The sequence below is a fragment of the Eretmochelys imbricata genome, chromosome 8 (assembly GCF_965152235.1).
Source record: "Eretmochelys imbricata isolate rEreImb1 chromosome 8, rEreImb1.hap1, whole genome shotgun sequence".
NCBI lineage: Eukaryota > Metazoa > Chordata > Testudines > Cheloniidae > Eretmochelys > Eretmochelys imbricata.
In genome coordinates this window covers 941,657-1,156,391 of record NC_135579.1, presented here as the reverse complement: position 1 = coordinate 1,156,391, position 214,735 = coordinate 941,657, and the positions used below count along the sequence as shown (strand labels likewise).

The 214,735-nt window shown below is 54.3% G+C and overlaps 4 protein-coding genes across 7 annotated transcripts; 2 read left to right on the top strand and 2 right to left on the bottom strand.

Moving 5' to 3' along the window:
- The first annotated feature begins 26,012 nt into the window (after nucleotides 1-26,012).
- On the top strand, nucleotides 26,013-156,317 carry NSD1 (nuclear receptor binding SET domain protein 1). Its single transcript, XM_077824645.1, has 26 exons — nucleotides 26,013-26,067; nucleotides 27,009-27,495; nucleotides 27,664-28,022; nucleotides 28,238-29,025; nucleotides 62,444-62,579; nucleotides 72,661-72,833; nucleotides 75,291-77,862; nucleotides 101,865-101,945; nucleotides 104,244-104,365; nucleotides 104,517-104,835; nucleotides 109,770-109,879; nucleotides 112,119-112,194; nucleotides 113,672-113,790; nucleotides 119,929-120,072; nucleotides 120,578-120,701; nucleotides 120,970-121,170; nucleotides 122,378-122,557; nucleotides 124,915-125,071; nucleotides 125,446-125,651; nucleotides 126,557-126,669; nucleotides 127,906-128,175; nucleotides 129,589-129,705; nucleotides 133,621-133,762; nucleotides 134,730-134,836; nucleotides 148,116-148,320; nucleotides 152,277-156,317. The coding sequence occupies exons 1-26, from the start codon at nucleotides 26,013-26,015 to the stop codon at nucleotides 153,875-153,877; spliced, it is 8,964 nt and encodes a 2,987-aa protein (XP_077680771.1). The 3' UTR covers nucleotides 153,878-156,317.
- A 12,215-nt stretch (nucleotides 156,318-168,532) lies between these two features.
- On the bottom strand, nucleotides 168,533-176,679 carry RAB24 (RAB24, member RAS oncogene family). Of its 4 annotated transcripts, none has more exons than XM_077824711.1 (10): nucleotides 176,575-176,679; nucleotides 174,582-174,868; nucleotides 174,328-174,438; nucleotides 173,939-174,007; nucleotides 173,529-173,607; nucleotides 172,913-172,980; nucleotides 172,319-172,418; nucleotides 170,952-171,002; nucleotides 170,253-170,315; nucleotides 168,533-169,019 (listed from the first exon to the last, which is right to left on the bottom strand). In XM_077824711.1, the coding sequence occupies exons 2-10, from the start codon at nucleotides 174,696-174,698 to the stop codon at nucleotides 168,955-168,957; spliced, it is 723 nt and encodes a 240-aa protein (XP_077680837.1). In that variant the 5' UTR covers nucleotides 174,699-174,868; nucleotides 176,575-176,679; the 3' UTR covers nucleotides 168,533-168,954. The 4 variants fall into 4 exon arrangements, with proteins under 4 accessions (XP_077680837.1, XP_077680838.1, XP_077680839.1 ...); XM_077824712.1 differs by lacking the exon at nucleotides 176,575-176,679 and adding an exon at nucleotides 175,030-175,218; XM_077824713.1 differs by lacking the exon at nucleotides 174,328-174,438.
- A 38-nt stretch (nucleotides 176,680-176,717) lies between these two features.
- Nucleotides 176,718-186,292, top strand: PRELID1 (PRELI domain containing 1). The gene is given in 6 exon segments (XM_077824826.1): nucleotides 176,718-176,905; nucleotides 184,527-184,536; nucleotides 184,538-184,753; nucleotides 184,905-185,018; nucleotides 185,195-185,273; nucleotides 185,966-186,292. Coding segments are annotated over 6 exon segments (651 nt in total). The 5' UTR covers nucleotides 176,718-176,813; the 3' UTR covers nucleotides 186,106-186,292.
- Nucleotides 186,293-189,282: 2,990 nt separating this feature from the next.
- On the bottom strand, nucleotides 189,283-206,729 carry LOC144269145 (lateral signaling target protein 2 homolog). Its single transcript, XM_077824644.1, has 14 exons — nucleotides 206,657-206,729; nucleotides 199,226-199,366; nucleotides 198,800-198,937; nucleotides 198,152-198,354; nucleotides 197,698-197,787; nucleotides 197,076-197,165; nucleotides 196,415-196,516; nucleotides 195,100-195,792; nucleotides 194,663-194,799; nucleotides 193,579-193,692; nucleotides 192,942-193,031; nucleotides 192,134-192,262; nucleotides 191,596-191,708; nucleotides 189,283-191,254 (listed from the first exon to the last, which is right to left on the bottom strand). Exons 1-14 carry the CDS (start codon nucleotides 206,696-206,698, stop codon nucleotides 191,123-191,125), a joined length of 2,214 nt encoding a protein of 737 aa, XP_077680770.1. The 5' UTR covers nucleotides 206,699-206,729; the 3' UTR covers nucleotides 189,283-191,122.
- Between the last annotated feature and the right edge of the window lie 8,006 nt (nucleotides 206,730-214,735).

The window sequence follows — 214,735 nt, the reverse complement described above, 5'->3', positions numbered from 1 at the left end:
GGGCACCATCTCTGGGGTCAGGGACTCGTCCTGGCTCGTCGGCCCCGGGCCTGCTCTCGTCCTCGGCTTGTCTGAAAGCGGGCTCAGCCAGAGGGGCGTGGGGGCAATGCTGCCTGGGGCCGGGCGGCGCCTTGCTCAGTGGGGTGGGGGAGGCACGCCCCCCCCCCCCCCCGGGACACCACTGGAACCTGCGGCAGGGAGGGACGGAAACCTTCGCCCTCAGCGGCTGTGTCGTGTCCCTGGGGGCCGGGGCACAGATCCTGGCAGGCAGGAGTGTAGGGCGCAGGCAGGGCTGCGATGGGAACGGGAGGCCAAAGGCTCCCTGGTCAGAGGTGGCCAGTTCTGCCCCTTGGGGAGCCTGGCTGCTGGGAACCCCCCTGGCTCCGTGCGCCCTGGCGACTCCAGGGCAGAGCAACGCTGGGCGCTGCCAGCTCCCCCGATGCCAGAACTGCCTGGGGTGGACGGCTGCAGCCGGCTGTCTGAGAGGCGCATGCTCCCGCAGTGGGGCAGAGCGCCCTGCCCTGAGACGGGCTAGCCGAGCCCGGGGGTGCAACGCTGCCCCGAACGCGGCTGGGCCTCCTGTGGGCCGCTCTGCTTAAATACCAGGCAAGCGCAGCAGAGGGGGCAGGGCTGGGGCTGGCCAGTCGCTGCCCCCGGGAGTGCTCCTGGCCCACAGGACGGGAGGGAAGGAGCTCCAGCCGGTGGGGTGCCCTCCTGCCCAGCATGCTGCCCTCTCCGCACGTGGCCAGCCCTGAAGAGCTGCCAGGCCCGAATCGCTGCAGCGCCCAGAGTCAATGGCCGCCATGGGCCGGGAGCCCCTGTGCTGCCTCGAGGGGTGGCTGCCGGGAGCCCTGGGCTGGGCGCACGCTGTCTGTACGGGCTCTGGGTGCCCCGGGGCACGGCAGGAGGTGGGGGTGGCCTGGGGCCCGCTCGTGCACAAGGAGCAGCTGCATCTGTTCTGCCTTAGCCGCTGTTGCGTTAAGCCACCGTGAGCTCCACAGCCCGCGTCCCCCTGACCCTGACCCAGCAGCTGCCAGCTTGCTCCCAGGCTGGGGAGAATGTCCCGGCTCCGCACCAGCAGCCTGGAGTGTCTCTGCGCCTCCCCCCCGGCCCGCCCTCTCTGAGTGGCCTTCCTGTACCCCCCCAGCACCCTGCGGGGGAGGGGAGGGGGCGGGACGTGCTGCCGGGGGGGCGGGGGCAGCTCCGGCGCTGGGGGTGAATTCCAGCTTCGGCCTGTGTCACGCTGGCTCCTTCCCCCCAAGCTCAGCCCAGAGCCCGGGCACCTGGCACCAGGAGGGGCTGCAGCTGTCCCTTGCCCCGAGCCCTGCTGCGCTCCGGGTTTAGGTTTCACCGGGGTCTCCAAGGACTTGCCTCTCCTCCGCTCCGGCTGGATTGGGTTTCGCTGGGCCGTTAGCCTCAGGATCCTCTTTCGTCCTCCCACCCCCAGCTGCGGCTGCAGCCTGCCCTTTCCCTCCAGCTGAGGGAGGCAGGGTGGGGACACCCCCCCCCCAGACAGGCTAGAGGATGGGGGTTGGCTTTGGGCAAGCGGTGCTGCCAGCCTGGGCTGGTACTGCCCGCTCGGCCAGCTCAGCCCTGCAGGCCGCTGGCCTGTTCATAGGCAGCTGTAACTAATTCCCCAGGGGCCCTGCTAGAAGCAGCCTGGAGCGGGCCTGGGCTGCCCCGCTGCTGCGGGGAGCAGAGCCTGCTGCTTCAGCCACTTGATTCCAGCTTTTTGTGCATCACGGGGCTTTGATCAGCCCCCTCCCCCCAATACAGTGACTGGAAATCACAGAGCCCCTGGCTGCCCGGGGCTGAGCCGCATAGCACAGAGCAGCCTAGCCCTGCCCCTCATTCCCATGACCCCAGCTGGGGGGCTTGCTCTAAACAACCAGCTCCAGGCCTGCCCCCTGCAGATGATGCCAGTGCAGGTGAGAGCTCAAGGCAGAGGGATGGGGGACCCCATGCCCTCATGGCCAGCTGCCCTGGGGTCATAGGGACAGGCGCTGGGGGGAGGGGGGGTGAAGGACACGGGAGGCCCCTTGTTGCAGCTGAGGGGCTGGGGAGTGCCCAGGCGGGTGTGAAGTGGGGCAGCCCCACGCCTCGCGAGATGCTTGCCCAGCACTAAGGGAAGTGGCGCTAATTCTGCTCTCGTGGGGCTGGGGCAGAGGGGTGCTTGGCACAGGCAGCCCTGGGCGAGCTCTTGGTGCAGTGCTGCTAACCCAGCATCTCCTCTGCGGTCCAGGGGCTGCTCAGCTCTTAGCTCAATTCTCTTAACTCGCCCGTCGCCGCCTCGTCACACCCCCAGCTCGGGCAGGACGCTGGCACCCGGGTGTCCCCGAGAGCAGAGGCTGGTGCACTAGGCTGCAGGTGAGCCCCGGGGGGGGCGTGTCCTGGGGCTGCATGTCACCAACTGCTCCTCAAACACACCTCACCACTTCCAGGATTGGCCACCTGCGCTGTGATTGGTCACCCGTGTGGCATGGCATCACTATTGCTCCCTGGCGGGGGCATCCGCAGCCAGCCTGCCCGTGCTCCAGCCCTTTGTCCCCAAGGGTTTGCAAAGGAAGCCTCTCCTCCGCCTGCCCTGCCAGGGACCTTGGGCTTCACACATGTCCACTGCTGGTGGCTGCCCAGATACAATCACTTCTGTGTGTGCTGCAGGGCACAGCGGGCTGGGTGGTGGCAGTGAGCTGGACCGGGCACAGGTGGTTGGCACTGGGCCGGGCGCAGGTGGTTGGCACTGGGCCGGGTGCAGGTGGTTGGCAGCGGGTCAGGTGTGGGAGGTTCGGGCTGGGCATGGGCGGTTGGGGCCGGGCGCGGGAAGTTGGGGCAGGGCCAAGCTGGGCATGGGTGATTGGCAGGTGGGCCGGGCCAGGGGCTGGTAACTCTCTAGTCCCAGCAAAGACTGGCTCCTTTTGTGTACAGGCTGCACCGGGGGAGAAAGGGCTCCCAGCAGTGGCGGGAACCCTGTCCCCTCCCTGCCCCCCAGGAGTGTAGATTGGAGGGGGCAGGGCAGGCATTTCTCCCCCAAACTCCTTGGGCAGGCATGGAAGTTGCCCCCCAAATCCAGATGTCAAACTGCACCAGTGCCTCTGGACACTGACCTGCTAGAGGCTGGCGGGACTCGTCTAGGCCAGCACCTCCGCCCCACTGGGGAAGGCGCCCTCCCTGCCCTCCCCCACTCACAATCCCTACTCCTGGCCCCCTCCCCAGCCCACGGCAAGAGGCAGACAGACCACCAGCAGGTGTGAAACCTGCCCTGGCCCAGCGTGGAGAAGAAACCCAGCTGTCCGCTAATGTGGCAGAACCGATGCATTCGTCACAGCCCGTGAATGAGGGCATTGAGCCAGGGCCCGCTGCCCCGGCAGCCAGCAGGGCCTTTCTTGTCCCACCCTGAGCAGCTCCCACCCTCCGCGGCTCGGCGAGGGGGAGGGGTGTTTAGCTGGGAATGGCTGGGGGGATGCAGCATCTGGGCAGCATTGGCCCCCTGCACCGCCAGCGCCCACCTGCGCCTTTGGCTAGCCAGCTCAGTCCGCTTCCTTCCGCAGCAGCCCCCAAGGCCTGCTGCGTGCTCAGCCGCCCCACAGTGCTGGCCTGTCCCTGCCGCCAGGGAGCTGCGGCTCGAGGGAAGGGGACGGATGTGGTTTCCCAGTCACTCGCTCTTCAGTCCCTGGGTCCTGGCCTACCAAGGGCCCTGGCAAACGGACCTGGGGCCAGTTGCCAACGCAGGCAGGAGGAGGTGAATTAATGAATGTTTAACACTAGCGCTGGGCCAGGTGGAGGGAGACAAGGGGGAGACTGTGTGCAAGGAGCTCGCAGGCCCCACAGCAAATGCGCTGCTCACGTTCCCGCTCCCCATGCAGGCTGCTGGGTATGGGCAGCAAACAGGCGCGTCTCCTCCCCGCGTGGCAGCTGGCCCTGGCCAGAGGCTGGTGTGCCAGGGAACAAGGCCTGGCTGCTCCCAGGCAGGCCCACACGTGCTGGTTTGTGTTAAGTGTTCCCCGCTTTGTTCCCACCCATTTAGCTGAACCCCCTTAGCGCTGTGTGAGCGCAAGCGGGCAACTGGTGGCAAGCCAGGCCCAAGCGGCTGCTCTGGAAGCGGAGGGCTGAGCTAAGAAGAGGGGCCGAGCGGAGGAGTCTGCCTATCTGAACCCCTCCTATTAGTGTCTGGTGCGTGCATGAGCTGGCGGGCCCCTCCCCAGCACGCTGGCTGTCAGCACACGCAGCGAGCTGAACGCCACCTTTCCAGGACACAAGCTCTGGCCCCCCAAGTCGCTCTCGGGGGCTTATGCTCCCGCCCCCAGCCCAAGCGGCCCTAGCCCGCACACTGTCGTTCCCAGCAGCGGAGGGGTGCCCCGTCCCCAGCTCTGCAGCCACCAGCCCATTGCAGGCCATTCCCCGTGCCCTGCCCATCGTCTCAGCCCCAGAGACAGAGCGCAGCTCCCCCGGGCCTGTGCCCGGAGAGCCCTCCCTCACCTTCCCAGGAGCCACGCTGGACGCACTGCTGTGCGCTCAGCACCCTGACCAGCGGGAGCTGGCCTGGGCTCGGGTAGCCGGGAGGGATGCTGCAGAGAGGAGTCACGGAGCAGGGGTTTGAGCGAGTTGGCCATTCCCCCCTTGTGCTGGTTCCCTGCTCCCGCTGGGCTGAGCGACGGTGGGCTCACAGGTCCCCCAGGGAGTGCGAAGCACCAGCCAGGGTCCCGCAGAGCTGCTCCGGGCAGGGCTGGCCTGGGAGCTGGGCTGCGTGGGGAGCTGTGCGCTGAGAAGTGCTGTCCAGGGGCATGAGACTCCACCAGACCCTCTACCAACCACTGGTGATGGGAAAAGGCACAAAAAGGAACCAGGATTCGTCTAAACCAAAAGGCCCCTGGACCCAGCTCAAGGCCTGGGCTGAGACCCTGCTTGGTAAAAACAAGCCCTGGAAGGAGAAATTAATGAACCAAATGGGGTGCGCTGGAAACGAGGCCTAATTGGTGGACATATAACAAGGGGTGGGGCTACTCCACCCACCGCTCCTTTCCTGGGTCCTTAAGGTAAGAGACTTTGGGAAGAGCAGATAGAGGCTCCTGGGGTGAGACTCCCCATCATGGCACCTCCGCCGTCCAGCTCCTGGGACTTGGAGCCACCTTTGTCCTGATCCTGAGAGCGGGACCCATGTGACTGCCCCAGCTGCAGCTGGATCCTGACCCCCTTCCCCACGGGTGAAACAGGCTCAGACTGTAACAACCCCAGCTCGAGCCCAGCTCAGCCAACCCATCTCTCGCCCCCAGAGGCCAGTAATCACCATCTTTGGTGCCAGCTAAGAGCCTGGCCCCAGGGGTTTCCTTCGCAAACTCTCTCCAGCTACAGGCCACAGCAAGGGCTGGGTCACAGTGGAAGCCAGCCTCAGAGGCTGTAACTGCTTTCCCTTCGGGTTGGTCTCCTTACCGACAGGTGACAGGCGGGTGAAGGGTGTGTTTGCCATGGCAGTAACATCTTAGGCCCTCGGAATTAGTGCAGCAGGGCACTCAGGTGGCACCCCCGGTCATGCAGCCGTCTGGGAAAGCCGGGGCCGTAAATCCATCAGCCAGTCAGCGCAGAAATACCCCGCGGGGCTGGGGTGGGCAGGCCCAGCCCACAGAGTGCATCTCACCGACACAGCCCCTGCCTTGCCCCCACAAAGCATGTGGAGAACTCCAGCCAGCCAGCGAGCTGGCGAGAGCCCAGCTGTGGGTGAGGAGCGGGGCCCGACAGGACGCACGCTGGGTCCCCCTGTGCTGCAGCGCTGGGCACGCGGGGGGGCTGTGGCAATCGGGGAGCCTGGGGCAGAGCCCGGAGGGCAGAGCCCAGCACAGGGCGGGAGCCCTGACGTCCAGCACTACTTGTCAGATGCTTTAGTAACCGGGATTTAGCCCTGATCTCAGCCTGTTTGGGCTGGTTTTCTGTGAAGTAGAATAAAGAGCCCAGGTCCCTGCACAGCACCTCCCCGCCTGCCTACCCCGGCTGGGCGGGTGCCTCCCCTCCAGGGCCTGCTGCTGGGGCCAGCGGGCTGCCGAATGGTGAGGCCCACCCCAGCCCACCGTGTTCCTGGCAGAGGCAGTGCAGGGCCTGTGCTAGTGGGATGCCCCGTGCCCCCCGCACAGTGGGGCTGTCTGCAGCCGGCAAAGCCAGGAGCCGCCACGAGTGGCAGAGTCCAGGGCAGAGCGACAAACGTGCCAAAGGGTTGGAAACAAGGCCCGGTTAGACCGACGGGGCGTTTAATCTGGCCAGGGGGCGGCTGCGGGGGGCCCTGCGGCCAGGCTGCCCATAGCACAGGGCTGGTCCAAGAGGCTGGGGCTCGGGGGGCTCCATGGACACAGGCAGTGTAAGGCCATTACTCTGGAGCCGGGGAGACTGTGAGTAGATATTAGGGAAAACTTCCTAACCCTGAGGCAGCTAACCTGGGGCCTGGGCGTCTGGGGAGGCTGGGGGGCCCCTCGCTGGAGGGCTGGACAAACCCCTGCCGGGTTTGTCCAGGTCTACGAGGCCCTGCTGCAGCGCCGGGGCTGGACATGCTCTGCTCTTGCCGTCCCTCCCCGCTGGCGTTTCTCAGTCTGTGCCTGGGCTTTGCTCCTTAGCTGGTGGCTCTGCCGACAGCCCTGGCAGGCATCCTGCACCCGCAGGGGCCAGGGAGGTAGGGCAGAGCCTGGGGGTGCGTGGGAGCAGCGCGTGGGCTCCGGCTGAGCGGACGGGGGAGCCCCGCGCCCAGAACAACTGGAGGCAGTTTTATTGTTTAACATTCCTGCTCTCTGCTGTCACGGCTGAACCAATTCTCCTTAATCCACCCGGCGCGGCTGGCAGAGCGAGCATGGAACCGCCAGCGTCCTGCGCCGGGAACAGGGGGCTTTTGTGCGGGAGGATTTACAGCACAGCCAGTAAATCCCGCTCGCTTCCTGAGCCGAGTTCCCACACGCCCTCTTCCAGCGCCTGCCATGCCCACACCCCGGCTGCCCCTGGGACACTGGCGAGCCTGGCCCCCCAGCCACCCCAAGCCCCTGCCGCGGGCTCCTGCATGTCCAGTGCACTCACCAGAGTGTACAGGTCACCCTGCTCCCATGGGCCACTCTTCCCTTCAATCCACCTCCCTCCCTGGCCCCTCCTCGCACCAGGGGAATTCCTCACAGCCAGGGAAAAAGCTGGGCCCTCTGCCCACCCAGGGAGCCACAGCAGGACTGCCTGAGCCTTCCCCATGGGGGGCTAGCCAGCTCTGCACCACCCCACCCCCCGCCTGCCCCGTGCAGCTGGACACACTTTGGAGCAGGGCAGAGGCTGCAGGAAAAACTGGGCGCTACACGGCACTCACCACCTGGGGCACAGAAATGGGGATGGGCCAGCCCCCTGGGAGGACAGCAGCAGGCATGGGGCTCGGGCAGGAGGGGCGGGGCAGGCCCAGGCAGCCCCCAGGCTGGGACGCACACAGCAAAGGGAGGGAACTGGCCAGCTTACTGTTCTTGGAAGCTGTTTAATTTTGCAAAGCTCCTCCTGCAAGCCCCAGTGCGAAGGGGCAGTGGGGGAGGGCCTGGGACACCTCACTCTGCCTCCCTCTCCCCTGATTTCAGCTCCTCTCCCGGCTCCTGGCGCCCTGGGAAGGCAGCACCCGCCCCACCTGCAAACTGCACCCAGGACTGGCAGCCTTCCCCAGCAGTGCCTGGGAGCGCAGGCTGGACAGGGTTAACCCAGGAGCGCACTCCCTGTCTCAGGGAGCTGGTGAGTGGCCAGAGCAGCTGGGACAATGGCCCCATTCAGGGCCAGGGGAGCTGTGTGGTGTTTGCACAGCTCCCTCCTGAGACAGGCACCTTTGCCCCAACCACCGCACCCCTCCCAGCCTGGGCCACGCTGGGTCGCCCGCTCCTGTCTCAGGCCTGGCCACGGAGCTGCCCCACCAGCCCAGAGCTTGTGGCAGGACTGTGTTGGCAGCAGCCGAGCGCGGCAGGGCCCTGGGTTCTGCAGGCCGCAGCGCAAGGGACAGGTCAAGCAGAGAGATGGGTGCTGGCAGCCGGGGCTCTGCCGGCTCATAGCCCCCAGGCCGGTGTTGGGCCATGCTGGAATTATTGGGGTCACTGCTGACCCCATTGCCTCAGTGCAGGGCTCAGGGGGCCCCGCTCCCCGCGGAGCCAGCGCTGGCGGCTGAGCCTGGGGCCAAGGATCCTGCCCACTGGCCCCTCCAGAGCCCCGGATGCTTCCTGCCGCAGCTGAGCTGAGCTGTGGTTTCCTGCCCAGCTCCCAACACGGGTGATACTGTTCTTCTTCCCAGGCTTCCCCGACCATACTCACTGGGCTTCCCGGCCTGTCTGCTCAGGTTGCTGGTGGAGGCAGGGCAGGGCTGCGAGAGGCCTTTGCTATCCAGTGCTCTGCTGTGCTGTGCATCCAGCCCCAAGGCCCATGCCCAGTCCTGGGGGGGCTGAGGGTGCCCCACACTTTGCAGTGTGCTCTAGGCTCCTTTGCCAAAAGCTGCTGCAGAGACCTAAGGTGCGCGCAGAGCCCTGGGCCCTGCTCAGTGGGGCCAGCAGCTGGCTGTGCCCAGGGAGAGGACACTGGCTTCTCACTGGGGTAAGATGCTGAGACCCCTTTCGGGCTGGGCCTCCATTCACAGCCACGTGGCCTCGTGCACCTGCCTTCGCTTCTCAGCACAGCTGGTGAGCACCAGCCCCATCTGCCTGGACGCCCCGTCTGTGCAGGAGCAGCCCTGCTTGTTGGAGGGGGCCCCTCGGCACTGGTGACCCGGCACTGCAGCGTGGCACTCGGGGCATCAGGGCCAGGAAAGCGTTCCCGTCAGCCCTTCTCGGGGAGCTGGCTCCAATCAGTGGGACCAGCTGCTACACAGCCAAGCCTCACATCCGAGCCTTCCCACTCCCCGTCCCTGGCCAACAGCCTCGGCCTCCCTGCACTACCCCTCCTGCCCATGCCCATGCCCCTGCCCCGCCCTTTCTGCCCCGCCCCTCCTACCCGAGCCCCTGACCTGCCCAAGCCCCTCCTACCTGAGCCCCTGACCTGCCCTTCCTACTCGAGCCCCTGCCCCCCACACCTCCTGCACGAGCCCCTGGCACTGGAAGCAGGGGCAGGACAAGCCGCATTGCATTGCTCACCCCAGACTCCTCCCCGGGCCTGTCAGGGGCCATGACTTTCTTTCTGCAGGGGGTCTCTGGGCTGGCAGGGGCAGCTCCCTTCTTCCCAGTTCCCCACCTCCTCTCCAGAATGTGTCACGGCTCAGCCAGAGCAGTGAGACTGGCCCTGATCCCGCGAGCAGCTCCCGTCTCTGGCTCCTGTCCCAGGGCTGCTCAGAATGTCACTGAGGGGGTCCAAATGACAAACTACTTCTTGGGTCTTGCCAAGTGATGCCCCCTGCGCCCCAGCCTTGTTCTGGAGCAGCTGGCCCACGGGGGAAGAATGCCAGTCCTGGCCACTCTGCCCCAGCCCTTCCCAGAGGGGGAAGTGTGGGGTGTGGGGTGGTGAGGGGTCGTGTCAGGCTTACAGAGCAGACACTTCTTGGGGAGAGGCCGGAGAGGCTGGCAGCAGCAAATCACGCATGAATTCTAGGCCAGGCAGACCCGCCCCATCTGTGCAGAGCAGGGCGCTCACACGTAAACCCTCAGGAACCCTTATCCGGAGCAGTCACCAGCCACTGGAGCTGCTCCCGTCCCCGGTCTCAGACCAAGGCTCTGCTCTGCCCGGGGCCCAATCTCAGCCTGAACAAGGGCGAAGCGGTTCAGCAACGGAGGAAATACCATTTTGCTGAGGGGCGCTGTGCGTCTTACTCCTCGGCTCCCAGGGAAATCCCGCCCCAGAGAAAGGGCAGCTGTGATCCTGGTGCACGGCGAAGGCCTGGGGCATGCCCCCGCATGGCCAGGCATGGCATTGCGCTCACCCTGACTCAGTTTCCCTCTTGGGTTTTCCAGTAACTCATAGCCAAGAGTATTTACAAATGACGTTGCCCTTCCTGGGGGTCTGATTCCTCTAGCCAGTGTTCCTGGCCCAACCAGCCTCGGCCTCTTTCTGCCTGGGCTCCCCACGCCCACGTTGGGTCCCACTTCCTGCCAAGCAGGGCAGCTCTGTTGGCCCCTCGCCAGCCCCATAGGCTCCCAGGAGGGTCCTTCCTGCCTTGCCTCCCAGGTCTTTGCCCAGCCGCAATCCTGGGCTCAAATGTCTTCCCTCACCAGCCCTGAACATCAGTCGTTGGTCCCGCTCCCAAGTTGGCTGAACAAACCGAATGCTCGCAGTGTTTGGAGGCCGTTGCTCTCATGTCTGTGACAATGCTGCAGCTGGCTTTGCACAGTGGGCTGACTAGGGGCTGGGTTTGGCGTTTCACGCGTTCACTCACAAAGCAAATGGAAGGGGGGGCTATTGGGCAGGGTTCCCCAGAATGGCACCTCCGGGCCCAGGCCTGGCAGCTCCCCGTCTGCTGGCCGCAGGGGAGCACCGCTCCTTCACAGCCGGGGGCAGCCCGTTTCGTGTTCCTGGGCCGCTTGGTGTGTGCTCCTGCAAAGTGCAGCCTCTGGCCCATGGGGCAGTGCGGGCTGACGGGCAGCAATTGCGGGGAGAGGCGGCTCCCAGGAGCTGCCTTCCCAAAACACCCTGCACCAGACTCCTCCACGCTCCTCGCCGTGCACTTGACATGCTCTGCCAGCGGCTGTCCGAGGGCCCCCCTTGTCCCCCGAGCCTTCGTTTGAGCCTGTCCATGTCCCAGCGGGGAGGGGGGGCCAGGAGCTTGTGTGTTTGCAGCAGCTTTTCATTCCCAGTTGTCCGGTGTCCCTGTCCCCCCCGCTCTGCACTGCACCGCTTGTGTCTTCCCTTCACCTGGGGCCAGCGGGCCGCGTCCAGCCCCGCTGGCTGCCCCGTGCAGAGCCTGGGAAGTACCCTGCAGTGCCTCTACATGTGAGCCACCCGCCCTCCAGCTCCCCTTCCCACCCCACTTCGGGGGCTCCCAGGGCCCCCCAGCCTGCCCTGCCCCCTGACAGAGCTGGGCACTCACAGGCTCCGGGCCCGTCTCCCGAACACAGGTGGTGCCTGGTGCTCCGCATCCGGCAAGGCCAAGGAAAGGAAACCCTCCGTCTGCCAGGGGCGAGTGAACCGACGCCGGGAGTCCGGGTGGCGGGGGCAGCAGGGGGAGCTAATCCAAGGAAAGGGGTCACCGTGTTCTCTGTGGAGCAATCGGAACTCGGGCAGCACCTGGGACCCTGTCACTGCCCCAGCCATTGCTCCCCCCCATCCCGTGCACCCACACGCCCCCAGCCACAGGCGTGCCCAGACACACGTGCACCCCGCACACCCCACAGCCACGTGCGTGCAGACACACCCACTTGGGCTCTCCCTGGCTGCGCAGCTCGCGGGGGGGGGCTCCGGCGCTCACTGGGGTCGGTGTGCTGCTCTGTTAAATGCCAAGCATCGCCAGCCCTGCTGGGCCTGCGGGGGGCAGGGGAAGTGGCCCCGGATGGCTCCAGCGCCTGGCAGCAGGTAGAGACCCAACCTTCCTGGCATTGCCAGTCTCTGGCATTGGGCCTGATTGCTGGCATAGGTGAGCCAGGGCTTGGCAAGGCTGAATGTGACCCAGCCCCCTCCTGCACTCCAGGAACAGGAACCCCCGGGGAGGAAGAGCCTCATTGTTCCAGGGGGCTGGCACAGGACCCGCCAGCAGCAGCCTGGCCAAGAGGGGCTGCTCCTGTGTGCTCGCCCCTTCTTCCCCACCCAGCTCTCGGTGCCTCTGGCTCCGAGGAGGGGCAGTGAGGTCTGCCGTGGACCTGGGAGCCAGCCAGCTGGTGTGCTTCCCGCCAGCGCCCAGGCTGTCATCCGAGCCCCAGCTCTCAGCCTCCCCATCCCAACCCGAGCACCGTGGGAAGGCCTGGGACACCAGCATGACAGAGAGGGCACCACAGACTGCCCGTGATCTGAGCTTCCCAGATGGGCACAGGCTCCCCATCCAACCCAGCTCCAGGACACAGGGAGGCGAGAGTGACCCTGACCAGCCTCTGGCTCCATGGAATGAGGGGGCGACAGCAGCCAGCGCCCCAGGAATGTAGCGAATCTCCCCTCTGGGCCACTGAGACGCACCAAGCCCTGTGGCCAGGGCACCCACCGGGAGCACTTTGCAGCCATCGCCCAATGCCCCCTCGCTGCCTGCTGGGGGAAGGGACTCGCCAAGGCACATGGGCAGAGAAGGGAGCAGAGGCCCCCTTTGAGCTGGAGGCCCAGGCCAAATGGCCCTCCTGCCCCCCCATCCCCCTGACTGGCCCTGCACCCTGCCATCCTGCCCCCAGGGGGAAGAGGGTCTGCGGGCAGGCAGTGAGCGAGGGCCGGCCTGGCCACGGGCCAAGCCAGGTGAGGGAACTGCCCGCCTGCCGGGGATGCACCCCGCGCCTGGCTTGTCACTCAGGGGTTGCTGTGGAGTTGGCTAAGGTGGCTGTGGGAGAGCTGCCGGGTAGAAGCGGGAGGCCGTCAGGCGGAGAGGGGCAGGAGGAGCAGGGCTGTGTCAGCCACCGGACACGTTCCCACTGCTGGTTTCACTGCGCACACCCTGGCTGGCGCATCCCAGGGTCGGAGAAGAGCTGCCGGCACCCTGCTGCAGTGCTCGTCACCAGCCCCCCAGGAAGGGCTTGGCCACCACACACTGCAAGGGCTGCAGGGATCACAGCTGTCCGCACCTGCCTGTGTGCTCACCAGCTGGTCTCCAGGCCCCCTCCGAACAGACGCTGCCGCGCCCCCCGCCCACAGGTGACTCGCCCAGGCTCCCAGAGCCCTGCCCGGCACCGGGGTGGTGCACGGGCGCTGAGATGGGGTGTGACAGGATTGCAGTCATGTCCAGCTCTATCTTCATCACACTGTCTGGTAAGGGGATGTGAGATGGGTCTGCTCGTTCGGGTGCATGTGTGACCCGGCCCAGTCCCGTGGTCCTTGCTGTGTCTTGGCAGGTTTCCCAGCTGGGTGGGCTCTGGACTGGCAGGGCCCTGTGTGGCAGCTGCTGCCCACCTGATCAAGGCGCTTGTGCTCCATGTCTTCTTGCAGCCCCTCACCTTGAGCTCGGGGCTGTTCTCCCAAACAGGCAGGCCGTGCCCAGGAGGTCTCAGGCGTTGCGGGAGGAATAGCCATGGGCTGGCTGGGACCCCAGTCCAGTGCCCGTCCCAGAGGGAGCAGGCAGAGCCCCCCGGGCTAACCCACCACAGGCTCCTCTTAGTATTTTACATGCGCCCTTGAGGGTCCCAAAGCCTCGGTGATTTCACGCTCAGCTTGCCCTGGGAATTGCTCAAGCTGAGAGCACCATCTGCTGGCGAAAGGGAGATCTGGCCCCACTGACAGCGAAGCCAGCTACCGGTGGGACGCGGAAGGAGATGCAGGCCCCGGGGTGCTGCCCATTCGCCCAGACAGCTCTTGGGAGTTTCTTCTTTTTCCATCAGTGGCACATTGTCAGCCTCCTCAGGGTGCTGCAGGCTGAGTCCAGGGCTCCTCAGGCCTGGTCTTCGCTGCTTGTCCCACAAGGAGCCGTCCTTTCTCTGGCTTCTCAATGGCCAGGCTGGGCTATTGTCTGCAGCAAACGCTGCAGATCGGGCTACAGTCATGGCCGGGTGATGCCAGTGATCTGTCACTCTCAAGTCATGTGAGGCCATAGGGAATGTTGTGGGGGCCGGGTGCACGAATGCTGGGGCTGGGGCCTCCTGTGCTCGGGGCTGGGTGCATGGATCTTGGTCTGGCTGCACTGGGGGCCGGGTGTGCGAATACCGGGGCTCACTGCACTCAGGGCTGGGTGCATGGATCTTGGTCTGGCTGCACTGGGGGCCGGGTGTGTGAATGGCGGGGCTCACTGCGCTCAGGGCTGGGTGCATGGATCCTGGTCCAGCTGCATGAGGGGCTGGGTGTGCAAATACCGGGGCTGGGGCCTGCTGCGCGCAGATCTCTCCGTGTGGGGTTGCCCTGTCTTTGTTCAGACTCATTGCACTATTCTTGGTGAAGCTGTGAGCTTGCATTCTGCCAAGCAGTTTTGCCTGCCCCCCCGCTGCAGAGACATTTTTCCTGCCTCATCCTCCCCCGGGGATGGGCAGGGTGACAGCCCGTGATGGCTTCACCCTTGGTAACATCCCAAGGGCAACAGAAATAAATCCAAGCTGTGAACTTGGTGCTTGGGGTCAGGGCTGCAAACAATCACTTCCTTCTCCCAGCCCGCAGCCAGGGAAGGGTCCCGCCAGCACACAGACTGGGAACTGAGCCTTTGTGTCCACCTCTGCACAGACCTGGGTCATGGACAAATTAAGCCAGTTCCCCGCCCCTTGGGAGCACAGCCCTTCCCCCCTTCATCGGACTGGGACCCCACCATCGGCCATTGAGAATTCCAGCTGGGTCTCAGGTGCTGCCCCAAGCCAAGGATGCCTAGAGCTGCCCAGCCCCCAGTATCTGCATGGATAATCCCAGCATGGGCAACGGACCCCACTCTGGGCTGCAAACCCACTGGGCGGCCCAAGCAATCACCCCAGCGGAGCTGCTCTCAGGCTGACTTTGCCAGAGATCCCCCGGGATAAGGTGTTGGAACCCAGGTGCCGCGCTCACCTGACGCCAGCTGGGGCCCTCTCCCACCCCACCCGCTCCTGCCACTGTGGACCAAGGCACCTCTATTTCTGTGCCGCAGCCCCCCGAGCTGTTGGCCAGGTCACCACGCACACCGCTCCGCTTTGGTGCACAGGGGCTAAAACTCTGGCTGAGCCAGCAAAAGCGCCTCCCAGTGAGCGTCACCGGCTGGCGAGACAGCTTCCCACACGGACAGAGCACACAGAGCCTGGCTGCACCAAGAGGGGAAGTCCTACAGGGGCTCACGGACACGGAGTTGTTGGTCCCCTCCCATGCCCTTGTTGGGCTCCATGGAGTCCCACAGCAGTGATGTCTCCGAAAGAACCTTTGGGGCATGTCCTTGTATCACATCCCCAGGTCCTCAGCAGGGTGTGGATCCAGAGCCTTCAGCACCCCAGCACTTGAGCCAGAGAAGTAACTCAGATAGCTGGTAGCAGTCGTAGGCTGTTATCCTCTAGTGGATGAGCCACCAGCACCATAGCACCCAGCACTGGGCTTTCAGGTCACTTCCACAGTAGCTGCTTCACCCCGTCCTGCGGAGAAGGACTCTGAGTTCTGTGTGCAATACCTCCCAGAATTCCCCAGGCCCAGCGGCGTGTTTGCCAGGGGCCACCCCTGCCCCAGAAGAGCCCTACGGGCAGCCCTTTGTGCAGGAGAATGGAAGTGTGGGAGGGTTCAGAGGCAGGTGGATTTGTGAGGAGACTTGGTGGTGGGATTGTATTCATGAGAGAGAGACGTACCCGCACTGTGGGGAGCCCTTGCCCCATGTGTCTGCAGCACAGCTGTGGAGTGGCTGGCCCTGATGCGTTAGCAAACCAGGCCAGCTCTCCTCCCCCTGCAGGATGGGGAAACCACTGCAGAGGAGCCCACGTGGCGTGGGCTGCAGTAGGGGCCAGGGTGGGCTGGGAGAGAGGCCATGGGAGCAGCCTGGCGAGGTGCCCACAGGAATCCTGGGAGTGCCCTACTCTGGGGCTGGGGATCCAGGTGGGGGCACTTTGGGGACTGATGGGTCTAGTCCATAGCCACGGTGCTCATTGGCTGTTCCACGGTGACACTGCTTGGCCTGTGCAGAGTGCACGGGGCTGTAGCTGTGCTGCAATACCCTAACCCTAACCCTAACCCTAGGCCTGCTTCCCAGGGGCTGCAGGAGGCTCCGTGTGGACAGGGCTCCATAGGAGAGTGCCCCACAGCCTGCCATGGGCCGAGGGGCCTGAGACTTGCTTTCTGATCAGTTGTGAGGCAGGACCCACTTAGGGAGAAGCCCCTGGAGACAGCCCTGGCTCATCCCACTGGGAACTAGGACCAGGACTTCCCACACGTCAGTGCAAGTCAGGCTGGTGAGTCGCCAGCTGCTGCAGGAGAGGTAACAGGTTGTACAGGCCGTGGGGGCTGCAGGCTCAGGAGACCAAGGGGAGGACAGGGCAATGTCTCGGAGTCCACGGGTGGGAGGCAGAGGTTCCCCTAAGAAGCTAAGAATTGGCCAAATCAAATCTCAGAGTGCCCCCCCCCCCCCCCCGGCAGGGCTGGCTGAGAATCATAGAATCATAGAATATCAGGGTTGGAAGGGACCTCAGGAGGTCATCTAGTCCAACCCCCTGCTCAAAGCAGGACCGATCCCCAATTAAATCATCCCAGCCAGGACTTTGTCAACCCTGACCTTAAAACTTCTAAGGAAGGAGATTCCACCACCTCCCTAGGTAACGCATTCCAGTGTTTCACCACCCTCCTAGTAAAAAATTTTTTCCTAATATCCAACCTAAACCTCCCCCACTGCAACTTGAGACCATTACTCCTCGTTCTGTCATCTGCTACCACTGAGAACTGTCTAGAGCCATCCTCTTTGGAACCCCCTTTCAGGTAGTTGAAGGCTGCTATCAAATCCCCCCTCATTCTTCTCTTCTGCAGACTAAACAATCCCAGTTCCCTCAGCCTCTCCTCATAAGTCATGTGTTCCAGCCCCCTAATCATTTTTGTTGCCCTCCGCTGGACGCTTTCCAATTTTCCACATCCTTCCTGTAGTGTGGGGCCCAAAACTGGACACAGTACTCCAGATGAGGCCTCACCAATGTTGAATAGAGGGGAACGATCACGTCCCTTGATCTGCTGGCAATGCCCCTACTTATACATCCTAAAATGCCATTGGCCTTCTTGGCAACAAGGGCACACTGCTGACTCATATCCAGCTTCTCGTCCACTGTCACCCCTAGGTCCTTTTCTGCAGAACTGCTGCCGAGCCATTCGGTCCCTAGTCTGTAGCGGTGCATTGGATTCTTCCGTCCTAAGTGCAGGACTCTGCACTTGTTCTTGTTGAACCTCATCAGATTTCTTTTGGCCCAATCCTCTAATTTGTCTAGGTCCCTCTGCATCCTATCCCTAACCTCCAGCGTATCTACCTCTCCTCCCAGTTTAGTGTCATCTGCAAACTTGCTGAGAGTGCAATCCACACCATCCTCCAGATCATTTATGAAGATATTGAACAAAACCGGCCCCAGGACCAACCCCTGGGGCACCCCACTTGATACCTGCTGCCAACTAGACATGGAGCCATTGATCACTATCCGTTGAGCCCGACAATCTAGCCAGCTTTCTATCCACTTTATCGTCCATTCATCCAGCCCATACTTCTTTAACTTGCTGGCAAGAATACTGTGGGAAACAGTGTCAAAAGCTTTGCTAAAGTCAAGGAACAACACGTCCACCGCTTTCCCCTCATCCACAGAGCCAGTTATCTCATCATAGAAGGCAATTAGGTTAGTCAGGCATGACTTGCCCTTGGTGAATCCATGCTGACTGTTCCTGATCACTTTCCTCTCCTCTAAGTGCTTCAGAATGGATTCCTTGAGGACCTGCTCCATGATTTTTCCAGGGTATCTGGAGCTCCAGCCCTGCTCCCCACCATAGCCCAGGAGAGCTCTGCAGGGGTGGCGGGGTACCTGCCCCTCTTGCAGGGCTCCCCCATTTTGACAAGGCACTAGCAGCAGCTGACAGGCTGGGGGATGTTTTCCTTCCATGGCCCAGAAGTGGCACAACAGGAGGCTGCTGTGTTGGGCCCAGAGAGGGGGAGTCGCATAGCCCCAGGGGCAGCAGGATGCCCTGGGTCCTGGAGGGGGCCGATCTGGCAGCTGCTGGAGCCGATAGACCTCGTCTCCTGGCGAGCAGCCAGCTGTGCAGCTGGGTGTTTACGCTGCAGCATTGGATTGGTTGTAGGGCCAAGGGGGGGGGCCCTGGATTTGAGCTAAACCCTCCATGTCTTTGCACAGCCGCAGGGAGCTGAGCAGAGCAGCTCAGCTCGGGGAGGGGCCATTACGGGGACCATGCAGAGCTGTTTCTGAAGCTATGCGGGAAGTTTCCCTTAAGGCCCAGGACAAGGCGTCCGGCAGGTCCCGTACGCTGACCATAAGCGAGCTGAGCCAATCGCAGCTTGCGGGAGGGGCAGCTGGAGACTGGGCGATGGTGGGCGTGAGTGTGCGTGAGTGGGCGTGGCGGGGACGGCTGTGGCGGGAGCCCAGTGGAGCCCTGCCTTGGCGCTTGGTTTAAGACACCATTTTGAACCATTCCCCTGCTGCTCGCCAGCGTGGGCGGGGGAAACCTCTGGTCACCAGAAATTGTCTGGCTCCCGGGGGCCGACTGGCAGCTGCTGTTAGCACCTCCTGCCGGGGCTCAGCCAGCTGCTCTGGGGCTAGTGTGTGGTGGTGCAGCCGACCAGACAGGGCGCTGGCCTGAGCTGGAGCACGTGGGAGGCCAAGGAACAGGCGCACTGGGACTGCCCCACAGCCCCGCACCGCAGCCCGTGCCCCTGGAGGTTAGCGTGGCCCAGCCCACTCGTTTCCACAGAACGGCTTTGGCTGTTTCTGCCCAGGATTGTAGTGGTGGGGGGAACAGAATGACCCCACCAGTGTCACATGACAGGCTAGATGAGGGCAAACCCCCACAGGTTGGAGCTAGGGCCCTGGGGAAGGGCTCTCGTGACGCTGCAGGCTGGGACTGAGAAGTGGGGTGCAGCAGCCCATCTGAAGGTCACAATCATGTGCTGGAGTCTAGGATCCTCAGCTGGCAGGTCAGGGAAGGCGGCCTGGGTCCTCTGCAGCTTGTTGCTGTTCTTGGTGGCAGAACAGTGCTCCCTGCTGTCACGGGGTCCCCAGGCGATGCTCTGGAACTGCTCCTCATGAAGCCAGGCAGGACTCTGGGGAAGTCTCCTCTCTGGGAGCAGCCTGTCTGCAGGACACACAGCTCACCCGGCTTCCACCTTCCTGGGTCTGACCTCGGAGCATTCAGCCTCCTCTGCCCCTCCGTGCGCTTCCCACAGCGAGTCCGCTCAGGCGGGGCTCCTGGGGAAGCCAGAGGGTCCTGCCCCCCAACTCCACAGTCAGACGGGACTCTCAGCCAGCCAGTGAAACAGAAAGTTTATTAGATGACAGGGATATGGTCTAACACAGAGCTTGTAGGTGCAGAGAACAGGACCCCTCAGCCGGGTCCATTTTGGGGGGCAGGGAGCCAGACAACACCATCTGCCCTTCACTCCATGTCTCCAGCCAGCCCCAAACTGAAACTCCCTCCAGCCCCTCCTCCTCTGGGCTTTCCCCTTTCCTCGGGGCCAGGAGGTCACCTGATTCCTTTGTTCTCCAACCCTTTAGCTCTCACCTTGCAGGGGGGAAGGGCCCCGGCCATCAGTTGCCAGGAGACAGAGTGTCAGCCATTTATGTACCCTGGCCCTTTGCTCTGCAACAATTACACCCCCTGCCTTATCCCACCACCTAGAGACTTAAGAACTGCCTATGGGAAACTGAGGCACCCCTACAGTATTCAGAGGAAACATTAAGAACAGTCCCACTTCATCACACCTGCTACCTACGGCAGGTGTGGGCAGGGCCTTGTGCTCTCTCCACACAGGTGACCCTGAGGAGGAGACTGGCTGCACCTGGCCACACGGCAAACTTGAGCCCCGTCCGGGACCAGCCGGGCGTGAGACAGGCATGCCTTGGTTGGGGGTAGGAGTGGCTGGTCTGAACCCCAGAGTGGCCAGTGCACTTCATGAAGAGTTGCCTGGAGAGGCCCAGTGTCACCTGCAATGCCCCCACCATTGATCCAAGGGCTTCCTGCTTTCCAAGGGGGGCCCGGCACATGGGTAGCTGCAGCTAGGATAGTTTTCCCCCAGAGGCCTCACTTGAGTTACTCCAGCCTGATCTGCGTTTGTCATTGATCCGGCTAGTCCTGCCTTGTGCATTATAACTCTGCTCACTGATCTTTGTGCCACCCCACTGCCCCCAGTTTGGCCATTAACAGCCTACTGACCCCTGCCCAACCCCTCCCAAATAGGGTGATCAAGGCCAGGTTTAACACCTGACTGCCTGCCTGCCTGCCTGCCTGCCAGATGGATGGTGTCATTCGTTTCCCTGGATTTGAGCAGCTGGCTCAAGGTATCTGTCACACCAAGAGGACGTTATTTTGTACGGGAAACACAATGCTGGCTTGAACCCAACATCCTTCTCTGCCAACTTCCAGACAGACCTGCATGAATGGCTTAACACAAGCCATTTCAGCAAGTGAAACCAACTGCCCCTCTCCTTGTGCCCTGCCACTCACTGCACAGTGACTGCAGGGCCCTGCACACGGGACGGGACCTGCTGGCGCCAGAGGGAATGGCTGGGAAGGATCTAGCCCAACACACAGATTAGCTGCATTGCATGGCTGCAGGAATATACCCAGATCAGCCTGACCTCGGAATGGAGACACAGTATTAACCTCACCCCTACCACAGCGCATGGACGCACAGCCAAGGGCATGGGTCTTGGAGAAGGCCAAGAGAAGCCGTGTGTGTGCTAAAGAGCCTCCTGGGGAGGAAAAGCTTTTAAAAAACGTTCAGAGACCCGTGCTTCCGGCAAGGAAAATCTCACAAGCCCCAGTGAGTTACACTCCCTGCCTGGAGAGCAGCCACTTGAGAGACCAGACAGAGGCCCGTAGTCCTCCATGCAGTGTGTCAGCACAGAGCAGAGGGCAGCACTGCTAATAACCCCCCTCTCGGTGAGGAGGGAGTCTGGCCAGCAGTACCGGTGACCACCCACTTGTGTAATGTACCAGAGGGGGAGACTGGAGATGGTCCAAAGGCTGCACTCTGGGCACGGACTTTCTCAGGCCCATCTCAGCAGAGGGCAACGGGGGGAAGATATGGTGCACCTGACACGTCCGACCAACCCCACCATTAGGTTACGGCCTGAATGCTGTTTAACATTTCGACATCTGTGGCCACAGAGGCCAAGCAGGTTGGGCCCCATCATGCCTGGTGCGGTGTGTCCGTCCCTGCCCAGAAAGCGCCAGTCTAAGCAGCCTGTGGGTGGGCTGTTAATGATATAGAGATTTAGGGGGTGACTAGGAAGGCGTCGGTCTGGCATGCAAGGAGCAGCTTGTTCACTTGTTTCAGAGTAACAGCCGTGTTAGTCTGTATTCGCAAAAAGAAAAGGAGTACTTGTGGCACCTTAGAGACTAACCAGTTTATTTGAGCATGAGCTTTCGTGAGCTACAGCTCACTTCATCAGATACATACCGTGGAAACTGCAGCAGACTTTATATATACACAGAGAATATGAAACAATACCTCCTCCCACCCCACTGTCCTGCTGGTAATAGCTTATCTAAAGTAATCGTCAGGTTAGGCCATTTCCAGCACAAATCCAGGTTTTCTCACCCTCCACCCCCTCACACAAATTCACTCTCCTGCTGGTGATAGCCCATCCAAAGTGACAACTCTTTACACAATGTGCATGATAATGAAGTTAGGCCATTTCCTGCACAAATCCAGGTTCTCTCACTCCCTCACTCCCCTCCAAAAACCCACCCCCATACACACACAGACTCACTCTCCTGCTGGTAATAGCTCGTCCAAACTGACCACTCTCCAAGTTTAAATCCAAGTTAAACCAGAACATCTGGGGGGAGGGGGGGGAGGAAAAAACAAGAGGAAATAGGCTACCTTGCATAATGACTTAGCCACTCCCAGTCTCTATTTAAGCCTAAATTAATAGTATCCAATTTGCAAATGAATTCCAATTCAGCAGTTTCTCGCTGGAGTCTGGATTTGAAGTTTTTTTGTTTTAAGATAGCGACCTTCATGTCTGTGATTGCGTGACCAGAGAGATTGAAGTGTTCTCCGACTGGTTTATGAATGTTATAATTCTTGACATCTGATTTGTGTCCATTTATTCTTTTATGTAGAGACTGTCCAGTTTGACCAATGTACATGGCAGAGGGGCATTGCTGGCACATGATGGCATAAATCACATTGGTGGATGTGCAGGTGAACGAGCCTCTGATAGTGTGGCTGATGTTATTAGGCCCTGTGATGGTGTCCCCTGAATAGATATGTGGGCACAATTGGCAACGGGCTTTGTTGCAAGGATAAGTTCCTGGGTTAGTGGTTCTGTTGTGTGGTATGTGGTTGTTGGTGAGTATTTGCTTCAGGTTGCGGGGCTGTCTGTAGGCAAGGACTGGCCTGTCTCCCAAGATTTGTGAGAGTGTTGGGTCATCCTTTAGGATAGGTTGTAGATCCTTAATAATGCGTTGGAGGGGTTTTAGTTGGGGGCTGAAGGTGACGGCTAGTGGCGTTCTGTTATTTTCTTTGTTAGGCCTGTCCTGTAGTAGGTAACTTCTGGGAACTCTTCTGGCTCTATCAATCTGTTTCTTTACTTCCGCAGGTGGGTATTGTAGTTGTAAGAAAGCTTGACAGAGATCTTGTAGGTGTTTGTCTCTGTCTGAGGGGTTGGAGCAAATGCGGTTGTATCGCAGAGCTTGGCTGTAGACGATGGATCGTGTGGTGTGGTCAGGGTGAAAGCTGGAGGCATGCAGGTAGGAATAGCGGTCAGTAGGTTTCCGGTATAGGGTGGTGTTTATGTGACCATTGTTTATTAGCACTGTAGTGTCCAGGAAGTGGATCACTTGTGTGGACTGGACCAGGCTGAGGTTGATGGTGGGATGGAAATTGTTGAAATCATGGTGGAATTCTTCAAGGGCTTCTTTTCCATGGGTCCAGATGATGAAGATGTCATCAATATAGCGCAAGTAGAGTAGGGGCTTTAGGGGACGAGAGCTGAGGAAGCGTTGTTCTAAATCAGCCATAAAAATGTTGGCATACTGTGGGGCCATGCGGGTACCCATAGCAGTGCCGCTGATCTGAAGGTATACATTGTCCCCAAATGTGAAATAGTTATGGGTAAGGACAAAGTCACAAAGTTCAGCCACCAGGTTAGCCGTGACATTATCGGGGATAGTGTTCCTGACGGCTTGTAGTCCATCTTTGTGTTCACTTGTGTTTGTCAGGCAGCTGTTGGACGGGCCGCCAGAGGGCACCAATACCAGGGATTGCCAGGGAGCTGCAGCCAGCCCAGCGAGTAGCAAACCGTGACTAGCAATGAAAACACAGAGCAGGGCGGGGTCACAGGAGCTGCTGCTGCCAAGAACTGGAGCATGAGTCACGGTTATGTGCAGTGGCAGCTTTTAAACCAGGTTTCAGCCTGGGCTGACTCCAGAATCCCAGGAAATAGAGGGGGATTTCAGGGATCACCCGATGAAAATAACAGGCAGCAGGTTTAAAAGACACGTAGGAAAGCACTGCTTCAGACATCACACGCTCAGTCGGTGGAACTCACTGCCAGGGGATGCTGTGAAGGCCAAAACTATAACTGGGCTAAAAAAAGAATTAGATAAGTTCACCAATGGCTATTAGCCAAGATGGTCAGAGACACAACCCCATGCTCTGGGAGTCCCTAAACCTCTGACTGCCAGAATCTGCGACTGGACGACAGGGGAGGGATCACGCAATAACTGCCCTGTTCTGTTCATCTCCTCTGAAGCATCTGGCACTGGCCGCTGTCGGAAGACAGGACCCTGGGCTAGATGGACCCTTGGTCTGACCCAGTATGGCTGTTTTTAAGTTTTTATAGTGAGAACTACAAAAGGAATGAAGGAAATGCATTTCTAGGGCCCAGAGACTCTAGTCTGCCCCGCTAAACATTACACTGTAGGCCCTGTCCTGTGAACAGATAGGGACATGCTCCGCTTTCAACAGGTGAGTAACCTCATTGACTACAAGCAGCACCTGGGGCTGAGTGTGTTTGCAGGACCGCGGCCTTGGGGGGTGAGCCCTTTGTGGTGGCGACCAGGGCTGAAATGATCCATTCTCGGCACCTAAATAAAAGCAGCCTAGCTGTCGGACAAGCTGAGCACTTGCAGCCACTGGGAGCTGGGGGTGCCAGCACCTCTCAAAATCACTTTCCTTTAGGTGGCTAAAGCTGGACACAGGTAGCTTGCTTTGAAAATGTTGCTCCACATCTCTGCTCTGTCCTAGCACACGGCTGAGCTCTGTCAGTGCTTAATAAACAGGCAGCAGGTTAAAAACAAGCTGAGAAATAACCCAGGGCTAATCTATTTAGTTGGGGGCTTTTAGTGGCTGTAGGGAATGAAGCTGGGGGCGCTTTGTTAGAAACTTACAGGGTTTTTGGTTTTTGTTGTCTTTATTTTGCTGTGTTATTTCTTCAACAAAAGTATTACAGAAGGAAAGAGGAAAACCACAATTCTCCACCAATGCACTGGTTTTTTACAGAGCCCTGAGTGCCTTTTGGGGCATTTACAAATACATTTTTTTGCTTTATCATGGGGATAAGTTTTTAGAAATGCAAGTGACAGATTACCCAAAAAGCAAAAGAAAAGTCAACTCCAGGCTCAAGCATAACAGAAAACAAAGTGCTAGCAGAAGTGGCGTATGCGTCCTTTGAGTCCGAGCCCCGGTCTACATTGCCAGCTTATGTCAGCATACACCCCTCAGCAAAGTAGTGATGCTGACCTAACCCCCAACGTAAACAGCGGGGTGTCAGGAGGGCTGCTACCACCTCCCGGGGAGCTGGAGTACCTATGCAACAGAAGAAGCTCTCCCATCAGCATAGGCAGTGTCTTCACTACCTGCTATAGCACTGTAAGTATAGAATCAGTGCTGAGAACAGTAAGGCTGGAGAGGTCACAAGAGGAGGAGGAGATGGACTGTAAAGAGATCAGAGTGCTATGTTCTGACAACCAGGGTCAATCCTGGAGCTAGAATCCTCAAAGAGAATAAGAAGATGACAGAAACAGTGGTGAGTAGCTGTTGTGGGACTATGCAATCCATTGTCATATGCAGTGTTGTTGTACCCATGTCAGTCCCAGGATATTAGAGAGACAAGGTGGGTGAGGTAGTATGTTTTATTGGGCCAACTTCTGTTGGTGAGAGGGACAAGCTTTTGAGCCACCCAGAGCTCTTCTTCAGGTCTGGAAAAGGTACTCCCAGGGTCACAGCTAAATGCAAGGTGGAACAGATTGTTTAACACAAGTAGTTGGCACATATTGTAAGAAACCATTCAAGGTATAGTGGTGTACCTCATCGAGTGCACTAAATGCCCCATTAACTATGTGGATGCAAACAATCACTACACTCTTTAATGAACTCATACAGGAAAATGATAAATGACAAACACCCCATCGCCTCACAAAGCAATCACTCCATGTCTGACCTCTCAGTCCTTGTCCTCTAAGGAAACCTGCACAACACCTTCAAAAGACAAGCCTGGGAGCTTAAACTGAGAACTTTGCTAGACACTAAAACTCATGGACTGAACAGAGACACTGGATTTATGGCTTATTACAACAATCTGTAACCAAAGAACCCCCTCTTTTTGTCCTATGACTGCAGAGCAGTTAACGGGCCACTCTACCTTGAATGGTCCCTTACCTATGTGCTAACTAACTACTCATGCTAAACAACCTGTTCCACCTTGCATTTTGCTGTGACGCTGGGAGTGTGGTCCCCACATGTGAAGAGCAGCTCTGATAAGCTCGAAAGCTTGCCTCTGTCACCAACAGACGCTGGCCCAATACAAGATACTACCTCCCTCACCTTGTCTCTCATGCAAACCATGACAGAGGTGTGGATGTTAGGAGAAGTAGTAACGTGTGTGACAGAAGCACTACCTGGTGAATGAAGGGTTAACCTCTGCTTGTACTGGAGGGGGACAATACATGGTCTTCTCCCAATGTCCATGGGAAGGTTGGGCCTCACCCCTAGACTTGTGGGCTATGGCAGTCTCCCAAGTTGGGGACTCTTGAGGAAAAGCCCTCGGGGACCGCAGTACATGCCTTCTGCCAAGTCATCCGCCCCCCCGTGTACAGCAGTGCGAGGTAGAAGCCATGTGAATAGAACCAGTGAGGTGGTTTCCCCGGCTCCTGAGAGAGAGAAAGCCATCCACTTTGGTGAGGGGGAGCAGGACACTTCTCCAGTCCTCTGCTGTTCAGCATGTTCCAGGTGATGCTCCTTTAAGAGAAGGGGGGCACCGTTGGGGCCTATAGAGTCCATGGCCCAGTGTGTAGTGACAGCAGTCCCCCTCTCCTCTCAGCCGAGACAGCGACCTGGCAGTAAGGAACTGGCTGACATGGCAGGACAGAACCATGCCATAGCCAGGAGTGAGGAGAACAAAGGAGAAACCCGTAAGTTATGGAGCCTGTGAGAGGGGAGCATGAGCAGAGATCCCCTGGCAGCAAAGGGGCCGAAGGCCTTGGTGCCATATGGAAACCACACATAGAGAGCTGGCAATGGGGCCCAGAAATGGTGGAGCAAGCTCTACAATTCCTCAGGCCCTACACCGAACTCCAGCCTGCTCTGCCACTAGCAGAAGCCAAGGGTCCAACTAGGCAGAAGATCTAGGAAGGATGGAGACACATGAACTTCCAGGGTTTAAATCAGGACCACCAAACATCTGGCCTGCTGTCCAGATCCTGCCCACTTTATGTATTTCTATATGTGGCATGTTCATATTTTCTAAAATCTCATCTTTAAATTCACAAAAGAGCAAGTTCCTGGCTGCAGGGCCACAACCTAAATGTGAGCGGTGTAATCCGTGAAGTGATGTCTGCCTGAGTGTGCACAGAGCCTGCAACCTGACTCAGCACAAAAGCAAAGTCCGCTGTCCCCTACTAATCTAACTGGACTATCAGTTTTAAAGGCTAGTGATGACACTTCTGTGTCAGCATTAAGTATGTAATCACTGATGGTTTGAGCGGCAGAAGGGGATGGGAATTTGGAGTTGCTGCAAGGAAGGAAATGCAGAGAAAAGAACAGACACACACACACTGGGAAGAGGGAGAGAGAAACAGAGAAGGAAGAGAAACAAAGGGCAGAGACAGCCTTGGGCAAAGATTGTTCATGGAGTGAGGAGTGTGACAATAGGCACTGAGGATATAACTAGCTCCAGGTTTAATTCAAAGGCGATATTCTCCCCTTGATCTCTGCGCAGACCTGGCTCCTGCTGCCACTCCCCTGTGCCCTGAAGGGACAACATGCTCCTGAATTCGCCCCCGGCCCATAAAGTATAATGGCACCTAGCATTCAGCCCTTTCCTCCGAGGGAGCTGGACGCCCCTGGCCTAAAGGCGTTGAGGAGCGAGGCTGCCATACACCCCCAGCGCTGGAGAAGATCCCAGCTGTCGGTGCAGAAGTACCGGCAGCCCTCGGGAACACAATCACACCTCCGAAGAGGGGCACGCTGCTGCCAGAGTCATTGTACCAAGCGCCGAGCCAGCAGCACCGTGGCCATCCGCCGGGCGGGCCGAACCCCACCCCCCGCGCGTCCTGGCGGGTGACCCCCGCCCCGAGCCGGGACTCGTGCGGGGTGAGCGCCTTGCACGCCAGCGCGGCCTCCCGCACGCCCGCCCGCCCGCCCCGCGCGCGGCCCGGGCGAGCCCGGCTCCCGGGGCAGCAGGACCCGCGGCCGGCTCCAGGCAAGGATCGCGGGCAGCCGCCGGGCCCCGGGCCAGCGGGTCCCGCCCGCCGGCCGCGCGCCGCGGGGCAAGTGAGGACGCGGGCCGGGGCCGGGGCCGAGGCCGGGGCCGGCGGGGCAGGCCGGGCCCGCGCGCCCAGGCCGGGGCGGCCCGTGGGGCCGGGCCGGGCCGGGCCGGGGCGGCCCGTGGGGCCGGGCCGGGCCGGGCCTGGCCTGGGGGCCGGGCCGGGGGCGCGGGGGCCGCGCGGGGGGGCAGGCGGGGGCGCGGGGCCGGCCGCGGCCTCCATTTTGTTGGCGCCGCTCGGCAGCCGCGTGCGGGCCGGGCCCCGGGTGAGGCGCGGGCGAGGAGGCGGAGGCCGCGGAGGGAGGGGGCGGGCGGGGCCGGGGTCCCGGGCCCGGGGGAGCCGCCGCGGGGAGGCAGCAGCGAGCCCCGGCGGGGGCCCCGGGCACGAGGCGCTGGAGGGGCCGCGCGGCGCTGATTGGCCGGCGCTGAACCCCGAGAGTCGGGGGGGAGGGGCCGGCGGGCGCGCGCACTGGCGCGGGCGGGATGGCGGCCGGCGGGCGCGCGCACTGGCGCGGGGGAGGGGGAGGGAGGCGGCGGAGCTGCGGGGCCGGGCCGGGCCTGCTGGTTCTGGGCCCGCGCGGGGGCCGGGCGCGGGAGGGGCAGGTAGGGCCACGCGCGCGCGCGGGCCGAGGGGGCGCGGAGCGGGGGGGAGGGGCGCAGGGCGGGGGGGCGAGCGAGCGGGCGGGGGGGCGGAGGGGGGCCGCGGAGCGCGGCGGTCCGGCCGCCCGCCCGCCCGCCCGCCCGGCGGGGGGAGGGGCGCGGGCTGCCATCTTGGAGCGCAGGCCCGGCCTGACCATTGTGCTCTGCTCGCTCCGCAGGTCGATGCCCGCGGCGCGGGATGGAGCCGGCCTGCGACGGGAGCCGGCGGGGCGGCCTGGCCCCCTTCGCCGGCCCGCGGGCCCTGCCCGAGCGCGCGGGCAGCCCCGGGGCTGAGCCGCCCCATGGCCGCCCGGGGCCGCTCCCCGCCAAGGCGGCCTGCGGCCAGGACCCGGCCTCCTGCTACATCCCGCTGCGCCGGCTGCAGGACCTCGCCTCCATGATCAGCGCCGAGGGTCTGCACGGCGCCGCCGCCGAGCCCGGGCCCGGCCCCGGCTCCCCGCCGCCCGCCCCCGAGCCGCCGGCCGCGGCCAGCCCGCCCCCGAGCCCGCCCCCGCCCCTGCCCCCGCCGCCGCCGCCCGGCCTCGGGGCCCCGGACGGCCCGGCGCGGCCCGGCGCGGCCGCGGAGGGAAGCCCCGAGGCCGCGCTGCGGAGGAGCCTCGCGGGAGCCCCCTGCCGCCCGCCGCCGCCCGAGCCGGGGGCCGGGGCCGGAGCCGGGCCGGGCGGCGGCTCGGCGGCTCGCCGGCACCACGAGCCCATCTCGGCCCTCCTCTGCTCCCCCGCGCCGCCGGCCGAGGCGCCGGGCCCGGGCGGCCGGGAGCCCGGCCTGGGGGCGCGGCCCGAGCGGGTCGAGCTGCGCCCGGTGCCCGGGCCCCCGGGGCCGACACGTGGGAGAGCGGAGCAGCCCTGCAGCGCCGCGGACGGGGCCGCCCAGGAGGATCCCGACCCGAGCCCCGGCGGCCCGCGAAGCGCCGTGGGGACCCCGGAGCCCGCCGCGCGGAGACAGTCTGTAAGCAGCCCGTGGTCCCGATCCACCGCGCCCGGGGGGAGCGTGCCGGCGGGGCGGGGCGGGGCGGGGCGTCAGGTGCGCGTCCGCGTGCGGGTTCCCACCGCCGCCTCCCCTTCTCCCCGCGGAGTGGCGGATGGAGGTCGGGGCCCGTACAGGTAACGCGGAGCTGCTGCCATTTTGCATGGCGCAAAGTCCTGGAGGCTGGCAAAGGAGAACCCCTGGGCTCCCCCGAGGCGCCGGGGGACGTTCCTGCCTCCTGCAGGAGCCGGCGTCTCCCAGCTGCCTGTGTCCGCAGCAGAGTTTTCAACGAAGGCCTCGCTGCAGAATGCTTATCGGTCGTGATGCGTGAGCCGGGACGAGCCCAGTTGGCCTCTTAGGGCTTAGGCTTGGTTTGCAGGTCCTGACCGTTTTTTGGGAACAGATTGTTTTACTTGTAAACTGAGTGGATTTGATCTGGCAGTCCTGGAGGTCATAGATACTGGAACCCGGTGGTGCCATTTTTAGTCTCTCTCCAGTGTGGAAGGGTTCTTAAAGCCTTCAAGTTTTTTGAGATGTTAAACTAGTATAAAAGCAGGATTGATATAGTCGCTGGCCTCTGGGGTTGTTTCTCCCTGTATGACATTTTAAAGATTGGAAATGCCATTTGCAGTGACAAACTTTATTTTCAGATACAGTTTTTTTGACATTGCCAGTAGAGTTATCTCCTTATAAAACCTGAGAAGCTGGAGATGGAAAAGAGCAATTGGACCAGCTAGTCCACCCCTTACAAGTGCAAAATTGTTCCCTACAGTACATTTTCTAGTGCTTTGTCCAGTCTAGTTTTAATTAACCCAAGCCATTGGATTTTCCTACTTCATGGCTTAATAGAGCTCTCTGCCAGGAAGTCTCTAGCTATTCAGGCTACATTTTTCCTTTCTAATTTCATAGACTCCAAGGCCAGAAGTGACTACTGTGATAATTTAGTCTGACATTCTCTATAACACAGGCCAGAGAACTTCCCCCAAAATAATTCCTAGAGCAAATCTTTCAGAAAAAGATTCCATTATTTTTGGTTACGTCTCCTTGATTTTCAGAGCTCCCTAGAAGCAAAACTGCTTTAAACCTTCCTTTTAAGTTCCATAACTAGTTGGATGTGTGTAACTTCGTTGTTGTATTTTACATGTGCCACCTATAATTTGTAGGTCACTTTCCTTCATTTCTAAGTGTGTGTTTTATAAATAATTGCTGCAGTACTAAAATGTATTATTCAAATTGCACATGCCACTCTTTTAATTTTTTTTAAGAACATTTGGCTAAAACTTCCCCTTGCTTTAAGCATGTCTTGTGTCTGAGTTTTAAATATTTTCTGACACTTGTGCTGGTGAGATTACTTAATACAACATCCACCCCTTAAGACTTTTTTTTATTTAATTACAGATACTATAGTGTGACATGCTATGCGTGTACACAGTACTCTTGAAAATTGATTCATGTTTAGGTCTGTGTTCTTTGCTATAGGAAGTGGAGCTATAAATTCAGAAACCTGCAGAGGGTTCTCCTAAGATGTGTTCAAAGGTGGGGGAGTAGGCTTTCGAAAAGTCTCTGTGTCCATAGAAAGGGATGATCTTGGAAAATCCAGAATGTCAGTTTAAACTATTTATGCTGCTGTTTTAGGCCCAAATCTTGCAATGAGCTCTGGGTGAAGAAAGCTTTCAGGGAAGGTAGTGCATGGGACCACTATCCTTCTAGGTCTTTGGGGAGATCCTGTTGCTGCTTTGTCTCTTTTCTATTTACTGCAACTTCCTTTGTTTTGAAAAGCAAAGGAGTTCCCTACAGCAGATGTGTTCAGTGATGCAGCAATGGGAGGGGTCCCGCTTTGTAAACAGAAGCTGTGTGGAGGAGTTTTCACAACAGCACTTGGCGCTCAGGCACTCAAGTTGTAGATCGGTGATTTCATAGGTGCTGCAGAAGTTGGAAAGGCACAGAAATAAAATCAATTTATTTTTGTATTGGAGTTGTAATATTTTTTTATGTACAAACAGGAGGCTCAAAGGCTTGGCTTTCTAATAAAATAAATCCTGTTTGCTGTATTGTGGCTGAGTCCTTAAGATAATTCAGTGGAGCTAAAGAGTAGTTTGTATTTGGAAAAAATGCTTTTTTTTAAAAAAAGCACCTTTTAACCAACAGATCATCTTCCTCTGCGCACTGTGGAGGTCTTATCTGCTTTCTTTATTTGTGAAAGTAAATTTTTGTGAGTTTACATTTGCTAGTCCTGCAGCTCTGGGAGAGGGAGCTAGATTTTAGTCTGCATCGCATTCCAAACAGAATAGTTAACTGCAGTCCAACTGCAGAATCTTTATTACTACAGATGGTATTAGATAGAAATAACCAAGCTTGATTCTCAGATCCCAAGCTGCGTTGGTGGTGCTAGCATTTAACTCCTTACTCCACCTATTTACACGTAATTTGAGCCCATTTTCTTTGGAGTTGCTGAAAGATTTAAAAATCAGGAGCTCGCATGGCTATATTTAGAGTTGCTTTTCAGAGATGGACTCCTCTGTAAGCCCTTTCAACCCTGCCCCCAAGGACAGAGCTCTCAGGGAGCTTTTGTTCATGATGCTAACCGCTTTGAGCATGCCCACAGCTTGTCAAACTTCCTGTTTTGTTAAGAATAAAGCCTGTTTGAAGATAGGGCCTCTTGTTTGTGCCTGTGTTCAGCTGTTTTTTAAATGAAGCATTGGGCACTCACTTTCAAAGGGATGACCGTTTCCAAGATGACAGTAGCTCCCCCAAAGAAATTGATGGGAAAATAGGTGGATTTTTTGGTTGGTGACAAAAAGTCACATTTAAAAATAGGCACTTCGGTGCATGCTAAATTCCTTTATTTATATAGGTGAGATTAGAAAGCTTTAACTACGTGGTCACGTGGTATATTTTCCACATGACTCTGCTGGGGTCAGGGTACAGGATGCCCAGTGCTCAGGGAATGATGCCTCTGTTCAGTGTTCCTTATCATTCAATGTGTGGCCTTATGTCTTATTTACCGCATGTCATCCAAACCCTACGCTAAATACAGGATTATTGATTTCCTCATAGGCTCTTCTGTGGTTCTTGTTACTGTAATATCTGGTCCTCACAAACATTAATGAATGTATTGTCACACTGCTCAGCGAGAGACAATAGTAGTTAGTCCCGTTTTACTGATGAGGAGCTAATGCAGTGGGAGACCCGAGGCCAAATTTGTAAAAGTCACCACTAACTGAAGGAAGACTTGTGGCACCTTAGTCTCTAAGGTGCCACAAGTACTCCTTTTCTTTTTGCTGACTGAAGGTTATTCAGTGATTATTCTCCACTTGAGACATCTCGGATGCATATGCAGGGCTAGCGGAACACTGCAGGGGAGGGGTGTGTTGCCAGAAAACAGCTGTGTTGTGTGAAACATGGACAAGCAATGGCAGTTTTCATCTGCTTGTAACATGGCCAAATTTGAAAGGATTTCCACGAGGCCAGCAAAAAGCACCTCTGACCTCCAGAACTAATCCCTACTAAACTTCAAAATCCCGCTGCAAACCGTGGAGGAGTGAGACCTCTTCTGAAAAAAACGACCGCAGTGTTCACAATAAAAAGTGTTAGGCACCCTAAATATAGTAGCTGCTGCTGCTGCATAGTGAATGGGTTCTGCCCCCTGACTTTCCCTGCCTCCTTTTGAATTCCTTTTGCCTTGTTAAGCACTCTGCTGTTGGAGAGCTCTCTAGAAGAACCTTCTCATATGAAACCCTCACTATAGCATGAGCAACTAAGATTACATGTTGATTTAAATTTTAAATGTTTATGGTAGCACACTGTCCCTTAGATGCAAGTGTTTGTGTGTATTCAGAGTATAAGTCCCCTTTGTCAGCCCTGGTTTCCCCCAGTGCAGTAATCAGATCGGTTTGGCTTTCCATATTGAAAACAAGCAACAAGCTCCGCATGCACATACCCTCTGAAAACTAGAGGCTGTCCGCCGGCCACTATCCTTGTTCTGTCTCTTTCAAAGACCTCTTCTTAACACTGAAATTTGTCTGGGTTGGAAGATCTGGTTCTTTCTTGGAAATCGCTGTGTGATTGGATCTTATGCTTACTGTGAAGTAGAATGCCATGGAAGTTGCCAGGGTACCACGCTTGTGAAGTGACTACACTGTACCTTTTAAAAACGCATTATTGTTTTAAATGCTGTTTAAATTTCATGCAAAAATCTTCAAATGTGATGACTGTACAGAAGGAATGGTGGTCCAGTCTTTAAAACGTTAGCCTGAGCCTTGGGAGAGACAGGTTTAGCTCCTGCCCATCCACAATCATCCTGTGTGACCCTAGGTATGTCACTTAGCATCTCTGTCTCTCCGTTCCCATCTGTACAATGGGGATAATCGCAGTGCTTTACCTTGTAAGGATAGACACCTTGTAAGGGCTTTTGTGAGGATAAATACATAGATCCTATATGTGGGGCAGATAAGTACGATAGAGGCTGCTGTAATGGTACAATTTTATTTTCAGTCTCTGCGGGCTTTTGAATAGTTATTCAGGAAATAGAGATTTCCATTGCAATGGATTGGATTTTGGCAGTATTGCACTCTTTAGCAGTAATCTTCTTTATTCCAGTTTCACCTCTACTTGTTTCCACCTGATAACTTGTGGTGCTCAGGAAATTAGGTGTCAGCTACAGGTTTTCCTTTGCATTGTGGCCGTAAGCAATGCGTTATCACTTGGTATGTATATTTATACTACACATAATGCACCTCAAAAAGCGTATGATTAGTGATCTTCTGGTCATACAGGGTCATGCAACTGTTTGTTTGCACCTGAACAGATGCTACAGCTGTGAATAGCAAAACCTCAGGTGTTGTCTTGCAAATTGCTAGAAATGGGTCACAAAAGACATTGGCATTAAATTCTTCAGTCTCCTGAAAGTGTTGTGTTTCTGTCTCAGAACTTTATTTTGAGGTCAAACTTTGTCAAAACCTTCACATGAATTTCTGTTTACTGTTTGAGTAACAGAAACTTTGTTTAAACAAAATACTACTTTGTCTATTCTTCCTACCTGTATCTCATTCTTAACCATGTGTTTGGACTTAGCTTCTTTTAGTACCGTGTTTATTATTTAGCTATTTGATTTTTCTTCTAGAAAATCTCTTCCAAAACTGTGCCTATTACAAATTTATATAACTGAACATGACTGTAGTTCTGTTCTTATTAACTCATAAATTTTAGCCAAGGGTTGAGATTAATGTTTCAGTTTGATTATGGAACAATAATTTTAAAGACGGAGTGCAAAAAACAAATTTTTTTGACCCAAAAAGTCACATGAATTTGCTAATTTCTTGCTACAGTGTAACAGCTGCCTTTGAAACCCTTTGTGGATTATTTCCAAAGGTAGGTTAGAACTTGTAGTTTTCTTTTAAGACAGTTAATTGTATGAGCGGGAGTTCTGTGATCTCTTGTTTTTCTTTCTTCCGCTGTATAAACTGGACATTCTTTAAAGTACCAATAAAGCAAATACAATCAGAAATACACACAGATCTGTAGGGTCAATGGAGAGATGTAGCCTTTTGGTTTGTTTTATACCTAATGAGTTCTGAATTTTAACTAATGAACAGAGGCACAAGAAGAACCCAAGTGGCATTTTCTTGAAGTGACTGTAAGTAGTTTATGGTGTTCCTTAAAGGAATACCATCAACTTAGAAATCAGACTTCTGTATTGTTATAAATCAGCGGTTCTCCACCAGGGGTCTGTGAACCAGTTTCTGGTTCCACGGGCTCTTCTGCTGAAGCCCCAAGTCCCTGCACCCCTGTGGGGTTGAAGCCCAGAGCTCTGAGCCTTGGCACCCCCACAGGGCTAAAGCCTTGGGCCCCAGTGCCCCCCATGGGGCTGAAGCCCAGAGCCGTGGGGCTGAATCTCAGAGCCCTGGGCCACGAGTCCCCTACCCCTTGAGCCACAAGCCCCGGCACCCTGCGGGACAGAAGCCCTGAGCCCTGCAGAGCTGCCCACTCCACGGCCCTGGAGTTTTTATAGTGTGTTGAGGGAACCTCCGAAAGAAAAAGGGTGAGAATCCCTGTTCTGAATAACACTGAAGATTACGATCACTGAAAGATTAGGAGAAAAAAATCTTGTTCCTTGATGCGTTTGATAGCACTTTGCATACAATAAGTTTTATTGTTTCTCCTGTATAGTCCTTCAGTAAATTCTTTTTGTTCTTTGTGCTGGTCGTGAACACAGGAATGAGGGGCAGATGTTAAAAAATATGATTGTAAAACCACAAAAAGGGCAGAAGGGCTCAGAGATGGCGTGGGACCTGGAACTATTTATTTTAAACTCATTTAAAAAAAAAAAAAATTGAAAATTGATGGTATCACTTTAATACTGGAAAGGTGATTTGTGTTTGGTCCTGTCTGTACTGATCCATCTGTCCTGTCCTATACAGTCTTGGCTAGGGGAGATGCGGGTTAAGTCGTTTGACAGTGGGGAGGTAGCACTACCATCATTAAGGTTATGTCAGGATTCCCATTTTAATGAAAAGTATGTCTTGAGTTAGAGGATCAATTGCAAATATTTGTAGTTTCTGAACTGCTAGAATTTCCTGTAGTAGTTTGTAGTGAATAAAATGTTAATTGTGACTTTTTAAAAGTGCCACGTAACTAAAATGTTTCTAGTGTTCGAGATTTTCTTTGGATCCCTTTGAAGATATCCTAGAGCAGCCAGTTATGCAATTAAATGTGTGATTCTTTGCTAGGAGCACAGTGCAAGAATATTTGATAAGTTACATGTTTTGATTAATTATTTAAAGTTTAAAAAGTTACTTCTTTGAATGTTGACACTGATACAATATAAGGCTCACGTTTGACATTATTATTATTATTGATGACTCCAGGTAGAGGACAGCATAGGAGTTACTCAGCGCAAGGACAGAGGGCTTAGGAGGACACAATGTCTCAGACATATTGCACCCTGCCAGGCAGCAGGATTTCAGGAGATGGCAGCTGTAATCCACCCTAGCCCAGTGGGACTGTGTGTCCTCCTGGAGAGGCTGGACCACAGATAATGGTTTGAATTGGGTCCTGACACTATCCTGATCCCTTAGCTCAGTGGTTCTCAGACTTTTGTCCTGGTGACCCCTTTCACACAGCAAGCCTCTGAGTGCGACCCCCCCATATCAATTAAAAATACTTTTTAAAATATTTAACACCGTTATAAATGCTGGAGGCAAAGCAGGGCTTGCACTGGAGAATGACAGCTCGTGACCCCCCCCCCCCTGTAATAACCTCCCCACCCCCTGCGGGGTCCTGACCCCCAGTTTGAGAATCCCTGCTTTCGCTCAAGCAGCAGAGCCCTCATGCTTTTCAATCCAGATGTCCTAGGTTCAGTCCCCACAGATGTGTCTGGGGGTTTACACTGCTATATACTCCTGAAGCTCAGACAATCTTCCCCAGTCAGGATGAGTGTGACCCATGCTAAAAATGTGGCTCTGTCACCCTCTAGCGGCTAGATGATGTGTAATGATGCCCCCCGTTGGGTCACTTACTGGAGAATGAACCCTGTACTTGTGGTTTTGAACTGGTGCTGTTTTGAGCTAAAGGACCAGAGCTCTAGGTCAAAGGCAGGAGCAGACTCGGAAACCTCAATATGTGGTGTAGCCCCTACAGAGAGAGACAGCCCCATGCTGTGTTCGAATGGGATGCAGATGCTTCAAGGAAAGGAGGAGGTTTGGGGCATTTTGAAATAACCATTGCCACCTACGGTCAGTATATTAAACATCAATGATCAGTGTCATCTCTGTGGTTGTCACTCCTGGCTCTGGCTGTCAGGCCTCAGGGAAGTGAGAGGCTCAGTCACACCTGTGGTAGCCCTTCTATGTGTCCTCCCCCAAGATGACACGTCCACCAAATGCCAATTCTGACCCCTTTCATCTGACTCCTGCTTCCTTTTGCAGACTGGCAAGCCTTGTGGTGCTGGTGACCTAGATGTTAGCAGAAGTATTGTGTTTGGGGTTGGGAGGTGTCAGTCAGGACTTCCACAAGGTACCGTCATATTGTTTCCACACACAGCTGGCAAGGTCAGAAGGAAAGTGTGTTGCGTTTCAGGTGTTTGAAATGCTGAAAGTTGGATCATGATGGCAGGTTGGAAGGGGGAGAACTCTGCTTTATGCTGGCTGAGAGAGGGAGTCTGGGGCGTGTGTGTGGAGTAGATAGCCAGTTGGATGAAGCTGGGATACATATTGTGTTTGGTATGCACTGGAGACGGAAGTGAATGCCTCTTGGAGCATGTCCTCCACAATGCTGTAGGCACTGGAAAGGTGGCAAGGAATGTTGGAGCCTTTTCCCTTGTCATTTTGCATCCTTTCAGGATTTGGGTGCGTTGAATATGTCCTGACGTGATCTCTGCTGTCGCAAAACAAAATTGTGCGGTTTTGTTTTTTGTTAATTCGTAATAGTATAGTAACCCTTTCCGGTGGCTTTAAAAGAGCATGATGCTGGACACTTACGAGCTCCATTTGAGATTGGGCATTGACATTATTTTGATGGGACTTCAGTAACGTAACCTAACGTAATGTAAAAGTCAAGAACTTTCCTGCTCTTGGTAGTGATGGCTGTAATTAACATAGCAAAGTAGCTTCCATTAGTAACTTTGCCCTAGTCTCATAGGCTCATAATTTTCCGAAATACTGATTTGAGGGCTTAAATTTTCCATTTTTGTTCTGTCTGATTTTTGCATGTGTACGTTTTGGGTTGTGTGAGAAGGGGGAAGTAGCACTTTAAAATGTTACCAGAAACTTAGTAGCCAGAGTTTGATACAAGAGACTGGAATGGGGAACTCCTGCTCATTCTGTCCTTGGGCAGTGTTCTGGTGAAAAATCTAGCTATCCTCGAACTGCTGCAAGACTGAGGTGGTAGGATATCTAGCAGGGTGCTATCCTTGGGCCCTTCATGGAGCTTCCATCATTTAAATTCGATGCTCTGCTCAGCTCTGGCTGTTAGAAGGAGGAAGGAAACTTGTCTGCCCTCTGTAGCAGCAGGAGGTCCGGGAGCGCCTTTGCTACTCTGCTTCTGCCCCAGAGCCTCCTAGCTGCTGCAGAAAGGGACAGGAAAGGATTTTTATGATGTTACTGATCGTCTTTCTCTGTCGATAATTAATGCCTGCCCTTGCCCCAATGCTGTTTCTTGCTTTCCCAGGCAGCTGCTTGAACTTTACATTATTCTGGATGAGTGTCTCAGCTGTCTACAGATTTCTGAATAGCAGCAGTGAAAGAGACTGGAGTCTTGTTAATTTCACTCTGCTGTCCTTCTCCTCTGCAGGGGCACCAGAGTTCTCTGTACATTCATTGTCTATTTATGAAGTTACCTTCACAACCATAAGGCCTAGGAGATTCATCTTTTTTAATTAAATCTTAAATTTGTAGAAACTGATGGCTGTGGCCCTGTCGTTCTCCAGGGCACATTGCTTACTGGTTTGTTCTAGAAGTAAAACAACGGGGGTGAGTTTGTACGGGTCATATAAAGAATTCTGACTTCTGTTGTATCCCAAAGAAAGTGAAGTAGCTGAAGTTTTAAACTTAAAATTTGGCATGAACATAATCCTCATTAAGAACTAATAATGCCTTTGCTTGGTTTGGAAAAAAGCTTGGCTTCACAAATATAAGACTTTTTGAAAATGTCATGCTACACATGCACGTTGAAAACCTTTCCGAAATCTAGAGGGGCACACTCTACTTCCTAGGTTGCCTTTTTTTATGCCAGAAGCTGCACTGATTGGGTGATTTTGACTGTGGAACTGTACAATTACAAGTCCTGGAATGCAGAAGTCAAGGTTTCAGCAGCAATGCTTGCTTTGCTACATTGTACCTGTATTTTCTATTCCTGTTTTTCTGGTTAAATGTGTAGCTTAATAATGTTACTTTTTAGGTCATAAAATTTGTCCTGTGTGTGTGTGTGTGTGTGATACTTATAGGAAGTGCAACACAGCCAAGTTAATCTTACTATCTGAATGTTTTCCATTTTCTGACTTTTCACACTTAACTGTGCAACCTTAATGTTGGATCTATGCACATTTTTGGTTTTGAAAAAAGTGTGTATTTTTCTTAACGTCAAGGAAGATGGAAGAAAAACTTAGAGCTTAATGCGCTCAAATCAGGAGACTGGAGAGAGAACTGGCACATGAGATTGCTTGTCCAGTAGCAAGGATTTGTAATAAAACCATCTATTTGGGGGTAGTATCTTAAGACTTGAGAAAAGCTAGTGTCATGTTTATGTGTAAGAATGGGAAAGAAAGTGATCTGGGCAATTACTGACCTGTTAGTCTGATCTCAGCAGTATGCAAGGCTTTAGAACAAATTGTGAAAGAAAGAATAATTACATTAATGGGGGTAAATGGTAAAAGGGATGTACTGCAACATGGGTTTACCAAAGGTAGATCATGCCAGTCTAACCTGATTAGCTTCTTTGAGAAAGTAACTGATTTTTTTAGAATAAGGGAAGCACAGTAGATCTAATCTACTTTGACTTCAGTAACATGGTACCACATGGGAAATTATTAGCTAAATTGGGGAAGATGGGAATCAGTACAAGCAAAGTAAAGTGGATAAGGTTACTAAAGGGGAAAAGGCAACAGGTTGTGTTGAAGGGTGGATTATCGGACTGGAGGGAGGTTACTAGTGGAGTTCCTCAAGGATTGATTTTGGGACAAATTTTACTCAGTATTTTTATTAAGACCTTGGCACAAAAATTAGGAGTGTGCCAATGAAACTGGCTGATGATATATAGGTAGGAGGCATCATCAATACAGAGAAGGATCAGAACATAATACAGGAAGATCTGGATGATCTTGAAGGCTGGAGTAGTAGAAACGGGATGAAATTCTATTGCACGAAGTGCAAGGTCATGCATTTAGGGTCAGCTAATAAGCATTTCTGCTGCAAGCTGGGGACTTGTCAGTTGGAAGTGACAGAGAAGGAAAAAGAGACCTAGATGTGTGGGTCGATCACTGGATGACTATAAGCCACCAGTGTGATTGGGATGTGAAAAAGGCAAATATGGTCCTAGGCTGTATTAGGCAAGACACTTCTAGTAGAGATAGAGAAGTATTAATGCCATTGAACAAGACATAGCTGTAATCCTGTGTACAGTTCTAGTCACCTATTTAAGAAAGATGAATTTAAACAGGAACAGGTGCAGAGAAGAGCTACTAGGGCGATCAGGGAAATCGAGGGCCTGTCTTCTGAGAGGAGACCGGAAGAGCGTGGCTTGTTGGGTCTAGCCAAAAGAAGGCTGAGAGGGGATCTGATTGCTCTCTGTAAATACATTGGGAGCGTAAACACTAGGGAGGGTGAAGGGCAGTGACAGTGGGGATTTTTCCCTTTCCCCTGCAGCATGTGAGTGCAGATCACTTGCCAGGATTCTTTGGGTATAGCTCACTTAATAATTTCACTGCTTGGTCTGGTGGTCCCTTCTGGTCTTCAGCTCTGACTATAACCCTATGAATAAAGGGAAGGGGGAAGATGAGCAGGTCTGTGACCTATTTTTATGAGTTCTCTAATACTGGAACGTGTTTAGTGAGAAGACTGTTCTGTAAGGCATTTATGCAAAATGCAGGAAATGTTGTATGCTGTTTCTCTAATTTTTGAAGTAATTTATTTGTAATAAAGGTGCTAGAGCAGGAAAGTGAAGTCATCTTTATCCTGAAAACATGCAGTTTCAGCAACAGCAAGTGTAAGCATCCCCACATTCATCCACGGCTACTCTCTTATCTCTAACCTGGAGGGACTACATCCTATGGATCAGTCTTCCTGTACATTCAGCTCTTGGCTCTGCCGCTGAGGCTGCTAATAAAAATGCCACTTGCAGGAGTGCCTTTTGTGGTGTGGACTGCCGTCCACTAGGAAACTGGACTGAGAACCTCCAACTCCTGCAGTTAAGTGGTGTCAGTTTGGATTTCTGGTTACTCTGGTGGTGTTGAGGTGCAGACTTCAGTGTCCCTTTGGTAAGACTTGATCCAGAATATGTAAGTAAACTTAAAGTCACCACTGGTAAAATAGTGATGCAATTAACCCAAACCCCTTTGTGTCAAAGAACTCTCATCTATTAGCATCTCCTTCATACCTAAATGAGAATATTTTTATTCTAGAATTTTGAAGCTCTCTTGGAACATATAATTTCAGGTTATTATAAATAACCCAGTCATCTGGTTTTTGTCTTTTCTATATATATATATATATATATATACTCTCTCTCTTTGCCCCTTGGTGTCTGGGTGCTGCCCACTAATTAAAAATATATATACCAAAAATACTAAAAATTGGCCTCAGATAAAAGAATAAATATAAGATTATAATCTGCTAGTATAAAATGAATAAAATCCAGGTATGTTATTTATTGTGCTCTTTGTTTTGTCACAGAACTGTGTGAGCTATCCAGGATTCGATGCCACTTCTTTGTAAATTGTGAGATGTGCTGTAGCTTTTCAGACATTAATGCAAAGCAGTTACATGTTAACTTTTTACTGCTACAGTTACCACCACGATGAACAGAGATTAATGCAGGTTGCTTGGCTTTTATAGAAGGGTGAAAACCCTGAGCCATCCACTCTGGCATGATGGGTAGAATAGGCAAACTCCTGTCCAGTTGTTAGTGCACATTTGGGTTCTTTAGCTTAGAACTTCAGACCATCAGTCACTAAGGGCCTCATTCTGACATGCTGGGCAGCTCTGAACTCCCACTGACCTCAGGAGCCCAAGCTAATGGCAAAAATCCCACTGATTTTAGTTCTTCAGGATAAGGCCCTGAGGCTAGAGAAGGGAGTCATTTAAGGTTCTTTGGGCTTCTGTAATGTCCATGTTTTGTTCTAGGCATGCTCGACACACAGATTTCATGCCTATATCACTGTTTTGATTAGGGGCAATGAGATGTTTTTAAATTGGAGTACTTACAGCAGTATAACTGGGGTAGTGTGGCTGCAGGTACAACGATAGAAAAGTGCTTATACTGGTATAGCGTACTCCTCTTCTCCTGTGGCAATAAGCTGCAGTGCTGTGAGCACGTCTCTGGTGGTGTAATTGTGAGCACACTAGGGCGGTTGTATCGCTTTCTCTGTACTGGTATATTAAACCAATACAAACTGTGCGGATAGTCAAGGCCTTAGTATTAATGTGCTTTGTGTTACTTCCTGCACAGAAACTTCAATAGAAGCGCTCTTTTTGCTTGGATTCAAACACTTCTTTACCTGTTACGTAATAATTTACTTTTCTTCCCTTTGCATGTGTTTTGGCTGGTAGATTCAATTTCACTGAAAGAGATTTCAGAATGCTTATTTAAAACAGAAAATTCACTAAAGAAAAAGCAAGTCATACCAAACAAATATTTTCGTGATCCTGTCTTTTTTTCTTCTCTGTTCTATTGTTTCCCCATACTGAAAGAAATAATGATCCATGGAGTCACGTCTTCTTTTGTACTCCAAGAGAGGTGATTAACAACATTCGGATAACCAAGTCCAGGTCAGTGAGCTACAGTAGAACCTCAGAGTTACGAACACCTTGGGAATGGAGGTTGTTTGTAACTCTGAAATGTTCGTAACTCTGAACAAAATGCTGGGGGCGGGGGGGTTCTTTTAAAATTTACAACTGAACATTGACTTAATACAGCTTTGAAACTTTACGATGCAGAAGAAAAACTCTGCTTTCCCTTTATTTTTTTTTTTAGGTAGTTCACGTTTAACACTGTACTATTTGCATTTTTTTTTTTTTTTTTTTTTGGTCTCTGCTACTGCCTGATTCTATGCTTCTGGTTCCAAATGAGGCATGTGGTTAATTGGTCACTTCGTAACTCCGGCATTCATAACTCCGGCGTTCGTAACTCCGAGGTTCTATTGTAATAGGTAGCTTCAGGAAGAGCTTGGTGTAACGCTGAGATGCCACCAGCAAATGATCAATGCGAGCACCGATTTACGTTGTGGTCCATAGTTTGTGATTGCTGTCCACAGTCATGTTGTGGATTGTGTTTCATCTTCCAAAATTGTAAGAGATGACCGCATCTGTCATGCAGTATTCTAAACAGTTCACTGTGAGCCATTGTTTCTGGGGTTTGTTGAAGCATGGAAGTTCTTTTGTGGAGCCAGCGATTCGGTGTTTGTTTGGGACATTAGCATTGTCCCAGACTTCTTTCCAGTGTGCCTCAGGATTAAGTGAGGACCCCTTAAGAGCTTCAGCCTGCTCCCAAAGAAGCTTGAATGATTTCAGACATGTCTTTGAAAGGTTGTGGGGGTCCTCGTGAATTGGTAACTTCAGGTTGGCCATGGTTCAGTTGTATTTCTCTGGATTTTAGGTGGGGGTATGTGTGCCACCTACATGGGGCAGCCATTTTTCATGTAAACGAAAGCTGCTGGTCTCGCTGAACCTAGCAGTCTGAGCTCCCATGAGCCTGGACTACGTTAGGGCTTTTTCTGCAGAAGTTATCTACCGCAGCAAGTGCCTCTTTGTCTTTGCTAGCTCTAGCAACACTGGACCCCAGGGTGGATAGGCAGCTGACATTCTATGACACATGCAGCCACTAAGGTTAGATATTTCAAAGTCAGCTGGTCCAGATAACTTGCATCCAAGAGCCTTCAGAGTCAGGGAACAAATATTTAATAATGGACTCTTCAGTCTAGCAGAGAAAGGTGTAACATGAATACACAATCATGTACATTCAAAATGAAGTAGTGGAAGCTTTCAACTTAGTGCTAATAGTGACTACCTTTCTGAACCCATGACACTTATTTATGAGTTGGCTTTACCGGGCTTCATTAAGTGGCATGTATGAGTCTGATGACTAAGCTTGCTAGCCAGATGGAGATACCTGTGCCACTACGGTCTCATGCCACCTCTTCTTGCGGTTTAGAGAAATAAACAGTTGCATACTGTTAGTTGCCTATTCATTGGAAACATGCTTTCAATCACCTTTCTATTCAGTGCACATTTCTATGTAGCTTTTATAGCATCTAAGGCCAGAAGGGATCACGGTGATCATCTTATCCCCTGCAGAACATAGGCCATAGGATTTCCCCAAAATAATTCCTGTCCTTTGCTTTTTACCTTTTCCATCCTGTCTTCATTCCATGTTTTATTTTCATTCCTACAGTAGATCAGAGCTGTATCTTTTCCTGCATTAGTCTCCATGTCTGTGGTTTCCTTTTTCTCTGCCTTTAGACTCTCTATTTTTGATCCCAGCATCATTTTATTTTCCTCCTCCGCCCATTACCATTTGTCTGTTCCACTTACTCTTTCCTCCCCCAAATTTCTCAATACCCTGCTTCTCTTTTCAGTTTAACCCGCCGGTGTCTCTTCCCCACATGCACCCACACACTAACACATTCCTTCATCCCATCAACACCTTCACACAAATTGAAAAATTAATCAAACAACTAATAGCCAGAGGCGTAAATACCCAACATGAGGGGTAGCGGCCAAATAAGAAGCCACAACCCCTGTAATTTGATGCTTGGATGCCTTTGTGGCTGTTCTCTCTGCATCTCATTCAGGGTGTAACCTTACGTTTTGTAACCGTATTGCCATTGGGTGGGCGCTGGCTTTCAAGGCTTCTAACCCCTCTGTCTGCTGGAAGGAAGGAGCATTCTTTGTCTCCCCTCGGGCCCCAGAACATCCTGGCTGCAGCAAGGCAGTGGTGGAGCTTTCTGCTGATCTGTCCTGATCCTGAGTGCCTTGTGTTTATTATCTAAGTCCAGTTTCTCAGTGAATAACTCCTGGGTTTGTCACTGCCTGTAATTTTCCTGGACACCAGTAGCCTGCCTGATGCTTGACAATTTCCCTGCTACCTGGCTGGTTTTAAGTAGCCACTGTAAAGCTAATCAGTCTTGTTAACTTTTCTCCACTGCCGTGGAACAGACATTGAAGCTGACTATTTGCAGACTTAGGAAGGTGCTTTTGCATCAGTTTACACTCAGGGCTAGTCTTCACTAAGGAGAGATCCATGCTGCTGCATTCGATGCAGCAGGGATCTATTTAGCGGGTCTAATGAAGACCCGCTAAATTGATGGCAGAGTGCTCTCCGGTTGACCCTGGGACTCCAGCTCTCCGAAAATCGTAAAGTAAGTCAACTGGGCAGCGTCTTCTGTCGACGCAGTGCAGTGAACACACCAGGGTAGGTCAGCCTAAGCTACGTTGACTTCAGCTATGCTATTTACATAGCTAGAGTTATTTTTCCTCCCTTGGTATCCTGCTGTTAAGTGAATTGTCTGATTAGACACTTGGTAAGGCAACTCCCATCCTTTCATGTATTTTCCACTCCATGCATCTGATGAAGTGGGTTCTAGCCCACGAAAGCTTATGCCCAAATAAATGTGTTAGTCCTTGTGGCATCTTAGAGACTCCTCATTGTTATAGCTGGAGTAGCGTAACTTAGTTCGACTTACCCCAGTATTGAAGACAAGCCCTCAGTTCATGTTTGGATAGTTATCGGCACCAACTTGAGGGTGAGAATCTTACTTTTTTTTAAACTGAAAGCTTAAAATCTGCAGAAGTTGGTGGTGCCTGTGTAGGAAAGATTCATACCTGCCCTGCATAAATAGAATTTTTTTTCAGATCCTGTTTATGTGTAGCACCTTTTACAAGCATCAAGACGCTCTTCAGAGTTGCAAACAACCCATACAGGGATCACTTGACTTTCCACTATTTTGGAATTACCTCTCATGTGGGAAGCAGCAAATGTCATGGAATCAGCAAAGCTTGTCCAGGAAGTGAAGATGCCATGGGGCAGGGTGGATAAAAATCAATGATTTTTTTAGTCAGATTTTTTTATTTAAATTGGATTTTTTTGATAAAATGCTTTTTGAGGAAAAACCTATCTAAAGATAGTTTTAATTAAAATGCATTATATCTCAAAGATATCTCATCATGGAATAGGGATTATAAATTCTAATTCTATAGAATGAGACAATAGCTTCATGTAATGTTTAAGAAAAGTTTTGTAAATGAGTTCCAATCGTTCATGGATTAGGGACCCAATCTTATGGGATTCCAGGCGCTTCTGTATAGATTATTTAGGTTAATCTTTCTATCTACATAATGGGACTCAGTGTTCAGTCTAGAAGCTACCATCAGAGATGCTTAGTTTTGCAGTTCTCAGACTGTGGATTTGTCTTCCCAGAAGTAACATGCTTGTTAACAGCAAAAATGTTTTTAAATAAATAATATATAGAGGTGAGAAATAACAGACCTCAACTCTGTTGTCCCTCTGCAAATTTGTGTACATAGAGTCAATCCCTTACCTCTCTCTAAAAGTGCAGAGTTTCAAAAAGTTTAGTGAATAGAAGATTGTTGGGGGTGGAATAGGTCTGGAGATGAATCTGAGAAGCAAGGGACATATGCTTGTTTTGTTAAAATATTATATGTTTGCTGTTGAAGAAAAAAACCCAGACTCCATAACATAGTTGTTTCTTGTTGAATTGGCGATAGTTCACCTCCCAATGACTTCATAAATATCTGCTTTGATTACCTTTGGTAAATGAAATAACCAAACAATCATTCATTTTCTGATATAGCAGTAAAACTAATCTGAGAAGTTTTCAAAATAAATCACTGTTTAAAAATGTATAGTGTGTACCTTCTAAAAATGACACCTACCTCTCTCTCGGAGTGGTGAAGAATAGGTATTAAGGTTATAACAACCAACAAGAATGCACGTTTATGTAGAAAACCATGATTAAATCAAGTCTTCCTGACTAGTGAGTTAAATCAAATCTACCCTGCCACTGGGAAATTTAGGCAGGCAGAATGGTACCAGTGATCTGGAGCACAACATAAGTGTGTGTTTCACTCCTGTAGTCATAAATGTTAATGTATAAATAAACTATTTTAGAGCATTGTAACCATAAAATAATTTCTTCATTGCACCATAATTAAAGCATAGAGACTTCCTGGCCAAGATGTTCTAAAATGGTGCTTAGAGTTCAGCACCTCGAGAGGTCTCCTGACCTTTCAGAAGTGTCTGTCACTTTAACTGGAGTTGCTTGGTGCTCAACGCTTTGGGAAAACAGGTGACTTGTTCAAGCACCTAGATGAGGATTTAGGAGGCTAACTATAGTGCCTAGTTTTGGAACAGCTTGGCCTGTTACCTTACGTTCAGCTGCTACTTGGCTTGCAGTCTTTCACTGTTGCTTCTTTAGCAAGAGAGTCACTGCCTGTAATAGTCTGAAAAAAACCAATAAAATACTAGGGATATCTGATCTTGCCATGCTGTGTTAATGATCTGAGCGCGCTGCAGTTGTCAGAGTGAGAGGGTAATGGCTGCAGAAATGACGCACCCGATAGCCGTCAGCATGTGCATTAGTTTGTATGGATTTGTGGTTTATCCTCCTTCCAGCAGGACTAATAGAGATGAACAGCAATGCTATGAAGGGTGGTTACGGGACATGCACAGTAGTTACCACTGCTTAATAAATTGTCCGTTTTAAAAGGAAGATTAGCAAGACTCACGGGGTTTTCCTTTGTTTGTGTCATTCTGATAAAATCCTTTAGATGTATGACGTTTCTTTGTTCACTATTTATTTCACACCCGATTTATGAGAACTGCAGGTCTGGGGAGTTACCTAGTTCATACACGTTTATATAACATTATTGCTATAGTGTCTGTAAGAGCCTCCTCAAAACTTTATTGTGATGTCCCACAGTGATACTCAATGAATTACAACAGCTCTTTCGTCTCCCAAAACACTAGTGTGCAGGGATTGCATTTATTCAGGGTGGAAGCATACACTTGTCATGCAAGGCTGTGCTTCCGGGACAGTGACCCTCTCTCCACAGTTTAGTTTTGGGTCCGTGCTTTGACAGATGTAGACCACTTAAAACCACCAAAAAGTCATTCTTGCTTCATTCAAAAATAGTGTGAAAAAATTACTTGTAATTTTATATATAATCCAGGATTTATGCCCAGTCTCAACACAAATCAATTTAATATGTTCCAAATGATTGAATATACAGCAGGCAGTGCTAACCCAACTTGAAAGAGGATGTCAGACTTAATACACAATGTTCATTGTGATGTTTTTCAAAGAGAGCTAGGTAATATCATTTCCCTCCCCATGTACTCTGTTTCCAATCACTGCGTGACTTCTGTCCATCACTGGCAGAGATAAAATGTACGATCTACCTTGTATGGGGCAGGTAACCAGCTTTATTATTTAAAAGTTCATGTCCTCTCCCATGCTAATAGGTGATAGAATGGGCTTCATTGCTAGATTACCAGGAATGGGAATTACATCTAGAAGTTGTGTTTTGGGCTCCCCTATGTCCCTTAAAAAAATCAATTTAACTGGCATTTAAAAAAATAATCAGCCCTCTCTGAAGTCTTGCAGTTCCAGGCACTAATATATTCTATCAATTTTAACCTAAAACTGTATGTTGTAATTATATTGTACTAGGAATAAAAATTATGGCAATCTGACCCAGAAAAATCCTGTACTTTTGGGGACCATAAGTATGGCTTTGTATGGCACAATTTAACAGAAGAGCCATCTCTGTTTCTGTAAGTGCCTAATCACTGCTATTTAATCAGCAACATTAATTCTTTGTCATTACTACTCTGGACATTGTCTAACAGGAAATATGCTTTTTGAAAATATAGAGGAGTCTTATTGCTTCTTCTTTATTTTGGTTTTGTGGGAATTGGCAGGAAAGAGGCAGTGCCTAGAGGCAGCCGGTTTTGGGACAGCTGGCTCTGATGTTTGTCATGAAGGCACTGTACCAGTTTGCATTAGCTCAATTTCCCTTCATGAGAGCATTGATGGAGCCTTGATGATGCTTAATTATAAGACCAACATCGGACTCCTGGTGCTGAAAAAATAAGAACGTAAATTGGTGAAGAATTAAAATAATTGTGGAGTGGACTGAAGGTTGCTGAAAGGCTTCTAGAGTGTAGTGAAACAGAGTTAGCTATTTTGTAGCTGCCTAAAACCTGGATAATTTCTTTAAGGGTGTTTTCACTAGAGAAGTTCGGTCACACTAGAACGTGCCTTTGAGGGGTTGTACTAAGGGCCCGTCTCTAGGAGGGATTTTTGCCCTGGCGTAGGTACCTTGTTGTAGCTATGCTGGTGCAGTTCGCCCTGCTCAGACCAGAGCTGTGAGCTGTGTGTGTGTGTGTGTGTGTGTGTGTGTGGATTATACACGTCCTGTCTGCATTTAAAATGGTTTTGTAAATACTGCATACATATCTGCGCTCTTGAGAGAGAAATCTCACTTAACCATAACGAAAGTTTGCTCATCTGAGACTAATCACTTATAAAAAGAATAGGAGTACTTGTGGCACCTTAGAGACTAACAAATTAGTCTCTAAGGTGCCACAAGTACTCCTGTTCTTTTGCGGATACACACTAGCACAGCGGCTACTCTGAAACTAATCACTAATAGAATTTCATTATTATTTAAACAACCTGAAGTACCTAAAATAGGGTTGTAATGTGAACAGTCAGATGCATGTGTTTTTGTATCTGTACAAACATTCATTTATATTATGGTAGCCCCTACAGGCCCACAAGGGTGGGACCCCATCCTGGTGGGTGCTGCACATACACAGTGAGAGGCCAGCCCTGCTCCAAAGAACTCACAGTACAACAGACCAGACAAATAGAAGGCAGGAGGGGAAGTGACTGCCCTGCGAGGGGAAAGGATTTGCCCGAGATCACACAACAGGCCAGTGGCAGATCTCCTGTCTCCCAGTCCAGTGTTCTATCGACTAGGCTGTGCCACCTCTCTGGATGAGTTATCTGAGCTCTTAAACTTTGCTCGTTATTGTGGTATCTGGGTGGCTGAGTTATAAGATTCTGAGCAATGTGGTCTGTAATGTAATTACTGGTGGAACTTTCCCTACAGCTGTAATATAGAATCATAGAATATCATGGTTGGAAGAGACCTCAGGAGGTCATCTAGTCCATGCCCCTGCTCAAAGCAGGACCAATCTCCAACTAAATCATCCCAGCCAGGGCTTTGTCAAGCCTGACCTTAAAAACCTCAAAGGAAGGAGATTCCACCACCTCCCTAGGTAACGCATTCCAGTGCTTCACCACCCTCCTAGTGAAAAAGTTTTTCCTAATATCCAGCCTAAACCTCCCCCACGGCAACTTGAAACCATTACTCCTTGTTCTGTCATCTGCTACCACTGAGAACAGTCTAGCTCCATCCTCTTTGGAACCCCCTTTCAGGTAGTTGAAAGCAGCTATCAAATCCCCCCTCATTCTTCTCTTCTGCAGACTAAACAATCCCAGTTCCCTCAGCCTCTCCTCATAAGTCATGTGTTCCAGCCCCCTAATCATTTTTGTTGCCCTCCGCTGGACGTTTTCCAATTTTTCCACATCCTTCTTGTAGTGTGGGGCCCAAAACTGGACACAGTACTTCAGATGAGGCCTCATCATTGTCGAATAGAGGGGAGGAACAATCACATCCCTCGATCTGCTGGCAATGCCCCTACTTATACAGCCCAAAATGCTGTTAGTCTTCTTGGCAACAAGGGCACACTGTTGACTCATATCCAGCTTCTTGTCCACTGTCACCCCTAGGTCCTTTTCCGCAGAACTGCTGCCTAGCCATTCGGTTCCTAGTCTGTAGCGGTGCATGGGATTCTTCCATCCTAAGTGCAGGACTCTGCACTTGTCGTTGTTGAACCTCATCAGATTTCTTTTGGCCCAATCCTCTAATATGTCTAGGTCCCTCTGTATCCTATCCCTACCCTCTAGCGTATCTACCTCTCCTCCCAGTTTAGTGTCATCTGCAAATTTGCTGAGGGTGCAGTCCACCAGATCATTAATGAAGATATTGAACAAAACCAACCCCAGGACCGACCCTTGGGGCACTCCTCTTGATGCTGGCTGCCAACTAGACATGGAGCCATTGATCACTACCCGTTGAGCCCAACAATCTAGCCAGCTTTCTATCCACCTTATAGTCCATTCTTCCAGCCCATACTTCTTTAACTTGTTGGCAAGAATACTGTGGGAGACTGTATCAAAAGCTTTGCTAAAGTCAAGGAATAACATGTCCACTGCTTTCCCCTCATCCACAGAGCCAGTTATCTCGTCATAGAAGGCAGTTAGGTTAGTCAGGCATGACTTGCCCTTGGTGAATCCATACTGACTGTTCCTGATCATTTTCCTCTCCTCTAAGTGCTTCAGAATTGATTCCTTGAGGACCTGCTCCATGATTTTTCTAGGGACTGAGGTGAGGCTGACTGGCCTGTAGTTCCCCGGATCCTCCTCCTTCCCTTTTTTAGAGATGGGCACTACATTAGCCTTTTCCAGTCGTCCGGGACTTCCCCCGATCACCATGAGTTTTCAAAGATAATGGCCAATGGCTCTGCAATCACATCCGCCAACTCCTTTAGCGCTCTCGGATGCAGCGCATCCAGCCCCATGGACTTGTGCATGTCCAGCTTTTCTAAATAGTCCCGAACCACTTCTTTCTCCACAGAGGGCTGGTCACCTCCTCCCCATGCTGTGCTGCCCAGTGCAGTAGTCTGGGAGCTGACCTTGTTCGTGAAGACAGAGGCAAAAAAAGCATTGAGTACATTAGCTTTTTCCACATCCTCTGTCACTAGGTTGCCTCCCTCATTCAGTAAGGGGCCCACACTTTCCTTGACTTTCTTCTTGTTGCTAACATACCTGAAGAAACCCTTCTTGTTACTCTTAACATCTCTTGCTAGTTGCAACTCCCAAGTGTGATTTGGCCTTCCTGATTTCACTCCTGCATGCCTGAGCAATATTTTTATACTCCTCCCTGGGCATTTGTCCAATCTTCCACTTCTTGTAAGCTTCTTTTTTGTGTTTAAGATCAGCAAGGATTTCACTCTTAAGTGAAGCTGGTCGCCTGCCATATTTACTATTCTTTCTACGCATCGGAATGGTTTGTTCCTGCAACCTCAATAAGGATTCTTTAAATACACCCAGCTCTCCTGGACTCCTTTCCCACTCATGTTATTCTCGCAGGGGATCCTGCCCATCAGTTTCCTGAGGGAGTCAAAGTCTGCTTTTCTGAAGTCCAGGGTCCATATTCTGCAGCTCTCCTTTCTTCCTTGTGTCAGGATCCTGAACTCGACCATCTCATGGTCACTGCCTCCCAGGTTCCCATCCACTTTAACTTCCCCTACAAATTCTTCCTAACATGAATTCCTAACATGGACTAACATGAAGGGGAAAGGCGTCCAGGAGAGATGGCTGTATTTCAAGGAATCCCTGTTGAGGTTACAGGGACAAACCATCCCGATGTGTCGAAAGAATAGTAAATATGGCAGGCGACCAGCTTGGCTTAACGGTGAAATCCTAGCAGATCTTAAGCATAAAAAAGAAGCTTACAAGAAGTGGAAGGTTGGACATATGACCAGGGAAGAGTATAAAAATATTGCTCGGGCATGTAGGAATGAAATTAGGAGGGCCAAATCGCACCTGGAGCTGCAGCTAGCGAGAGATGTTAAGAGTAACAAGAAGGGTTTCTTCAGGTATGTTGGCAACAAGAAGAAAGCCAAGGAAAGTGTGGGCCCCTTACTGAATGAGGGAGGCAACCTAGTGACGGAGGATGTGGAAAAAGCTAATGTACTCAATGCTTTTTTTGCCTCTGTCTTCACGAACAAGGTCAGCTCCCAGACTGCTGTGCTGGGCATCACAACATGGGGAATAGATGGCCAGCCCTCTGTGGAGAAAGAGGTGGTTAGGAACTATTTAGAAAAACTGGACGTGCACAAGTCCATGGGGCCGGACGAGTTGCATCCGAGAGTGCTAAAGGAACTGGCGGCTGTGATTGCAGAGCCATTGGCCATTATCTTTGAAAACTCGTGGCGAACGGGGGAAGTCCCGGATGACTGGAAAAAGGCTAATGTAGTGCCAATCTTTAAAAAGGGAAGAAGGAGGATCCTGGGAACTACAGGCCAGTAAGCCTCACTTCAGTCCCCGGAAAAATCATGGAGCAGGTCCTCAAAGAATCAATCCTGAAGCACTTACATGAGAGGAAAGTGATCAGGAACAGTCAGCATGGATTCACGAAGGGAAGGTCATGCCTGACTAATCTAATCGCCTTCTATGATGAGATTACTGGTTCTGTGGATGAAGGGAAAGGAGTGGATGTATTGTATCTTGACTTTAGCAAAGCTTTTGACACGGTCTCCCACAGTATTCTTGTCAGCAAGTTAAGGAAGTATGGGCTGGATGAATGCACCATAAGGTGGTAGAAAGTTGGCTAGATTGTCGGGCTCAACGGGTAGTGATCAATGGCTCCATGTCTAGTTGGCAGCCGGTGTCAAGTGGAGTGCCCCAAGGGTCGGTCCTGGGGCCGGTTTTGTTCAATATCTTCATAAATGATCTGGAGGATGGTGTGGATTGCACTCTCAGCAAATTTGCAGATGATACTAAACTGGGAGGAGTGGTAGATACGCTGGAGGGCAGGGATAGGATACAGAGGGACCTGGACAAATTGGAGGATTGGGCCAAAAGAAATCTGATGAGGTTCAATAAGGATAAGTGCAGGGTCCTGCACTTAGGACGGAAGAACCCAATGCACAGCTACAGACTAGGGACCGAATGGCTAGGCAGCAGTTCTGCGGAAAAGGACCTAGGGGTGACAGTGGACGAGAAGCTGGGTATGAGCCAGCAATGTGCCCTTGTTGCCAAGAAGGCCAATGGCATTTTGGGATGTATAAGTAGGGGCATTGCCAGCAGATCGAGGGACGTGATCGTCCCCCTCTATTTGACATTGGTGAGGCCTCATCTGAAGTACTGTGTCCAGTTTTGGGCCCCACACTACAAGAAGGATGTGGATATATTGGAGAGAGTCCAGCGAAGGGCAACAAAAATGATTAGGGGACTGGAACACATGACTTATGAGGAGAGGCTGAGGGAACTGGGATTGTTTAGTCTGCAGAAGAGAAGAATGAGGGGGGATTTGATAGCTGCTTTCAACTACCTGGAAGGGGGTTCCAAAGAGGATGGCTCTAGACTGTTCTCAGTGGTAGCAGATGACAGAACAAGGAGTAATGGTCTCAAGTTGCAGTGGGGGAGGTTTAGGTTGGATATTAGGAAAAACTTTTTCCCTAGGAGGGTGGTGAAACACTGGAATGTGTTGCCTAGGGAGGTGGTGGAATCTCCTTCCTTAGAAGTTTTTAAGGTCAGGCTTGACAAAGCCCTGGCTGGGATGATTTAATTGGGTATGGGTCCTGCTTTTGAGCAGGGGGTTGGACTAGATGACCTCCTGAGGTCCCTTCCAACCCTGATATTCTATGATTCTTCCCGGTTTGTGAGCAGCAGGTCAAGAAGAGCTCTGTCCCTAGTTGGTTCCTCCAGCACTTGCACCAGGAAGTTGTCCCCTACACTTTCCAAAATCTTCCTGGATTGTCTGTGCACTGCTGTATTTCTCTCCCAGCGGATAACCGGGTGATTGAAGTTTCCCATGAGAACCAGGGCCTGCAATCTATTCACTTCTGTTAGTTGCTGGAAGAAAGCCTCGTCCACCTCATCCCCCTGGTCCGGTGGTCTATAGCAGACTCCCACCACGACATCACCATTGTTGCTCACACTTTTAAACTTAATCCAGAGACTCAGGTTCTTCTGCAGTTTCATGCCGGAGCTCTGAGCAGTCTTACTGCTCTCTTACATACAGTGCAACTCCCCCACCTTTTCTGCCCTTCCTGTCCTTCCTGAACAGTTTATATCCATCCATGACAGTACTCCAGTCATGTGAGTTATCCCACCAAGTCTCTGTTATTCCAATCACATCATAATTCCTTGACTGTGCCAGGACTTCCAGTTCTCCCTGCTTGTTTCCCAGGCTTCTTGCCTTTGTGTATAGGCACTTGAGATAACTCGCTGATCGACCGGCTTTCTCAATATGAGGCAGGAGCCCTCCCCTCTTGCGCTCTCCTGCTTGTGCTTCCTCCCAGTATCCCACTTCCCCACTTACCTCAGGGCTTTGGTCTCCTTCCCCCAGTGAACCTAGTTTAAAGCCCTCCTCACTAGGTTAGCCAGCCTGCTTGCGAAGATGCTCTTCCCTCTCTTCATTAGGTGGAGCCCGTCTCTGCCTAGCACTCCTCCTTCTTGGAACACCATCCCATGGTCAGAGAATCCAAAGCCTTCTCTTTGACACCACCTGCGTAGTCATTTGTTGACTTCCACAATTCAACGGTCTCTACCCGGGCCTTTTCCGTCCACAGGGAGGATGGACGAGAACACCACTTGCGCCTCAAACTCCTTTATCCTTCTTCCCAGAGCCATGTAGTCTGCAGTGATCTGCTCAAGGTCATTCTTGGCAGTATCATTGGTGCCCACATGGAGAAGCAGGAAGGGGTAGCGATCCGAGGGCTTGATGAGTCTTGGCAGTCTCTCCGTCACATCGTGAATCCTGGCAAGCAGCAGACTTCTCGGTTTTCCCGGTTGGGGTGGGAGATAGATAACTCAGTCCCCCTGAGGAGGGAGTCCCCAACCACCACCACCCGCCTCCTTCTCTTGGGAGCAGTGGTCGTGGAACTCCCTTTCCTAAGACAGTGCATCTCATGCCTTCCAGTTGGTGGAGTCTCCTGCTCCCTTCCCTCAGATGTATCATCTAGTCCATTCTCCGCATTAGTACCTGTGGATAGAACATGAAAATGGTTGCTTACCTGTATCTGCATTGCTGGTACATGGATGCTCCCCTTTCTTCTGGAGGTAACATGTTGCCAAATTTCTTCATCGTCCTTCTGTCCCTGCTGCGCAGCCTGCTCTGAATCTTCAGTATGTTGTGCTCGTAGAAGCATATCCTGAGGTGTGTCCAGGAAATCTTCAGTTTCTCTTATGTAACGCAGGGTCGATACTTGTTTCTCCAGACCTTGAACTGTTTCTTCCAATATGGAGACCAGCTTGTACTTTGTAGACAAAGTCACTTCTGTCCTGTGGAAGAAAGACAAACATGGCACATCCTGTGCAGGTAACAACAGCTGAACGCTCATCATACATATTACCTTCCTTCTATAGCTTCCTCAGCTGTTACAGTAACTACTCAGAGAAGCCTGCAAGATGAAAGCCTCAGTGGGCTTACCCCAGGCAAACTCGCTCTGTTAACCTCTCTGCTGTTAGCTGCAAAACGCCTTTCTGCTTTGAATTCTGTTCTTTAACAATGCAAATGAAACCTGGACAATTATTTCCAAAAGTATAATGCATTTTCTTCAGTTAGAGAGAGGGAGGGAGGGAGAGAGAGAAAACTAACATTTTGGTCAGTAAAATCTTGACCTATAAATAGTTGGAACTGGGTCCATATATTCCAGCCCAAACAGTTGTCATCTTACTGTTAAATTAACAATTTAGTTGCAGGACTTAAAAGTGTGAAGGGAGAGGCTTAGCGTAGGACTCTATGCATCTGTGTTCTGCCTGGAACCCCAGGGCAATGCTCTTGGAAGCCACTCTGTGTGTTTTGCTGTTGCAGCCCTAGAGGTTCATGTACAGTGTATCGCATCTGGAATGTTTTAGAGCTGTTGGACTGCTGAAGTGACATGAGGCAGGTCACTGGTGAGGCCTGTAGGCAGGGGCAGATAGCTAGCACATTGGGGCTAATGGTAACACCTGTATTATGTGAAAGCCTGTTGTACCCACCTTTACCTGGAGCATGTCTACACTTAAACTGCTACAGCGACAGCTGCTGCTGCATTGCAGCTGCACCACTGTAGCACTGGGAGGGAGTTTGGGTGCGGGGTGTGGGCTCTGGGCTGGGGCAGGGGTTTGGGGTACAGGAGGGGGTGTGGGCTCTGGCTGGGCGACGCTTACGTTGGGTGGCTCCCAAAAGTGACCGGCATGTCTCTCTGGCAGTGGCTCCTAGGTGGGTGGGGTCAGGGAGGCTCCGTGCACTGCCCCTGCCTGCAGGTTCCGCCGCAGCTCCCACTGGCCGCAGTTCCTGGAGACCCCTCCCTCTTTCGCCTGGGGCCACTGGGATGTGCTGGTCGCTTCCGGGAGTGGCGCAGGGCCAGGGCAGGCAGGGAGCCTGCCTTAGCCCCGCTGTGCTGATGGACTTTTAGTGCCTAAAATCTCCTGGTTTGGCTTCAGTAGCCTCCGGGAGATAGAGAGAGGGGGAGGAGTTGAGGGAGGATGGGGGAGAGTTGATCAGCGGGGCCTGGGGACCCCCAGGGGTCCCCCAGGGGTTTGCAGACGCCAGTTTGAGAAATGCTGGTGTAACCACTACTTATGACAATGGGAGGGGTTCTCCCAACAGCATATTAATTCACCTCCCCAGGAGGTGGGAGGTAGGTTGATTGACAGAAGCATTTTAGCACTGTCTAGCCTGGGGGTTAGGTCATTTTAACTACATTGCTATGGGGTGTGGATGTTTCACATCCCCTGAGCAACATAGTTGGTCAACCTAATTTTTTAGTGTAGACCAGGCCTAACTCTAACACCATTTAATACCATTACTACTTCACAGTAAGAGAGCAGAGGGAAGATTTAGATTTGCCAGAAACATACACTTCCTTCAAAAAGATGAAGTCAGTTAGCCACAGTGTCACTGGCACATATTGGTCAGAATTCCAGAGAGTCTAGGGGCTGGTCTACACTGAAAACTTACCTCTGCATAGCTCTGTTAAGCAGACCTAGCCCCGATGTAGACAGTGCGGGGTGACAGAATAACTCTTCTGTCAATCTAGCTGCCTCCTCTCAGGGAGGTGGATTACCTCTGCCAACAGGAGAAACCTTCCCATCGGATGCGTGTTCCATGCCTAGACCAGCCCTCTGGGGATGTCTGTGGTACAGCGGCTGCAGCGCCATGGTGTCCGCGCTTCCTGCACTGACGTAGGGGTTTTTCCGTCAACGTAATCTAAGTACAGCAGATTATTCAGGGCGTGTCTACGCTTACAGCACTGTAGGGGCGCAGCTGTAGTGCTGATTGGAGACGCGACCTGTGCCGACAGGAGAAGCTCTCCCATAGGCGTCGTGCTCCACCTCCTTGAGAGGCAGTAGCTGGGTTAACCGGAGAAGCCCTCCCATCAACACCAAGCGTTGGGTGGGTCAGTGTTACTGTGTTGCTCAGAATGGAGGATGTTTCCACGCCGCGGGCGACACAAGTTTGTAGTATAGACCAGGGCACAGAAGATGCTGAAAGTGTTTTGAAAAGAAAATAAGCTACACATGAAATCGCTGTTTGGGGGGAGGGTGATTAGAGGTGGAAGAGTAGTTGGGAATGGGGGAGAGGTGTCTGGGGATCAGGTGATGGGGACTAGGTGCAGTGGCAGGAAGGGAAGAGGGTCATGAAGGTGAATGACAGGGAGTCAGAGGGAAAGTAAGAGCAGGGGTGCCTGTCAGTCCCACATACCCCTCCCACATATGTGCTGTGCCCTGGGGATGAGACTCCCCTCATGTGAGCCAGGTTCGCGGGGGTGGGAGGGAGAGGCCTTGCTTTTTCTCCCTATGTGAGTTAGGATTTGGGATTCCCTGCCCCCCCGAAGTGGAGCCTGAGCCCTGGTCTCTGCCCCCTTGTATGCACTAGGCTCTGGGGGGCTCCTGTCCATCCACTGGAGTCTGACCCCTTCATGTGAACCAGGTTGTTTTTCCAGGGTATCTGAGCCCTCTCCCTGCCCCTATGTGAGATGAGGAAGCTCTGCCCCTCTGGGGAGCTGAGAACAGGCATGCTCAGAGCATGCATCAAGAACATACTGCTGAGACTGGGTTGAGGAGCTGAGAACAGGTATGCTTGACTCATGTCAGAAACTCTCCTGCACCCAGGGGGAGGGGGGAGAAGAGATGGGCACACCCACTGACATGTGTGGAACAATCCACAGGTCTCTTAGCTATTGTTTCAGGCTATAGTCATCTCCATCAGGTGCTTTCCTTCAGCTGAAAACGTCTCCGTAAGGTGAATGGGCCACTTCACACCTCTCCGAGTCTGCAACTCTGAACCCATCCTGGGAGGAAATCTGAGAACGAACTGTACACATGTGGGAAAAATCTGCCCCTGTCAAGTTTGATTTATTAATTTAGGAGAAATTTAATCTGAGCACAGCCGAATATTCAGAAGGCTCTGAAACTATTTTTGAAAATCATTTCCATGTGTGAATGCTCACTGGGAGAGGAGGGGTGATTTGGCGGTGAGGGTTTAGGTGTGCAGTGGGAGATGGGGGTAATATGGAGAGGGGTATACATGGGAACGGGTGGTAGGGGAGCTTAGGCAAGGGGGGGATTGGGGGAAAACGAGGGGTTGGAGAATCAGGGCTAGCCAAGGAAGTTGGGGGGCTAGGAGTGGGGGATGTCATTCCTGAATTCTCACCTTCATGTGCATGTGGGATCTCAGGGAGGTCTACCCCCCTGAAAGGGTCTAAGCCCCTCCTCCTGCTCCTCCATGTGAACCTGGATCTCATGGGGGACAGGGCCTTAGTGTAACAGATTTAAACATCTGAAATCCAAAAAGTGAATAGTTAAGATATCCCCCCTTTGTGTGTGGGGTGACTTGCGGGAGGGGTGGACGGGATGGGTCTGGGGCATGGCGGAAGTTTAGCTGAGCAACTCGGGATGGGGAGTGGGAATGAGGGGCTGGGCTCAGTGTGGAGCTCTGGCTGGCAGGCGGCCCTCTAGTGAGCGGCAGCCTGTGATACATGTATGTAGCAGCACAGGGCAAGAGACCGCAGGGAGCAGCTTCTGACATGTGATTGGCCTCTGCAGTGCAGCGAGTGGCACCGTGGGACGGGGTGGGAAGGGGGAGCTGGAGACGTTGGCAGGGTGGGACGATCCATGTTCAGGAGAATGGTGGGAGGGGTGGAGAGAGACCCCAGTCTTCTCATGTGCTTAATGTTACTCTAACATCCGTGTGATAAAACTGGCAAGGTTTGGGGACCGAGATCAGGGGTGAGGTTTCTCTCGCTGGCTCTGACCCACCATTGTCCCCATTGCACACTAACAACATGTACTGGGGTGGGGCGAAGGAGCACTATGTAACCACACAGCAGCTGTATGGCCCAATGGAAAGACCACTGAACTGGGACTATTCCTAGCTCTGTCACAGCCTGGTGGGCGACCTTGGGTAAGTCATGTCACTTCTGTGACTCAGTTTCTCATTTAAAGGGGAAAGTTCCTTGAAATCTGCTTATGAAAAGCACTGTGTGAAAGCGAGTTACTTATTACCTAGCCACAGGAGCCTATCAGCTGCAAATCTAGGTGAGAACTGAAACTGTCTCAATGACCACTAACTCCTACCAACAGACATTTCTTTAACAAAACCTAAGAAATTAAATGGCCAAAACACTGACAGAGTTAAGGCTGCCTGGTGTGAGCTTGTGCCCTTCTAGAACATCAAGTTCACCAGAACTCAGACTTCTGAAAACCAGGACATACAGACTTCAGGTAAATGTCCACACAACCTTAACTCTGCCCCTCTTGGAGCGATACCCCAACAGATCCATCACACCTGCACTCCCACTCTGCCTTGTCTCGGTAATGAACAGGCGCTTCCTTCACTTGCCCTGTGCTCAAACACTGCATCTGCTTTCTCCTCCTCTCCCCCACCTTCCCCCGAATAGCACACTTGTCACATTTAACTGTTTTTGTACCTTTTATGGCCCCTTCACTCTTGCACACAGCAGCCCAGCTAAACCTACACTTTCCCCTACCCATCATTAAATCTGGACTGCTCCCACCTCACTACTGACGGTACCCATGGCAAGAGTGCCCCAGTGCCCGCTGCTGACACAATTCACGCAACTTGATTGACATGATGCAGACTGGAACCTCAAGATAGATATGTTCCTCCTTTGATTCAGACCCAGATCTCCTCATATCACAGGCACAGCTCTTCCAAGCTACTCCAACATATTCCTCCACCATTCAGTACAGCTATCCCTAACAGACTGAGTGCAGCTGGAGAGCATGCAGGTAATTCCCAGTGGCTGTTGCCAGCTCCAGGGGGGGCAGAGTTAAGGTTGCACGGGCTTTTACTGTAACTCTATTTCCTGGTTTTCAGGAGTTGGAGTTTTGCTGAACTCAACGTTCCAGAAGGGCATAAGATACCACAGGGCTACCTGCAGGTCTTTTGCTATTTCATTTGATGAAAGGCTGAACAGACAGGCAAGCAAGTCTCCATCCCAGTGGTCTAACTGGGGCCGGGGGCGAATTAATATTAGTCTGTTTTCCCCACCTGAGTCCCTCCATCTCCTTCATCCAGGCTGTTCACCAGTAAGGCCCTCTTGACCCGGGACCCTCTTCTGGAGTCAGGCTCCTGCCATCACCTAGGGAAGGGTTCTTTCTCTGGACTGAGGGCCCCGCAGAGATCAAACTGCTGCAGCTCTTCTCTGGAGCTGTGCGTAGTTCCCCAGCAATCTGGACGTTTTGCTGCCTGGTAAGGTCCTTTTGCTGCGACCAGGCCTCCCTAGGGCTTTGCCCCTTGTAGCACTTTTGGAACCTGCTCCCTCCATGAGCCCCTTTCCTAGGTCCCCTTTTCTGGTGCGTTCTCTAACCAGCTCCCCTGAGAAGCCCCTTTCCTCAAGACCTGCCTCTTTGTGTTCTGGTGTCCCCCTGCCTCAGCTCTTATAATCTTTATAAGGCCTGTGTGTTCCTTAATTACTTAACTGCTGCCTAGCCACATTGGTAATTAACAACTCAGAGGTGGATCTGGGTTGGCTCATTCTCATTAGTGGAGCTGGCCCCTGACTCCCCTGAAATAGCTCGCCCACCTGCCTATGTGTAGACTTGTGATATCATGTGGATTTGGGCATTCAATTTCCTAACCAGTAACAGAAATTCAGGTGTGGCTTCTGGAGGCAGGTGTGGCGCCTGTCTTGATGCCCCTCCCAGTGAGCCATGTCTCCGCCAGTCACACTCGGATTTTATAGTTTGGTTCCTTTCATAAAGGCGACAGACTGACAATGCAGGCTTGCCTGCTCTCTCACTCCCGTGGATTTTGGGAGGGGGAGCAGCGGTGGTTCTGCATGCATAAACCAAACTGCCAGAGAAATGGCAAAGATATCATGACCATACATGCATTCAGTGTAGTATAAAGTGTTTTATCAGCAAACTCCGTTTCCTGCATTTGTCTGAGAAGCAGAATAATATTAGCTTGTATGTGCCCAGCACTTTTCCTTTACTCAGTGGCAGATATTGTGCATCTGTTGTTCTGATCGCCACCTTCCAGACAGAACTGCCTCAGGATATTCTGCTTCCTTGTCTGTGAACTAAGACATCTGACTGAACTGGATAGTAATTGGTGTTGGCTATGAGCTGAAAGCTTTTACTGCTGAACGGTGTGATGTCTGGCTACAGTGGATTGGGAAGGAGTGGGGGGAGGAAATTGTTGGCGTCCTGTGAAAGATGTCCGAACAAGAAATATTAGCTTTTTTTAAAAATAGAAATCACCACTGGTGATTGTCCGATGATGTTCCAATGAGATGTGAGACTTTCTTCAAAGGTGTCTGTCACTTACTTGATTCCTCATGTTCTGATTTCTGTCCAAAGAATCGAGCCAAGAAGAAACCTGCTCCAGTGAAGTATGACGTTGGAGATCTAGTCTGGGCTAAGTTCAACAGACGACCGTGGTGGCCCTGCACAATCTGTCATGATCCAGTACTCGACTGTCACTCAAAAATGAAAGGTACTGTACCCACCTGAACGACACAGTTAAGGACACCTAGTGCCAGAGTTGCTGCGGTTCTTTGTTACTAATAAGCATTTGGGCAGCCCTTTAACCGCACGGCAGTGCATAGAGGTCAAAAATGATGGTCCCTGCCACGGGAACCTACGGTATAGATTAGACAAATACTGATATGAAGTTAGCAAAGGAAGTATAGGGATGGGGAGATGAAGGTTAAGACAGATGAGAATGATGGGGGTCAGATAGCAGTTGGATCGTGTAGATTCCGGCATTTTAAATTGGGGAGTAGATTGTACCACTGAGCTCCATTCTTGTGCTAAGCAAGAGATGCATGTTCTGAGGAGCAGAGCAGTGGTGCCTGGCGCAGACCAAGAGGGATGGCATTGCAGGCATAGGGAGCAGCATGAAAAGGGAAAGAAGGGACAAGGGTGGGAGGAGAGAGGGTGGAGCGAGATGAGAGGGTTGGGCAGAGTGCCAGGGAAAACTGCAGGAGTAGGGAGTGGGATGGGGCCAGGCACAGCTGTACAGAGCCTGACAAGTGAGGGTGAGGAATTTGAACTGTACGTGGAAAGAAACGGGGAGGCAGTGAATGGACTCAAGGAGGCTGGTGGTGGGAAGAGGAACAGAGCAGTGGGAAAGGGAGATCGTTTTAGCTGCTGGATGCAAGGGAGAGGTCTACAGACCAGTAGATCACAGTTTTCCTGGTACAAAGGCTTGGGAGGAAGATGAGGAGAAGTTTAGTTTTTGCCTCATTTCATATAAGGAGGTGAACTCCCCACAGATGTCTCTTATTGGAGAGGCCTCGGGAGAGCTGGAGATTGAGTGGTAGATCTGAGGGCCATTGGCCCCAGGGGTAATGCACCAGGGGAGCAGAGAAGGGGTGAGTGAGAAGGAGGAGGAGAATAAAGGGGACCAAGGACAGATCCCTGAGGCACATGCACCAGGGGGAGGAAAGAGGAAGAGGATTCTCCTTGGGTAACAGTCAGAAAGAGGAGAGGGCCAGGAAACGACAGAGTCCTGTGAGCCCAAGACGGGGTAGGGGGTGGTGGTGGTATCAACGTGAGTGGTCAGTGGTGACAGAGGTAGAAGAGAGGTCAGGTAAACAGAGGAGAAGAGACTCTTTGATTTGGAAACTGACCTTGCACTTCACTCAGATGTATTTAAACTGCTGGCCATGTAAAGTTAGCTACAGCAGGGGACTATTTTATTCCAGCATATCATGAATGGGGGGACCTGTATATTTCTGGGTATTTCTTTCTCCTTGTTTTCCCTCCAGCCTCTCTCTCTCTCTCTCTCCACATTCCCTTGGTAACTGAACACCTTTGAAATGTCAGTCTGTCTGGGATAGTGCTCTGTATGCAGGACAGGCTGCTGTTTAGTGATGTGGTGTTTTTGCAACTTTTGTGGCCCTCACCAGTCTGGAAGGGTAGACTCTGAGAGCATGCAGTGTTAGTGACTCTCAGCTCAGACTGTTAAAATCTCCAGCTGAAACTCAAAAGAAGCCCTACAAAAAGGGAAACTAGGTCAAATGACAAAGGATGCATATAAACAAATAACAGAAGTATGTAGGGACATATTAGAAAGGCCGAGGCACAAAATGAGATCAAACTAGCTAGAGACATAAAGGGTAACAAGAAAACATTCTAGAAATACATTAGAAGCAAGAGGAAGACCAAGGTCAGAGTAGGCCCCTTACTCAATGAGTTCTTTGAGAACTGTTATTGTTCGTCTGTCCATCTGACATTTCCACATTTTCTGTTATTGTCAGTAACAGAAAATGTGGAAATGTCAGAAGTGCTAAATGATCTTTTTTTGTTTTGATTTTCACCAAAAAGTTTAGTTGCGATTGGTCATCTAACATAGTGATTCATGTAGGAGTAGAGGCCAAAATAGGGAACTAACACTTCAAGAGAACTTAGATGTCTTCCAGTCACCAGGGCCGATGAAACACATCCTAGAATACTCAAGGAGTTTACTGAGGAGATATCTGAGCCATTAGCAGTTATCTTCAAAAAGTCATGGAAGACAGGAGAGATTCCAGAGGACTTGAAAAGGGCAAATATAGTGTCAATCTATAAAAAGGGAAATAAGGACAACCCGGGGGAATTACAGACTAGTCAGCTTAACTTCATTACACAGAAAGATAATGGAACAAATAATCAAACAATCAATTTGCAAATACCTAGAAGATACTAAGGTGATAAGTAACAGTCAACATGGATTTGTCAAGAACAAATCGTGCCAAACCAACCTAATTGCTTTCTTTGACAGGGTAACAGGTCTTGCGGATGGGGGGAAGCGGTAGACGTGGTATATCTTGACTTTAGTAAGGCTTTTGGTACTGTCTTGCATGACCTTCTCATAAACAAACTAGGGAAATACAACCTAGATGGTGGGTGCAAAAAACCGGTTGGAAAAACGTTCCCAGAGAGTAGTTATAAGTTGTTCACAGTCAAGCTGGAAGGGCATATTGAGTGGTGTCCTGCAGGGATCAGTTCTGAGTCTGGTTCTGTTCAATATCTTCATCAGCGTGTTAGGTAATGGGATAGAGAGTATACTTATAAAGTTTGTGAATGATACCAAGCTGGGAGGGGTTGCAAGTGCTTTGGAGGACAGGATTAAAATTCAAAATGATCTGGACAAACTAGAGAAATGGTCTGAAGTAAATAGGATGAAATTCAATAAGGACAAATGCAAAGTATTCCATTTAGGAAGGAACAGTCAGTTACACACATACAAAATGGGTAATTACTGTGTAGGAAGGAGTACTGCAGAATGGGATCTGGGGGTCATAGTGGATCACAACCTAAATATGTATGAAAAGTATAACACTGTTGCAAAAAAAGCAAACGTAATTCTAGGATGTATTAGCAGGAGTGTTGTAAGCAAGACATGAGAAGTAATTCTTCCACTCTACTCCGCACTGATTGGATCGTATCTGAAATAGTGTGTCCAGTTCTGGACGCCACATTTCAGGAAAGATGTGGACAAACTGGAGTCCAGAGAAGAGCAACAAAAATGATTAAAGGTCTAGAAAACATGATCTACAAGGAAAGATTGAAAAAATTAGGTTTGTTTAGTCTTGAGAAGAGAAGACTGAGAGGGGACGTGATAACAGTTTTCAAGTACATAAAAGTTGGTTACAAGAGGAGGGAGGTAAATTGTTCTTCTTAACCTCTGAGGAGAGGACAAGCAACAATGGTCTTAAATTGCAGCAAGGGAGGTTTAGGCTGGAGATTAGGAAAACTTTCTGTCAGGGTAGTTAAGCACTGGAATAAATTACCCAGGGAGGTTGTGGAATCTCCATCACTGGAGATGGTTAAGAGCAGGGTGGACAAACACCTATCAGGGATGGTCTAGATAATTCTTAGTCCTGCCATGAGTGTAGGGGACTGGACTAGATGTCCTCTCGATGTCCCTTCCAGTCCTATGATTCTATGATACATAATTCCATAGACAGCATGTTATATTCCCCCCAAGTTCAGCAGCTTCACCACATTCTCATTTTCTGTCTCTCTCCTTTCCTTTCCCTCCCCTAAATCCCTTCACCCTAGTGTTAGATAATATCTGAATATACGGTTTAAATATGTGACAATTTAAGCAGCTCTGGGCCCTGAGGGACTGAGTACAGGCTCTTGAGACCAGAGTGGCTGAAGGGGCGGAACTAAGGGAGACGGGGAGGAACTGAGGGAGACAGAGAGGAACACAGATGGGGCACTTTCTGGGACACTGCAGTGTGGTTGTATCCCCAGACTGACCGCTTCTGTGCTGTTGAGGAGGATGAAAGTTTCAGGAAGAACATCCAACTGGAACAGAAGAAAACAGTCTCATAGTTGGGACCCTCCTTCAGGTGATGTCATGGTATCGTCTCACACTGACGATACCCCTCCAGGGGAGGGAGTCCCTGTTATTAGGAAGAGACAGGTAACAGTAATGGGGGATTTGGTCATTAGAAATATAGCTAGTTGGGTTTGTGGTAAATGGGAGAACCACATGGTGAATTGCTTGCCAGGTGTGAAGGCTGCAAATCTCTCGAAACATCTAGACACTCATGTGCAGTGCTGGGGAGGAGCCGGTGGTCATGGTACATGTAGATACCAATGACATAGGGAAAGCTAGAAGAGAGACTGCTAGGTAAGAGGAGGGGTTTAGGGTTATTAGGAACTGGAGAACCCTTTGGGAAAGGAGGAGCCTATACAGGAGAAATGGGCTCCACCTGAACCAAAATGGACACAAATTGCTGGCATATACAATTTAAAAGGTGGTAGAGGAGTTTTGAAACTAATGGCTGGGAGAAGTCGACAGATACGGAGGAGCACATGGTTCGGACAGAGACATCCCTTAGGGGAGCATTCTTTCACTGGGATTCTCTGCCCTAGTAAAGGGGAGAGGATAGAAGTGGATAAATTGCAGGTAGGAAATGAAGAGAAACAGTCAAATGAAAGAGTCCCATTCAGTTACCTCACATGAAGCAGGCAACTAAATACTAACCAATTTTAGAAGTGCTTGTATACGACTGCTAAAAGTCTATATAGTAAGATGGGGGAGCTCGAGTGCTTGGTATTAAATGAGGACATTGACATAGTCGGCCTCACAGAAACTGGGTGGAATGACGATAATCAGTGGGGCACGGTAATACCAGGGTACGAACTATATAGGAATGACAGAGTAGATCGCACTGGTGGGGAAGTGGCACTGTCTGTGAAAGAAAGCGTGGAGTCAAATATAGAACAACTCTTAAATGAATCAAACTGTCCCATAGAATCTCTCTGGATAGAAATTCCAGGCTTGAATAATAGGAGTATAGCAGAATGGATATACTACTGATCACCTGACCAAGATGGTGGTGATGCTTGTGAAATGCCAAGGGAGATTAGAGAGGCTATAAAAATAGAAAACTCAATAATAATAATAATAATAGGGGAGTTCAACTATCTCCATAGTGGCTGGGTACATGTCACCTCAGCACGGGATGCAGAGATAATATTTCTAGACACTATTAATGACTGTGTCTTGGAGCTGGTAGTCCTGGATCCCACAAGGAGGGAGGCAGTTTTTGATTTAGTTCTAAGTGGATCACAGGATATGGTAATAGTGGCCATAATGTGACTCAATTCAACATCCTTGGGGGGGGGGATTCCAAAGAAGCCCACCGCAGTAACATTTAACTTTAAGAAGGGGAGCTACAGAAAAAGGAGGAAGCTAGTTAAATGGAAATTAAAAGGAACAGTCACAAGAGTGAAATGCCTGCAAGCTGCATGGAAACGTTTTATAAAACCATAACGGAGGCTCAAACTACATATATATTCCAAGTTTTAAAAAAAAAAAAAAAAAAAAGGACCAAAAAAATGCCACCATGGCAAACCAGAATGAAAGAGGGGGTTAGAGGGAAAAAAGGCGCCGTTTTAAAATGGGAAGCCAGGCCCTGCTGAGGAAAATGGAAAGCAGCATGAACTCTGGCGAGTCAATGTAAAAATATAATTGGTCAGGCCAAAACTGAATTTGAAGAGCAACGAGCAAAAGACTCAAAAACTAACAGCAAAATTTATTTAAGTCCTTCAGAAACCGAAAAACGTCAGTGGGGCCACTGGACAAAGCGCCGAAAGGGCTCTCTGTGAAGACCCAAGGCCATTGCGGAGAAGCTAAATGAATTCTTTGGCTCTGTCTTTGCAGCAAAGGATGTGGGGGAGATTGCCACAGCTGAGCCATTCTTTTTAGGTGACAGATCTAAGGAGCTGTCCCAGATTGAGGTATCAGTAGAGGAGGGTTTGGAACAAATTGATAAATTAGACAGTAATAAGTCCCCAGGACCACATGGTATCACTCAAGTATTCTAAAGAAATTCAAATATGAAATTGCAGAACTACTAACTGTGGTATGTAACCTGTCATTTAAATCAGCATCTCTATTGGGTCACTGGAGGATATAACATGACACCAATATTTTAAAAAGGCTACAGAGGCAATCCTGTCAATTACAGGCCAGTAAGCTTAACTTTAGTAACATACAGATGAATACAGTATGTTGGGAAAGAGTCAACAGGGCTTTTGTAAAGAGAAATCATGCCTCACCAATCTATTAGAATTCTTTGGGGGGGTCAACAAACACGTTGACAAGGGGAGTCCAGTGGATATAGTGTGCCTGGACTTTCCGAAAGCCTTTGACAAGCTCCCTCACAAAGGACTCTTATCAAAATAATCAGTCATGGGATAAGAGGGAAGGTCCTCTCGTGGATCAGTAACTGGTTAAAAGACAGGAAACAAAGGGTAGAAATAAATGGTCAGTTTTCAGAATGGGGACACCTGGAACATGGGGTTTCATCCCTTATTATCCTGGCTCATAGCCATTGTGGAACCTATTATCCATAAATTTTTGAATATGTTGAACAGTATAGGTTCCCTAGGGATCTGTACTGTTCAGCATATTAATAAATCATCTGAAACATGGGGTGAACAGTGACATGGAAGAGTTTGCAGATGATACAAAGTTACTGAAGATAGTTAAGTCCAAAGCTGATTGGGAAGTGTTACAAAGGGATCTCACAAAACTGGGTGATTGGGCAATGAAATGGCAGATGAAATTCAGTGTTGATAAATACAAAAATCCTGCCATGAGTGCAGGGGACTGGACTTGATGACCTCTTGAGGTCCCTTCCAGTCCTATGATTCTATGAAAGTAATGCACATTGGAATGCATCCCAACTATACATGGGTCGAAGAAAGAGATCTTGAAGTCCTTGTGGATAGCTCTCTGAAAACACTCACTCAATGTGCAGCAGCAGTCAAAACAGCTAGAGAATGTTAGGAACCATTAGGAAAGAGATAAGAAGACAGTAAATATAATAACGCCACTTTGTAAATCCATGGTACACCCACACCTTGAATACTGTGCGAGTTCTCTTTGCCCCGTCTCAAAAATATATTGTAGAATTGGAAATAATATAGAGAAGGGCAACAAAAATGATGAGGGGGATGGAACAGCTTCCACATGAGGAGAGATTAAACAGACTGGGCCTGTTCAACTTAGAAAAGAGACGACTCGGGGGGAGATGAGAGCGGTCTATAAATCATGAATGACTTAGAGAAAGTGTCATTTGCCCCTTCCGATAACACAAGACCCTGGGGTCACCCAATGAAGTGAATAGGTAACAGGTTTGAGGGAAACGGAAGGAAACACTTCCACAGGCTGACTGTACGTTGTGTGAAGAACTCATGGCCAGGGGATGTTGTGAAGGCCAAAAGCATAAATGGGCTCAAAAAAGATTTCGATAAGTTCCTGCAGGATAGATTTATCAATCGCTATTAGCCAGGATGGTCAGGGTATCCCTAAGACTCTGCCTGATGCTGGGAGTGGATGGCGGGGATGGATCACTCTGTGATTGCCTGTTCTGTTCATTCCCTCTGGGTGTCTGGCACTAGCTGCTGTTGGCAGACAGGACACTGGGCTGGGTGGACCATTGGGCTGACTCGGTGTGACCGTTACGTTCTTTTTTAAATGTCATACTCTGGCTACTGTGACACCTCCTGAGAGCGTGTAATGGGCATTTTCCATTATTGGCTGCATCTAGTGGGAATGGTTGTTTCCCAGTCAGCATACAGCTGTGTGCAATTACTTCTAAAATGCGAATTTGGAATGGAGGTAATATGCTGGTTAACACGGTCCAACTGATGTGCTTGTCCTAGATAATCTCAGACCACAGCCCTCCCCGCACATTCTGCTCCTGCTCAGATCAGAACAGGTGTGGAAGAAATCTTTCTTTCCCTGGTTCCTCCCCTCCCCGCCCCATTGTGCTCTGTCTCCTTCCCTAATTAAACGACTTTAGGCACCAATTAAACCTTAGGTCTTTGATGCTATTGGGCAAATGGAATTTCCAGCATTGTCCACCTACTTCTGAAACGTACAAGTTCTCCCACCTGGCTGTTACTCCCTGCACTTGTTATGGAAACAAACACTGGGTTGTTCAAAGCCAGGCAGGTTGGTTCAAACCCATCACTTACCAGAGGGCTTGTCTCGTCTGTGACGTAGTGATTTGTTTAAAGTGGTTTTCCTCTCCTCAGTGAGACTGGCTGGTTCAGGGATTGGGAATAGGATATGTTGCAATCTTTTGCCTCTCTTTGGCCTGACACTAGGTCAGGTCAGTATTTGCCAAAAGTCTTTATGCTGTACCATGTTCTGAGTGCTGTACTGTGTCCTATCTGGTAAGTGAGTGGGTGGTCTCAGTCTAATCCTCGATGCCCATATCTCTAGAACACCGTGGGGAGTGGCACTGCTCCTGGCAGTCTCAGCAGAGAAGCCAAAGACTGAATTGCCCATGGAGACTGAACTGCCCTGTCACCGGTAGTGGCGGTCCCTGCGGAACAGGGTGGAGATGTGCTGGTGGGACAGTGTGGGGAAGAGGCCTGTAACATTTGTTCTATTGCCCTCAGTCCAACACCTTTCACAAGCACACAGGATTCCCTTTCAGCATGCCATGTAGCCCAACGTTACAATTCCTCTCATTCCTTCACCCTGCTGAGCTCACTGAATGCCCTTATCAAGAAAACACCTTTTAAGCAGTCACAAGTTTCCAGATCTGTGCTTGTGGTGGAGTCCTGCCTTTGCCTGGGGCTCCCAGTGCCCCCTGAGCATGCAGGTATCCAGTACAACTGCGCAACATCTCAGAGATTGCATGCACGCTCAGAGTAAGGACTAGCTGGAACACCTCGTTGTTCTGCTCCTTAGGTTCCTACACCTGTCGTCGCCACTGTTCTGAGTCCAGGATAGATGTTCAGTATCAGGCAATGATCTGCTGAACAAGCTGGAAATTAAGGCCTAGGATGATGTTTGGGGGTTTCCTCTCCCAGATTCCAGCACAGAGACAGCAGGGCTCTTCTCTCTGGGGGTTCGGGAGATGGAGGAAATGTGTGAATGAATCCAAAGTATCTAGTTTCTGTGTATCTCCATCCCACCTACCCGCAGTTTTCACAACCATCTAGAGCAGCGTTTCTCAAACTGGGGTCCGCAGATCATGCTGAACAACTCCTCCCCCTCCCTCCCAGCGCCTCCTGCACTTTGGGGAACAGTGGCCAATGGGAGCTGCAGGGGTGGTGCCTGGGGACGCGAGGGCAGCGTGCGGGGCCTCCCTGGCCGCTCCATGCACCATGGAGCTGGACATGGCTGCCACTTCTGGGAATAGGGTGGAGCCCCGAGCCCCTTCCCACACTCCAAATCCCTCACCCCAGCCCGGAGCCCCCCACCTGCACCCAGAGCCCTTCATCCCAGGCCCCACCCCAGAGCCTGCGCCCCCAGCTGTAGCCAGAACCCTCTTCTGCATCTCAGCCCCCTGCGCCAGCCCTGAGCCTGCTTCTGCACTTCAAAGCCCTTGGCCCCAGCCTGGAGCTCCCTCCTGCACCCCAAGCTCCACCCCAGAGCCCACACCCCCAGCCGGAGCCCTCACCCCTTCCTGCACCTGCCCCATCCCAGTGAAAAGTGAGTGAGGGTGGAGGAGGGGGGCTGGAGTGAGTGGGGGTGGGGCCTCAGAGAAGGAGTGGGGCCTTTAGGAAAGGGGGGGCAAGGGTGTTTGGTTTTGCGGAATTAGAAAGTTGGCTACCCTAGTGTGGCCTGCGGCTGAGCAAGGGCTTGAGGGTCTGTGAAAAATTTTAAATCAAAATGGGGGTCCTTGGGTTGCTAAAGTTTGAGAACTGCTGATCTAGAGGACTGGACAGTGTGATCGTTAAGAGGATTAAAATTAAGTTTGTTGCACTTTATATTAATTTCCTGTCACAGAGGGAGATGGTTGGGTTGTTTTCACCAAACTCCAGGTCTTTGCTCCAGTGAAGAAGCAAACTGTCTATCAACTTTTTAACAGCAAACTCCTCTCCAAGATGCAACATACTGACAAAAGCAAGGAAAACTAAAGACAAAAGCATACCCACCAACTCTCTGACTGGGAGTTGCCCTAGCTGGTATTTGTTTAGGATTTTGGGAAGATGTTATTAGGAGAATGTGTGGAGAATCTATTAATAAACTTTCTGTGCTTCTTTTCCCACACTAGTATGCTGTTTTAAGCAAGACAATAATCCTGTTTAATTTCTTTAAATAGTTTCCAATCGGAGACCATATCGAGAGTACTACGTAGATGCCTTAGGAGATCCTTCTGAGAAAGCCTGGGTTGCAGGAAAAGCTATTGTACTTTTTGAAGGCAGATATCAGTTTGAAGAGCTACCTGTCCTTCGGAGAAGAGGGAAGCAAAAAGAAAAAGGCTACAAGCACAAGGTAAAGCTTCTGTTCTTGGTAGCTTGCTTTGCTCACTCTTTTCTGAGGTTAAAAAGTAGCTTGCGTTTGCACAGCCAAATTGTTCTTGTATGTCTGGAAACGCACCCTAAAAATGGTTTTGTGCAGTGATAATTGTGAGGGCGCAGCTGGTAAATTGATTTGCAGAATTCCTGTGATGATCAGAGTTTTTAAGCCACAAGGAGTTTCCAGACGTGCTCCTATTTAAGGGCATGGTCTGTAGTTTGTAAGTTACTGTCGAGAGCATTCGGAGAGATGGAGAAGTTGTCACCCTGTCACTGTTTGACATATTCACAATCTATCTGTTTTATTCAACAGTACAGTTCTGTGAAGAAAGAACAGGAGGACTTGTGGCACCTTAGAGACTAACCAGTTGATTTGAGCATGAGCTTTCGTGAGCTTCATCGGATGAAGTGAGCTGTAGCTCACGAAAGCTTATGCTCAAATAAATTGGTTAGTTTCTAAGGTGCCACTAGTCCTCCTGTTCTTTTTGCGAATACAGACTAACACGGCTGCTACTCTGAAACAGTTCTATGGATGTGAAATATCAGTTATGATGATTAAAAGTGTGCATTTGGAAGTAACTTACTTTGCTCTCCAGTGACCTCTCCTGGCTGACTCAGGAACAGATCATGCTTCCATTCTGTATTAGACCACTGCAGAAAAACAATAATAGAGTTTTGAACCCTGCTTCTGTAATAAGTTGTATAAGCACTTAGAGTTCCTCCTGATTTGACTTAGGAAGTGCCTCACCAATCAGACTTTGGGAGGGAGTTGCATAGTCTAGCATATCATCTGCTCATGAAGCAGCCTCTATTTCAAAGGTACAACCCTGGAGCAGACATGCCTTTGTACAATATAATATAATACAAGCTTCCTGCCATAAAGATGACTGAAGAAATTCACCAGTTCAGCATTATTAAAGTGAAGGAATACAGAGGGCCACTGGATGGTTGCAAGAGGGAAGCAGTTGTATCTTATACTGATAGTTTAACTGCTGACAGTAGTGGCTGCTTTGTTAGGGGACAGACCTAATTGTCTCAGTGTAAGTGATTGGGTGATTGTAGTGAAAAGCACCAGAGGATTCCCTACTCTTATACACATGCCTTCCTTTCTCCTGGTTCCTTTTGTGTGGGGGATATTCCTCTCGTCTTCATTCAGCGTTTGCCATCCTCTGCCTTTGTTCCCAGCCTAGTGTCCGTTAGCTCCGTGCACCCAAGACTCGGGAGGTCTGTGGCTTGAGTCCAGTTCTTGGAATTGCTGGGGTGCAGTGCTGGCATAGCTGCACCTGTGTAAACCAGACACATTCTGGGTTTGTATCCGCGAGGGGTCCGCCCGCCAGGGTCTCCCGCAGAGCTGCAGAGGATCTGGCTGCCTTGTGACATTGGGTTATTTGCCATTCTTTAGTCAGCTGAGATTTGTAGATCACCCTTTAAAAGAAAAGTGGTGGGAAATCAAACGGCTCCCCTGAGCTGGGATTCATTTTGGTTCAGGAGTAGTAACGAAAACCTACAGTTTGTCGTCGCTAAGAGCAACAAACCCTGATGGAAAGCCAGGCTTCTTTAAAAAGCCTATCCAGTGCCCTGGGCACCTCTTTTTGTGTGAAGGGTACAAAACTCAGTATGGATCCTGGGAGCCTTCTAAGCAGAAGCAACAGCAGAGTGTGTCTGGGTTTGTGTGAGGTAAATCCCCGTGAAAGCGGTGGGTTTGTACGTGGGGTGGCAGAGAAGGGGGATGCTGTGGGGAGAACAAGTTGAAATGTAGTGTGAAATAAATGGAAGCAAGAAGGGTCAGGACAGAGCAAACCAGGGCTTTTTTTATGGCATGTTTTAGAGAGATGCATGCTGAGGCCCCTCTGATGGCCCAGTGGTCGGTGCTCTGCTCTGCCACGCAGGGGGCCAGTGTCGGATTCTCCTTCCTGATAGCTGCTGTCCAGATTGCTGCATTAGGTGCATGCTGGGAGGCCAGTGCATTCAGTCCCTGAGGAAGGCCAGTACCGTCAGGGACCCCTTTTGTCAGTAGTGACAGGTTGGGGGGGAATTGCACGCCTCCCTCTTTTACTGGAAGAAGGATGTCAGACATGATTCAGGCTTGAGAGTGTTGGTATGACACACATTACAGAACCCTATAGGGCTGCTATTACAGAAGCTTCAATAGCACTAGGAAAGCACACAGGACACTAATTTACTAGTATTGTGATCCAAGCAGTTCTGCAGCGATTTCAGTTGGGTTCAGTTGGAGTCCTATGCATTTGTGCTCCATGGATGTGCTGTCCCAGGAGCCATGTTAGCCATGAGGTGCTGGACTCCTGTCTGGAGACTGCTGCTGCATTTTGCATACACTAGATACATTTGCATGTCTTATGTGTTGTTTCACTTTATGGTTCTGCTAAATGTTTATTTGATGGTAACCTCTCTTTGTGTGTTCTCAAACATTCAGGTTCCTCAGAGGTTTATGGCGAAATGGGAAGTCAGTGTTGGACATGCGGAAGAATTCCTTCTCAAGGGGACTGAGGATCAAAAGTGTAGTCAGAATCCCAGCAAGCTGAACAGTGAGGATGTTCTGTTGGAATCCTGCGCTAATGGCCCTGTAATGGAACCGGACAGGCAGCTGAATGGCTGTTTTAAATCATTGGCATTTGACTCCAAACACTCAGCCAGGGAGAAGGGAAGGTCATGCACTAAATCACAAGTGAAAAAGAGCTCTGACAGCAGGAAAAGGACTAGAGTAAAAAAGAGCCGCACCAGACTGGAACCATCTAGGAGAGAAATTGGAGGAAAGGCACCAGAGAACATAGTTAGAAACATGATTGCTGGGGACCTGCCAGATAAACATGCATCACACGAACTTTGCCGGATAGCAAACAGCCTAACAGCATCCAATGGTGCCGTGGAAAACTACTTGCTCTCTTCTTTTGGAGAAAGACGTTTTGAAAAGACAACCTTGAAACAGGAGTATCAGGCCCCTCATGGTGACTCCCTACGGGACACGCTGAAAGTGGATTTGCTTTCCAGCAGCTCTACAGAGAAACAGAAAAGCCCCGTAGGCATTCTTTGCAGTTCCAAATTACAGGTACACTATTCTACAGCTGACGCTGCTATTGAAAAAAAGCAAACTGAGTCCGATTCGCTGACTTCCTTCTCAGATGATGGAACTAGTGATCTAGATACCGGGGACCAAAGTTCTGAAGCAGCTTGCAGCGCCCTGGAGATCAGTGACTCTGCAGATAAAGAAGAGAAGGAATTCTCTACAGGGATGAGGGGAAACAGTAAATGTTCCATGTATCTCTCACAAAACAGCAACAGAAGAGCCAGGAAAAGGTCATCTAGAGATCACAGACCTCCAGGTGGCAGAAGTGATGCTGAATCTGTGGATGGGGAGCTCCAAGGAGCAGCCTCAGACACTGAGATGCCTGTTATTGCTCTAGAGTGTACTTCAGCTATAAGAAATGACCATCTTTCCCTTTCAGATAAGGACCTTACACGCCAGAGTGTTTGCCGGGAAAGCTCCCACATTGGGATTACAAATCAACTGAATCTCCACCTGAAAAACATCAAAGTGCCCCGGCTCAAAAGTATAAGAAGCAAACACAAGGAGAGTGCTGCTGTGACAGAACCCCCTCTCCTAGAAGAGCAATGTGGCATGAATTGCTGCTCTTCTGACGCCAAAGGTTTCACTGGTCCTCCTGCCAAAAGTGGGAAAGTTGATAGTCAGGAACCATTAAATAATGTGCATGAGAGAGCCAGGGATTCTGCTGAAATAGAGACTGCCGTGGTGAAGCATGTCCTCTCAGAGCTGAAGGAGCTATCCTATAGGTCCCTTGGTGATGAAGCTAGTGACTATGGGGCACCTAAGACCACAGCACCCTTACTCTTCTCTTCTGCCTCTGGGCAGAGTCGTTTGCCCATTGAGCCAGACTACAAATTCAGCACCTTGCTAATGATGTTGAAAGATATGCATGATAGTAAGACAAAAGAGCAGCAGCTGATGTCAGCTCAGAACATGGTCCCGTATCGAAATGCTGGCATGAGCAGTTCCTCTGGAAGTAATTCTGCAACTGGCTTGAAGGCTTTGGCTGCAAAAGGATCCACTTACAAATTAGAAAAAAATGGGGATTGCGTTCTGGAAGCAACATGTCAGAAACCTGGTGCCAGTGAATCCTCTCTTTCGTGCAGCGCTACAGCCAAGATAAGTGGGAGGAGTACTAACAAAAGGGAGCCCACGGATACTGCTCTTTCTGGTACGAATGGCACAAAGTGCATCTCAAGACACAACTGTTCACAATCTAAGCAGTCATCCAAGCTAGTAGATAATGCAACATCAATCAGAAAGGATTTAAAACTAGAAGGGCTGAGCAAGCCTCTAAATCAGGTCTCCAGTAATATAGCGGAGAAAGCATCCCTCCCACGCAGGGATATGCAGGGTTTGGTTACTAGTCTTATTGGTAATGAAATAGAAGAAACTGCAAGGAAAGAGTCTCTTGAGTTAATGGAACACTCCACTGATGAAGACTCTGCGTGTTCATCTGATGATAATTTAGATCGTATCAGAAAGAGGCCTGAACCTGATAAAAATACTGAGAGTTGCACTTCTGCTGAAAATGGTGAGGGCCTAGAGCTGGATTCGGAATTGAATAGCGAAAGCTCCCTGGGGGATGAGTCTCACGATGTAGTAAACCATGTAGCACCCAAGAAGCGATGGCAGCGTTTTAACCAAAGCAGTGCTAGAACCAGTCGGCACGTCCATAGATCTAGGGAAGAAGAGAGCTCCAGGGGCGCCTTTGGGGGCCTGAATTCTAGTGACTTTTCACTAAAGGGAAAGGAGTGCCTGGAGCACAGGCCTCCCACCCTTTCCCCGGGGCTTGAGGGAGACCTGACAGACCAGGACTGGGAGAATCACTTAGACTTAGTTGTGAAAAGTTTGAATGTATGTGATAAGCCAAACAATGATGTGATGCATTCAGAATCAGAGCTTTGCCGTTTTGCTTCCCAGTCTGAGTTCTCTTCACAAGGTAAGGAGTTCGATTTACACCTAAGAGTGTGTGTGTGCATGTGTGGCCGTGTGTGTGTGCGTTCTGTCATCCTTTAAGTTAAAAATATAAAACATCATGTTATTGATGGTCTGAATGGAACATTGGTCTGAATGGAACATTGAGGGCACCTAACTGCACTCAACGTGTGATGTTGTGTTCTTAGATATCTCCCAATAAAGTGCGGAGTAGAGAGAGGTGGTTTGATTACATGATGATTTATTTGACATATTGGTCTAAAAGCTGAAGTATATTTTGGAGAGAGATTAGCGTCTCCATAGTGAAGGGAGAAGTGAGTGTCTGTCTTTATAAGCCGGTTTTCACCTCCAGGCTCTCCCTGAAAGGTTACAACTTACTCTTACACTGTGTAGGTCGCTTCCAGAAAGTCTGGAGGAAAACCAGGTTCTGCTCTTTGAACAATTTGTTTTTGGCTCATTTTCTCTCTCACAGTTGAGCCTAGCGACCACATTTGCTTTGTTCTGTTGGTCTCAACAAGGGCTAATGCCCCACCTGTTTTTTAGGGTGGGAGCTAATTAACTATTACAAGGGGTTAATTAGGAAGCTTGTGGAGTTCCTCACCCACAGGCTATTTTGGAATGAATGTTGCTGTGTTGACATTCATATTGTCTATGAGGTGAGGAGCAGGAAGGAGAGAACCACCTGGGAGGCGCGGGCTGAATTAGATCGGGAAGACAGTGGGTAGATGGAAGCTTCAGCTCAGGTGAGGTGGTCTGGGAAGCAGGAGGGAGGTATCTGCAGAGAGATGGAATGTACACGAGCTCATGGGGTCTTCAGGGGCTCCCATCATTCAATAGTTCTGAAAAGTTTTACAACACCTGAGGAAATTCAGTGGAGTTGCTTAGGTGTAGCTGAGGTAGAGTTTTGTCGTCAGACTCATATTTCTGTTGGTGATGCATGAACCAGAAGGAACCCGTCTTGACTTTCAGGTCCAAGAGCAAGCTGTAAGGCATTTGGTTTGGTACCACATGACATTTTGATTAAAGAAAAATATAAAACGAACATATAGTGCACGTTAAATGGCTTAAAAGCTGGCTAACTGATAGGTCTCAAAATGTAATTGTAATTGGGGAATTATCATTGAATGGGTGCGTCTCTAGCAGCATCCTGCAAGGATCAGTTCTTGTCTCTATGCTATTTAACATTTGTATTAATGACCTGGAAGAAAACAAAATCATCATCAGTGAAGTTTGCAGATGAGACACACGTTGGGGGAGTGGAAAATAATGAAGAGGACAGGTCATTGGTACAGAGTGCTCTGGATCCCTGGGTAAGCTGGGTGCAGGCAAACAATAGACATTTTAATATGGTTAGAAACGTGTATCTAGGAACAAAGAACATAGAACATTCTTACATATGAGGGACTCTCTCCTGGGAAGCAGTGATTGACAAGGGTTTGGGGGTCATGGTGGATAAATAGCTGAACGTGAGCTCCCAGTGCGACACTGTGGCCAAAAGGGCTAATGTGATCCTGGGATGCATAAATGGGAGTCTCCAACTGGAGTAGAGAGGTTATTTTATTTTTGTATTTGGAACTGGTAAGACCACTGTTTTACTACTGTGTCCAGTTCTGGTGTCCATAATTCAAGAAGGATGTTGATAAATTGGAGAGGGTTCAGAGCAGAGTCACAAGAATGAGTAAATGACCAGAAGACATACCTTATAGTGACAGACTCAAGGAGCTCAATTTATTGATCTTAACAAAGAGAAGGTTAAGGGATAACTTATTTACAGTCTAGAAGTATCTACATAGGGAACAGGTATTTTTTAAATAATGGGTTCTTCAGTCTACCAGAGAAAGGGATAACATGATCCAATGGCTGGAAGCTAAAGCTAGACAAATTCAGATTGGAAATAAGGGGCAAATTTTTAACAATGAGTGTAATTACCCATTGGAACAATTTTCCAAGGGTTATAGTGGATTCTCCATCACTGGCGATTTTAAATCAAGACCGGATGTTTTTTCTAGAAGATCTGGTCTAGGAATTATTTTGGGAAAGTTGTCTTGCCTCTGTTCTGCTGGAGGTCCACATAATTGTCCCTTCTGGCCTTGGAGTCTATGAATCTTACAGTTTTGGCCCTTAGGAAAGCAGCATTAACCTAAGAAAATTTAATAGAGAGTCATTGAGACACAATGAACATGGAACCTCCACTAGGCCAATTTTACACAGTCACTTTTCAGAGTAAAACAGAGCTTTACGGTAGCCTGGATGGAACTCTGATGTGGTTAGTGTGTGGAGTGGACAGCCGAGTGCTTAGGTCAAAGGCTCAGGGGCCCGTCCCTGGGAATGGATAATCCATCAAACTACAACTTTGACAAGGGATAGCATCGCCAGTGCTAATGCAGAGACAAGGGCAGAGGAACCTCTATGGTTTTGTTGTGTTTATCACTTACAATTCAGTATACTACTAGAGTTTTAATTCCTGTATGTAAAGATTTTACAAGTAACTTCTGTTTCAAGCCTGATTTGGTTTTCCTTTTCTATTTTTCTATATTTGTATTTAGCCCATTACTAGCATTAGACTCTAAATAAAATTGTCTGTTTTCTCCGCCACCTTGTGCAGACAGCTTTATTTAAAATAAGAGGAGTAGTATATCAGGGGACTGAGGGGGGAATAGAGTCCAGCACAACTGTCTTCATCATCCAGGGAGCAACTGTAAATTAAAACACCTTCAAATAAAGGTTATTTGGTGGCAGTGAAAATAAAATCTGAATTTATTTTGTCCTCCCTTGAAAAGACCTGATCCACTAAACTGCATTGTGTGTCAGACTGGGGCAGGAATCTGATCCAGCAGCCAGTGTTACAAAACCACCCTCAATTATAACTGGAAGAATTTTAGAATTTGAGTTTACTTTCCACTAATTTTGCTGTGTTGTTTACTGTTCATGTAGGTTTACTCTGCCACTTGCCCTTTTTATATTAGTCGTTATTTCCTGATTGTCATCCATGCGTGCCACTGTACAAAACAGAGACAGGCAGCTACTGCCCCACTGGGCATGGAAGACAAACTGAGAGAGGCTCAACAAGTGTATAATACACTGGTGACCCGGTGAAGATCCCGTCTCAAAAGTGGTGACATCTTAAGTAATTCATTGAATCCTCTGTTTGTTGTGACATAGTTTCTGAGCACCCAGCAGTGTGTTGGTGTTTCACAAAAACACAGGTGTAATCCCCACCCCGAGGTGGTGACATGTAAATCACCAATGGCACAGGAAACAGTCACAAACGGGCAAAGGGGGAGACATGAGTGAGAAAGTCTCGAGGTTGCTCGAGGGGCATCCGTGTCCTGATGATTTGGTGATCCTTTTACCATGTGAACACCCCCTCATATTGTTACGGTGAAATGGTAGGAGGGCCTGGAACAAGGTGAGGGAGAGGGCTCGGCAAAGAGGCCAGAGGGTCTTTGCAGATAACTAGGACTCCGTGTCAGTCATGGAGGTTGCGGAAGTCATGGATTCCATGATTTTCCATGATCTCTGTGACTTCTGCAGCGGCCAGTGTGGCTGACCCCAGGGCCAGCCGCTCTGGCCTCTACTCTGGCAGCTGGCACCGGTACCACCAAGCAGTGGTCCCCAAGGCGACTGGAGCAGCCGCTGTTCCAGCAGCTTCTGGCAGCTGGTGCCACTGGCCCCTGGGCACCCCCCAGCAGCGGCCCCTCCTCCCCAAGGTTTAGTTAGGGGTATAAGTCATGGACAGGTCACGGGGCCGTGAATTTTTGTTTATTGCCCATGACCTGCCCATGACTTTTACTAAAAATACCCTTGACTAAATTGTAGCCTTCCAGATAGCGCATGGAGGTGTTCATGAGCGAGGGAGGCAGAAAGGAGGGTGGGCGGGGGAGGGCTGCTTAGGTGGCCTCCATGGGCACGGGTGAGAGCTGCGTTGAGTAGGAGAGCTCTAGCTGCAAGGACAGGTGTGCTGATAAGTTACAAATTAGACCAATGTCCACAGTGAAGCCTAACTCCATCCCAGCCTTTCCCCACCGCTCACCTACCCGACTCTAGCCTTCCCTCTGGGGAGATGCATAGGCTTTGCAGTATGCCCTGAAGGACATCAGACCAAGGAGCTGAAGATCTGTTGTGTATAGTGGAGCGCAGAGAATGCTGTGAGATCCCCCATGGAGTGGTGGTGCTGAGTAAACGGGTCATGTTGTGAAGAATACACACATGGAAGCTATTCTGTTTTCCATGGTATCGGACAAAGGTTGGCTGTTAGGAAGGCTGAGAAAACTGTATGTGCTGTGACCTTTTCACCGGTCCATAACCACGCTGGAGGTTTGGCAAAAGAACAGTTGGTGGCTTAGGAAAGAGAATAGTTTTCCTCATAGTAGCTGCGCTTTGAGAGATTACGGCTAATCCTTGTCTGCAGCAGCCAGCGTAAGGCCTTCTCTGCGCTTCACAACTTTACTGATACAGCTGGACAACAGAGCCCTAGTGTAGACGCCGCGTACGCCAACAGGTGTTTTTCTGTCACCGCAGTAACACCACTTCCCCGAACAACCCAGGCAACCTTAGCTCTGCCCTTTTCCAGCAGGGCTGCAGTTTACCCCATTAACACACACACACCTTTTCACTGACAACCACACAGTTGCTGAAAGCTCCTTTTACAGCCCAGTCACGCTCCCCCAGGGGATTCCATCCTACACTGTTAAAGGGAAAAAGGGAAGAAAAAGGGGGGCCTGTGCCCCCTTCCCTCTAGGCCCTGGAGCAGGCACCAGCACAGGTGTGCAGAGGTGGGACTAGAAGCATCAGTGGTGGGCTGTCCATGGGGCAATGGCATCTCCCTCAAGCTACCCAGGCCAGAACAAAGTGGCTACGTAGAAACCCTCACACTTTTTTCTTTATTGTAATCTTCCTGGGCTGCATGTCTGTGCATGCAAAGAGAACATGTTCTTAAATGCCAGTCACAGTTTGGGACCCCCAAAGACGTAGTGGGTGCCAGGCACTGCCTGGGGTAAATGTTGACTGACTGACAGACCATTTTGACCTGGCACCACTGTAATAGTTTGATTTCTAGCTCCACACCAAAAAAACTCACCTAGAAACTTTTTGAAAAGTGACTGTCTTTTTCTGGGCTTCTATCTTTGTAACCCCTGGCTAAAATGGATCCAAATGTGGTTCGCTCACCCTACCCTGCACTCCCACAAGGAAAAGTGAATTTCAAGAAAATCCGTGCAAGCATGCGGATTTTAGAGCACTTAGAAGCACTGAACTCTAGACCCCCCTCTGCAGAACAGGCGGCTCTGTGAGGTGTGAAGTGGCCCCTTCATCTCAATGGGATGGTCTCAGCTGAATGAGAACAGGGGGATGGGACAGCCTGGAGACAGCTCTGAGACATGTGAACTGCTTCATTTGACTCAGACAGTGTCTGAAGCACAGACCTGACAGTGGCAAAGCTGTGGGGCTGCAGCTGTGCGGCGCTAAGGTCTCCTGTGTGGCCGCTCTATGCCGGCAGGAGAGAGCTCTCCCATCCGCATAGTTAAACCACCCCCAAGGAGCGGTGCCAGCTATGTCGGGGGAGAGTGCCTCCTGCCCAAAGCTCTGTCCACACTGGCACTTCTGTTGGTGACCCTTCTGTCAGGCGTGTGCGTGCGGGTTTCACCCATTCCCCCGACTGACAAAAGCGCTAGCGTAGACGTTGCCTCGATGTGGGCTCCCATCCCCCTATTTGAGTGCTGTAGAGTCTGTGATATGCATGAAGTTTGCCTGTTCTCAGCTCTCCACCCACAGGGGCAGGACATCCCCAGATCCTGGCTCACATGGGGGGCACGGAGGGGGCCTCAGACTCTCCCAGAAGGGCCAGCACCCCCAGAATTCAGCTCACATGAGGAGGGTAGGAAGGGGATGATCCAACTCCTTGTAGAAGGGCCCAGCATGGGCCTCACAGATCCTGGCACACACATGGGAGGGCAGCGAGTGGGGCTTAGACCACCATACAGGGGCAAGAGACTGACAGATCTAGGCAAACACAGGGAGATGGGTATGTGGGGCTGAAGGTGCCCCTGTCCCTGCTTTCCCCTGAGGCCTGCTTCCACTTACGTCCACGTCCCTTTTCCCACTGCCCAATCTCCCTCCCCTCTTCACTACCCATCTCCATTTCTCCCCTCCTCTTGATGCAGACCCAAATCCCTCTCCCACTGTCCCCCCACTCCTCTTCCCCTGAGTACCACTCTCCTCCCAGGGAGTGTTCATATGGCTAATTTCCCCCCAAAGATTTTGTGGCCGCAGGGGATTTGGGTGAATTGGCAAAGCTGTGGGTTTCAGAGGGGTTCAGGTGCAGGGTTGGAGGCACTGGCAGAGCTGTGGAGTGCAGGCAGGTTGGGGTCCACTGGCAGAGTGGGGGATGTAGGAGGGTGGGGGTGCAGGGGGGTTGGGGTGCATTTCCAGAGCTGAGGGTGCAGGGATTAGGGGTGCACTGGCAGAGCTAGGGGGTGCAGGCAGGTTGGCGTGTGGGGAGTTCGGGTGCCGGGGAGAGCTAGGGCTGCAGGATGCTTGGGGCGTGGGGTGTGTCAGAGCTAGGGGGTGCCGGCAGGTTGGCGTGTGGGGAGTTCGGGTGCTGGGGAGAGCTAGGGCTGCAAGATGCTTGGGGCGTGGGGTGCGTCAGAGCTAGGCAGTGCAGGGGGTTGGGGTGCAGTGGCAGAGACGGAGATGCAGAGGGTCTGGAGTAGAGTCGGGTTCTACTGACGGAGCTGTGGGGTGCAGGCAGGTTTGGTTGCAGTGTGATTTGGATGCGCTGGCAGAGCTGGGGTGCAGGGACATTGGGGTGCACTTGGCGAGCTGGGGGTGCAGGAGGCTAGGTGCAGGCAGGTTGGGGTATACTGGCAGAGCTGGGGGTATAGGCGGGTTGGGTGCCTTGGGAGGCCTGTGGGGTGCAGGGTGGTTGGGGTGTTGGAGTGAACTGGCAGAGCACAGGTGTACAGGTGGGTTGGAGTGCAGGTGGTTTAGGTGGCAGAGCTGGGGCTGCAGGGTGGCTGGGGTGCTGGGAGGTTGGGGTGCAGCAAGGCTGAGGTTGTGACTTTCTGTAGGGGTATCTGGTTGTCTGTGGCTGCTGTGGATCGGCTCCCTGAACCCACCTGCCTTGCTGCTCGGTACCGGGCGTGATGATTGCTCCGCACCCCTGAGTGCTCCAAGCGTTCCCTGCAGCGTCCGGCCCCAGCACACCAGGCCTGCTGTCCCCAGAGGAACCGCACACTCCAGAGTCAGCTAAGGACCAGCACTTGGCTTATCACACCGCATGTAGCTCTCTTTCGAGTGAAGACAAAGACCCAGTGTATTGTCAGAACCGAGATTCTTCTTCGCCTGGTGTCCCCCTGGGCGTTCCGCTGCAGGTGCAGAGCCGCATCTTAGGATTTTGAGCCAGAGATTTTCAGCTCGCAGTGTCCATTCAGCCGACACGCGCCTCCTTGTGCTAGGCACTGAGAAGTGCAGAGGTGACCCACCCTCAGTTCCTTCTCAGCCGCCTCGGCCTGAGACTGGGCCCTCGCGTGTCTGCCTGAAGCATCCCTCGGCTTTTGTAATATTTCTGGAGTGGGTACGATAGTTTTTGTAGTTTATAGCTAGCAAGTTAGATAAGTATTGAAAGGATTGTTTTGTTGTCTGTTTCCCCTCTGGGAATCTTGGTTTCGTGGCTCGCCAGGTTTCAAATGCTACCTCTTCCGCCAAGAGGCCTTACCTGTGAGTGACGGCCACACTGAGTGTGTCCATTGCTTGGGGGAGTCCCACGTCTCCCAGAAGTGCAACCTCTGCCTTGCCCTCAGGCCCAGGGCAAGGAAACACAGGAAGATTAAACTCAGCTTGCTACAGAGGGAATGCTCCTTTCAGCTGCTTGTGAGTCAGGTCAGGAGACCCCCGTCCCTGTATGTCTTCTCTGGACAGATCCAGTGACCCTTCTACCTTGGCGCTGGCTTCCCCTAGGAAAGAGAAGGATTTGGAGCCTTCAGGGAAGGCTTCCAAAAAGAGGAATGCAGACTCTCACCTTGAGGAGCCAGCTCTGAAAAAGACCAGATCCCCAGAGACATTTACCGTCTCCAAAGCCTTGACCACTCGACTTGGTACTGTTGTGTCGAAGGGCAACTCCTCTGGTACATGTGAGGCTGCCAAGTCCCAGAGCACGAAGGAGAGACATGGCTCCAGTAGGGTCTCGGTACCTTCTACCAGCAAGGATGGGAAGCATAGGCACTCTGGAATGGCACTGTCGAGTTCAGGCCAGCCATCGGGACCCATACATGCAGCGCCCTCGGCACCGAGCAGGCAATGGTGCCATATGCCATTGGTGTGCCCACCATAGATGGCACTGTTGGCTTTGGCAACCATGGCCTCAACTACTGCATTTGTACCAATCCCCTGTTCAGTACCGCAGGAGTTCAGATAGACGAAGGACCTCTGGATAATGGATGAATTGGAGTCCCCACTCCACATGGGTACTGAGTGTCTGGACTACCATCCTCTGGTATTGCAGGACTCCACCATTTTTTGCGGGTGCTTCTCTGTTGAACAAGGAGGAGGAGGATGAAGGAGACTTCCAGTCAGTCTCCTTTATTTCTGTTCTGGGTTCTACAGCATATCGCTACAGGAACCCATTCTCTGGAAGTCTTAGGGAAGATCAGGCTCGTTATTAAGGGTGATGGAACCAACCCTGCATGCCACCCACACTCCTGCATGGGCCCCCTCAATGGCCATATTGGGACCCCAACCATTTGCCAGAACACAGTACCATCTCATGGGGGAGGGTAGAGTCAGACAGCTCTCTCCTCCTGGCCAGCCCCCTTCAGGAGGAGATGACTGAGGAGCGGGAGGTCAGGGCGTATAAGGAGACCACCCCTCAAACACCTATCTCATTCTCTTCTCTGGATGAGGTGGTTATTATGCCTCTGGCTGCCATCCATGACAGGTGATTTTCAGCAGTTTCAACGCTCCATAAAGAGGGTAGCTGACCCCTTTCAGATTCCACTCAGAGAGGTCAAGGATTTACAGCGCACACTGTTGGATATCTGGCAGTCAGCAGCACCCTTCAAAGTGGCATTACCCATCAGTGAGGTGCTCCGGATCCAGCTAAGGCAGTGTGGCAAACACCTGTCCCTATTCCACCCATGTGTAAATGGCGGATAAGAAGTATTATGTACCCCCTAAGGATTCTGACTTTTTGTTCTCTCACCTGCCTCCTGACTCCCTGATGGCAGATGTGGTAAATGAGCAGGGTAGGCAGCACTCCTCTGAGACCTTGTCTACACTAGAACTTACATTGGTATAACTTACTTCGCTCAGGGGTGTTAATAATCCACACCCCTGAGCGACATAAGTTATACCAACCTAAGCGCTGGTGTAGACAGTGGTACATCCATGGGAGAGCTTCTTCTGCCAACATAGCTACTGCCTCTCGTGGGAGGAGGAGTAATTAAGCTGACAGGAGTGCTCTCTCCCGTTGGTTTAGAGCGTCTTCACCAGAAGCACGACAGCGGCACCTCTGGCGTTTCCAGTGTAGATGTAGCCTGTCTACCCCTTATGACGAGGACCAAAAAAGCCTGGATCTCTTTGGGCGAAAGGCCTGTTCACCAGCAACCTCGCAGTTCAGGATCACAACTCTCAGGTGGTCATGTCCAAATATAACTGTACAAATCATAACCGATTCCCTGCTTTTATTGAACATCTTCCATGAGAACACAGGCAATTCCAGTCCCTTATCTCAGAAGGCCAGTGGGTGGCCAGAACTGCTCTTCAGGCACCCTTAGATGCTGTGGAGACAGCTGCCAGGTCCATCTCCTCAGCAGTGGTTAGTTTCTGAGTGAAGTGCAGAACCATGTGGTGGACCTCCCCTTTGACAGTCGTAAACTGTTCTGGGAGACCACGGGTGAGTCCTTGCACGCACTGAAGGAGTCTAGGCTACTTTATGGTTCCTGGGCACATACACACCTACAAATAAGAAAAGGTTTAGTAGGTCACAGACTGCCCAGAGATTGCGTCCTGCTCCGTGTTCTGGGTTCAACAGATCCACCGAATCCCTCGGAAAGAGAGACAGATTTCAGAGAGAAAGGACCGCCCAACCGCCCTCCATGTCCACCCAATCATTTTTGAAGCAACAGTTTTGATGGGTCAATCGAGGGTTTGAATCCTCCTGCACCTCTGGATAAATCTACATCCATTGGCCCACATCCTCTGCTTTAGAGACCACCTTGCCTATTTCCTCCATGCTTGGAGGCAGATCACTACAGACAAGTGGGTCAGCAAGGTCACAACGTTGGGCTATACCATCCATTTTACGTCACTCCCTCTCTTCCAGCTCCCTTCCCTGTCCCTCTCAGGGACCCCCTCATGAGCTTTTATTGAGACGAGAAGTGAACTCTCTCTCCTTTGATTAGCAGCGATAGAGTTGGTTCCTCCTCCCCTCAAGGGTAAGGGATTCGACTCAGAGTTTTTCCTTCTGCCAAAGAAGGATGGAGGGTGGAAACTGATCTCAGATCTAAGGCTTCTCAACAAGTTTGTAAAGCCTCAGAAGTTCAGGATGGTGAAAATAGTCCACATTAATCCCTGTACAGGAGATACACTTTATAGGGACATATCTGGACTCATTGATGGCCAGAGCCTATCTTCCTTTAGACAGATCTGTAACCTTGTCAGGTCTGATATGGGCAATTCAGGGAAGCCCTCGAACCGCAATAAGGAACTGTCTTCAGCTCCTGGGACACGTGGCAGCTTGCACCTTTGTGACCGATCGTGCAAGGCTATGCCTCCATTGCTTCCAGGGCTGGCTCAGAACGACTTGTTCTCCAGTCAGATGCACCCTGGACAGACCGGTGAAAGTTTCTCTATAAGGGGAGGGTCTCCCTCGACTGGTGAAGGATCAACTCTGCGTCTATGCAGCTGTTCCTTTCTGTCGCCAAGCCCCATCAGTGACTTTAACAACAGAGGCGTCACTGTTGGGATGGGTAGTGCACCTGAGTGTCCTCACAACTCAGGACTCATGGACAACTCAGAAAACCAGTCTCCAGATCCGTAGAGCCCTGGAAATCTGTGGATATCTGCTTTATACCTGTGGATATTTGCATCCATGAACCATTTTTGCAGCTCATGGATGGATGCGGATCCAAATTTTATATCTAGAGTCCTGCAAATCTGCTTTATATCTGCAGACCTTGTTTAAGCATCACAGATAGGATGCGTAGGGTTGGGGAGATTGGAGCCTTGATGGCAGATCCCCCCCTTTATGGTGTCCTTAAAGGACAAGATCTCTACTTCCACACTCTAAATTCTTACCTAACGTTCTTTTGGAGTTTCACCTTAATCAATCCATTCATCTACCAGTATTTTTCATGAAGCCATGTAGTTCTCTAAAGGAATCCTGTGTACTTCCTGTGTATGTTAGAAGCACATTGGCCTTCTACTTAGATAGAACCAAGCAATTTAGGAAGTCACCTAGGCTGTTTCCTTCGCAGATAGATCCGTGGGGCCCTCTGTCTCTACTCAGAGACTATGGACGTGTATCTAGATGTATCTGTCATGCTGTCTGGAGTAACTCACAACTGTGAGTGGCTACCTCAGGGCAGATGGTCAGAAAACAAGGGCAGACACCCCAAACTGGTAGTATGTTCTATAATTAGATTTCACCAAGCCAGTGACAAATGTGAACTCCTGGATCACTAAACATGGAGTCACTTACCATGGAGTCACAGATAGTGCCCTTAGACTCTCCAGTCTGTCTTGCCACCCAGACAGATGAGTTACAGAGCGGTTAAAGCAGGTAAAATATGCGTACAGGTGAGTTGGTTTGTAACTCCAAATGACAGGTTTCAGAGTAACAGCCGTGTTAGTATGTATTTGCAAAAAGAAAAGGAGTACTTGTGGCACCTTAGAGACTAACCAATTTATTCGAGCATGAGCTTTCGTGAGCTAAAGCTCACTTCATCAGATGCATACTGTGGAAAGTACAGAAGACGTTTTTATACACACAAACCATGAAAAAATGGGTGATTATCACTACAAAAGGTTTTCTCTCCCCCCACCCCACTCTCCTGCTGGTAATAGCTTACGTAAAGTGATCATTCTCCTTACAATAAGAAAAGAAGTACTTGTGGCACCTTAGAGACCAACCAATCCATCTGAGCACAAGCCCTCGTGAGCCACAGCTCACTTCATCGGATGCATACTTCATCCAATGAAGTGAGCTGTAGCCCACGAAAGCTCGTGCTCAAACAAACTGGTCAGTCTCTAAGGTGCCACAAGTACTCCTTTTCTTTTTGCGAATACAGACTAACACAGCTGTTACTCTGAAACCTCTCCTTACAATGTGTATGATAATCAAGGTGGGCCATTTCCAGCACAAATCCAGGGTTTAACAGGAACGTCTGAGGAGTGGGGGGGGGGTAGGAAAAAACAAGGGGAAATAGGTTACCTTGCATAATGACTTAGCCACTCCCAGTCTCTATTCAAGCCTAAGTTAATTGTATCCAATTTGCAAATGAAATCCAATTCAGCAGTCTCTCACTGGAGTCTGGATCTGAAGTTTTTCTGTTGTAATATCGCAACTTTCATGTCTGTAATCGCGTGACCAGAGAGATTGAAGTGTTCTCCGACTAGTTTATGAATGTTATAATTCTTGACATCTGATTTGTGTCCATTTATTCTTTTACGTAGAGACTGTCCAGTTTGACCAATGTACATGGCAGAGGGGCATTGCTGGCACATGATGGCATATATCACATTGGTAGAAGTGCAGGTGAACGAGCCTCTGATAGTGTGGCTGATGTGATTAGGCCCTGTGATGGTGTCCCCTGAATAGATATGTGGGCACAGTTGGCAACGGGCTTTGTTGCAAGGATAAGTTCCTGGGTTAGTGGTTCTGTTGTGTGGTATGTGGTTGTTGGTGAGTATTTGCTTCAGGTTGCGGGGCTGTCTGTAGGCAAGGACTGGCCTGTCTCCCAAGATTTGTGAGAGTGTTGGGTCATCCTTCAGGATAGGTTGTAGATCCTTAATAATACGTTAGAGGGGTTTTAGTTGGGGGCTGAAGGTGACAGATAGTGGCTTTCTGTTATTTTCTTTGTTAGGCCTGTCCTGTAGTAGGTGACTTCTGGGAGCTCTTCTGGCTCTATCAATCTGTTTCTTCACTTCAGCAGGTGGGTATTGTAGTTGTAAGAATGCTTGATAGAGATCTTGTAGGTGTTTGTCTCTGTCTGAGGGGTTGGAGCAAATGCGGTTTATCGCAGAGCTTGGCTGTAGACAATGGATCGTGTGGTGTGGTCAGGGTGAAAGCTGGAGGCATGTAGGTAGGAATAGCGGTCAGTAGGTTTCCGGTATAGGGTGGTGTTTATGTGACCATTGTTTATTAGCACTGTATGTCCAGGAAGTGGATCACTTGTGTGGACTGGACCAGGCTGAGGTTGATGGTGGGATGGAAATTGTTGAAATCGTGGTGGAATTTCTCAAGAGCATCTTTTCCATGGGTCCAGATGATGAAGATGTCATCAATATAGCGCAAGTAGAGTAGGGGCGTTAGGGGACGAGAGCTGAGGAAGCGTTGTTCTAAATCAGCCATAAAAATGTTGGCATACTGTGGGGCCATGCGGGTACCCATAGCAGTGCCGCTGATCTGAAGGTATACATTGTCCCCAAATGTAAAATAGTTATGGGTAAGGACAAAGTCACAAAGTTCAGCCACCAGGTTAGCCGTGACATTATCGGGGATAGTGTTCCTGACGGCTTGTAGTCCATCTTTGTGTGGAATGTTGTTGTAGAGGGCTTCTACATCCATAGTGGCCAGGATGGTGTTGTCAGGAAGATCACCGATGGATTGAAGTTTCCTCAGGAAGTCAGTGGTGTCTCGAAGGTCGCTGGGAGTGCTGGTAGCGTAGGGCCTGAGGAGGGAGTCTACATAGCCAGACAATCCTGCTGCCAGGGTGCCAATGCCTGAGGTGATGGGGCACCCAGGATTTCCAGATTTATGGATCTTGGGTAGTAGATAGAATATCCCAGGTCGGGGTTCCAGGGGTGTGTCTGTGCGGATTTGATCTTGTGCTTTTTTAGGGAGTTTCTTGAGCAAATGCTGTAGTTGCTTTTGGTAACTCTCAGTGGGATCAGAGGGTAATGGCTTGTAGAAAGTGGTGCTGGAGAGCTGCCGAGCAGCCTCTTGTTCATATTCCGACCTATTCATGATGAGAACAGCACCTCCTTTGTCAGCCTTTTTGATTATGATGTCAGAGTTGTTTCTGAGGCTGTGGATGGCATTGTGTTCTGCACGGCTGAGGTTGTGGGGCAAGTGATGCTGCTTTTCCACAATTTCAGCCCGTGCACATCGGCGGAAGCACTCTATGTAGAAGTCCAGTCTGCTGTTTCCACCTTCAGGAGGAGTCCACCTAGAATCCTTCTTTTTGTAATGTTGGTAGGGAGGTCTCTGTGGATTAGTATGTTGTTCAGAGGTGTGTTGGAAATATTCCTTGAGTCGGAGATGTCAAAATAGGATTCTAGGTCATCACAGAACTGTATCATGTTCGTGGGGGTGGAGGGGCAGAAGGAGAGGCCCTGAGATAGGACAGCTGCTTCTGCTGGGCTAAGAGTATAGTTGGATAGGTTAACAATGTGGCTCGCGAGGGCTTGTGCTCAGATGGATTGGTTGGTCTCTAAGGTGCCACAAGTACTCCTTTTCTTATTGTAAGGAGAGTGATCACTTTACATGAGCTATTACCAGCAAGAGAGTGGGGTGGGGGGAGAGAACACCTTTTGTAGCGATAATCACCCATTTTTTCATGGTTTCTGTGCATAAAAACGTCTTCTGTACTTTCCACAGTATGCATCCGATGAAGTGAGCTGTAGCTCACGAAAGCTCATGCTCGAATGAATTGGTTAGTCTCTAAGGTGCCACGAGTCCTCCTTTTCTTTTAACTCCAAATGGTGACAGTGATGTAATGAACTGCCTGTTCCCCAAAAGTCTTTCCAGGGTACCCAGATTGTCTCTTGGGATCTCCACTTTGCATTTGGCACACTTCCCTGTAAGCGTCCAAACTGTCCAGAGATCAAGGATCTTTCGTTGAGTCCATATTTGTAGTATTGTGACACAGAAAGTGAGCTGATAGCGTCTCTAACCCCGTGGGCTTTTCCTTTGATGATGTGTGTGAGGAATGTACTTAGGGCGTCTCTACACTGGCACTTTACAGCGCTGCAGCTTTGTCACTCGGGTGTGAAGAACACCCCCCGAGCGCAGCAAGTGTCAGTGATGTGACGTGCCGGTGTAGACGGTGCACCAGCGCTAGGAGCTGCACCCATCGCGGAGGTGGGTTTTCAGAGCGTTGGGAGAGCTCTTCCCCAGTGCTCTGCCGGGACGGCACAAGCCACGTTAAAGCACTGGGACAGCGGCGCTTTAGCGTTGCCAGGGAAGGTGTGCCCTTAGCCTTTTGACCTGACCGCTATACATAACGGCCACTTGCTTTGAAATTAGCGTTTTCAGTTAGTCTTTCCTTAGCATTTCACAAGGTCTCTTTGGAGGGTTATTTAGTTACAGGGTATACACCATGTAAATGTTTGCTGTTGCATTACAACAGGAACAGAGAAGTGAAAACAATACAAGTAACATTCCACTAGTTTTCATGAAGTTTAAACATTTGAACACACACTTATACATTTAACGCTTTGAATGTGAATTGGCCTGGGGTTCTGAGCTAAGCTGGCTCCTGGTTTGCCAGCATCCGAATATCATCACCAAATGGTGATGGCACATTCCACCAGATTGTAGGCAACGTCTCTGGCACTATAGAATAACGTACTGGTATCTGAAATATATAGGGCCGTAACGTGGGCTTCAGAACATAGGTTTCAGAAACATTAGGGCCTGATCCATGCCCTCAGGTCTGACGTGGCACTTGCCTCTGCAATATATCTGCAGTTCTGGTCTCTGTTTCGAAGCGCCCTCATCCATCTGGGGTTACTGCTCAGAAGCCACCTGAAGTGGAGCACCTCCTACTCGAAGAAGAAGAGGAGGTTACTCACCTTGTGCAGTAACTGTGGTTCTTCCAGGTGTGTGTCCCAGTTGGTACTCCACTATTTGCCTTCCTGCCCCTCTGCTTCAGACTGGTCCTTAGGGGACTGTGTTAGAGTGAGCCTGGGTCTTTGAGGCCTCCTGCTGAAGTTCCCACAGTCCTACCCCACCGGGCTCCAGAAAAGGAGTGGTGAAAGTGGGTCCTCCAGGCCTGCCTAGAGAGGATGCATAGAAGCAGCCAATCAGAGCCCAGCAGCACCAGATAGAAGGTGCTGCTCTTGCTGGCTGGGACCCGAGGAGCAAGGAAAGGGAGCTCGTTGCTGGTCACAGGAGCTCAAGAAGAGAACCAGAAGATGGATTCTATTAGTACTTGCATTCTGAAGGACAACGAGGATTTGAGAACTTCCGTCCCAAGGCCAGGGTGAAGAGAGGCTCTACATGGGAGAAATTCCAGGGAATAACAGCACCAAATTGAAGGCAGTTGTACGTGGCTGTTATGTATAGGGTCCCTGGGTTGGGACCCAGAGTAGTGGGAAAGCCCAGATCTCCCCCATTGGCCACCGGGAAAGTGGCCTAGGCACCAAGAAGGGGACAAGGCTTGCTCAGAAGCCTGAGTGAAGGGCAGGATTTAAAGGGCCCAGAGATGGGGCTGAAGACCCTGGCGAGGGGTGACAATTTGTTGGCCTTCTTGCCACACCAGAAGGGGTCCATCCATTTTAGACAGGTTTTAGTAAGGTTACTAAGGCGCTTGGGATAGTGGCAGGGTGGCTAATGGACATGAGGATGCGGAAATGGAAATTACCAAATTCGAGGTGGAAATCAAACTCAAACAGCTTAATGGGACCAAATGGTGGGGCCCAGATAATCTCCATTCAAGAATATTAAAGGGACTGGCACATGAAATTGCAAGCCCAATAGCAAGGATTTGTCATGAATCTATAAACTTTCCGGTCGAATGCCATGACTGGAAAATTGCTAATATAGTTCCTATTTTTAAGAAAGGGAAGAAAAGTGATCCGGGAAACTTACAGGCCTGTTAGTTTGACCTTAAGTGAAAGAGAAAATAGTTAGGGACATAGAGGTAAACCGCAAGTGGGATAAATGCAACAGGGTTTTACAAAAGGCAGGTTGTGCCAGATCAACCTGATCTTTCTTTGAGAAGACAGCCAAGAAAATGCAGTCGATTTAATCTGCCTGGATGTCAGGAAGGCGTTTGATCCGGTGCCACATGGGGAATTATTAGTTAAATTGGAGACAATGGGAATTAATGTGAGAATTGAAAGGTAGATAAGGAACTGGTTAAAGGGGAGACTACAATGGGCATACTCAGAGGTGAACATGCCAGAGGGAGGTTACCAGAAGAGTTCCTCAGGGATCAATCCTGTACATTGGACAAACCGGACAGTCTCTACGTAAAAGAATAAATGGACACAAATCAGACGTCAAGAATTATAACATTCAAAAACCAGTCGGAGAACACGTCAATCTCCCTGGTCACTCGATTAGACCTAAAAGTCACAATGTTACAACAAAAAAACTACAGAAACAGACTCCAACGAGAGACTGCTGAATTGGAATTAATTTGCAAACTGGATACAATTAACTTAGGCTTGAATAGAGACTGGGAGTGGATGGGTCATTACACAAAGTAAAAACTATTTCCCCATGCTTATTTTCCCCCCACACACACAGTTACTCTCACCTTTTTGTCAACTGTTGGAAATGGGCCATCCTGATTATCACTACAAAAGGTTTTTTTCTCCTGCTGATAATAGCTCACCTTAATTGATCACTCTCATTATAGTGTGTATGGCAACACCCATTGTTTCATGTTCTCTGTGTATATATGTATCTTCCTACTGTATTTTCCACTGCATGCATCCGATGAAGTGGGTTTTAGGCCACGAAAGCTTATTCTCAAATAAATTTGTTAGTCTCTAAGGTGCCACAAGGACAACTCGTTCTTTCCACAGTTGGGAGGTATTGCCAATACGGAGGAGGACCGGAATACCATACAGGAAGTTCTGGACAATCTTGAAAACTGGAGTAATAGAAATGGGGATGATATTTAATAGTGTAAAGTGAAAGGTCATGCACTTAGGGACTAATAACAAGAATTTTTGCTATAAGATGGGGGATGTATCAGTTGGAAGTGACAGAGGAGGAGAAAGATATGGGTGTATTGTTTGATCACAGGAAGACTATGAGCTGCCAGTGTGATATAGCCATGAAAAAGGCAAATTAAGTCCTAGGATGCATCAGGCGAGGTATTTAAAGTAGAAATAGGGAAGTGTTAGTACCATTATACAAGGCACTGGTGAGACCCCATAAGAAAGATTAATTCAAACTGGAACAGATGTAGAGAAGGGCTACTAGGATGGTGTGAGGAATGGAAAACCTACTTTATGAGAGAAGACTCAGAGAGCGTGGCTTGTGTAGCCTAACCAAACAAAGGCTGAGGGGAGATGTGATTTTTGTCTGTAAATACTTCAGAGGGATAAATACCAGGGAGGGGGAGGAGTTATTTAAATTAAGCACCAATGTGGACACAAGACCAGATGGCTATAAACTGCCCATCAACAAGTTAAGGCTTGAAATTAGGCAAAGATTTCTAACCATCAGAGGAGTGACATTCTGGAGCTGCCTCCCAAGGGGAGCAGTGGGGGGAAAAAACCTAACTGGCTTCAAGACTGATCTTGATAAGTTTATGACGGGGATGGTGTGATGAGACTGCCTACAGTGGCATGTGGCTTACCTGCGATTGCTAGCAGCAAATATCTCCAAAAGCTGGTGATGGGACACTAGCTGGGGAGGGCTGTGAGTTATTACGGAGAATTCTTTCCCAGGTGTCTGGCTGGCGGGTCTTGCTCACGTGCTTAGGGTTTAGCTGATCGCCATATTTGGAGTCGGGAAGGAATTTTCTCCCAGGTCAGATTGGCAGAGACCCTGGGGGGGTTTTCACCTTCCTCTGCAGCATGGGGCACGGATCACTTTCAGATTTGAACGAGTGTAAATGGTGGATTCTCTGTAACTTGAAGTCTTTAAATCATGAGCTGAGGACTTCAGTAACTCAGCCAGAGGTTGTGGGTTTATTACAGGAGTGGGTGGCTGAGATTCTGTGGCGTGCAATGTGCAGGAAGTCCGACTAGATGATCATGATGTTTCTTTCTGGCCTTAATGTCTATGAGACTGCTTAATTTTCTTAAGAGACTTTGGTGAGGGACCTTCTCCACGGCTTTCTGAAAATCTAAATACACTAGATCAACTTGATCACTCTTGTCCACATGTTTGTTGACCCTCCTCAAAGAATTCTAATAGGTTGGTGAGGCATGATTTCCCTTTATATAAAGCCCTGTTGACTCTTTACCAAGAGTCATGTTCATCTATGTATCTGATAATTCTTTGCGTGGTACTGAAATTAGGCTTACCAGCCTGTCATTGCCAGGATCACCTCTGGAGTCTTGTTAAAAAATCTGTGTTGCATTAATTATTGTCCTGTCATCTGGTACAGAGACTGATTGATTTAAGCTATAGGTTACATACCACAGTTATTAAAGTAACAGCCGTGTTAGTCTGTATTCGCAAAAAGAAAAAGAGTACTTGTGGTACCTTAGAGACTAACAAATTTCTTTGAGCATAAGCTTTCGTGAGCTACAGCTCACTTCATCGGATGCATTCAGTGGAAAATACAGTGCGGAGATTTATACACACAGAGAACATGAAACAATGGGTGTTACCATACACACTGTAACGAGTTACAGTTAGTAGTTCTGCAGTTTCATATCTGAGTGTCTTCAGAACCCTTGGGTGATACCATCTGGTCCTGATGACTTACTACTATTTAATTTATCAATTTGTTCCAAAACTTCCTCTATTGACACCTCAATCTGGGAGAGTTCCTCAGATCTGTCCCCTAAAAGGAATGGCTCAGGTTTTGAGAATCTCCCTCACATCCTTAGCCCTGAAGACCAATGCAGAGAATTCATTTAGCTTCTCTACAGTGGCCTTGTCTCTGTTGGTGCTCCTTTAGCTCCTCCATTGTCCTGTGGCCCCACTGATTTTTCGGCAGGCTTCCTACTTCTGATGAATGGACTTACAATTTTTTTTTTTGCTGTTTGTCTTTTGCTAGTTGCTCTTCAAATTCTTTTTTGGCCTGCCTAATTATCCTTTTACACTTGACTTGCCAGAATTTATGCTGCTCTCTATTTCTTTCAGTAGGATTTGACTTCCGAGCAGTCAAAAAGGCTAACAATGTTAGAAACCGTTAAGAAAGGGATCAGACGACAAAACAGAAAATATCATAATGCCGCTGTATAACTCCCTGGTGCGCCCACACCTTGCATACTGTATACAGGTCTGGGCACTCCACCTCAAAAAAGATCTATTGGACTTGGAAAAGGTGCAGAGAAGGGCAACAAAAATGATCAGGGGCGTGGAAAAGCTTCCTTATGTTGAGGGATTAAAAGCATGGCACTGCTCAGCTTGGAAAAGAGATGGGGGTGTGTGATCGAGGTCTATAAAATGGTGACTGGTGTGGAGAGAGTGACCAAGGATGTGTTGTTTGCTCCTTCAGTGCCCCCAGAACAGCCCACACAATAATTGTCAAGCGGGCAAGCACATGGCAAACAAATAGACAAACTAACAGACAAACTCTTCCCCCTCTACCCCCCCCCCCCGCAGCTGTAGTTGGTCCTCCTTCACCTGGAGAACTCCCTCACAAACCTCCTCTTTGTGCTCCTGTTCACTAGACTGAAAATCTGGGGTTCCCCTTTGCTGTGACCGTTCCTTAGACACAGACTTTGAGGACACATTTTCAGTATATTTACTGAACATCCATCCATTTCACCATAATATTGACACTGGCTTTCGTTTGAGGTTTCACCCGATATTCTTTGAAACTAGGGTGCACGTGCCAGACTCAGGAGATTCCTGTAACCGCTTTGCATCCCCTCAGTGCCCCATGCCAGTTGGCACAAGGGTTCTCAGGTCACAGGGTGCACTGGCAGAGCTGTGGTGCAGGGAACTGGGATGTCATGCCTCCCCCACCTGAGCCCCCAACCCCTTTTGCCTCCCCTACCATCCATCCCCATTTGTCCCCTGCCCCAGAATCTCCCTCCCCTCGCTGCAGGCCCAAATCCCTCTCCCCTGCTCCCCCACTTCTTCGCCCCCTACTAATCCTCCTCATCCCAGGAAGGAAGCACGTGTCTAATTCCTCCCCACCCCCAATATTGTGATTACATTTCCCCCAAAATGAAATTGCTACCCACGACTCTCAAATTGCAGCCACTCAGTTCAAAATGGTTTTGTCTTTGGAGCGGGCTTCTAGTTGATTTACCCCTAGATATGTGTTTGGAAGAGTGAGTTCATAGCCATCAATCTCAGGGAGACCTGTGATTCATTTGTACTCCTCAGTTTAACAGTATAAGGCAGCAGAAGGGAACTATTTTTGGGGGTGAGGCCATAACTTGGGAACTTCAGTCAAATGACCCCAAATTTGGATCACTAATGCTGTGCTAAACCCCTGTGAAGCACCCTGAATTTCAAAGCACTCCAGTGAATCATTTGGATTTTAGAGCACTTACAAGAGTTGAGCTTTAAAGCATATAAAATGGCAGGAGTGGAAACCCTCTAGCTATGAGTCTGTTATGGACTGTGTAAAAATGTCCATTTTCTTAAATATACTTCACAAGTTAGGTCCCGCAGAGGTTCAGGGGGTGCCATGCATGACCTCGGGTAACACTCTACTGAGACCATTATGTCCTGCATCACGTCAGCAGTTTGATCTCTAGCTTTGGCCAAAGACATGCCACTTTGGTTTTTTTTTAAATGGCTGTTTTATTGCTGGGGCTTAAATCTCTGGAACCCTTGGCTCAAATGACTCCAAATTTGGGTCACTAATCCTACCCTGTGCTCTCCCCAGGCAGGCATGCCTAATTTCAAAGAAATCTGACTAGGCATGTTGATTTCAGAGGACTTAGAATGGTCCACCTTTAAACAGATGTCATGATGCAACCTTAACTATAATAGTGCTCCCGCATAACTACCATGATAGGCTGTATCCTGAACCGCAGGAGTTCTCAGCTACAGTATTATTTGCCCTCGCAATTCAAATGGAATATTTGACATATTCCTGGTACCAGTGTAATTACTACACCAAATAAGCAAAAAGGGAGGACGATTGGAAGTTGCTAACTCCTGGTATTTTTCAGAAAGTAATCTGGTTGGCAAATGCGGTGATCTGACTGTTCAATTGAGTCTCTCTTTGTACAGATCAATCCTGTGAGCTAAAATATTAAAAAACCATTTCATAGTGCAGTGCTGCATTCTGTGTGCTGTTGGTGTCATAGAAAGTGCTTGGCTTCCAGGCAGGCGATGCACCAGGACCTGCACCTCCCCCTGACCGCACCCTACGTGGTGCGTTGCTGCCTGCTGGTGATAGCTGTTGTAAGCAAACAGTGTTTGTCGCATCACTTGTGGCTAAGTTAGATTTTTTTTGTACTTATGTAAGCATGAAACCTCAATAAGGCACAGAGATGCTGCCCGGCCTCCCACTGTTCCCACTGTGTTACAAAGTGCCTCGGTTAAAAAATAAATAGAATAGCCCCTCCTACACACACATGGAGGTGGACAAAAAGCTTATGGAGGAGGAAGATATTCTTGGTTTGTTCCTAAGATTCTGAGCTATGGAGAGACTGAAGTGATCAGATTTTAAATATTCAGTGACTAACGGGAATCTCCTGAGAATGTTGTTTAATGATTCTTTCAACCACAAAAGATGGAAAGTCGGTAGAATAGCATTGCTCAAAAACCAGTGGTGGCGTATCTCAAAGAGCAAAGGAGGGAAGTAAGTGTGCCATCCTGCTCCAGTAGCCTATTGCGTAGAAATGGGGTGTTGAGCTGAAGCTATTCGTTGCCGCTTACAAGGTTTAGATGTGTTGCATGGCAATACAGCACAGGCTATTAGGAGTCTTATCAGATATTTAGCTAAGAGTTTAAAAGAGTTGGCTGAGGAACTCTCTGGACCATCAATGTTGATGGTCAGTAAAGCTTGGAGCACTAGAGAAATTCCACAAAACTAATGTGCCAATATTAAAAAGACTAAATGGGATGACCAGGGTAGTTATAGGCCTGGCAGTCTGACACACATACCTGCAAGACAATGGAGCAGCTGGTATGGGACTCATTGGTAAAGAATTTAATGGGGGAAGTGTAATTAATGCAGATCAACATGGTTTATGGAAAATAGATCCTGTCAAACTAACTTGCTATCTTTTTTTGATAAGATTACAGGTTTTGTGGATAAAGATAGTAGTGTTAATGTAATATACTTAAACTTCTATAAGGCGTTTGAGTTGGTATCACAGAACATTTTGATTGAAAATTAGAATGATATAACATGTACATGACACACATTAAATGGATTAAAAACTGGCTAATTGATAGGTCTCAAAATGTAATAGTAAACGGGGAATTCTCCATCAAGGGGTGACTTTCTAGAGGGGTCTGTCAGGGAATGATTCTTGGCCCTACGCTATTGAAAATTTTTATCAATGACCAGGAGGAAAACAAAAATTTTGATTGATAAAGTTTGCTGATGACACACAAATTGTAGAGTGGTAAATAATAAAGAGTACGGGTTGCTGATTCAGAGTGACAGGGATCTCTTTGTGAACTGGGGCCAAGCAAACTATGCATTTTAATACACTTAAATGTAAATGATACATCCAGGAACAAAGGCTGTAGGCTATAATTACACAATAGGAGACTCTATCTTGGGAGACAGCGACTGAAAAATGTTTTGGGGGTCGTGATGGATAATCAGCTGAGCATGAGCTCCCAGTGAGATGCTGTGATCAAAAGGGCTAGGGTGCTTCTTGGATGCATAAACGGGGTAATCTCAAGTAGGAATAGGGAGGTTATTTACTCCTGGGAAAATTCTGTGCCCCTGTAGCACAGCAGAAAAATGCCTGTGCCCCACCTTACAGATTCCTTTTGCTTCCTTGCAGATGAAATGGTTTCTGTGGGGATGCAAAGAGAAGCTGCACCAGTACTCGCACACCCCTCCCTGGCAGCTCAGCTGGGGAGAGGTAAATCAGTCAGGGGAGAGGGGTCTGGGGATGCCCCGGCCACCCAGGAACTTGGTCCCAGCTGGTGGGGGGGATGGAGATGGAGTTCCACCTTCCCCTTCCCTGCACGGAGCAACCACGGATGGGTCAGATCAAGTCCGAGAAACTTCCACTAGCTGCGGGAAGCTCTGCACCCCAGGGTGTGTGTGTGTGTGTCTGGCTGTGGGGTGGGGGTGGGAGTGTGTATGAGGTTCCAGGTGTGTGGGGGAGGTGAGGCTCAGCAGTGGGAGGGAGGTTAGGTGCCGGGGGTCTGGATGCACAGGGGTTGGATGGATGTGGAGCAGCTCCCTGTACGGTGACCCCTTGCTGCATCCGGAACCCTCCCCACTGAGCCCCCTCCACATCAGGATCCCCCTGCAGCAAGAACTGCTCCACCGACCTCCCCAAACCTCCACCCTGCCGAGCCTTACCCCCTGCATCAGGAGCCCCCCACACACAGACCCCATCCTACTTAGTCCCAACCAGCTGCACCCTGACCCCCCACTCACCCAAGCCACATTTCCCCAGGGCCCCCCCAACTGAGCCCTAACCACCTTCACCTGGACTCCCCTGCAGAGTCCCATTCCCCCTGCCCCCAAAATCCCGTACTGAGCCGTCCAGATTCCCCCTGCACCCAGACTCCCCACGAGGAGCATCCAGATTTCACCACACAGAACCGTGGTACTCTTGAGGGAATTCTGAACTGAAAAACTAAAAATTTTGCAAAGCTCTGCATATTATAATTGTCAAAACAACACAGAAACACAGTAACAATATAATCACACCATTTTCAATTCTTTTGGTAATTTATTTCAAAATACTTATCAGCAAATAATTGAAAATGGTGTGATTATATTGTGTTATTTTGACAAATAAAATATGCAGATTTTAAAATGTGTGCAGAATATTTAATTTTTTGGTGCAGAATTCCCTCACTGGCAATTTTTAAATCAAGGCTGGATGTTTTTCTAAACGCTCTGCTCTAGCAATTATTGTGGGGCAGGTCTCTGGCCTGTGCTATGCAGGAGGTCACACTAGATGACCACAAGGGTTCCTTCTTGCTTCGGAATTTATGAATGGAAGCATTTTTATCATTTATTTTTCTGTAATACTGCAATGCTTTACAAACGTATGGAAGGCAGGTCTGTGCCCTGAGGAACGTGCAGTCTGATTGAGACAGCAAACAGGTCAGGCAGCATCATAGCAGCGTGGAGTGTTGTGAAGCGAAGTGGAATAAGTGGGTTTGCAGAAGGAGAGGGAGGGAGACACCTGAAGGCTGCGCGGAATAAAGGTGGGAAGAAGAGAAGCTTCCAGCACAGCTTCTATTGAAACTCTGGCTTAACTCTAAACTACGTTAAAAAGAGCAACAGCTTCGGTCTTAACAACAGAGAGTGGGAGAGAGTCTGAAATAGCAGGGAAATAGTATGAAAAGGGCAGTGGTGGGGGAGCTTAGGAAAGGGAGATGCAGGGTGAGATTTCCGGATGTGCCTGCGTAGCATCTGCTGGTGAACTCTCTCTGACTGTCAGTGAGAGTTCAGGGTGCCTGGCTCTCTTGGGCACTTTTGAAAATCTCCCCCACTGTGCCAAGAAAGGGTTAATAAGTTAGGAACTAGAATCTACACTGCAGTAAAAAGAAAAGGAGTACTTGTGGCACCTTAGAGACTAACCAATTTATTTGAGCATAAGCTTTCATGAGCTACAGCTCATTTCATCGGTGCATCCGATGAAGTGAGCTGTAGTTCATGAAAGCTTATGCACAAATAAATTGGTTAGTCTCTAAGGTGCCACAAGTACTCCTTTTCTTTTAGCGAATACAGACTAACGCAGCTGTTACTCTGAAACCGGTACACTGCAGTAGAAGACCCAGAGTTGGCCTGGATCATTTGACTCGGGCTTGGGCTGTGGGGTATAAAATTGCAGTGTAGAGTTCGGGCTCTGAGACCCGAGGAGGGGCAAGGTCCCAGAGCCCAGGTTCCAGCCCAAGCCTGAATGTCTACACTGCAATTTTATAGCCCAGCAAGACAGAGTCAGCTAACCTGGCTAGTTGCGGCTGTGCTGCAAGTCTTTTGTCACAGTGCAGACATCCCCTTGAAGATAACAATTTGTCCAAGAGAATCATGTGAAGGGACTTTTCTTCTCTGGATTACACTGCCTTTTCTTCACGGTGCTTCCGGAAAACGGTACTGGAGCAACCTCTACGGACAGGCTAGAAGGGGATTTCATGCCAGCCTTTTGCTCTTCTCAGAAACTTCATCCTGAAGCTGTTTTCTTTTTTCATAGCATATTCAGAAAAGAAACGCCTTAGAAAGCCGAGCAAAAGGCTTCTGGAATATGCAGAAGAATATGATCAGATATTTGCACCGAAGAAAAAATCAAAGAAGGGCCAGGAGCAATTGCAAAGGGTAGGTGAGAGCGTCGTGCTGCTAACTCCCGTTCTGTGGTTTTGCTCTCAGGCTCTGGTTTGTATCCCTGAAGTATGTTGTTTGTGTTCTTGCTGTGCATAGCACAGGGCAGGTTAAACCCACTTCCATCTGTATCTGTTGCTGCTGCTAGGTGAGTTCCCGGGAGAGGTCTGAGTTCAAGGGGGAGGAAAGGCTTCCAACACGATGCAGTCGTGGAAGTGATATCCAGAGTATTCAGCTGGAGCAGAATCCTGTGATGTCAACTCCATCTTCCTCTTCAACCAAAGATTCTCCTCCGGTCCTTGAAGCAGAACATTTGCTGTTAGAGGAGCCAGTATCCCATTCCTCTGAGCCCACTGACCTACTCCTAGAAGGACATTCAGATTTGCCAGAGCTGATGTTATCTTCCCCTGATGTGTCTGAAGTTTCTGCTTGTTCTCTGGAGGCAGAGGAACGTTTCCTGAAATCAGGTAAGCGATATGCAGCATGCCTCCCTTCTGAAATGCGTGAGTCTGCTTTGCGTCTAGCTGCAGGAATTCTGACTCAGATCGGTGCTGGAAAGCTGAAGAACTGCTCTCTGGTTTCTGTTTTGTTAAACTCAGTAATGTGGCTGTAAGCGAGCAAGCATAAATTATAAATTTGGTAGCCAAAGAAAAAGCTACTCGCTTCACATTTCCCAGCATTGTCCATACCGTGATGTGCTCTCCGCATACGACATGTTTGTCCAAACCTGGGTATTCAGAACTCCCTCTTCTTCGAGTGCACGTTTCATGTCCGTTCCAGTCAGGTGTGTGCGCACTGCATGCACGACAGCCAGAAGACCTTTCCCCGAGCAGCATCTGTAGGGTCGGCCGGGGCGCCCCCTGGAGTTGCGCCTTCATAGCACCCAATATAGGGCCCTGCCGACCCGCCACCTCCTCAGTTCCTTCTGACCGCCAGTGACGGCTAGCTGGAACTTCCTGAGCACACCGGTGCCGACGGTGCGCAAGTCGGCTCCTAGAAAGGAGAAAGGCCTCAGCCCATCCAGCCTACTTCGGGCCCGACAACTCCTAAGGGCTCATTGATTCGTGCCCCGCAACGGGTCCAGTGAAGTCCAGCCCACTACTGCTCTCCGGACTGTCGTGGCCAGGACATTCAACTCCACTCCACTCCGGAGACTTTTGAGTTAGCGCAGGACCTTGTTCACCTGACGGCTCCGTCTTCCCCAAGGAGAGATGAGACATCGGTGTCAGCCAGGCTGCCTATTCCATCTAGGAGCAAGCCAGCGATGATGTCACGCTGCACCCCATCTCCTGCGTGCCACTCCCTGGCACCGACAGCCCACGGTGTGTGGGTGGGGGGGAACTGCATCAGTCCCCAGAGGTTTGGCACCACTCTGCGGCACCAGCCAGTGCTGCTCCTCCATGGTCTTCTTTTTCGGAGTCCGAGGCAGAGTCCTATCGTTCAGATAGGTCCAGCAGCAGCAGGTCTAGATCTTGGTGACACTATGCAGGCATTTGAGGCCGCAACCTCCACAGTTTACCAGCAAAACTGACAGGACAGTTCCCAGAGGAGGAACAGGAGCAGCAGAAAGAGGCCTCAGCTGTCCTCAGGCCAGGGCTTTGGCCAGACCAAGTCTTCTGTGGGCCAGAAACAGGCCTTTTGAAGGCGCGCACGAGGACAGTGTACCAGATCAAAAACTGGATCTACCTCATCTTACCTTTTTGTTCTGACTATCCTCTTTCTACCGTGCGTGGTCCCGTGTCACCTCGGACTACTGGGTGCTCCAGACAGTAGAGAGGGGATACTCCATCCAATTCTGTGCCCTTCCACCCCCTTCCCCGTCCCTCTTCAGGGATCCCTCTCATGAGCAACTCCTTGTACAGGAGGTGCACTCGCCCCTTTCACTAGGGGCAGTGGAAGAGGTTCCTCGGGAGCTGAAGGGCAAGGGCTTCTACTCCTGCTATTTCCTAATACCAAAAGTCAAGGGCAGGCTCAGGCCAATCCTAGACCTGCGATAATTCAGCAGGTTCGTGAAGAAACTCAAATTCCGCATGGTCTCTTCGGCTTCCATCATCCCTTCACTGGATCCAGGAAACCGGTAAGTCGCTCTCAACTTGAAGGACTCGTACTTTCACATAGCGATAACTCCGTCCCACAGGAAGTACCTCAGGTTTGTGGTGAACAACACCCACTACCAGTTCACAGTCTTCCCATTCAGCCTGTCAGTGGCACCTCAAGTATTCACCAAGTGCCTGGCAGTCGTGGCCATGTTCCTGCGTAGGCGACAGGTACAGGTGTTCCCATACCTCGACAACTGGCTGATCAAGGGCCGATCCAGGGCTCAAGTAGAGATGCAAGTCATCTTCATAAGAATGACATTCGACAAACTGGGCCTGCCACTGAACAAGGGGAAATCAAAGCTGTCCCCGGTTCAGCAGATGGGATTTGTAAGGGTGGTACTGGACTCGACACAGTTCCTTCCCAAAGCAAGATTCCGAGCCCTCGGCAACATCATTCAGAGTCTCAGGCAGTTCCCCACCACCACAGCACGGAACTGCCTGAAACTTCTAGGACACATGGCTGCATGTACCTACGTAGTACAGCACACCAAGCTCAGACTTCGACCTCTTCAGTCATGGCCGGTGTCAGTGGCCAGCCCGGGACAGTTTGGACAGGATTGTAACCCTGCCTCACCCAGCAGTCGACTCCCTCCTATGGTGGCTTGACCCGCAGGTAATATGTGCTGGCATCCCCTTCACCAGCCCCCAGCCATCCCTCTCGTCATATTAGACTTGGGCTGGGGAGCACGTTTGGGACACCTCAGAACACAAGGCCTCTGATCTCAGGTGGATCTCGCTCTACACATCAATGTCAAAGAGCTGAGAGCGGCGTGCCTGGCATACCAGACTTTCAGAGCCCACTTAGCAGGGAGGTGTGTATCAATCCTGACAGGCAATACCTCAGCGATGTTTTATATCAATAAACTGGGGGTGCACGCTCCTCTCCCCTGTGCCAGGAAGTCCTTGTGCTGTGGGACTTCTGTGTAGAGCACTCAATACACCTGCAAGCATCGTATCTCCCTGGAGTACAGAACGAGCTGGTGGACCATCTCAGCAGCTTGTTCCACGGCCACGAGTGGTCCCTTCGCCCGGGCGTCGTGACCTCAATTTTCCATCGGTGGGGCTTTCCCCCGATAGACCTGTTCGCCACGCGACGCAACAGGAAGCGTCACCAGTTTTGCTCCCTCCTGAATGGCTGAACCTTTCTTGCTCTGGTCAAGTCAGACAAGTTCTCCTTGGCAGCAGGAAACCCTCCACGAGAGCTGTCTACCTTGCCAAGTAGAAGAGATTTTCAGTCTGGTTGGCGCAGCACCTCTCATCCCCAACTGTCACCTCTGTGACACTTATACTGGACTATCTCCTCCACCTCAAGCAGCAGGGGCTGTCCGTGTCGTCAATAAGGGTTCTCTTGGCTGCCTTCTCCACCTTCCACCCAGTTGCAGAGGCACACTCAGTCTTTGCCAATCTGTTGGTCAGTCGCTTCCTTAAAGGTCTCAACAGGCTATAACCACAGGTCGGACAGCCGGTCCCGGCTTGGGACCTCAATCTGGTCCTTTCCAGACTTATGGGGCCACCATTTGAGCCACTGGCAACATGCTCCCTGCTTCTCTCTCATACAAGGTGGCGTTTCTGGTGGCGATAACCTCAGCTCAGAGTGTGTCTGAGCTCAGCCCTAACCTCAGAGCCCCCTTACACCGTGTTCCATAAGGACAAGGTTCAGCTCAGGCCTCACCTGGCTTTTCTCCCAAAGGTTGTTTCCCAATTTCACGTCAACCAGGACATCTTCCTCAATGTATTCTACCCTTAGCCTCACTCCAGCTCCAGGGAGCAGAGGCTTCATTCACTGGATGTCCACAGAGCGCTAGCCTTCTACATCGAGAGAACAAAGCCTTTCTGAAGGTCCTTCCAGTTATTCGTGGCAGTGGCGGACCGAATGAAAAGTCTCCGTCTCCTCTCAGTGTATCTCGTCATGGATCACGTCCTGCATTCGGGAGTGCTACAACTTGGCAAAGGTGCCCTCTCAGTCAATCACCGTGCACGCCACTAGAGCTCAGGCCTCCTCAGCAGCATTCCTGGCACAGGTTTCCACCCGGGAAATCCGCAGAGCAGCGATGTGGTCCTCCATACCCACTTTCACGATGTGCTGTGTGATCACGTAGCAGGCCAGAGACGATGCAGCCTTCTGGTGAGCAGTGCTCTAATCGGTGGCAGACTCCAATCCCACCTCCTGAGCTTAGACTTGTGAGTCACCGGATTGGAACTGACATGAACAAGCACTCGAAGAAAAAACGGTTACTCCTCGTAACTGTTCCTCAAGATGTGTTGTTCATGTCCATTCCAATACCACCCTCCTACCTCTCTGTCGGAGCAGCCAGCAAGATGGAACTGGGGGTTGGCAGGGCCCTATATTAGGCGCCATGAAGGCGCGACTCCAGGTGGTGCCCAGAACGACCCTCTAGATGCTGCTCAGGGAAAAATCTTCCGGCTGGTGCGCACATACCTGATTGGAGTGGGCACGAACAACACCTCTCGAAGAACAACAGTTATGAGGAGGTGAGTAACCATTTTTTCTGGTCATGTTTATCTCTGCATGGATGCTGCTTGCAACAGTTATATTCCTGTTAGTCTGAAAGTTTTTTTGATGTCCCCAAAACACTTTGGATAAACAGGATCATAGCGTAGTTGCTGCATCTGTAGGAGGCAGGTGCTTGAGTTAGACTTGATCTTTCCCCGTGATTGCGAGACCAGACGCGCTGTAGCTATGGTCTGAAGAAACTGCCCGAAACACTGTTACCAGCAACTGGATCCTCACTCACCTAAATGCACCAATACAGAATCAAATATAGAAGTACATCTAATGTAATTTTTAAAGCCATACCGACCTGATGGTAGCATGTGAACACACAGTGGTACAGACAGCTGGTGTTCAGGATGGAGGTGGAGATACGTGGGTTGAGGGTGGTGGAAGGGAACTTGTCGAGGTAGAGAAGGAGACTGGTGAGCGGTGGTCAGAGGGCTGGTGAGTGATGTAGCTGCTGATTGCCTGGCTCTCTCTAAGTTGCATTGCTGGTGTGTGCTGTCTGACCTGACCGCTCAGGGTTTTCTGTGAGTTTGACGTTGTTGTTTAAACATAGATATTGTGGTAAAACCTAAAGATCACAGCCAGGCTGAGGTGTGTAACGCTGGGTGCTCCACACATGTAAAATGCCTAATAGTCACTGCCTCTGAGAGCCTACAGCCTAAGACACAAGGGGTAGCAGGTGGATGAGATTTTAAATGTCAGTCAGTATCTGATGATGGATTTTGTTAGTCTGAGTCCAGTTAAAAGAACTGTATTTTTCCTAACTAGAACTTTATTGCAGGGAATGTGGAGAGTAAGCGTCAGAGGAAGCCAACTAAGAAGCTCTTGGAATCCAACGATTTGGATGCTGTGTTTATGCCAAAGAAGGAGGGGTGGACTCCTCCAAAGAAGGTATGTTCCTTCCAGCAAACCCTGAGTGCTAGCTGGGAATGAAACACCAGCCAGCGTGGTGTGTGTCTAGCTGGCTGCAGCTGTGAATTATGACGTAATAACGTGGCTCTCCGACTCTTGGGGTAGCGCTATGTCCTCGGCTACGGTGACTGCTCTTGATTTTTAGGGACTGCTCTGTGCAAATGCACTCAGAACATGTTATACAAAATCTCCTTATAAATTCATCCTAACTAGCACTGCTTCCCGACAGCACTAACAACACCTGTCAGCACCAGGTCATGTTTAGCCACATGAGCCCTGTGCTGAGTCTCCACATTTTAGTCTCTGTGTTACGGTGAATAAAACAATTGAAGTTAGATAAGGAGGGAAACAACTTTGCTTCTTATAGGGACTGGATAGTTTCTGCTGTGAAACATCCCTCTCCTTTAATTTGCATTGGCAAACGGCACTCCAGGGAGCTCTCACCAGGACTCCCAGGTGGAAGTGCTCTACAGTAGACTTTTCCGGTTGGAGTAGGGAGTCTCCATGTGTTCTATTCTGTTGCTGCTTGATCTTGATCCTGAGGTCCTAGCCCCTGAATTTTCATATACCAAATTTTCTCTGAAGCAGGAACGACATTTCTCTCATCACCCTCCTCTGCAAGATGGTGAACATCAGAATGAGTCTTAGCTGGGTCTCATCAAACCTGTACTTTAAATTGACGGGGTTCCGATGGTATGAAATGTTCAAGTTGCTCTCTGTGGTGTTGGATTCTGATGTTTAAAGGAAAATCACCCATTGGTTTCTAATGTTCACCAGGTAACATGGTTTCAAAAAATGAGATAAAAAGATTCAGACTTTAAGGTCAGAAGTTGACCATCATGATCATCTAGTCTGACCTCCTGCACATTGCAGGCCATAGAGCCTCGCCCACCCACTCCTGCAATAGATTTCTAACCTCTGGCTGAGTTACTGACATCCTCAAATCATGATTTAAAGACTTCAAGTTACAAAGAATCCAACGTTTACATTAGGTTAAACCTGCAAGTAACCCATGCCCCATGCTGCAGAGGAAGGCGAAAAACCTCCCATGGTCTCTGCCAATCTGACCTGGTGCAAAATTCCTTCCCAACCCGAAATATGGTGATCAGTGGGCGAGAACCACCAGCCTGATGCTTGGGAAAGGATTGTGTGTAGTAACTCAGAGTCCTCCTCTTCTAGTGTCCCACCTCCGGCCTTGGGATATGGTCATTAATAGCGTCATGGATGAGCCATATGTCCTTACAGGCAACCTCATCATAGCTCCCCTTCCATAGCACGCTTAGTCTTGAAACAAGTTAGTTTTTTTGTCTCCACTGCTCCCCTGGGGAGGCTGTTCCAGAACTTCACTCTTCTGATGGTTACAAACCTTTGTCTGATTTCAAGCCTAAACATGTAGATGGCCAGTTTATCCATTTGTTCTTCATTGGCCCTTAACTTAAATAACTCCCCTTCCTCCCTGGTGTTTATCCCTCTGATATATGTATAGAGAGGAACCATATCGCCCCTAGGCCTTCATTTGGTTAGGCTAAACAAGCCAGGCTCTGTGAGTCTCCTCTGATAAGGATCATCCTAGTAGCTCCTCTCTGCACCTGTTCCAGTTTGAATTAATCTTTCTTACAAATGGGAGACCAGAATTGTGCATGCATTTTAGGTTTTGTGCCTACCCAAGAGCCCTTGCCAATTTTTGTGGGTTTGTGATTGCATTTTCCTATTCTGAAAGATGTTTCTCTCTCCCTTGTTGCTGCGTGAAGCCCCCCAGACAACAGGATTGTTAATGTTAGTGGTGCGGTAGCATCCCGAGATCAGGGCCCCATTGTCCTAAGCCCTGTACGAACGTATGGCAGAGAGACAGGCTCTGTCCAAGTGAGCTCACTGGCTAAGTGTACGATGAGAGACAACAGGTGGATTCAACGCACAGGCGGGGAGCATGAGGAACCAGTGAGATGACACTGGTCAGCATGATAAGCAGCAGCAGCCAGAGCACTCCAGCTGCCCAGCCAGTTGACTTGCTATGTACAAAGATTTGTCCAACACGAAGCAAATTAATTGAAAGTTGACAGGATCCTGTTTTCTCTGATCTCTTTCGGTTTGTTGGAATCTGAGATATTACTTATAACAGCAGTTCATAAAAACATTCAGCTTGAATTGCTCAGGAAAACACATCTCCTTGCTCGTGTCTGAATGCAATTGGTAAATTGTTTCAATCTTGTATTCCCAGTGTTTTGATGCTGGCCCTCTGGAGAATGACCTTTCTGAATTTTATTCCACACCCCAGTTTTTGGATCTCGGAGAAGGTAGGAAATACTAGGCGTCTGTGAAACAAAGCAAGGAGCCCCTGGTTCCATTCCTGGGGTGGTCTGTGCCAGGGCTCTTGGCAAACCGCGTACGTTAGTTCCTGTGGCAGAAGACCATGTGTACAGGTAGCACCCAGTCAGGGTTTACAGAGGCATTTACTGCTCAGGAGAACTAATTGATTTGTTTAAAGTTGTGCCTGCCCCCACACCCCCCCAAGCTCTGTAAAGTGTGAAATTGGTGAAGAGAGCAATGCAGCTGTGAGTGGCTCTCTCTCTCCAGAGCACTGTCCTGCGGTGGGGCTGGGGTTAGATGGGTGCTTTCTGCTTGTTCAGATAGAGGTTTCTCAGTGCAGTTTTTCTCCTGAGATCCTGCCAAGTTGTTACTGATGGTGAGTTTTTGGGGGATACCGAGGTTTAGGGATTTCTGTCTCTCCTGAAAGCCAGTTTTTGAAAGCCCTGCATTTTGGAAGGGGAAGAGGCAGTGGGAATTTCCATACCTCCCTTAAAGATTTGCTTTTTCTCTATCACCTGTCATGATGCGGGTGCCAAGCCAGCACATTACATGCTGCTGTGACTGAATACGGACAGTGGATATTGTGCACTCAGCAATAGCTCTCGAGTTGCCAGGAGTAATGCCCTGGACTCCTGATTTGATTGCTTTCATTTATCAAAAGATGGCAGTGCATCTTCTCTTTCCTGTGGGCAGTGGAGATACTGGACATACACACCTTCCATGGAAGGCAGCTTCTATAGTGCTCGGTGCCCCTGCAGGCCAAGGCCCAGGGTGCGATTCACACCCCTAGCCATTGGCCCAAAGTGAGGATGTTACTGAGGGTGTCTAGTGTGGCTGTTGTAGGGGGCCTTGTGCCACAGCGAGCCCTGCACCAGGCTCAGCAGGGGCCGGTCTGCCAGCAGGGAATTTTGGAGTTGTATTGCACTTTTTCCCTCCCTTGAGCCAAAGTCAAGGAAGTTTGAGTTGCAACACTTAGGGAAGGGGGACAATTAATCAGCATTTCAATTAATAACTTTAAAATCTCATGCATCCGATGAAGTGAGCTGTAGCTCACGAAAGCTGATGTTCGAATAAATTGGTTAGTCTCTAGTACTCCTTTTCTTTTTTAAAATCTCTAAACCTCTCGCAGTGCTTTGAGCTGGCTGCCGCGCTTCCCCGCTGGGGTCTCAGGGAGAGCAGGAATGGCTTTGAGTTTTTCTGCTGCCGCGCCAAAACGAATCCCCATTTCCCAGGTCCATGCCCCCGTGAGGGGCTGCAGGAACAGGAGGTGTCACCAGTATAGCCATTTGGGAACTGCATTCCAAGGCATTGCCTGCAGGCTTGTACTGGACCTGGCCTCATAATCCATTAGTACAGTGGGACAAGTTTGGAGCTTCCTAGCCTGAACTGCAGAATTCACTGCACTGCTCATGGCCAGGAGAAGCATTACTTCTCCATTGTCTTGAAACATGTCTCTCCCATCAGCTCCTGACAGACTCCCTGAGAAGCAGAGAAAGCGCAAGAGACAGCGATACTCCCCAGCTACAGCGCAGTACAAGAAAGGAAGGAGTGAAGATGCACTGGGGGAAGCTCCCAGTTCTGAGGTACTGCTAGTCCTTCTAGGTGTTGCAAACTTTATCAAGGAACCCTTTAACCTCTCCTCTCCTTCTTCAAAGTATCCTCTGAAAAACAAACTCTGCAGCATTTGATTGGCTAAATGGGAGAGAAGCGTTTAAATTGTTCTGAGTTTAAACGGAATGTATCACTTTGAATTAGCAGCTGTTTTTTAAAGACCACTGAAGCTTGGGCTTAATTTGGGGGCTATTGCTCAGCTAATTTCACCGTGAGAGAGGGTTCCAAGCAATGACAGAGTGGAATTTCATCTGGCGTTTTGCTTTGCCAGTTTGGAAGGTTTTTCATTCAATTGAAAGGCCGTGGCTGCTGCAGCGGGGAATGCTGCCTTCTTGCACACTGATAAGCAGAACGAACTCTGGAGCGTGGGCACCACATGCTGCAGTCGCCTCTTGTCTGCGTTCTGCACTCCAGCATTAGCTGCAGAGTTGTGGAAGAGGATATTGAGAACCACTCGTGAGGTCAGGGCTCTTGGTTGCTTTCTGGCAACCCCTTGTTAGAATTCTGCCCTCAATCCAGAGGTCAGAGTTGGGGTGTTTCCCCTGCACCAGTGGGTCACTCCCTCTTTGGATATGTGAAAGCACCCTGCCAGAGACCGCTCATAACAGTATCTCTGACTGCCACATTTTGCCTTTTAGGAATGAGCCAGGTCTCCCCAAGACATGTCCTGGGAGAGGAGGGAACCTCTAGGCCTCCCACTTCAAATGGCTCACCTTGAACAACACCCAGTGCTGGCAGGATGTATGTTAGGAGCCAGCTGTAGGCATTTCTTATCACTGTGTTGCTGTAATGGCTCCCAGTGGTTCACAGCTGTTCACCTGAGCAAGGCTAACCTCTCCGCTGCTCACTGGTGCAGTACTGGTGTGGGGGCAAGCATGGGCGTGCAGGTCACCCTCCCGCCGCTTCCTCGCAGGGCCCCAGGCACGGCCGCGATGGCCTTTCGGCCGTACTTTCTGCTGGCCTGGGAACAAGTTTTCCGAAGCCCTGTACAGCTCATTGTGTGCTGTTCCCTGCCAGCTTCCACTTGCTTGTGATTGCTGTGTGTTCTGGCACGCCAGTTTCAGAGCAGGTCTCCTAGCAGCCATGGTGTGAGCATGCTGCCAGCTGGCTGGAGAGAAATGTCTGGACCCTTGCGAGTGTCTAGGATGACAAGGAGATCCCGTCGCAACTGAGCTCTGTAATTCAGAGTGACCTGGACTGAGAGTGGGTATCCAAATAGCTTGCCAGCAGGGTAACCCTCACTCCGGTGCACAGTGTGGGGAGACTGACCTGAAGGTCCAGGACAGCAAAGTGTGGAATAATAACAGCTGCTCCAAGGCAGAGGAAACCTGCCCCTTTCATGCTGAACAAGACTGTATTTTCTGCACTCACCCTCCTGTGAAACCTGATGTTGGAGCGCCAGGCGGGGTGGGGTGACAGCTCTGGCGTGGGCAAGTCCAGGATATGGCTCAGGCCATGCCTGTGAACATGCCAGACTCCCCAGGACTCTTCAATGAATCGTAAGCTGCAGAGACAGTGGCAGAAGGTTCAGGAAGAGATGCCTGCCCTTTGTACGAGGTACGTGGTTGTTATTTATTCTCACTGACCAGGGCTGGTTTGGCAGATTCAGGGCCGAGGAGGGGGCAATGTCTCTGGTTCTTATGAGAAATGTTCAGCTGCAAACTCATGACAGCGGAAGTCTCCCTTCCACAGTGCACATGGCGGCTTCCTGTGCCACCCCCTGCCCAGCTGGCTCTGCTCCACCAGGTTCAGCCGCCCCTTCTACATTTGTCTGTGTGGAGCATTATTCCAAGCTGGAGCAGAAGTCCTAAGCCCTCAGCATACAGTGACTGGCTTAGCCATGCATGTGCCTGGACTCAAAAGGGCAGCCAAGCAGGATGGGTTTTTAGGTCAAACCCTGAAATATAGGAGATGTCCTGGCAGGAGCGTTCTATTGCAGTAAACCAAACCACACCTGGGGCAGCATGGCCCCACACAGGCTACATTGTCTCTGTTGGCCCCACACCAACGCAGTGCACTATTTACTTATCTGCAAACATGGGGCAGTAATCCAACAGAGAACTTTCCTCCAGATTTCAGAGCAGTCTCTGGTAATCTTTGCACAGCTAGGTGGCTGGCCTTACTAATCAGATCAGGTGTAATACTAACTTCCAGATCCCTCAGGGAAATGCATAGTGCCTCTCTGGCTCCTTGAACATGTCCTCCTGTGTTATCCAGGAGAATAATCCAAGTCCTTGCCCTCGCTTGCTCAGATAGGTCCTATGAGTGGCACTGGAATCCCAAGGTGAGCAGGAACCAGAACTATTGCATTCCTTGGTATTCCAAGGGTTTCCAGTGTCAGTAAACCTATTAACCCTCTTCTTTGTTACAGGAACCACTGCTGCATTGCTGAGCAGGAGGGGGATCAGGCGTCTGAGAACATCAGCGGGCTAAATGCTTCACCAGACCTTGGGGGGAAATGGAGAACAAAAGGATCTGACCCTGGAGCTGCAGGGGGATGTGCAAAGGGGACTCTGCTCCTATGTGCAGCTTCCAGACAGAAGCCAAGTGGGGGAAGAGGACAGAGACTCTGAAGTAATACGTCCCTCATGGCAGAGAAAGGAGGAGGCAGGAGCAAGCATTCCAAAGGGAATGAACGCCTGAGAAAGCACATCCAAAGACACAGGCAACTAGTGCCATTATCCCATTAGCAGGCCCCTGCATCTGACCTGTACATACCACCTCCTCATACAGTGCTGCGGTACAGGATGGTGGCAGCTCGTTTTGGTCTGTGCCATACTGGTCTGTTCCTTCCTGTGCATTTCCATGGCATTCCATCTCTGCCAGCAAACTGGACAGAGTGACTCAGGCTCCCCGGGACATGCATTCGTACCCCTGTCGTCCGCAGAAGTGCCTGGTGTGTAGTATTGTGATTTTGATCTAGTTTGTTGTTGCTGCTGGGCTTCCACTGTTGTGTGCTTAATAAACATGATTTGCTCCATTTATCTCTGTCCCATACTTCAGTGTGCCATCAGTGCATCCCTACTTCGCTCCAGAACTCCTCCCTGCAAACTCCTGCCCGGTTAAAAATGGCTGCAGTGATGGAGAAACGCACGAGCAAAGGAGGCAGTGACTAGGACTGCAGATCTCTCATGGTGTTTTTTAAATCAAAAATCACAGAGCAGCCATGGGAAATGTAGTAAGAACCAAAGGGGTCTGGGGAAATGGTGTGTGAAGTCACAGGTTGGAAAAGTCAACTCTCTGTAGCTCTTTATATAAAATACGCATTTTTTCAAATATTCAGGTTCAAACCACTTTGTCAGTGGTTCCCGAACTTTTTAGCATGGTGACCCACCAATTTCATATTGTCTTTTATTGTGCCCCACCCAGGGTCCAGATTCCTGAGGGAGTCCTCAGCAGGCCAGAATCCTTCCCTCTGCTGCTGCCCCACCCCTCCTTGCCCTCCTGAGGGGACGCTGACCACCCACAACAGCACCCTCTGCCTCTGCACCACAACCCTAATCCTGGCCTGGTGAGGAGGAGAGGGCCCCAGGGAGGGGGTCTGGAAATTGAACCCACCCTGCATTCACCCTCCAGCAACAGCACCTCTCTGCTTGGCTTCCCCTTCCAGCCACTGCAAACTGGTGCAGGGGTTGCAGTGCCTCTCAGGTTTGGCCCAGCTGCTCCTCGGTCATGATAACAGAGCGGCACCGGGCCAAATTTGAGTGAGTGGCATCGCAACCCTGAGTGTCTGTTAGTTTGCAGTGCCACTTACTCAGATTTGGCTCAGCTGCCTCTGTCATAATAGAGGGTGGCCGGACCAAACTTGAGCAGCACTGCAAACCCATGCACCAGGTTGCAATTCCCATAGCAGGGAGCCAGGTTGAGCCTCATGGGACAGGAGCCCCTGCTGCAGGATAAGCTCTCCAGGGCTCCCCCTCAGCTCCACACCAGCTCAGCAACCCAGCATTTGGGAAACCCTGCTTCAGTAAAGTCTCAGACACAAAGAAAAGTCCTAGCCAAATAGAAAAATCACGGTACAGACACCCCCCAACTTACGCAATCGTTCGGTTCCGGAAAGCCTTGCGTAACTCGAATTTTGCATAGGTCAGAAACGTATACCCGTACGTTATGCAAAAATTTCCGCAACTCAGAAATCCTTATTTCTGGCTTATGGAACTTTTTCCGTACGTGCGAATTTGCGTAAGTCGGGTCTTGCGTAACCTGGGGAGCGTCTGTATCTGTGACATTGTGACCACCATGACAAACCTGCAGCCTTAGCAATGGTACTTAACAGCAGGGAATGCTGACATTTGCACACCTCAACGTAATCCATCCCCACTGTTTTCTCTGCCCAGACAAAAGGTGTGGCCCCAGCATCTCAAGGTTTGTTTGCACGCGAAGTGCAAGTCACCGCTTTGGGTGGCATTGCTTTTCAGTCTGGCTGAGAATGATTGCTGCAAGAATACCTCATCCTTTGCAGAATACAGCAGACAGCTGTGACGGGACTCGTGATCCTGACTGTCCTGGCATGTCAGCAGCACCGTCGTCTTGCTTTGAGCTTTCCAAATGCACACTGGACCACCACTCTGTGCCTTCTGAGGGTGCAGATGAACCACCCTCTGAGTGCCCGTGCTCAGTGTATGGCTTGGTGAGCAGCGGGCGTGCAGTGATTCTGTGACACCTCACTGTCTATGCTGTGGGAAGAGTGTGAGTCTGTCTGCTTCTGGAAAGAACGGAGTTCTCAGAAATCCTTATGTGATGCACGTGCCAGGCCATCTTATTGCCTGTCGGAACCAGGTACAGGGCTCCCCTAGGGCTTGCTGACCTTGGAGTGACAGCTCTTCTGGGTTAGATGGGAATGGGCACAGGATAGGCACGTACAATACACCTGCGCTCCAGCAAAGTTCAGTGAGCCGAATTGCTCAGATCCCTCAGTGATCTCAGGCACGTTTGCCATCTTGATCCCATACCCCTGCAACACTTGGGGTATTGCCATGCACGGCTTCATCCCCATGGCACCCCCGGGATGTTCCCAACCCCAGGCAGTACCCAGTGGACCAGTAGCTCTCCAGGGGACCTGGCTTCCATAGGATAATTGGAACTCTCCTTTCCTTGGGGTCTGCCGCTGCAGTGTGGGGGCCAGCTCCCCACAGAGATGCAGACAGGCTCTCCTTCCCAGACCCGAAGAGTAGCTCTGTGTAAGCTCGAACGCTGGTCTCTCTCCCCCTCGCAGATGGGGCCAATAAACGATATTACCTCCCCCACCTTGTCTCTCCGCCCTGATGGGCAGCAGGAGCTGCAGAACTCTCCAGTCTCGGACCTTGCAAGGACCTGGTGACTCAGCTCACCGAGGGATGTGCTGGGTTCTCGTCACTTGAAGTCTTTAAAGCAAGATTGGATTTTTTCTGAAAGATGCTTTAATGCCACCGGCAGTTGTGGCCTGTGCTCTGCAGGAGATCACGCTAAACGATCGGAAGGGCCCCGTCTGGCTTTAGAATCTAGGCTTGCAGGTGGATGCAGAATAGAACTGCACCCTAAAGGAGATGGCTGGGATGACTTGCTGCCCTGGCGCAGCTCCACTGGATCGGTTACCAGCAATCTGGTTCTCTAGCATCGCTTCAGCCAACACCCCCAGTTAAAATAGTGTCAGTGTGTTCCTGGCGCTCTGATACGCAGAATGAAATAATGGTTGCTTTGACCATGCTCTGCTCATTTGCATCTCATCCAGTGGAGTGTGTACGCAGTGCCTTGGGGAAGCTTTCTGGGCCATATCGGCGGCTACAGGACTGTTCTGGCACCAAACTGAGTGTTTCTGTTGGGTCAGGTTGGGGCAGAATTAATCCAAAGAGAGAGCCCCAGGAAGAGGGGTCCTGGGCAGCAAGCGAGCCAAATTGAATACCTGGGGTTAAAGCTCAAACCAAAGCTTCCTCCCTCATAAAACCTCAGAGCAGAACAGTGCAGAGGGCATTTTCCCCAGGGCATGAGGGGCCCTCTGCAGGCAGGATGAGAGTTAAAGGCACTGCTTGCAGCCCAGCTGAAAACCTGTATGTGCTTGATAGCCAAACTAACAGCCCAGAGGGTGGGCCAGGAAATACTGACAGTCCAAATTCTGGATTTCTTTTCTAAAGGGAGAGATACCTATCCATGGGAGTGCTGCAAGCCCCAAGGAGCTCAATGAGGATGGGTCTGAGAATGACCATGGAGTGCCTTCATCCAAAAAGATGCAGGGGGAGCGAGGAGGAGGAGCAGCCCTCAAGGAGAATGTGTGTCAGGTAGGGAGCTAAGGTCTTTTGGGTGAACCTTCATAACACTGACAGTGGTGTTGAGCAACTGTGCAGCACACTTAATACCCTGGCTAACAAAGCAACCTCAAAGCAGATCTGATTGAGTTAACTAATGTTCTCTGGATCCTTGGTGATGGGCCCCTCTTGTCAGGAGACTTGGCTGTCCAGTTATTCCTGTGCCTTGCACTGAATGGACACTTCCCTTGTGTGTAGATGCGGCATGACTGCTCTGCAGTGCCCGTCCCTCCTGCAGCAGGCTCCGGGTGCATATCCCTGCGGCGGTGGGGTGGGAGCTGGGTGGCTGGGAACGACGTGGGGCGTATTTAAGCCATTGCTTCACAGCAGGGACTCGGGGGAGGTAGTGGTGCTGGTGTGAAGGGATTTCCGTAGGGTGTCCTTGCGGCAGGGTCAGCCAGCCTGCCAGCTGCATTCCTTGTGTGTATCCTGCCAGGGGTTTGTCCCAGCAGTAACGCCGTGTTCCCTCCCCACACAGATCTGTGAGAAGCCGGGGGAGTTGTTGCTGTGTGAAGCGCAGTGCTGTGGTGCTTTCCATCTGCAGTGCCTCGGGCTCTCAGAAATGCCGAAGGGCAAGTTTATCTGCAATGAGTGTTCGACAGGTACGGCGCCGGGTGGGAGGGCAGGTCGCTTGCTGGGTGCTCATGTGGGGCTGCTTTCAAGTGTGCCATTGGCAGAAGGCATGAGTTGAGCTTGCTTTGCTCTTGGGACAAATGGCCAGGGCCAGAGAGCGTGGAGGGGGCTGGGAAGCTGTGCAGTCCAGGCCGGGGGCTCATAAGGAGCCAGCCAGCCAGTCTGGCCGGAGGTGGTAACTTTTGCTTTGAGAGAGCTCCTTCCCTTTTGCCATGTAACCGGTGTTCTCTCCTCCAGGCGTCCACACCTGCTTTGTGTGCAAGAGCAGTGGGGAGGACGTGAGGCGGTGCTTGCTCCCCTTGTGCGGGAAGTACTACCATGAAGAGTGTGTGCAGAAGTATCCACCCACGGTCATGCAGAACAAGGGCTTTCGATGCTCACTGCACATCTGTATGACTTGTCATGCTGCTAACCCCGCGAACCTGTCTGCGTCTAAAGGTACAGAAACCCTTCTCTGCCTGCAGTTGCTGGGGCTGGTCAGGGAGAAAAGGCGGGAGCCCCTTTCTTGCATCCAAAGCAGGCGTAATTCTGGAGCACTTTGAGGTGCTTGGTGTCTCCCGCCCAGTGCCTGTTCTTCAGTCTTCCATCATGTGACATTTGCTGTGGGCTGTGTAAATCTGGTCCTCAGGGGAAGGTGCTGGACCGTGAACTTGCTGCTCTCTAGCTAGGCCATATCCACGCAGTGCCTGGGCTCTGACTCAGGTGTGAGTCAAAGACCCTGCTCTGTCCACGCACACATATCAATCAGCCTGACTCTAGACCCGGGTCCTAGGACCCTGCTGACCCAACAGTAGCGCAAGGGGCTGTGGTGTGGGCTGAGCTCAAGTCCCGGTGAGACTCCGGTGCACTCGATGTCAGTTTGCAGTGTGGACACAGACCTGAGTCAGAAGGTCTGTGTGGTTCAAAATGGACACGCTAGCATGGCTGAGACCCGGGTCCAGCGATTGTACCCACAGCTTTACAGTGCAGTGTGGATGCTTAGGCTGGGCCCATCTCCCTGCTCTGGATGTGGCAACCTGGTGCCCAGGACGGCGATCCCGTTCAGCTTTGTCTCAGCTGCTCCCCGGGTCAGGCCGGGCCAAAGCTGAGGCTTGGTCCACCTTCCAGAGTTAGGTCGACGTGATGTCAGTGTCTGCACCACAGAGCTGCTCCCGCTGCAGCACGTGGCCACTACACCGATACCCTAACTCCATCTCGGCGAGAATGTCGGTTTCCCTGCTGGTAGGCTCCCTGCTGTGAAAGAGAGCCCGTGCAGGTTCGGGCTGTCAGCATGATTCGGGGGGGGGCTCACAGCTGTGAGCTGATGCCCACCTGACAGCTGGGGGGAGCCATCTGTGGGCCCGTGACATGTTGCAATGCCTGGAGCCTCTGCTGCAGGCTGTGTGCAGGACGGGCTCGCTCTCCAGCCCCTCTGCCCGGGGTGCAGCACCCACCATTGGGGCATGCTGTTCTATCAGTTAATTTAAACACAGGGACCGCGTTTTTGAGAAGCTGGCGTAATTAGAGGCAAGGTGTCCCTTTGCCAAGTGACCCATTTCACCCATTGTTGTAAGCCGGAATATTGACAAAACTAAGTTCTAGGAGCAAATTATAATGGTCACTTTCCCTCAAATGTTTACCTGTGTCCAACCTTTACCACCACCAGGTCGCTTGATGCGTTGTGTTCGGTGTCCGGTGGCATACCATGCCAATGATTTCTGTCTGGCTGCTGGGACAGTGATCCTCGCCTCCAACAGCATCATCTGCCCCGCTCACTTCTCTCCACGGCGGGGCTGCAGAAACCATGAGCACGTCAACGTCAGCTGGTGCTTTGTCTGCTCGGAAGGTGAGACCCTCTGTATTCTGCCTAGTGCATGGTGAGCACTGCGGGCCGGGGCTTGGGCCAGGGTGCGCTCGCCCCGCGGAGGATACGGGGCCCTGGGCTGGGCCGCTGCACGCTCGCTCGCCCACCCCGCGGGAGGATATGGGGCACTGGGCTGGGTCGCTGCGCGCTCGCTCGCCCTGCGGGGGGGATATGGGGCCCTGGGCTGCCCCGCGCTCGCTCGCCCGCTTGCCCGCCCCGCGGGGGGATACGGGGCCTGGGCTGGGCCGTGCCGCTGCTCGCCCGCCCGCCCCGCGGGGGGATACGGGGCCCCAAGCCGGGCCGCGCTGTCGCACGCCCGCTCACCCACCCACCCTGTGGGGGGATACGGGGCCCCGGGCCGGGCCAGGCCAGGCTGCGCGTCCGCTCGCCCGCCCCGTGGGGGGATACGGGGCCCCGGGCCGCGCCGCGCTGCTGCGCGCCCGCTCACCCACCCGCCCCGCGGGGGGATACGGGGCCCCGGGCCAGGCCAGGCACGGCTAGGCTGCGCGCTCGCTCACCCGCCCCGTGCTTGCTCGCCCGCCCCGGGGGGGGGGGGGGGGGGGGGGGATACGGGGCCCTGGGCCGGGCCGCCGCTCGCTCGCCCCGCGGGAGATACGGGGCCCTGGGCTGGGCTGGACTGGGCCGGGCCGGGCCGGGCTGGGCTGCGCGCTCGCTCGCTCGCCCGCCCCACGGGGGGATACGGGGCCCTGGGCCGGGCCAGGCCGCCGCGCGCTCGATACGGGGCCCTGGGCCAGGCCGGGCCGCTGCGTGTTCGCCCCGTGGGGGATACAGGGCCCTGGGCCGGGCCGGGCTGCACGCTCGCTCGCCCGCCCGCCCCACGGGGGGATACGGGGCCCCGGGCCGGGCCGGGCTGCGCGTTCGCCCCGCGGGGGATGCCGGGCCCTGGGCCGGGCCGCCGCGCGTTCGCCCCGCGGGGGATGCCGGGCCGCCGCGCGTTCGCCCCGCGGGGGATGCCGGGCCGCCGCGCGCTCGCCCCGCGGGGGATACGGGGCCCTGGGCCGGGGTCCTGCGCGCTCGCCCTGGGCCGGGCCGGGCCGGGCCAGGCCATCGCGTGCTTGCCCCGCGGGGGACACGGGGCCGGGCTGGGCCGACGCGCGCTTGCCCTGCAGGGGATACGGGGCGGGGCCTGGGTGCCGCGCGCTCGCTCTGCGGGGGATACGGGGCCCTGGGCCGGGCCGGGCCGCGCCGCGCCGCCGTGCGCTCGCCCTGGGCCGGGCCGGGCCGGGGTGCCGCGCGCTTGCCCTGCAGGGGATACGGGGCAGGGCCCTGGCCCGGGTGCCGCGCACTTGCCCCGCAGGGGATATGGGGCCGGGCCTGGGCGCCGCGCGTTTGTCCCGCGGGGTATCCGGGGCCGGGCCGGGCCCTCGCTGGGGTGCCGCGCGCTCGCCCCGCGGGGGATACGGGGTGGGGCCTGGGCTGGGGTGATACCGCTCGCCCCGCGGGGGATACGGGGTGGGGCTTGCGCTGCGGAGCCAGCTGTCAGCCTGTGCCATGGGGTGACGTCACTTGCCCCGTGGGAGATATGGGGCGGGGCCTGTGCTGGGGAGACGTGCACTTGCCCCGCGGGGAGTACGGGGCAGGGCCTGTACTAGGGTGACACCCAGTTGCCCGGTGGGAGATACAGGGTGGAGCCTGCGTGGGGGGTGCCCAAGGTAGAGACCTAATGCAGAACCAGCTACTTAACAGGAAAATACTACTGAGGACAGATCAGCTTGGGGCCCCCATTCTCGTCCAATGTCAGGTCAAGGTGTCTGTCTTGCACTCATCAAGCCTCATTGAATTAGGGTTGGTTTGTGTTAGAGACCGCCGTTCCACACACTGGGCAGCTGTGCTCCCAGGTCTCTGTATCCAGGCTGGGAGAAGCTGCTCAGGGCAGGAAATGAGATAATATTCTTGATGGAAGGACTTTGCCACTGGAACAGCTTCGCAGAAGAGCCTAAGTCTGTTTTCAGATGTGGTTGCACCTAGTCTTCCTGCAAACGCCTTCCTGCAGGTACCCCAGGAGATGAGACACAGCCTCAGCTGCATGTGGCCATTGCTGCCAGGCCTGAGTGAGGTGAAGGGTACAGAGCGCAAAGCCTGTAGGCTACTGTAACCCTGTTTTGAGGGACTTCAGTGGTGCGTAGGCATTGGCCTGGCCCTCTGCATGGCCCTGTGCTGCTACTTGGCAGAGATGGAGAGATCGGGTGCCTGGGCAGATGGAACAAGCTTTGTGCAAGAGCCTTGTTCCTCTTCCCGGCAGTTTGAATCTGTCTGGGAGCCTAGGGTGCAGTGTTTCTGTGATGTGGCTCTCACTGCTGTATCGCTCCTGGATGCAGGGGGCAGCCTTTTGTGCTGTGAGTCATGCCCAGCTGCTTTTCACCGCGAGTGTCTGAACATCGAGATGCCTGAGGGAAGCTGGTACTGTAACGACTGCAAAGCTGGCAAGAAACCACATTACAAGGAGGTGGTCTGGGTAAAAGTTGGGCGCTACAGGTGGGTAAAAATAAATATGGTTCCTGTCCATGTTAAAGCCCTTCCTCGTGCAGCGCGGACTATGCTGGGGCTCTGGAGTGCTGGTTTCTACTCAGGGTTATGCAGCTGGGTCTGTTTTTAATTCCACATAGGCACCTGATAGTAGAGTGCACCATTCCTCCCCGTTCTTTCCCTCTTCCAGCTGCTGCTTTTCTCTTCCCCAAGCCAAGCTTCTGCCCATTACTGCTGTTTTGTGTGAAGTACTGGAAGCCCCAGGAAAGTTCCTTTTCTCCTTCTCAGTGCCCCTACAGAATGGAAAATCGCTGTTGCCAGCGTTTAGGGGCAGTGATGTCAAAGCTTTGACCTGCTTTTCCTGTCCCTATGCCCTGTGACAGGTGGTGGCCAGCTGAGATTTGCCATCCTAGAACTATTCCTGTAAACATCCAAAAGATGAAACATGACATTGGCGAGTTTCCTGTGCTGTTTTTTGGGTCCAACGATTACCTCTGGACGCACCAGGCTCGGGTGTTTCCCTACATGGAAGGCGATGTGAGCAGCAAGGACAAGATGGGCAAGGGAGTGGATGGCATTTATAAGAAAGGTAACACTTTCCTCGTGCTCTAGGGAGGCACTAGCTGTCTGCTCTGAGATTGTTTTGGGCCAGTTCCTCTATGGTCCCATGAAGGGTGTGGAAAAACGATGGTCCTCCCATAGTCAAGGTTGAAGCAAGGCTTGCAGAGCACCTCTGGTTTATACCTCATACCCATAAGTGAACCCACCCAGAAGATTCAGAGGTCTGAGCTTATGCCAGGGGAACAAGAGACACCCAGCTCCTGAATGCCAGTTTATTCCAGTTCTGCCACAAACTCTGTGAACTTGGCGGAACCACTGCCACTGTGCCTCAGGGCCACCATTTGTAACGTGAGAGTAATGAACATACATAAAACGTTGTTGCAAAGCAGTTTAGAATTGCTAAATACACCATACACCTAACACAGCTGCTCAAGGACAAGGGAAGCCACTAACAATACATACTGTAGTCCTCCAGCCACAGGCACCCACCTTACATGACTGCAACTACTGTGTGCCCCTTTAGTCTGGCCTTTTCCAAACTACCTCTTCCCGATTGCTGCTTGTGGGTGTTCAGCGTAGCGGTGTGTTGTGCTGGAGGGGACCCTGTGATACAAGCAGTGATGGAAGGCTAGCATCTCAGGGGGCAGAGTTAATAACGCCTTCGCTCCCCAACTCCCTCAGTGGGGCTGCTAATGCTTCCAACTTGGTTACTAGTAGCTCTCTTCAGTGACACCTCTTATGGGATGCTGTTATTCCACCTGCGGAACATCTTTCTTTTGGGCAAGGTAGAAGGCCACTGGAGCGTGGCCTTTCCATTCAGAACCATGCATACAAACAACTGAGCACAAGTGTGGCCATGGAGAATATTCAGGCTATTTGACTTCAACAGTAGCGCAAGGGGCTTCTTGTAACACAGCGTCTGTTTTCTTTCAGCTCTGCAGGAAGCTGCTGTGCGGTTTGAAGAGCTGAAGGCACAGAAAGAACTGAGGCAGCTGCAGGAAGACAGAAAGAATGATAAGAAGCCTCCTCCCTACAAACATATCAAGGTGAGGACATCACATCATCACCAGCTGGTGGGCGCTAGAGGGGAGGCCTGGGTCATAAGCTCTGAGCTGTTGGTGCAGGATATTTACAGGCACACAGAAATGCCTTTGCTGCTTGCAGTGTCCTGCACTGTGGAGCATGCCTTTGAAGGCTGATTCGCGACCCCCAGGGAGGATTGACAGGAAGGTTTTCAGCTTCCAGCAATGTCCTGAAGCACTTCATCTGTCCTCTCTGCTACCTGAATTCATATAGCAGCTGTTGTGTCACTGCTGGACATCAGTAACAGAGGTGCTCTGATTTACTGAGACATCTCTGGGCATCTTTACATCGCTACAGACCAGTCATATACAGTCACGGAAATGTCTCTCTCCCATGTGGGTTTAGCTAGTGGTGAAGGAAAAAACAGTTGTGTGCAGTTGTGTCCCAACCCACTGTTTGAGAACCAAGAAGTGGGTCTTGGGGATTCGGAGGACAGCTCTAGTTATAGGTGAGTAACCTACTGGTGTTCATTGCGGAGGGGTGGATTCAGTGGGATTGCAAGTTGGTACAAAGAACCGCAAAGGGCTTTTCTCAAGAGAGCATCTCTTTATTGCCTGCCTTTCAGAGTTCCTTGCCTTTAACCAAATCAAAGGCCCCGCTTGTGCTAAAAACAAGCCAATCTCTTCTTCATGTGATGCAGCCCTCTACCTCCTCACAGAGATGTTTTTAAAGAGCTTCCTGGCTTAACTCTGAGTTTCAGAATGGGCCTTCAGATCCCAGCCTTGTCTGGTTACTCTTGCCTTTACGCATGCAAGATAGTTGGGTGGGGAGTTAACTGCTTGTTTTCCAGTGCTCAGCAGAGTCCCTGCACCTGTCACAGATGTGCAGTCCGGGTGGTGGATGGCAAAGAACTGTTGGAGGTAACTGCTTTAAAACCAAGAGGCCAGAACGCGAAGTTGCGTTAAGGCCTGTCACTAGAGAGTGCAGAACGTGCTGTTTCACACGGAAGATGCGTGGGGCGTGCCGCAGACTGGCAGTGGCGGCGAGAGTGGTAAAGCAGCACCTCCTGAGTGCAGTCAGAGGTTGGGGTGAATGGAGTTAAAGGGATGCCTACAAGTTAAGTGTATGCTTGGACCTGTGTGGCCTTCAGTCTTCGCTGTAACTGGTTTGCTCAGTGGGTGTGATGAAATGCAGCGTTGATTGTTCCTTGTCATGCTGTTGTTTCCTAGCTAGCTAACCTTGTGTGTGTGCATTCCAAGGTAAACAGACCAGTGGGCAAGGTGCAGATCTTCACAGCAGACCTGTCTGAGATACCCCGCTGCAACTGCAAACACACAGATGAAAACCCCTGTGGCCTGGACTCAGAGTGCATCAATCGCATGCTGCTGTATGAGTGCCACCCCCTGGTCTGTCCCGCGGGGGGGCGCTGTCAGAACCAGTGCTTCTCCAAGAGGCAGTACCCAGAGGTGGAAATCTTCCGCACGCTGGCACGAGGCTGGGGCTTGCAAGCCAAAAGGGACATTAAGAAGGTACCCATTATGTGTCTTCATTTTACTCTGTGCTAACACTGAGCCCGTCTTAATAGACATCTTCCTGTGGTTCCATAACTTACGTGTTGTCTGACCAAAGGAGCCCCTAGAGAAGAGAAATGGATGACTTTAGTTTCCTGACCTGCTTTCATCCAGGCGGCAGGGATGTTCTAGCTTCCCTGGGGAAGTGCCTTGGGATCCAATAATCCCCATGGTAGTCTAGAAGACGGTTCAGTCCATCTGCTTATATGGCCCTCAGACACTAAAGTGATGGGCACTAAGGTAGCAGTTCTTAGACTGGGTTGAGATTTCTCAGACAAGGAGCGCTGAGCTTCCATTCTGGAACCTCCAGGCATTCTTCACATGGGGATCTTACTTAAAAACCCAGGTCATAATTAGTGTCTGTTGGGGAAGCCCTCAGACCGAGGGCAGTGTCTTTGGGAGAGCTGTAGTGATGGCTGAAGCTAGCATATCTGGATGTGGGGAATCCCCCTACTAGCCAAACCACTATCGTTCTAAAATCCAGAAGTCTAGATCTGCTGGTGGTCAGAGGGGTTTTCTCCATAGGAAAGAGGGTTTGTGTTAAACAACAAAGGAAAGCAGAGAACAATTAAGTTGAATAGAAGACAGACACATTGTATGTGTAAGGGCTGTTAGACTGCAGAACAGGTTAGCAAAGGCGGGGTTGGCATCTCCAGAGAGAGGAAGGCCAAACTCGGTCCCTGACCTGGCCTCGGTGGGCTGCCTTAACTGCTGATTGTTAGTGATGCAGTGTAGGTGGTTATCCCTGAAAACCTTCCATGTAACCTGTCTGTAACCAGCACACAAGGAACCAGTGAAACTCAGATGCTGAAATGGGGGTGTCTTTTGGTAAAAGTGGTGCGGCATTGTACTCACTGTGTTTGGTGGCCTCTTGAACAGGTTTTACTGTGTGGGATAAATGTCAGCAGTGTTCAAACCAGATGCCTTGTGCTCTGCGATGTTGCAAAGCTTGTTGCAGGGTTGTGTTCCAGGACCCAGGCTGTGTATCAATTCTGCCAACAACTCCTGTAGTTCAGTTATGGAGCAGGTGTCAGTACAGAATTCGGTAACGCACTAAACCCAAATTCACTTTGCTTTATGCTGTCCCTAAATGTTTTATTTTCAAATAGAACAGGGGGTAACGTGTGACTATATTATTAACGGTCCTATTTAGTTTACTGAATACGTTTTTTGAAATTTATGAAGCTGCTGCGGAATCTAGGTGAAATGTGCTGCAAAGTACCTGGGGTCTAGTCGTTAATGAAACGAAAGTATCCAGAGAGGAAATGGATAGCAAGCTTTGTTAGCCCAGAAGTGCCTTCCTCCCCCAAAGAGTTCTGCTTCCGTCAGTAGCAAGACCTGAGCAGCTGCCTGTTCCTTTTTCTTGGGCAGGGTGAGTTTGTTAATGAATACGTGGGAGAGCTGATTGATGAGGAGGAGTGTCGGGCACGAATCCGCTACGCACAGGAGCACGACATTACCAACTTCTATATGCTGACTTTGGACAAGGTACGTGATGGGCCTCTCTCTTGCCAGTATCTTAGACCAGTGGCTCTCAATCTTTCCAGAGTACTGTACCCCTTTCAGAAGTCTGAAATAAATAGAATGAAATTCAGTAAGGACAAATGCAAAGTACTACTCTTAGGAAGGAATAATCAATTGCATAAATGCAGAATGGGAAATGACTGCCTAGGAAGCAATATTGCAGAAAGGGATCTGGGGTTATAGTGGATCACATGGTAAATATAAGTAAACAATAGAATACTGTTGCAAAAAAAAATAAAAGCAAACATCATTCTGGGGTGTATGAGCAGGAGTGTTGAAAGCAAGACACAAGAACTAATTCTTCCACTCTACTCAGCACTGATAAGGCCTCAGCTGGAGTATTGTGTCCAGTTCTGGGCACCACACTGTGGAGAAAGTCCAAAGAAGAGCAACAAAAATTATTAAAGGTGTAGAAAACATGCCCTATGAGGAAAGATTGAAAAAATTTGGTTTGTTTAGTCAGGAGAAGAGAAGACTGAGAGGGGACATAAGTCTTCTAGTACATAAACAATTATTATAGGGAGGAGGTGATAAATTGTTCTCCTTAACCTCGGAGGATAGGACAAGAAGCAATGGGCTTAAATTGCAGCAAGGATGGTTTAGGTTGGAGATTGGGAAAAACTTTCTGACAGGGTGGCTAAGCACTGGTACAAATTACCCCGGGAGGTTGTGGAATCTCCATCATTGGAGGTTTTCAAGAGCAGGTTAAACAAACACCTGTCAGCAGTGGTCTAGATCAGCGGCTCTCAAACTTTTAGCAACCTGAGGACCCCCATTTTTATGTAAATTTTTTTGCTAACCCCCAAGTCCCTGCTCAGCCCCAGGCCTCGCCCCACTCCCCCAAGGCCCCACCCCTGCTCAACCTCTTTCCGCCCCCTCCCCCGAGCGTTCTGTCCCCACTCCTTCTCCTCTCTCCCAGCGTCTCCTGCACCCGGTGAACAGCTGTTCCCCAGTGTGTGGGAGGCACTGGGAGGGAGGGGGAGGAGTTGATCGGCGGGGTCCGCAGACCCCCTGGAGTACCCTCGCAGACCCCAGTTTGAGAAATGCTGGTCTAGATAATACCTAGTCCTGCCTCGGTGCAGGGGATGGGACTAGATGACCTTGAGAGGTCCCTTCCAGGCCTACGATTCCATGATTCCCCAGTGCTCAGATGTGATGGTCACAGGGGCCATATAGGCAGACAGGCAATAGGGTTTCTCTAAATAGGATTTCTGCTCTTAATGGCTCTCTATTCTTGGGTCCATGGTGGATCCGCCGAAAGTGTCTCAGGCCACCCCTGCTAAGATCCTGAGGCTGTCTTCTGTTCACCAGAGCATATTTCCCTTCTGGCTATGGTCAGAGAAGGAGCTTGCTGGGACTGTAACTTGCTGATTGTCAACTCACAGACCTCGCAGCACTGCTCCTCTCCCCCATTGCACCCTTTGTCTACTCTCCAGCCTCAGGTCTTGGCTTCGTGCACTGTTCGTTGGTGGCGATATCTGCCCCAGCAGAGCTGTATTCTCCGGTTGTCTTTGGAGCAACTGTAGAGGTGTCCAACTGCTTCTGGACTGTCAAGTTTTCCCACACTGCACCATGAACAAAGGGCGAGAGCAGCCACATTTTGGAAGGGTGCTAGGAAGCCTGGGATGTGGGTGCTTGGACTCGGGCCCACGTAATGCAGTGTAGACGCTGGAGGCCCAAATGAGTTCAAACCCTAGGTTAATAAACCTAGAGTCTGCTAACTTGAGTTCTGCTAATCCTGTGCTTACACTGCAGTGTAGACAGACCCTTAGGGCACTGTTCGGGAGCACAGGATTCCACAGCTCCAGGCCTCCCTTGATCACAGGTGTCAGAATAGTGCTCAATAGCACGCTCTGCTCTTGTTCCACTATTAGGTGCATCATTGAGCTTCTGAGACTCGTCATGACTTGAATTCAAAGCACCTGAGCACCAAGCAGAGACTTGGGTCATAGCTGTGGGCTTCTCTGCACTCTTGCTGTCTTGCCTGCTTCTCTGTCCTTCTCTTTTGCCTTTCAGAGACAGCAGAAGTATCTCAGGAGCTTTAAAGTGCAGCCATGCAGTGTCTCTCTGCACAGGCATGCCTCATGCGTGGTGTCTCAAGGCCCTCATTGAGAGACACTCGCACCTGCCTCCACGAGCAATCAGGTCCCAGAGTGAGCTCCTCAAAAGTCCTCCTGGGCTTCGACTTTTCCAGTAGTTGCACATAGCTGACCCAGAAGCCTGAAAGGCTCCTGAGTCTCAAGAAACCCAGGGTCAAGCTCCCCAGTTAGACATTGGTGTTTGACCTGGCCCATAGCAGCATGGATCCGACAGGACGGAACCCGAAGCTCTGCTTTTGTCTCATTAAAACCGGAAGCCCTCCTTTCTTTCAGTGGCATTTCAGGTCTTTCCACCCAATTTGCCGCACCAAAGTACAGTCCCAAACCCGAGGGTGGGCAGAGGTAATTGCACCACAGAAGCGCCGTGTTCATTAGCGTGATTGTTACCGGCTGAGCGCTGATCAGCCAACAGGCATTGTTGAACGCAAATGAAAACTATCACTGTGGACCACACTATCCTATCCTGCCTGTCACTCCGTCCCATAACTTGGTGTCATCTTCAGCTTGGCGCTCTTGCTCGGGCCTCACGTCGAGCCTGTGTCTAAATCTTGCTGTTTCTTTCTGCATAGTGCCTCTAAGAGATGGCCTTTCCCAGCCATCCATCCAGCTGAAACACTCAACCCAGCTCCCGTCTTCTCGATTACTGCAGCCTCCTTCTCTTTGGCTTTGATAAATGAGACCTTGCTCTGCTCGTATCTATTCAGAACACTCCTTCAAAGGTCTTTTCCTAGCCCTTGGTTTGACCATGTCACTCCTCTCTTTGCACCCTCCACTGGCTCCCCCTGCTCTAGAGCATCAAGCACAAGCTGCTTATCTTCACTTTCAAGGCCCTTCGTGGCCTGTCACAACCTTCCAGTCATCTCATATTTGTTATCAAGCCATCAGTGCTCACCTCTGATTGGCCCAGGACATGAGTGTGCGCTGCCCACGTGTTAAATGTTCCAGAAAGCTCCCTTGTGCTTTCCCCTGTGCTGGCCCACATGCTTGGGAGGTGCTTCCCATTAAGATCTGCAAAGCTACCTTGTTATCCACCTGCAGATGCAGTCTCAAAAATCTCCTTTGCTGTGACAGCTATAAAAAAGTTGGCAAGAGTTAGACTGGTGGTGCGCAGAGACTGCTGCCTGTCATGTTGACCATTATTGTCTGATTGTTTACTTGTATGCCCCCGTCTGTCTGTGTTCATTTGTTGTTTCTTGTCTTATACATAGATTGGGGCAGGACCAACCATCTTGTGATTCTTTGTTTGTACAGCGCCTAACACAGTGGGGTTCAGGTCCACACCTAGGGCTCCTCGGTGCTTCAGTGATACAAATCATAAATAAGAAGATGATTATGGAGCACAAGAGAGCAGCATAGGAGTGGTGCTGGTATGCCCTGCTGCAGCATGCTGGCCCAGTACAAGCCCTGGGTTTTACCCTTCTGGGGAAGGAAAAGCTGGATGTGCCAGGCAGCAGCCTCTTTCATTAGGAAGCCTCAATCTCCATTGGAGGAAGAGGTGCTCGGGGGGTTGGGGAAGGGCAGTTCTCTGCATTTTGCACTTTGCCTGCAAGCTCCAGCAAAGGAGATCTGAGTGCAGAAGCTTGTTTGGATTCTGCCAGGTGTCAGAAGTGCATACGGTAAAAGGTATTGGCTGTAGGGCATTGTAAAACGCATACCCAGGCACTTAAAGCCAGCACTGAGAATACGTCGTAACACGCTTTGGGGACAGGGCAGGGCCTTTGTGGGGTGGCTCGAGCAGGAGATGTTACGTTAGAAAAGTCGCTTTTCCTTGCGATTTTAGGATCGAATCATTGATGCGGGACCGAAGGGCAATTACGCTCGATTTATGAACCATTGCTGCCAACCCAACTGTGAGACTCAGAAATGGTCCGTGAATGGTGATACGCGCGTTGGGCTCTTTGCTCTTGTCAATATCAAAGCTGGTAAGGGACCTTGTTCTGTTGCTGACCCGGAGTTCTGATGGGGCGTCTCTGTCAGGAAAGGGAAGGGTCTGTAGCGAGGGTCTGGAGCTGAGACGGCCTGTAGGAAAGCCTCAGTACACAAAGGGTGGAACACGTAAGCCTGGCACATACAACAGAGGGTGTACTGGGAGGGCTGATTGTGTGTTTCCGCCACCTGGCCCATGTTTTCCACCCCCACGATATCTTGTGGAGGCAAGAGCGGGACCCAGATGTGTTTCCATCTCCTGGCACATGCGCGGCGGGGGCAGGGGGCCAGGGACCTGGAGACGGGGCCAGAACAGCTCCAATGGCACACAGCATCGGGTGGGCCGCTGGCAAGCAGGTGGGAACAGCTCTCCTTTCCCGGCCGGCTATAGCAGTTGTGCCAGCCAGCTCTGGGGTGCAGGGACCATGCAGAGGGGACACAGTGTAAGCCCCCCAGTTAGCTGGGATAGGCTGGGGGACGGGGCACTGGCACCTGGGTAGGGGGACGTCAGTGCAGAGGGAACCAGATACTGAGGAACTCTCCTAGGAATGGCAGGAACTGTCAGGATGCCCCCCCACAGCTAGATCCAGCTCCCCCTAGCCCCCATAGAGTCTTAACAGCTCCCCTTGCTCCCTATCTCTCCACCTCCCCCCTTCTCAGTGAGCGTCTGTGCCCCTGAGCAGAGTGGCATAGTTATAATTGCCCAGGGCCCAGCAATATGATTCCTGGGTTGCCACTGGCAAGCAAACAAATGCAATTTCAAAACCTGGAATGTGGCTGGTGATGGGGTCTGCATCTAGTTGCCGATCCGTGTAGATCTACCCTAGGGGAGGGGGGAGAAGCTGGTGCCCCTCCACATTTCTGCCAGCCGTGAGTAGGCTCTGGTGTTTCTTCAGTTCAGCAGGAGAAGCTGTATGGTTTGTCACAGTACAGATGTTGCCTACTGATTTCTTTTATTACCAGGGACTGAGCTGACTTTCAACTACAACCTGGAATGTTTGGGGAATGGAAAGACAGTTTGCAAATGCGGTGCTCCGAATTGCAGCGGGTTCCTAGGAGTGCGGCCAAAGGTAAGACAGCCCTTCTCTGGCTTCTTTTTATTCCAAGGGCTCTCTTTGAATTGGAGTGGCCTGCTTGCTGCAGGGATGCAGAAGTGCCATGATAAATGCCACTGTATTTTCAAAGTGATTGTGAAAATCCTGCTGAGGCTGAGATGGGCAAACATGCAAGTACCTCACTTTAGGTTGCAGGAGCACAGAATCTTAGATTTTGTTAAATCAGTGTAGGAACCAAATTCCAGAGCAGAGCACCCACACAGAGGCCTTGTCTGCACTAGGAGATTTCATAAGTATTTTTCTCCACAGGTTTAGCAATAATACATTAAAGTTTATGAGTAAAATAGGAACAGAAATACTCTATACATGCAACAGGGATGAGCTAACATCGGAGGAGAAATGTTTGCTTTTGGAGCTTCCTGATTTTTGAGCACTTGATTTCGTAATCTTAATGTTGCGCTAACAGGAATTAATATTTTATTTTGAATTTTACTGTTTGCTTGAGATGGGGACTTCTTAATGAAAAACTGCAGAACCAGCTGGCATGGCTCGCAGTCTTCACCAGCAGAGTCTGAGCCGCAGCTGTTTACTAGTTCCACATGCTTCACAAAGCAGCTTGTAAACTCTGTGCTGTGCAGTTAGTGGGCACGTACTGCAACAAAGAAACTGCCTCGTTGAGAGTTGAGTTAGATGCTGCACCACCAAAGCCTCACAAGTTTACAGGCCAGGCCCTGTGTTCTCCACAGCAACCTGGGCCTAAATTCTGTAGGGGGATCCCGGGTTTTCTGGCCTTGTGGTGTAGCAGATTGGAAATTCTTTAGCAGCCTCATTTCAATGAAAACCACAGCTTTTCCATTAATTACGGATGAGCTGAATCGCACAGTTGTCACAGTGAGCCCCTCTGTTGTTTATTTTGATATTAAGTTCAGTTTATTGTATGCTGATGCCACATTTTCAGTTCCTGGTGTGCCTCATCTTTTTGGTACATCATAGAAATCAGGGGAAGCTGGAGGTTTTGGTAGTTGGATGGGAGCAGCTGGTGCTTTGGGCCTGGGGGGTTGGTTTGGAGTTCTATGATAAGCACATTATGAATGTTTCTGATAAAACAGTCAGCAGTGAAATAGCTAATGGTGTTTACACTTAACTTGCCATTGTTGGGATCCAGAATTAACATTTCAGTCTGATGACTGAGGTAGTTCTTCTTTGAGTGATTGCTCATGTGTATTCCACAATAGGTGTGCGTGCTTGCCACGTGCACGGGTGCCGGAGGTTTTTCCCCCTAGCAGTGGCTGTAGGGGGGAGCACCCCCCTCCCCGCGACCGCTGGAGTGGAGCCTGTCTGGCGCGGTATAAGGGGGACTGCACTCCCCCCACTCTCAGTTCCTTCTTGCCGCCAGTGAAGGTGCGTTGGAAATACTCTGCCCCAGCCCTGCAGCAGCTCGTCCCCAGAACTCTTCGTTTGTTCAGTAGTACCTGTAGTCAGTTAGCTAATGCAGTTAGTTTAGTTAAAGAAAAGGAGGACTTGTGGCACCTTAGAGACTAACCAATTTATTTGAGCATAAACTTTCATGAGCTATAGCTCACTTCATCGGATACATGCAGTGGAAAATACAGTGGGGAGATTTATAGACACAGAGAACATGAAACAATGGGTATTACCATACACACTGTAACGAGAGTGATCAGGTAAGGTGAGCTATTACCAGCAGGAGAGCGGGACCTTTTGTAGTGATAATCAAGGTGGGCCATTTCCAGCAGTTGACAAGAATGTCTGAGGAACAGCAGGTGGTGGGGGGAAGGAATCAACATGGGGAAGTAGTTTTACTTTGTGTAATGACCCATCCACTCCCAGTCTTTATTCAAGCTTAAGTTAATTGTATCCAGTTTGCGATTTAATTCCGGTTCAGCAATCTCTCCTTGGAGTCCCTACCAATTCACGGTCCTACCATTTGGTCTGTCCACTGCCCCCAGGGTCTTTACAAAGCGTATGGTAGTGGTAGCGGCCTACCTCAGACGCCAGGGGGTCCAAATATTCCCATATCTGGATGACTGGCTAGTCAAAGGCACCTCCCGGTCGCAGGTGAGAGATCACGTGGCGCTCCTCCTGTCCACATGTACTGCCCTGGGCCTGTTGATAAACAACGCCAAGGCCACGTTAGTTCCAGTCCAACGCATAGAGTTTATCGGGGCGCTACTGGATGCAACGTCTGCCAGGGCCTCTCTCCCACCAGACAGGTTCGAGACCCTGAAAGGGCTTATCAACTCGGTCACCAGGTTCCCAGTGACGACAGCCAGGGCTTGCCTGTAACATGTCTGCGTGCACAGACTCAGAATGAGGCCCCCTCCAGCTCTGGCTGGCCTCGCAGTTCTCCCAGGCCATAGACAGGGTGGACAAGGTCCTCACCATGCTGGACTCTGTGATCATCTCCTTACAGTGGTGGTCCGCCCCAAACAACATGCTCCAGGGGGTCCCTTTCAGGGACAGGGCCCTGTCGTTGGAGCTGTGTCAGACCTGGGTTGGAGGGCCCATGTGGGGAACTTTCAGACCCAAGGCCTGTGGTCTCTGGAGGACCTACCTCTTCATATACGTGTCAAGGAACTCAGGGTGGTGCGACTGGCGTGTATGGCGTTCCGCTCGCACCTGGAGGGCAAGGTAATCAGGGTCCTCACGGACAACACGGCCTCAATGTTCTATATCAACAGGTAAGGCGGGGCCTGATCCTCTGCCCTCTGCCATGAAGCCCTCAGTCTGTGGGACCTCTGTATAGCCCACAACATCTACTTAAAAGCCTTCCACCTGTCAGGTGCCCGGAATGTCAGGGCGGATCGCTTGAGCAGGAATTTTTCCTCTCAGCACGAGTGGTCTCTACACCTGGAAGTGGCTCACCAACTCTTCCAAAGGTGGGGTACTCCCCAGGTGGACCTATTTGCGACCAGGCAGAACCGACGATGCTCCCGGTTCTGCTCCGGGGGGGCCTAGGGAGGGACGCTATCTCCGATGCCTTTACCCTGTCCTGGTCAGGCCAGCTCCTCTACACCTTTCCCCCGTTCTCTCTGATCAGCAAGGTCCTGGAGAAAATAAAGACGGACAAAGCCAGGGTCCTCCTCGTTGCCCCAGCATGGCCCAGGCAACACTGGTATGGGACCCTCGCGGGGATGGCGGTAGCTCTGCCATGGCAGTTGCTGCTCTGCCTGGACCTGCTCTCTCATGACCAGGGCCGCCTCCTCCATCCCAACCCAGCAACGCTTCACCTCACTGCGTGGCTGCTCAATGGCTAGGTGGCGAGTAAAGGACATGCTCGGAACAGGTTCAGCACGTCCTCCTCAAAAGTAGATGGCCCTCCACTCGCCGGTCCTATGTGGTGAAGTGGCCTCGGTTTTCGAGGTGGGTGCCAGGCCAGGGTGTTTCCCCGACAGCCGCCCTGATCCAGCTTATCCTTGATTACCTCCTCCACCTGAGGGCCCAGGGACTGGCACCCTCATCAGTCAGGGTACACTTGGTGGCCATATCAGCCTTTCATCCCCCGGTGCAAGGTCACGCAGTATTTTCCCATGCTATTACTGGCTGATTCCTTAAGGGTTTGGACCGTCTCTACCCATATTCCAAGCCCCTGGTTCCGCAATGGGACCTAAACCTGGTGCCGGCTTGTCTCACGGGGGCCCCGTTTGAACCACTGGCCACGTATTTCTGGTCTCACCTCTCATGGAAGGTTTCAGAGTAGCAGCCGTGTTGGTCTGTATTCGCAAAAAGAAAAGGAGTACTTGTGGCACCTTAGAGACTAACCAATTTATTTGAGCATGAGCTTTCATGAGCTACAGCTCACTTCATCGGATGCATTCATGGAAGGTGGCCTTCCTGGTAGCTATCACGTCAGTCAGGCGGGTCTCGGAGCTCAGGGCCCTAACCTCCGAACCGCCGTATACAGTTTTTCATAAGGACAAGGTCCAGCTCCACTCCTTCTGAAAGTGATCTCCACCTACCACATGGGTCAGGACATTTTTCTGCCAGTCCTCTGCCCCAAGCTTCACACGACTAGTGAGGAACGCCATCTCCACACGCTCGACGTGAGGCGAGCTCTGGCTTTCTACCTCGAGCGGACCAAGCCGTTCAGAAAGTCTTTGCAACTGTTCGTTGCCTCGGCTGAGCGCACAAAGGGTCAGCCGATTTCCACTCAGAGGCTTTCTAAGCGGATCACTTCGTGCATCCGTCCCTGTTATGAGCTGACGGGTGTCCCCCCGCCACCCATTGTGAGGACACACTCGACTTGGGCGCAGGCCTCGTCGGCTGCCTTTGTGGCCCACATCCCCATCCAGGACATTTGTAGGGCCGCCACGTGGTCTTGGGTTCACATGTTTGCCTCGCACTATGCAATTGTCTCCCAGGCCAGGGATGATGCCGGGTTTGGCAGGGCGGTACTCCGTCCCGAGAACTTGTGAACTCCTACCCACCTCCAACAGATATAGCTTGGAATCACCTATTGTGGAATACACATGAGCAATCACTCGAAGAAGAAAAGACAGTTACCTTTTCCGTAACTGGTGTTCTTTGAGATGTGTTGTTCATGTCTATTCCACACCCTGCCCTCCTTCCCCTCTGTCAGAGTTGTCTGGCAAGAAGGAACTGAGGGTGAGGGGAGTGCAGCCCCCCTTATACCGTGCCAGGTAGGCGCCGCTCCAGGGGTTGCGGGGGAGGGGGGCACTCCCCCCTACGGGTACTGCTAGGGGAAAAACTGGCACACCTATTGTGGAATAGACTTGAGCAACACATCTTGAAGAACACCAGTTACAGAAAAGGTAACGGTCTTTTCACTCCCTCAGAGGGATTGTTTCAGGCTGTCTGCAGACTCAGAAGACAGCACAGAACATAAGAACGGCCATACTAAGTCAGACCAAAGCTCCATCTAGCCCAGTATCCTGTCTTACGATAGTTACGATAGGTGCCCCAGAGGGAATGAACAGAACAGGGAATCATCAGGTGATCCATCCCCTGTCACCCATTCCCAGCTTCTGGCAAACAGAGGCTAGGGACACCATCGCTGCCCATCCTGGCTAATGGCCATTGATGGACCGATCCTCCATGAATTTATCTATTTCTTTTTTGGACCCTGTTATAGTCCTGGCCTTCACCACATCATTGGGGAGAGAGATAGCTCAGTGGTTTGAGCATTGGCCTGCTAAACCCAGGGTTGTGAGTTCAATCCTTGAGGGGGCCATTTAAGGATCTGGGGCAAAAATTGGGGATTGGTCCTGTTTCAAGCAGGGGGTTGGACTAGATAACCTCCTGAGGTCCCTTTCAACCCTAACCTTCTATGATTCTATGGTAAAAAGTTCCACTGACTGCGTTGTGTGAAGAAATACTTCCTTTTGTTTGTTTTAAACCTGCTGACTATTAATTTCATTTGGTGACCCCCAGTTCTTCTTCGAGTGATTGTTCATGTCCGTTCCAAGCAGGTGTGTGCGCTGCGTGTGCGCCAGCCAGAAGATTTTCCCCCTAGCAGCGTCCGTAGGGCCTGGGCGCCCTCTGGGGTGGCGCCTTCATGGCGCCCAATATCGAGTCCCGCCGCCCCCCCCACCCCCTCAGTTCCTTCTTACTGCCTGTGATGGCTAGCTGGAACTTTGCGCGCTCGTACAGCAAGCGCCTTAGCAGTGTCTTTGTTCTTAGTGTAAATAGTTTTTCTCTGTAGTTGTACTTATCACATAGTTAGTAGTGTTTGGTAGATAGATAGTTTCCCCTCCGGGGGTATGCCTGGGTCTCCGGGGTTTAAACTCTGTGAGTCCTGCGGCAAGTTTATGCCCAAGAGTGATCCTCACTCGTCCTGCCTGCAGTGCCTTGGTGAGACTCACCAAAAGGACAGGTGCTGCATTTGCAAGGGTTTCCGCCCAAGATCCCTTAAGGACAGAGAACAGAGACTGAAACTCCTGCTCATGGAGGCTGCTCTGAGACCGCAGTCCGACCCGGGACCCAACGACCCGGCACCGAACACATCCGCTTCCGTGTGCAGCGCTCCGGTGCCAACGGCACGTGAATTGGGCCAGACTAAGGACTCTAAAGCCCACCGGACCCCCACCCTTCGGGACATAGGGCGTCGGCATCCGTTCGGCACCATTCTCCATCCCCGGTGCCAGTAAAGAAGAGGAGGCCGGTGAGGGGGCTGATCACCCCCCTTGAAGCCTAAGATACTGGTGCCGTTCGCGAGTGGCTCAGCATAGACTACGTCCACCTCGCTTCCGCCCAGGGTCTCATTGATTCCTGCCCGCGGCCAGGGTCCTGTCAAGTCCGAACCCTCCTCGGTCCCCACACCATCTGGTGGACATACAACCACCATCGACGCCAGAGGCGTTTGAGGCGGCAATGGACCTGATGCACCTCCTAGCGCTGGCCTCCCCGCGAAAGAGGGACAAGTCCCCGGCGACTGCATGGCCCCTGTTCCACTCCAGGGGCAGGCCAACCATGATGGTTTGTCGGTCTCCATCTCCGGCACCGCCTGCACAGACGCAGGAAGCGCACTGCTCCCGGGAGTCGAGTCGTCGTTCGTTGGCGACCCAGGGGACTGCTCCTCCGTGGTGGTCTTATTCGGAGACCTTGAAGTCGGAGGTAGACTCGACTTAATTGAGCACATCGCACAGCAGAAGATCCCGGTCCCGGCGCAGTCACCAACCATAGCCGGCACCGTGGCAACAACAGTGGCAACCACCTGCTCAATGGCCCTTCTGGACACCCTGGGCGTACCATCAGAGCCAGGGTCAAGTCCATGGTCCGCGCTCCACATCGGCGTCGGTGTCCTCGGCATCGTTTGTGCTACAGTCAGCACCGGCACTGCCTACGATGGCGGCGCCCTCGGGCAGAGTGGCCCTGCCGACTCACGTGATTTCAGCACCAGTGCCTCAGCCGGTCCCGGCACCGGCTCCCCAACTGACGGCACCGGTGGAAGCCTCAGCTCCGTCCCTACCGACCTCAACAGTCTCAGTCCCACCGGTTTTACCTGCCCTGGCACTGGCTGCGATGCAGAGTTCTTCATCGGCGCCAGTTCCTCAGACCGAGTACCACGTGCCAAGGAACCCCGGGGGGGCTGAAGGCAGTGAACTGGGTCCACCTCCGGTTCTTTCTTCCTTGTCTTCACCCGACAAAGCGGTCGCGGGGACTTCACCGGCCCCAGCTTTGGAGGACAACGGGGTTCTTCAACAGCTTTTGAAGCGGGACGCCCAAAGCCTGGGGATTCAGGCAGAGGAGGTAGAAGAAGACTTAGACCCGGTCATAGACATCCTGGCTCCCTCCGGCCCATCCAGGGTTGCATTGCCATTTATCAAGTCAATAACTGAAACGTCTAAGAACTTGTGGTGAACCCCTGCTTCTCTGGCACCTACAGCCAAATAATCTGAGCGCCGCTACTTTGTTCCCTCTAAAGGGTATGAACACCTTTATACCCACCCTCCTCCAGACTCTTTGGTGGTCAACGTGGCCAATCAGAGAGAACATCAGGGGTTTCAATGCTCCACCCCTAAAAACAGGGATGCCAAGAAACTGGACCTGTTTGGCCAGAAGTTCTACTCCACAGCAGGTCTACAGCTTCGTATAGCCAACCAACAGGCCATAGTAAGCCGCTACGGACATAACACCTGTTCATCCATGGCAAAATTCACAGAGCTTCTGCACCAGGAAGCTCGGGGGGAGTTCTCTGCACTCGTGGAGGAGGAGAAGTTGGTCTCCTGAACGTCTTTACAAGCGGCCCTGGATGCGGCGGATGCGGCCTCTCGCACTTTGGCCACAGGGGTGGTTATGAGGAGAGGCTCCTGTCTACAGGTCTCTGGTCTTCCCCACAAGGTCCAACAGACCATTCAAGACCTTCCCTTCGAAGGTGTAGCTCTCTTCTCCGAGAAGATGGATAAGAGACTTCACAGCTTGAAGGACTCGAGGGCTACCCTTCATTCGCTGGGGCTTCACACGCCTGCTACCCAGAGCAGACAGTTTAGGCCTCAACCTGCTCCTCGTCCTTATCAGCCCAGAACCGCCAGGACGCTCCGCACTCGGAGGAGGCAACGTCCTCCCTCTGGGCAAAACTCAGGCCAGTCTAGGGCCCCACAGGGCTCTAGACCACCCTTTTGAGGGTACGGTCGAGGACGGCTTGCCAGTTCGACCTTTGGATCCTTCCCGTCTTACTTTCTCGTCCCGTCTATCCCCTTTCTACCGTGCCTGGTCTCAAATTACTTCGGACCGCTGGGTGCTCCGCTCGGTAAAGAGGGGATATTCCATCCAATTCTGTACCCTCCCACCCCCCTCAACCCCCTTCCCCATCCCTCTTCAGGGACCCTCTCACAAGCAACTTCTGTGTCAAGAGGTGCAGTCCCTCCTCTCAGTATAGGCAGTGGAGGAGGTTCCTCAGGAGCTATGGGGCAAGGGTTTCTACTCCTGGTACTTCCTAATACCGAAGGTTAAGGGGGGCCTCAGACCCATACTGGACCTGTGACAACTCAACAAGTATGTAAAGAAACTCAAGTTTCGCATGGTCTCTCTAACCTCCGTTATCTCTCACTGGATCCAGGAGACCGGTACGCCGCCCTCCACTTGAAGGATGCATATTTTCATATCGCAATAGTCCCACATCACAGACGTTACCTCAGATTCGTGGGGAACACAGGCCACTACCAGTTTGCCATCCTCCCGTTCGGACTGTTGACTGCCCTGCGAGTATTCACAAAATGCATGGCAGTCGTTGCGGCGTTCCTACGCAAGTGGCAGATACAGATTTTCCCATACCTCGACGACTGGCTGATCGAGGGTTGCTCGAGGGCCCAGGTGGAGGCTCAGGTCAAGTTTATAAGGAGGACCTTCCTCCACTTAGGTCTCCTCCTGAATGAGGAGAAATCCACTCTGTCCCCGATGCAGAGGATAGAGTTCATAGGCGCGGTCCTGGACTCTACTCAAGCCAGGGCGTACCTCCAGGAGGCCAGGTTTCACTCACTTCAGGACATCGTACAAGGCCTCCGACGGTTCCCCACGACGTCGGCAAGAAACTGTCTAAAGCTGCTGGGACACATGGCCTCCTGCACGTACGTGATGCAGCATGCCAGGCTCAGGCTGCACCCACTCCAGTCTTGGCTGGCGTCAGTGTACCGACCAGCCAGAGATGCGTTGGACAGGGTTGTAACCCTGCCCCGCCTGGTACTGGACTCCCTCCTATGGTGGCTCAACCCTCGGTTTGCACGGGGTACCTTTTGCCAGCCCTCGCTCATCTTGGTGTCAGACGCCTCAGATCTGGGTTGGGGGGCTCACCTAGCGGACCTCAAGACCCAAGGCCTCTGGTCTCCGGTGGACCTCGCTCTTCACACCAATGTCGAAAAGCTGAGGGCAGTGTGTCTGGCATACTACGCTTTGAAAACACACATAACGGGCAGATGTGTTTCAATCCTCGTGGACAACATGTCGGCGATGTTTTATATCAACAAATGGGGACGTACGCTGCTCTCCCCCATGCTGGGAAGCCCTTGCACTGTGGGACTTCTGCATAGAGCACTCGATACACCTGCAGGCCTCATACCTCCCAGGGGTGCGAAACACACTGGTGGACAGCCTCAGCCGGACCTTCAACAGCCACGAGTGATCCCTTCAGCCAGACGTGGTGAGCTCAATCTTCCGGTTCTGGGGCTCTCCCCAGACAGACCTGTTGGCCACTCCGGGCCACAGGAAATGTCAGACATTCTGTTCTCTCGGGAGCCATGGCTCGGGGTCCATCGGGGACGCCTTCCTCCTCTCGTGGGAGGGCTGCCAGCTGTATGCTTTCCCACCCATCCCGCTAGTCCACAGGGACTGGGCCCGAGTCACACTAACAGCGATGGTGTGGCCGCGTCAGCACTGGTTCACCTCTCTCCTGGAAATGTCCATAGCGGCCCCACTCGCCTTACCGCTGGTCCCCGACCTCATCGCACAGGACCAGGCCGACTCCGGCACCCGAATCTGGAGTCGCTCCACCTTACGGCCTGGATGCTCCATGGCTAAGTGCCACAGAGCTCTCTTGTTCAGACCAGGTCAGATGAGTCCTCCTGGGTAGTAGAAAGCCCTCCACCAGGGCTACTTACCTGGCCAAGTGGAAAAGGTTCTCCATCTGGGCAGAGCAACATAGTCAGCCGCTGCTCCTCGCCCCCATGCCATTTATACTGGACTACCCTCTTCACCTAAAGCATCAAGACTTGTCCCGGTCATCAATAAGGGTCCAGTTGGCCGCTATCTCCGCCTTCCATCCGGGTTCAGACGGTCTCTCGGTCTTTGCAAACTCTATGGTCAGTCGTTTTCTCAAGGGTTTGGACAGGCTCTTCCCACTCACGTGTCAGCCTGTCCCTGCCTGGGACCTCAGTTTAGTCCTCTCCAGGCTTTCAGGCCTGCCATTTGAACCTCTGGCCACCTGCTCCCTGCTATCTCTCTCATTCAAGGTTGCGTTCCTCATAGCAATTACCTTGGCTTGACAGGTTTCGGAGCTCAGGGCCCTCACGTCTGAGCCCCCTTACGCAGTTTTTCATAAGGATAAGGTTCAGCTGAGGCCTCATCCGGCTTTTCTCCCGAAGGTTGTCTCCCATTTTCACGTGACCCAGGACATCTTCCTCCCAGTGCTTTGTCCCAAGCTACGCTCCTCCGATAGGGAGCGTAGGCTGCACTCACTGGACGTGCGTAGGGCCTTAGCCCTCTACGTAGAGAGAACTAAGTCGTTCCAGAAATCCGTCCAACTCTTCGGAGCCGTGGCAGACAGAATGAAGGGCCTTCCGGTATCATCTCAACACATATCGTCAAGGGTAACGTCCTGCATTAGGGAGTGCTATACCCTGGCAAAGGCGCCCGCTCTACAGATAACCGCTCACTCTACCAGGGCCCAGGCCTCCTCTGCGGCGTTCCTGGCACAAGTCCCTGTTCAGGAAATCTGCAGGGCAGCCACGTGGTCCTCGATACATACATTTACATCGCACTGTGCAATTACACAACAGTCCAGGGACGATGCGGCTTTTGGGCGAGCCGTGCTCTTTTCTGTGGATAACTCCCCACCTCCTGAGCTCTAGCTTATGAATCACCTGCTTGGAATGGACATGAACAATCACTCGAAGAAGAAAAAACGGTGACTCACTTTCTCGTAACTGTTTTTCTTCGAGATGTGTTGTTCACGTCCATTCCAATACCCACCCTCCTTCCCCTCTGTCGGAATAGTCGGCGAGAAGGAACTGAGGGGGTGGGGGGGGTCGGCGGGGCTCGATATTGGGCACCATGAAGGCGCCACCCCAGAGGGTGCCCAGGCCTTGTGGACGCTGCTAGGGGGAAAATCTTCCGGGTGGCGCACACACACCTGCTTGGAATGGACATGAACAATCACTCGAAGAACAACAGTGACGAGAAAGTGAGCAACCATTTTTTCTTGTGTTATGAGAAGGAATAAATGACACTTCCTTATTTACTTTCTCCACCACAGTCATGATTTTATAGACCTCTATCATATTCCTCTTTAGTCGTCTCTTTTCCAAGCTGAAAAGTCCCAGTCTTATTAACCTCTCCTGGTACGGAAGCTGTTCCATCTCCTTCTGTTTATGTTTTAAAGGCTGGAAACTTTTTTTTTTTTAAGTCAGAGCTCAGGCCATATCTACCCTGCAGAGGCTACAGCACTGCAGCTGTGCCTAGGTAGCGTAGATGCTTCCTACACCGTTGGAAGGGGTTTTTCCATGGATGTAGTTAATCCACCTCTCCCCCTTCCACTGATGTAGGAAGTGTCTACACTACAGAGAATTCTTACGTCAATCTAGCCACGTTGACAGTGGGGGCTAGGACGACCTAACTACATGCAACATTTTTCACGGCCATGAGAAATGTAGCTAGATCTAATTTTTAGGTGTAGACCAGGCCTCGGAATCAGTCGATTAATTCTTTAGCAAGGAGTATATTTCACAGCTAGAGAGTATTGCAGGGTCTTGCTTAGAGTGATCCCCTGCTTTCACAACTGCCTTGGCTAGTCAAATAGCCCATGTTCCGTGCAGTCACTCCCCACACAGCATGTGCACGGCATTCATCTCCTGCTTCTCCCCTCCTCACATGCCCGCTCTCAGAGGCAGGACAAAATCTGGCCTAGAGGGTTATTTACACTAAAGTTTGACTTTTCAAATTTAGTTGGTCTTTTAGTTAATCCATTGTTAGAGGTCAGGTTTCTTGTACTGGGGAGCAATGTGTGTCAATAAATCCTTTTGTTACTCACCAACTTCCCAGGGGTTTGTCAAGCTGTCCAGAAACAATCACCTTTTGGCAAAGTCCAAGTATGGAAAATTTTAGCTGAAAAAGGAAAGGAGAGAGACTCATTGTGTCAGTAAATATCCAAATAATGAAATACGTCAGTCTGAGTTCTGTTAAATTCTGAACAGCCTCATTCATCAGAGAGAGCAATGCATTCTGGTACCCTCAATCTTATTCCAACTGTGTTAGTTTTGCCATTGCTAAGTACAATGCAGTACCCGTTTTTACCAGTCCGTTCAGTGCAAAGGTTCTAGACCGTTTCCAGATACGGTAGCAGCAGCAGCCCATCTTACTACAGGTCACATGGGTTTCACAAAACATTTAGAAACAGCTGTGTCAGATGCCAGGTACATCTCAGGTTTCAGTGGCAATGTTTTGCTAATTATATGTCCTCTGCAAAGCAGTTATTTCCCAGAATGGGATGCTTTTCCACTGCCCTATTTGGGGTTGAAAGCACCATTCACATCATGTTCACTTCAGCATAACTCATGGCATGTTTCATGAGGGGTTTTAAAAGCTCTTCAAGTATTAAAATGTGCTCTATTGTTCAGTCAGTGCACTCCATAATAGGAAGCTAACATCCATGAATCACCGTCCTTGGCTTTGATACTTTTCAGGGTAAGATAAAGCAAATCTACTTTTAATTCTTTAATGTGTAAAAAACGCTTACATCTCTCTCTTTAATCTCACTGTCTGGAGTTTGTCATTCAGTCACCAACTTATAAGTTTTTGATTCTCGTTTACAAAAAAAAAAAGAGACAAGATTGGGTCCTGGGGAGGAAGGTTAGTCTGGCGTGAAAGCCAGGAGTTTGGGTGGCTTGGCCCCACTGTGTATAGATGGAATTGTTACTCTGCTTTGGGTTTCATTCCAGTGTTTCCTCTGTTTGACTATGCAGAGTATCCCCAGTTGCCTTGTTTTGGAGACAACAGCTGTGTGCTAGGTGGGCAGCTCTCCTGTAGCAGGATATTTCAGCATGGCTTGTGCCACTTGCCTAGAGGGGGCAGAGACCAGTGTTAATTTGTATGATCTTACTTTCAGAATCCCCCTCACCTCACAGAGGAGAAGTCCAAGAAGTTCAAAAGACGGCAGCAAGTGAAGCGCAGATCACAGGCAGAGGTCATGAAAGAGCGAGAGGACGAGTGCTTCAGCTGTGGAGACGGGGGACAGCTAGTGTCGTGTAAGAAGACGGGCTGCCCAAAAGTGTACCACGCAGACTGCCTCAACCTGACCAAACGGCCAGCAGGTCAGTAATTCCTTTGGGCTCCGCTCTTGGGAAGGGAGCGGTATAGACCTGCACTGCTAGGCCTGGCTAGAGGAAAGCAAATTCTCTGCTCACCGGCAGTAACACACAATTGGAGCTTCTAAAAATTATAGATAGTAATTTTCCAACACAAGAGGTATTGCACCCACCATGAGGCAATTTTGTACTAGACCTCCGTGTAATGAATAACGTTGAGTTGATCACTAGACTGGAAGTTGGTGGTTACCTAGGGACCATTAATCATGACCTATTTACATTCAATGTGAGCGAACAGAGAACAGTCCCAACCAGTAATATATACACTGGGTGCTTCAAAAGGGCTAATTTCCTAAAGCAGAGAAAAATTATGAGCAAAATTGGGAGCAGGAGAACCAGAAACACACTGAGGCAGAAAAATGTGAATGAAAAATGGGAGTTATTAGATGGCCCAAAAGCCACAACTCCACAATCAAGAAAGAGGAGAAATTTGGTTAAAAGCTCATCCTGGTTTAGTGGCAAATTAGAAATAAAACATCAATATATAACAAATATAAAAAAGGGGAAAATAGAATAATAATATATAAATTGGAAGTTATGAAGTTTAGAAAATTGATAAGGGAAGCTAAAGATAACAGGGAAAAATCCATTGCTGGCAGGGCTAAATTCAGTGAGGAGATTTTTTTAAATATATCAGGAACAAAATAAATCCTAGCTGTGGTCTTGGCCCATTACTTGATGCAGATGATAAAATTGTTCATATTGATGCAGAAGAGGAAGAAGTATTTAATAAATCTATTCCGTGTTTGGAAAGAAGCAGGATGATGTATCACATGTGGATGATGAAGTATTTTCCAATCCGTTAGTGACTGAGGAGAGTCTGCTAGGGATAAACAACTACTAGGGATAAACATTTTTAATTCAGCCGGCCTGTATAACGTGCACTCAAGAGTCTTAAAAGTGTTGGCTGAGGAGATCTGATCTGCTGATGTTAATTTTTAATAAATCTTGGAATACTGGGGAAATTGCAGAAAACTGGAAGAGTACTAGTGTTGTGCCCATATTCAAAAAGGGAAAACGGGATGATGCAGCTATTTATTGGCTAGCAAAATAAAGCAAAAGCTGATATAGGTTTTAATTGATAAAGAATTAAAGGACAGGAATATAATTAATGCAAGACAACATAGTTTTATGAAAATAGGTCTTATCAAACAAACGTAATTTCATTCTTTGATGAGATTACAAATTTGATTGATAAAGTTAACTGTGTAGATTTAAAATACTTACACTTTTGTGAGGTGTTTGACTTAATAACTGTAGGCGAGTCCACTCACCCCCGCCGCCCCCTCAGGACCAGATACGACATTGCAGCTCTCCTGCAGGGCTAGAGCTCCCTGCCAGTGGTCACCAGCACTGGAATAGTACCTCAGCCCTCCTACTGGGTTACGATCATAAGTGCACCCCTTCTGGTGTCACACTGGTCCAAACTAAGGAATCCCAAAAATGTCTGAATGCAAAAAACAATTCTTCTGAACCTCTTTATCTCTGTTCTTCAACCTGTACTGCACAGCTAGCTCAGCTCCTTTACCCATGTTGCGGTTTTCCCTCGGCCATTTCCTACCTCACCTCTTTACTTCGCCTCAGGGGCTCTCAGTCTCTTCCCTGTTTTGATCGGGTCTGTCCCAGGCCTCCTAGCCTGGGGAGCTTGTCTCCCTGCTTTGAGCTTCCTTTCCTGCTCTGACTGGCCTTCTGACTCAGGGCCCCACAGAGACCACTTTGCTACCTGCAGTATCTTCCCTCCAGCTCTTTCCCCAGCTGCTCCCTGTCAGCTTCTTGTATACAGGAAACCCGCTGGGCCCTCACAAGTGAGGTTTGTCCTGTTATCAGGTTGGCTTAGCCTCAGGCTCTCCATCCCAAGGGCAAGCCACCGTTTAACAGGACCACAGGATGTTCTGGTTTTGAAAATGGGCACTTTACAATAGCAATAAAGCACAGATTAAATGGCTTAAGAACTGGCTAACTGACAGAGTTCAAAGTAACCATAAATGGAGACTCGTCACTGAATGCAGGTGTTTTAGTGGGCTGTAGGGGTTGGTACGAGGCCCAACGCTATTCAACATTTTTATCCGTGGTCTGGAAGTAAATATAAAATCACTTCTGATAAAATTTGCAGGTGAAACACAGACTGGCAGAGTGGTAAATAGTGATGAGGGCAGGGAGTCAGACAGAAGGATCTGGATTGCTTGGTAAGCAGGCCCATTCAATCAAAATGGGTTTTTATACAGCCAAATGAACATTATACATTTAGGGACAAGGAATGCAGGCCATCGCTACCGACTGGGGCACCTGTGATTTGGAAAAGGATTTAGGCACTCATAGTGAACAAGCAACTCAGCATGAGCTCCCAGGGCAATGCTGTGAAAAACCAACGAATGCAATCCTGGTATGTGTAAACAGCAGTAGTGCGTAGGAGTCGGCAGCTGATTTACCTCTGTATATGGCCTCGCTGAGAAGATACTGGAATACCGTGTCCATGTTCTTAAAAGGATGTTAGAAAATTGAAAAGGGTCAGAAAAGAGCCTCAAATATGAGTTGAGAGCTGGAGAAGATACCTTAACTCTCTCATCGTAAAGAGCTCAATTGTTTAGACTATTAAAAAGAAGATTGAGAGATGACTTGACTATGGAGTAGAAATACCTTCACAGGTAAAATATTGGGTACTACATGGCCCTGTAATCTAATGGAAAAACTGCATCACAAGAACTAATGGTGGGTGGCTGAAACCAGCCCAATTCAGATTAGAAATTAGGTCCCATTTTTTGACTGTGAGGATGATTAACCAGTGGGACAAACTCCCAGGGGAAGTGGTGGATATTCCATCTCTTGATGTCTCCAGAGCCAGGCTGGTGCCTTTCTGGAAGATGCTTTAGCCAAACACAAGTGACTGGATTCCATACAGGTGTAACAGTGTAAAATGTAATGGTGTGGGATATATAGGAGGTCAGACCAGATGATCTAATGGTCCCTTCTGGGCTTAAATTCTATGAATCTGTAAGATGGAGGCTTTCGGTAGCCAGTGACAGCCAGTGCAGTGTGTGCCCAGCTGGGGAGTGCTATGGGTTGAATCCGCAGAGAGGCCTGCAATTGACTCTGCTGCACATTGGGGGTGATTTGGTTTTCTCCAGGATGGTTCTGATACTAGCAGTGAGTGAAATCCCAAACTGAACTCCTTAAGACATAGTTTGGCTTCTGTAAAGAACTATTGTCCTATGCCCAGAGGGGGAGACAAGAGAAACTCAGGGCTTGTCTACATTACCCGCTGGATCGGCGGCAGGCAGTGATTGATCCAGCGGGGGTCCATTTATTGCGTCTAGCATAGATGCGATAAATTGACCCCTGAGCGCTCTTCCGTCGACTCCAGTACTCCACCAGAACGAGGAGAGCAAGTGGAGTCAGCGAAGGAGCGTCAGCTGTCAACTTACCGCAGTGAAGACACCGCGGTAAGTAGATCAAAGTATGTCAATTTCAGCTACTCTATTCACGTAGCTGAAGTTGCGTCTCTTAGATCGACCCTGCACGGTAGTGTAGACCAGCCCTCAGTTCCTTGTCTCCAGTGTCTTCCAGTATCTTCTCTCACATCAGTGTGAAGGGAGGAAATTGGCCTCAAATTCACTCAACCCTAGTTGAAATTGGAAACATCTGGAACCCTTTCAGTATGGGGTTAGCTTGAAGGCAGAACTTTCCTTGCATTAGCCCTGAGCTATGCGGTGTCTAGGTTTCCCTCTGTGCTTGGTGTAATGAATCCAAGGCAACTGGTGCAGGAGCAGAGAAGGGGAATTTCTGACATTGTTTTAGTGAGAGCCGTTACAAGCAGGTCTCCCCCGCCCTCGGCTGTAGCTTTCCAACCCGATAGCTCTGTTACGTTACCTCCTAAGGTGCTTTTTCTCCTGTTTGTGCTGCAGGGAAGTGGGAATGCCCTTGGCATCAGTGTGATGTGTGTGGCAAAGAAGCAGCTTCCTTCTGTGAGATGTGTCCCAGCTCCTTCTGCAAGCAGCATCGGGAGGGCATGCTCTTTATCTCCAAACTGGATGGACGCTTATCATGCACAGAGCATGATCCCTGTGGACCCAACCCTCTAGAGCCCGGGGAAATTCGTGAGTATGTCTCTCCCACAGTCCCGCCAGCTAACCGTCAAAACGCTCAGCCCTCTGACCATCAGCCTGCAGTCCTGGGCCTCAGGCGTCCGCCTTCTGACAGGCTGCCTCTGGCTGTGGCCCTGAGGCTGCAGCCGTCGGACAAGCCCTGCTCCGCCGTGGCCCTGAGGCTGCAGCCGTCGGACAAGCCCTGCTCCGCCGTGGCCCTGAGGCTGCAGCCGTCGGACAAGCCCTGCTCCGCCGTGGCCCTGAGGCTGCAGCCGTCGGACAAGCCCTGCTCCGCCGTGGCCCTGAGGCTGCAGCCGTCGGACAAGCCCTGCTCCGCCGTGGCCCTGAGGCTGCAGCCGTCGGACAAGCCCTGCTCCGCCGTGGCCCTGAGGCTGCAGCCGTCGGACAAGCCCTGCTCCGCCGTGGCCCTGAGGCTGCAGCCGTCGGACAAGCCCTGCTCCGCCGTGGCCCTGAGGCTGCAGCCGTCGGACAAGCCCTGCTCCGCCGTGGCCCTGAGGCTGCAGCCGTCGGACAAGCCCTGCTCCGCTGTGGCCCTGAGGCTGCAGTCAGATAAACAACCCACCATTGTATCCCTGAGGCTTCAGCAGTCGGACAAGCCTCTTGCCACCACTGCAGGCCAGCAGCCTCCGCCCTCAGATGAGTCTCCTTCCGCTGCTGGGGCTCTGCTGCCTCCTCCCGCAGATGAGTCTCCAACCAAGGGCCTGCATCCTCTGCCATCGGACGAGTCTCCCACCGCTACCCAGGCTCAGTGGCCCCAGCTAATGGACGAGTCTCCCGCCCTTGCTAGGGTCCCACGGCCGCAGCCATTGGGCGAGTCTCCCATCAAGGGCCCGCAGCCCCTGCTGTCAGATGAGGCTCCCGCCACGGGGGCCCTGCAGCGTCAGGCGTTCGACAGGCCTCCAAGGCTTTTGCTGTCTGAGAAAGCACTGCGGCCCGGGGGTCAGACTGCTGAGCCAAAAGAGCGAGGAGCCGCAGTGAGGGAGCCGCAGCCGCAGCAGAAAGAGCGAACTTGTTTACCTGAGGAGCAGACTTCTCGGGCTGCAGGGACGGCCGTGACCCACGGGGGGCAGGCACCTTGGCCCATGGAGAAATTACAGACACCTGAGCCGCCAACGCAGGCTGACCGGGAAGTGGCATCAGCACCCACAGAGCAGAGCCCTTGGACTGCCGAGAGGTTACGTACATTTGAACAGACCCCCCGGCCTGCCAGGGAAGCACCAGTGCCCCCAGAGCAGGCTTCATGGCTTGCCAGGAACATTCAGACATTTGAGCAGATCTCTTGGCTCTCTGGAAAAGCACAGACACCCCTGGGGCAGGCCCCTTTGCCTGAGCAAAACGTAGTGCTCGTCCGCACCCAGGATTCTCCCAGTCAGGAATTGGCTGAATCGAAACCGAAGTGAAGTCAGTGAATGAGGCAGGCAGGTTGCAGTCGGTTTGTTTGGGGAGAGGGATTTTCTTTGTTTTGTTTGTTGTTCACGTCCCTGATCCCAGCCTCGAGCCCAGGTGCTCTCATGACATAAGCAAGGACGTTTACCTAAACCGGAGTGTGGCCCAGCCACGGAGAGTGAGCATCAGCGACCTTTTTTCCTCTTCCTTTTACAAACGGTAAAGTTGAAATAAAGAGTCCACTCCGGATAAAATCTCTAATTCCATTGAAATGGTCATGTTACTGATCTAGCGTGTCTGCGTGCGAGGTCTGCATCCAAAAGGGGTTTCCAAAACACAGCTAAATGGCCCTGAGGAAGCAATTTCCTTTCTCTTAACTGTTCTTAGTGAAAGCAGAACAACTAGTCTGAACTGGGATCTCAGATGTTTCAAATGATTAAATGGTGCACAGAGTAATTGGACAAGTGTCTTTTCTAGACTCTGAAGAGGGGAAGGGATTTAGCACTTGCGCTGCCCAATTCTCCTTCCCCACAGGGTTTTCCTTTGCAAGTGTTTGCCTGAGTGTGCACATTGATATGTGTCACCAGTGCAAGGCTCACCCAAAACACAGGTGCTGTTATAAAATGGTGGAGTCCCTTGGAGTTAGTGGAGGAGCCTGCTCCTGCCAGACTGTACAGTTCATTCCAGCGTGGGCAAGAGAACTGCTTCTGCGCAGGCCCTGTGATTGGGGATGGGGGGAGAGGGTCTCTGAAGATACCATCTGCCAGGATTCTCCTCTTGGGTCTTAGCTCTGTAACGTGAGAGAGGCGGAATTTCCACGGCACATACGATGCGCTGAGCCCTGGAGGCAGCTGTTGTAGCAAGGTAGCGCTTGAGTAAGGCCCCGACTGGATGCTGAGCGCTGCCTTTGCCAGGGTAGAGATGCTGCCCTTCTGAATGCTCCAGGCAGTTCCTTCTTCTCCTTGGTTGTTACCATGAACTAGCAAACTAAATAGTATCTTCCTCCCCCATCTCAACCACATGCTTAGGAGTCCTGTTTGCAGAGTGTCTTGGTAGCCCTAGCAGAGTGAATTCTGTGGAATTCACTCCATAGTGCAGAGTCAAGAAGCTATTTCAGAAGGCATGCTATATCCAGAATGGAAAACCATGTCAACACCCTTCCCCTTGGTTAGCCTCTGTATTTCCAACCAAAAAACCCCACAGGAGACTTGAATTACCTGGACTATGTTGAAGTGTCTGTGTGTCAGAAAACCAGCCCCTCAAGGTAATAGTTCTCACACTGGAACACAATGGCTCTAGCACCTGGCTGCGCCCCACCCTCCCCCCCATCACACTCAAGGAAACTCTGTGCCTGGTGACTTGCCGGGCTGGTATTCTGAGTAGACCTGATGGAAGCAGTTACGTGACCTGACTGCTGAGGCAGAAATACACACTGCTATGGCACTGATACGGTGTGCGGTGGAATAACAGGCAGGGACGTAGGAAATGGCTACTTGTGACTTAGTGACGCTTGTGATCTGCGAAGGAGTGGCCAGGCACTCTGCGTCCGTGCTGCCCACGGTCAGTGCAGTGCGCTGTGCCAGCCGTAAGCGCTGTTTCATCAGCACGGTCTCCCAAGACATTACCTGCGTGACATGCCTGAGCTCCACTGACCTGGGCCCATTGTTTCAGAGAGAGCACAGTAGGTCTCTCCCCAGAGCGGGAGCCCTAGTTCCATACTAGCCCCTTTCCTCTAACTTGGGAACAGGTCAGGGCTGGCGTTCAGCTCGTATGTTCCCACTGCTCCAAGAGAGAGCAATAATTAGCTTTGTGGGTTTCTGTGACAGGCAGAGAGGTCTCTGTAACAAGGCAAATCCTGATCCATTCTCCTTTCCAAAGTCAGCTCCCCAAGAGTGTCCCCTCTGGGCAGTGCTGTCGTGTGTCTCCTCTCTAGTCTGAATCACTTCAGGCCCCTCAGTGTAGCTCGTGACTTGGAAAAGCTTTATGGCTTATGGAATCTTAGTGTTTAGTGTTGTTTTTCCGTGAAGACCTGCGGGTCAGTCCCTGATCTCTGCTGAGCTGGGGGAGATGCAAGCAGCTATTGTTTTGCATGACTCCTGCACAAAGGGAATCAGGATGTCTCCTCAGAGCCATTGAGAGAGGATAAACTAAGGGCATTTTATTAACTTTTTAAATAAAAACAAAATTACAAAAAAAACGGTAATGAGGTTCAGTATGTTAAGTATTTATCATGTGTGAGAAGGAAAATAAATCTCTAATTTACATTGATAGCCCTTCCCATGAGCTGGACTTTGCCATGTAGATTGTGTGAGTAGGGTGTCCTCTGTGCCAGCCGCCCAGCCAGCGGAGCTGTAACAAGAAAAGACATCTGCACTGCTTTGTCCAACTCTGTTTTTGCAATGTCATGTGTTAACTAGTTATTTGTTTCATGAAAAATAAACTGTGAATATTTTTGGTGCAGGCTATTCTAAATCTTTACAATGGAAAAGTTCTCAGTGAATTCTCATGAGCGCAGGTTTGAAGAATCTTCCTTATAAGTCATGTGTTGAAATATAGGGCGAGGTTCACAGCGGCAGCAGAATCCCTTCACTCTCAGCAGTTATTGAGGAGCTCCTGTTTGAACAGTGAAAGTAGATTGAGCCATTGCATGATATTTTAAGCCCCCGGCCTTCCGCCACTCATTTGACTACACCACTGTTTCTCTTCTCTTCTCTTCTCCCTCCAGAGCTTTTCTGTACAGATCCAGTTTTCCAGCCCACCCACCTTCCAGCTGACACGGGTCACAGAGCTGACTTTAGAGTAGGTGTGCGCCTGCTTGGTTAAATATGGATCCGCACTGGGAAATATCACGTAAAGGCAGTGCTTGTGTCAGCTTAGAAGTTAAGACAAATGCCTCTCTAGGCGGAAGAGGGTTAGTGACTAGGAGAAGTGAGGAAAGCAGGAAGCAGTTGTTCTGTATCAGCTGGAAGGGGTTGTGCAGTTAGTGGGGTTTTCCTCTCTGCCCGGGGCTGAACACCCCACTCCCCGGGAGTGGAATGTGCCCCGGCCCCTCGCTAGCAAGCTGTAGAACACTGACGAATCGTGGCTGGCTGGCCACTTCTGTGTTATCCCAGGCTGGAGGAGGAAGCTTTTGATACCGATGGGAACATCTCTGTAAGTTAATATGATGGAGAAGAAATTAACAGCTTTATGTCTGAACCCTGTTGGCAACCTCAGCATACAGGCCACGGTCTGAAACAGAATACTCTCTTGCCTCTAGATGTGATCCCTGAGACATGCTCTGCTGGAACCAAGGCTGCCTTTTTTCAGGGAGGACTAAAGTGACTTCAGCCTCAGGGTCAGACTGGCACTCTTTGTATGCCAGGTAAATCCACACTAAAGGAAAAAACTGAATTCCACTGTTTGAGATGGTGGCAGCCAGCAGAGCCAGCCAGCTGCATCTGCTGACTTGGATGGCCGGAGGAGACACTCGTATTGGGGTGGTTTAAATGCCATTTATTTCCTTTGCTACCTTTTAGAATTTTCATCAATAATTCAAGTCACTGGATTCTTTATATAGAAAATAGCATTGCAAACATGTTAGTGCTCATGTAGGATAGTAGCAAGAGAGAGAAACGGTCAGTTTTAAAGTAAATTAAATGAAGTGTGCCGGCAGTTCATTCTGGCCTTTGCCACAGACACTGAGCTCTACTGAGATCAAACAATTTAATGGAGAGAGAGAGACTCAGGTTGCGTCTACACTAGAGACATCAGAAAGAACAAGGAGGACTTGTGGCACCTTAGAGACTAACAAATTTATTTGAGCATAAGCTTTTGTGGGCTAAAACCCACTTCATCAGATGCATGCAGTGGAAAATACAGTAGGTTTCCACTGCATGCGTCCCATATTCCTACTCTATTTTCTACTGCATGCATCCAATGAAGTGAGCTGTAGCCCACAAAAGCTTATGCTCAGATAAATTTGTGAGTCTCTAAGGTGCCACAAGGACTCCTCGGCCTTTTTGCAGATACAGACTAACCCGGCTGCCACTCTGAAACTAGTGACATCAGTACCAGATAGAGGGGCTGCCCCACAGGCAAGGTGGAGTCAGGTTTTGCACTTAAAGCAGAAATTCACCCTAGTTGTTGAAGACAAACACATTCTCCCTGCATAGCAAAGAGGTGTCAGACATTCTCTCCTCCTCCCCCCCCCCCGCCCCCAATAGTCTCCGCTCCTCAGGTGTTACTGCAAAAGGTGGCTCCTGAGCAGTGCAAGGGGTGGTTTTGAGAAGAAGAGTTTTGGGTTAAGAGCCATGTTTTCTGTCTGCTTGTAACTGAAAGTTTCCCATTTGGCAGAGGCTGAAGAAGGTTTCATAGAAACTTTCCAATAAAAGCCCTCTTGCGAAATGGCTGCAGGCTCCCATTGTTCTCCAAGGGACTGAGGCCATTCACTGCCTTTAGCAAAGATGGTCACCACCTCTACTCATCAGCTCCTCCCAGCGCTGCTGTCTGTCCCCTGCCTGCGTAGAGCCATTGTCTCCCCTGAGGACTTCACTCCCATTGGGAACAATGGGAAGCAGTGGTCAGCGTTGCAAAGCCTGTGACCTCAGTACCATTCAGAGCAATGGGAGCAGTGAGAGGGAGGTCAGTAGGCATGCATGCCTGCTTGGAAGGGAAGCCTTTGGTGAGCTTTTCTGTAGGACAAGATGCTATGCACCAGCCTCTGCTGCTGGAGAAAACACTCAGTACTACTTTGAGGTCTGGCCATGGGGGGGGCACGTGTTCCAAGTACTCAGGACCAGAAATTCTTCAATAGCCATGTCCCTTGGTCCGTGTCTGTGCTCTGCGTCTCCTCTGCTATGAACTGAGGGCATATAAGTGACAGTGCGGATCAGCTGCTTCTCCAGTTCCTTGCTACCCCTTGCATCCTGGGACTAAGCCGTGTTGTGTTTGTTAGTCTCTTCGCCTCTGTTCAGTGTTACCTGTAAACATTAAACATGTTTCTAATGGTGTATTGGTTATGTGGCTCTTTTCACTAGTTAGCTAGGGCTTTTCAAGTAGCTGTTAGTTAGTGGTGATCAGGAGGTTCCCCCCACCTTATTCTCCCTATGTCCAAGGCATTTATGCCCAAGGCCCCAGGTTTCAAGCACTGTGTTGCATGCCCTCAGGTCTTCCTGTTCACCACCGCTCACAAGACCTGTCTCTACTGCCTCCAGGAATCTCACATCCCGTTGAACTGTGAGACCTGCTACTCCTTCCTCTCCCCCTTGTGCTAGGCCATCCCAGCAGCTTGGACTCTGCAGGGACCTGAGAGCTCTCCAGCAGGCCTGCGGACTCGAAGAGGATGCATGAAGAGGGTAGGGAAAGACACTCGTCAGAAGACTGACAAGTCCTCTAATAAGTCGTCAAAGAAGAGGATGGCTCCCCATCCCTTGGGGCTGAGTGAGAATCCATGCCCCAGACCAGGTGCACCCAGAGTTCCCAGGGAGCAAGAGCCGGCACTGGCAGTACCAGGAGAGTCCAGCGCTCTGAAACCGACTCCAAAGTGCTCTCTATAAATGAGGCCCTCTTGGAGCCTGCTAAAAACCTTTGGCACAAACCAGCCCCCTTCCCGGCTGTCCCAGAAAAAGGAAAGCTTGTAGCAGGTCATCTCTGCAGGCATCCGTGGATGCCGTGAACATGGCTTCCTGTTCTGTGGCTACCTCGGTCATGAGATGGGCATCGTGGCTGCAGGCGTCGGATCTCCCCAAGGAGGTTCTAGCTGCTCTAGAAGATCTATCCTTGGGGGCAACAACTTACTGAGTGAAAGGACGGATGAGTCACTCAAAGACACTTGTGCCATCTCAATTCCTCAGGAATATGCACCCTGGCTTCTCTCAGAAAATATTCTAAACTACCCCACGCTAGAGACTGCCCAGCCCCACAGCTGTGGTACCACTGGGGGTCCTGTCCTATGGGCCACTGAGAACCTGCCAGAGGGTACAGGGCAACAGACGCACCGCTGTCCCCTCTCCAGTCTCAGACATCTCTCAGCAAGTCTGATCCTCGAGGAGACAACTGAGAGCTTCACACACAGTGCTTGTCTGTCCAGTCTCCCCATCCCTTTTGATGGACATCTAATCTGTTTTCTTCTGATGTGACAACATTTAACTTCTAACAGATGGGTCTTTGGCATCATCTCAGTCAGCTACACAATCCGATCCCTGTCCTTCTGCAAAATCCCCATCCTCATCTCTAGAACAACAGAACTGGTACCTGCTGAATGCCGGGGAAACAGCTTTTACTCCAGATACTTCCTGATCCCCAAAAGGAAGAGGGGCGGGGACCCACCCTGGTCTCCGGCAGCTGCCGTTCAGCAGTCAGGATGATTACTGTGTTTGCTCTAGTCCCCTCCCTGGACAAAGGCAGCTGGTTTGCAGCTCTCGATTTAAAGGATGCCTTTTCACATATGTGCAGTCAGGAAATCCCTGCATTTCATGGTGGGGTCAGAGCACTTCCAGTACCAGGTCCATGCCCCTGGGGCCTTTTGGCAGCACTGGTGGCTTTTACAAAAGTCCTGTTAGTAGTGCAGCACACCTACACTATCACCGCTACCATGTACGTCCCTGTCTAGGTGACTGGCTCCTCCAGGGATGATCATATCAGGCAGTACATACAGCATTCGCTGCCCTGCTTGACCTGTGCCCCTCCTTGGGGCTTCAGGGAAACCCAGGAAAGTCCATTTAACACCCACGGCTGCAGAATTTATTGGAGCAGTTCTTGACTTGCTTGCATCCAGAGCTTACTCACCACAGGACAGATTCCTAACAATGAGAGACCTCAGTATCCAACTTTTCTCAGTCATCAGACAGCAGTCTGGTCCTCCTAGGCCATGTGGTGACACGCACCTACACCCATCCCCAGGCTTCCCCCCGCAGTCTCCAGGCTTGGCTGAGGAAAGTCAACATCCCAAACAAGGACTCCTCGGACAAGAGTCACCCTTCCTTCCAGCATTCGGGTATCTCTCACCTGTTAGGAAAAGGGAGTCGGTATTTGCGGGGATTCCCTTTGCTCCCACCCCACTCCCAAGGACACTTGTGACAGACGCAGCCTGACTAGATGGGGGAGCCCACCTGCATGACTACATAGATTAGCATTCCTAGACTTTGCAAGAGTTCACATGCCACATCAACCTGCTCAAGCTCTGTGCCGTCCACAAAGCATGCACACAAGTCCTCCCCTTTTTCTGAGCCACCTGTCCAGGTCAGATCATTCTGCGGGGAGGCTGTCCAGCTGGGAGCTGGTGCATCCAGCAGCAGCTCACCCTCTCTGCAATGCACCTACTGGGGAGAATGAAAACTCCCTAGCAGACAGCCTCGGCAGGCGTTCTCACGCAGCCCATGAATGGGAGCTCTGTTTGTCCGTCATCCAACAAACCTTGTGCCAGTGGGGATCCCCGTTTTGTGACGACTTTGCAACCCAGGACAACAGTAAGTACCTGACTTATTGCTTTTGCCATACATTTGCCTGCAGCCATTTCTGGACCTGCTGTCACAGAATGGGGACAGGACCAACCATCCCAACCCATATCTCTTCATCTGACAGCCTGTTTTTTGGATGGACCACAGATTTAGAGAGACCCTACTCGGCGATCCCTGCTTCTCAGTAGCAGGAAACCTTCTGTAAGGAAGTGTTACACTGCTGAGTGCAAGCAGCTCTCCGTGTGGTGTCAGAGGCACAATTTGCCTCAGGAGGGTCTGGCGTTCCTCTTATCCTGGACTGTCTCCTCTTCTGGAAGTCAGCCGGCCTATCCATCATTTCATTAAGGGATTATTGAGAGCTGTCGATGCCTTTCATCCTCAGTAGAGGACTGGTCAGTTCTCACCCATCCCACAAGAGTCAAGTTCTTAAAAGGCAGTGTTAGAATGTTCCTACAGTATCAAGACCCCCTCTGTCTTGGGACCTGAACTTGGTCCATTCCCAACTCATGAAACCACCGTTTGAACCGTGAGCCTCCACCTCAGTCCTACTCTTTGAAGGTAACTGACCTTAAAGCTGTTGGCCAGGAGAATGTGTGAGTTTGGGCCCAGTGGCAGACCTGCCTGATCCTGTCTTTCACAGGGACAGTGTCCTTGAGATTGTATCCCAAGTTCCATCTGACTTCCACTGTAACCAGCCGTTTACCTGCCTGTGTATTACCCAGATTTTCACAGGAATAGTGAGGGCGGGAGGTTGCTCTCTGGATGCTGAATAGCTTGGTGGTCCTGTCTGGATAGGACAAGGTCCTGCAGGAGATCTCCACGGCTGTGCGTCCATAGCTGCGCGGATGAAAGGAGAAGCAGTATCTTCTCCAAGACACTCAGAATGGATTTCCAGCTGCATCCTTCTCTGCTCTGAGAGGGCGGGAGCCCCTCTCCAGACTCTCAGGGCTCATTCTACCAGAGCACAAGCTGCTGCAGTGGCATCCTGCCAAGGGACCCCTCTGAAGTGTGTCGAGCGATGGCACTCCATTCACGTGTTCACTGGGCACCCGTCACTGAATCAGGCCTCGGCTGAGCGCGCTTCCTTCAACTCAGCCGTTCTGTGAGCTGTGTACAGAACTCTTCCTGCCCACCGCCTGCAGTGAGTAGCCATTGGGACCAGCACTTGATGAGGAAAAAGGGAAGTTTATTTTCCTTAACTGGGTTCGTTCTTATGTGTGGTCTCTGCAGACCCACCCTCCTCCTCCGGCTTCGGATCCTCACGGGATTCATGGCAGAGTAGGAACTGGAGATGCCGTCGGTCCATGCCACCCCTTAACCCCTTGGTTCACAGCACAAGGAGACGCAGGGCACGTGGGTGCCCCAACAGACATCACTCTTGAAGAATTTCCAGTCCTGGGCATGCACAGCACATGTGCAGACATGGTGAATACCCGCTGGGACATCTCGTAGCTCTCCTGTTACTATAAGTAACCTTCCTTTATGAAGAATAACTGCAAAATGATGACGCTTAATACTGATCAGGTTTTTTCAAAAACTACCTGTTGCACCAAATCTCTCCAGCTGGGAGATCAGGGAGAAACGGTGGGGGTGGGGTATGCACAGGGGAATGTGGAGGGAAGGGGTAGGGGCATATGCACTTGATGTATTGTGCTGCTCTGACGATTGAAAACAACTGCAAACGCAGCGTAATTATCCACCTCTGCACTGCTTCTGAATGCCTAAAGCAGCCAGCGCACTGGTGAATCTGGACACAAAAATTACCATTTTAAAAGATGGTTAAGGCTGATGCTACATATCTTCTTCAGATCATTAAAAATATCCCTTGGTAGCTGTTTCTTTGTGAGTTTTGTTTACTGATCACATATGAAAACTTTAGTAATTAAAAAGAAAACAAATCCCAGAGAAAAATGTATGATGGAGTTAAGGTAGAGAATACATATTAGTGAATTAGAGTAAAAAAATACAGGGCTGTTGTGATTAATTTTAAACAAGCATCATTAAACCCAGGGAATTTGGAGTTCATGTTAAACATAAAAGAAATACGGCCTGTTAAGATGAGACTAGGCAGGATTGAGTTGTGGAAACAACCTTAACTCATTCCTGTAAAGGCGGAAATGAAAAATGGGCAAAAGTCAGTTCAGTTTAATCTGAGCGCACAGGCTCTGATGAGCATCAGTCGTAACTGAATGGTTCTTGGCTGACATCACTACAGGGCGGAGGCAGGGTCGTTTGGGAGCCTGAACTGTGTGTTTCAACAACTTAACGTGTTTGGATTTCTGTTAAATTTAGCCTTAACTCTCAATTGACATCTCTCGAATGTATGTTACCCTACATTACCGATACGCGTGCTCAGCCGTACACCATCTGAACGTACCTGATATCTGGGAAGGTTACGGCAGAACTTGCAGTGATAACTAGTGCAGACATCTGTTCTGAACAGCTTCGCAGGACGTGGTGTCAAAGTTGCCTGAGGCTTGTCTACAATCGGACATACGCTTGCTAGTACTGCACCATTGGAAGCATATGTAGTGATCCAGTTACTGACTTTTCTAATGTAGACAGGCCTCCCTGCTCATTGGGTTCTTGTACCCGTGGAAAAGGGACAAATCTAGGTAAGGAGGGAGATTGTCAATAGGTTTTCCTTCACTTTCCCGTTGGCGTCAGCGGGAGCTTTGCATGTAGCCTGCTAGCAGGGCTCTTGGCGACCGGGCACTAAAGCGAAAGCAGATTCCTTCCTTTAGAGACGTCCTGATGTGATGTTCTTATTGAAGTCAGCCAGCCCCCTCTGCCATCTTGGCAGCAGAGTGATATGCTGCACCATGGGCTAGAGGAGTGGCTGTGGTGGGCAGGCCTGGCAGAACTCAATCTACCTCTTGGGGAAATCTCTACAAATAAATAGTGCTGTGTCCTGTTGCTAGGGGAAGTTGTAATCTTAAATTTGCCCTTGGCTAAGTACTTGGGCTCTCATGGTGCTATTGTACAGAGTTTGGCTGTTCAGAACAGTAGGGCTGAATTCACGTCCCCCAGCCCTACACCAGGAGTTCCTTTGCAAGCTGAATCCTTTCCTTCTCTGGTAGCTGGGCTGGGCCTTCGGTTAGAGTCACTGAAACAGACAGGACAGGGCTCACAGGAACACCCTGATTGTTTTGATGTTACCCAGATTTGAGATGCCTTTAAACCAGACCAAGCTGCCAGCGAGTCTCTGGGTTTTTTAAAAAAGGACCTGTGCGTGCGCTGGGACATGCATGTTCTTCTGGGTTGCCATAGGGACTGAGCTGGCTTCAGGTTTATGATGTTTCAGAACCGTTGACATAGAGGAAATGGATTTTGGACCTTTATGCTGGGAACCTGTAAAGCAAACTGAACAGTCAGCATGCTCTGTTGGTGTCTGCAGGGAGGATAAAGGATTGGAACGAAATCAGTTAAGCTGCTTGCAGACCTATATGATACAGGAGTTTGAGAACCAATCAGTCATACACAGGAGAACGGAATTAAAGCGTTAGCAAGATCACTGCCTTGAGATGGGCAGGGGCTAATGGTGCTGGAAGTTCTGTATTTTCTAACAAGCAGTTTGTGTGTTAGCAAGTGAGAGATGCTCCAAGCTTTGGTCAGAGCAGCTTGACAGCAGAGGCCTGGTCTTGCTTACACTTGGCACTCTGCCCCCTACCCCCAGGTCTGCCTTTGTTAGGCCAGCGGGAGCCTGGTGTAAAGTGCACACGGCTTTGAAAAGCTCCTACCATTGTCCCCTTGGCTAGCCCCCAGTCGGCTAGCAGAACTGGGGGTGGAAAGTTGTGCTCAGCCTCAGGGTTGGCCCTTTCCCGTTGCACTGGTTTTCCCTAACACTGCACTAGGCTTGTATAAGTCCAGTAGTTCCTTCCGCGCCCCCCAGCCTGCAGTGCGATCCTCAGGACTGAACAGGGGAATTCTCTTCCCCACAGTTCAGCATCTGGAGCAAGACGTGCCCCTGCAGGGCCCTTGTCTGCTGTGACCAAGGGAGTGGTTCCCCCTCCTTACCCTGAGGAATAAATGATGAAACATGAGGGATCGATCAGGTTTGTATGAAGCTGCTTAAAAGCACGGGGGAGAAAAATTTGTAAAAAGCAAAGCGCCCCTTCCCCCGTGTGGAGCATGGCCAGCGCTCTGTGCTTAAACTACCCTCCTCTTCCTTCAGCTGAAGCTCCAGCTGGGAGTGTGATATTCCAGCCCCTGGGCCAGGAACTAAGAGGTTAGGACTAACACCACTCGGTCACGCAGCAGAGAAAAGGGCTGTAGAGGCAAATTGCTTCAGTGTGATTACGCTAACAAGCTGAATGAAGAATACGCATGATAGCGTTCCTACCCCAAGTCTGTCATATCAGGCCGCACACACGCACGCTGCCCTGGGGCTGGTGAGATGGACACCGGGCAGGGCCCATGCCGTAGCAAAACCTCCACTGAAGTAACTGGGAATAGTGCCTGAGTAACAACTGCAGGAAGGGGTTGCCAAGTGTCACTGTGCCCTGCCATGACTGTGCCGGTGCTTTATTTGTATGTGTGTGCAGGGAGCAGTGGATGGTGGATGAACACAGCACATGGGAGTTTGTGAAAGATTGTCTAATGTAATGGTGTTACACAGAACTCACCTGCCACACGTCCTGTACAAAGAACATGAGATTGAGTGAGAGAGGCTTATATATTTACAGTATATATCTATTATTTTTAGAAGAGGGAGAAGGGGAGAGTCTTGGACCATTGATTAATTTCACTTTGCTCCCCTTAGACTGTTGGCTGTGTATGTGAAACTTATGATAATGAAAAGAGGGTTGGCCTTCTCCAGGTGCTCCCAGATTATGTACTGTAATTCTTTGTATATAGAAGAAAACAATTACTGTAAAGTAAAGTTTAACTTTACTCTTGAATTTGTTGTGTGTGTTTTGTCTCACTGAGGTCGGGCAGCTGCTGCTTAACAAGCAGCATGAGAGTCTACATGTGGTCTCTGTGCAGTGACGGCTTGCGAGGCGCACAGCCAGTGAGTGACGTACATCTCCCCGTGTGGATGAGTTACCCAGAGAGGTCAGCTCAGCTACCAGACTCTCCTGGGATGCTGTGAAGAAATTGGTAGCCCCCACAAGTTAGAGCCCTGCTCTTCGAGATGGTTAATGCCCCCTCCCCCCTGCCTAGGGCAAGCTGCCCATTCTGGGGAAGGTAATTCTAGGCTCATTCCAAAAGCGTAATTTCTGTAGTGCCCAACGGCAGAGTCTCTGCCTCCCAGTTGACATGGCAAATGAGCTGAACCGAAAAGCAGAATTGAGTGAGTCTGAGTCATGTTAATGCCACCATTGGAGTTTTCAATTTTTTTAATCTAATTCTTTGGAGGCTCTGACAATCTCTGGGATTCCCAGCTGGATCTGACACCCAGGAAGTGCTGGGCTTGGGGGATTGAGCCCTTACGAGTAACAGACTGGGGCGAGATGTCTGTGCCGTGCATCCTGTTGCCTCCTCTGGAGGACTGACGGGGGGGAGTGGAAGTTACCTCGCGATGGCCTGGCAGCCGTTTGGGCACCCCCCTGGGCGGGGCTAGCCTCTAAGCTGCGATACTCACAGCCAGTTGTCGCTACGGGGATCCGGCCTGCAGAAAACCGCGCAGGGGTCTAGGGTCGTCTTGCAACAGCTGCCCTTTGTCTCCGAGAGCCCGTCCAGTCCGTTGCAGTGAAGGCAAGGTACAACGGTACGAGCAAGAAGAAGGTGAGAGCGCTGCGGCTGGATGCTAAGTCTCCATTCCAAGAGAAGCCCAAGGCTCCAACTCCAGCCGCTGCTGCCCCCTGAAGTGTTGGCGTAGGAGCGAGCAGCCATCTTTTATCCCCGGTGATATCTGCAGAATTAGGTGCTGAGATCTCTTCTGCCTCCCCAAAAGGATGCACAACAGCCTGGGGAGAAACAGCACAACAACATCCAGGTCTTTGAGGCCGAGACCACCAGCAAGAGGCTGCCAGTGCACAAAAGACTCGGCTACAGCAGCGCTTCCTGGTGCTCACGGGGTGTCTTGGGCCCCGCCTCCATCTCAGGAAGAAATGTTCAGGTGCCTGAGAAGACAGCTCAGGTTGTACTGACACCACCATTACCCATTTGGGGGGTGGGTGGCAGGTCTGCAGTGTTTACAAAGCAGCATCGTGGGAGTGTATATGGGCCTTTTTCGGGAAGATTGGCTGATCAAGAACAGTGCTGGGTATGTGGAAAGGAATTGAGATCCTGGTGTGTGTGCTGAAGTAAGCATGGACCACTAATCTCCACGCTTGCTCCCCGGAGCCAAGCCACGGGCAGAAGTCCCTTTGGCCAGAGAGCCTCAAAGGTTTTGAATTGGCTCACAAGCTTCAGAATGCTCTCTAGCTGAAGGCAGCACTAAGGGCCTGTCCTGAGGGTTTGCTGCAGCCTGGCATGGAAACCAGTCAAGAAAGTCTTATCTACGGTACTGGAAGGAACAGGCAGAGCTTGGGATAAATGAGGTGACCTGATCCTCTCTCTACTTTTGCTTAAAGCTGAGGCTGATTTTATTCTCCAGTGCACTTATCCAGTGAGAAACTTGAGCCAGTTCCCAGAGGCACCAGACTGGCTCACCTACACTGGGAGGGAAATGTCTAAGCTGGTATCCTGCATTTCACCACCACCACATCAGACCCAGGCTCCCACCACCTGTTGTCATAAGGCTAAGATCAGTCCTGAGTGGCTGGAGCTGCGTATTGTGGCAAGAGAGCACTGGGCCAGTCCTGGGCTTCTGTAAGCCAGCCAGGGGCAGGAAGTGGTGAAGGGGGCAGAGAGCTGTGAATCAGCCCAGCTGCCCTCCGGGTCAGTTCAGGCACCGCTTCTTCCAGGGGAGGGACAGATTTCAAGCTCTTCAGAGCCTTTGACTAAGCATCTCTACTGACTGAACTCGGCCTGGCTGTGGTGCAAGTCCAGAGGCGCCAGGGAACAGAGGAAGCTAGAGAGGCACAACAGTAACACAAATCACAGAGGGAGCTGGGGAGGGTTGGTCCCTCCTCAGGGACAGCTGCAGTGAGCTGGAGGAGGGTGAAAACCTTGGGCCTGGGAGCCATGTCCTCATGCTACAGTAGGGGGTGCAGGTTCCTGGCCAGCTGCTGCTGAAGGGACACATTTCTCCCTCCTGTGGCAGGTACATCTCCACAGTCACAGGTCCCAAAGCACCAGCTCTGTCAGCCCTGGCTTCCCCAAGAACACCCAACGGGCCTCATGGACCACAATGCACTTTATTTACACTTGTATAACTTAATAGAAGCCATTGAAGTAACCTCCAAAGAATCAGGCAACATATCCCATGGAACACATTGGCCACAGCTACACATGACCTGAGCTGCAAGGAGCCGGCTGGGGAAAGCAGCTATTCCAAACACTCTTCACTAATGTGCAGGCACCTGGTGTCCGTCACAAGGCAGCAGAGTCCTGCCAAAAGTGGAACAGAGTCTGTCTCTCCTCTAGGACCACAGCAGCTTTGCTTGTCAAGTCCCATGGAGGGGAGAGCCAGGCGCGGGGATCCCGTACTCCAGGGTGCCAGGCATTCCCTACAGCTTACGTACAGCAGGCAGAAAACAAACAGTCCGAAGAGCAGGACCTGCTACCCCAGCAGGCTGGCTTTATTTTGGCAGCAGGAGGTGCGTTCAGTGGTGGCAGCAGCTGTAGAAGTAGGTGCTGTTCTTCTGGCTCAGGTCTACGCCTTCACCCTCTGAAAAGAGAAGACGAGTGAAAGGGGGCTGCTGCCTCTTCTGTGCCCCGCTCACCTGGATGCTCGGTTTCAGCCCACAGAATCAGTAGCCACCATTCCAGCCTGTTTGCCAGCCCTTTTACTAAACTAAGGACATGACGGTGGGCGCCAGGTTGCGCCAGACAGAGCTTAGGGCAGACATACAAGTGGAACCGGTCTTAGAATCCATTTCTCTAATCACAGCCCCTTGAATCAGGGAGCCCTCAAACTAAAGAACAATCCTGCAGGGTTTCCTGCTGATCTTTTGGGTTAGGCCCCGGTGGCCCATGCCCAGGAACATGCCTGCCTGCTTCCTCTTCCACACCAGCCCCCCTCCCAGGGCTGAGGAACGCATGGCCAAGCACACCCACTGGGCAGGGCAGGGCAGGAGCGAGACCTGCCCGTAGAGCACGGGATAGGAAATGCAACTGACCCAACAAAAACTAAAGAGAAGTGTTTCTCTCCAGCCTTTCTACTCTAGTCACCCTGGAACAGATGGAAATGGGATTTTCAAGTTGACAGCAGCCCTTTAAAATTCCAGCTAACTAGGAGCTCATCCTGCCAGCGCCATCCTCCATGGCACATGTCCCCTTCACTGTCAGACAGCAACCTGTTCTCCCTGGCGCAGGCCCTGGGGCAATCCATCGTTCCCTGCACCCCAGTACACACAGGAGTCTTGCTCTCGTGTGCACTGGTGACTCTCCAGCAGCGTGTGGGGACATCAGTCCCTGCTAACAGATGGAGGCGAAGGGGGAGCCAGCCCCCCCTGACCCATCTCCCTGAAGCCCAGCACCACTGCTGCGAGCTGTGCTGATGGTGCAATGAAGGCTGCGTCCCTGCATCTCACCTCGGAGCCTCAGCAGAAGCAGCAAATGAAGAAAATGGGTCTGGATCAGCAGGGACCTGCTGGAGCACTGAGAACAGATCCTGCAGGGACTCTGGGGGAAGCCGCAGCTGGGCCGCCGCTCCTTGCACGCCGGCAGCTCAGAAAACACCCCACCTCTGAACCACCACGACCCTTGCGAGGGAGCAAACGCCCTGAACGTAGGCCTGGGCTGAACTGGGAGCATTAACGAAGGGGAAGTGCCACCCGTGGGCTCCCCTCAGGCAGCATGACAAACCCACCCCAGCTGGAGAATGAGCGGAAAGGTTTCACTCCTACTGACTCAGCTGGCGCGTGGGTCGCAAGGCAGCGGGTCCTGTCCTGCCACTCACCTGTCATCACCTGGAAGGCCATGAGCTGGACATAATCCTCAGCCACCTTCTGAAACAGCTCATCTGGGACAGGAAGGGGAGAATGAGGGCTTCCTCCGCACTCCTAGCACAAACTGCAGTGGGGCCGGGCTCCCAGGAGGAGACTGTTCCCCAGTGTGGGGCGTTGATCAGAAGCCCTGGGTAGGAGGCTGGGGCAGGGCAGACAGCCTGCTGCAGGGAACTTCACTTGAGCCACTGCACTCACCCTCCAGCACTAGAGGAGTGGGGCAGAATCTGCTTCACCACGGAGGGAGCCAAAGGGGCCAGGGCCAGGTGTGACCCACACCTGCCTTCTCCTGTAATGCTTATGTGCAGCCCAGGGTCCCAGCATGGAGCCCAGCCAGTGCATGGCATTATGGGACTTGTGGTCTCCACAGCCTGCTCCCTGCATTAGTCCTGATAGGACAGACAAGGAATTACGCTGAACTTCTTCCCACTCCTGGTGAGCAGGCGTTCTGCTCCCCCCCCTCCCTCCCTCCCTGGCATTGCTCTCCCACAAACCCCGTCAGCAGCCAGCTCCCGAGCACACCTTGGGGTGGGTGCACAGGACATCTTTAGGTAGGAAGATGGCCAAGACAGCGATCCCCTAACCTGTACGGCCACCCCCGCAGCCTGCTGTGGCTGCTGCTGTTGTCCAGGCACCCGCCAGGGGCAACTCACCTACGCTCTGGCCTGTCTTACTGGAGGTTTCGAAGAGCTCAGCCTTAATCTCTGCAACACAAACAGGTTAGTGCCAGAGGGTGCCTGTGTTGTGCATCAGGGCTAGTGGCAGTGGGGGGGAGGCTCCCCGCCGCCCCCAGGATTCCTCCTGGTAACCACCCTGAAGCAAGGGCTGCTGCTAGAGTCACAAAGGCAGCCAGCAGGCAGAACAAGCTGGCTCCAGCACCTCCGCAAGGACAGGAAGTGCCGCTTCTGCCCAGCTCCTCACCACACCCTAGCTGGCTTGGTGCAACTTGTCAGCACTATCTCCCACCAGCCGGCATACTGCCCAGCCCAAGACTCTTCTGTGGGTGGGGACACGCTCTGAACTTGGCACAGCATGGGCAGGGCACAGGCTCAGCACTGAGCAGCTCCCACTGTGACATTCCCAGCTCCTGCTTAATGCCCCCTAAGGGTGTGGGAAAACTAACGGCAAATCAAGCCAAGACCTTCCCTTTCATAGAATATCAGGGTTGGAAGGGACCTCAGGAGGTCATCTAGTCCAACCCCCTGCTCAAAGCAGGACCAACCCCAACTAAATCAGTCAAGCCAGGCCTTAAAAACCTCAAAGGAAGGAGATTCCACCACCTCCCTAGGTAACCCATTCCAGTGCTTCACCACCCTCCTAGTGAAAGTGTTTCCTAATATCCAACCTAGACCTTCCCCACTGCAACTTGAGACCATTACTCCTTGTTCTGTCATCTGCTACCACTGAGAACAGCTTAGCTCCATCCTCTCTGGAACCCCCCTTCAGGTAGTTGAAGGCTGCTATCAAATCCCCCCTCATTCTTCTCTTCTTCAGACTAAACAAGCCCAGTTCCCTCAGCCTCTCCTCGTAAGTCATGTGCTCCGGCCCCCTGATCATTTTCGTTGCCCTCTGCTGGACGCTTTCCGATTTGTCCACATCCCTTCTGTCGTGTGGGGCCCAAAACTGGACCCAGTACTCCAGATGTGGCCTCACCAGTGCTGAATAGAGGAGAATAATCACGTCCCTTGATCTGCTGGCCATGCTCCTACTAATGAAGTCCACTATGCCATTGGCCTTGGCAACAAGGGCACACTGCTGACTCATATCCAGCTTCTCATCCTTTCATCTCCCCTCGGCTCCAGCTCTGCAGGTGAACACTGGCTCCCCTGTTGATACTGGCCAGAGCCAAAGACTCTGCCCGCTGAGCTGGGACTAACGTGCTAGGCGGCCAGCACCTGACTGGCATAAACTGAAGCTAAGAGCAGAGCACGGTGGGGTGGTGCTTGCCTCCCCTGGAGCGCGAGGGTGACAGGGAGCAGCAGGGCAGAGCCGTGTGCTCCCAGGACGGGCAGAGACGTACCGTCTGCGTAATCCTGCACATCATGGAAGTCAATGCCCCGCTTCTTCCTGTCCTCTTCCAACAGGTCGCTCTTGGTGCCACACAGATAGATCCGGCAGTTCTGGAGCAAGGAGAGAACAGGGCAGTCATCCGTGCAGAGACTGCTCAGAGAGAACAGCTTACAGGCACCCCTAGGAAACCCCCCATGCACGCACTCTCCCCAAGCACACTTCCCACACAAGCCACAATCACCTTGCCGCACCCACCACAAGGCCTTGCCCCCGCTCGGTCACATACTGACCCCCATACAGGCGTGTGCAGACTGCCCCGGTGCACCCGCACACTCACTGCCTGGAGCACAGCACCTGTGTGCAGTGAGTCTCCAACCCTAGCCTGAGGCAGACACCCCCGCCAGCAGAAGGACAGGTGGGGAAGCCCCAAGCCTTATGCTGGGCTGAGTGCGGTGGGGCTCTCACTGCCCTGGCCACTTCTGGAACCAGCTCCTCAAAGGAAGGAAAATCCCTCCAACTGTTCACCCACGCAGTGTCTCCAGAAGGAAAGCGTGAACTAATCCCCCCGCCCAGAGCTCCAGGCTGGGAGCAGAGAGCAACTCACCTCCTCAAAGTTCTGCAGCTCCGTCACCCAGAACTTAGCTCGCTGAAAGCTGCTGCTATCTGTGAGATCTAGGAGATGAGAGAAGTCAGCCCCTGCCCTGCCCAGTGCATTCTCCACAGCTAGCCGCGCCCCAAGCCGCGGCCTGCCCTGTGCCTGCAGGGAGTGCAGCAAGACCCCCAACCAGCAAGAACAGAGGCCTCGGGGAGGAGTCATTCCGCTCAGAGTTGAACACAGCTTCGGCAGCCCTGGAGACCCTCTCAGGTAGCCAGAAAGCTGCCTCGATGCTGGGGGTGTGGGAAGGTGCCACCCTCCACCCTGGTATCTGAGCCCCTCCTTGTGTTTAGTGTAACATTGAAAATTCCCCCCTTCCAGGAATTAAAGAAATAGACAGGAGCTAGCAGCATACTGCCAGGGGCCTCTGCCTTCGCTGCTCAGACGGGCTGGGAGTGGATTGCCTCATTTCCTACAGAGGGAGCTCCCTCAGGGCCTGGTGGGCCAGCCCCTCTCCCCACTACAGACTAGTGCCAATGCACGCTCTGGGGTGAGGAGCACCTTGCCAGGTGCTGGGAATAGCATGGCTGCAGGGACAGCCAGGCACCCTGGGCAAAGCCCTTACCGTAACACACAATGGCAGCTCTGGCCCCTCGGTAGTATATCCGACTCATGGCCTCGTACCGCTCCGACCCAGCTGTGTCCTAGGAAGAACAATAGACAAGTCATCGCTTTCCATGCCCCATGGGTGAGAGCCCCAGCCTGGCTCTGTGCCTCCCGCCCAGCCAGGGAGTGCCCAGCCAAGCTGAGGCACCAGCAACAAGAGAACAGGGACAGTTACCCGAGCTAGGACTTAGAGATGGCCATGGGAGAAGCCAGCTGCTCAATGGCACTCCATGCAGAGCCCCCGGCTGCCAGGGCACCCTTTCCCACAGCAGTTTCCAATCCGAAAGTGGGGAAAGGCCCACAGGTTTCTAAGCACCTAGAGCTGTGGGCTTCTGGCAAGGTCGTGAAGCCGTTTCAGATCAGACTTACCCAGATCCCCAAGGTTACTGTCCGGCCCCCAACGGACATCACTTTGGCCACAAACGCAGCCCCGATCGTCTAAACAGAAACAGAAGGGATGGACGCAGCAGTTCGCTCAGCATTTCCTGGTCCCTCAGGCTTCGCCTCTCAGCTTGCCCATCCCAAGCACCCCGTAGAGGGACAGTGGGTTTTACGAGTCCCAGCCAGTCTCCCTACCAGCCAACTCCCTCGCCCAAGCTCATTTGCACTAGGTGTCGTGTGACTCTTTGGACAGTTCCCCTTTGTTTCTAGTCGTGGCCACTGATTCTCAAGCACTGATCCAAGGGGCTTGGATGTGTTTGGGCTATAAACAAAACCTTCAGCTGGAATTTCAAACGAGTCTTTGCAAAGCTTTCTACCTGTAGGCAAGAAGAGCCAGGCTGTGGGGTGAGGGGCCAGATGCAGCCAGGGAGCCAGACCTGCCTCCAGAGACCTGGCCAATGTTCTGCTCCCAGTTGCTGGCATCCCAGCTGTAAGGAATCGCATGCAACTCAGCTGCCTTGTGATAATTATCAAGGTCCCCTTTAGCCATTCGAGTCCCCATGAGTGGGGCGGGCAGCCTGCCTCCTCCCAGGGGGATCCCCGGGGCAGCTTGGGCAGAGGGCATGCTTACGTTTTGATAGGGTCCAACGAGGAAGCGGTTGTGGACATATCTCTCCACCAGGCTGGTCTTGCCCACGTACTCCTTCCCCAGCATTACTACTTTGACATCCACACGCTGCCCACTCATTCTCCAGCCACTGCCAGCCTGGGCCCGAGCCAAGAGCTTCCCTCTGGTGCCTGCCGCTGGATCCCAGGCCCCCTTCGCGAGCTCACTCTACCTGCCTTAGCGAGAGAGCCGGCCAGCGCCAGGGCGCCGTACGCAGCCAAGGAAAGAAAGAGTCAAGCGGAGAATTTCACCTGCAGCAAGGAGACACCAAGGAAGGGATGAGCTGACGCTACAGACCGTGGGCAGGAAACCGCTGCCTTTGCCAAGCCAGCTACAGCCTCCTGCATGGCGACAGCCGCAGGCCCATGGAAGCCACGGGCTGGGCGGCCACAGGACACGACAGGGCACTCGCCGAAGAGCAAGGAGCTGTGCAACGCAGGGCCCTGGCCACCTGCAGCACCGACATCACGGGCTCCGCGCGGGGCCCCGAGGCTGCCGTACAGCTCAGGGGAAGGCGGCAACCAAGAATCCCGGGGCTCAGAAACTGCACGAGGGAGTCCTGGGCCGCACGGCGGGCGGGCAGCCAAGGGGCTGGGGAGCAACAACCAAACCGTACGGGGGGCGGGGGGGAGCAGGGCAGGAGCTGGGGGGTCATGGGGGCGGCATGGGAGCAGAGGAAGCTGGGGGGAGGGGAGTAGCCTGACGAGGAGCTCGGGTGCAGGGGGGGAGAGAACCGGAGACAGGAGTCTGGGGGAGAGGTGGGGGGGGTCACGGGGTGGGAGGGAGCCTGGGGTGGACGGGGGGCTGAGGGTGGAGCCAGGGGGGGTCACGGGGTGGGAGGGAGCCTGGGGTGGACGGGCGGCTGAGGGTGGAGCCGGGGGGGGGTCACGGGGTGGGAGGGAACCTGGGGTGGACAGGCGGCTGAGGGTGGAGCCGGGGGGGGGGGTCCCGGGGTGGGAGGGAGCCTGGGGTGGACGGGGGGCTGAGGGTGGAGCCGGGGGGGGGGGGTCACGGGGTGGGAGGGAGCCTGGGGTGGGCGGGGGGCTGAGGGTGGAGCCGGGGGGGGGTCCCGGGAGGGGTCCCGGGGAAGGAGCCGGGGGGGGGTCCCGGGGGACGCTGCGGACGGAGCCGGGTGGGGCTGCCGGCGGAGCCGGGGGGGGGGTCCGGGAGGGGTCCCGGGGAAGGAACCGGGGGGGCCCCCGGGGGGGGGGGTCCCGGGGAAGGAGCCGGGGAGGTTCCGGGGGGGGGCTGCGGACGGAGCCGGGGGGGGGCCCGGGGAAGGAGCGGGGGGGGCCCCGGGGGGCCTGCGGGTGGAGCCGGGGGGGGCCCCGGGAGGGGTCCCGGGGAAGGAGCCGGGGAGGTTCCGGGGGGGCCCGGGGGGGCTGCGGACGGAGCCGGGGGGGGTCCCGGGGAAGGAGCGGGGGGGGCCGCGGGGCGGAGCGGGGGGGGCCGCGGGCGGAGCCGGGGGGGGGGGGCCCGGGAGGGGTCCCGGGGAAGGAACCGGGGGGGGCCCCGGGGGGGGGGTCCCGGGGAAGGAGCCGGGGAGGTTCCGGGGGGGGGCTGCGGACGGAGCCGGGGGGGGCCCGGGGAAGGAGCGGGGGGGGCCCCGGGGGGGCTGCGGGCGCAGCCGGGGGGGGGGCCCCCGGGAGGGGTCCCGGGGAAGGAGCCGGGGAGGTTCCGGGGCGGGCCCGGGGGGGCTGCGGACGGAGCCGCGGGGGGCCCGGGGAAGGAGCGGGGGGGCCCCGGGGGGGCTGCGGGCGGAGCCGGGGGGGGCCCGGGGAAGGAGCGGGGGGGGCCCCGGGGGGGCTGCGGGCGGAGCCGGGGGGTCCCGGGGAAGGAGCGGGGGGGCCCCGGGGGGGGCTGCGGGCGGAGCCGGGGGGGTTCCGGGGGGGGCCCGGGGGGGCTGCGGGCGGAGCCGGGGGGCGGTCCCGGGCGGAAGGCCCCGCTCCCGGCTCACCTCGGCCGCATGGTGCCCGCGGCCCCGGAACCCGCGGCCCGTCTCGGCGCCCGGCGCTGCGGGCCCCTCCCGGCTGCACTGGGGGGGCGGGGCCGGGGGCGGGGCTCCGGGGACCGGAAGTGCGCGCGGGGCGGGAGGCGGGAGGCGGAAGCGGGCGAGCGCGCGGCCTGTCCCGGAAGCGGCTGCCGCGTCCCCTCCCCCGCGGGGCGCCGGGCGGGGCGGGCCGGGGCGGCGAGCCCATGGGGAAGCACTGCGCGAGCCTGGGCGTCCTCCGCGGGCCCTGGGACCAAGTGTTCGCCGCCTTCTGGCAGCGCTACCCGAACCCCTACAGGTGAGCGCCCCCCCCGCGGCACCCCCCGCCACCCGTGCACCGTGCCCCGTGACCCCCCACTCCCTCCCCGCGGGACCCCGACCCCCCCCACGGGCACCCCGCCCCGTGACACCCCCACTCCCCCCCCACGGGCACCCCGCCCCGTGACCCCCCTACTCCCCCCGCCACCCCCTCGCACCACCCCGACCCCCCCCCATGGCATCAGAACCCCACCACCACCCCCCCGGCACTCCGACCCCCCCCCGGCACCGGGACCCCCCCCCGCGGCACCCCCCCCGCCCCGTGACCTCCCACTCCCCCCCGCGGACCCCGACCCCCCCCCACGGGCACCCCGCCACCCCGTCGCACCACCCCGACCCCCCCCCCCCCATGGCATCAGAACCCCACCACCACCCCCCCCGGCACCGGGACCCCCCCCGCGGCACCCCCCCCGCCCCGTGACCTCCCACTCCCCCCGCCCCCCTCCGCGGGACCCCGACCCCCCCCACGGCACCCCCCGCCCCGTGACCCCCCCACTCCCCCCCACGGGACCCCCGACCCCCCCACGGGCACCCCGCCAGCCCGTCGCACCACCCCGACCCCCCCCCATGGCATCAGAACCCCACCACCACCACCACCCCCCCGGCACTCCGACCCCCCCCGGCACCGGGACCCCCCCCCGCGGCACCCCCCCGCCCCGTGACCTCCCACTCCCCCGCCCCCCTCCGCGGGACCCCGACCCCCCCCCATGGGCATCCCGCCCCGTGACCCCTCCGCGGGACCCCGACCCCCCCCACGGGCACCCTGCCCCGTGACCCCCCACTCCCCCCGTGACCCCTCCGCGGGACCCCGACACCCCCCCGCGGGCATCCCGCCCCGTGACCCCTCCGCGGGACCCCGACACCCCCCCGCGGGCATCCCGCCCCGTGACCCCTCCGCGGGACCCCGACCCCCCCCCACGGGCACCCTGCCCCGTGACCCCCCACTCCCCCTGCCACCCCCCGCGGGACCCCGACCCCCCCCACGGGCACCCTGCCCCGTGACCCCCCACTCCCCCCGCCACCCCCCGCGGGACCCCGACCCCCCCCACGGGCACCCCGCCACCCCCTCGCACCACCCTGACCCCCCCATGGCATCAGAACCCCACCACCACCCCCCCCGGCACTCCGACCCGCCCCGGCACCGGGACCCCCCCCGCGGCACCCCCCCGCCCCGTGACCTCCCACTCCCCCGCCCCCCTCCGCGGGACCCCGACCCCCCCCCATGGGCATCCCGCCCCGTGACCCCTCCGCGGGACCCCGACCCCCCCCCACGGGCACCCTGCCCCGTGACCCCCCACTCCCCCCGTGACCCCTCCGCGGGACCCCGACACCCCCCCGCGGGCATCCCGCCCCGTGACCCCTCCGCGGGACCCCGACACCCCCCCGCGGGCATCCCGCCCCGTGACCCCTCCGCGGGACCCCGACCCCCCCCCACGGGCACCCTGCCCCGTGACCCCCCACTCCCCCTGCCACCCCCCGCGGGACCCCGACCCCCCCCACGGGCACCCTGCCCCGTGACCCCCCACTCCCCCCGCCACCCCCCGCGGGACCCCGACCCCCCCCACGGGCACCCCGCCACCCCCTCGCACCACCCTGACCCCCCCATGGCATCAGAACCCCACCACCACCCCCCCCGGCACTCCGACCCGCCCCGGCACCGGCACCCCCCCGCCCCGTGACCTCCCACTCCCCCGCCCCCCTCCGCGGGACCCCGACCCCCCCCCCATGGGCATCCCGCCCCGTGACCCCTCCGCGGGACCCCGACCCCCCCCCACGGGCACCCTGCCCCGTGACCCCCCACTCCCCCGTGACCACTCCGCGGGACCCCGACCCCCCCGCCGCGGCATCCCGCCCCGTGACCCCTCCGCGGGACCCCGACCCCCCCCACGGGCACCCTGCCCCGTGACCCCCCACTCCCCCCGCGGGACCCCGACCCCCCCCACGGGCACCCCGCCACCCCCTCGCACCACCCTGACCCCCCCATGGCATCAGAACCCCACCACCACCCCCCCCGGCACTCCGACCCGCCCCGGTACCGGGACCCCCCCCGCGGCACCCCCCGCCCCGTGACCTCCCACTCCCCCCGCCCCCCTCCGCGGGACCCCGACCCCGCCCACGGGCACCCCGCCACCCCCTCGCACCACCCTGACCCCCCCCCATGGCATCAGAACCCCACCACCACCACCACCCCCCCCGCACTCCGACCCCCCCGGCACCGGGACCCCCCCTGCGGCACCCCCCCGCCCCGTGACCTCCCACTCCCCCCCGCCCCCCTCCGCGGGACCCCGACCCCCCCCACCCCGTGACCTCCCACTCCCCCGCCCCCCTCCGCGGGACCCCGACCCCCCCCACGGCACCCCCCCGCCCCGTGACCCCCCCACTCCCCCCCACGGGACCCCGACCCCCCCCACGGGCACCCCACCACCCCGTCGCACCACCCCGACCCCCCCCCATGGCATCAGAACCCCACCACCACCAACACACCACCCCCCCGGCACTCCGACCCCCCCCCGGCACCGGGAACCCCCCCGCGGCACCCCCCCGCCCCGTGACCTCCACTCCCCCCGCCCCCCCTCCGCGGGACCCCGACCCCCCCCCACGGGCATCCCGCCCCGTGACCCCTCCGCGGGACCCCGACCCCCCCCACGGGCAACCCTGCCCCGTGACCCCCCACTCCCCCCGCCCCCCTCCGCGGGACCCCGACCCCCCCCCCGCGGGCATCCCGCCCCGTGACCCCTCCGCGGGACCCCGACCCCCCCTCACGGGCACCCTGCCCCGTGACCCCCACTCCCCTGCCACCCCCCGCGGGACCCCCGACCCCCCCCACGGGCACCCTGCCCCGTGACCCCCCACTCCCCCTGCCACCCCCGCGGGACCCCCGACCCCCCCCACGGGCACCCCGTCACCCCCTCGCACCACCCTGACCCCCCCATGGCATCAGAACCCCACCACCACCACTACCCCCCCGGCACTCCGACCCCCCCCGCGGGACCCCCCGCCCCGTGACCTCCCACTCCCCCCGCCCCCCTCCGCGGGACCCCGACCCCCCCCCACGGGCACCCCGCCACCCCCTCGCACCACCCTGACCCCCCCCATGGCATCAGAACCCCACCACCACCACCACCCCCCCCGGCACCGGGACCCCCCCTGCGGCACCCCCCGCCCCGTGACCTCCCACTCCCCCCGCCCCCCTCCGCGGGACCCCGCCCCCCCCCACGGGCACCCTGCCCCGTGACCCCTCCGCGGGACCCGCCCCCCCCCACGGGCACCCTGCCCGTGACCCCTCCGCGGGACCCCGACCCCCCCCACGGGCACCCCGCCCCGTGACCCCTCCGCGGGACCCCGACCCCCCCACACGGGCATCCCGCCCCGTGACCCCTCCGCGGGACCCCGACCCCCCCCCCCCCACGGGCACCCTGCCCCGTGACCCCCCACTCCCCCTGCCACCCCCCGCGGGACCCCGACCCCTCCCATGGGCACCCCGCCACCCCCCCGCCCCGTGACCCCCCACTCCCCCAGCACCCCCCCGCACCACCCCGACCCCCCCCATGGCACCAGGACCACACCACCCCCCCCGGCACTCCGACCGCCCCCCCCGGCATCAGGACCCCGCCCGCGCCCCCCCGGCAACGGACCCCATCTCTCTCTCCCATTCCCCCACCTCTGCGCCAGGACCCCCCACGTACACCTCACCGGGACCCCACATCTCTCTCCCATTCCCCCTCTGGTGGGGGCCCCCCAGGCACCACGCGTGCCCCTCCAGCGCCCCCCCACACCACCCTGGCCCCACACCCACCTCTGGAACCCACCGACACCCCCCTTTTCCCCCACTGGGCCCCCCCACAGGGGTAGGGGCGTGGGTACAGGGAGCCCGCTCCCCAAACAGCTCCAGGTTGGTGTCCGGCGCTGTTTGCTGGCCACGTTTTCTCTGTGCCTGAGCCCCTCCTCTGGTGGGCTGGAGGGGCCTGCATGGGGGGTGGCCCTGTGGCCTCTTCCTGCCGCTGGCCCTGGGCAGCGAGCGTGCCCCACCGGTGCCCTGCACTGCTTGCTGTGCCCGACCCCACGGAGTCACTGCAAGGGGCAGTGGTGGGCCCTAGACTCCAGCGTTTTGTTGGCAGGCTCCTGGCAGGGAAGGGAGATCTTGTCGTGTGCCAGCCCTTCGCTGAGGAGGGTGCTGGGTCTGCTGAGGTCTGCTCAGCCCTTCGCTGAGGAGGGTGCTGGGTCTGCTGAGGTCTGCTCAGTCCTTCGCTGAGGAGGGTGCTGGGTCTGCTGAGGTCTGCTCAGCCCTTCGCTGAGGAGGGTGCTGGGTCTGCTGAGGTCTGCTCAGCCCTTCGCTGAGGAGGGTGCTGGGTCTGCTGAGGTCTGCTCAGCCCTTCGCTGGGGAGGGTGCTGGGTCTGCTGAGGTCTGCTCAGCCCTTCGCTGAGGAGGGTGCTGGGTCTGCTGAGGTCTGCTCAGCCCTTCGCTGGGGAGGGTGCTGGGTCTGCTGAGGTCTGCTCAGCCCTTCGCTGAGGAGGGTGCTGGGTCTGCTGAGGTCTGCTCAGCCCTTCGCTGGGGAGGGGTGCTGGGTCTGCTGAGGCCTGCTCAGCCCTTCGCTGGGGAGGGGTGCTGGGTCTGCTGAGGTCTGCTCAGCCCTTCGCTGAGGAGGGTGCTGGGTCTGCTGAGGCCTGCTCAGCCCTTCGCTGGGGAGGGGTGCTGGTCTGCTGAGGTCTGCTCAGCCCTTCGCTGGGGAGGGTGCTGGGTCTGCTGAGGTCTGCTCAGCCCTTCGCTGGGGAGGGGTGCTGGGTCTGCTGAGGCCTGCTCAGCCCTTCGCTGGGGAGGGTGCTGGGTCTGCTGAGGCCTGCTCAGCCCTTCGCTGGGGAGGGTGCTGGGTCTGCTGAGACATTCGTCCCCAGCCCCTTGTCCTGCTTATGGCTCAAGGGCACACGGTGCCCACGCACACTCGTTCCCGGGACCATCCGCCCTAGAGCTGGCTCGATGCGCCCAGCGTTTCTACCCAGCAAAAGCCAGTTCGGTGACAGTCTCTGCTGCACCTGTGGGATCCGCTGCCTGTTTCCAAGGTGTGGTCTGCCAGAACCACAGGTCTCTTGCATTGCACCACGTTCCAGGCAGCCACTCCCTCTGAAACCAGGATGTCTCCTATCAGAAACTCCTTCCATTGCTCACATGAGCTTCCCTGGCCACCTCTCTGGCTCGGGAGCGTTTTGATTATCCTCCTGCGGGTTCCCTGGTGGGTCCTCCTGCCCTCGATGCGGGAGGACATCATCTTGCATCCCAAAGACCCTAACGTGCATTAGCCTTTAAGCCCAGCTGTTGCTGTGTCCACTGCTGACGTGCAGCCACTCCTGGGGTGATCTGCAGCAGCTGCTGAGTCGCCGCACACCAAGGCCACACAGCTCCTGGGGCAGGAAGTGAACTGAGACGGCCTGGCCAGCGCGCTGTTGCCATTTTACAGAGTGTCGGTGGCCCAGCGCCTGGGGTGATCTGCAGCAGCTGCTGAGTCGCCGCACACCAAGGCCGCACGGCGCCTGGGGCAGGAAGTGAACTGGAACGGACTGGCCAACGCGCTGTTGCCATTTTACAGAGTGTCGGTGGCCCAGCGCCTGGGGTGTGCTTTGGCAGGAGATGCTGAGTCGCCGCACGCCAAGGCCACACAGCGCCTGGGGTGATCTGCAGCAGCTGCTGAGTCGCCGCACACCAAGGCCACACAGCGCCTGGGGTGACCTGCAGCAGCTGCTGAGTCGCCGCACACCAAGGCCACACGGCGCCTGGGGCAGGAAGTGAACTGGAACGGACTGGCCAACGCGCTGTTGCCATTTTACAGAGTGTCGGTGGCCCAGCGCCTGGGGTGTGCTTTGGCAGGAGATGCTGAGTCGCCGCACACCAAGGCCACACAGCTCCTGGGGTGATCTGCAGCAGCTGCTGAGTCGCCGCACACCAAGGCCACACAGCTCCTGGGGCAGGAAGTGAACTGAGACGGCCTGGCCAGCGCGCTGTTGCCATTTTACAGAGTGTCGGTGGCCCAGCGCCTGGGGTGTGCTTTGGCAGCAGCTGCTGAGTCGCCGCACACCAAGGCCACACAGCGCCTGGGGTGATCTGCAGCAGCTGCTGAGTCGCCGCACACCAAGGCCACACAGCGCCTGGGGTGTGCTTTGGCAGGAGATGCTGAGTCGCCGCACACCAAGGCCACACAGCTCCTGGGGTGATCTGCAGCAGCTGCTGAGTCGCCGCACACCAAGGCCACACGGCGCCTGGGGCAGGAAGTGAACTGGAACGGCCTGGCCAACGCGCTGTTGCCATTTTACAGAGTGTCGGTGGCCCAGCGCCTGGGGTGTGCTTTGGCAGGAGATGCTGAGTCGCCGCACACCAAGGTGGCACAGCGCCTGGGGCAGGAAGTGAACTGAGACGGCCTGGCCATCGCGCTGTTGCCATTTTACAGAGTGTCGGTGGCCCAGCGCCTGGGGTGTGCTTTGGCAGCAGCTGCTGAGTCGCCGCACACCAAGGCCACACAGCGCCTGGGGTGACCTGCAGCAGCTGCTGAGTCGCCGCACACCAAGGCCACACAGCGCCTGGGGTGACCTGCAGCAGCTGCTGAGTCGCCGCACACCAAGGCCACACAGCGCCTGGGGTGACCTGCAGCAGCTGCTGAGTCGCCGCACACCAAGGCCACACAGCGCCTGGGGCAGGAAGTGAACTGGGACGGCCTGGCCAACGCGCTGTTGCCATTTTACAGAGTGTCGGTGGCCCAGCGCCTGGGGTGTGCTTTGGCAGGAGATGCAGGAGCTCTGAGGTCGCGCTTAGATTCTCCACGCCGGGCCGCAGCGTCCTGGGGTGCCATTGTTCTGGACTAGTTGCCCCACAGGCGTTGGTTTGCATGCACCCCGTCTTTTCACAGTTCCTCACCTGCCCGCACAACTGTGTCTCCCCTGGGCCTGTGGGGGCTGCTGCGAGGCGGGCCAGGCCAGGCCTTCTAATCATACATTGTCACCACTGTCCCCTCTCTGTGCTCTCCCCCACACAGCTTGGGCTGGAGCTGAGCACAGAGTGAGCCGGGCCCCATCCCTGTCCTGGGCCAGCCGTTGCTGAGAGACCCACCCAGCCCGCTACTCCCCTCCAGCATGGGGCCAGCCGGTAACCCCCCCACACACCCACGAGCTGCGTCAGCAGGGAGGTGGAATTGGGGATGCTGACACAGCTTCGCTCCCCTGGAATTTCTGTGAAATGAAAACCGAATGATTAAATGCCCAGGGCCTCTCCATCAGCAAAGAGCACCCCCAGCAGCACAGCACACCTGGCCCCGTTCTGGGGCATGGGGTCAGTACTGCGTAGGAGGAAAGAGTGCTTTTGAATCACCCACACTGCTACATCTAGTCCGGCTTTGGGGCCAGTACTGACTCCTAGGGGAGAGCGCCTCCTACTGACTCGTCTACACGCTCCCTGCTGCACCATGTTTTGCTTGGGTGTCTCCCATTCAGATAGTGACCTAGCACTAGCCATGCTCAGCAACCAGGATCTGACTGGCTCCCAGCACAGACCGCTGGGGGACAGGAGGCACAGACTTAAGCCTGACATCCATCCTCCTCCTCTTGCCTTTCTCACCCAGCAAACATGTCCCTGACAGAAGACATTGTGCACCGGGAGGTGACAGCGGACCAGAAGCTGCTCTCCAGGCGGCTCCTGACCAAGACCAACAGGATGCCGCGGTGGGCAGAGCGCTTCTTTCCTGCTAACGTCGCCCACTCTGTGTACATCCTGGAAGATTCCATTGTGGACCCGCAGAACCGAACCATGACCACGTACACCTGGAACATTAATCATGCACGTCTTATGGTGAGTGGCAAGGGCAGCAAGCAGTGAACCGGACCACAAACGCTGCTGCCTGAGGTAACCAGCTCCTTCACCCCAGAGCCATCTGGTCCCCTCAGTCCAGGGTGCATGGGCAGTGGGAGCACTGAGCTGATGCTGCTGTCATCTCCTGCAGGTGGTGGAGGAGCGCTGTGTTTACTGTGTGAACCCAGAGAACAGCAGCTGGACTGAAGTCAAACGGGAAGCATGGGTCTCCTCCAGTCTGTTTGGCGTCTCCCGAGCCATCCAGGTGAGTGGCTACCATGTTCAGTGCATCCCCAGAAGCCAGATACACCCTGATGCTGCAAGCACCAGCCCTGTGGCCGATAGAGGCTGATTCTATTGGGTGCTTAGTTTGCAGCCCACAGGGACCCCCATGGTACAGGGAAGGAGGGAGGCTTGCAACTCCGGTCTCTCTTGTTGCAGGAGTTTGGCCTGGCCAGGTTCAAGAGCAACGTGACCAAGAGCACCAGGGGTTTTGAATACGTGTTAGCTAAAATGCAAGGTGAGTGCCTTGGCCTCTGGGGACAGGCGGGGCCTGCACTGGCAGCAGGTGGGTCTGGGGATGGCAACGTGATTTTCCAGCCAAGTGTTGTTAATGATGTCACAGCCCTGCAGCCACCTCTGGATTGCAGCTGCCCTCACCTCCCCCTGTGGGAGCTGGCCCGGTCCCCAGCCACACATCCCTGAACATTTCTCTGCACCCCCCCTCGGGGGGCACATCCCACAGTTTGGGGACCTCTGTTCTAGTGGGGTTAGCGGCTGGCCTGCAGCAAGGTGTGGGGAGGGTGGTTAAAAGGGCTCCCTGTGCTCAGGAGGTGGGTGAGAGGTTCCAGCAGTGTCAAGTGGGCGTGCGCTGCACCCACTAACCCACCGGGAGGCAGCCTGCCATCCGCAGCCTAATGAGGCACCTGGCCTGTACCGCCAGGTCTCCTCCCTGCTGCAAACCCTGAGGCTACACAGGGCATGCTATAAGCAGATGCTATTGAAGCCAATAAAGGAACTGGCGCACACCCTGTTGTGCCAGGACACTGGCTCCAGCCCCAAAGAGGCTGTGACTGCTTGTATCAGCCGGTTACCCAAGAGCAAGAGGAACCTTTCTATCAGGGCTGCAGCCCTCTGAGATCCTGGGCTATGGGGAGTGCAGGGGAGGAGCCCTGCTGGGCTACGCAGCTGGGTTACACTTGCTCCTTGTAGGAGAAGCTCCCTCCAAGACATTGGTGGAGACGGCGAAGGAGGCCACTGAGAAGGCCAAGGAGACAGCTTTAGCAGCCACAGAGAAAGCCAAGGACCTGGCCAGCAAGGCTGCCACCAAGAAGAAGCAGCAGTATGTGTGAGAAGCCAGCCCCCTTGGCTGCTGGCACGAGGAGAGTAGCACTGGTAGCTCCGTCCCACACCTCACAGCGGACAGGAGCCTCTCTAGAGTTTGTATTTTTTAATTGAAACTGTACAAGTCTGACAATCAGCTGCAGCGAGATCCTTACTAAGGTGTAACTATCATTAAAGAATCTACTTCCACCAGGGGCTGGGCTGGACAGTGGCAGGCTGGTGGTGCTCTGCACAGGTTCCATAGTGGCCTGGGAATGGGGGTGTCTGGCCCTATCCCCACTGACCCTGCCAGGCCAGCAGAGCACTGAGGGGCAACCCTGTGGTCCTGACTGGAGCTCCGGCCAGCTGGGACCCACAGCAGCTTCCTGGGGCTGCTGCTTTTCTGGGGTGCAGGCTCTCTAGCGTTGCAGAAACTCCCATGGCAGACGCTCCCTTGCAGCACCTGTGATGGGCAGGCCCCTACCAGAGCTGCCTGCAAAGCAGGGGGAGCCCCATTCCCCACTGGAAGGCAAGCAGCCGCTTGCTTCCCTACTTACAATGAAGGCTTCTCTCTCTTCCGAGGGAGAGCTGGGTTGTCTCCTCCTCCCCTGAGTGCAGTATTTATTGCCCCAGCAGCAGAGCAAGGCGCCCTGGCACAACTCTGCATGCCCCCACAGAAGCAGGCTGCTCCCACTCACAGAGGGTGACTGTCCCCTCTCCCACAGGCCCCATCCCGGCAGCTCCAGCCACTTTAGCTATTGGAAACCAGGCCAGGCAGCTCCCTCCCCATGCCAGCCAGTGAGTTTAGGCCCCCTCGAAGCTGGCCAGGTGCTGCCAGGCTGCGCCCCAGGGAGGCCTCAGCCTGGGGGTTTGTCTGGAAAGATGACTGCCAGACTCTGCACACCCCTTGCAGAGCCCTCCCTGCAGGAGCTGTGACCCAAGGGGGTGGGAGGGCAGGGGCCTTTCCTGCAGGAGGCTCTGCAACTGTAGCGAGGGGGGCATACTCTGCTGCGGCAGGCTCTGCAGAAGAAACAATCCTGGGACGAGAGCCCTTGGGAGTCGGTGTGGTGTGCTCCTGCAGGACCTGCCCAGAGAGGCCTGTGTGGGGAGCCCTCGCTCAGGGCACCATCTGGCATAACCAAGATTTGCTGGAGCAGCTGCGTTCCCTGCCGGTGCTGAAACTGGCCAGTCCTTCCCCATCGCTGCCACCTCATGCCAGTCCTTCCACATGCGTCTTGGCCTCGGGGCGGGAAAAGGCAGCCCGAGCTGGAGCTGCCGGAGATGCCTGGGCCCAGCTGGCCAAGCCACGAGAGGGCCCATTCACAGCCCCCTACAGCTGCAGCTGCATGGAAGCTGCTGTGGGATTCTGGGGTGAGGAGTAAAGAAGCCTCCCGGGGGGAGCAGGACAGGGGCCTCTCTGCCCTGGCTCAGGGTGCGGGGCAGAGGATGCACCAGCAGCCATTGCTGAGTGGTGTTACCAGCACAGCTGCAGCAAGGAGAGGGCCCAGCCCAGCCCTGGGGTTCTGGGGCATTGACTTTGGTCGCTGCTTGTGAGAGAGCCTGGAAGAGTCCACGGCCTTGGCCCTGATTCCCTGGCTGCTGGGAGCAGAGAGCAGCTGCTCACACCTCAGCCTGTCCAACCTCCACACCCTCTGTACCTTGTCCTCCAGCATCGAGGCACCAGGCTGGGCTGCTGGGAGTGGACGGGCCAGGTGCAAGAGCCTTCTGGACCAGAGCCCTCCTGGGCTTCACAGCTCATCAGTGCTGCTCAGCGGGCTCTGCCCCCACGCGCTGGGCAGGGAGAAGCCTGGCTCCCCGAGGGCTCACCCTGCTCTGCAGCGGGGCCAGCGCAGGCGGCTGAGGGGGGTGTAACGGGAGCCCTCCGCTCACTGGATCCTGCTGCTCTGTGCAGGCGATGCGAGCTCAGGGCTAGCCCCCAGCCAGGCAGAGCAGGGCCCCTGGCACCCCTAGCTCCAGCGGGCGGCATGGGGCAGCCACTTGCCCCTCCTAACCGATGCCTGGCCGATGGCTCTGGGTTCTCCCACGCAAGCCTGGGCCGGGCCAGCCCAGCCCAGCCGGCACCTGCTGCGCAAACCCCACGGGCCGGGCCCGCTGTGGCCTTGCCAATAACTGGACCCCTGAGGCCCCACCCTTTCCCACGAAGGTCCTGCCCCCCACGCTCCCTCTCTCGCTGGATCCCTCAAGGAGCCCACCTGGCAGCTGTAGGTAGGAGATGCCCAGGCTGAGCAGGGGTTGGTGCAGGTTGATGGCCAGAAACTGGGCCCCTGGCCACCCTAAATGGCACCTGGGCATAGAAGCCAAAACCTGGCCAGATGGCAGCTCTCCCTGCCCATCCCCATTGTCCCCTGGCCTGGCCCCCACCCCACCCCCAGGCACTCGCTGCCGTACAGCAGCAGGGCAGCAGGGGCAGAAGGACGTGCCTGCGGGCACCAGGAGACAGGCCACAGCATGGGCAGGACAGAGCCCCTCGTCCCTCCCCCGCCCAGGCTGAGTGGAGCAAGCCCTGCTCGGTGTTTGCAGACATTAGGGGTGGGGGGGAAAGCCCACCCAGCCTAGGCCCACGGCTGGCAAGGGTTACGGACGCTGTGCCTCCCCCAGTCTGGGGTAACTAGTCTTCCTATTCGAAATCCAGACAACTGGTGACCACCTGCGTTTGGAGCCAGGCTGCCGTCACCCGCGCTGAGCGGGACCGTACAGCTCAAGGGTCCTGCATTCCTGGGCCAGACCCACACCTGGCCCCCATTTGTAAAGTCATCCTGCAGGGCCAAGTCCCAGCCCTACAAGCATGCGGCATAAGGGATGTTTTCTGGGCTTGCCTGTGCCTGGCTTCCTCCCAGAGCCAGCCAGCCAGCCACGGCCCCCTCTGCACGGCTGTGCTGCCTGCCCCCCGGGGAACGGAGGGGAGCTGCGTTCAGCCACCACCCCCCTTTCTCTGGGCTGCAAACTTGGATCCTGAAAACAAGTTGTAATAATGTCCCCCGTTCTCCCACAGTCACCTGACTCCACGGTTCGGGGCTTACTCCAGCTGCAGCTAATGTTCCTGGTTTACTGCATTATTTGAAAACCAAACTTCATTTTACTTGTGCCCAACCTGTGCCATTCATGGATGCAGGTAACCTGCTCCCGCCACCTGCCCATCTTTAAAGGGACAAGAGCCACTGAAACAAAACATAACTTTTGCCATTGCTTCTTAAGTATGCGCGTTACACACAGAATCGTTGTCCTACGTTCCAGCCTAGCTGGGTGCTTGGATGCACTTTTTTAGTGAAAGCTTGGTTGCCCCTCGTGGTCAGGGTCACAGGCCAGCCCAGCAGCGAGCACCAGGAGCGGGGGACTCCGCGAAGCTGCAGACAGGGCCAAAGAGAGCTGTTGGTTGGCGTTTCGTTTACTAGGCTCTACGCTGGCAGGTGTGGGACTGAATGGGAGCTTGCCTGAGAAAGGGCCTGCTGCACCGTGCCAGCCACATGCGGGTGCCCAGCCATGGCTGTGGCCACTCTTCCACAGGGCACTAGCCTTCATCCAGGCTAGGGCTTGTTCTTCCTGGCAGAGCTTTCCACCAACCCTACCCAGGTGCAGGCTACAGCCTGGGCCTAGAACAGCTGCAGCTTCCCTAACCCAGCCAGGAGCTCAGAGCCATGATCCTCCCCTCCAGCCCTCTCGGGAGCAGAACCATGCAAGGACAGAGGTACCTATCCCACCACGGGGTTTGGGAGAGGAAAGTGTGAGCACTTTGAGACCCTGGTTGGAAAGAGGAAGAGAAACTCTCCCCCCCACACACACACAGTGGCAGGGGACGAGGAACAGCTCAGGAACCACCTGCAGCTCCCCGCCCCCAGAGTCAAGGTGCAGCCCACGCTGACCGATGCCAGTGGGCAGGACCACCCCATTGGGCCAGTCGGGCCCCTATGCTCACTGGGATGCGGAGTCTCCCGCGGCAGCCGCTTCCTCTGCACTCCACAGGGGCAGCTGCCTGCATTCCAATCTGCTCTGAGCCTGTTAGCTGCTGCCTCGGCTGGGTAGAGTCTAGGGGCTCCGGGTTTAGTCACTGCTCATGCCAGACCCTGCAGCACCCAGAGCCCCTCTTGCCCCCGGCAAGGCTGGGCAGCCCTCGAGATACAACACTGAGGTTTTCCCAGCCCTGCTTTCAACAGCGTGTGCAAGGGTGGGCTGGCTTCTGGCACCAGTCCCAGTGGCTGATCTGAGCTGTTCAGTGAGTAGGACAATGCACCTTGCCCACAGCATGGGGCAGGCGGGGATGGAGAGAAGAGAGGAGGAGTCCTCCCCCTGTTCCTAGGCCCCCCACCGTGCCTTGGTGCTGCAGGGGAGGCTTGCCACTGTCACCAGAGCCAGCACTTAGTACCCTGCCGTGCAGGCCCAGACCCCTGGCCTCAGAGCTTCCTTGGGACACGAACTGAGCTCCTGAACCCACCCAGCTTCGTTTGGGAGAGTGGCACAAGAGGCTGGGGCACCGGGCCCAGCTCATGGCCAGGTGGCCAGCACCAGGCTGTGTTCTCTGCAGCCACTTCAGGAAGCAGACCCTGCCTGTCCCAACGCCTCGAACTAGGAACAGGGAGGAGCACGTCAGGCGAGTCCGGCTAGGTCACCGTGGAGCCGGTTCTGTTGCCAGTGGGATCTGCTGTGGTCAGAGTGAGCAGGAGTGGCTGGAGTGCAGTGCCTGCAAGTCCAGGCACCATCCCTGTGGGCCCTCCCTTTCCTACCGAGATGGCAGCTGGAGTGCAGCTGGCTGGCTCGGATCCAGGGAGGGTGCACGTGGGGATCTGCTGTCTCCACAGCCCACCCGCCAGCTCAGACAGGGATTCCGTGACTTAAAGATAAAAACCCCATTGCAAGAAGTAGTGAGAGCCCTTCCGGGAGCTCCCCACCAGGTCTGTGCAGTGTCCCGGCCCTCTCCGTAGGTGGTGCAGGCTGCCAGAAGCCCTGAGCAGTCTTTGGTAGCTTTCCGAGGTAAAGGGTGTGCGATGATCCACGCCCCTGGGGCCGCCAACGCACGCAGCCGAGAGCGTCTCAGGGGCGGCTGGGGGTCGGGGGCCTGGCGGGGAGGTGCAGGGTGTAGCAGTGAGTGCAGACACGCACTGGCTTCAGGAGGCCGTAGTGAGGGAGCGGCGCCGTGTGCTGGGAGCAGCGAGAGCAGAAGATCTGCCAGGGAAAGAAACTGAGCCATGAGTGAGGGGCGCCGAGCGGGAATCCAGCTCCGGCCCGCTGCAGGACCACCCGAGGCAGGGGCACCCAGCGCGCCCAAGGGCAGCAGCCGTGAGCACTTGCCTGTTCCTGCATCCGCCAGTCCACGCAGCCCTCCCCCCGTGGGCCCCACCACCCACTCAGAGGCTGGGGAGGAGCCAGTCTGGGCTGCCCAGGAGCAGCCCCGCTGCCAACGGGGCTTCGTTTGCCCCTCCTCGCCGCCCCACAGGCGTCCGCTGGCAGGAACCCCCAGCGCAGCCGGCAGGGCGGGAGCCCCCTGCCCGAGCCCGGCTCCCTACCTTCCCGCAGCTGCGGCAGTGGTGACGCCGGCGGACCACGGAGAAGGGGGCCCGACACGCCGGGCACCGGCTGCAGGTGCCGTCTGGCACCCAGGGCGGCAGCCTGGAGATGCCTGCGGAGGGACAGGAGGAGGGCGGCTGGTGAGATGAGCCGGGCCCCGAGGAGGCGCATGAAGAAACCAGATCCTGCCGCGTGCCAGCAGCAAGGGGCGGGCAGAGCGGCTCACAGGGACACGGCCAGCCAGGCACCGACAGTCCCCACCACTGGAACGCCTCCCCGGCTGGCTTGCTCCTCCTGCACAGGACTCAGCCACTTGCCCACCGTCACACGGGGACCTGAGCCCCTAACGACTGGGCCAGCCTGCCGCTAGTCACGGGGGAAAGGCAACCAGAGATCCAGATCTTGTGCGAGCCCAGGGGCCGGAGCCTCACTTTGCACCAATCCTCAAGTGAGGGGGCGGCCGGGCACAGCCGGGCCTGCCCAGAGCTGGGAGGGGAGCATGCTGGAGAGGAAGGGCCTGCTCCAAGGGTTCGATACCTTTCACAGTGAGGGCATCCCGGGGGCTGGCCCGGGGCTGGAACAGGTGCTCTCGGCTTGGCCAATTAGGAGGGCGGGGCAGCACCTGGGCGCAATAAAAGCTCAAGGAGAAGAGACCAAGGTGGTTCCCTGGGGGGCAGGAGAAGGGGTTTGCTAGGGGAGGACCGGACCTGTCTGAGGTGACCTTAACAGAACCTGGGGTCTGGCTGGGAAGAGCAGGTGCACTCGGGGAAGGGCTGGGGTAGCCGTGGGGGCAGAGGTGCAGGAGGGGAGCCTGGGGGGGGTGGCAAGCAGATGCTGGAGCCTGGTGGGTGCTACGTCGAGGGGGCGTTAAGGGCCGTGTCCCCTGACAGGAACGGGCTTGGGCCGGTTCTGCAGGGTGCAAGTGAGGTCAGTCTGCGGGGGGGGGGATGAGGGAGCAGTGGGAGGGGGAGCACTCGGGGACCCGCAGGTAACTAGCCACTGGCACAGCTACTACCGAGGGCCGGGGTGGCTCTCTCCCCACTGGAATATGTAAACCCAGCCCAGCTGTTCTCCTACCAGCCGCTCCAGGCAGCCAGGAATTGCTGCGGGGGCCTCTGCCCTGTCTCACACAGGAAGGCCGACTTGGTGATCACAGTGGGCCCCTGTGCTCTGATCCAGCAACCCAAGAGCTGCTCATGGAAACTGGAACTGTCTGGAACAGGAGGCCGGGGTGGGATCAGACCTTGTGTGGTGCCAGGGTGCTGACAGCAGGGACCAAGGAAGAGTTTATTTAGTCAACAATTAGGGGCCAGCAGGGACCCCAGTCACACCCTACCCCTCTTACCGTCTCCGTGCCCGGTCCTGTTCCCCTCCCTGTGGCTGGAGCACAGAGCACAGTCTGCCAAGGGGGAAGCTTCTCCCGCTTCTTCCTCCTCTGGGGTGCAAGGGGAAGGGTCAGCACCATGCACACAGGAGCTGTTCGCAGCAGGGAGGGGCTGGTTTCTGCTGCTCAGCTCCCTGCTTCGCGACCCAGCAGCGTGCCAGCAGGCGCACGCCCCGCGGGCAGAGGGCTGGGGCCCCACAGCACAAGGCGATGCTGCTTGTAGCCCACAGCGTGGGGCTGGTGCTGCACATCGGCTCCCAGACAGTCCCGCAGCTTTAGAGGCCAGCCGCATGCTCCAGGGCAATTGCTTGGCCCCATCAGGGCAGTCCCCGTACCACAGCGTGGGGTGTACTTTGTCTGGGGTGCTGCCTGAGCCGTGTGCTTGGCCATCGCGCCTCCCCAGCCCTGGACCCTCCCCAGCCCTGGACCCTCCCCAGGGCAGATTTGGGAGCCAGCATCATGCAAGGGGCTCCCTGCTTGGCACTGCCACTAACCAGCGAGTGACAGACAAGACCGATGGGAGGAGCATCTTCTGGGCCAGCCCCACAGCCACCCCCTCCCGAGAGACTGCAGCTGACGGAGCTGGAGCATCACTCACGGCCGGTATCTGTCCCCACCGGAGCCTCGGGCTGGGACATCACGATGTGGAACACCGTCTTCAGGATGCTCCGCAGGTCGCTGGCGAAGTTGGTCTGCAGCTGGTCTGCCACCCCTGCCCGAGAGAGAGCAGCAGCGTCAGGGCCCGGGGGCCTGCAGCTGCCCCCGAGAGGGGCTCTGCCGGAGTGCTGGTGGCTTGGCCCGCAGGGTGAGATTCAGACAGCGCCAAAGGACTCCGCACTAATGACTCGGTCTGGGGCTGGCCACCGCTGTGTCTGCAGGCAGTTCGGGGGGGGGTTAGCCCCACGCTCAGCATGGGGTGGCCTACGGAGACACCAGCGTCCCCAGACGACAATGGACTTTATAGGGACGTCAGCGAGGTGCTCGCAGAGCTCGGCTCCTCCAGGCCCGCAGACCCCCCCTCGGGGCTCTGGCCGAGGATGCAGCCTGCAGAGACTGCAGATCCCGCAGCAAAGCTCAGGCTTAAGCCAAGCGTTGGCAGGCAGTGCCGGGTGGGACATGTAGCCTCCACGGCTCTCTTGTGCAGATGGGCGGAGCCGCTGTTTTGGGCGGCGTTACCCTCGGGCTCTGTCCTGGGCTGGGCAGCCTGGGCACAGGCACCAGGCCGGTGCTGGTACTCGGCCTGCCGTGTCCGCTTGTGCCCAGCGGCTGGGAGCATGTGAGCATGCCCCCGCCTCCCCCTGCCCTGTTCCAGAACCGCTCCAGGTCCTATGGGCCCAGCTAGCTCCACGCTGCTGCGGCTCCCTCTGTCCCCTTGTGGGGTCCCAGCGGGTGGCAGGACAGTGCCCTCTGATGAGCCGCTCCCCGCTGCCCGCTGTGGGGAAGCACCTGGAGGACGCACCCCCTGCAGTCACACCTGCTGGCAAGAGCCATTGCTGCCCCATGGCAAGAGCTGACTAGAAGCAGGTTTCTGTGCGCCTGGCTCACGCTCCCCTCACAGGGCACCCCACTGCCCGCAGCGAGCCCAGGACAGCCCCGTCCCCTGGTCCCGGGCTCCCCCACTGCAGCGCGGGACAGCGCAGGAGGCCGGAGTTCTCTCCCGGCCCGCTGCGCAGAGCACATACCAGAGATGCAGACGAAGAGCGTGTGGATCATGTCCTGGGTGCTGCTGTAACGGGAGCGGAGCTCTGAGCGTGCGCCGGGCAGAACAGCCCCGGGGAGCACTCTGCCTCGGGCACTGCCTGGCTGTTGCCCCAGGGGCCTGCTCAGAAGAGAGGAGCCAGTTACACAAGAGGGCACAGGCTGGTCCCCCTTCCCTGCCCCCCAATCAAGCCCCCATCTGATCCGACAGCAGGGCCTTCCCTGCCTTCTTCACCCCCTGCCACCGGCACTGGCCCCTAGTTCAGACACCAGAACTGGGTTTGGTTGCCTCAGGTGACTCGTAGCCACATGGGCTCCGAGGCTTGGCCTGGAGGAGGCACTGGTTTGCCCCGGGGAACTGCTCGCTGGGGCCCCTGGCATGGGTATCTGCTCCAGAGCCCGATCATTCATCACCACTTACCCGCCGCTGTTGCCAGGCAGGAGCGGGGGGAGAGGCCTCGCCCACCCGTTCTGCAGGCAGGCACAGGCCTCCATGCATCCTCCTGTCAGAGTCGGCTCCTGTGGCCTAGAAGCCACTAGTGCCAGCTGGCCACGGTCTGTGGAGCATGCCCAGGGCTGCTGGCCTCTGTCCCAGGGAGGCCCCATGCTGTCAGCGTGCCCTGCTCCCTCTGGCCTGGCTGCATGCGTCTGCAGCCGCATGTCCCTGCTGGCATTGCCAGCTCTGCCAGGAACCCCCTGGCACACAGCCTGAGCAGGTGGCCACAGGCCCGGCGAGGCTGACCCTGTGCAGGCTGCATCCACATCACTAGTCCTCACGCTCAGGGGCCTTTCGGGGAGAGGGTCTGAGCCAGGGGGCACTGGCTCCTTTGCCTCCTCCTTGCCCTTTTGTGGGGCTCCACTCGCAGTCCCGGGGGCTCCAGCTGTTCCGCGGCTGCAGGCCGCCGTGCGCTGGGCTCCCGCAGCAGCTGGGGGGTGCAGAGAGCAGTTGGGGGCGGGCTGCGGGGAGCACCAGGGGGCAGGGCGACGAGTGTCCGGAGCCGCTTCGCCCCTGGGCTCAGGACCGGCTGCGCTGCAAGGACCCTCCGATTCGGCAGCACACAGGGTCTTCTCCAGCAGGGCGAGCTCCTCCTCCGAGAGCACCCGCAGCAGGTCCCTGCCAGAGACGGGCATGAGACCTTCCCAGGCTGGGCCTCCCTCTGCCCTCCCACAGCTGGGGGGCCGGGCCGGGCCGGGCCGGGCGGGAGGGGAGCGAGGGCAGCTCCATGCCACCGGGCACCTGGGGCCCCACCGCAGCTTGAGCTGGGCCCCTCCCAGGCACCAGCGCCAGGAGCGCACCGGCGAGGCAGTCTGTGCCAGGCCAGGGGTCGTGCTGCCAAAGGGCACCGCACCCCGGCTTTATAAACCCCACTGGAGCCCCTGTGCTCCCCATTACCCAGCCCCCCCGCCCCACAGCGCTGTCCTCCCCACTGCCCAGCCCCCCCCGCCCCACAGCGCTCCCCTTCCCCCTCCCCGCTGCCCAGCCCTCCCCCTCCCCACCCTGCTCCCCACTGCCCTGCCCTTCCCCCTCCCCACTGCCCAGCCCCCCCGCCCCACAGCGCTCCCCTTCCCCCTCCCCACTGCCCAGCCCTCCCCCTCCCCACCCTGCTCCCCACTGCCCCGCCCCCCCCCCGCCCCACTGCCCAGCCCTCTCCCTCCCCACTGCCCAGCCCTCTCCCTCCCCCGGGCGCTCCCCCTCCCCTGCCCCATGGCTGCCCCCCACGGCCCAGTGCACCTACCTGATGTTTTTCAGCACACTGCGAAAGGGGCTGAAGAGCCTGGACGTCTCCTCGGGCCTCCGCTCCAGGCCCAGGGGCCCCTCGGGATAGATGAGGAGCCCACTGCAGGCAGGGAGAGGGAGCAGCCCCGTCAGCTCCGCCCTGGGCTGCCCCCTCCCAGCCCTGTCTCAAAGCAAACCCTGGCTCTCGGTCTGGGGCTCCAAACCGGAGGACACCAGCCTCCCACCAGCCGCTGGCCAGTGCCCAGGCCGGGGCGCAGCCAAAGGCTCAGCGAGTGGCTGGAAGGGGCAAGGGGTGGTGCAGGCCCTGTGGTCGGGAAGTGGTTCCAGGTCCCCTAGGGACACACCCGGGGCAGCTGAGCTCACGGGGAGAGGGGCTCAGCTCAGGCGCCCGCAGGCCAGTGACCCTTCTGCAGCAGCAGGGCGAGGAAGTGCCCTGTCCCGGGGCAGCTGCACTGCCTGGCACCCAGCGTGGGGGAGAGCGGGAGCCAGCCCAGGGCAGAGGAGAAGAGATGGGGCAGCTTGGAGTCGGGCAGCCACTGCCCCACCCTGGGGAAGTCCTGGGCCACAGCTCCGGAAGCCCAGTGCGTGGGGGGATGCCTGGCTCCACACCACCCTGGCTTGTGCAGCCTCAGCCCCCCAGCACGGAGCTGCCCACTCACCTGATGATGGCCAGGCGGGGGATGGTGAACATCAGCAGCGGCTCGCACCCGTCAATCATGTCCTGGCTCAGGTAGCCGAGTTTCAGGGCTCTGCTCAGGGAGGGCAGAGGCAGGGGGCTTGAGACAGGCTGGGACCACGGGCTTCGTGCCAAAGAGCAGCAGCTGTTGCTTTAAGCCAGGCCTGGCAGGCGGGCTGGGGGACCCAGTGAACCTGATGCCCTTTGATTCCCCAGCAGGCTTGCTGGGGGCGCCCCAGGAACGCTCTGTGAGCGTGACCCCAAGGCAGCAGCCGGGGGGCTGGGGACAGTCTCTGCCCCACATTGTGGCAGTCCAAGCACCCTGCTTCCAGGAACGGCCAGGGGGACGCTCCAGCTGCTCAGCACCCAGCTGGCTCATGGAGCGGTGCAGGTGAGAGCTCCCCGCCCACCAAGGAGTGGGGAGCTGGGGTGTCCCCACTCCTGTATCGACTGGCATTCAGCTCCCATTCACCACCGGTGAATCCAGCAGCCCCTGCATAAGCTGCAGGGGAACTACACCCCAAAGTAGGAGCGGGGGAAGAATTAGCAATTCTTGCCCAGGGCCTCTCCCCTCAGGGTGCCCTGCCAGCCGCGCAGCCCCTCACCTCTCCACTGTCTCACAGAAGAGCACCACGATCTCCTGCTGCTTGTAGAGCTCCTCCGGGGACTTCACCGTGACCAGCAAGGACACGTAGCTACAAGAGACAGGCCAGCCATGAATCCCAGCCCTGTCCTGCTTCCCAGGGCACCCAGCGGGGTGTCCTGGAACACTCTGGCCTGGAGCGAGGGGCCCAGATTGTGCCCAGGGGGCTCCTGACAGCAGATCTAGCCCTGTTTGGCTCCCTCCAGAGTGGCTTGTCCCGGAGGATGCCCTTTGTCACAGCCCCCGCACTACGAAGGACAAGCAGCTACCGGCATTCTGCACCCACCACTCCCAGCCTGGCGCTCTCTGGGCTGCTGAGGAATGGCCGGGGCGGTGGCGGAGGCTGCTGGCCTGCCCTGCCCCAGTGCTTGCACCTGGCCTCTGCAGCCAAGCTGAGTTCTGTGCCTGGCACGTACCGGAGTTCAAATTCAGCAAAGAGCGTGTCAAACCGGATCAGCGCCATACGCATGGGCTCCGAGCAGGGGCTGGCCTGGCTCAGACTCTGCTCCCGCAGCACTTTCCGCACCAGCTGCAAGCTGCACACCAGGTTCTTGGCCAGGGGACGCAGCTGCAGCCCGTCTGCTTCCTCCAGCTCCAGGACGGTGCCTGCCACCAGACACTGTGGAGACCATATGAGCAGCTCACGGAGCCAGCCCAGCGCAGCCCCTCCCCTGCCCACCTAGCCGAATCCCACCACCCCGAGAGCACGTGACAGGAGTCGTGGGCTCAGCACAGGCCCAGGGGCCAGGCAGCCTCCTCGGAGTTGGGCACAGCACGTGGTCTGCTTGGGCGGAGCCCAGGGCTGGACAGTTGGGCGTGGGGGGGGGCACTTGCATGGCACCTCCCCTCAAGGTATCTGGGGAGAGCAGGTGTTTTTAGCCCCTGGCTCTCTTGGGTGCAATCCAGTCTAGCATGAGGGAGACCGTACAAAGGATCCTGGCACCCTTCCTGCGCCCCCCAAAAGGGGGTTCTGAGGCTCCAGACAGCTCCAGGAAGTGCATTTCCTAGAAGGACTGGGGTAGGGGAGCTCCCGGACTGCTCCCCGGGAATCACCGCAGGCTGACCTCAGCCGCAAACAGCACGTGGTTCCCCAGATTGTCCACCAGCAGCTCCTCCGGGAACTTGGCAAGGTAGTCACGGCAGTGCCTCTCCTTGGGGATGCACTCGTTCATGAGCTGCTCGATGAGGGTCAGCAGGTGAGCCTGGGCAGGGGAGCAGGAGGCGTCTGTTGAGATTGCTGTCCCACACACGAGGGATGCTGGTCGCTGGCGGGTCCCTGCCAAGCCATGCAGGGCGGGACAGAGCATGCACCATCTCTCCCAGCTCCTCCACCAGGGCCAGGGCCCCAGCCCTGAAGTCCCAGCCCTCCCTCCGCCCTCGCTGCGCTCCCACCCTGGACAGCAGCAGAGCCCGCTACTCCAGCTGAGGGCAGGGCACGCGCACACGCCTTGGGCCTCATGTGGGGGGCAGGGCCCTGGTTCACAGGGTACCTGGCTGAGGTGCAGCTGGTTTAGCAGCACCAAGTATTGCTGAGGGTCTGTCTCCACGTCCAGGCCATTTATTTCCATCACCACGCGGGTCACCCTCTCGTCGGCGTAGAAGAACTGGGACAGCAGCCTGGGGTCGGATCGCTGGCGAGAGACATAGGGAGAAGGGGAGCTTCTGTCAGTCACTGTGGCACCCCAAGGACCAGAGCGCTGTGGCTCCAGCCTCCCCCAGCAGGAGGCACTGCGGGGAGCCCTGACTGCTGGAGGGGGTGTGACGAAGTGGGACTGTTCTTAGTGTTTCCTCTGAATAGTGTGGGCGTGCCTCAGTTTCCCCTAGGCAGTTCTTAAGTCTCTAGGGGGTGGGGTAAGGGTGTATGATCATTGCAGAGCCCTAGAGGGCAGGCGTGTGCAGGGGTCTGGACACAGAGAATGGCCAACACCCTGTTTCCTGGCAACTGATGGCCTGGGCCCTTCCCCCCTCCAAGGTGAGACCTAAAGGGTTGGAAAACAAAGGTATCCGGTGACCTCCTGGCCTGGGAAAGGGACAAAGCCCAGAGGAGGAGCAGCAGGAGAGAGTTTCAGTTTGGGGCTGGCTGGGGATGAGGAGTGAAGTGCAGACGTGGTTGTCTGGCTCACACCCCCACAAAATGGACCCGGCTGATGGGTCCTGTTCTCTGCACCTACAAGCTCTGTGTTAGACCATGTTCCTGTCATCTAATAAACCTTCTGTTTTACTGGCTGGCTGACTGTGGAGTTGGGGGGCAGGACCCTCTGGCTCCCCCAGGACCCCACCTGGGTGGACTCACTGGGGGAAGCGCACGGAGGGGCAGAGGAGGCTGAATGCTCCGAGGTCAGGCCCAGGAAGGTGGAAGCCGGGTGAGCTGTGTGTCCTGAAGACAGGCTGCGCCCAGAGAGGAGACTTCCCCAGAGTCCTGCCTGGCTTCATGGGAAGCAGTTCCAGAGCATCGCCCGGGGACCCCGTGACAGGGGGAAGGGGACAGGCCCAGCTCCAGAGCCCTGTCCTGCTCGGCTGACGTGCTCATGTTCGGCCCCAAGAGCTCGCATGGAGCCAGTACGACATGCACCACGTGGCCAGAGCGGGGGTGTCTGGGGCAGCGCAGTGAGCAGAGGAGGGGCACAGGCAGGAAGGACGGACAGCACCTGCCTCCTCCCAACCCATCGCGCGAGGGGCCAGCACTGTGTCCTGTTCCCCGGGCCCCCCATGGGCAGGAAGAGCTTCAGGGACAGGCCGTGTGGGTCCGGGGGGAGCGGTACTCTGGGCACTGCAGCCAAGCATGTAAGCACCAGAGGCGATTCAGAGCTGGGGGCATGGGGCGAGCTTGGCTCTCCTCAGGCCAGACAGCAGCATCAGTGGCAGCATGAACCAGCCATGGGCCTCAAGCCCGAAATTCCCAAGGGGCACCGTGTCCTTTGGCCCCTCATTTCCCTCCCTGTTACTGGGGGGCTAGGTCATGGCGTGGGGATGGGGATGGCGAGAGCACCCTCACGCCACAGAACCCGCTTGTCAAAAGGCGCTCCCGGCCCTTCGCTCAGTGCGCCAGCCAGAGACACGGGGCAGCGACTCATCCACGTTCCTCCAGAGCCGGGGACAGAACCCAGGAGTCCTGGCTCCCAATACCCTGTCCGAAGAGCTAGATACAGTCTGGTGCAACATGGACTGCCAAGTGGCCCCATTATTGCCGATGGCCTGGCCAGGAGCATCCAGCTACTGTCCTCGGTCGGGATCCCCAGGCTGCTCCCAAGGAAACCTGTGATGCCAAGATCATCTCTAGGCAGCCCCGGGCCAGCAGAGCTGAGTGCAAAGCTGCAGGCCGCGGCTGTTCCATCAGCAGGAGGCTGAGTTCAGAGCAGCCCCTAGCCCCTATCTGGCCCTGGGGTGAACATGTCCCAGGCCGTGACAAACAGCCCCCTAGGGCTCTTGGGGCTGTCGGCCTTCCTCCAGGTTTCAGAGTAACAGCCGTGTTAGTCTGTATTCGCAAAAAGAAAAGGAGGACTTCCTCCAAGGTCTGTGGGCCCAGGAGAGCAGAATGCACCAGTTCTCCAAGCCACTCCTGGCCACAGCAGGCCGGACAGCCGGGTTCCCAGCATGGGTGCCAGCCAGAACCAGCGAATCCTCCAGAGGGGGAAGGGGTTGGGACGCGCCTGGAGAATTCCTGCAGCTCTCCTGCTGCCAGAGGAGCCAGGAGCCCCTGCCCTGAGGGCAGCACAACAGATCCCAACTGTCGCTGACGCTCCCAGGAACACTGATCCGTCCGTCCGTCCATCCATCCCCCCGTGCCCAGCAGTGGAATTTTTTCAGGGCCACCCATGACCAGCAGGGGGTGCTGCAGCGGGGTTTGGGGCAGGACTGACAGCAGGAGGGCTGCAGGCTCAGTTGAAGCTCACCTATAAACCGTAGCGAGGAGGTCTGTCCCTCAGGCCACGGCACGCGCCCAGCCAGTGCACATGCTTGTGAACAGCCACAGCCGTGCAGAGCTCTTCAGCAATGAAGTCAGGGCCACAGCAGGCCCCCGCCTAAGGCCATGAGGTCACACAAGCCCCAGGCAGGCATGATGGAGCTAACCCGGTAAGAGGCCAAAGAGACTCAGCCATGGAGCAGGTTAGCAGCACACACCCCTGCAGCACGCCCGGCCTCTCACATGCTTCCTCAATCCAAGCCACTCCACAATTAGCTAACCACACAGCCGCTGAACTGGGTTGTGCAGAGGCAGCTAGAGTGAGTGGACCAGGCACAGGACTGGGATCCAGGAATCCTGGAGCTCTCATTTTGGTTCCACGCAAAGCCCCCACTGTGGACTGTGCAAGTCCCTACCTCAGTTTCCCCAGGTGTAGAACAGGGTTAATGAGCTCAAGCTGGATCCCAGTAGGGGTGGGGCTGGACGTGTGTGCACATGTCACACCCAGGTACAAGAGTCTGAGAAGGCAGCCTTTGTGACAGGGTGACTGCCCTCGGGAATAGTGAGGGCTAGTGGTCAGTCAGCCCCTGGCCTGGGGTGTGTCCCTTAAAGCCTGGGCCTTGTACAGAGGATGAAACGCGGAGAAGGGTAGAGCTAGGTGTGGGGAGAGCGGAAGACGGGCCCAGGGCAATCAGTCAGACTTGGGGAAAGCCCAGGCTGCTGTCCCTTTAAGGTCCTGGGACCAGAAGCCTTGTAGAGTGGCTGGGAGCAGAGCGTGTGTCCACATGCTGTCGCTGGGGTGATGCGTCGCCCCCGCAAGGTATCCAGGGACCACGGCGTGGACAGGAGAACAGAGCCCTGCAGCTCCTCTTTCCCCACCACACACACACGGCTCCCGGGGCCGTGCACACATGGGGTCACCTGGCTCCCGGGGCCGTGCACACATGGGGTCACCTGGCGCTAAGACCCTCACTCCTGCACCTCTTGCGCGGGACCACCTCGCCTCTGCAAAGCCCCCAAACCTACTGTAGCACTGCCAGCTGGGCGAGGGGCGGCATCCCCATCCTGCTTCGCCCCGGGTGGGAGAGAGCCGCAGAGCACAGGAGCCACTCTGGGAGGGGCCGGTTAGACTGATCAGGGACAGCAAGAGAGCCCCTCTGGGCCTCAAAGCATCGCTCTGGAGAAGGCAAACAGCCTGCTGCAGCCTGCTAGCAATGCAGCCCCCGTCCCCCATGGGGAAAAGCAGAGAGAAGCCTGGACAGTGGCCACTAGCCACCTGCAGCCCTTCCCTTCACCCGGAAGCCACCCCTCCCACCGTCAGGAGGGCACCTGGCAGCTGAGCAGTCGGTTGCCTTTCCTCGGCAGTGTCTAACATCAGCCCACAGCTCGGCCTGGATCCACCTGCCGAGCTGCCTGTGGACACGCCCTGCCTCCAGCCCCTCTGCTTCCCAGTCACCCAGGACTCTCTGGCGTAAGCACACAGGGCCCACCTGGGGCTGGCCATGGGGAATCCCAGCCTGGGCCTTCCCTGTAGCTTTCCTCCAGGGAAAGTTGAAGTGGCAGGGCCCGGCTCTCAGCTAGGTTGGCTGTGCCCTCCTGTTCCTTCCCCAGGCCCCCTCAGAGAGAGACGCAGCTCCTGGCACTGGGTCACCCCCCGAGCCGGGCCTCAGGGCCAAGACAGGGATCTTCCCTCCTGGACCTTGCTTGGCCCTGTTCCAGTCTAGGTGTCAGCACCCCGAGCGCCAGGCCCCACCCAGTCCCGTTCCCCTTCCTGGATGGGGGAAGACAACCCCCCCGCCCACATGTGGCCTTTTTTAAGCTGGAGTGGAAGGCCTGGGACTCCGGTAAACAGCTCCTGCCTGTTGACACCCTTCAGGCATGTGTAGGCTGTGGCCGTGGCCCTCCCCCACCCACCTTAGTCACCTCGGAGACATGCTCTTGTACCCGTCTTCCCCACAGCTCTGGCCCAGCCCAGGCCCGGGGCCCAGCCCTGCTGGCAGAGCAGCAGGGGCAGTAAGAGTGGGCCGGTTCTCACCCCGGCCAGACCCCGTGGACGCTGTCCAGCCCCCAGCCTAAGCCCCTCTTCTCTGGACGGAGGGAAGGAGCTGCAGGGCGCGTACAGAGCTAGGCAGGCCAGGGGTGTCCCTGGGAACACACAGGGGCCAGGCCCCAGGAGTCGATGGGACACTTCCACCCTCTCTGCCCTGCACAGGGGGCGGGAGCTGCCCGGAGCTCCAGGCCTGGGGAGAGGCTGGACAGCAGCACCCAGGGCAAGCGGACAGGTTCCTCAGCAGTGCCAGGTGCAGGGACAGCCTAGGTGCCTGGTTCAGACCGGGGCACTTACACCAGGGAGCCGTGGGGCCAGTCTCAGTGCCGACAGGCTCCTGCAAGGGGGCTGCAGCGCTTCCTGGCCAGGGCAGGGCACTGTGCCACAGGGCAAAACTTGGGGCAAAGGGCCCTAGAGCCAAGCCCCCCCACCAGCACTGCCAGTCCAGGCCGTCCCCCTCCACCTCAGAGAATCGCTGCCAGCGACAGGGGCAACCCACCCCTCATCTGATCCTTGGCTTGGCTGCCCCACAGTCCCCCAGGACCCAGGGATGAGTTCCCTGCCATCCCCGGGAAGAGCTCAGGGCATGGGAGGGGAGGGTACTGGGGCAGGGGATTCCTGCCAGCACCCCGAGGGGGGCAGAGGGGAGTCCCGGCGGGTGCGGGTGGGACGGGGGGTCTCTGGCAGCCCCCCCGGGAGGCCTCTGGCAGCCCCCCCGGGAGGCAGAGGGGAGTCCCGGCGGGTGCGGTGGGACGGGGGGTCTCTGGCAGCCCCCCGGGGGCAGAGGGGAGTCCCGGCGGGTGCGGGTGGGACGGGGGGTCTCTGGCAGCCCCCCGGGGGGCAGAGGGGAGTCCCGGCGGGTGCGGGTGGGACGGGGGGTCTCTGGCAGCCCCCCCGGGGGGCAGAGGGGAGTCCCGGCGGGTGCGGGTGGGACGGGGGGTCTCTGGCAGCCCCCCCGGGGGGCAGAGGGGAGTCCCGGCGGGTGCGGGTGGGACGGGGGGTCTCTGGCAGCCCCCCCGGGGGGCAGAGGGGAGTCCCGGCGGGTGCGGGTGGGACGGGGGGTCTCTGGCAGCCCCCCCGGGGGGCAGAGGGGAGTCCCGGCGGGTGCGGGTGGGACGGGGGGTCTCTGGCAGCCCCCCCGGGGGGCAGAGGGGAGTCCCGGCGGGTGCGGGTGGGACGGGGGGTCTCTGGCAGCCCCCCCGGGGGGCAGAGGGGAGTCCCGGCGGGTGCGGGTGGGACGGGGGGTCTCTGGCAGCCCCCCCGGGGGGCAGAGGGGAGTCCCGGCGGGTGCGGGTGGGACGGGGGGTCTCTGGCAGCCCCCCGGGGGGCAGAGGGGAGTCCCGGCGGGTGGGACAGGGGGTCTCTGGCAGCCCCCCGGGGGCAGAGGGGAGTCCCGGCGGGTGCGGGTGGGACAGGGGGTCTCTGGCAGCCCCCCGGGGGCAGAGGGGAGTCCCGGCGGGTGCGGGTGTGACAGGGGGTCTCTGGCAGCCCCCCCGGGGGCAGAGGGGAGTCCCGGCGGGTGCGGGTGGGACAGGGGGTCTCTGGCAGCCCCCCGGGGGGCAGAGGGGAGTCCCGGCGGGTGCGGGTGGGACAGGGGGTCTCTGGCAGCCCCCCGGGGGCAGAGGGGAGTCCCGGCGGGTGCGGGTGGGACGGGGGGTCTCTGGCAGCCCCCCGGGGGGCAGAGGGGAGTCCCGGCGGGTGGGACGGGGGGTCTCTGGCAGCCCCCCGGGGGCAGAGGGGAGTCCCGGCGGGTGCGGGTGGGACAGGGGGTCTCTGGCAGCCCCCCGGGGGCAGAGGGGAGTCCCGGCGGGTGCGGGTGGGACGGGGGGTCTCTGGCAGCCCCCCCGGGGGGCAGAGGGGAGTCCCGGCGGGTGCGGGTGGGACGGGGGGTCTCTGGCAGCCCCCCCGGGGGGCAGAGGGGAGTCCCGGCGGGTGCGGGTGGGACGGGGGGTCTCTGGCAGCCCCCCCGGGGGGCAGAGGGGAGTCCCGGCGGGTGCGGGTGGGACGGGGGGTCTCTGGCAGCCCCCCGGGGGGCAGAGGGGAGTCCCAGCGGGTGGGACAGGGGGTCTCTGGCAGCCCCCCGGGGGGCAGAGGGGAGTCCCGGCGGGTGCGGGTGGGACAGGGGGTCTCTGGCAGCCCCCCGGGGGCAGAGGGGAGTCCCGGCGGGTGCGGGTGGGACAGGGGGTCTCTGGCAGCCCCCCCGGGGGCAGAGGGGAGTCCCGGCGGGTGGGACAGGGGGTCTCTGGCAGCCCCCCCGGGGGCAGAGGGGAGTCCCGGCGGGTGCGGGTGGGACAGGGGGTCTCTGGCAGCCCCCCGGGGGCAGAGGGGAGTCCCGGCGGGTGGGACAGGGGGTCTCTGGCAGCCCCCCCGGGGGCAGAGGGGAGTCCCGGCGGGTGCGGGTGGGACGGGGGGTCTCTGGCAGCCCCCCGGGGGCAGAGGGGAGTCCCGGCGGGGTGCGGGTGGGACGGGGGGTCTCTGGCAGCCCCCCCGGGGGCAGAGGGGAGTCCCGGCGGGTGCGGGTGGGACGGGGGGTCTCTGGCAGCCCCCCGGGGGCAGAGGGGAGTCCCGGCGGGTGCGGGTGGGACGGGGGGTCTCTGGCAGCCCCCCCGGGGGCAGAGGGGAGTCCCGGCGGGTGCGGGTGGGACGGGGGGTCTCTGGCAGCCCCCCGGGGGCAGAGGGGAGTCCCGGCGGGTGCGGGTGGGACGGGGGGTCTCTGGCAGCCCCCCGGGGGCAGAGGGGAGTCCCGGCGGGTGCGGGTGGGACGGGGGGTCTCTGGCAGCCCCCCGGGGGCAGAGGGGAGTCCCGGCGGGTGCGGGTGGGACGGGGGGTCTCTGGCAGCCCCCCCGGGGGGCAGAGGGGAGTCCCGGCGGGTGCGGTGGGACGGGGGGTCTCTGGCAGCCCCCCCGGGGGCAGTGGGGAGTCCCAGCGGGTGGGACGGGGGGTCTCTGGCAGGGGGAACTGGGGTCTCACCTTGGGGCGGTGCAGCCACTTCCTGACGGCCGCGGGCAGCATGTCGGGAGCGCGGCGGGAGCGCAGCGCCCGGTCCCGGACTCCCGGACTCCCGGCTCCCCGCCGCCGCCGCCGCCCGCACGGGGCGGGCCCGCAGCTGGCACCGCCCGGACGAGGAACAGGGGCGGTGCCTGCCGGGGCCAGCCCGAGCCCAGCGCCCAGCGCCCCCGATTTCTCCCCCTTTTCAAAGTGCCCCCGGCAGGTCAAATTCTCCTTCAGCCCCGCGTGGGGCCGGGGGTCTGGCCCCGCGTGCGCCGCGCGGAAGGGACGTGCCCCAAACTCACACTGTGGCAGGTCTGGAATAGAACCCAGGAGTCCCGGCTCCCTCCCCTCCCCCCCCAACCACTAGACCCGCTCCCCTCCCAGGGCCAGGGCTAGAACTCAGGACTCCCGGCTTCCAGCCCCCCCGTGCCCCAGAGACAGGAGGAGAACCCACCCCCTTTGTGCATTACACCACCAGGGCAGGGCGTCCCAGGCGTGCCCCTGCGTGTCCCTGCATGCCAAGGCACTGACACCAGAGACAGGCCGTTCCCCTGCTGGGCTGGGCCCGGGGGCCCGGGAATGGGTGCTGGGGGCAGGATGTATGACGCCATGCATGTGGGGTGGGACGTGTCCCAAGGGACAGAGCCTGCCTCAGACTGACCCACGGAGGAGTGTTTGGAAGGGTCCCAAAGGACGGCCCCGGAGGAGATGGAGGCAGGCAGGCAGGGCCCCAGACACCCCCACACCCAGAGTCACTGGCTGCTTGCCCTTGGGTGACGGGGAGCAGTGGGGGTGCTGGGTAGGCTGCCGCCAGCAGGGTGGCCGGGGTTTCCTGGGTTCTGCGTAACCGCAGGGTAGCTGGGGAGGGGATTTCACTCCTGAGCCACAGTCTAGTCATGTCTGTTATTCATGGAGTCGTCTGGCCCCAGCCCTGCTCCTAGCCTGTCCAACAGTCATAACCACCGTCCCTTCCGTGGCAATAGCCTCACCCCTGCTTGGATCTGCGGGGGCTGAGCCAAAGGACTCGGAGTGTCTTCCCGCCCCCTGGTCACCTGGGTTTGTGTGGAGCCAAGTCTGCAATGGCCCACAGCAGCAGCAGGGACCCCCACAGTGCTCTGCCCAGATCCCTCTTGCACTGTGAGGAGCAAGCATATGCTGGTAGCAGGCCTGGCTGGGGTAGCTGCCCTGTACCTTTAACTAGATGGGAGACAGCCCCTGGGCAGGGCTGCGTGTTGCAATGGGCTGGACTGTAGCCCAGAGCAGTTGTTTGGTTTTCTGAAGTTTGTCAGGACTCGCTGAGCCAGGCAGAACTCGTTCATCCCAGCATGGGCCACGGGTGCACGAGCCAGGGATGCCTCTGACACCAGCTGGTGGCTCCAAGAGCAAGACTGTGGTTAAGCTGCAGTGAGCCATGTGCTGGTCCTGTATGCAAGTCCTGCTGGTCCTGCATGGGAAGCAAGGACAGCTCCTGGCCCTGCTTGGGTCTTTGCACCACAGCGCACCAGGAAGTGTAAGTGCTCTTAAGGACATTGGTGCCCTGCTAGTAGGAGACTGCCTCCTTCGGAGGCCATGCACCTAGAGTCTCTGTGCAAGAGCATAAGAACAGCCAGACTGGGTCAGCCCAATGGTCCAACCAGCCCTGTGTCCTGTCTGCCAACAGCGGCCAGTGCCAGGTGCTTCAGAGGGAGTGAAGAGAACAGGGCGATTACCGAGTGATCCAGGGCTTAAATTCAGCCAGAGCTGTCTGGAGCTGAGCTCTGGTAAATATTTTCAAAACCCCCTGGAGTTTTTATAGCATGTTTGGGGCAGGGGATATGTGGGGGCTCCAGGAAATACTCTATAAGAATTTAAGCCCTGGAGTGATCCATCCTGGTCAGCCACTGCCAGCTTCTGGCAAACATTGGTTAGCCACACTCAGAGCATGGGGTTGTGTCTCTGCCCATCCTGGCTAATAGCAATTGATGGACCCATCCTCCATGAATTTATCTAGCTCTTTTTGAACCCAGTTATACTTCTGGCCGTCACAACATCCTCTGGCAATAAGTTCCACAAGTTGACTGTGCATTGTGTGAAGAAGTACTTCCTGTTGTTTGTTTTAAACCTGCTGCCTCTTAATTTCTTGGGTGACTCCCTAGTTCCTGTGTTATGTGAAGGGGTAAATAACACTTCCCTAGTCACTTTCTCCGCACCAGCCATGATTTATAGACCGCTCTCATCTCCCCCTGAGTCCTCTCTTTTCCAAGCTGAGGAGTTCCAGCCTTTTTAATCTCTCAACATACGGAAGCTGTTCACACCCCTGATCATTTTTGTTGCCCTTCTCTGCACCTTCCCCGCCATCACCTACAAGACAAGGGAAAGAATCCCAGTTACTCATGGTCCGCACCTGGGGGTGATTAACTGCCTCCTGGCGAGACAGGGCGGAGCTGGGCCTTTACGTAGGCCATGGGTGCTCCGGTGGAGGCAGCCTGCCGTGAAGCCCTGGTGTAGGGCTTGACAGGTAGCACTAGAGTCCAGGTTAGGCTCCTGCAGGGGAAGCCTGAGGTAGGGCCACGAGGGAACTCCCATGAAGCCTGAGGCGGGGGAAGAGCTGTTTGGCTGAAGATTTTTCTTTGGCCTTTTGTTTGGACTTGGGGTGCTTGCTAGGAAGGGGTCTAGCCCCAGAACACCCAGAGGGGAGAGGAGAGATGATGCAGGTCTGAGGGGGAGCCCAATGGGTGCCTGCTGACAAGGGAGCCTGGGGGAAGGCCCGGGCTGGGGAGCATTGGTAAGACAAAGGCAGTGGTTTCACCCTCAGGAATGCTGAGTGGGGATGGTGCTGGGGGAAAAACAGAAAATATCCGTCTCACGCAGGGATTGATAGGATTGTGCATGTAGAAGCCTAGGCTCTGCCATACCAGAGCAGATCAGGGTCGCCTGACACTGACCACCATCTGCTGCTTCAGAGGAAGCTGCAAGAAACCCAACAACTGGTAGGGTGAGGGCAGCCTGCCCCTGGGGAGCTTTGTGCAAATCCCCATTAGCTAGTGGGGATTCCTGAACTGAAGCTGGGGGGTTAGATTCCCTTCCCACCTCAGGTTGGTTTGTCTTTAACCCTTCCTATGCCATGTTGGATGTTCCTGTTCTCCATATAAACGTCCAGCCCTTTTTCTTGGAATCATGTGAAGGTCTTTGCCTTGGTGATACCTTGTGGCAGTGAGTACCACAGGACGCTTGTGCACTGCATGGAAAAGGTCAGTTTTAAACATGCTGCCTTTCAATGGTTGAATCCCCCTGCCCCCTCCTTGCTTCATGAAACGGGATTTGCTAGTTGTCCTGCTCTATTCCTGTACCTTTGTCCTGTGATCCGTGCCCGGGCTGCGTGGGCCCAGGCAGCAGGGGAAGCACTGCAGAGGCCTGCAACTTAACCAGATGAGACTGGACTACAAGCACCGAGTCTGGGTCAGAAAAAAGCCAGCCCCTCTGGGGTGAGCTGGGGCCTCCTGCCCGCAGGGTCCGTGCACGGGCCCTGCCCCTGACAGCCACTGCCACTTCGCTCCTGTGTGACTGCTGTGAAGTGAGGATGCGCAGCAGTCCGAACACCGCTCACCCCACAGCATGGAGGGCTGCCAGGAGCCGGGCATGCAGCTGCTAGGGCACACAGCCACCACAGCAACGCCCAGGCAGGAGCTGGGGGTGGCACTGACCTCAAGTTTGGGATCGGGGGGGCTAGAAAATGACTTGACCCCTCTTTGGCTTGGGTCAGGTGAGCTTGGTCTGGTTCCTGAATAAATATGAGGCCTGAGCAGACCCCTACTGTAGTGATCCATGTGCCCAGCATTTGGGCAGCGTAGCACCTCGCTCCACAGCGCCCTCAGCCGGCTGATTCCAGAGCCATGGTGACGGACTCACAGGCAGGCCTGATTCCTGCTGAACAGTGCCCGCTAGAGGAAGCTGGGTTCTCACTGTGCAAGGGGCCTGCTTTCAGTCCACACAGAGAAGTGGGGCACAATCCTCTGTTTCTCCTGGTGCCCCTGTCTTACAGACACTGCGAGCTCTGGCGTGAGGGGTGCCACAGAGCCTTTGCCTACAGAGACCACTGCTTCTCTGCCACAGCGCAGACAGGTAAGTGTGGACGTCCTGCTGTGGCTCAGCCTGGCAGCAGGTGTGCGACTCACACACAGCTGCACACCAGGAACTAGAGGCCCTCTTGAAGTATGGCTCTGGGACTGCTCTCACAGCTGTGGGAGCCCCAATGCAATTAGAGTCGCTCTCTCTCCTTACTAGCCCCGTTCCTCTCCCCGTTCCCTGCAGGGTTGGTTACTACAGAAACACTTGATTTTCCCATCCTTTGATTGGCGTTTTCTGCCTGGGTTCCTAGATGGCCAAGCCCAAGAGCTGCACAGCTGTGAGGATGCCTGCAGCCCCCTGTGCAGTCCTCTGTCCTACTGCTGCCGCCCCACGCAGCGCCAGCCTGTATCCGCTCCCCACAGGCTTGGAGGAAAGGCCGGGTGGCCGTGGCAGAGGGCTGACCTTGCTTGTTTCACCCATGATCTGACAGGACCTAGGGCTGAAGCCGCTGTGAGGGAGTGGCAGCCCCTTTCCCCTGACGGCTCGCAGCTGGTCAGCACGGGCAGCAGCCAGAGGCGCTCAGGAGCGGGGCACCATGCGAGAAAGCTCTTTCAATCCCACCAGTGCCCCGGCTGCCTCGTCAATCAGCCCAGCCCTGGCGAGCTAAGCAGCTGGCCTGGCGCAGGTGGGAAATGCTCGTTCGGGTGCTGGCCCTGTGAGCGCTGTGGCTGTGTCTTCTCCACCCAGTACAGGAGCCTGGTGCTTTGGTGATGGGGACAAGTGTGTGTGGGGGGGGACACAGCGAAGTGGCAAAGGCCTACCCAGAAGCTCCCCTCTGCAGTGCCAGCCACATGGCCTCTCTGGCTTCATGCAGCTGCCCCAGCCGTGCTGGCTGCTCAGGGACGTGACCGGCTTCTGCTTCATGGGAAGGATGAATGCAGGAGCAGCCCCTGTAACCCTGAGCAGGTCGTGCCGCGGGGCCAGGAACTAAAGCCCAGGCCCATGCAGGCTCTCTGTCCCTGAGAGAGAAGTGCTGCCGGGGCAGACCACGGCGCAGGGCCTCCGGTCTGAACCCTGCCCAGCGGCTCTCCTTGGAAAGGGGAACGTGTCTGGGACAGGCAGGGCAAAGCAAGAGTAGCACCCGGGCCTCCATGGGGCTCCGCAAGGTACACACACGGGGACCCTGCCTGAGCGCCCCCTCATACCCCACAGCGCTGGGGGGGACTCCCTACCTCCAGCCCGGCCCTTCCTGCCAAGTTCCCTCCCCTCCCCCCCCGCACCCCGGCTTCCCTCCCCTCCCCACCCCACCTTCCTGCCAAATCCCTCCCGCCACTCCCCTTCCTGCCAAGTTCCCTCCCTCTCAGCCCCCCCCTCCCAGCCAAGTTCCCTCCCTCCCCTCCCCTCCCCTCCCAGCCCCCCCTTCCTGCCAAGTTCCCTCCCCTCCCCCCCCGCACCCCGGCTTCCCTCCCCTCCCCACCCCACCTTCCTGCCAAATCCCTCCCTCCCTCCCCCCGCCACTCCCCTTCCTGCCAAGTTCCCTCCCTCCCCCCCGCCACTCCACTTCCTGCCAAGTTCCCTCCCTCTCAGCCCCCCCCTCCCAGCCCCCCCTTCCTGCCAAGTTCCCTCCCTCCCCCCTCCGCTCCTCTCCCAGCCAAGGTCCCTTCCCCACTCCCCTCCCTCCCAGCCCCCCCCTTCCTGCCAAGTTCCCTCCCCCCACTCCCCTCCCAGCCCCCCCTTCCTGCCAAATCCCTCCCTCCCTCCCCCCGCCACTCCCCTTCCTGCCAAGTTCCCTCCCTCTCAGCCCCCCCCTCCCAGCCAAGTTCCCTCCCTCCCCTCCCCTCCCCTCCCAGCCCCCCCTTCCTGCCAAGTTCTCTCCCCTCCCCCCGCACCCCGGCTTCCCTCCCCTCCCCACCCCACCTTCCTGCCAAATCCCTCCCTCCCTCCCCCCGCCACTCCCCTTCCTGCCAAGTTCCCTCCCTCTCAGCCCCCCCCTCCCAGCCAAGTTCCCTCCCTCCCCTCCCCTCCCCTCCCAGCCCCCCCTTCCTGCCAAGTTCTCTCCCTCCCCCCCACTCCCCTCTCAGCCCCCCCTCCCAGCCAAGTTCCCTCCCTCCGCTCCCCTCCCAGCCAAGTTCCCTTCCCCCCTCCCCTCCCAGCCCCCCCCTTCTTGCTAAGTTCCCTCCCTCCCCCCGCCACTCCCCTTCCTGCCAAGTTCCCTCCCTCTCAGTCCCCCCCTCCCAGCCAAGTTCCCTCCCTCCCCTCCCCTCCCAGCCCCCCCTTCCTGCCAAGTTCTCTCCCTCCCCCCCACTCCCCTCTCAGCCCCCCCTCCCAGCCAAGTTCCCTCCCTCCGCTCCCCTCCCAGCCAAGTTCCCTTCCCCCCTCCCCTCCCAGCCCCCCCTTCTTGCTAAGTTCCCTCCCTCCCCCCGCCACTCCCCTTCCTGCCAAGTTCCCTCCCTCTCAGTCCCCCCCTCCCAGCCAAGTTCCCTCCCTCCCCTCCCCTCTCAGCCCCCCCTTCCTGCCAAGTTCTCTCCCTCCCCCCCACTCCCCTCTCAGCCCCCCCTTCCTGCCAAGTTCCCTCCCTCCCCCCTCCGCTCCTCTCCCAGCCAAGGTCCCTTCCCCACTCCCCTCCCTCCCAGCCCCCCCTTCCTGCCAAGTTCCCTCCCCCCACTCCCCTCCCAGCCCCCCCTTCCTGCCAAGTTCTCTCCCTCCCCCCCACTCCCCTCTCAGCCCCCCCTCCCAGCCAAGTTCCCTCCCTCCGCTCCCCTCCCAGCCCCCCCCCTTCCTGCTAAGTTCCCTCCCTTCCCCCCGCCCCCCTCCCCGCCGAGTCCCCCTCCCCCCCCGGCGCGCTTCCCCCTCCGCCCGCTGGGGGCGCGCTGCCCGGCCGCTGCCCGCTCCGGCGATGGCGGCGGCGGCTTCCCCGCGCCGGGCCGCCCCCGGGCAGGGGCCGGACGGGCCGCGCCGCCATATTGGCTGTTGTCCTGTCGGCGGCGGCGGCGGCGCGGGCCGGGCATGACTCGCAGGCGGAGCAGGGCGGCGGCGGCCGCGGCCGGGGCGCGCAGGGAGCGGGCGGGGGGCGCCGCCCCCCCCGCGCCCCCCCCGGGGCCCGGCCCCGCAGAGCCCCCCGAGGCGGCGCCGGGCAGCAGCGCGGAGCCGGGCAGAGCCCCGCAGGTACCGGGCCCCCCTGCACCCCCCGATCCCGGCCCCCCTGCACCCCTGCACCCCCCGATCCCGGCCCCCCTGCACCCCCGATCCCCGCCCCCTGCATCCCCTGGCCCCCCCGATCCCGGCCCCTTGCACCCCTGCACCCCCCGATCCCCGCCCCCCTGCACCCCCCGATCCCTGCCCCCTGCATCCCCTGGCCCCCCCGATCCCCGCCCCCTGCCCCCCCGATTCCCGCCCCCTTGCACCCCTGCACCCCCCGATCCCGGCGCCCCTGCCCCCCCGATCCCCGCCCCCTGCATCCCCTGCACCCCCAGATCCCGGCCCCCCTGCCCCCCCGATCCCCGCCCCTTGCACCCCTGCACCCCCCGATCCCGGACCCCTGCATCCCCGGCCCCCTGCACCCCCCGATCCCGGCCCCCTGCACCCCCCGATCCCCGCCCCCCTACCCCCCCGATCCCCGCCCCCTTGCACCCCTGTACCCCCCGATCCCCGCCCCCTGCATCCCCTGCACCCCCCGATCCCGGCCCCCCTGCACCCCCCGATCCCGGCCCCCTGCATCCCCTGGCCCCCCCGATCCCCGCCCCCCTGCCCCCCCGATTCCCGCCCCCTTGCACCCCTGCACCCCCCGATCCCGGCCCCCCTGCCCCCCCGATCCCCGCCCCTTGCACCCCTGCCCCCCCCGATCCCGGACCCCCTGCCCCCCCCGATCCCCGCCCCTTGCACCCCTGCACCCCCCGATCCCGGACCCCTGCATCCCCTGCACCCCTGCACCCCCCGATCCCGGACCCCTGCATCCCCTGCCCCCCCGATCCCGGCCCCCCTGCCCCCCCGATCCCCGCCCCTTGCACCCCT

Bases quoted from the DNA above. Each gene is read 5' to 3' on its own strand.
- NSD1 (XM_077824645.1), top strand. From the start codon at position 26,013: ATGGCAGGACAGAACCATGCCATAGCCAGGAGTGAGGAGAACAAAGGA. The intron at 101,946-104,243 runs GTAAATCAGTCA...CTTTTTTCATAG, and splicing joins GGCAGCTCAGCTGGGGAGAG to CATATTCAGAAAAGAAACGC. The intron at 128,176-129,588 runs GTACCCATTATG...TTTCTTGGGCAG, and splicing joins CCAAAAGGGACATTAAGAAG to GGTGAGTTTGTTAATGAATA.
- RAB24 (XM_077824711.1), bottom strand. From the start codon at position 174,698: ATGAGTGGGCAGCGTGTGGATGTCAAAGTAGTAATGCTGGGGAAGGAG. The intron at 174,439-174,581 runs GTAAGCATGCCC...GATTCCTTACAG, and splicing joins TCGTTGGACCCTATCAAAAC to CTGGGATGCCAGCAACTGGG. The intron at 172,981-173,528 runs GTAAGGGCTTTG...CTCATCTCCTAG, and splicing joins AGCTGCCATTGTGTGTTACG to ATCTCACAGATAGCAGCAGC.
- LOC144269145 (XM_077824644.1), bottom strand. From the start codon at position 206,698: ATGCTGCCCGCGGCCGTCAGGAAGTGGCTGCACCGCCCCAAG. The intron at 199,367-206,656 runs GTGAGACCCCAG...GTCTCTCGCCAG, and splicing joins AGTGGCTGCACCGCCCCAAG to CGATCCGACCCCAGGCTGCT. The intron at 198,355-198,799 runs GTCAGCCTGCGG...TGGTCTCCACAG, and splicing joins ACGTGCTGTTTGCGGCTGAG to TGTCTGGTGGCAGGCACCGT.